Source organism: Syngnathus floridae, chromosome 5, assembly GCF_059516105.1.
Source record: "Syngnathus floridae isolate MCC-2025c chromosome 5, RoL_Sflo_1.0, whole genome shotgun sequence".
Lineage (NCBI taxonomy): Eukaryota > Metazoa > Chordata > Actinopteri > Syngnathiformes > Syngnathidae > Syngnathus > Syngnathus floridae.
Window position 1 is genome coordinate 11,338,489 of NC_142417.1, and position 288,358 is coordinate 11,626,846.

Here is a 288,358-nt window from a genome sequence, read left to right on the forward strand (position 1 = left end):
GCAGTGCAGGCAGAATGCAGATATGCCAATAACAGAGGTCATGCTTGTCACTAATGATAAGAAGAGACAATTAGAATGTAGTATAGCTGTAACGTAACCTCCCCATACACCCTCTTTGCACACACCCAAACAAATTCATGAGCCTGCAAATCCTTGCTCTGACATGAAGAACAAAGCAAAGGCAACCAACTGAAGAGAAGATACCTTTTCGCAAATTGCTGAGGGTCTTCACTTTGTACCGGACTTGAATGGTAAATCCTGGGTGATTGGTTTGAGTCAAAGACAAAACTATTGACTCCTTGCTTGCATCCCTCAGGGGGAAGGATCACTGTCAGGGGCCGAGGCAGGGACGACAAGGTCAGGTCACTTATGAGAGCGCCACCTTCAACCTATTTCATCAGTCTGATGATGCCAGGACAGAATGCAAGCACCTCGGATCAATCACATTATCCATCCGTACAAACTGCAGAGCACAAATTTCTCCAATATTCTATAGGATCGCCCGTGGCTTTCCATCAGGTTTTAAATTCACCTATATCACCAATGTAGGGGATACAAATGCATCATTCCGCACGATTTTTTTCCTTCAAGTATATAACTTGAAACTACATAAAGCGAACACTCACATGAACTTTCTCTCATGGCTGTTATTATATTCAAACCATAATAATACCTTGGCTTGGTGCCAATCAGCAATCTACCAAAGCAGCATGCGCGTGCACACACACACACACACACACACACACACACGCACACGCACGCGCACGCACACACGCACACACAGACACACAGACACACACACACACACACAGGACTATGTGCAAATCAAATGCTCTCGCTCCCTCCCTCTCTATCGCACACACACGCACACACACGCGCACACACACCCCTTCCTCCATCATGAATAAACCATACTGTGTCTATGAGTCATATACCACCCCCACATCCATCTGACCCACTCCCCCTATTCGGTGCTGTTGGAATAAAAAAAAAAAAAAACACTAATTAACGTGATGGCTAGCTCTAGCTCCTGTCAGCAGCTTGTGGGGGACCTCTCAAGCAGCCAGACTCCTCTGGTCTCTGGTTTGAGCTGCTCTCTCCCCAACTGCCATCTCTGGAGAACCGGGGCCCTTCATTCATATTCAGCCCCAGTCACAGGCACCTGGAAGCAGCCAGCACCACCACCTCCACCATGAGCACGTCCCCGTTACAACCACATTGTCTATCATCGTCCCCTTCAGTCAAGCCCACCTCACCCCAAAGCGCTGGAAAACATCCCCTCCTCCCCAAAGTATTATTCTGTTTCAAACCTACAAGCCCACTTAAATTTAAGAGATGTTGGAGCTTGAAAGCTCACCTAGGCGGTGACACAACCCAACTGATGGGTTGAATCACCCCACAGTGGACGGGGAGCGAGATAGAGAAGAGAGAGCGAAAGAGAGGAAAGACAGCGTGAGCAAGAGAGAGCTTGCCTTGGTGGACGAGCTCGGTAACCATGACAACACAGCCGGGAGAGCAAGAAACAGGAACATACAGAATCTGTTTCTGCTGAGACTTGCACATGTGGCACAGTGCTGCTTTTCCTCTGAGAAGAAGTGGAGGGGACGTGTGTGGTGTCAATGTGTGTGTGTGTGCGTGCATGTGCGTGTGTTCGCCTTATGAAACATACATGCCTACTGCCTCTCCAACTCAAACGTCGCCCAGTGAGTCACACAGACATTATGGTGCAAGTGAGGTACAGAGCCTCTTTTAGTGGCAGCTTTGTCTTTAGTTCCAATTGCCAAATGTGTGTTGAGGTAGAATTTGGCATGAAGTATGAATAAAGCAACATAAAACACAAAATATGAAGGCAAGAAGAGACCGCATTCTCCCTCTGCAGCCGTTGTTTTTGCCTATTTTCCTTCTGTGCGCTTCAACGGCGCGCCCCTTCTGCCTGTCTTTCCTTTTCCCTCTTGCTCTCTCTTTCTACAGGCTCAGTCTAACCTCCCCCTCCCCTTTCCTCAAGGGAATAAAGGTCGTAACGCAAATGATTACTCAAGCCCGAGTTGCCATGGAAACGTGGTCATGTGACTAGAGCAGGCATGCATAGACCACAACAAAGGGGTGGATCAGGAACCAGCGCTGGAAAAGTGGCTCGCCTTCCTGGTGCCTGTGTGCATTTCACTCAAATTCAAGCTTAAAAATAGGCGAGCGGCATGAAACAGGGAGAGAAAAGCACAGAAAACGAAACTCAAAAGAGCTGGGAGCAACGATTAGAGACTGTAATGAATCTGGGCTAGAACACTGCAGTGTGCCTTATATTCGAGCCTTCTCGAGCATACCAAGGGTGTGTCCTATTCATCATGTCCTTCTTGGAGGCAGAACTCAGGCGCCAGTTGTCTGGAATTTGTGAAATGGCGTCAGTTGCAGAAATGTGGAGGGAGGTGGATTTGTATGCTTCTAAAATAAGAGTCGAAGCGGCGACTTTTTGGTGCGCTACACTTTCAAGTCTACCCCTACTCAAAGACCAAAAACAAACTTAAACTGACTCTTGCCTGAAGCACTTTTGTTACTTTATATCCTTGGTTGTTCTCTTTCATCGAGGAAAGATAAATGAATAGTGATTGTGGAAAACAGAAAATGGTTGCCATAACAGACGTAGAAATGGAGGGTTGTGAAGGCACACGATGTCTCCCATCAGAAATCTCCACATTACAGTATCATAGGTGTGATATATGTACCTAGACAAGTAGGATTTGTCAGAGTAAGGTAACTTACATGGTTTAATTCCCACTGTTTTCTAAAAACATACTCCTTCATAACAAACACAGTGTGCCATGTATATACAATAAAAGGTCTACACACCCCTGTCAAACATCAGTTGTTTGTGACATAAAAAGATCATGCAAGATCAATCATTTCAAAATAGGCTGATGCCACTATTGTCTGCCTTCCGTGATGACACACATGCGCAGTAGTGGGAACCAACTCGGCCATGACACAGCCAGAAAAGCGACGGCTGCAGCCTTTCATGGCAGCACAACAGTGATACACACGCATCTAAAAAGCAAGAATGTTGTGGCTGATTCAATTCCTGATGAAAGGGGACAGTCTTTTCGGGTTTTGCAGCAGAGTGTGAAGCGGTTGGGATGAAAATCATCACCGCCAATCCTGAAACCATGGCTCCTGAGTCGGACAAAGGTGGCGTGGCTTTCTAGGTCGGGGATGAGATCCTGCCCCAGGTGGAGGACTTCAAGTATCTTTGGGTATTGTTCACAATTTAGGGGAGGATGGAGCGGGAGATCCACAGGCGGATCGGTGCAGATCGAGTCTCCATCCGGCAGTGCTGCGGACTTTGTATCGGTTTGTCGTGGTGAAGAAATAGCTGATCTGAAAGATGAAGCTTTTGATTTCCCCACCAATCTACGTTTCCTACCCTCACCCTTACGAGCTGTAGTTCGTGACCGAAAGAACAAGTGCTTGGAGGGAAGTGGGAGCAATGAGTTTCTTCTGCAGAAGAGAGTGTGAGAAGCTCAGTCGGGAGAGACTTTGGGTCGAGCCGCTGCTCCTCCACATTGAAAGACGCCAGATGAGGTGGCTTGGGCATTTTGTTAGCTCGAGGCATGTCTCAATAAGAGGGGGTCGGGGGACGACCCAGGAAACCCCGAAGAAACAATATTTCGCGGCTGGCCTGAGAACGCCTTGGGAAGCCAATGGGAGAGTTGGAAGAAGGGTCTGGGGAGAGGAAAGGAGGCACGAGGGCACGTGAAGTGTGGCCCTCGACTAATATTTGAAAATGAAAAAATTCACTGACACAGAACAGTTGAAAGTTGTTGTATCAGTGTTCACCACTAGGTGTCAGGCATCATACACAGCATCTTCCATCCCAAAAAAGCAGTTGTGCATCAGAGGAGAGAGAGCAAACCCACATTAGCAGTTACATTTACAATGGACATGCACTCCCCACATACATATGTCACTTTGCTTTCGACTCAGCATGAGACTGCATTGTTTGAGTGTTTTATTGTGTTTACTGTTTTAATGGTTTTAATGTTATTTTGTTATTGTTTTAAATGTCTTGTTGTTTTACAATACTGTGCAAAAGGCCACTTAGGCAACCACAACATTTGCTGTTTTGGGTTTGTTTGGCCATCTATTTCTTCGTTAGCAAACTACCATCTTGTTAATGAAGGATGGGGAAAATACGTGAGGTGCCAAAATGATTCCGATGATCGGACAATTCCAATTATTGACTCACATTGTAGAAATGAAAATAAAATAAAGCACTCTTATCCAGATCATTACCAAAGAGTAATGAGACACATTGAGTTGTTCATTGAAATGGAATTGTTTTCCCCTTCAAACTCCATTCCTCTACGATAGTATGTCTTTTAATTTGTGTAAACCTGCTGTGTCCTATTACTGATGTTTTAAAAGTCATATTAACCAAAGACTTATAAAGACAAACCTCGTGGTGACCCAAGACTTTTGCACAATACTGTACGTCCGATTTTTACTCACCTCCTCTTAAAAAGATTGCCTTTTCTTAATTGAACTTGACAGGTTACATTCATGGTCGGGGAAAAAGTGAAAATAATTTATCTTGGTCTCCATTTTTTGTATCACCAAAACATGGCATTTGAATGGGGATGCGTTTGGGGCGTGTGATGTAGGATTGTTATATTCACTGTACGTATATCAATAAATTCTCGTAGTCTCACATTGGCCACTGAAGAAAACACTAATATAACAAATTGGTGTGGGTATTCCAAGAGGAAGAGCCAACATGTCTTCCCCTTGATATTTTTGTGAGTTGTCATTACTGCCACCTAAAATTGTCCTAAGACAAAGCGAGTGGTAGACTTTTCCAAATGATCATAACGTAGTCAAAACTGAAGAAGGCTATTTAAGTGATGTTGGGCTTCTGTATCTTGTATTGTAATTGCATTTGTGTAATCACAGCCATTTATGAGACCAAAAGTAGAAGCAAAGGCAACCATATCATGATTTTTTTCCTTGAATGAAAAAATGCATGTCAAGGGCCAACACCTTCAGTTGAATAAAAAGGTGTTCTGTCCCAACAGGCTTCAGTTATCCCACAACCTGTCCACCCCCAATGAAATTAGTCCTGGGCCTTACTTGAACCTGCTGACCTGCAGCCATCTTTCAATGCTGAGAGACCAAGCAACATCCCCCACATCTTGCATACACAGTCAGAGGCTCTGCTCGCAACATACTAATTACAACACATAATGTAAAGGCAAACAGAAATGTAGCATGCTGGGATCCAGAAAGAACTTCATGGTTTCATCTTAGTTTTAGCAACCATCATTCTCGTGTGCTCCATCAACACTAGAAGAGCAATAGGACAGGGTACATTTTCTACTGATGAAGTCACCACATCTGTGGTTATGAACACTAAGTGCTCTGTGCTTCAACTCCTACTCTCTCTTTGCCTTGTTTCTTTCCGCATCTCCCGCATGACGATGAAGCGTTGCTTGCTTCCATACTACTAGCAAACACCTAGTTCACACGAGCAAATAAATAAGCACTCAGTCTGAAGGGGCATGAGCGGTGTGAGCCCCTAACTGACTGCTGCCGCTCTCAAGTCCACCTCAAGTCCCGGGAGGTTTGAGGCAGCAGCTGAGTGTTCAGTGATGTCTGCAATTATCCTGTGTCTAGACAACGTCTACTGATGCACAAGGCTGGAACACATAGAATATCTTTCAGCTGGTGACACAGTGGCACATACTAAAAAGGTCAGCAGCAGGCTATAGTAGTAGGAAGAAAGAAGGATCCAAATTTGAGTTGTTTAGTGAGTCTCAAAGAAAAAGCTGCTGATGTTAAGTTTGTTGAGTTAAATACAAATGCAACGACGCATTTCATGCTAATGTGAATTTTTAGGAAGTTAATGAAATGTTTTATTCAACTTTTCTACATTTTCTACAGATGAATTGGTAATAGACAGAATGCATTAAAACGACATGCAATATGATGTGTATAGTGTGCAATTTATTGTGTGGAAAATTATTTCTTTAACTTCCATGTTCTACGGATTAATTGGTAATAGACAGAATGACAGTCGAAATGTATCCAAAAAACATGCAATATGAAATGGTGTGCATTTATTGTGTGGGGAAAAAAAGGGAATCGAGCCAGAACTTGGGCTCGGAAATATTAGCTGGTGCCCATTTGGCATCCAGTCCACATAATCAACCAATTACCAGCACAAAATCAGGTGCTCTCAAATCTCTCCTATTCATGTTTTAAGCACACGTAGTGTGCTAGAAATACACTTCTAACCTCCCACTCTCTATGGGCAAGACTGCAAAAATGTCAAAAGATGTCAGGCACAATTTTGTTGTCTTGCAAAGCCTAAAAGGGTTACAAAAATAATATTAAAAGGCAATGCACACCATTTTAAAAGTAGAAGATACCAAATGACTGTTATTTGCCCTTGGTACAAAATATAGAATCTTTCCTTGTGGCATAAGAAAGAAAGGTAAAGGGGCCTATCTCACTGGTTGCGACTGTCGTGACTGATTCATCATGGCGACTCAGGAGACCAAATTATTACTTGCACTACTCTCACCAGGTGACGTCTCGCGAAGACAAATACCCCGGAAATCATCGCAAACTGTGGGCAACTGGAGAAAACCCACAAAAGTATGGGGAGAATATGTAAAAACTCCACATTGAAAAGTCTGAGCCCAGATTCAAACTTTGCTTTGGACTGTAAGGGAGAGGGAGTGCTTTCACCATGCTGCAGAATTGTGAACCATCAAATAGTTTGATACAAAAAGCTTATTTAGACTACTCACAAAAAGTTGTGCGTATTCAACACTCGGGTGGCCTTTCAGGAAATGCATTATAACCTTCACAACATGAACTTAGATTTAGAGAAGAGCAAGTTGTGCAAAAAGTACTGAAACTTGGAATAATCAACACGTGCCTTTAAAAGTTTAGAGACAGTCAAACAAAGTTCACCTGGCAGCCGCTTAGTGCATTTAGGTTCATCCTAAAATTTCACAGAGACAAATATCTTTAACAGATTGTGAATATGTAGCGATGATTTTCTTTGTTGGCAAAGCAATCTATAATGTCCTCCCAAATTACAATAAGTCACAAGATTCCATCGATGTCAAGAATAATTTTCAAGAATTCAGTCGGTACAAGTAAACAATAATTAATTCCCTTGCCAACTTTGGAATTAGTGCTTTTGATTTATTAAATGAGTATAATCTGTCTAGAAAGAACAAAGGGCAAATTGGAGATAGTGATGAAAAACATTCTCTCCATCTTTACCAAAACAAAATATGTTACCTCATTCTAAAGCAGGGGTGTCAAACTCTTTTTTTTCGCGGGCCGCATTGTAGTCATAGCTTCTTTCGGAGGGCCATTATGACTGTCAACCCAAATAAATGTATGAGCACCTCATATTATATACAGTAAAAGCTACAAAACAAACTGACAAATAACTTGTTTTCAAATCAGACGAGTAAAAATTGGTCAAATATTTAAAAAAAAAAGATATTAAAAGTGAAGACAATTTGCAATCCTGGTAATGACACGAATTTGATGCACAATTTGTCTTCGCGGGCCACATAAAATGATGTGGTGGGCTGTATCTGGCCCCCGGGCCGTGGGTTTGACACCAGTGTTCTAAAGGATTCGGGTAACTGACTCCTTTAATCAACAATAATGATTGTAAATACTTCTGGCATGATGCAATGCAGTACCCCTGCAAACTGCTAGGACACAATTGTTGATAGCAGCTTGTTGAGTGTCACAAATCACATATTCAGTACCACAGGAAAACTGAGGTTTCAGGAAAACTTTTAGGAATCAGATCACTTTTTTTATTATTCATTACATATCTTGAGAACACAAGTGTCTCTCAGAAAATCGTTGAGAGAAATACTTTGTTTAAAAAAAATATTACCTTGGCATTATTAAAAATACATTATGAGCAATAAAGTGCGAAAAGGGTTCATACCCCCCCCCCCAAGTCTTGCATTCAGTGCTAAGATGTCAACTTTTAAATTAATACGTTTTTTACATTATGATTAATTGTGTAGAGCAGACTGTCTATACTGAGTATAATGTGATACGTAAAAAAACGCATGGCGGGGCTTGAATCAAAATGTTGTACGTCCTGGGCTGTAGTGTAAGAAAAGACTGTGAGAGAACAAGCAGGTGTGGTGGAAAGACCCATGGGCTTCAGGGAGAGAATAGATCAATAACTAATTTCAGCACCAAGCTTCACCCGCACTGTTTTCCAATAAATGCTGGATGGAGAGTACAGACTTAGCCCCCCGCCCCACCCCACTACCTCGATTCTATCACCTTCTTCAAGCTGGCGTTGGAGACTGTGGAAGAAGGCTACTTCATCCTGTTTTAAAACAGATACGTGACTGCATATGTGGATGATGCTTCCGCGGCTTGATATTGTGTGCAATGTGCACAAGCTTTGCTATTTCCATGTGTGCTCCACATATGTCACCTCTGTATCTTTAAAAGATTGTGCTTCCTGCAATCCCCCTCCCTTCCTCCCGTTCGGCCAGGGCCAGTGTTGAGGTTTTGTCAAGAGTATACAGGGAGATTGAGGCAGACAGGAGAGAGTGAAGCGTGTGTCGTGCAGGGCTGCTGCTGCTGCTGCTGCTGCTGAGGCTGAGGCTCTTCTCCTCAGAGGCTGTGACCTAGATAACCAAGAGGAGCTGGAGCGCCTGCAAGCCTTGGAGCCACTCCAGCCTCAGCAATGTCAGGAAAGGGTTAGTTGTGTAACACAATGTCCTATTTAGTTTGCTTGACACACACAGGGATGCAAGCACCATATAGCGTATGGAACCTATGTATGCTCTCATTCTCATCATACGTGCCGCTGTCAAAGAGAAGACGTGTTCTGAAATAATGAGGGAGTGAATTTGAGGGGGGGGGAAATCATCCCTAAACGCATCCAAATTTAAACATAAGCATTAAGGATGCTTGGGCAAACTTTACATGCAAGGAGCTCCTGCAGCTACATGGTCATTGTGAAGCTAGTTCAAGTATGAGCACCTATGGGTCACTTTTGTTGCACCTTTGCAGTTAACATGGTTGGTGTTCCCATTAATTACAAGGTTTGGGCTATTAATGTGGGAAAGAAACATGCACACTCTTGTCTTTAGGGTCAGTGAACGTAGTTATATTGCATTCTGGCCGCATCATTAAGAAATTACTGTGGCGGGTTTTTGCGTGGAAAGTTGACCAACATCAATTCTTTTTTCACCAGTCTTTTTCTTTTTATTAGTCAAACTTTATTCCAAGTGGGAAGAACAAAAATCACATCACAACCACTTTGGGGAGCTAAGTCAATGCAATTGTGTTGGAACAACTTTTAACAGGCTGCAGCGTAAATCCCTCATAGAGAAATACTGCCATCTAGTGACAATTACAAAGATTTGCAGTACTCCTGACGCAGCCTCACATCAGAACGTTTTGAACGTCTCACCGCGTCCCAAATGTCATGCTGCAATCAAATTTGTGTTTTGGGTCTTGAAGTTAACAAATAAAAAAGCAAAATGAAAAGCACAGATGATTAGATCTGCACAGCATGCCTCAATCGTTTGTAGGTTTTCTGTTGTAGTTGATGGGTAATGCCCAGCTGCTTTATACATGTTCTGTAAAGTACTAAAACAAAATTGGGACATAGCAGACGATCAGAGCTGTCTTTGCTGGGGCTTAAAACAGTCCCAACCAGGCTTTGGCTTATATGTACGCTCAGGAAGAAGGAATCCTTTCAGTCTGTCTGGTAGCGGCAAAGCATTGATTTTTTCTTCCAATGGCCAGGGCTGGAGGTGGCCCCTAATCAACGCCCTGCAAAGGCACTTAAGAGCAGCAGGGGAAGTATCATGCATGACTACTTGGCTGTGTAGATTTTGTAGCTCTTGAGCATATGGGTGAGGGCCTTGTCCAAGTGTAAGAGGTCCCAGCCTGGAATGCAGGCTCACTGTGGGGTAGTTTACTTTCACTAGATCCAGCAAAATCTCAGCTTGCTCAAGGAGCTCAGAGGCATAATTTGGATCCGAGCACTGCCGCAGGGCTGTCTGAAGCCGCTGGAAAATAATTGTGGAAGCGTGCCAGCAGGAGTCACTGTGGGCACAAAATAAAGAGGCTCCGCTCTGGACTATAAGCACGGCCAAGGGGAAAAGCAAGTCAAAGTGCTCCAGGCTTGTTTGGGTCAGGGAGGACTCGCTGTCATCCACGTCACAGCTAGGGTCCACACCATGGGCCAGCAGTAACTGCATGGTTTTTAAGCAGAATTTTCCCATCTCAGCAGCTTCCTCAGCATTGGCGTCAAATGCCTCCTTGACCAGAAACACCAACAAGGACCCAACTGTTTCACCATCTTCAGTAACTGCTTGGACGTCAGCACCTGAGCAAGAGGTGCACTTGAATCCAAGACTATGTTCACACTGCAGCTCATTTATGATGTTTTTGCCAATATGGGACCTGTATTAGATTTTTTTTAAACAATCTGAATGGCTCAATACCAATATTTTTTTAAATCCGTGTTCGGCCTACTTCTAGATTTGTTACGTATTGGATTATTTGCAACGCAACCGCAGTTTGAACAGCTAGGTCAAGCATATCCGACCTGGACGTCATCATTAGGAGCCCACAAGATTGTTTGGGAAACTGACCAACTGTTTTGATTTTTCATGAATCTTTTTGAATTCCAGTATTGACTTCATATTTGACTTTACTTTAATCCCGCTTGAAATGTTAAGCATAAAATGGACATTTGTGGTGATAGACACTATTATTTACACGTTCCGGCAAAATGATCCGACACATTTGTAGGTTTAGTAAAATGGAAATAAATTAAAGAAACAAAACGTTTTTTTTTTCCCTCGAAAAGTACATATAATGCAATTTTTTTTTGTTTCATTTTCATTTGTTTTTTGTTGGCAACTGAAACAAAACAAAATAACATTATTCTCCAACAAAATGAAAATTAAATGAAACGAAACAAAACAAAATGGCATTATATGTACTTTTCCAAAATAAAATAAAACTTTTTTGTTTCTTTAATTCATTTGCATTTTATTAAACCTACAAATGTGTCAGATCATTTTGCCGGACCGTGTATTCATTTTATCACACGCGGGAGGACCGTACCTGGGCATCCCTGGTCTAATGGCAAATTTTTGATCTCCCAAAGCATAATCTTCAGGATGTATCAGCGATGTTCAATGTTTTTAAATGAATAAACAAGATGGGGAAGTGAGCAACAGCAATGTGTGTGGTCAATACCTCTCTGAAGGAGAAGCTGGATGTTCTCTGTGTTGTTCACAGTTAACCCATCACTGCTTGCCAAGGCATGAAGCAAAGGGGTTTTTCCTTTAGACAACATCAAAAACATCACGTGTAAACAAAGTGCATCTATAACTATTAAACCCTGCTTACACAACAAGATTTTTAAAAAGAATGTTTCTGTTTAGCCCCCCCCCCCCCCCCCCCCCCCTTTAACACAAGGGTATTTTAGTGAATAAAATGAATACTATTGAAAACAGGGTTAACATGAACGCACCTCGTTTATCGCATGCGTTCACATCGGCACCCAGGTCAAGCAACGCAAGCAGGCAGGGCAAACGGTCCGAGTCCTCACTGGCAAGATCCAAGGGGCTGCTCTCATGAATCTAAAGAGTGATAAATTGTTACTTCTGCAAAATGAACAATTGAAAAACAACGCAAACCGCACTTGGTAGAACCGGTAACCCTAGGTGAGCATCAAGGTACACCCTGAACTGGTCGCAATCGATCCCTATAAGCAATTTAGGTGTTTCAATGAACACAACACGAAAAGTGTGAGAACAAGCAACTCCGCAGCCTTTGACTGTGAGGTAGACATGCTTGTCACATGCACCACTGAGCTGCCATGTATTAAATATTGTAAAGCAAATATTAGATACAACACTCAGTATGTTGCATTGGAGTACCATGCCACTGTAATGCACCCGATGATTAACAAAGACATTTTATACAGCTCTGACCATAAACCATAGTAATTTTATTTGACTCACCCGGTCTCTTCCTTCAATGTGAGCTTGGTGCTCAACGAGCAATTTCACCATGTTTGGTCTGTTTCTCAGAACCGCTATATGCAGGGGACTGTAGAACGACACTGGATCTTGGGAATTGAAGAGAAAAACATATTACATTTAAGAACGCAATGACTTTACAAGACTTAGTGCGGGTTTCTGCAACAGTGTTACAGAGGACACCAGCTAACCCTGCTCTGCATCCGCTGAGCATTTTGAACTAGTGACAGACTGATTAAAAAACATTACTTTCAGTTGACCTCAATGGTTTGATCATTAAACTCTCACACAGGAAAGTAATACAAATACATATTTGGGAGACAGAAAAGGAAATTTGCAGATGCTCTACAGGGAAAAATTATGAGAATTACTATTGTGGAAAGGACATGAAGAGGGAGAGAGACAGACATGTGAAAGATAAATCATTTTCTTTCGTTCATAGAGTGGCCCTGAGGAAAGATGGCTTGTACAGGTAACGTTTGCTGAGTCCTGCCGTGCACTGTAGTTTATTGACAGGAGTCTTATGGTATGCGAGTACCAAATGTATGTGGATAATAAACATACTTTCAATCTACATTTAAAGTTTCTGCTTCAGGGAAGCGCACAGGAAAAATACTGAAAGGGCAGTAGTATATACACTCACCTTCAAAATTAAGATCTGCTCCGTACTGTAGAAGGACTTCAGCAGCCTCCACCTGTCCCCGCTCAGCCATTTTAAACAGAGCATAGCTGATGCCGTTCATAAACTCTTCAGAATGGGACTCTCGCTCCAGCAACTCCATTAAAGAACTGCACAGACGTGTCTCATCTTCTGGACTTCTGTGTCAGGAAACAAAAAAAGACGGCACATTTTAACTGTGTGAAATGATGTACCGACAACAAGCTCATTTTTGCAAGGTCTGCTAACCTGCTCTCGTGACCACTGTCTCCTTCTTCCAGTCCAACCACACTCATGATAGCATCCACCAATGGTTGATACTCATATATGATCCTTCGAAAGCCGTGGAGGTAAGGCATGTCTCATCAAATCGTTTTAAGGCACCTCCCAATCTTTATCTGGCCAAGCCACAAGGTTGACATTAGGAAAAAGCTCACGAGTAACGACACACTACCAAAGAAATTGATCGTCACAAAAAATAATATAAGTAATGATAATCTCGATTTAAGTTATTCGGAAATTTACGGAAGGGTAGAATATTAATGACACAAAATCTAGCATCAGTACTTGTATATTGTTGCAAAAGTGGCATTTCAAGGGGGCTGCAATCGCATCCAAGAGCATAACTATATGAAAATTCTTCTGGCAAATTCCCAAAATAGATTTAAAACGTTACTGTGTCCAGATACGATCTTGGTTGCAGAGAAGCCCTTCCCAACTTCACTGGTAAACTACATTAATTTCAACATTCCATATCTTTGTTGTATGCTGCAAACTTAAGTATCTATCAAATATGAGTAAAATCTTGCCTCGTTTTGCGTTTTCTTCCCGTTGTAACAACGGCGTTGTGTGTCTTAATGAAACATTTAAAAGAAATGCACAACCAACTTCGTCTGTGTTGTTGTCGCCCCGGGTTTGAAAACAGGAAATCGTCATCTTTCCATGGATGTTTGGTTCCCCAAAGAAACAATACTGCAAAAGAATGGTTCCGCGTTGCTCTTAGTTTACAAATTATGGACCGCTTTCATATTGCCTACAGTAATTCTATTAATAAAGGTAAATACAGTTGTGTGTGTGTGTGTGTGTGTGTGTGTGTGTGTGTGTGTGTGTGTGTGTGTGTGTGTGTGTGTGTGTGTAGGGGGGGGGGCTTTATCATTTAATCTATTTATGTAATACCGCTGTGGTTTTACATATGAAAATGACTTCCCATTTCTAAAATGTTATTTTTTAATTATTGTTAATTTTTGGTCATTGCAGTAAAGAAAAACAAGGATGTCATAAAAATGTAATATGAACAACGACATATCTTAAACAAGTTAGTGGTATTGTGTGCGTGCGTGCGTGAGGTCAAACAATCATAATCATAAATTTTAATAACTTTGTTGATAGAACCATCAGACAGAGCAAATGCTGGTGGCTCACTGAAATAAACTTCTTGAATAACGGTAAAGAAAAAGTGCATAATTATAAAGAGAAATCACTTTTTTCAACAATTAACATATGTTGCCCCTTAATTCTGCAGATACTAGTGCATGAATGAATCTAACTCAACTCATCTTACCCATTGCACTGTTGCCTATTATGCATAATAGGGGTAAAGACATGCAAGAGTTGTGACACTTTCACAAAATTATACATAGAGTATCTCAATTTATTTGGCTGTCCTCTACTGTGTGAAGGCCACATGGCTGGCATTCACACCTAAGTGCACAGATCCCTCTGATGTATTGCAACAACATAATGAGGCTCTTAAAGTAGCATTAAAGGCAAAGACAGCTTGAGTGACAATGATGAAGCCTCTGTAAAAGAAACATTTGAAAACTTTTGCTAATTGTGGTCCACCCGATCAAACAAATCACAGTTGAGGTAGCTAGTACAAAAAGCACAGAAGATTAACTGTCAATGTATTTTTCTTTTCCACACCATGCCAACAAAACATTCAGTAAATTATTGCAATCACCTTAACCACAGCTGATAATGTTCTGGTAATATTGGACTAGGTTTTAGGTCAGGCTAGAGTACATTTTATAATGATATAATGATGACATCAAGCAACCGTGTTAGAATGCAATTTACAGTAACTCATCAATCATACTGAAATCAGCTAAAATTCTGTTGCCAGTTAATCTACATCTCCCTTGAGAAGGCCTACAAACCCCCTAGATGGCAGCAATGCTCTACACTGTAGAAAAGATGAGGACTGCAGTTTAAAGTTCTTAGTCTAGGTTAAAAAAACAACAACAGATGTGTAAGCAGCAACTGCATGCAGTGGACCAATGTGTGATAAAAACAATTTTCTGAATTCCTTAGTGGCATCTGTTCCTCGTTGCTCAATTTCTTTTTGCATACCCGTCCATAAATGTACATAAGAATGTGAGTTAAATTTCATCTTTGGGGATTATGGAGAGAAAAATAAATTTGCTTATATGAATGTATCAGATTTCATTTTTCTAAATCAGTTCCAGATATTCTTTTGAGCTTTTGCGGGCACATCTGCCAAAGACATCTGGTGAAGTACCATTTCTTTCCCCTTCTTGAGTTTATCTTTCTACTGATGTGGTCACACGTAGCCCAATAGAAGGTGACACTGCACATATTAGTCACAGAAAAGACAAAGGGGCTTCTTTTAGTACTTCATTATACTATATACTACAGTAACTGAGGATGCTTCAATCTGTAGTCCTCCCACTGTTTCATTCACATTTCACTGCATATTAATTTCATTCTTTGCAGTGTATTGGGCCATTGAAATCAAATGTATGGTATTTAAGATTTTCCTTAAAAAAGATTCAAATCAATCATCAAATGTCTTTTGTCATTGATCTTTTGCCTACAAAGTAACTTTGGTAATAGAGTTAAAGCAAAAAATGACAGCCTTTATTTCTGTTTATTAAAGTCTCATCTACCAATGCAAAAAAAAAAAAATCAATCCCAAAATTACTTTGTTGGCCACAATTGGTTGGTAATAGCCTCTGTCGAAAAACAGTCATCATGTATCTGGTTAACATTTCGGCTTGGGGGTGAAGAGAGCGTGACATCAGACTATTTATTTGTTCTCTAGGTGAAAGATATGACCCACTCTAACCTTCAATTATCAAATGACCATAGGTAAAATTAGATTTTTTATTTTTTTTTTAGCTTAGAACCTTCAGTCCCATTTGGTTTCTTGTGTCTTGTAATCAAATGGTGCTTTCGGGGGAGCTACAGGCGTGGGATAACCTTAATGCAGAGATTTCTAAAAGTGCAAAGCATTCCGCTCAATGTGTAATTTGTCCTGAGAGGCAGATGCAAATATCGAATTTTAATTGTTGCAAATAAAAATCCAAAGTACTTTTACGATACGATAAACACCCACAGAAGCGCTTCAAATAGTGGCGCACTTGGGTGAATAGGACTAGAAAAGCCATGATAAGGTGAAGGTGGTGGCAGAGAAATGATAATAGAATAGGAGGGAATTCTGTTTCTGCTCAGTGCTGTGACCAGATTTTGAATTATCAGACCAGCAAGTCCAGGCGTAATATCCTTTTGTGTTGGGAGCATATTGCTGAGTGAAGATTGTGGCTGGAAATAATCAGGCCTTTTAAAGGTCAGTCGAAGTTAAGGACACATAAAGTAGACCATGGCTGTGGCTGATAAGACATAAGTGTCTTTGGGAGGAAGCCTTCACTGTCTCTCATGAGTTATTTTCTGTTGGGCAATGAGAATAATCAAAATGAGGGTGCAGTGAAAATAATGGCCAATTTATCACTGGAATGATTGGCTGGCGACCCGTTAAGGATGTACCCTGTCTGTCGCGTTAAGTTAGCTGGGATAGGCCCCAATTCACCCGTGACCTTAATGATGAAAATGGATGGCCGGGTAACAGCAAAATACATTGGCTCTTAAGGCAAACTAACGTGTTGCAGCACAGTGGTTGGAAATCACTGATTTAGACAACGACAGGATTTTTGTCTGGTTGTATTGCTACTGTTGGAAGAAATCAATATGAAAGTGAAAGGAATTAAGTCATATAATATGAACAAATGGGCTTGTGCTTGTGTAGCACCTTTTGCGGTACCTTTAACAACTGGGGGTTAAGTATTTTGCCCAAGGACACACAACCTTGTGGTTGGAAGATGGCCAATCTACCACCTGAGCCATGCCACTCATGAAATAAAGTGAAAGCAGCAATTATGGAGCTATGTAGTATTGCTATCAACACTAGCATGATATGTATCAAACATTTACAGTAAAACTCAATCATTATTTTGCCAGGAGTTAGAAATTGTGCTGAACACAATGGATAAATCAAATAACTAAATAACTAAAACATGATTGGCTGACTGGAAGGCAGAAACAATGACTAGTGGGAATATATTTTAACATTATTTTATATATATGGTACATAAAACAAAAGCAAGCAAACATGCTGATTCACAGTAACATTTGTAGTCATTTGTCTTTGTATCCACAAGGTCAACATCTAGTTCTTAGTTTTTGTAGACAGGCATGCTTTTGCTCCGTGTGAAAACTCTTATGCTGTGGCGCAGGTGCTGGAATGTAATTCTGGTGGATTTGATCGTAGAACAGGCAGACAGATTCTGCGCCCTGTTGGTGGAATGTCATCTTATTTCATTCATGAATACGACAACAGCCTGCACTGAACTTTCCGATTATTGGAAGGAACATATTAATTGAATGCATTATTATTCTCTTTATTAGTTTTGGGTGCAGGTGCTGGTTGCTACAAATAGACTCAAACAATCTGAGTGAAAAGCAGTGAAAAGTGCCCACTTCACAGCGGTGATCTGAGATTATCCACCCATGGGAGGAAAGAAGCTGTTTGTGTTCACTCCCACAACAGTGCAAACACCCCTTTGTCTGTCTATGAAAATAAAGAAAGCAAACCCGATCTATACAGACAGTTAAACTGTGATTTGCACTAGACTTGCACTGGGCATGAAAAATGTGCCCGTAGTCTTATTTTTGCTTTTGAGAGCAACACCAGACACTGTAACGGTTCATCCACCTAACTTCTGTGTAGCCAGCATAGGCCCAATTATCACTCAGTAGCAGTATGTAGGTCAGGATGAAAGGTTCAAGGTTGTCTGTAGTTAAATGTGCTTGTGATTGACCAGTCCAGGATGTACATAGTCTGCCTTTTGCCCAAAGTCAGTTGTTATATATTCCAGTATCATGGGAATAGGAGAAGCGGTGTAGAAAATTGACGTATGGACTGAGTTCAATGCTTATGTCATGTCTTAAAAAGTACCTTTCGAATTCAAAATAGTTATAAGACTTGATGTTCTAAAGAAATGTTGAATCATATCCTCATTTAATGGTAGCCTCCATCATTGTCGTTTGAAAAGATTTCCTGGAAAAACAAAGCAGCAAATGGAAGGACAGACAATTCAGAGTTGTGACTCACTGCACAGTAGGCCAGAGGAAGGTCACTCGTTTTCTCCCTTCTGGGCATCAGGCTTGAAAATAAAGTGACAGACCCAGAGAGGCTGATAAGTAAATACTTTTTTAATGGCCTTCGAATGGCTGGTAGAGATCTGCACAAGCCTGGAGGTGGGCAAGGCACAGAGGGCGACAAGGTATTCCGCGGCAGCTATTATTAATGCTATCATAGATCAGATAGACCAGGAGAGGAGAATAAAAGGCTGTGATGAATCTGGGCCTCCTGTCCCCAACTGACACGAGGAAACGCTACTGTGGCTGGTTAAGGTCAGGGATGAAGGATACCTTCCCAAAAGACTTATGGAATGATTCCTTAGACTCAATACAAAGAACAGGAGAAATGTATGGCCCAGGGAGTTACTGAAGGTCATAGGGTGAGACAGAGCAACTACAAAAAAGATTTCTTCAATTAACTTTATGCAGCATTTTGTCAGGTCATACATCAAAATAAAATGTTATATGTACCACTTTTTCTATTCAGGGTTGGAATTTGAAATATGTACAACAGTGGTCAATAAAGGTTTATACTTTTTGCATTGAAGCCTTTGTCGTTCTCCATGTCTCGGCTCCTTAAATTGTAAGGTGTTATGTTGGATTTAAAGACATTTATTGCAGTCTGTTATTGTGTAGGGTTGATTCAGCACTTCCAGTATTCATCTTCATGAAAATGAATGGGATGATTTTGGATTTTCTTGCCTTTGTTAAGCCCGACTTGAGTTGAAATAACTGCCCCTGCTTTCATTTTTTCAAAGCCTGCAAATGATAGATTATTGTAGTCAGTCATTCCTATTCTGCATCAAATCCATCACCAAGTCAAAAAAATGAAATTCAGACTCCACCCATTACTCACTGATCACTCCTCATCTGGATTACTGCAAGAAAGTCCTGGAGAGGCTCCAGAATGTCCCGAACTCTACGGCCAGAGTTATCACCCACTCAAAGCCCTGGCAGCTCATCACTTCCACGTTCATACACCTTCACGAGTCTTCAACGTTCTACTAATGACCTATAAATCCCTCCACACATTGGCTTGGCTCCACCATATCATCCCGACACTGCTGCACTCATTTGATGCTGGCCTGCTCTCCATCCCAAGCACCAAATTCCAGATGTTTGGAGACGTCACCTTAAATTTGAATTCTGCTTCCTTTCAGAGATCATGTCGAACCTCCTCAAACATCAGCTTTTCACCAATAACAATAACATGCAGTCACGCACGCTCCTACAGCTACGCATGCTATTTTTACAGATGTCATTTTTAGAAAGTTCACGAAAATGCACTTGCTCCAAAGTCAGACTTCCCAGATAAGGATGTAAAGGTATTTTTGTTCATCCTTACATGTATGGCATTTCATCCTCTGGATCGATGTCCAAGGCATAAGAACTTCTAAGACATCACAGACTTGAGACCTTTTTCTGAACATCAAAGTCATCATTCAGTCTCCCGATCTAAATGCCACATCTGTTCACACACAAGCTACTTGATGTCATACTTTCATGTTGTACCGCTCGAAGAGTATGCACTCTTTGTGCTGGTCCTTCTCGCACAGGAGATGGATGATGTGCGTGTTTTTACAGCAGCCAACACTTCAGTAATTTGGCCGGCAAAATGTAATTTCCATATGGAGAGCCTCAAGGAGTCCAGACATGTTTTAATGACTTTCAGCTACAGAAGACGTAACCCAAGTCACTAGGGTAGTGCATGTTGCTCTATCTGCTTTCCAGCTGCTCAATGGACTTCAGTATGGCTTCAGTTTCAAGGGATTTATTGGAGTGTCAGAAAGAACTCCTTTCGTATGATTATTTTGGCCCACTAGCTCACCATTTAAAGGAGCAAGGGGACTTCTCTCCATCAACACTTTATGCTACCCCCACTTCTAATGCTTTTCACAGACAGCTTCCAGCATCAAATTGCACACATCTTGGCAGAAATAAATGCCTGTTTTTTCCTTGCAACTAATTGAATGAAAAGTCATCGAACATTTGTTAAAATATGTTAAAAGTAAGGTCAGAAGAAGAGGCACTATGAGTCTGATCTTGAAGTTTATAAAAAGTGCTATCTTCTATCCGCCCATCTCACCCCCTTATCCTCACTAGGCATCAATTGCAATTATGATCAAAAGTCAAAGTCAAAGTCTGCTTTATTGTCAATTTCTTCACATGTCAAGTCACACAAAAAGATCGAAATTACGTTTCCCACTATCCCACGGTGACAAGACAGTACACAATATACATACAAGTAAACAACACAAAAAGTAAAAACAAGAAGGCACAAAAACTGAATAAATAAGAGATATGATAGGATGAATGGATTTCTATTAAAAAAACGTGTACATTCGAAATTTTAAATCATCAGTAGTTTTTCTCAGTAGTCTCATTGCAGGAGAACGACAATGCAACTGAGCGTTTAATCCTCGACTGCATTATAATTAATACATCGAATAAAACCAACGTCTATTCAAATGAATGCAATGGATTTCTATCTCGCAAGGAGGTCTAATCTGTTGACTTCTTCACCTCTTTGTGATGATAACCACGATGTTATCAGCCATAAAACATGAACGCCACCTCAATTGTCAGTTGAGCATTAAGAGCACAAGGGGTCGCTGGTACCCTCCATGAAGTGCAAGTTCATGCACTTTGCGGGACAAGTTTGCATTCTCTTCTTAAAAGACACAGGGAGTCATCCTACACCGCTGCAAATGGGAAACATTATTCAATTATTACAGACGATAATTCTGCATCCAGCAATGCATTTGAATTCAATGAGATGATGAGCGCGTCATTGTTCATCGGACGATCTGACGCCTGTGTACGGGTGTGTGGGGACTAGTATTTGTCGAGCTTGCCCCCCTGATGTGTTGTGTCAGTGCAACTTACTATCCCCGTTATTGGCATCCTTCTTCACCCCCCCCCCCCCCCCCCCCCCAACCCAACCCCAACACCGACACGTTTTTGTAGCTGGAGCCAATAAGATGCCTACGCACGCACGCAGCGCACGCACTCGACGTTGTATTGAAGTCGGACTTTCGTAGAATACTGTATTTGAGGCACCTGATGCCAAAGTGGGTTGGAAGCTGCAATTTTATTCATCTTTGCTTCTAGTGCAGTGGGAGCAGCTGGAGTTCTCATCCGGACTTGATGAAAGCTTTCATCGGAGCGGTATGATGTGTGGTGTTTGGACTTGAACTGTTCTTTTTTGGGGGGGTGCAATTTTTACGGCAGAGGCTTCTACCACGCAAAAGACAAAGTGATGCTTTGAGGAGACGCCATTCAATACATTTCTCATCTTTTGCTTCTTTGGGACACATTGCTGCCGGGATCTTAGACACGGAGCAAAAATTTAATCCATTCTTTTTTCAAAAAAATGATTGAAAGAGGCACAAAAATGCGCGCATGTTCCTGCTTTTCATATTCAAGTCAAAGAAGACGACAAACAACCCAACAACAAAGGCACCTTTTATAAAGGTTTATTTTAGAATTGTTTGTCTAGCATTTGTGTGTACCTGGAACAAGTTTGCCTCATCTTCAGTTTTTTTTTTTTTTTGCCGGTATTTAAAGAAGGATGCCGCAATTTCACTTCTGTCCTTTGAATTAGGACATTTTGCCTTGATTTTATTGTGGGATGAGTTCCCTTCACATCACATCAAGAAACATGTTGCACATCCTTGTGCCGCTGTCGGTGGTGTTACTTTTGAGAGGTAAGAACATTTTCAGCCCCCCCCCCCCTTGATTTTAGCTGCACACTTTCAACATACAGTATGACTTCTCAAATTTGCCAAATTTGGCTCAATAGAAGTGATTTTAATATTTTATCCTTGCTGTTCTGCCCAATAGCTACAGCGCGATATCCCAATACATTTGCACCTACCCGCCCCCCCCCCCCCCCCCCCAAGCTCCGGGACTATTGTACATATTATTTGTCTCATGAATATTTTGATTTGACTGTGATTCTGATCTTTACAGAAGTTTTAGGCTTGAGTGCATTTACTATGATTTCTGAATTGGATCATTTTACTTAGATTGTTTTGTACAAAAATGGGTCGTTTTGTGAAGAAAATAACCCAACTTTCTCTGTCGGTTCAGTTTGTAACCCAAACTGGGTTTATTTCAACCCAGGAGTTTAAAGAGTGTTGGAAAAGGTTACTTTCAGGGTTAGAGAACTTCAGCATAAATCAACTGAATGGGGGGGAAAAGAATATTAATGTTGGAGTATGTCCCAGTGCAGTTCTTGCTGACTATGCAAATTTCTTTTTCATGACCATGATTTAATTACATGATGTCCCAATGGGGAGAGCACATTTCAACAGGCTGAAAGCAGAAGCAGATCTAAGGGCGAATCAAGTCATGTCATCTCTGCAGAGTTTAATCGCACAATTAATTGGAACATTTGCTTTGTTCAATATTGCAACTATTTTTAGATGTTAACATCTGCCGCTGCTTATTTCTTTACAGCAAATTGATCCCAGATGCCGACTCCTACCTGAATTAACCATTTTTTCACATGTGCAAATGCTTTAACACCAAAACAACCAAAATTATTTTAAATTTAGCTGTGGTCAATGCTAAATAATCTATCTGCATCTGACATGTCAAATGTCTGCTCGCCCCTTGGAAATGTTTCATAGTTGAAGACTGATTTGACAGCTCGAGTATGATGGGAGCTGACTCAGTGTTTATTAATGATGTTTGCCAGTCCAAGGCCTTCTCAGTAACCGCACAGTATGATCCTAATTGACATGGTGTGCCATAAAGCTGCAAGACACCACTTCTCACTAGATAGTGATGAAAATTGATAACATTGTCCCAGGAGATAGAGCATCAAATCTATATGAGAAGAATGCCTGCACAGCATCGACAGTAATTAGGAAGGACAGTTCTCTGGTATTGTACTTCAACTTTGACGGTGTGTTTAGAAAAACATGAGAAAACATTGCATAGTAAAGCAATGATTGTCCCTTTTGAGTCTTCAAAACACTGGTAGATTCAAAGAAATGTTCATCTCTTCTATTCAATAGACAAATGTTCCACTGAGTAGACTTGATGGTATTCCTCAGTGAAATATCCAATCTTGTGTCACTTCGTCTTATCCACGAGCTTAACAAGATCCAAAAAGGGATCAAGGAAGGATATCTGTCATTCAACATCTCTAAGTACTCGGTGCACATCCCATGCTGTCGGTCCTTGCACATCTGGAGGTGGTTTATCCTTTAGGATTTTCCAGAAGACACCAGCAGTTTATGTAGCCACGGGGACTCTCTTTGTGGAAGGTTTTTATTTACAGTCCCAGTAAAAGCCACCTCAGTGGTCCTGTACCTCATTGATGGAACAACCCCAGCTTCAGTTAAGAAAACAGAACAATAAGACAGATGATATCATGCAGTAGTTTATGTAAAATTGTGGGTTTTTTTCCTTGACAAAGTCAGCTGAAGCACAGTTTAAGATATTCCTAACAAGACAATCCTTAACTATGAACAATTGAAAGTATGAAAGTTTTCGTCTATCAATGGATGGCCATCTTTATTACAATTTCAGTATCTCTCCAACAACCAGTTTAGCCTCCATATTACTTAGCCCCAAAGAATTTTTTATTTGTTTTTGTATCAATGGCAAATATTTGTCCTTTGTCTTGCATTTCCTGAACCGGGTCTTTATGGATAAACCTGCGCCACCCACCATTACAAGCCCTCACAATTGCTTCAGGATTAAATGTCAATCTGCACGCTTTGCCTTAACGATTTTGTGAAGCACATTGAGTAGGTGGACACTTAGCTCAATCTCTTGTAACTGTCATTATCCTTAAAGTGGGAGTGGGAAGCCGACATTGTTGCTTTCTATCCACCGAGTCCAATGTTTTTTTTCCCTCCTTAGAATCATGTCATCGTTATAAAGACCTACACTATTTCCACTAAATCTATTTGCCCTATGCTAATTGGGTCGTTATTACAGCCATGAACTCAGTGAATGAATTAATCAGCAGGGGCTAGGAATTTTTTTCAGGGAAATCAGTTTGTGTGTGTAGTGCGGGTGTGAATATGTGTGTGTGTGCGTGAGTGTGTGTGTGTGTGTGTCGTGATCATTAATGTAACCTGTGTGCTTTTTAGAGACGAATGAGGGTCATTGAAATGATCAAACATGCTGATGCGGTGTTGTGTGTATTCTTCAGTGACGAGTTATGTCTCAGGAAAGGTCGTTCCAATAAATCTGTACATGAGTTCAGAGCCAGATTCAACTTGGCATGGTATAAGGAAAAGCAGTACAAAGACTGTGCTTAAAAATCAGCCTCCTAGAACATTCCAATTCCCAGCGCGCACATTTTTAATTAAAATTGTGGGAATGACCATTTTTCAACCATTTTAGTAATACCGTAACACCATGAACAGGTTTGGTTTTAGTACTCTGCTTATTTTTTTTATCTTGCATTTTTTAAGATTTGATCAATCGGCAAATTACATGCTTTTTTTGCTGGTGTGGTGGCCACACTACAGAATGAATCCCACAATGAGAATTAATGCTAGCCTGAACCAAGTTAATCTGATTGTAACTGGTATAATGACTGAGGGCAAAAATATTATATCTGTCCTGAATTTACAAATCTGACAAAGGGGAGTATTTCCTCTGGTCCTGTCCTATTTTCTAACTTTATACAATCTGCAAAGCAGTAGGCGGCACCTTCAATTTGTTGATTCCTTTGACAGTTATAGTGCAAAAAGATTTTAACACAAAGAGGCTCTTGTTCAATAGTATCTGCTGGGATGCATAGCCTTGTACTATACTTTGAAAAACTCTCAAAAATAAACCAAACATTTGGATTTGTAAATTTGCCATCTTTCATTAAAATGCAGTGACCTCATTGACTTCATTACAACAACAAAACAAAAGACATCCATTCCTCCATCAAAAACAATCAAAACATCAGAGGTGGCACATAGAAGTTGCATTCCTTTCTATTTAAGTCGGCTGGATTTTAATTATAATTTGTATTTGTCTAATATTACTAATAACATTAATTAAAATTAATGCTGAAGAAAAGTGAAAAAACATTTTCTTATTGACTTGAATATGCTTTTCTTTCTTTTCTTTTTGTCTTTTCTTTTTCACCCTCAGTGCATTTGGTAATAAAAAAGATTACATGACGGTTACATTACTTTAAAAAGTGTTAAATTGGCTTGATTTTCATGATCATTTGCATATTTCTGATGCTACTAACATTAGTTCATAACAAAAAGTTCAAATCAACATTTTTTTAAAATTCCTTTTTTGTTTTCGCTTTATCTTACTTTCTTTTTGGCTGTTCATTGTAATTTTCCTTTGGTAATAAACAGAATTTCTTCACAGTTGTATGATATGATGCAGTGGCTTCTGCAAAATATCCCCTCATGCTTTTATTGTCATAATGTAGCTTATTTCCATACTTGTTTTTTTTTTATTGTAAGAAAATATCCTTATCCTAACTACTAGATGTCGAGCCAACCGAATAAAACACATAAAACAAGCTGCATTCATACTCAGACAAAAGGGATATACACAAAACATATTTTCCCTCACAGGCATTTATATGAGGACATAAGAAGAATTTTGCAAAAAACTAAACAAGAAATATAACGGTATAGTATAGCAAACAAAATATCAGACACAACTCAGATGATGCCGTAAAGTTTTATGCCACCGCAGTTGCACCAAAGTTAGCTGGGTAGCCCCAATGACCTGATAAGATGAGATAATGTATGGAAAATGGATGGATTGATGTTTTTATTTCTTGCAAAGGATCATAATATTGTGGCTTAGATCGCTCATGCTTCCTCCCAACCTTAAAAAAAAACTGCATCTTCCACTCTAATTTGCTATGGAGTCTTGATTTTAGTGATTTCAGACATCTGGCATCTGAGAGGACAAAGCAGAGCTGTCACATTCTAGCGGAGGTATTAGAGACTAATGAAGTGACAGGTACACATTGTCAAGGACCATTGACTTCTATGCTGTGTGGTTGATTGATTGTCAAAAATATGTGAAAATGTTAGTTTTGCACTTTGTTATTCAAATTAGCATTCTCATACAACAGAATTAGGATTTTAATAATGCAATACATTGTACTTTTACTGACCGTTGGGTATTCTTGAAGTGTCTGAACCATGCAATTTATTGTATAATATACGTATATATTTTTTTTTACTTTGTTTAACCCAATAACTGAGTTGAGAACTGTTTCTTATTTGGAATGCTGAAAAGGAGGCAGGTGGTTCTCAGAAAACATGTTCCGGCTGTTGACCCACATCGAAAGTCAATAGACTACACCCTCGACTGGTCACCGGTCAAAAGGTGGACACTGCGAGACAGATTAACCGGTTCCAACTCTCTTTAATGAAATGTAGGCTACAATTTACAGTTTCACATGAATACTGAAGGTAAATTATTAAAATGAAACATATAGCATGCCAGCATCTCAACAGCCATTTTCGGATCACCATTTCCTCTTGTAGAGTTTGCGTGCAGAAACTTGATAAAGTGGATTATCTGAGAAATCTAGAAATGTTTTTCATACCCAATTTACCATCACAAGATGATTCTGACACAAACAGTATCTTTAATCTCTCGTCAGCCCCAACGCTCCTGGTGTAGATCATTTGACAAAACTGCAGCTCTTGATATGCTTTTCTCAGATGACATGCAAATTGTTCACTCGCACAAGATAAGTGTGAATAAGCAACCGAAAAGCGATTATTTGGCCTGGTGAGCAGTTTGTGACTGGGTTTGCTGTCTCTTTCATGCTGTTTCTGCACATTCTACGAAGAGGCAGTATCGTGGAGTGAAGAACTTTGAATAAGATATTTATTTAGCTGCTGTGGCAACTTCTCAAATTCACACTGATGTAATCTACTCTATCCAGGACTGCAAATTGTATTTAGTAGTTTTTGTCATCTTAGACTGTCTATGTTTGACATCTTTAACAATATACTTTTGCCATCCTCTCTGGGATTAACACAAGTATGATCTTTGTTGCTTTGACAGAGCGGCATGATTCTTTCAGCAATACCCTTGCCAAGGACAGAGACAGAAAAGCATAAAGGACATATAAAGTTGCTAAGCTTGTCAGTTGCTGTACTTATCTAGTCTTTTCGCAGATGGGAGCCAGTGGAGTTTATTTCAAAACTTCTGAAACTGACCTGACAGAAATCCTGGAAATACTGTATGCTCGCTCTGTATGCTTGGATATTCCAGAAATATCTAAGTTTATGAAACTTGAGATTTGGGTAACTTTGTTAACGGTCAGTTACTAAGGTAACTTGACTTTGAGTGTAATCAATCCCACCCTGGTCGCACTTAAGTCAGATGAATGTTCTCCTACACCAAATGATGGCAGCCGCAAAACATTTTTATTTTTTAATTTTTACCAGCTGCTTCTTGTAAAACTGAAAATTAAAACTGAAAATATAGCATCTGTCGTGTGAAGATGTTTGCAGCATATGTATGAATTTACAATATATCAACCACCCTAATAAGACCAGATTTTTTTCTCACTATGAATTAACACCATTTTGGTCAACGTAATTGAAATCAGTGTAGCTGATGCAACTCAAAGAAATGATGATAGTAACAAGGAGGATGCCACGTTTTCTAAATGCTGTCAAGTAAATTTTAAAAAGAGATTCGAATCTTCTTGTGCACTATAAAAGCATTACATTTTTTGGCAATGTTTTTCATTTTACAGTCCTCTGACTAATTTAGAAAGAAGCCATGTCAAAGCTATACAGCCAGACATATTTTACAACAGGAAGTTCTTAAACCTGAGCTGAATGACTCCACTGGCGCAATAAAACGATGATAAGAGATAGACGATAACTTGCTGTCACACAATAATATTTAATGTTTCCCAAAGCAAAGAAATGACAGAGTGTGCAATATGTGGCGACGAAGGCTGGCAGTTTGTGCTTGTCACAAATAAAACAAGATTACCGCACAGCACACGGACCTGGACTGTTTTTCCTCTAAAATATGTTTTCTAATGTCTTGGTTTCTGCAGTGGATTTGCATATAAGAGAGCAATGAGTGATGGTGTTGTGGATTTGCTCTTAGTGTGTATTTCTAAAAGAAAACTTACCAACCTAAAGTGTTTTATCGCCTAGATATGAGTAAGTCAGGTGTATTAGTGACTATGAATCATTTAATATGGGTAGGTTTCACCAGCATGTTTTCACAGCAAGCAATTCATTAAGATGCATCATAGTATTGATAATACAGCTCGCTCCCTGCTTGTTTTTCAATCACACATTAGTTTTCCTGGAAAAATCCTAATGTTTTAGTTTGGCCTACTGAGAATAAACTCAGAGAGGGGGATTTCTATTGTTTCGCCAGAGTAGCATACACAGCATCCATGAAATTAGCATCTTCCATTTCCACGGGAGTTTTTTTTCCACTAGCACATTGAAGTGCTTTTCTTGTCTTTGCTGAAGAGGAATCCCTTTGTCCTCTTGGATCGTTACTGAAGACATAAGCTGAATAGTAAGCGACTGTCAATCACAGCATGAAAGTTCATCTTGGAAACTGGACGGAAACCTTGCAGAAATTGAGTTTTTTATTTCGTCACTGGTGAGCGAAAGCGCTCCGGTTTTCTCTCTGATTTAACCTCAATAAGAAGCACTTATCTCCTTTTGCGTTTGTATCTTTGGATCTTTTGCCAGTAGAATTAGAACACTTATTTTTGGGAAGTCAGTATCTGCTGTCAAAGACTTTGCTGTGACATTATTTTGTGCAGTGGCTGCAGTTGCGGGCATTCAGCCTCGATAAAGATCCTAGAGATCGGACTTGGATAGAATCTGTGCAATTCTTTGCATTTATAGCAGAATTTGTAATGTAAATGTATGTATACATCCTTACGTGACATAGTGACTTAAAGTGATGTAATCCCCCCCTATAATACCATTTGCAAAATCCCAGTATATTCTTGAGCTGCATTGAATTTTAGGAGCTAAAATTAACAGGATTTGTGTCCATGTGCTTTCCTAGCACAGCTTATATAGTTAAAATGCACCCACAAAAAGGCCAGATGACTTGCAACTGCCTCTTTATTCATCCTGATTTGCAATATCGCTGTGCAATCAAAGCCCGTGCGAGGGGAAGTAGAGATTAATTCCGGGGCAGAGTTTATGTTTAGGAGTCAGGTCTAGCCGCAGGAATACTGATTGCTACACAGATATTTGCTTGTCTCAACCATGCAAGCCAAATACTTTCAGCGCCTTTGGCTCCCGTCCATGTGCACAGGATGGCTCAAAGGATGTGTTGTTCCTAGGACGCTCTGGGCTTTTGCCTCTGACTCTGCCGTCCACTGTTGTGATAACACTGTTCCAGACATATCACAGCACCTGGAGGTCCTTTTCAGAAAACCCTTAATGACACCCCCACTGACCAGAGCAGCCACTAACAGTGATGGAGTTTTTCGGTTGCTCTTTTTTCATCCAATTTCCCCCAAATAGGCCAGTAGCTCAGTGTTGCAGTATTTACCCTTCATCGGTCGATACTCTTTAATCCCCGGGATGATGCTTTCTCTCATGAACTCAAAATAGCTCTTCCACCCCCCCAAGAGAAGGCAAAAGCCCATTACTCTTTATTAGCTCTTAGCATCTTAAATGTGGCTATCCATTAGGAGCTACGCACCCCCCTCCAGTTCCTTTTGCAGCCTGCCAGCATCTACGCACACACAGCCTCATCTAAGATTAACATTAGGCAGGAGCAATAAGTGCACATTTAGTTCTGATCATGTCAAACATTAGGAAGCACGTTCTCCTTTCAAAACTTCTCATTCTGGTGTTACCTATCCCCTCGATACCTTGTACTTATCAGCTTGGCAGACTCCACAGACTTCTATCTGCCTGAATAATTATTTTTCTATGGAGGCTGGCAAGGAGTAATACCATACTGTGTCACGTATTGATTCGCTGCCCCCCATTCCTCTTTTCTTGAATTTCTCAGCGGCTCAAAAGCATAAATCAGCCCCAAATGATACCTGAAGGAAATATTGTAGTTATTATTCTCGGCGCACACAGTCACAAATTCAATAGTCTTTATTAATTGAAATGGTGAGAAATATGATGTAGGTGATTCTATGGAACGAGTTTTCTAAAACTGTTTTCTTTAGCTGCCAATACACGCGGAGTGTAATTCATCAGAAATTACATTCAGACAAGCAGGAAAAACGAAAAAAACTTTTTGACTTGTGATGATCATTAGAAACCAAAACTAAGCCAGTAATGTAACATATCCAGTCTTTTCTCTTCAGACCTCTCATCAAATTTGCTTCTGCTGATTTCTGTTAAGCTTCCAAGCCTTTCCTTTTGTAAGTCTTGACACGTTTGATGAAGCAGAAACTGACCATATAATCACGCAGCCAACTATTCCAGTGTGCCCTCCTACATTATTTTAGAAGTTGAAAGGAGGAACATGTCCCCTCTATCCCTGGTGTGCTCCATAGTCGGATGTTCATTTACTTTTCCTTTTGCTCTACCAGTCCCATTTTAGCACGGTATAACCTCACGTCATTCTCCAAGGCTGGCCTAAGTATTAAGTCTTTTTTCATTCCGAAACGATGAATGACTGCCGCCCATAGTTCACATATTTTTAAAATGCAACCTGATTTTGCTACGATACATTTTCATTGCGAAAATCAGTCAGTAGTTCTCAGCGGATTTGAAACACTTTATTTTCTGACAGTGTGTAGCTCTTGCCCATACTATGGGGAACTTGAAAATCTTTTCAACAGCTCCGAAGCACTCCTATCTAATGATGCTCCACAGACACTGTAATTCCTAGAGTGACTTCTATTCTGAAATGATTGCTTATGTATAGAATATACAATGCTCTCACAATGCTGTGCCAAATTTTAGAGAAACATTTTCAACATGGTCAGCACATATGCTTTTCCTAATACTGATGTGTGGGGTAGCGAGTCCTTTTATTTTAACATAAAGAGAATGAGTTGAGCAGATATTAACGTTTGATTTTTTTTTTCCTGGCTCAGCATTATGCCAACTATTATTTTACAGTCAAATTCCATAGGATAGGTTAATTTAATTATGCATGCTGTGGATTACAATTTGTATGCTGAATAAGATATTTTTCTCTCTTTATTTCTATTCCGCTATATCGCTATTATTCCAAACCTTATTATTCCAAACCTTCTTTGCTTTAGAAATATGAATAGCAAATGTGGGATCTTCTAATATGTATAATTAATACAACTGTTTCCCCAACTAGTGCTATCAATATTGCACCATTTATTTTCTGCATTCAAATTTCTTGAGTTGGAGAAAGTCAACAGCCATCATATAGTGTTATTTGTGTTTGATTTTATAGTTATTATTAAAATGTTGTATTAAATGGAATCATAGTTCCAAGGTGACAGAAACACATATTGATGTCGTGTTGGCAAAGTTTTCTGTTATAGACTATAGACTACTATTTGCAAATTTTATAACAGAAAATAAATAAATAAAATGAAAATGCTTAATTTTGAATAGTTTGACTACTGCACAGGCTTACATTTTACTATATGAGGCCAGACCTTTTCCATCCTCGCGTTTCCTCAGAATGCATACCTATATAGAATATGTTTGACATCAAATAAGTAGGCTGAGCAGTTTGAGCAAATGATTACATTCTTGTAATAAGCTCACATTTTTTCAGCAGTTCTTCTATTGACAACTACGCTGTAATTCATTTGGAAGGTGATTCATCTTGACTGGATCATTTTTTTCCTAGCTGGTGCCACCATTATCAGAGCATTATCACAGCGGCCCCAGAGAGTTTAAAAAATGTTCCAAAGCCTCAAGAATTTCATGACTGTTTTGATAATGATGTTTTTTTTAGCACATGCTGAAAAGTCAAAATTTTAGTTACAACAGATTTAATGCGATTGGATTTTTTTAAAATCTAAAAATAATCATTTTTGATTGCAACACAATGTTTCTGAAATGTTTATTAGATAATACTAGAACTCAGGTAGGCTCATCTTGTGTATTTTCTTTTTCATTACTTAGAGTGTGTGCACAGAATTAACATCTGCTGTGAAGACAGTAAATTACTGCAAAGGCAGTAAGGTCTTCATACCAGGGGCCTTTTGCTTTGCTTCAACTTGAAGGCTCACACATAAGCGTGGTGATGTTGTTACCCTGGGACGCTGAGACAAGTCTTTGTTCCTATCTGGGTTTGCGCTTGCTGCACATTTGTTAGCGATGTAACATAACGCCTACAACAAATCTTCTTGTCAACAAACACCTCTAACCTGCTGCTTGCTTGTTATGCCGTTGCTCCAAGCTCATTTTTTCCCCTCAGCGGCAGTGTAGATCTGAAACAATGAGGTGATGCCGGAAGTCGGAACATCTCTACATTTGCGGTTAGGGTCAAAAGATGCATTTTGTCACAACATTTAATGACCGGAGTGATCGGTGGAAATAAATAACGTGGAATATAATAGGGATGTAGTGTAAAAGTATAGGGAGCAGACTGGACTCGAGGAAAATCAATTTGACCTTTTCTGATGTACATTTTACAGGTTCCCAACCAGGAAGTCCTGGCACAATCTCTTTTAACCACAGAAAATACTTTTTTTTTCTTGAACATTTAGGTCAAAATAAAATTAATATTGAACTCATCTTTAAGCTCAATGGAGATTTGTTGGTTGCTGTTCTATAAACACATTTTAATATCCTCGATTTAGTAAATATTTTGATGTTCAACACATTTTTTTTTCATAAGTTTTTAAATTCTAGGGTTGTATTGACTAACTTTGTATATACATTCTCGAAGTTATCTTTAGTGAAGTAAAAGCTGAACTCTATTTGAAAGCCAACATAAAACATTTTTACAAACTTATACCTTTTCAGGAGCTTTTCCCCTTCGATGGAGACACGGTGGTAATCTTCACTAGCAGCGCATTTATGGCTCGGGGCACTTTTTGAATATGTTCAATTTCCGGTAGTAACCAAAGTATTTGAAATCTACTTCAAACAAAACCTCATTCTCTGCTTAACAGGGCTGCTTTTAATAGCTTTGACTCAACTATTCTCTTCTCTCCTGCAGTTGTTGACAGCCGAGTCGCAGAGGGGTTGCAAAGATATACTTCGATCCCCACCTACCTACCGGTCACCTACCAGGTGCTCAACAGTGACTTGGCATTCTTTCTAAAGGAAAGCAATCAAGACTTCATGAAGAACTCTAGCCTGATGTCACGCACAGAGTCTTTCTTCATCTACCAGGCCAGGAGTTTGCCCTCAATCAACTCTAGCTATGGGCCCCTCTCTGTTGAGCAGCCGGTCCCCATAGAACTTCTCCAGAATCCAGGCTCCTTTCCTGCCTCTTCACTTTTTACAGTTAATTGGAAAGTTCAGACTTTTATCATGAATACCAAGATCCACTTGGCCAAGCCCAAAGTCCAGGTTCTATTTTACATTGCAGGCAGGGACTGGGATGACTATAGTGCCATCAACAAGCTTCCCTGTGTGCACATGTTTGCGTTTCATGAGACCGAAGAGGTGCACGGCACCTGCCAGCTGAAGGGGGAGCTGGGGCTTTGTGTGGCTGAACTGGAACCCTTGGCCAGCTGGTTCAGCCCCCCGAGTGTGGTTCCAGGACGCCAAAAGAACCTGGAGGCATCTGAAGGCACCCCAGTGGAGCTCTACTACATTCTGCAATCCACAGAGGGAGGTGAGTGCCATTCAGAGGAAGCCAAGAAGGAAAACTTCCTCCGCTCAAGCCAGGAAGGCGTGTTTGGTTCCTATACTTCCACGCCTTTAAGAAGGATCGGCGGTGTGCGGCTCTACCAGAATCCCATTCCACTCCAATTGGCTGAACACAGACTGGATCATAACTTTATGGTTTTGGTGCCCACCACACCAGTCAGTCAGAGGGAAACTGTCTCGGCCTATGTCACCGTGTCATCATATTCTGCTGTGGAGACTTTCACTCTCAGGTAAGGAGGAACGTTTTTTTGTGCTACAAAAAGTCTTACTTCGTCCTAATTTTCCCCACTATCTGAGACAGGTATGTGTTGTATCTTAGCGTGTTGTGCGTAATAAATTATTAGACACAGGCTTTCATTCTCTCAGTGGGGTTTTTTTATTTCCCCATTCCAAATCCAAGCAGATCATAGCTCAGGTCATAAATGGCGCCTCCAAAGAAAGAGAAATATTATTCTACCCTCTATCAAGTATTGAATGTGGGTGGCAAGAAAGCTGAAAATTAAGTAAAACACAATTTACACTAGTGGGTGCACCAATATGGTGATATATGGCGATATTTCATCACCCGATTAATTCTCTATGCCTGCTTGTTAAGTATCTCTCTTTTAAATCAATATTATGCCTCTATCAACGCCTCCATTCAATTTCCATTGCTGGGTCATTCCATTGGAGAGAAACAAGGGGTTACACCAACACAAACCACATACACACAAAGTAGAACATGGCATAGTCTAGTGAGGAAAAGACATCTGAAAGAAAACTTAAAGATATATCAGCCCCATTTAAATTCAAAGTCTGGAATGACTTTGGGTTTTACAGCATTGAGGATGGGGCAGGGCCACAGAAAGACTATGCTATATGCAAGAATTGCTCGTCATCAACTGCCCTTCCTCAAGAAAAACATCAACAGATGAACAAAACTGTTCATTACTTCAGGCTGAAATATTTGTTTTTGGTTGCAGTTGAAAGTATACTACAGCCTAATCAGCAGGTTTAGTATTTAAAACAGTTAAACAGTTCAGCAATTTTGCACTTAAGGATGTTACTGTTTACGTAAAAAAACCAGAAAATTATTATGAAGACATTTTGTGAATTATTAATAAGCTTTACAACGTGTACTTGAAATGTTGCTGTTGAAAAGACACTGTAACAAACATTAAACTGGCAGTAATAAAAAAAAAGCCTTTCTTTTTCAAAACATATGATATTTCGTGAGTATTATTATCGATTATTGTGATTATCACCATGTCGTGATAATAACTTAACTCTAACCACAAGTTTTATATACAGTATTTTTGAAGTGTCTGTATGTGTTCATGGAATCTTGGTTACTGAAAATACACGTGTTTCTAAACTTCTCGTCAGTTTTTATTGCATCTCTGATTATCGGTGTAATGGCTGCAATCAAATATTTCTTAAATGTGTTGATCAAACTGACCTTATCATCATTGTGAGGCCGGTTTTTGAGACAGTGCTGGAACTAGTTAGCTTGTGGAAGTAATTTAGTTGTGAATGTTTTCTCAGTAACTTCAGCATAACCTAGTGGTGCTCTTGCTTCTTATCTTTTCAATTAAATCCTAACTCCGTGGTGAAATAGAAGGTTGTCTGGTTATGTGCTGCAGACGGCTTTATGGGGGGTAATTGCAGGGCACAGAGGAGTCAGAATTATCTGGATAATTAACGTGACAGAAATGAGGATGTCATTAATTAAAATACATGTCCATTAGTGTAATGACTGAAGCTGATTTTAATCACACCGGTTTAGAACATTTATAACCCAGCGGAGATGCTGTAGTGAAGGGTCAAGCCAATTTGTTATCCTGCAGAAAGCTAAACAAGCTTAGGGTTTCTGCATTGGTAAATTGAAAAGCACGGACTTTCAGTATGTTTTGCGGCTGAAGATGTGTATTCTCCTTTTGCATTGCCAAAGAAAATATATTCATTTAAAAAGAGGAATCATTGCCTTTGGATAAGAATTCAAGTAAACGTCAAACGTCTTGAATGAGTGAGCTATACCAATTTTTAGGACAGCATTGCGTTCATGTGATTATTAACATTGTATTTTAAAAAAAAATGATGCAGCAGAAAAAACTTTGCAAAAAGGTTAACTAACTCCGAGAGGACGTGAATTATTTATCCATGAGTCAAATGAGAAGGCTGGCCACTGAGGGAATGCCTGTGGTGTTTTTATTTGGCAGCATACAACATAGCGGGCACAGGTCGGCCGTCTGAGAGTGACAGATATGCAAAGGCCTGTGTGGGCGTCGTTGATAAGGGCTGTCCTTGTGTATGTGTTCGTTAGGAAACTTAATCACCAGAGCGTAGAGACTTTGATCTGCGCATTCACAACATCATTATTGCCTGTGTACTACACAGCTCTGTGACAGCCATTGTTAGCTGGGCAGCCCTGGATTGCTGGAGCCAATCAGTCAGACCTTCTGCTAGTCTCAAAATGTTCATTCGATTACAGGTTTGACACATTGTTAACTAAAATTAAAGGCAATTATTGTTTCTCTTAGGCATACTAAAGCAAAAGCATCACTAAGTATAAGAGTTGAATGTAAATTCTTGACCTAAAATTCTGGTATCATTTGCTTTTCGTGTCACACAAGCTTTGGACATTGAACACTCATGATTTCTCTAAATATTATTTCTGTTGCTTTTTGTGTTTTTTTTCTGAAGGAATAAGCACATTATTGCAGTACAGTAAAATGGCTTGATTGATTTTGGTGGATTTTGCTGCACTCAAATTATTTGGGTGAAAAAGCAAAAGTGTGATGCTTTTAGGGCTGGGCAATATGGCCTAAACTTCATATAATGGTATACAGTAAATGGGATCAGTTCACCAAAACAATATCATGGCAATATACATCCAAGTGTAAGAATTAGAAACATGCTTTTGACCTTTTAGGCCACAGATGTCAAACTCAAGTTCCCGGGGCCCAGATACGGCCCGCCACATCATTTTATGTGGCCCGCGAAGACAAATTTGTGTGTCATTACTAGAATTGCAAATTGTCTTCACTTTTAATAATATCTTTATTTTTTAGTATTTGACCAATGAAATTTGAAAACGAATTATTTGTCAGTTTGTTTTGTAGCTTTTACTGTGTATGATATTAGGTGCTCATACATTTATTTGGGTTGACAGTATAATGGCCTTCCAAAAGAAGCTATGACTACAATGCGGCCCGCGAAAAAAGCGAGTTTGACACCCCTGTTTTAGGCCCATCATCTCTCTGGGATATCAAGCAACTGTCGTACCCTCGTGTGAATAAGCTACTACTGAACCTATTGAAAAAACGGGCTTAGCATCTTGCAACATCTCTCTCTGTGGTGGGACCTCGGAATTGCAACTGATGGTCTTGTTCTCATCATACATGCATATTATCTCTGACTATCCTTTTGTATGAACACATGCTTGACCTTCAGTGAATGACCATCTTTGAAGACCTTCAAAAACTTTTCAAAATGTTGCCTGTGTGTCAGCGAATGACCATCTTTGAAGACCTTCAAAAACTGTCTGTTTCGCTTTTCATATGCTTGGCCTTTCTGTGCTATGCTCATTTAGAGAAAGGCTGTGTATTTAAAAGCAGATTACGTAATACATTTTCCACCTTTAATCATGCATTATGGCAGTAAATCCGAAGTACAGAGACTGGCTCTAAGTGGACGGGTTTAATGGACCTAGTATTGTAGGCAGGTTAATCGTCTGTGTGTTAAAATTATTTTAAATTGTTGATGCAAGATTGTTGAGCATTCTTTACACTGGAGCCTGTTTACCACAATCAAAAAAATTAAATGAAACAAAAAAAAAATACATTGTGTTGAATGTACTGTACACAAACTCCAAAATTGTATTTAGATGCTCTAGGAAAGTAGTCCCCAACCTTTTCAGCATCACGAAGCGGATTACTGTCAGAAAATATTTTCACGGACCGGTGTTTGATGATGTCACGATTGTCCATCCATCCATTTTCTGTACCACTTAGTCATCACGGGGGTCGCGGGCGGGCTGGAGCCTATCCCAGCCGTCATCGGGCAGTAGGCGGGGCACACCCTGAACCGGTTGCCAGCCAATCGCAGGGCACACAGAGACACAGGGCACTCGCACTCAGATCTAGTGACAATTTGGAGTGCTCAATCGGCCTACCAAGCATGTTTTTGGGATGTGGGAGAAAACCGGAGTGCCCGGAGAAAATCCACACGGGCCCGGGGAGAACATGCTAACTCCACACGGGGAGGGCCGGAGGTGGAATCGAACCCGCACCCTCCTAACTGTGAGGCGGACGTGGTACCCAGTGCGCCAGCGAGCCGCCCATGTCACAATTATATTTACTTAAAAAAATATAAAGACATTTATCTTTTTAAAGTATTTGAAGAGTTTTTACTAGTCCCTGATTTCAAAACTAGTTATTCATCAAATTGTTGTGTAGCATATACGCCCCTGAGTTATAAAGTCCAGTATATTCTCTACTTTAAAAGGTTTTAATGTCTTCAATCAGGAAAGACAGTTTTGCAAATCAGCATATTCGGTTCAAGAAACTGTAATGGAGGAAAATATCCTGAAAAAGCACTTTGGACATTGTGGTCATTAAATATTGCAAGTGATTTAAAAGTAATTATCATAATTTGATTTTTTTTTCCTGGTATAACTATGTAAGCAGTCTAGCTGCAAAAGGTATTGATAATTTATTATATCTTTGAGTGTTAGGTAGTTCATATGCAAATTCAACGCAAGGAAGGAGATTGAATTTAACTACATTTCATTCCCCTTGTGGTCCGCTGTAGTAGGCTGAGAGAAAAAATTGGATATTGCCCGGTATTAAAAAATGCCTCTTTGTTACTTGTCGTCCACCTTATTGGAACAAACTGTCACACATTCACCTCAAGTTAAAGATGAGAGGTCTGTGGGCCCAAAAAAGAATGCTCCACAAATTAAGGAAAAAGCTGTGAAGTATACGACACCAAAAGGAGGTCTGTTATTGGAAGATTAGGACACTCCAAATTCAGTGTTCATTCTAAAGCCCCGATCCCACTGGGTGGCAAACAATTGCAAGTTGTTTGAATGAATGTTGCGTTCTCATCAGTTCGTTCAAGGTCGCAAATGTTCGGAAAACGTTTCCCAACACTTTTTTTTTTTTTTTTCTCGTCACAAGGAAATCTTGTCCAAAGACCAGAGTACCTGTTTAGGCAAGATTCAAATTCCATCCATGAGCTTATTTGCTTCTAAATCAGTTTGAATAATTAATCTAACTTTATGACTTTAGTCATTTTATTAATTCATGCAAACAACTCTTAAGTACTCTATGCCCATTTACTTTGAGTTTTTAATTGGTCCGAATTGACCTCCCCATTACCCATAAATGGACATTAGACTGAAGGCGATATTGAGCGATGAAAGGTTTGCAATGAAATGGTTTCGTGGCACACTCTATCCTGCTATCTGAAATAAACGTAGTCCAGCGGGCGGTTATAATGTCCATCATGCTTGGTGGAAATTGTTGCTGCCATTAAATATAAAAGCATGCTTTCACTTCAGATATGTCCGTGGTTGTACCTTCATCTACTGTTTGTATTTTCATGTACCGAAGTGGAGGTGGACGCTTATACTGTCGAGTTTGCAATGTGCGAATCAAATGTGTGTCGAATGGAGCCCTTGAAGTCCGTATTCTAATATTTGCTGCAGCTCAGAAAAAGATCGAAGGGGAATAGGGCATTACCCTTTCATTTTATAGAATTTGTCTCAGTATGTTCAGGCATAAAGACTATTTACTGTATGTCTGTGTTTTATCCAACGATTTGATTAAGATTGGTACGGCATGTGAATGCTGGCCAATATTTGAACCGCACCATCAAATACTCTGCTGGAGGGATAATAAATGATAGTGCTGAATATATTGAGAGAAGAACAGAACCTCAGAGATTGGAATTCTATATCATTAAGGTAGCTGTAGTCTTTTCATCGTGTAACCACAGAATTAAAACGTCACAGCAGTTAAATGGGCCAATTTCTTCAGTTGGCTGTCTTTGGCTTCCCTTCATTTCCAAGATAGTCAGTTTCCATCTAATAATTATTAAGTCATTGGCAGGTCTTAATGTTTCAGTGTCATGCAAGTATGTACCTTTAACACATTCTTCCATCTGTTCCAAATATTACGACTCTGTCTTGAATTAAATTTGTCAAAAGTAGATAGTTGCGACATAAACCTTCATTTCAAAAGGTAAATAATGATAATGATAATGGGTTTGAGGAAAACAAACACAGTGGGACCTCGTTGCAGGATGCTAATTGTACTGATGCTGCTTGAAATGAAAGCTGTCAATGTACACTGACTGTAAACATGATATGCCGATGTCACGTAATGTGATAGGTCTCATTCTAATGATCGTATGAGGGCATCATTTTCCATTTCTTATTTTTTTTAAATAGTTTGTCCAACTTTAAGGTTTAGCCATGACCTGTAATCGGTAAGAATAGAGTAGCAAATGAATGCGATGTCAGAGCTGCATGACATGACTGGTGCAGTGACAGACCTTTTGCCAGGTAAGCATCCCATTAAAACTAAAATATATTACTAATTGGAATATTCCATAACATGATATCTAGTTTGTCTATAATTCAGTCCCAAATTTATAGTATAATTAATGACGATTAAGTGTTCCAGCTGCTTGCAATTTGTTCTGTTTATTATCCGTCTGTTCATCAACGTAATGAGACAACATTGTCTACATTGTATGTGGTACCATCTTAATTTTCTGTCTGGAGATGAATGCTGGGCATTGCCCAAGGTTAATTTCTTTAGGATTTATTTACATTGTAACCGGGGATGTGATTTTGCAGCAAGTGAAAGTGATTCGTGTCTGAATTTGCTTTCCTGCACTCAGCAGGATATTGCATACAAAGTGCTGACAGTGAAATTACCAACAAGCAGAAAGTGCTACTATTTTATCCATCACAGTTTGGACTTTTCACATTTGAACATTTGATAATTGCAAAGATTTTGAGGGCAGCTGATAGCAGCTTGTACTCTAATGTATGGTTTTAAAATAGAACTGAACGATGGCGCTGCATGGAAATGTGATTACCAGTCATGCCGAGCAGGGAAAGAATGCCTGGCCCAAATGTAATTGCTAGAGGAAAAGGAATGGAAGTACAAAGTCAGTGAATGCAAATATATATTGTTTAGGAAACCATTCATATCCATACACTGTTCTTTGCCAAGACTATTTGGACCTGCCAGTTTGGCTTAGTATAAAACCTTAACTGTGAAAATTGAACAAAGACATTAGTCATGTTTGAATTCAGACTTCATAGCAATCGCAATCCCTTTGCTAAATGTATTCAGTTCAATTTATTCATGAATTATATCAAAACATTTAAATCAACAAAAATACACACTTTTATTTCCATTACAATTGCTGTCCTTTTATTTATATTCATTGTTGTGAACTGTTATCTCATTGTATGAAACAACCAGAAAAATTCTTTATTGCCCTAAAGGGGTTTTTCAACTAGTGTTGATTTCCCCCCCCTTAAATAACAGAGCTACTGGAACACATGATTTAGTAGCCAATTAGTATTTTGATTTTTGTGTACTAATTTAGGGATTATAAATTATTTTGTAACAATTATTATTTTCCTAACATGCTGTAATGATGTGCATATTTATGTTGATCCTGTTTACGTTTTGTTGGTGAATTGCTCTGCTACGCCCTTATTGGTGCATCACAACACACGACATGCACTAAATGGAGAGGAGGGGGTTCAGTATGGAGTTTGATAAATTGTAAATGGTATAATGCTATTCTAACCTCATGGTGGCACTTTTGCGCATTTATCTAGTAGCCAAAAAATATGATGTTGATCATGAAAATGCAACAGCTTATTCACACACTCTGTCTGTTTGCATTAAATTGATAGTACACAAATGTTATGTAAACATATTTCAATGTTTGAATTTTTAAAAGTTAACACATTAACACCTCCAGGCTAGATTGTTCAACTGGAAACCAAATTCCTCTCGCATTGATCAGAGATCAGAATGAGCTGTTTTGCTCCTTTCTGTGGCAGAAAAATGACTGACCCTAACTTTACATTGATGAACTGACAAAGAAATATACGAACATTAGATTTAAAAAGTAAATTGTGCATAGTCGCTCCTGATTATAAGTCGCACGCCCAGTCAAACTATGAAAAATAACTGCGACTCATAGTCCGGAAAATGCGGTATTTAAATTTGTTGTCATTTTAGAGAACAATTTATTCATACCCATTATAAAACAGAAATCAGGTGCAGTCCTTTTCAAGGCCTAAACACCTGTGTCTTTTGGTGGTAGTGTGGTTCGCCTGCTCATCAGTGAACCAGCCAGATGGGGCCTTTATCACCATCACACTGGTTTTAAAAGTCTCCGAATATGACTTTACACCTCCAGACTCCCTGCACTTTTAATATGAGTGTTTAGTCATGTTGAACATTTTATGGTTAAATTGCTTTTGAATTCTTTATCGTTTTAGGATAAGATTTCATCCTGATGATTTCTCTCCGCCGGGCGGCTCGGTGGGACACCGGGTAGCACATCCGCCTCACAGTTAGGAGGGTGCGGGTTCGATTCCACCTCCGGCCCTCCTTGTGTGGAGTTTGCATGTTCTCCCTGGGCCCGCGTGGGTTTTCTCCGGGCACTCCGGTTTCCTCCCACATCCCAAAAACATGCTTGGTAGGTCGATTGAGCACTCCAAATTGCCCCTAAGTGCGAGTGCGGATGGTTGTTTGTCTCTGTGTGCCCTGCGATTGGCTGGCAACCGGTTCAGGGTGTCCCCCGCTTACTGCCTGTTGACGGCTGGGATAGGCTCCAGGACACCCGCGACCCCCGTGGGGACTAAGCGGTTCAGAAAATGGATGGATGGATTTCTCCGCCCTACTAGTCAAATCCTTAGCCATGGATCGAATTAAGTAAACAAAGAATAATTTAATGATTTACAAAGGTTTGAAGATGATGGGTTTAAAACTGCCCATCTTAAAATTCTCAAGGAACTTGCACTTTTGATTAGATCAGTTGTAGCCTTTAAAGGGGAAGAAGTGTTTTACTACAACACCATCTAGCAAATTGAAATCTTGCAGCAATAGATCAGTCCTGTTTAATTTAATCTTAAGTAGCTTTAATATCATTGAGGGTATAATCGATCAATTTTTTTTTCCCATTTACTGTTATCAAGTCCTATATCCTTACTTTTGAATTATTCTCTAAGTCAGGGGGAGTGAACCATGTAAACCCCATGCACACTGTGATTCTGATGTATGTTCTGTCAATCTGCACCTTTAACTTGTCACTATAAATATTGTCCCTCCTCTTGCGTTTTGTCATTTATGTAATGTACTCTAACCCTCCGTTCATTATTACCTACCACACCAATAATGATTATCCTCTCATGATCTGACATATTGATTTAACTGTCACATACACCGCCACGCTGATGTTACGCAGATTTGTAGAATACCAGCAAATTTATATACATGCTTAAAATGTGTGTTCTATCGGTTGTGAGCCCTTATGAAATATGTGAATGATGTAAATATTTTCCTGTGAGTTTGAAACGAACAATATTTGTCCATGCTTATCGATCTTTGTCACGTTTGTTATTTTGATGCATCATTTTAATATCTGCTTGCTCCTAAACTAAAAATTAGAGCACAACTCAGCATTATCATATTGCAGCTCCCCTCTTAATATTACATCCTCTTTTTCCAGTAATAATTTGTGAATGAAACTGTTATTAACCTGATGTGACCCCGTTCCCATAAAAGAAGCAAGAATGTGAAACTATTTAAAGATTAAATTTTAGGCCAGGAAGTTAGGAAGGAGTAATGTAATATTTGGCCTGCACTTTGAAATCTAATTTCAACAACTAATTCAAGGAAAATGCTGTATCACATAATAATTGAATCATGCGGAAGCTTCATTATTTTATCAAGCAAAGAACGGAGATTGGAGTGCTCAGTATTTTGGTCTTCTGAAGGTAGCCAACAGACTCACATTTACTCAGCACCTGGGATTTGACTTCCTCACATGTCTCATTCTCCACACACACTGTATGTGTGTTAGTTTACCAGCATTGCTTTTCAGAGCAATTGTCAGAGGTCAGAGCCTTCTTGGTTCTGCACAAGGGACTGATCAACAGTGGCAGCCAATTATTTGTTAAGATCTTTTCCCTCTGTTACTTCCTCCTTTTTATCTATTTAATCAATGCCGCTTCAGTTAAGCTAACAGGTTTCACCACTCCAGCGCCAGTAGATATTTAGATGGATGTGTTTGTGACCACAGTCCTTTCTTGTAGATGCATCTTCAAGATAAGATGTGACTGCTTCCATTTTGTGCTGCAGCTTAATGCAAGTTTCTTTTGTTCCACTGCAGTTTACTTTGCGGTCTGTCGCAGAGATGAATATTACGATGGTATGGCGATGCACATCATCCGACATTGGGCAAGGGGAAACAGAGCAAAGTGGTTGGTCTGAGTGGCTAAAGACTGAAGTAGATGAACCATAGTGACCTTATTCCCAGATCCCCATGGGCCTCCCCAGCTACAGAAAGCTTAGGGATCCATCACTGACCAGATAGTCACGTGTGAGTGCGTGATCACAGCGGCCGGCTTGCTGTGGGGCTAAATGGAAGACTAATGGGAAGTGGGAGTGAGCGTGACATGCTCCAAGGAAGCCTGTTACCTCTTCCTCCACCTGTTATCCATCATACCCCCTGCTGATACTGGGAGATAGTTGTCCCATGGTGATGGGAGGGTCCAAAGAGCAGTACAGGTGAGGTGACGACTGGCTGGGGCTGGGCACAAAGGCAAGGACTGATTGAGGTAGGGATGAGGCGGTCTTTTCTGCAAAATGGAATAATGTCAGCAAGTCAAAATAGCCAAACAAAAAATGCAATGCTTTTATTTGATTATCTATAACCCCCAAGGGGATGAAAATGAAACACAGTAACTGTTAGTAAAAAAGATGGGAACAAATGGCGATTAGGAATGAAGCTCTCATATGTACATCAGACTATTTTGGTTTCTTGTTTGGATAAAAGGTATTTTTTTTTATGGCTGAATACCCAGCTTTTTCAGTGTGGAGCTTTCAGATGAACCTTTCTGATAATCATTCACTGTACTTTTCCAAATGAAACGGAGGATGCATTTACACGCGCACAAAAAATTGCACACTTGTGCACACATACGCAACAAAAGCCAGTAAAATGGCTCTTCGAGCGTCCTTTTATATTAGCACAGATAAGAATTCCCTTTAAAACAGACATCACCTGGAAGGCAAAGAAAAGAGATTATGGATTTTTTTGATCACCTCTCTACAAGGAATACTTTACCAAACCCTCAGGCAATATGGTCTTCAAAATCAGCAGCAATAATCTGCAGAGCTACGCCTCAAACATTAGTGCTTATCATAGCAGTGTGGATAGAAATTGAACAAGTCATCCAAAAACACTATCTGATTAAAATGTAAAATAATCGTGTAAAAGTAATAATGCACATGCAAATGCATACACTTTTCTTAGACTTTAAGATGACACACGCACGCACAAACATCACACACACATACGCACACCGATGCATGTCCGCGCATACAGCCCTATGTCCTCGTAGGAAGGACGCTGTCCTGGTGGAATGACAAAGAGCTTTGTGCTCGGAGAGCTGTAGGCTTAGTTCTGATCGGTGAGTCTATCGGCTGTCCTCTGCTCTTTGACTTTGTGCACAGGACAAGGACAGAACTTCCACTGCCCACTTCAATGCAATGCATTCTGTCCTGTCATAGCATCGGACACTTTTCAATTCCATTTGATTAGTGCATTGTGAAGTGCACGGGCAAAGGTCACCTTGAGCTGTGGTGATAATGAACTCAGTCCATTACATTGGGTCAAATAATTGTGAGCTCTGATGATAGAATCAGAACATTTTTGCCTTTTTGACTGATGAATTTTTTTGTGCTTCATCAAAAGTTATCAACTGTTTGAGGTATGATCAAAATTCTACCCCCACCATTGAAAAACTGCCAAAGCTTTAGATCATACCGATACCATGTCACCACAGGAAGGTAGAAAAGTTGGCAGTGACTGCGTAGACTTCTGGACATATCACTAACAGCAACTGCATTCTTTTGTTGAGCTCCAAGCAGCATCATTTTAGCACAGCAGGCAAAGGGTCGAATAGCACAGAACGGAATCAATGATAAAAGTGTTTCATCTATCCAAGATGAGAAAAATTGCTTCACTGTGGGGTTGGCTGAGAGTGGACCAGAGTTGAGTGGAAACTGGCTATGGTTGAAGTGGAAACCAAGGGGAGGTTGGAGTCTCGGGAAGGGACTCTCAGTGAAATCCCGCTAAGAGGAGGAATGCGACAAGAGGAAGCAATGATTGAATCGTGTTGGGGGTGCTACAAGCAGAGTACAAAAGAATACAACAAATAATTGTAAATATAACAAAAATGCACACTTGTAAAGCAGCCTTCTACTTTCATGATACTCATTCAGCAACTGTTAATCAAACTGTTAATCAAACTGTTATAAAAGGATCTGACAATAATATGGCACAATTAAAGTGTCACAAATAGGGCTCCAAATAACGATTATTTATTATTTATGTATTATTCTGCGGATTGTTTTGTTGATTCATTCATGAATCGTTTTAAAAAAAACACAATTTAATATATTTTTTAGTTTATTTATTTATCACAGAGATTATTAATGAACATTTCTGTCAGTAGAAGTTAGCCAGAATGCCTTCATTAGAAAACAGGAATTTATGTTTTCTGCACAATATGAAAAAAATATGATTCAGTTACTGTTTTGGTCCTTAACATATTGGAAAACAGGCAAAAATACTGATCATTGTTTTTCCAATTCAACAGTCAGGAGTCAGCAGGGATAGACTCCAGGCTTTTTTTTTTTTTCTCTCAAAGTTGCAGCAGTAGCAAGAAGTCATTCTCTAATTCATTGTGTAAACAAGAGCCAGCAAGCGCAGTCCCTGCAATTAAGTGTCAGTCCTGCAGATATGATTTGATTCCTTAATAGCCTGTCATATTTACTCTCAATGCTTTATCAGGCTGTGTGTGGCTTTCTGTGGCTGTGCATGGTTTGAAGTGTTGTGGTGGTACATTAGCAGCGAGTGTCACTTTCAAATCTCATTTGACTTGTGGAAAAGGTGCCAGCACAACCACTCTACGGAAAGATCAGGCGGCCGCTGCTGTACAATAAGCAGCTCCACTTCACTTGACATCACTGGCTGGGTTTAATGCCTTTTATCATGTGAGTCTTCAAAATGAATATTTAAGGCCTACTCGGGCTGTTTAAAGCTTGCAAAAAAGTTGGTAACAAGACAGTTTGATACCAGAGATAGCTGTAGTGATGTTAAGCAGTGGCCCACTTATCTGCTTTCAGCTCATGCTATCCATTTGATGTTCTATTGCTTTTGTTACAGGAACACAGCACTGTTCTAGTTCAAATAACAATAGCCATCTGCACACCTCCTGCAGCCCTCTATTTCACCTCTTTGCTGTCATCTCTCAAAGATGCTATTGTTCTATCACTTAGTCCATTGATGCGTCGCCGAGGTGGGCGGGATGTGCTCACGCTGCTCCCTCCGCAAAGGTCATTGAGTCATGGATGAATTTTGCTTATCAGATGATTGACAGCTCATTTTTATCAGAGGATCAACCGTGGGTTGGGAGTCCCAGAGTGCTTGGCAGTTGGGGGTGATTTGGGGGTTTGGGGGGTTCACCTAAGCTACTGTACTCACTTATTGCCTGTTCAAGTGGCCTTGCACTCTGCACTCGACAATCTACGACAGTCAAGCTATTTTTTATTTTTAGAGAAGCTATGTCAGATTTTTTTTCCTTTCTTCTCCTTTGAGCACAACAATCAGGAAAAACAATCTCATCTAAATGTCGTAGGATGGGCATTAAAACCAGCCGCTTGTATTTCTGTCGGGGACAAAACTCTGTTAATCAGTGTGAGAAACAAGTGTTTCCGCCTGCAGGCATTTTTTATGTTAGGCTAGGTCTTGTTTTGATTCAGTACCAATGCAATGGTATCATATTTAAATCATAAGGTATGAGTCAACATCCGAAAGTGTCCTCATGGTCGACGTCTCTTTTGTTTGTACCACAATCAGAATAACAGGAAGCAGCAAGGACAGACAACAGGGCAACCGACAGATAGCATACGTGGGGGCAACAGACTGGTGGGGTAACAGATAGGGCTACAGAACGAACTGACGGAAGGTTGGGCGTGCGGGGTTTATATAGGGCGGCTATCGAGCTAGGAGCAGGTGTCGAAAAGGCCGCAGGTGCGGGCAATAATTGTAGATGCTGCTGAGGGGACGGGAGTGGAAGGAGAGACGAGCTGTCCAGAGTACCGATCATGTGGATGCATGACACTCATTGGTATTGTTCTAACCCGGAATTAAAACGCCGCCTCCGCTTTACTCACACATGTTCATCGGTAGACTTGAAGTGTGTTCGATGACCGCTCGCAGAGTAGGACATCTCATAATTAAACAGAAATTAACTCATTCAATGCACCAAACTGCAATAACAAGTACTTGAGCATATTGCAGAGGGTACATGGAAACATTTTATTTGATGCACCAAAATCAGAACAGCCGCATGTCAACCCAGCTGCAAGGACAGCCACTCTGAGAAAGAAGGCGTGTGCAAGGAGTAGCTCCTCACTTGTGATGTCGCAATGTGTTATGAAGTGTAGACACGTAGTTGTGTGATTAGAAGATGTTTACTTCAGCTGTATTTGCAAATTTTTCCATAAATATGTGGAGAAGTAAATCTTGGTCAAGCTGTTACCAAACAGAACCCAATTTTGTATTTTCTCTTGTAGCTGACTATCCATTTCCCATGTAAAACAGTTACTGTTGCTTGCAAAAAAAATAAAAAATAAAGGCACATGAACAACACAGCCTCTAGCTAACTTTCCCGAGTCCTCTGGGTGTGCAACGCTTTAGTTCCCTCCATTTTCTCAACACTGAAAACAGTTGAAAAGGAGTAAAACAAGTAAAGCAGTAAAACGCTTTTGCCAAAGTTGCCGTGTCACAGTTTGACAAATGTTCCTATGCGCCTGTGCAGATGCATGTTTAAGACCAACTTGTCGGATGTACTGGCACATACGAGTGTATTTGCCGTGTTTTGAGAGTGTTGGCTGTTGTGCTTGGAATGAAAGGCTTAGCATCTGCCTATTATCTGATCTGCAGATTAGCCTGCAGCTGACTGCCCGCTCCAGTGCAGGATGAGCAAATACACACCTTCCGGCAGCCTTTGTTAAATGATCACTTGAAATCAGCTTCTTTTTGCTACACCCAAAATATCCTCCTGATGGTGCAGCACTTTTCTGGCTTCTAAAAACCTCAAAAGCTGGGTTTGAGAGAATATATGATGTGCATGATGTGCACTATTCAATATACTGCGGTATTATGAAGTCTGAGTCCTTGCTACAAGTTATGGGCAAGCATCAGAAACAAAGGAGAGCCATAGTAGACGATGCACTTTGAGAAACAGAGCACTCATCACTACAAGACTTGACATGACTTGGGTGCATGACTTCTGATAACAATAATGACGCAACGTAGACGAATAGAAAACAGGGAACGAAATACAAGCGCAGTAACAAAGCAACGAGCTATACATGTCCTGTCTGTTGCCATCCTATTTTGTTCCTCTTTGTGACAGTAACAAACGTATGATGGATGAACAAAGGACTGGTTCAGTGTTTTGACTTTTCTATTAGCAATCCACCAATAAGCCATCATGAAGTATTGTCTTCTCACTCACTGTTTTTTGTCAAAAGTGTAGCCTCTCTTTTGGGAGGTTACTGAGGTTTTCCATTCCTCCACATTTGCTGCAGTATGTAGGTCGGATGGCACAATAAAACAGCAAGTGCCTACTATTTCCGAATGCTGGTCATCAATGGGGTTTTTAAAGAGAAAATTGAAAAAATGGTCAGTTACCTCTTAACAGTTGAGGTAGTGTTGCTAGGTTAAGTCACATGGGTGCAAACCACTGTGTCTCTCTGACAAGTGGCACAGTCTCTTATTTCAGTGCAATTCCAGTAAGAAAACTTCTCCAATCAGTTCTAAGAAGTCGTGTTATTAAAGTTGTTGCAAGACAGTTGAAGGTATGATAGAGTTACAGGTATGAAATGTGCTACAACATTTTTTATTTTTTAGAACTGGTCACAATAAAATGCGTGGGCATTAGATTCAAAAGTGAACAGCGCTTTGCTCTCTGATTGCCTTTTTGGTAGCCACATTCAGTCTTTTTATTCAACTCAGTTGGGCTCCGACTTTCAGCAGCGCTGATAAGCCCTGTCAGATTTTCCCCTGATTGCTGACACATTTGCAGACTTGGATAGAGTGTAACTTTAAGCTGTCAGCTAAACGCTGTTACCTTTTTAACATCTCTGCCCCCTTTCCCTTTTGTGGGCTGTTGCCTCTTTTCCTTCCCCCTGGGCTATGTGGTGCTTGGCATCCAGAATACCTTGATTGTGACTGCTCAACTTTAGAACCTGTCTATATACAGACTGAAGAGAACAGGTACATTGGCTTAAAGTATTTTGGGATTGCAATTTCTTTTTATCTGGAGGAGGGTACTCTTTGATTTGTGTTTACCTTACCTATAACGTGTAAGTGCAAAAGGGAGCAATACAAACTGTAGTTGACCTGAACAAGTTACAAGTACACATCTATTCCACACAAGCCCTTTTTCTAATGTCACAGCAGACTGGTTCTGCAGTGTGTGGTTGCTTTTCCATTACACATATTCAATGCTGTGCGGTTATATTGGAAGAGTTCCTATGAACCTCTTCAAACCTGGTTTTCGAACGCAGTTCGAGGAGAGCCGTGAGGACACTGGCAACTGAGTGGCCGACAGTTGTTGGCATTTTTTTAAGCCAAGAGGACCAAACCCCAGTGGCAGCAACTCGGACAGAGGGCCAATTCTGTGAGAGGTGGCTCAGTCAATGAGAGCAAGCTTGCGAGTGAGTTTGCCATCCAAATGTTCTGGAACCTGTCATGGAAAAGGGTTTGGTGGTTGTCAGCCTCCGGTCCTCTGAAGCCAATGCACTGAAAAAAATCTGTGACGCAGCGATGCCGTGAAAGGTAAACCGTGATATAGTAGCGAGGGATTACTGTAAGCCTTTTCCAAGATTTTCTTTTTTGGTTTGAAAATTGTGGCTATGGCAGTTTATTTAAGCATGCACACAGCTACTCTTTTCCTGCAAACAACATGGTGCAAACTTGTTTAAATCCACTAACTATCTTAATTACCCTTTTCCAGAGATTGCCAATGAAACGATATCAAAAGATAGCATCGCTAACGCACATGCGTCTGCAATATTCACAGTAATTAACCTAATCTGTTTGTTGTGAGGCTGTGAGAAAGAAACATTCGCAAGCACTTACAGGACATGCAATCTCCACAAAGAGATAATCGAGACTCAAACCCAGATCTCCTGACTGGGATTACAACCTCACTAATTTTGCTTAAGAAAATTCATGTTATAGTTGTCCTGCTTAAAAAAATAATAATTTCGTAATGTTCAATAATGGAAGTTGCAAAAATAAGCGGTAGATTGGCAATTGGTACCCACTCACACTCTAAATTTACTAAATTTATTTAATTTAGTGTCAGTCACACCTTCACCAATGAAAGCACATCTTATGGTGGGTGTTGAGGCTGATACAACACATAATATATAAAACAAACATGCATCAAATGGAATGTCAATACAGGCAATGTAGCTTCTGGGACAGCTTTTGAAGGCAACCAATCATTTGGATAATGCATTGCTTGACAGGATAATTAGTTCTGAAAACGCAGTAACCATGCATGGATGCAAAATTCTGCTGGTATACAAAGTAAACCATTATTATGCTCCACAGATGAATAATGATGTCATTCTTCTTCCACAGAGTGAAACTGAGAGAAGGAGTCACGTTCCTCGGGGCCCGTCCCAGCAACCCCACACAGTGGATAGTCAGCCAGGATGTGAGGAGTGAAGGACACCGGGTAGTGACCCTTCGTTGCCACAGGAAGGAGTCCAGCTTCGATCTTGAGAGGTCAGCACAAAATAAATTAATACTTATTCTCTGTTAGAATGCATTATCTTTGTGTTTCCATTTTTTTATCTGTGCATTTTCTTTTCGACTTTCACTAATTTACACCTATTAGGTCATGTAGCAAAAACATACTTTAAAAGAACATTTTCGTTATCGCGTTGCAGTAATATTTATACTATAGTGCTGACTATTGGTTCTTTCCTTGCTACCTGTTATTTTGTTTTGGTCATTTTTTTATCCAGCCTCAAATGTCGACATCACTATCTGTCACCAACTTACAATGAGGTTTGTATATTTCAACAACTCAACACTTGATAGTTGTTCTCATAGGGATCAATTATACTTGTTACCAAGCTAGGGTAGTAACGGAATGAATCTTTCATGGAATACATTCATTATATAATCAGGATACACTATCCCCCCAAAAGAACAAAACTGTAATCAGTAAAAGAAAAAAAATACAGGTAAATGTTTTAAATTGGATTATTTTGCAGGCTTATATTTTTAATAACGAGAAAGAGATGTAAGCTTAAGAGAGAGAGAGAGAGAGAGAGAGAGAGAGAGAGAGAGAGAGAGAGAGAGAGAGAGAGAGAGAGAGAGAGAGAGAGAGAGAGAGAGAAAGACTGGCTGTTTTATTTAAAACCTCACCGACTTTCAAACTAGCTGCTCAAGACACCTTTTCTAAAGTTAAAGTCAATGGACTTTGCAGGGTTGGAGCATCAATTTTTTGTTGTCCATTTAACAAATGACAGACCACTGGATTGTTTTAGTGGGTTTCTCAAAAGTGGTTGCATGAGACACGCTTGACTGTTCTCCACATACTATTGGTCCATCCGATACGATAATTGTTTTCACTGGACCAATGAAATGTTGTCTGTCCCTTGTTGTCTGTATTTGTAGGAAGAACAGCAGTTTTTATGGATAAAAGACACATTTAATGAGTAGTTAGAGAGGACCAGGCACTGTTATACTGAGGTCATGTGGAAAAAAAAAAATCCCTTTAACATCCATCCGTATGTGTCATTGAAGTTGTGATAATGTGTTGAGTTACTCAGGTTCAGTGTGCAGGGGGTGTAATTTGATTGTCTTGGTCTCTTGATGTGAGTAGACATCCTGTGTGATGTGATTAGACATGCTGCGCTGACCAGAAATGATTATAAAGCCACAACACATGACACTGACCAATAAGTCACAGACTGATTCAGGCCTGAAACAAAATTCAGAGAAAAAGATACCGTATTTTCCGCACCATAGGGCGCACTTTAATTTTCTCCAAAAAACGAAAGTGCGCCTTTTAAAAAGGTGCACCTTTTGTGTGGACCAAATTCCAATAGTTTTGTGTGGCTTCCGAAATAAACAGGCATAATATGAAGACCTGATGAACCAATCAGAGGACATTACGTTTTACGTAGATCGGGGCAAAAAAACAATCAGAGGGCTGTACGTAACATGTAGAGTATGTACCTCCGCTGCCATTGATAAAAAAATACTACCGTTTGTGCAAATCTGTAAAGTTGGTTTGTGAAGCTTCCACCACACATAGACGTAATAAACAGGCACCCGATGAACCAATCAGAGGACACTACGTTTTACATAGATTGGGGTGGTAAAGCAATCAGATGACTGTACATAACACGTAGAGTACCTACCTCGGTCACCAGTGACAAATAAATATTATCGTTTGTGTAAAACAAACAGTATTAGGACCCTCTAAATTGGCATAGACAAAGAGACATGCTTACGACACACAATTAGAGCTTTCTGGAAAGCCAGGATCATTGCAGAAGAGCAATGTGACGACGAGACAATGACGAGAGGAGACTTTACATGTTTAATGGTGAACTTGCCCAACTGTTTAATTTGGATGCAGAAGATGAGGACTTGGATGGATTTGCGTATGAATATCGATTAACATGATGTGAGTACAGAAGAGTACATGGTTAAACGTAGAATTAAGTACAACCAAACTCATGGTCTTGGTCCCGTGACGTTTTTTTGTTTACCGTAAGTTATGGCATGCATGCGCCCTATAATGCAGCACGGCCTATGAGTGGATGAAATACAAAATAGACCCCACAATTGAGTCTACACAAAGCGCCTTATGGTGCGGAAATACGGTAATTAGGTTGCTTTGACGCATTTGCCAGCAACCCCCGTGGGGACAAAGTGGTACAGAAAATGGATGGATGGATGGATGACGCATCTCAAACCTCTATTTCATTGATGTATATCTTTACAATCAGGAGCTACCTTTCTTACCTAAAAATGACTCACATTTGAAATGAAAGGTCTATTTAGAAAGAGTCTGGCCACCACACGACTCCTTCTTGTCAGAAGTGATTGAATTCATATTGACATAAGAATAAACATGTTTTTTATTAGAAAGGTCACAACCTCTCTATGCCAAGCTAAATTTGTGTTATGTTCTTGGCCTTTACACCCCTGTGGATGTAATACACCATGCCTGTGCATGACATAAAGTGGAGCTGCAGCATCTCGAAGCACACAAAAAGAAGTCGTCAGCAATCTGCAGAAGTGAGCAGCAACCACTTGGCAGTCAGCCATTACCATTCATTCTCTAGTTTGCAGAGATTATTCTCGGTGCTCTGGGTTTGGACCTTGGCCTCTCTAACCCACTGTACATGTGTGCTTTATTGTGTCATGTAATTATTTTGTATTGATTGGGAAGAAGTCTTTTTCTAACCATTTAGTAGGCCATTTACAGCGGACTACTCCTTAATCCCTACAGCTGTCAAAGCTACTGCAGAGAGAAGACCAAACCTGTCCCGTGATTGCTATACAAAGCACAATGCTTCACTTTCCATCGTCTTTTCCTACTTGAGCCTATTCTGCAATGAAACTCTTTTAGAAAGGGATTAGGCTCGGCTATCTCATCTGTCGAGCTGTCACACAGCCGCCTCGCTTCCGTCCTTAAGGATGAAAAGAGGACTGGCTATGTGTAAATTGTAAGTTGTTGTGTAGGTCAAACAAACTTGGTTATTTATTTTCTGTCCAAACAATGCAGTTAACATGTGCATCCATCAGCAAATCCCACTGTGAGTTGAATAGCACTAAGTACACCTGCAGTGAATTCGATCTAGAACTAATCCAAAGATGTAATGCTTTGACCAATTCATTTTTTGGTGTTTCTATTATCATAATATGTGAAGGATACCAAAATAAACAGTCAATTCTGTATTATCTTTTGGCAACTGCTTTTGGGGAGTCAGCTGCATTCCCAGGCTATTTCAAAGGTGGAGCTAAATTGTGTAGTCTGTTAAAGAACACAATAGAGGCTTCTAAAATCCAGCTCAAGGAGAGGATTCAAAACTGTTTGTGGGTTGTTTTTCACACTCCCCACAGTAAAAGCACAAGTCCGTTTTGGGATTACCGTCCTAAACTGAACCATGGCGAACTGGGCTGAACTGCATTGCTTGGTTAAAATTTGGCTAGAAGTAAATGAAACAGCAGCATAGTGGTAATTGCTAAAAGTAACATGTAAAGTAAATATGTGCTCATGTGAATCCTAACTGAGCATTATTACCTCCCTAAGTTATTTTTTCAATCAACAGAATATTTTACTGTAATACAGAAAATATTTTCTCGAGTCGTATACTACTTTTCTGACTTGTTCACTGTGTTGGTTGGCTAGTTAGTTATCATAATAAAGTCACATTTCAGTAAACCTTGTAGAAATGTACTAGATCCAGATGATAGTGCTGTGAAAAATCTATTTTACTTTTCACATCCTTTTGCACTCTTGCAATGTGACTCATTAAATCCGGTCGGTGGAACTATGGTTAAAAATGTGTCTTATTGGGAGCCTACTTGCAAGTTTAGGCCACTGACTGTGCATTGAAAAAGGATTACACGATGAACATAACTTGAGCTGTTTGGCCTCTAAATTGCCATTTGACTTCAATGTCAGCCGATATGTGCTTAACTCACTTACACATCCAACAGCACGCCTCAGGGTGGGTAGCTGTTCGTGGCTGGACTAATGACATCAGCAAGCATACAGTATATGTCATCAGTAATGATCTGTTTATTAGCAGAAACATAAACGTGTGCACACAAAATACTCACACACTGATGAGCCCAGATGATGGTGAATAATTGTTTTGAAACAGCTAATAGGACCCTGGGTGTGTGTCACCTCTCATCTCCAAGCACTGTAACATGGAACTATATAAAATATATGATGTGTATTATGGGATTAGTTTTTGCTACATGAATGTGGCATCCCATCTCTGGGAAAAAAAAATCTCTATGATGATTCTATAATACATCAAAACATCCAAATAAGTCCTTATGGGAAGGGATAAACTTCCTTTGTGTGGTGCACATATTGGAGAGAGTGCACTCTAGTAGATTGAAGAGTTCACTTTGTCACCATTAAAGGCTGGCCCGTTCAAAACAAAGGCAGTCCTGCTTCTTCAGCATGTTGTAAGGCATAAGTGGAGTCTTCAGTAAACATGCCCTGTCTGGTTCTTAGTAGTTCATTAAGAGTGCCAAGGTGCAGATGGATATTCTTGGTGAGTCACCACTTCATTAATCGCCCACACACCAGGTCTGAGACAGCGGTTTGCTCATTACAGAAGAAAAAGATGTCCATTTCAAAGGAGGCGTGGTTCTTTTTTTGTCTCTTGCGTCACGTCCTATTTTGTGCTGTTTCACTTGGATTGGCAAACAGAGGCAACCATGTAACCAATTCAGTAGTCTGCTCAGCCAAAATGCATTACTCTTGCTGGCAGGAAAAAATGTTTGAATCACATTTATGTGAAAACTATTTCGTAGCGGGAGGAATAACAAATGAGGTTGGCTAGGACTTTAGTGTTCATCTCCATCTCTGGTGTTCAATATAAAAGTAAAATATGTGATGCAACAAATAGATTCATAACATTCGTGCAGGTTTGATCAATCTTCCTGGAAATGGAATGTCTTTGTTCAAGCAAAGTGAGGTATTCTTTCATAATGTTTCTTTAAGGCCTTAATGCCCAATTTTGATTTGCTTTCTCTATACCGGATTATGTTTTTGGGCGGTAGGATGAGGGATTGGGGGACTATCTTTTTCATCTTTTTTGGAAATGAACCACATGTGATGGGGCGGCTCGGTGGAGCACTGGTTAGCACGTCCGCCTGATAGCTAGGAGGGCGCGGGTTCGATTCCACCTCCAGCCCTCTCTGTGTGGAGTTTGCATGTTCTCCCTGTGCCTGCGTGGGTTTTCTCTGGGCATTCCCACATCCCAAAAACATGAGCACTCCAAATTGCCCCTAGGTGCGAGTGCGGATGGTTGTGTGCCCTGCGATTGGCTGGTAACCGGTTCAGGGTGTCCCCTGCCTACTGCCCGATGACTGCTGGGATAGGCAAAACTATTCAACTTCACAAAAGCCTCTCGTGACGTCATTGTGTTTCCATATCTTGGTGACTTATGAATGAGAACAGACATGACAGAAATGATACTTTAGCTACACGGAGGCTGCTCGTTTCTTGCTCTCTTGTCTGCCATAAATTTTCAAGTGGGCCTTAGTAGAGATATTCACATTTTGAGGCTGATTGCTTGCTGTTACTTTGACATTACAAGCAATGTCTTTCTAATGATTTCCAATGGACAAACTGATCTTCAACCTCAAGTGATTCCCACTTGAGGGGGTGCATCGCAAGAAATATTCAATTGTTTGTTGTTGTGTTCGTGCAACAAATGCTCTCAGCACCATGTGCTAAGCGCATGCAGCAGAGGAGAGACAGATTGAGGTTTGCATGTGACCCTAGGAGTTCGTGTGTTTTAGATTTATTAAGGTTTATGAGAGAATATCCTGCTCTCAGAGGTAGAGGTTAATCCTCGGAAGGGGGGATTAGATTACTGCTACCAGTGTTTCGAGAGCCAGTGTCTAAGTGATTCTATTTTTTAGAATCATTTTTGATAATATTTTTTAAAAGAATATATTTTTTAAATAGACCAAACACACTTTCACAATAATGATACCATTGTAGTAGACGACAGTAATATACCAATTTATACAACTTTGTGGAATGTTCTTGTAGAATTTAGTAATGAGTTATAGGGCTATGAATTTGCAGGTACATTTCAACGAATTAGAACGTCATAGAATATGGGACTTCTCTGATTTTAGTTATTCAATTCAAAAAGTGAACTCCACATAAATTAAAAAAAACAACTTAGGGCAAAAAAACTGTGATCTCATATTACAGCTCATGTATACAAATAAAATTTGCTTAGATGGTGAATTCTGTTTTTGCATTTGCTATGATATATAATCATCAAAATTATGATGATAAAATCATGCAATATTTCAGTATTTCACTGTAAGCGGTGAATAATTATAATACGTCATCTTTTGAAATGACGCACTAAAATAACCTGCAAATATTTTTCAGAAGACCAATTACGCCCTAATTTCTGATGCAGCAACAAAAAAAATTCTTAATTACTTTAATATTCATGCCCTATTCGAGGAACATTGAAAGTCGGCTTTAGCCCACTCTGATTGTCCCACTTGCGACCGCCAAGCAACAAAAGAGCTTATTCCGATAAATTGCTAATTGTTCTGGTTTATCACTGCACACTTTTAACTCCAGCAAACCTTAATTTTTTTTTAATTCATATAAACAAAACCTGATCTTCAAATTAATTCATCCAATTCACCAAATAACTGCATGCAAGCAGATAACAGCATATCTTCATGCATTCAGTACAGATCATGTATTACGTGAAGTTAATTTATTGAGAAATGTACTGAAATTTTATTTGGGGGGAAAGAAGAAACAAAATAAAGGGCTAATCCCCAAAGAAAGATGCTGAGAAACTATTTACACACAAACAGACAGCACAAGGCAGATTTAATCTGCCACAAAGATAAACAGCATGGTCAATACTAGTCTTGCATTCTTGACTCAAGCACTTGTGCTTGGTGACTCTGACATGCAATCCTATTTCTTTCCACTCTTGTCATTCATAGTCTTCTTCATAGTCTACCAGATCTAAAACAGCAACAACAACTCTGTTTAGCACACACCACTCGGTGAAACCAGAGATGCCGTCCTTGGCAGCACTCTCATACAGCCTGCTGCTTGTTGAACAACATTTACCAGCTCTGACATGTAATCAGAGCATGTGTACACCTCAATGGGCCAAAAGAGGCGACAAGGAGCTGGAGCCTGACTGACAGTGGACTCCTGCCAGATGAGATGTGACGCTTTGTACATATTTGCTCTGACAACATACTACATACAGTAAACACAGAAGCGCACGCTTGTATTGGTTGTCTTTGTGGAAGTCACAACCAAAACATACCTAATAATTCATTAGCGGAACAATGCCAATAACGCGAGACTCATTACCATCCACAATGACATGGATGCAAGTTGAGGAGCAATTTCAGAGAGTATAGAGGTGCCAAGGCTGGAAAGTTTCTCATCTGTGAAATCAGTGTGCTACCATCTGGAATCTTAACTAGGGGCCTTCTACATAGAAGATATAAAAATAACCAAAATAACGAGCTTGATATGGCTTCTCAAACATGTACTGTGACCAGCGGGGTGAACATAAGATAAGACAACTCTCTTACTGAATAGTTGCCAAGAAAAAAAAATACATCTGGCATGGAATTGTTTGTGAAACTTTGCCAGCATGTTGTAATTTTCGAGAGAGAGCGAGAGAGCGAGAGAGAGCAAGAGCGAGAGCGAGAGATTCCACTCCATTGTCTATGCCTCTGTCAGTGGCAGCAAAGTCACAGTATCATCTATGTGGCTGATGTTAAATTGTCCCGACATTCCAGACACTCGTCATTAGTCTATCATTTTGTGATCCGACTCAACCCTTCAACTCTCTCCAGATCAGCACTCCATCTCTTGCAGGGACTGGTGGGAGACTGCCACTAGATCACTTTGCTCAATATGTAAATGAAAGCCATAAAAGCTCTCTTGCTTTAATTATTCTTCAAATTTCATGTCTGACTGCTTCCGATTATGGATCAATGTCTCATTTCTGTACTGCTGGTTATGTGAAGGCAGTTTTTCTTTTTTTTTTTTTTTCCTCACACACATTTTCATCACAAAATGGTACATACATATAAGTTTGCCACTGCAACTTCATGTTCATTAACATTTCTTAGCTGCTCATCAATTAGAGATCTGTCAGCTCAAAAGCTTATGATGTACACCCTGCTATATACACAACTACAAACATGCCAAAAATTATGTTTTTCTTTTGTTATTGTACTAAGTGTGTGCGATTGTACTGCAGTGATGAATGGTATGCGTCTTAAATAAAGAGCGTTACTTTTTCATTTCATTTTTTTACGTTTCATACACGATATCACCAATACCGTCACTGCTCGAAATGTGGTAGGTTACTTTAATTATTGACTCAAAGCTGTTTGCATCAGACATCTGCAGGGGAGAGCAATAATCATGCTGTTTAATCAGCATCTTGGCAACAATCCAGCTTGGATAAGGGTGACAACTAGAAGATATTTTCAACACTCAAACAGTGATATGCATTGAAGACTGAAAAGGAAGAGGATGGTGAACAATGAGCAAGGAAATATCGATAAAAAATGTTTTAACCTCATTGAGATCAACCGGAGTTTGTACCATCATCTGGCGGTTCTGACTGAATCTCTGTTCTAAAAGAGAATTGGCAGTGATGCTGGCGGCTGCTTTGCTAAGGACCCGACTGCTTCGTGCCAGTTTGGTACCAATTATTGCCATAGGGTTGACAGGAACTCTCTCCCTGTGTGGGTCAAGGATCCCTGATTTGTGGCATGACGGGAGCCCTGTACCACCATGGCCACCCCTCTCACTATGTCGCACAGCCAATGCATCAGTGGCTATGCCATCAAATTTTTTCCAACTCATTGGGCCAATAATGGGCTGGGAAAGCACAAAAATTGTGGAGTGGATTTCAATCCACTTCAGCCACTAAAAAGATGTAAAATCACCCCAGGTGCCAGTTGTTCATGTTAACTGTTTCTTTTCAAACTCTGACCAAAACATTTCCTCTTCCAAGTCAGAATCACTCCTCTGCTTGGTGCATCCCATTTGTTCCCATTCAGCTTGTGTCATTCCTGCGTTGATGTCACCACGTTCATAAAAAGTGGGTAGTTTGAGAATGGGATTCAAATCACTCCTGAGTTATTATGCCAAGTTATTCTTACTGCTGACAACAGTTATAGGGCCAGAAGAATAAAATGGAAACTAAGGACTATTTAAAACTGCTCATCTGGATAATGGAATTCAGTTCTCAATTTAGGAATCCAAAACATTTGATAAATTGTATTTTACAGAAAATTGATGAGTGGCTGCCAATTCATGCGATTATGCTCAGAAAAAAAGCTTGACAAACAGGCAAAAGCACAATGTACAAGTAATTTAGGGAAAAAAACTATTACCTAAAAAAAGGGACCCAATTGATCATTCATTATGAAGTGAAATGTGTTACTTTCTCTTGCTTTTTTTTCTCACTTCTTTAGCCAAGCAAAACATATACTTTATCAGAATACTCGATTATTTATTTATTTATTTATTTAAGTGAATTTTCAATAGAAATACTAAAATATTTTATTGTTGCAGCAGATGTCGAATGAGTATTTTTGAGAATGGGTCAGGATGCTCAGTCAGTGAGATCAATCTGTTGTATTCTCAGGTATGTGTCAAATGAACAAAACCACTGCCTACTATTTTTTTTTTTTTAATGAAATAGTTAAAAAGGAGCCAGGTAGGTCTTGAATGTTCATGCTTCACTTCCTCAAGTCCCATGTGATTCACAGGCAATTAAGCCCGAGGTACAATTAAGTTAGTCATGCCCACACAGCCTTTGCATGACTCACCTGTCATAGTCATTACCTTAACACTGCCATTGTTAACTCTGGCATATTGTACATACAAGCTTTGTTGGTGGTCAACCTGAATTGTTGAATTTTGATAAACAAACCCTTCATTCTTCTACAAGTAGACCAAGACTGCTTTTCCCTTGTAGATCTTCTCTGTGAATTGTTCAGGCATTTTGTGTCACACACACATGGCGCTTATCCTCCCACAGGATGGCAAAGCTTATACCCTCCAAAACGTTACCGATGATCTAATCATCTCGGACCTTGCGGTCTTTACCAATGTCAACTGTGGTAGGGCCAAAGGCACCAAGGTTTTATGAATCCTTAAAGACATCTAACAGCATCATGGAGGCACGGAAAGAGTCATAGCATGTGCAGGTGCAAGGACAACAATTCCCACGGGCAAACAATGTCATCTTCAACCCAACTAGGGCGATCTGACCAGTGGAGAAAAATGATTTTTCTTTTGACATGCACAAGCACACGCGCACATGCAGAGTCACCCAAACACACACACATGCACACGCGCGCACACACGCACACGCACGCACACAGCTCAGTGTCTGCTGCCCCCTAGTGTGTGCATGAATGAGAGCTCAGCATCTCTGCTTGTTGCTCAAATAGTGAGTGGTCAAAGCCTATTAGCCAGCTATGGGCAGAAAATTGGGTGTAACTGTGGGAACAGCTAGCAATTTATTTCATTGCCTTGTGCTATTTAGATCGTTTCCCTTTAAATGAGACAAATATTTAGTGCAGCTGACTGGGAAGTAGTGTCTGCCGCAGGTCTGAGGTCACCAGTGATAATAACTACCCTCATTAGGGATCCATTGCACCATTGGGGCCTTTACTTCCACTGATGGACCCTAATGGTGCACGGTGGAAAAGCATTTAGTTTTGATTAGGGAGTTGTTGGCATGGTGCATTTCATTAAGCCCAAAATGAGATTTTGCATTCAGGGAATTGGTATGCTATATTGTTTAAGATGGGCTAATACATTGTCTGTGGCCTGTTTTCCTTGGGGAATAAATCATTTACTTCTTCAAGGACATTCTTCTCATAGGTGTAACAAGTACAGCATGCTATATGAACATTTTATTTTTGTCCAATGCTAAATGGAAATTATTTGTAATTTTTCCTCTTAGGAGTTTACAGATGTAATGTTACTTTGGAGTCATACAATTAATTTCACATTCACTTCAACATAAAAACTATGCTGTGAAAAAAAATACATGATAAAATATTACACTGTTTTTTTACAAACCATATATACTGTACCAACAAAACATTATAGGAAAGCACATCATATTTTAAGCGTTTTGTGGCCAAGATAAATGTAATTGTTAGTTTTTCTTTACTTTTTAGTCCCTGAACTCTGATATAAGCGCTGGTAAAAGGATGGCTCTTTGTAATTTCCTTTTATTTGACATTTATATTTGACAACCTCCCTATTAAACAAAGTAAACTCTTCTGCTAGTTTTTCTTCAGTAAATGTAATAGATTTGTTTCAAGTATGCATTGAAGTAGATGTATTAAAATATATATGATACCTATGGTACCTTCACAAAGGGAAATACCAAAAGCATGTATCCTTTCAAAGCAGACCAGTTACTCATAACAGTCTGGTCTCATATCTCCTCTTTACTTGAGCCATTTTAGAGGGCTGTAAATGAATGCCAGTTGCCATGCCATAAATCAGTGTTATTGGTTGAGTATGTTGGTAGAAATGGTAGCAATATGAGGGGTGAATGCTTGATTTTTATCTTCAGCCACTCAGCGCAGCCTTCATGTGGAAAATGCATCAGCATGGTCAAATATAGCAATCCTCTTTGTAATTCTAACACTCACCCGGGCATGCATATGCATTTTCATGCCCCAGGAAACCAACGCATTCAGAGGCCATCAAACGTAAACTCCAAAAGTATCAACAAGATGATGATAAAGGTTGGTGCTGACATCTCTCAGTGAGTGCTTCTGAAGATTCCTTGTATGTCAAGTGTGTGAGATAGAGATGACCCACTCTACAGGAAATCATTGCGTCTGCACAAATACAAGTCTTTCTTTGTGGTGGTACATTTAAATAAAGCCAATATGGTGAAAGAAGCTGCTTGTAATGTCACCCTGGGACAAAGGCCATGTCTCCACTTTCTGTCTCATATGATAAAACTGCAAGATTAACTTTAGTTTTGCTTTACACACGAGTTTAAAAAGGTCATGTTTACCATGGCTGGTCTTTTTTCAAACCTCATCGGTACCCACCAAGTGTCTACATCAGCAAGGACCTCCAAAGCCACAAATGCCGGGGCACCTGCATTCATCACAAGCATTCTCATTCCTGTCTTGCCTTTATTTTACAACGTTTCAAGGGAAGTTTACGCTTTTGTTTCCTGCTTTCACTATAATTGTTTTTTTCTGGAAAGGTTGAATCAAAAAGGTCCTTTGGGGACATGCGTCTGCAGGTGCTTATCCACCTCCATTCCGCAGCTGTGAAAGCCACAATTTTCTAGCCTCTGGCTCTTTTCTGCCTCCCCAGGTGCATTTCACAGAAACACTTGGCTTGAATGGAACCTGTTTAGAATATTTGAAAAATACAACACTGGAACATCCATTCGCAACATACCTGGTCATTTTCAATTTGGATCGCAGCATTCTAAAATGTTATTTGTAACAGTGGGGGAATCAATAAAATCTTTGAATAATACCAGCAACAAGAATATTTAAAGGTTTTGCAATTATTTTCACCACACTCGTCGTAAGTCTTAAACAATGTGAGGCCGACATGGAAAATGATAAACTGTGAGCAGTCGGGGTTGGAGCCGTCTTGTGCTGCTGACCTGTGACAGCAAGAAACCCTTACAAATCTTCATAGCCCTCAAGAACAGTCAGGACTGGAAAGACACTGATAATCTTAAGACTCCGTAATTACAAAAAAAAGGAGACTCATGATCACTTAAGAATCTATCCAGGTGTTGTATCCAATCTAGAATGTCACCCTTGTGTTTTTCTTTCTTTCTTCCTATCTTTCTTTCAACATCATGGAAGTGTAATTATTGTGTCAGGCATTGTAAATCCTTGGTTGGAATTGGGGCGGGGCTAGATAAACAGAATTGCTTCAACCTGCTTCCCTTTTCGACAAATCAGGTAGAAACAGTACATGAAATAAAGTTGTAATGAATGGCGATTGTGTACTTGTCGAAATAAACCAATCAATCAATAAAAAACATCCTGTTTCCTTTCGTAATGAATATACTTCATTACCATGTTATGTTATATTATATTACATTCAGGCGGAAGTTTATATTCGCAGCAATAGTTGCCCACACCATTCTGGTATGTTGGTGGAGTGAAATGTAAAGAATGGTGGTTGCAGTTGTTGGTACGTCAAGCATATCCGGTAGCCTGACCCTAAAAATGCTTCTTACTGAAAATTTTGGTGGTGTTTTCAAATTTAAGATGCCCACTCATGCATGTAAGCAGCTAACATTTGTGTGTACTTGCTATTGTAAATCCATGCATTGCTTTGTTTGTGCCAGTGTGTGTGTATATGCAGTGTTTACTTGTTTTATTCTACTGGCTGTTTTTTGCCGGTTCCAGTTGACAGCGCATGTCAACAGTAGCGTTTCAAGCACCACTGAATTCATAAATTTTTTCTTCTACAAGTCATTTGGATTTTACTTGTGAACATCCCACTTTCGTGTCCTCACACACTGCTTTGCACATTGTCTCCTTTGGTTTTTCCACATTGTCATCTTCATCTGCCATTTTTGTTTTCATGTTTTTCTGAATCCACACAGTTGCGCGCTTCCTGCTGAGACTTGTTTAAGGCACCCCGCGGTATTTACAAATAGTCTTATAAATTATTGATCCATGCCAAGTAGGACCTTACTTGACCTTCAAATGTTTCACCAAAGTTCATTTTGATGCAATAATACCCCCACCAGTTGAGAAAAGAAATCTTTGTTTTACTTTGTTCATGAGACAAAAGCTTTGTGTGTAACCCTGTCTTATTTTCTAAACCCAATTCAATGTGTAGGGCAGATGGTTCTGGTCTCTTCGGTTGGGTTTAAACAAGTTGTGTCACAATGGCACAATGACTTTGATCATTGAGACAAAAGAAGCTCTTTCAATTATTGCTTCCACTGGCAGAATCGAATCAATGGGAACCTTTCCAACAACTCTTTGGTGTGACTGTTTATTCTTTTGGGCATTTGAATCTACTTTTCTTTAGTTTGGAATTCAGAAGGGCTTTTTCAAGGTTAATATGGATTTGAATCATCTCCTTCCTGGTCATTAGACTTTGCTAAAGAGTGACTACTAAAGATGAACAATCAAATGAAATGAAATGCTGGAGAGGCTTAACTGGAGCTAAACAGAATTCTGACAGCCCTGTAGCTGCCTCGGTGTAGTGCCTGCCGTCCGTCCATCCTAACGTCCGTCCGTTCATCCATCCCAACATCCATCCGTCTGTCCGTCCATCCATCCATCATCTTGGCAGCGAGTTAACAACATTCTTTCGTTTGCATGCGACTCTTGTTGACATGTTACATTTGATATGAACCTGGACAGTAGATTTGAACTTTTAAGCGAGCTAACTCGTGGAACGTCTGTCGTTGGCCCAGCCTTCTATTTAGTCAAACCACAGCTATTTCACAGATAATTACTGGACCGAGACCAGATACGTGGCATTCATCCATGGGCCCTTTGTTGCTAATTGAATTAGACCCTATACTGCAGTACAGCAAAATTAACACTTTCTCCTTGGAGGATGTGTGGTTAGCGTACTAGGAGAGTGTCTTTCTCCATGAGTAACATTCAGGCAAAGTTCTATTCAATTAAACATTTCATTTAGGGTTAAATACAGCAGACATTACTACTAGGCTTTCTGTGTAGTACATATGTGTTTACTCTTCCTCTTTTTGCCATCTGCTTCAAACTTATTGGCAATCTAGATTCACTGCCAACAGCTTTGAGTTTTAAGACACTCCAATTAAAATGTTATAATGAACTCATTTAATTTGTATGGACTGAACTGATGGCCAAACAGATTTGTACAAAGAGAGTTGATGCCAATCATTTAGTTGCAATAATTTGTAAAATCACAGTTTTTACAAGTTGTAATGCAATTTGTGTTTTGTTTTTGAAAGCAAGTCAGTCCAACTTGTTAGAGTAATCACAGATTGCTACCTGTAAAAAATGCTCAGCCGAGGTTTCCAATGTCTCGCCATTTTGACCATTTAACTGTGACACTGTTGTTTAATTGAATTAAAATAATGCATAAAACATTTCATTGTATTAAAATATTTTTATATTATGATTAGAATCATCACATTCTCAGTATTTTGTACATACTCTATATTAAAATTATGCACTTTCAACATAGTTTTTTGCAAATGTTTGTAGGACAAAATCATAATTCTCTGATTTTCCAATGAAAAGAATGACATGCATGTCACACTCTTACGGAAGGCTTTTTGAATGACAAACTAGGGGATAATTGCACAATGCCCTGGAGGGAACACATTAACACAATAGGGATTATGAGACTTCAGTATTTACATGTTGAAATGTATGCATTTAGCATTGACTACTGTTGTTCCCCTCGTTCAATGCACAGTCATGACTAATGTTGTCTAATTTGTATTTTAATAACTCCCAGCACCAAAAAAATTAATTTTGTGTTTAACCAAAACATCATTTTTGTAGTGCTGTCAGTTTGCAGCTTTCACCTAAAGAAAACCAACAATGAGTCGATACTTCATCGTATTTCATTGTTGTGTTAACTAAACAAACTTTCCACCTAAAAACAAATACAGGATACAAGTAGTACACTAAAACCTCTTTTCTCTTCCCAGTCAGCTCTACTGCGACATTAACCAAAGCAGCCTGTGTTTACATGTTCTGGAGAAAGTAGGGCATTCAAGATGATAGTTAACCCAGGTTTTAGCGACTCTATTGTGCTCATGCATTAGTTCTTGTTTTTTGTTCAGGTTTTATTTTTTTGCCTGACAAACCTTCTGGCTTTAGCTGGTCTACAAGCTGAGGGCATCATCTGTCACTTTTGCACCATTGTTGAGCAGTTATATAAGTCTCTGAGGTCACGCAGCGGCCCGCTATTCTTTAATCACCATGCTGTTATGAAATGTGACGTGTTATTTGCATGTCGTCTTTATTATTTATACACTTCCGGTTGTATGTGAAAGATTGTTTTTCTTGCTTTGTTGCCAAACTGATCTTTCACTCCCTTAAAAGAAGCCTTAACAATATAAGAATCATGTGAAATTAGTGTAAAACTTGCAGTGTGAGAATCTACAAGAACAAAACATTCTATTATTTATCATTTTCATGTTTTAGGGTCTGTATCAATAATTTAAGATGTTACAAACTACATTTGCACTGTTGTCTATCCAAGTTGTTCAAAGTATGAATTTGCTCTCTTCATGACATTACAATTTTTTTGTTTTGCCTGAAACTGCAGTAGACCACAAAAGTACGGTACTGTTTTTTGGCTGTGAGTTTTATTAGATGGTTTCACATTTGTTTTTCCACAATATTTTTAGCCTTTACAATTCTTGAGTTATACATGCTGTATGTTAAGACTTATGTCACTTATGTTATGAAGGACCATTATTAAGGAATGAATAAGCAGTACTCCAATAATAGTTGTAATAAAAGTTGTTTGTAAAAAAATAGCGTTTTAAGAATCCTATTATGAAATAATCACAATGATGTGAATTTATTTTTAATACAGTGTAATGAGTAAATGCTGAGTTAACACAAAAATTGTGAAGATTTTTTTTATGGTACACATTTTCACAAACTGTGATTTATTTCTCGTAGTAAATAAATAAAGACGTCTCTGGAAGGCAAATCAAAGATAAAATCATATACAGAAAAAAGATGACATGATAACGATGATATCACCTCAAGGCATTTACTCAGTGTCTGATATCGTCCATGTATGTCCCCAAGGGGCTTGTTTGCTTGATAGCTCGAGCTTGCATGGTAAGTGATGTAATATATTAATCTGTGTCATAATGCTTATTTCTTTTGACATTTCAGCTCTGCAACTGCAGTTCTCAGCATCCACATTCAATTTCTTGTAATAAATAGCCATTTGAAAACAACACGCATGAAACGTAATGCCCCTGTGACATGTATGGCAGGAAATCTTGTACCATCTCCCTTAACCCTTCTTTAAAGCTGACCTTTCCTGTCTCTGGGCTATTTACCACCCAAGACTTCTCGTACCGTGGGGATTTTTATTATCAGTGCTCTCCATTTGTCTGACTTAATTCAGAGCAGTCACAGATCGTACCGGGGCATGCTGTGTATTTACTCTCTGGTATGATGAATGAGCACTTGTGACAAGGTTCAGCATCATCTTTGTGCCAGGGGTAATGAACAACGGGTAAAAAGTACTACCTTGGAGAACTCTGAGCACCAGCCAGAAAATTTAAGAAGTTTACAGTAGAGCTCAGCCTTGGTAGAGAGTGAGAAGAATAAAACAGAAAGGTGATATAATAGAGAAAATATAAGAATGTCCTGATAGCTAAACACGAATGGACTTGACATTTTGAACAATCTCTCTTGGGTAAATGTCACAGATTGCAACTGGTATCTACCGTTTGTCATCATTAGGGTGGACTGTGGGTTCAACAAGCATATTTTTATACATTAACAGGCACCCTCTCTTTTCTGCACTCAACTAGGGAGGAGGACTTGGGAGTCCAGAGGGTGTTGCAGGTGGATCTGAAAATTGAGAGTTTCCCAGAGCTGCTGGGGAGTCGCTGGATGGCGTGGCAGGTGGAATACCCGGCCAGCCGCTCTGCCACGCAGGAGGCCGACACTGAGATTCGACTGGCACAAGAAGATGTGGCAGGCATCGTGCCCTTGGCCATGGTGAGGTGACACTTGAGACACACACACCAATAAAGTGGAAGTGCCAAAGTTGAGCTTTACGGCTCCTGAAAAATTGAGAATTTCCTGAATCTTCTGGCAGGGGCTCAGATTCAAGCCCCTGCCCCTCCGCGTTGAGAGTAGCCAGATGACTTGAAATGAAAACCTGAAGAATGAACATTTTCCAAGATAGAAGAAACTCTGATTTAAAAAAAAAAAAAAAAAATGAAAACGAGATTTGTCAAATGAAAATGTCTATCAAATTTCATTTTAAGATGCATATTGTGTTAAAAATATCAAATTCACAAGAATTCTGGGACTGAATCTAATCGTGACTATTCTGACTTAAAAGGAATACAGTCCACTCATTTCTGTTAAGCAAGATATTTATTAATTAATTAATTAATTAATTAATTAATTTATTTCTTTATTTATTTTTTCCCTGGCAAATTCAAAGTGAGGACAGAGCAATAATTTGAGCCTGTGCTTTGAGAGTCTGTTTAGGAGCAAGACAGAAAGAGAGTTCTACTTTCGGTCCCGGTAGGCCTCAGATGGGGACCAAGGGTGGCTCTGGCCAGAGGGTACGCCTGTAGCAGCGTCTCCCCTCAGCAGGGTCTTCTGCGTAGATTAACGATTGAAGCTCACATGACAAGTCTTTTTGGCGCATCACTGGAGCTTTGTTGAGCAATCAAGGGAAGTGTAGCTTGTGACTTGGACGTGGATCATTCAGATGGAAAATAAGCAGCATTGATCACGTGAAGACAAAAACATCGGCACTGATTACAAAAACAAAGATAGCTTCCATTTCTATTTCTGAGCAGCATACTACAAACCTGACTGCAGTGTTGTGTTATTCTCTAAGTAGTGCCTATGGCGGTAAAAGATAATAGACGCCTGTGGGTGGCTGTTCTTGGATGCAAAAGAATGAGACGAATCCACCACCGATGCGTTCTCAGGATAATTGAAACTGCGCTTTTAATGCTGTATTGTTCGACTTGCTTCGCTCACATCCTTTCATGTCACTGATGTATCAACTGCATGCTTGCCTTGCTCTAGAAATATATAGTATACACCCACATTTGCTGGTAAAAAAAAAAAAAAGCAACAATTATTTGAATTAACTTCGGTAAAGGCTCACCTTGAGGTTGGTAATAGAAAAAAGCAAGATTTTCTGCGAAAAGAGATAATACTGTACCTTACCTTGCTTTAGGGGACCTTTGTGCAAATACTAAGAAGTAATTCCACTATTGTATGTGTAAAATGAATTCCTTGAACGATAACGTACCTCTGCAACGTCTCAACTATATAGTCATCAATCAATTCCAACAGTCTGCTTTTTCACTCTTATTATTCCGCTCATTCTACATTGAGGAGGAATTTTATGGCTGACTATAAATCATGCTGTTTTTTTTTTTATCATTGTGGCATAATCCATCTTAGTTATCTGATATTACAAACAATTTGCTAAACCTAGCTAACTCAATTAAGGGCAGGATAATCTGGGAGCAGATCTCCAAGAAGATGAATAGTGCTTTGTGTGTAATATACGTAACAGATGATGCACTGTGAATGTGCATGTACTGAAAGTTTGATATTCCCTTTGCCTATTTTGATTTGGATCCAGGTGCTTGTTATCACCGCTAATATCAGTATCGGTGCGGCTCTTTTTGATCCATATACCTGGTTGGGTTCCCTAAATCTTCCAATAAAATATGTCACGAAACTATACTGGAGGTAATCCCAGCTCTTGTCTGTTGTAAATATTGAAAAAGAGGAGTAATATATTTTTATATTAAATCATTTCAAAGAGTAGTAGAAAAGTCCAGCCAAGGCGCTTTCTCTTTGAAAGAAAATGCTCCCTAATAATGTGATTAGAGGCACACTCAAGCTATCGCCTTTGTGGATAACAATACCAGCAGGAGGTCTCACAAACACTCATCTCAGTAGTCCAGTTCCATGATCTGACCATCTATTTCAGCATATAAAAACAATTAAAAGCTTGATTAAAGCTATCATAGTTGACAGATTTTTTTCTGATAACAGGCCAGATTATAAGCCAGTGAATTTAAAAATATTTATGATTTAAATATCATCCTTTGGGATCTCTACTGACCAACCATCATTCATGCATAAATCACAATTCATCTATGACACAATCTAAAAACCAGAGATCCCCTTTACGTATGTCAAAACATCTCATCTTTGACTGACTTAAACACACATACAATTTAATCATGAAGAAAAATGTTATCTAGTTTCTTATTCCTTAAAATAAAGTGCCAAATATTAAATACTATAATAATACCAACAAAGCAGTGTTTACATTTTGGCTTTGCAACATTATCTAATCCCAAAATGTAAGGTGCAGCATAAATATACGTATATATTTTTTTCTTGCATGTGAATCACTGATCTAATACTTTGTTGACGCATCACTGCATCTGAGCGCTACCTTCACGCGTCTGTGTGGCATGAAGACAACCAAGTTCTAACACCTGAACGTACTCCAGTTCAAACTGTTTTTGTTGGCTCTTGGCCAGGTAGATTTGTGAAACAAACTTGTAAACGGAACCATCTGGCTTCTTGGCGATGTGAAAATGCTCATTATGTTGACACAGAGTCACTATAAAGTCCTAAACATCTGGACTCAGCACAAGTTGTAAAGATTCAAAGGACTCAATACTCACTGGTGGGACAAACTGAAGGAAGCCAAAGGGTATACAAATAAATACAGTAGCATAATCTGTTCTGCAGGATTGTGTAAACATGCTTTCTTAAATCAATTTAAATTTGTGTCTGTTGTCTTATCTGTAGAAATTGTCAATTTGGTTTTGCAAGTCCTACACAGAATATAAAGATAAACAAAAATATGAATAACCTCAAGTAGCTGCCTTAGGCATTATATGCACAACTGCATCAAGAGGATCAGCTTTTGTTTTTATTTACAAGAGGTCTTTATTTATACAACTATATGGTTAAAGAAAGGAATGCAAGTGCCCTGGCAAGGGTCTCTCTACATTTGAACATGCCGCACAGCTAAATGATCATGCTGTTCTCTATTTGTTTTCACTTTTTTCTTGCGGTATGTCCTCAAATAGTTGATTAAGCACTGAGTGTGTCATCCGCTAGAAATAAACGTCTCTACTTCTCCCGACAGCAAAAAAATACAGATATTGTAATGATTTTTTCGCCTCTGAAGTCTGACTCATTCTACATCCCCAAGATGTGCACTGATATGTGATATTTCCATTTCATTTTACTCCTCCATGTGGCTGCACACTTTTTCAGGCGTTTCTTTGGCACTTGAACTACCCAAGGTGCACGGTATCTACATCCACTCCAGGGTACTTAACACAAAACACAACTACTTCTATATGCAGACACATTCAGAACTCATTAACTATCTGTATCTCCTCCTGTCCTCTTTTGTCCCTCGTCTGTCCCTCAAACACGCACAGACACGCGCACGGACACACAAACACACACACGCGGCATTAGACTTCTCCAATCTGCATGCAGCAATATGAGCGAGGCACACAAGCGAGAAAAGGGAAGACAGAATTAGATTACTTGGGATCACTGTGGCATGAAAGGCCCACGGATAACTTCCACTCCCTCCCGCTGCTACAGTCCTCGCTGAAAGGAAGTTAATGTAAGAGCAGTCGTCAAACCCCTCACACAGACACCGACACGTCTGCCTCCACCATCACCATCTTCTACCCACTGAAGGGAGAACAAAGCCCAGAAATTGGAATAGAAAACAGAACTCTGCACAGATTTGTGAAGTAATTGGAATTGAGTGAAGGTAGGCAGTAAGAGTTGTGCTGTATGAAATGTGGTTGGCCAGCGCGTGAAAGAATCAAATATTCATGGTGAAATGTATTTTTACACACAAGTGCACATACAAGATAAACTGTAATAATACTAATGGATGGACGACTTTCAACAAGGTTGAACCATTTACAAATTAATTTAAACATTGTGTGCATGTTGGCCACATTGTAGCAAGTATCTGTTTATGCAATCAGAAGCATAAAAAGAATAAGGCAATGCCACACAAATCTTAAGATACCTGTGAAGTAAAAATAAATATCTTCTAAATTTGACACACTACAAAGAAGAATGTTAGCTGTTTTCACTGCCCTTGAACTGCCCGTGAAAATTGATTCTACTTTTCCACTAGCACAAAGCTTTTTTCACACAGATGGTCACTTTGCAAACAAACAAATCACCCCGGCATGCTCTTCTATCTTTCTCTGGACAATATGTGTATTCTCAAGCAGGTACATCGCTAGATTATTCAATGCAAAATGTTTTTCAAGAGTGTAAACATAGCGAGCCAGCTAACTGAATGTCACAATTGTGCTGCAAAAGTACTGGCAAAGGCACTTACAGTCAATTCTTATTTATTGGGGGAGGGACTAGTGTATCATTTTAGCCCTGCCCAAAATGTCTGGACAGTTAAGGTAGTGAAAAACTGTTTAATGCAATATCTTCACAATTTAGTACCATATACAGTAATTCTCAGTTATCATGTTTTCAGCTATCATTTTAAAACTTGTAGTATGTATTTCAAAACAAATCTCTAAATTCACCTCACAGGGTCTTAAATCTAGGAATAAAATCCTAGTATGTGCTTCACAGACACTTTTAAATTCTTGGGTAGAGCAAACAACTTCCTGAATGACGGAAATGGGAAAACAGGAGAATAAAATGTTCAAACTAAAGTGAAAAAATATTACTGATTGCTGTGATTCATTTTGTCGGCTATTTCTTTGCGTCATGAAAAAAAAAAAATCACACAAATCAAGACAAACCTATTGCCGTTGCAATTTCATGCTGGCAGAGCTTAAAGCACAGAATGATTGCATTTTTTAATCCTTTCGTAATTTCAAGATTCCGGATCACTTCAAATTCGCAGATTCATTGCGGCAAGCTTTAAATATTGATTAGATATCTAGAAAGAGAGTGCTAGTGCTACTGACATTCTGTCAGGGTCCCTTTCAGCACCACAGGAAATCAAACTTGGTCTTCAGTTGTTTTATCTTCTAGTTTTGTCCTGGAAAGTAATCTTGCTCAAAATGTAGGCAAAGCTGCAATCTGAGATTCCTCAACAATGTCCTTGACTTTATATTCCACATCACATGACAGCACTTCAAGGTAATTGTCAAATATTCTCCTCGTCTAATTCAAACTTTATAATTTTTAAGGAGGGGGGTTTGAACGATCAATTGTCAAGGTTGACTTTCGATAAAGGTTACAGATTAAAGGAAAGATTGTTTGAATACTCAGAGGAGAAGGACTAGAAAGAGTGTTGGTTTCACCAGAGCTAATTGGGACGGAGAAAACACAGACCGCTCAATCTTTTTAATCAAGTTGAGAGCTGAGACTTCACAGAGCTCGCTGAAAGCATCTGTTGACATATCACTTCTGTGATTTGTTCTAGAAGGTCCTTTTATCTGTGATTAGCACTAATTAGACTAATAAGATAGACAGTCGTTTGTCATAATAAACCTGCTGCTGAAGTTAAACAATGGGTATTGACCTGGAATAATCCTGTCAAATGAATAAAGAGCCATGACTAACAATAGTATGTAAACGAAGAGCATAGCACAATACAACTAATGCCTATTGCTAATGAGATTCTTATTTTGAGGTTTATGTTACAGTTGATCTTTAATTCATGACGCCTCCTACTTTTTGGGCAGATTTACTGGAATCGATCGTTTGAACAACATAGTTTATTGCATTTCGACCAGCATGTGACACCTCTGGGAGAGCAGCGGCATATTTTGAAAAACGAACTTTAAAGCGTGCCTCCTGTGTGTTGTCACAAACCCACCATAACTGGGTGAGCTCAAAACACGCTTTCAATTTGTCACCAATTTAAAACCAAGAACCTGGAGTCAAGTTAGGGCACAGATCCCAAAACTTATTTTTGATGACTATAACGGTGCATGCATGTCTCACATTCTTTTAAATCTGCCATATCTAATTATGTGCTATTTTAACCAGCTTCTTGTCCTAACAGAAAACATTCAATTTAGAGATGAATCACCCCCCTGCTCACCTTTTGTCCCCATGTGTTGCTGCATTCGATTATACTTGAAGGAGCTGTGTTTTTAGGTCATCAGGAGATGAATCTTAAAGGCAGTAATTGGATGTCTGAGCGGATTTCTCTGCACAGTAGGAGGCTTTACCATTATCTTTTGCCATTGTAGAGTAACATACTCCTGTCCAGCCTGCCCTCATCATCATTACCCATGCTGTGGAAGTGTGATGATGGAAAGGGAGCATGGGGACAGGGCATAAATCATATCTGGGCACATCCGTCTTCCTGTTCGAGCCCAGGCACCAAACTGTGCGCTCTCGCTCTTGCTGGGCACACTTGGAGATGAGGACGTGTGAAAAGCAGCCGTTGGTGTTCACATGCGGCTTCCAATGCATCCTTAAACAATATATCATGACCGTGGCCACTACGGCATTCCCATGGTAAAGTCATCAATCAACACTCTCCAATGAATGTCTCATTTTATTCTTTGATTCTATTCACTCTGCAGTGTGCATCTTGTCTGCACAGGAGAGTAAACTCGTGAAAGCGCTGTCAAAAACGACTAGATAAACAAACATGTATTTATATGCTAATCCGGCAGATATGAAACTGACGAAACAATAATGACGTACATTGAGCAATACTGTTTATAGCAGCTGCACGCCGTACCTGTCAGTCTTATCTTAAGGGTATATAAGTGACATGCGCATGCTGTTTGACAGAGATGAAAAAAACATTTTGAGAAGCGTGTGATTCAAAAGTTTGAAACAAAATGGGTCTGATGGATAAACTTCAGGTGCGCTATTATCAGCATTCAAGCACTCAAGGTTAAGAGGGTGATTATGAAGTATTAGGCTCTATTATTGATTTAGTGATTTAGTATTGTAACCACAGCACAAACTTGGAACATGGTCTGATGTTATACTACTTAAAACATCAACATTTGGTCTCCCAAGTGTTTTTGTTTGAGAGTATACCAGCATGATAATTGTGGTGAATGTAAGAAGTTTGGTTTGTTTGCACCCAATTTCTTTAACCTGGAAAAGTAGATTGTAAATATGCATATTTTCACTGTCATTCAGAAGGGCACAGAAGCATGCATGTTTTTTGGAGTGCAAAAAGTGAGCTGAGATTTACATTATAAAATAAACCTATGTTAAACCTTGTTTGCCATTTGACTGCAGGATTCACTGAATTGGTTCTGCTGCTCCAGTGCTTCCTGCAATCACTGACATCAAATAATTATCAGCTTCCGGTACTTCAAAATTAGAAGTTTACATAGCAACAATTTACAGAGAAGCACTCAGATGTCCAACCTTGGATAAGCTTTTTAAATAGATTTCTCAAAATGATGTTTTATGCCAATGTAGTAGATTTTCTGTTCCCTTTCATCTTTTGAGAAATGTTTGGACAGTAGTAGGAAAAACAGGTATGAAATAAATGCTGCGACATTCTACCATATTTCCTATTCGCTGCCGCTACTTCTCTTCACTTCTGACTTATAACCTGGCCCACCAAGCTTTGAGAAGAATGTGCCTATTTCTTAGTGGTAATGGAGTCTACAGTGAGGCTGCCCTTTGTGCCCAGTCAGAGAGGTCTGTGTCCAGGGGGGCAGATAAGCCAAGATAAGTCAAACTAAGCTGGCAGAATAGAACTCGATCAGAGCCGGGTGGAGAAATCTGACAAAAGATCAGGAGGTCGTAACCGACTTGCATGGTTGGCTGTTGGCGAAGAACTCTTATTCGATCGACCGAGCAAAATAGTTGCTGGGCTAAGAATGAGCAGAATGGGTTGTTTTCCATCCTCTGAGCCCAGGCTCATTGGGCAAAACAGCAGGAGCGCCACTGAGAAATCTTTACCATTGCCAGCATCCGTCAAAGCTCCAGGCAGCTCCCTCCCTCGAGCCCCCGCAGCGCTCTCACTCACGAGGTGAGACGAGAGATGGCTATGTCCCTGGTGTCTGACCTTGATTCCGCCTAAAATAAGCCCGCCTGTTGTTGACATTCACAAGGGTCTCACTCCCGCCTCTGACACGTTGATCCATGTGTATTACAGGTATGGAATTCCTGAGAATTGCAGGGGATATGTCCTATAAACTGACAAAGTACTCCTTCCAAGTGGACCCATGTTTTATTCACAGGATCATTTTCACAGCATGTGGTGCAATTCACAGCCACTGGGATCAAGACAGTGGTATCTTATTGCCTCAGCAGCAACCCGCAATCAATTCTACAAACTATATTTTGAAGACACTAACTCTGTTTGTGTACTTGTAGGCTGTATATTCACCCCTAGTTTACATTTCAGGATGAAAATGTCCCAATACAGTTAAGAAACACATTGCATAAAAATAGGACAAAATCAACAAGCTTTACACAGACTACAAACTAGAGCGGAATTAATAATTTCAGGGGCATTTGTCATGTCAGCAATGTGTCACCAAGATGCTTCTCTGCAAAGTTTACCCATAAATCATGTCCTCTCAAAACTCATTTACATTGGAGAGCAGTTTGGTGTGACTGAACCATCAATAGCATCCATGAAATGCCAATATTCAATAAAAGACAACTCACTGATGCAGAGGACAGTCTACATACAAATTTTATTTGAAAGTGATTGCAGGGGATATGTCCTATAAACTGACACGGGAAAAACTGGATGAACTCAAGTAGTACGTGTGAAGTATAAAATTATAATGTCATGAATAAGATGATTGAGAAATAGATTATAGCTTTAGGTTTAGAAATGTAAGAAAACAATACTGGTGTATACAGTACAGAGAAAAATATTTCGCCCCATTTTTTCCATTTCTGATGATTATGATACAGAATTGTTTGAACATTTGTGAAATTTAAATGTTTTGAATCCTTAAGACAAGGTTATTATCTTATATATCCCAAATAGACACCAAAAATCAGTTTCCAATTGATTTTATTCATGAGCACTAAGACAGCAATTTCAGTTTCCAATTGATTTTATTCATTAGCACTAAGACAGTAAACATAATGGAATGACAAAGAGAGAAAGAAACCATGGAATAAAATACATGCAAACTGACGAGATGAGGAACACCTGGACAAAACAAGATGACAGACAGTTGTTTGGAAGACAGAAGGGATCATGCTGACAAGAACAGATGGACACAAAAAACAACTGGACATGGGAGAGCATGACCAAGACCATGTCCAGGCAGAAGCTGGATTCGTTCATAAAAAATCTCATAAAAACTGACTCGTTCCAAGAAATACGTGTCTACGAGAAGACACAAAAGGACTGTCATGTATATGGCAAATCTACGAGAAGAAGCAAAGATGATTATTTGCAACAATGATGCTTCAGTAAAAGCAACATGAGGGACATCTGGTAGAAAAATAAAGTCAGAGAAACGTGTTTCATTAAATATATATATTGTTAATAATATTTTAATTATATAATAATAATAATATTTATTTATTTTTTTCCAGAAATGATGATTTCTACACAATAGAATGATTCAGGCGGCTCCATTGCATGTTCCCAATTTTTATGGCTTTTGAAAATGTGTTCACATGGTATTGGTGATGATGGAAGACCTGATTTGGAGTCAAAAGATGAAAACGACACTAAACTTTTGTATGTCGCTTTTCACTGGCCATGATTACCAATGCACCCCCTTTCACACGCACCTTCATTGTTCGATAGTTTGGTGGTTATTATACAGGTTAGCGGCAAAACAACCAAATCGTCATCAATGCACGCTACATTCATTGACTACAATCGTGCTGGTCATTCAAAATCTTAATCTTCAAACAGAATGAAAAATGCCCCCGAGGTGTTGTGAGCAATATGGGGATGACATCAGAGAAAGTTGATCAGATGCTTGGTGCTATGATATTCTGCTAATGCCTTTGCATAATTGATCTGGGGTGGGAGGGGCTGGGGCGTTGGGGGTGGTGGTGTGAGGGCTGATTTGTGTTCAGAATGGTTCACATTCTTTTCAGTATGCGAGATGATTTTTTTTTGTACTTCACCAGTTTATGAAGGTGTGGCCTCAATTGATATACTTTGCATTATTTCACGAGAAATTATTTTATATCATACCCTACAGTCATCATAAAATGAAAGCAAAGCACAGCTAAACAACTTTTCAATGACTTAACCTAACGGTAGCTTTACACACTAGTTCATCTCAAGCCTCTTCCCAAAATACCGTGGTTACCCTTTATTGTGAACTTGGACAGGACATTAGACAACCTTTCCACAATGGCTCTGTTCCTTGAAACACTTACCATAGTGGACCTTGACACATCTGCTAATTTAGAGCTGCCAGCTCTTCTTGTTCATGTGATGGTCATCTTGATCCCTCATTAGCTCTCCTTTTTAGGGGGTACCTTTGGCAATGGACCACTATCTGAGCAATCTTCTCCTTACCCTGCTCAGCAGTAATGAGAAGCTCATGCCTCTCAGTGGCATGTACCTGAGGCAGGGTGCTAGTGAATAGCAGGTTAAGCTGTTTTATAAGGCAGCCTGGTGTTTTTGTGAGCCATGCAATGACTGCTACCACTTAGATCCTTTGAGCTGGGCAGAGAAAGTGATAGGAGGAGGGGAAGAGCTGAAAACGGGTTTATCCTTGGAGAAGCACCAATTGGAAGAACTGGGAATAGTGTAGAAAGAGGGAGACTCATTAAAAAGCAACGTGTTGGCTTATTCGCAAGCATCCTACGACTTCAATGTACTGTCATGCAGTGATGTATCACTCTGCATGGGGCCTCCATATTCTTTATTCCGACTCTCTTCCATGTGTCTCACTTCTGACCAATTAAACACCCACTGGAATAAGGCAGCTGAGTTTTCACATTGTGTATGAGGGGGGAAAAGTTGATGAAAGGTCATCTTAATGGCTTTGGGACGCTGTCTGATTTGTGTGTAATGCCTAAAATTCATCAGCAGCTGTCCCCTATTCCCATTTTACGGTCTTTTTGCTTCTGACTTTCATAATTCATCATCAAGGGATGGGACTTGATCAGAAAGTAAGAATATTTCATTTATTGCATGTAAGTCGACCATTCATCAAATCTTATTTCATTTCATCTGTTTGTCAAAGGATATGAGAAATGACAAAACGTCATCAAGGGTTGTGAAGCATGTATAACAGATTTATGGCACAGATGTGGCCCTTTGCTCACAGATAAATATGATCTCATTATTTAAATACACCATCAAGAATAACAATATATATATATATATATATATATATATATATATATATATATATATATATATATATATATATAAACATTCTCATCCACAAGGTTGTTGCTCTACCGCAAGTTCTAATCTAAGTTCTGGCTCCACCATGTTTGCTCATTTATATCAGCTCTAACCAGGATGGCCAGGTCAGAACGCAACCGCATTACTACGGACAAGGAGGAGAAGCTAATCACGACACCAGAACGGGCGATGTTGCTATTTCTCATGCTGCCCATGTCACTCAGGCTGACACCATAAATCTCACTTATATTCAGATCCAGAGGAGACACGGCAGAAATTACAGCCCAGAACACATTACCAGCTCCCGCAGTGTGCTGAATGCTAAGAAAGAGATCCTTGATAAAGCAGACAGCTACTTCTTCCCAGATTATAGGACACAAAGACATCGCTCTAATACTCTGAGGTGAATTGGCTGGGAAGAGCAGCACAAACAAGGAAGCTACGTGAAAAGTATTTTTCTGCCTTAAGTACTCTAAATTTATGTGCATTCTTACGCCTTGCCTCCAACAAGCAGTAGAGTTTGCTTGTGTTTTGTAAAATGAACATTGGTTCATGTTTTTATTGTTACACAATGACCAATCACTACTAGATCTATGAGAATTTATATGTGACATTGGTGCTGGAATGGGGTAACACAAAGCACATTGAAAAAAATTTGCAGTTAATTACGTGGTCTCTTTCGCGATGCACTGAAAATGTAAACTGTAGCTTGTCAACTCACTGTGCAACTTTAAACTCTCGCCTCACAGTGAAATAATGTCAATACAGTCTGCCTACCTTCACAGGCATCCGTGTTATTTCATATTCATTGGGAAAGCGCTGAGTGAGAAACCCTGCCAATGCGCATCATTAGTCCCCATTTTTGCAGTTAATTGTGCTGCCCATGTCTTACTGTGTGGCCCATTGATGCATCACTGTGAGATCCCACTGAGGCTTATTAGTGCTCTGCTCTCAGCTTGCTCTCAGCCTGCTGGGTCATCTTCAAACACAGTAATCTCGCATCAGCCTTGGCTTCTACCGTTTAACCATTTACCAAAACATTTCTAATAGACTACCCTCTGGAAATCCTTGCAGACACCGAATTAATTTAAAGAAACGCTCAGTTTAAACGAGAATTGACTCAAGGGAGCGTGGAAGGGAAGGTATACAGTACATCCTTTCATGTCCAATTAGAACTTTCATGCTCTTTGCAGTCTTTGTGGAATGAAAATCTCTTAGTGGTGCCTTTTGTAATGAATTTGCGCCTGTTGCCTCAGTTAAGAATAATCTCCCGTCCCATGCTAAGTGAATTTTATTAAACGAATGCCTCAAAATGACCTGGATACTTTTATTCAAACCTAAGCCACTTTTTTTTTGCTCTTTAACTGTCACAAAAGTATAAAATGTTAAAACAGATCCACATACAGATTGTATATTACTCTTCTTTGACTCTATGGGGAAAAATATGCCAGTGATGCCACAATACAGTTTGTGGTTGCTACTCTGTGAACTTTAGAGCATCCTGAAAACATTACTCCATTAGAGATTTTTGCCAGGATTCTTCAATGTCAGACATGACTGTGCCTCCGAGATCCATACATCAAGCCACCTAATTTAGGAGTAATTTTTCAGAGCCTGGATAGGTCTTCTGTGAGTGACTCCAGAGAGCAAATGTTACCACAAACATATTTTAATGGACCCTCATTATCTTCTGTGACAACCCCGATGTGTGAATGTTGGCATGTGTGATTAAAGGTTAAGACTTGTGTTCAGCGTGATGAAGCAGTACTGATAGCGTCTAAAGAAGTGAGGCTGTCATTTGCGCTTTTAAGAAACCCCAATTAAAAATGAGAGGCTTATTATTCGTGTCATCGTCTTTGCACTGCTTGCTCGTCAAATTCAAAATTGTCTGTTTTGCCATTTGTAATTTAGAGATATGCAGCTCTTCACAACTCCAGCTTTACATTCGTAGCCTATAGCTTCAGGGACAAGACAGACGCTGTGAGGCTCACGGCTCTTATAGAAGATGGATGCCTTCGGGTGTTAGTCTGCCTCATAGAAGAATATTTACTCAGAAGACCTGTGAGAAAAGAGGCTACAGTACACGGCAGAAATGGCACGCATTTTGAATCCTCAAACTGGCACAGATGTCTCCTTAGAGTTCTTTTTACCAGGCAATTAGTATAACCACAAATGTATTCTCCATTATTGACTCTACAAGTTAGCGTTAGTCAGATTTTGTTCTTATTATTTATTATTGTGACAATCATTTGAGTGCAAAAATAAATTGTAGACGTAATGAGGTGACTTTGGTAAAACTATATTACATAGTGTATTTATTTGCCCATTTCTTTATTACCATGTTCCTACTTGGTATTTTACTATCAATCACGAACTAGTGTTACTGATACTCTATTCGATTTTTATTCCAGTAACCAAAAAAAAAACAAGTCAGTATTGTCTCTTAGTCCACTACAGGTGCTTCGACGCAAATGTATTTTCCTTTAAGAAACACATATTCAAGTTGGATCAAACCTCTTAATGGGAAACAGCCACCAAATTTATGGCTTTATAAGAGTGTCCTTGTCACAAATTTATTTTAAAAAAATACATTACATAGCCACAATTTTGCTACTAAATGAGTCAACAAAATGTTATTGTCCAATCTATAATTATGTTAACTTAGCAGTCATACTATCAAGTTAACAATGTCCATGAATTAACTGGCTGAAGTTGTCATCACGAGGAGAACGGGTTCTCATAATCATTCTCTTAAATGATGACAATGGTAAGCATAAACTGTTGGTATTCCTGAGTCGAACCTCACAACTCCCAAAAATTCTGTTGTTTCTTTTACAGCGCTGATTATGCTCTGATTTCCTTCCATAGGATACTGAGATTTTAAATACAGCAGTCCTGACTGGGAAAACTGTTGCTGTCCCTGTGAAGGTGGTAACCATCGGAATAGACGCTTCAGTTATTGATGTCTCTGAAGCAGTGGAGTGTCGCACCACAGATGAAGACGTGGTCAAGGTTAGTGATATTATTCGACTTAGTCAAACTGTCATTGTCTGCACGGGGTGCATACAAAACAAAATACCGTTGCATAAAGTTTACAACAATGCAGTGATATTGTGGTTGAATAAAAATAACATACTATATAAAAACATAAAATAAAATAAGTATAAAGTGCAGCAGTGACAAGTATTTAATAGTGCAAGGAGACAACCTCGATTGCCAGAGATGTGAGTCACCCGGCTCACTCCTTGTTTGACCTTCTGCCCTCTGGGAAGAGGTACAGGAGCCTGCGCTCCCGCACCACCAGACTCGCCAACAGCTTCTTTCTCCAGGCTGTTAGGGCCCTGAACTCGCTACCCCCTTCTGCGTAGCGTGCGGCACTGTTGCGCTATTTTCGGGAATGTCTGCTGTACGCGTTTTTGCGCTCCTCTTAATTAATTATTTATTTATTTATTGTTGTGTTATTTATTCATTATTTATTCAGCACGCTTTTGTTATACTTGTTTACTGTTTGTCTGTTGTGAGCCATGTCTTGTCACCGTGGGATAGGGGGGAACGAAATTTCGGTTTCTTTGTGTGTCTTTGGCATGTGGAGAAATTGACAATAAAGCTGACTTTGACTTTGACTTTGACTTTGACAAAACAGTATTTAAAAAGTGTGCAGAGGAATGCTAAACCAGGTTACATACTTTTAAATTTACATGGATTATAAAAGTTCAGCAAAGTTGGCAGTGCAAAATAGTGGTTCGTAGTGTCATAATGTTCAGTTCTGTGTATGTGTGATGCAGAGTCCAGTTTAGAGTTCAACAGTTCAAATGTTCAACCGTCTGATGACAGCAGGGAAAAAGCTGTTGCAAAACCCAGTGGACCTGCAGCGGATGCTGCGAAACCTCTTCCCAGAGGGCAGCAGGGAGAACAGTCCATGGTGGGGGTGTGATGGGTCACTGATGATGCTACGGGCTCGGGACACGCAGCGCTGGGATGAAATGTCCTGAATGGAGGAAATTATCCGAATTACTTCCATAATAAAATAATAGTTTTCTGCTAGAATAAAAGATTAATGAGATTTTTACACTCCCTTAATGCTGCTGCAATCATGATATATACTACATGCACTTTGGAAGATTGGATTGTCCAATTTACAGGGCACAATGTGATCCTCCTTGACTCTGGCTATTTTGTCATGAAATCAGTTTATGCTTATTCCGTCCCATATGTTTCACAGAGATTGTTTTTATTCATCAAATGCCATCAAAACTGTTGTTTTTTTTATTTCCTCCCATCAAACACAATTAACCAAACAAATGGATCAATGACCACAAGGACTTAGTCACATGTTCAAATACTGCTGCAAAACATAAAGCAGAGCCTCCTTAGTGAAAAGCAACGGTATTGATAACAAGATATAATTAATACTTTATTTTCAGAGTTATACTGTGGTATCAGTTTCAAATCTATTGGTGAATGTATTGGCATAGGTTTGAGCTTTTGACAAGTGTAAATGTAATTTAACCTGTCTTACAATATATATACGGTCCAAAATGTTCACTCGTTCAAATCTTTAATGACACACTCAAAACACAGTGGTGAACTTGCATAAGGAAGACAATGCAAGGTCTTCTAGATGCAGTGGCCTCACCGCATGAGGTTCATGACAGCGGACGCGTAGCAAACCTTCCTTGCCTCCTCTGACCGGCCATCCCTGCCGCATACTTACCCCCTGAGTTGCCTTGACCCTTCGTTAACACCGCTAGGTATCCAGGTCAAGCCATTCAGGGCAGAAGAGCTGGGGTTCAATCCACGCCGATCAGAGTGAGAACCAGCCGCGGTGAACCGCTGCCTTTCTCCTCCGATAAGGCTCCAAGAGCACTGGAGCCAGCCCTGACTAAGCAGTGCCTCCCCAGTGCTCTCCTCTCAGTTGTACCTACAAAAAAAAGCTTCTTTCTGCTTGAGCACTCTTTGTCCCATGACAACGCACGACCTAAGGAGATGCTGGATCCATTCCTCCAACTTTGCTGTGCTTCCTACATCGCGAGGCTCCAGGGAAGTCAAACAAAGTACCTAGAGGGAACTCACCTGTATTGCAATACCTGTGGAGGGAATGGCTGAAAAAGAAACCCTACTCTACATCGCCTAGGTCCCGGTGCATCCTCGGCCTAGTCACCTAAGCTGGACTAGGGGATGTGAATATTAGGGGTAAGAATTTGGAACCTGGTCCAAGTCACCATTTAGAGTCCAATATTAACGTGTGTGGTGCAATGTGCTGTTGCATGAGCGAGGCTACCCTCATAGAAGACTGAGCCTCGATTAAGGTCCTTCCGCTCTGGACCACCACACCCTGCGTGCTTTGTTCCTAGAGTCGGAACTCAGGGGGGCCGCATACTTACCCCCTGAGTCGCCTTGACCCTTTGTTAACACCGCTAGGTATCCAGGTCAAGCCACTCAGGGCAGAAGAGCTGGGGTTCAATCCACGGCAATCAGAGTGAGAACCAGCCGCGGTGAACCGCTGCCTTTCTCCTCCGATCAGGGTCCAAGACCACTGGAGCCAGCCCTGACTAAGCAGTGCCTCCCCGGTGCTCTCCTTTCAGTTGTACCTAGAAAAAAAAAGCTTCTTTCTGCTTGAGCAATCTTCTTTGTCCCATGGCAACACACGACCTAAGGAGATGCTGGATCCATTCCTCCAACTTTGCGAGGCTCCAGGGAAGTCAAACAAAGTACCTCGAGGGAACTCACCTGTATTGCAATACCTGTGGAGGGAATGGCTGAAAAAGAAACCCTACTCTACATCGCCTCGGTCCCGGTGCATCATCGGCCGAGTCACCTAAGCTGGACGAGGGGATGTGAATATTAGGGGTAAAAATTTCAAGACCGTTCAAATTTTCCATTCAGAGTCCAATCTTAAGGTATGTGGTGCAATGTGCTGTTGCAGGAGCGCGGCTAACCCTCAGAAGACTGAGCCTCGATTAAGGTCTTTCCGCTCTGGAATACCACACCCTGCGTGCTTTAGCATGAGCGAGGCTTGACCCTTCGTTAACACCGCTAGGTATCCAGGTCAAGCCACTCAGGGCAAAAGAGCTGGGGATCGATCCACACCGATCAGGGTGAGAATCAGCCTACAAAAGTATGCTCCTATCTTTTTGAGCAATCTCCTTTGTCCCATTACAACGTAAGACCTAAGGAGATGCTGGATTTAATTCCTTCCACTTCCCTGTGCTAATGAGAGGCTGGATTTAATTCCTTCCACTTCCCTGTGCTTCATACACCGCAAGGCCCCAGGGAAGGCCAACCTGTTGTTGTTGTTGTTGCCAGAGGGTCACTATTTCAGAAAGTTCCTACACTCACGGTTCCCATTCATTCAGGTTCCTGGTGGCTTCCTCTTGTGGGTCCCTTGTGTACTACCTCTCATTCTCAGGCAGTTACTCCAGGTAATTTGGATATACTTTCAAACGGCCCTGAGCGCTGCTTTATTGGATTTTCGATTATTAGTCAAATCCTATTCTAATATTCTCAACCCTAAGTAGTTGCTTATTCATTTCATATCACCCACTATCTTACTATTTTTTCTTTATCCCATACACTTTTGATCTCATTGATTTAAATGTTCAGCTGTCAATTTTATTTTGTCAATTACTGTTTAATGGTATTGTACTTCTATTTTCATTTCAACATTATCATTCTACTTCTGTAGTTGAGACATCTGGGGATCCCATTGGCTGAGTGTCCCAGTTGCTGTGCTCTCTCACAATCACTGCAATCTTCACAGTAGCTTACATTGGTGTGCTATTTTACCTGAATGTCCTTATTTTGGGTGTCCCTTACACTCACGGTACCATGATTTTTCCAAAATGGCCGCCACTCCGTCCGGGCACCACCTGATCCTTAGCATTGCATCTGATTGAATTTAGGTTTGGTAGGAATTTAGGTTGGTAGGTTTATTTAGATTTTTTGGGGTAGTTTTTGGGGGATTTAATTCTGCTTTTTTTTTTTAAAATTAGGATTAGGGTTAACCAAAATTCAATTCAAATCGGTCAGCCCTTATTTTGAATATTATTGTAATAATTGCACATTCACAACATAAGAATACAAGTGACGTGCTGTGAGGTTCATGACTGGGGAGGCACTGGTTTTATTTGAATAAATATGCTGGTTAGTTACATTACATTAAGTGGCTTGTCACTATCATAGTCAACTCAGAAAGTGTCAAAAACAAACATGTTCACTGTCTGAAAAGTACCAATGATGATGCATTAAAACAGAGAAATGAACATGATTTGACATCAATAAATATGTTGCAGATACAATGATTTCTATGTTTAGCAAGTCAGTATAAATTTTTTTGTGAAGTATAAACAAACACCAGGCACCTACATGAAAGAGTGTTTGATATTTATTCACAGCTGACAGCTTGTTCCAGTTGTCTCATATTTTTAGAGAGTCTCTCAAACCCGGGTCACAAGACACAACACAACGCATCCCTTATAACTGAGGAAAGTTGAGCGTTGAATCAGCAGCTTGTTCCTGTAGATTCCCACAAACTCCTAAATAATCTATGCGAAACCGTGCCGGGACTTAGTTTCACCATAACATCTTGATGTGCCACCCCTGCTGTGCAAAAAGCTGCTTCCACTTTAGTTGAAACTATCAGTCTGAGAATGGGCAGCCTGAGACAGGTCAAGTTCAAGTAAAGCTATGATCACACAAAGTCAAAAAGGAGGCTATTTTGTGACTTAGATCCACCTCATCTTGCCTGATATGGGAATATGGATTGTTAAGGGGCGTTCCGCAGGGAAATTAAACTGTCGGCTAAGATGTTAGAGAGGAAAAAGTCACAGCTCCACCCGTGGGATCTTTGGTCAGAGCATTCATCCTCCACTCTCATTGCTCTCAGTGAATGGAAACACATAGTGACATTAAACCTGAATAATGAATCACTGTGCCCATAAAATGATGCACTCACTGGTGGCCTTGTGATGATAGTGAATTTGAAAAAGAAAAGGTCACCCAAGGTCACATTTTCTTTCCTTTTAACCTCTGTAGAGTTTCGCCTTGCTTCCACAAATCTTGTCTGACGTGAAGACAATAATAATTCTCCAGCCTCCTTATTTTGCACGAACATTCCTCTTTCCAAATTTATAGTTTTGGCAGCTCAAGGGCCAACTGTATAAACTACTGCATCCAGCCTGTGCCTCGCATAAACAGCCCTATATCTACAGTAAGATGGTACTCTGGTGCTTTTGCCGGGTGCCTCAAAAGTCTCATATTTTACTTCATATCTTTTTTACTGTTTGTTTTCATTAGTATTTCATACGCCGCAGGCAAAAGATTGGTAATTTGTGGTCAGAGCTGCGCAAGATCGACCTGCATACAGTGACAATTTGTAATGCAATATACTAGTTTTGTAGCTATTATAACGTCTAACAATGAACTCTCAACCGATCTCCATGGCACAAAAGAAGAACTTTTCACCTCACTGATCAGAATGTTGAGTTCATTTCTTCACAGTTTCCACTTTCCACAACTCCGCCTTCTTCTTGTTTGAGCAGACTTTCACTTTTGTTTGAGCAGAAGCACTTTTGTTTGAGAAGACACACCCTTCTCAACTCTGACCACATTAGTACGTGAAAGGCATCAAACAGCAAGGCTGACAATGCAAAGAAGTGTTCAAGCAGTGACAAACAACAAATAAGTAAATGATGACTTTGCATTTATCTCTATTAAACATTTGCCATGATAACATTCATGTTAACATTTCTGTCGGACGTTTGAAACGGATCACCACAGTGATGGTTAGTTTCAAACCTACCGTACTTGACACAGCATGTTTACGTTTATCTTCTTACCTTCCAATTTTGTTTGATGAAGTGCCATTAGATATCTTTAATGTAGTGTTAAACAGGACATCAGGATAGGGAAGGTAATTCAAATAAAAACTGAAATGAAAATTAGGATAAACGTGTGAAAAATGGGGATTATAAAGGTCATGTTGTGGGAAACAAGTGGGGTTAATTTAACCTCTTACTGATAAGTGATAGTATGCGTTATTAACAATTATATTTCACCGCTTTTGATTGTGACTTTCCATCTCTCAGTCTATCCATCCATCCATCCATCCATCCTGAAGGGTTTCGTCAATATTTGCATTTATTAACTCTACTTTTTTATTTGTACATTTTTATGTTTATGGTGCAATACTGTACTCCATTCATCCATCCATTTTCTCAACCGCTTTTCCTCACGAGGGCCTTTGTTATTAGCTGTTTAAGAACTTGGCCATTTGCAATTGTTTTGTGTGAAGAGATTTCCATGGACTTAACATACAACTAATGCATTCAAGTGAGCAGTGTTGTCAGCGTAGACGAGTCTGAATGGTTAATTGCTTGTCAAGGCAAAGACAGTCTCAGCCCACCTTCATGCTGTCTGGTCCCGTTGTTTCATATCTGCCATGGATTGTCTCTGTCTGGTAAGTTGTTAATTTCCTGGGCTGGATCCAGAGACAGCCCTAATGTGCGCTCTAAGTATTCTCCTGTTCGCTGCCTAATGTGTCTGATTAATGTGCCAGTGGATCCTCCCAGACATTTACGGTTCTTTCTGAATTGGACTGGCAGCAACTGTCTAATTCACACTTTGCTTTGAGGAGGAGTTAAATGGGCACCACATATTTATATAATGATAGTCTGTTTTGGAGTTATATATAAGTAGGAAGTGTTATGAAATGTTTGTTATGTGACATGTTTCTTACATTTTCTGCTTAGATGATTGATGCCCGGCAGGAATAGATTAAAAAAAAGTACAATTGGCTCTTTTATTTTACTGTGATTGATGTCATATTTCCACAGACCTATGTACTTATTGCTTTCTTTTAAATAAATACGTTGAGGTACCCCAATGTGCGAGCAAAATGTCGTCACAAACAACTTCTTGTATTCCCATAAGTGATGAAGTAAGTGCATTGTATTTGTTACACGTGCTGTCGTCACTGATCCAGAAAATTTGCAATCCGCTTTGTTTGTAACTTTATACCTTTGGGGATCCGTAGCAGAAAGATGGCGGTGAGACATATAATATATAATTTGAGAGCAGCACCAACCAATTCAGGGTGTACCCCGCCCAAAGACAGGCACAGTTTGCAGTAAAGGTGCTGTGACTGTGTCTGAAGCAACAAGACTCCAAATACAAAGTTTGTTTCTCTGTCACAGAGGTGTGCACAGCTGTTGCTCTTGCAAAAATCTGGTGATGAATAGCTGTTTATATGCAGTACCTCACAGGAGAGGAACGGCCATCAAATTCCAAGTCAGAGAAGTTTGCCATTTCGTAGGATTAATGAGGTTGATGAGAGAAAACATCCAAATCTGAAAACAAGCAAATTCTGGTTTTGCCTTGTTGATTTATATCTCGAAGAGTGCATGCCTTAAAAAACAAACAAAATATACATATATAATAGAAATAGATGCTTAATGCTTAATCATAAAGCTTTTAAAGAGAGGGTATGCGGGATTTTGAACATCCTTTAAACTGATGCAAGTGAAAAACAAGCCAAGATAGTGTTTTCAAAGACAATATGCCAAAAAGATAAAGAGTTGAATCTTTCTATAGCACAAAATTGGACGGGTCATTCTTTTTGCTTAGTAATTTATAAAACAGATGGCTTTGAGTTTGGTCATTTTATCAAGAGACGACTTCTCTCCTTTTACCAGTTCCCATCTGTTGGTACCTCTTTTAGCCGTAAGCTGAACTTTAAAAGAAGAGTCTATTTCTTTTTCCTTGTGGTTCAAAAGATGTCCTTCCTTCCTTGCTTTTTTATATTACGAGTGGAGCAGATTGAGTACCTTTCATCTTGATCAAAGTAGCTACACTCAGGATTGCTCAGCAGTGTAAAGTCTTACAATCAACTTGGAGGGTGGAATGACCACAGTGCTCAGACTATCCTTCAGTGTAGTGCAAAAGCTGAACTTTATAACCACCATCCTTCTTAAACCCTACTCCTCTTCCTCTGCAGGTGTCCGAAAGGTGTGATTATGTTTTTGTGAATGGCAAAGAGATGAAGGGCAAAGTGAAGATGGCGGTGAATTTTACCTACACCTACCTGAGTGCTCAGCTGGAGCTCAACGTGTGGATCCCTCGGCTTCCCCTCCAAATCGAAGTGACTGACACAGAACTGAGCCAGATCAAAGGGTGGCGGGTGCCCATCATGGCCAACAGTCCTAGGTAAGGTGCTGCATGATGCTCTTATAAAATGACACGTGTGTGCCCACAAATGCTCACATCCCTTCCTTAAACAAAATTGGTGTGGTGTGTCTTCTGTCTTACTGAGTGGGTTGCTTGGATTTATTTTTTTAGTAGTGCTCAAAAGCGGTAAAGTATGTGCAAGTCGCAAGTAAGTCTTAAGTTGTACCAAGCGAGACCCAAGTTACTGTGGAAAAAAAATAATCAAGCAAGTCACCACTAAATTTCAACCACGTCGAGTGAAATATTTACTTGGTGCAGGAAAGTCGTAAATCAAGTTAGACAATATTGCCCCGTCAAAGCAAATATCGTACTAATAATAAAAAAAATAAAAAAATCACCCGTCCTAACACTGAACAGTTTGTACCTTTTAAAAGTTAAACAGAGATTATGATTGGTCAAATTTATTGCAGCAACAGTCGAAATAAGCAGAAATAGGCAATAGCTTTGGCCCCTTTTAAGTCACCCCACTAACAGGAAGTGACATTGAAAAATTACACTAATGTGCTGTACGACCTCGGAATTTGCAGCTAGGACAAAATAGTTTTATTTGTATAAGCCTTACCAATTCCAATCAGTTTTTATTTGGTCCGTGACATTTTTCTATGTGGAATTTGTGCCTAATCCCTAAAATAATCAAATAACTGTCCTGCTATGTCTTGCAGACTTATGTCACAGTAATTGCAGTAGCGTGCAGTTGGGCCTTCAAGACCTTCTCTGCTTTCCCAAACACTATCAGAAGCTCTGACCTACATTCACAACTTGAATGAATTGTATGAATTTATTTCCACCCGTTTAATATCTTCATTTCACATCTCGTGTCTTGACTGTGCAGCTTCCAGTCATTGTGTTGAAGGGTATGTTGGGGGGTAGTTTGGGGTGGCATATCCAGATTGGTACGATGTACGGGGGTATATTTCAGTACAGTATATTTCCTATTGTTCCCCATTGCGGGGCTCATTGCGTAGGCTGTGGGCAGCATGACGTATCTTGTTTTTTTGGAAGCTAACTGACGATGACGGTTGGGGATACTGATGTACATTCCGCTGCAAATAGAAAAAAAAACCTCTCACTGCAGACCAGTACCAGGCCATGGACCAATGTTTCACAAACCATTAGGTCACTAAATTCCCACGTCCAAATTCCATGCACGTCACTGAATAATTGTCCTCTGTGGGAAAACTAGCTTAATTTCAGTGATGATTGCTTTTATCACTTGTGAAGTGTGATATTTCTACTGTAGTTTGAATTATGACAGGTGTGGATGAATGATGATGGCTGCCTCTTTCCACCTTCATGCCCACTGACACTTGGAGGTTGATCAGAAAATGGCTGACCAGTGCAATACAGCTTGTCATTACAGCCGGCTTAAGGTGGCCTGCCATCGCATCTCTCAGTCATCAGTCGGAAAGACATTATTAGAGCTGTATCGAGGTCAGATTACTCCCCTGGGGGCTCATCACCAGCAGCATCTGCCAAGATCTCCACTCTAACATTGACAAATTGCATCAATTGATGGAAAAACTATGAGCCTACCTTGACTCTAATTACATTTGGAAAGTGTTGAACTTGTAGTCTTCCTGTGCACTGTTGTGCTATTTACATGTGCCCCTTTCTAGTGAGATGAAGAGCAAGCCCTGCAATTGACTGGCAACCAGTCCAGTGTGATCACTGCCGTTCATCCAAAATCAGCCGGGACAGGCTTCAGCTCACCCATATATAAAAAATGAATGGAGGAATGAAAGTGAAAAACTCCCAGAGGTGTGCTGGATGACTTTATCAATAGGGACAGCCCGGGTGTGTTGTAATTGTTGATGCCAACATGACTGCTTGTTTTCTTTGTCCTTTGCCTGTCTTTGTTTATCAGGGGCTAGCAGACATGACCTTTTAAAGTAGAACTCTGTCTCTTTGCGTGAAAGGCCAATGGTCCACTTTCCGTAAGCCTAGACGGGAGTGAGCCAAGGAGCTCCGGTACTAATTTGAGACAACTTCTTCTCTCAGCTAGGCTGGCGAAGTTGCAGCTGCACTGCGGGAAAATAAGCACCATCAAGCACGTTAGTCGGATTGTTGCAAAAGCTCTCCTCTCTTAGTTGATGACTGGCACTGCGTGCATGCCTCACCCCTTCCCTCCCTAATCCTTGTCAAAATGGAGACAAGATAAGCCCTCACGAACGACAAACTTGTGTAGGAGTAACACTCAGGCATAAGGCATAGCACTTCTTTCAAATTATTATACAGAGTTTCTTTCCCTTTCTTTATACCAATAAAAATAATCTTTTTTAGATCTTGTCTTCACATCTGATTTGTCAGACAGAGAAAAATGAAAAACAGATTACCTTTACATTATTATTTAAAGTATCCTCTGAATTTAAAAGGAGAAAATGAGTAAGAACCAGGACAGTCTTCGTGTTTTGTTTTACTATTAGTTTAAGATGGCAGATTGTCTCCCCTTTCTATCTATGACTGAACACTCATGATAGTGTTCGTAGAATAAATGGACATAAATTAATGACCAATCTTGTCTATTTCCAAATTCAGTAAATTCGTTGAAAAAAGTCCCTTGCATTTGAAAAACCAAATATGATGTAATGAAAGGACAAAAACAAATTACACTGCTACCTCAAATTTAGGAAAATAGTATTCCTATTTTTTGAGAAAAAGTCATGAGTAGGAGAGTTAGCTTTCATGAATATGCAATAAACGTGTCATGCAGGGCCAGCTTAGAGACAACAGATCTCCTATTTTAAGCTAAAGCAACAAGCATCCCTAATTCCGTGCAAGAAATTGCTACCCTGACAACTCAAAAGTGTTTTGCAAAGAGGAAGCAGCTGCTCTGCAAACCAATTTACTGCACCAACACAACGCCGCTCCATAGCCAAGGACCATACATTTCTCCTTTGCTTCATGTTCTATTGATAGTTTCATTGATACTACAGAGCAAATCCCATTTCATTGCACAAAGATGTCTTGTTTTGCTTGAAAAGGTAATCCGTTTATGGCCTTGCTCTCCCACTCCAGGCAGCCATGGAAGCTCTTTTCAAACCTAGGGTCAAATTGTTTTTTGGTTTTCAGCCCAAAATCGCTTAATCTCTGCACCACATAAGAATTACCGCTATATTCATAGTGTGAATCGTCCTGCCTTTTTACTGAAGCTCTTGTTGCTCTTGAACCTTAGTGGTTGTGACATTATTCTGACTCCCATTATCCATGGTGGATGTCTGTTATCCATTTGCATGCAAAATATGTCCAGTGTAGCTTTTCCGTCTTTAATTCCAAACCACACCTTGTTTCCTGCTTTGCCTCAGAGCAGATAATACACACAGCAAAAAATTGATTTTCGGGCTTTTTTTTCACTTAATCATAATGTTAATGTCTGTATGGATGTTCCTGTCCAAATACTTTTGAGGCAAAAGATACAATATTGATGAAATTAAAAGTGGTGGGAATGTTGGACCTCCTAAATTATTGACAAAGCAGTTTCGCGATTGCAAAGGTCCACAAACATTTTCAGTCAAGACTGAAGATCTGTGACAACTGTTATCCTGTCAGCTCATCGTTTTATTGATGAAAAAATAAAGGCCAGAAAATCGAAGAATAAACATCAATGAAGAAGAGGTGAATTAGAGATATACAGAGAGAACAATGCTATGTGCGCACCGCATTGATCCTCCTACAGTTTTGAAAACATTTCTTGATCTTCATCATCCTGCTGTTTGCCTATTGTGTGCGTGAATATTTGCCAGTAGTCATTAAAAATGTGTCTAAAAAGCAATGCAGTGAAGCAGGTTTATTTCCTTTTGCGCCCACCTTATTATCAAACAGTATCATTCTAGAATGTCACCCTCAAATTCACATGTAATGAGTAAAGTTAATCACAAGCTCCTGAATTTGTAACTTTCCTAAAATATTTGTGTCAATTTTTGAATGTTTTTGCACACGCACATCTATCTCATGGTAATTTGTACCTGCTTTAGTACTTTACAATTTAGCCTCATTGTTTTTGCGCAATTATTGATTGTATTTGTTCACTGTCTTTTAATTGTGCCTTCAATTGCCCTCCAGGGACGAATACAGCTTTTTTTAATTGAATTTTATCGAATCGATTTGAAGTTAGCATGTCAATGTTGACATCAATCTCAGGGCAACACCATGTCCAAGTTAAACTTGGCACCCCAACTTCAGAGTCTGAGTCTTGTTTTGTAATTGCTAGGTCCACACGGGACAGCGAGGATGATGATGATGAGGACAGACGGGGACGAGGCTGCACTCTGCAGTACCAGCACGCCATGGTCAGAGTCCTGACTTATTTTGTTGCTGACTCTGCTGATCCCAGGAGCCAGACCAGCTACATGTTGGGCACCGATTGGCAAGTGGACATCACAGAGTTAGTGTGGGAATTTCTCAAGGTGGAGAACCCTCAGATCGTAAAGCTGCTGAACAGACGGATACTTATGGGACGAGGTGTGGGCATGACCACCATCCAGGTACGTCATGTAGTATTATAGCAGTGTTATATAAATGATAAAATACTGTAAATTATAACATACAAATTCACTCATTGCAGTGGGATATTTGTATGGAAAATGATGGGTAACTCAAAAGTAGGTACTTGGTTTCATACCAATGATTCTGCCAATTCTTGCCAAGGTTGGGTACACTTCATGGCTAACATCAATATTGTTTTGACTTCTTCCATGTGCAATGCTCAAGGAAGGTACTGCACATGTCCATGCAATATCCCCCTTCACTAGTTATTAATAATTGCCTCCTTGCTCATAGGCACAATGTGGGTATGTTCTGGCTCCCTGATGATTGTTTTTCACCTCACACTTATCTTCAATTGGTAACGGACTAGGCATGTACTACAGAGAAAAGAAACTCAGTCCCATTGGCTATGAGTCATCATCCAATGTTACAAATGAGATTTCCATTTTAGTTAGATTTCAGGAACAACACACAAATTAAAACCATTGCTGATCACTTTTCAGGATATCAAAAAACGTCATGTTCTTTCAACCATTAACATAGCATCGTCAAGAGAGTAAGCTATTTTCAACACTTTAAACAGGTCAATCATTTGGAAAAATAGCATACACACACACGTATGAATTGATAAATTAAATTTAGCACAATGTGCTAAAGTTAGGTACCATTTGTAAAGTTTGCTAATTCTACGTTGTTTTTTAATCTACTGAACTACTTGAGGTCTCTTCACTCTGCTTCTGTTTGCCAGTCTCACGGGGAATATTTTTTTTTTTATGGAGCTGGATATTCCGTCATAGTTTCAGCACAAAGCTCTCGTAACCCAAGGTAAGGAATCAGGACAAGGTAAAGGGGCTGTGCTCGCTTGGATTTAGTTGGATAGATAGACAAATACAGGTCGTCAGCACTTGCTGGCCTCCCATTTGGCTCTTGCATATCGATACTGTTTTACATCTCCCAAAAAAAACTGCATAAAATCTGCTTCCTCATTTCTGATTTTATCTTTGGTCCACTTTTGACACAATCAATGAGCAGGATGAGTTCACGCAACAGATTACCTGTGTCACACTTCAGATTGAGTTTTTTGCATGTCAATATGCATGGAGGAAATAGAGGTTACACTTCAGTCGCACAGCATTCATCATAAACAAAGTGTGGCTGCCTGCCTCTGTTTTGGGGTTAAGGTATGTCTCCTCTCCAGATTACTAGTATGAATCAAAGAAATTGATTCCTACCTGCAGGAGCTTTAGAGTATGGATGGCAGCCGAGCGAAGTTGTTGTTTGATCTACGTGGCTTGTGAAAGCGAATGGAATAAAAAGTAGTTTTGGGGTATCATTTTGGATTTTGCACAGGGGCTTGCGAGCCTTTTATGTGAGATGAAACACTTGGAGAGACATTTTCTTAAATCACTGATAACTCACGCTAATCTGCTGTTTTCAAGACGGAGACATTTTCTCAGTGATCATTGGTAATTCCATTCCATTGCAAAGAATCCTGTCAATCAAACAGTGGTATATTTCTATTTCTGTCCGGATTCTTTTTTTTTTTTTTTTTTGCTATAGTTCTTTCTGGTTATTTCTCCTCTGACCTACACAAGTCACAATGTTTGCAACAGGAAATTAAAAAGATTTCATGAAGAAGCTGTAAAATAGACTCAGAGTCCATTTTGCCGTGTCACTTTCATGATATATTGAGAACTAATATACAATAAACGCCAAAAAAAACAATATTTTTTGAACTCGCTGTACTATGTCTCTGTCTCGTGGCAGGTGCTGTCTCCTCTGTCAGACTCAATCCTGGCAGAGAGGACCGTCACGGTGGTGGATGACAAAGTCACCATCACAGAGTTGGGAGTGCAGTTGGTCACAGGACTATCAATGAGCCTGGAGCTCAGTCCAGGAAGCAACAGAGCCATCCTGGCTACCACCACCGCACAAGAGGTTCTGCAGAGCCCCAAACAGGTCGGAACAACTAAAGAAAGTGAACGCAGTTCTGATAAAGTTCCACAACAAGTAATATCATAAAATACATACTACGCACAATAGAGTGGTAATGTTAAATGCTGCTGCCTTCTATGTGAATAACCTGGACTGGATTCCCCACACAGTACCCCAATGTCCAACCACTGCTGATCCCAAGCCCTGATGAATAAAATGGGTCAAGGCATCCTGTCTCAAAATTTTGCATCCAGTCTAAAGATTCATGCCAGTGGCTCATTGTGACGATTAGATGGACAGTTGGATGGAAGGACAGATTTTTTTCCTCAAGAATAGTTCCAGTGACTAATATTCACTGATACAATAAACTTGAACAAAGTTAGAAGTAAAACTTCCCTGTCAGAACAATATTATATTTTCAAAGGCTGTTTTTGATACGGATCATGGTTAGGATGCCTTTAAATGCAAAGCCTTTATCTGACAGCTAAACCATACTTGACCTTTCTAATCGCGCAGAATTAAATTGAAGTGTCTATAAATGTTTTTAAACAACCAAGTGAGGTCTGTTTATTTGTTCCAGATATCACTAAGTCGCTTCAGTCAAAACCTGAAAGTGAGAGTGTGACCAAATATGTTTCCTTGGGCAGCTAATAGAAGTAGCAGCTTAATCTGAGTGCATGCGATTGCAACAGCACAGTCTCTGTACCCAAATATGATTTATATCCCCAACTTGGACCTCAAATCATATTTTGCTTCCACTTCTCATTTCCCCAAGCTACCGTCATTGTGGGCGCTTTGATCTCCCCATCAAACATCATCTCTGAACTACTTCTTCACGTTTTTCGCTGCTTCAGAGAATATCGAAAGACCATATATTTTCTTTACCACATGCAAAGTCCTCTGGTTTGAAGTCAAAATGAAACTGATGAGAAGCAGTGACATAAACTAATATTGTTTTTTTATATTGTTTCCACACTCTAAAAAATTACTGTCAGGTCAACAAAATAGGTTCGTGTTCAACAATACAATGAAAAGGAGATGATGAAAATGTGAGAGTCACAAGAACTAATGTTGTGTTTTAAGGGTTGAAATCAGTAACTTGCTGAATGTAAAATGAATTAAAAAATATGTGAGTATTTTTTAGCCCCTTGATATCTAAATGCTCCTGCCTAAACCTGTTTGTTGTGTGTTGGTGTTTTCACAGGAGGCCTTGATCAGTGCCTGGTTACAGTTCAGCGATGGTTCTGTGACTCCTTTAGACCTGTACAACTCGGACTTTTTTATCCTGACAGCCACATCCCTGGATGAGGACGTGGTGACGGTGCAACAGACCCCCTCGTGGAAATGGCCTGTTATTGTGACAGAGGCAGAGGGCCAAGGCCTGCTGGTCAGGGTGGAAATGAGTGTTTGTGAGATTTGCCAGAAATTCAAACGGCGTAGTATCCTGGCCACGGGCAATTGTAATGTTAAGGTGAAGTTTGGTTATAGTGACAGTTCCAGAGGAGGCAGCAACGATTACGGCACCGATGGTGAGGAGATGGAGAACAGAGGAAGGATGCCCTCACCCGACAGGACTGGGCTGGACGCCCACTACTATGGCAGCTCAATATCCGACATGGAGCAAGGGGTGTTGAATGGGGCCACCACTACTGGTGTTGCAATCGTGCGCCGACCCAATGGGGACAAACTCTCTGGTGATGGGAGTGAGAGTATGCCAATAGATTTTTCTGACTTCCCTGCTCAAGTGGATCTGCCCCGTGGGCGCAACGTGGAAGACGACCTCATACAGACTCCTCGTGGTCTGACAGATCTGGAGATTGGCATGTACGCCCTCCTGGGGGTCTTCTGCCTTGCTATCCTCGTGTTTCTAATAAACTGCATCTCCTACACATTGAAATACCGCCACAAAGAGCTGTCCATCGAGGGTCAAGAGAACATGAACCACGCCCACGACTGGGTGTGGCTGGGAAACGAAGTCGAGCTACTGGAGAGTGAAATCAGCTTGTCACCCCAGCAGGAGGAGCAGACCTCCATGATAGACTCGGGCAGCGGACTAGAGGAAGGCAGCCACTTGTTGAACGGGGGCTCGGCCCAGAAGAACGTTCAGAGCCAAGTGCACCGGGCAGCCGACGCCGGCTGCCTGGCCAAGGAAGTCAAGGGGGAATCGCCGACAACTAAGAGGAAGCGAGTACAGTTCACCACATTCAACACCATGCCCCCGGACAGTGGCTACCCAACTGTTAGCACGTTGACCCGATGCCACAAGCAGGACATTAAGTGGGTGTGTCAGGATGTAGCGCTCGCAGACTCCAAGGAGTTACGCAATTACATGGAACGGTTAAATGACAGTGCTTTAAAAGAAGTGGCATAGTCCTGCACACTGATGCACTCATAACAACTCACCCTTTTGCCTTTCAGGGAAAAGTGGGTTTGGATTTAAAGTGAACTCGGACATTTGAGTGAAAATCATATCCAACCTGCCAAAGGCGCAATGACATCAAGGCTTGCCACTTTGCCACAAATGTAATTCGACATAAAAATTACATTATTCAACGAGGACTTGGTGGTATATATATTTCTTCTTTTGTTCCTCAGTTTTTGTTGTATTATTCCAGGATTAGTTATTTTCCCAGTAGCGATCTGCTGCCGACAAAGCTGTGAAATTCAGATGGCATGTAGATTTTTTTTTATTTAAAAAAGGATGTTCTGAATGTGTAGGCACAAATGTTTGGGAGAATTGTGTAACATTTTGATTCTCAATTTCTCCCACCAAGTTGTAACTGTTTCAGGAAAATAAAAGTCCAAACGAAACGTGTGCATGTCGTTGGAAAGAAACAGGCACAATGTTTTGTTCCTCATCATCCTCCCAAACAAGGCCAAGTGTACAACCTCATATGAAGCATTGTATTGTTGCTCTGTATATTGTATTTTCAGAACATTTAAGGAATATACAGCGATGTCAAGAGCTTGTATCAGCTTTTTATTGAGTGCCGCGTCTTCAAACGTCTCATTTGTCTGGATAACTGTTGCTATTTTGTAAGCAGAGGGGTTGAGAATGGGGACCAAATTACACATTAATGCTGGTGTTAAGAGTATTTTATGTGATGCAATTTAGCCACACGGGGAGAGCTTTAGTCCTTTATTGCTGACCAATGAAGGAAAACAGTTGCCATTAAAGCATGCCTGTCCTTAAAAATCAGTCCTCACAGGACAGCGAGAGCATCGAAGGGCTTTTAAATGGCTGGACAATGTGGTAATGTGACATTTCTTATGCTGCCCTTGAGTTTTGGGAGCTTTGAAGAAAATACCAATTAAGGGCTTGTTAACCTCTGCCCATAGCTGCCAGGAGAGCATACTGATGGACCAAATGGGGTGTGTTCGCAAGCTTTCACTTGAAAGGAAATTAGGTATAGTTAGGAGCAAGGTTGTTTTTCACAAATGCACAAATTTTCATCTTTTAAAAATGTCCCAAACAAAGGCAATCGTCTGAAAAATTGTGTTTTCTCACTGAATATTATTATTGTCACAATGGTGTCAACTGTTTTTTTAGGGGTGGTGGCTGAGGGGTGGGGGTTCTGAGTGTGTGTTATTATTTTCCATCAAGCCGAGAAATGTTCTCATTTTCTTAACCGTTACTGCAGTGTGGCTCTGATTGTTAATCAGCAACACTCACAATATTATAGTTCGGATGACGGGAGACCTGAGGTACTTCAGCAGCCATTTGTTCGAGTGTAATTGTGAATAAACACACACACATGCATGCATGCGTGCACACACATCCATACACACACAAACACACTTGTAAGAAAGTTTTGCGGCTTTTGTGCACTTGTTTAATTAGTTCAAGCAGCTTGTTGGCTCTCGCTTATCTCATTTAGTGTTCTTGCAATTAAACACATTATCATAAAAAAACGGATAAATTAGGAATAACTTGATAAAACAAAGTTTAAGTACGCAAAATGCTAAAAGAAATATTTGGAGTTAAAGCATCACCATATAAGAATATTAGTTGCACTCGATCACACACACACATACAGCTTTTTTTTTTTTTTAACTTTTTGTACTTTGGTATGTAGATGATGTGACGTGTTCTGTTTGTGGCCCCACTAGAGGCTTTGAAGCACAAACTTAGCACCCATGAGGTAAATGTGCCGTGTTGAGACGGTGACTGCTGTGCTAAGCCAGTAGACTGTGAAGGACGAGGAGCGCCGCTGTGAGGTTTGGGACGATTTAAGTGTTGGCCGCAAGTGGGTGATGGATGGGGGGCCCGCTGCGATTAAAGCCCCACTGCGACTTCCTTTGACCACAACCAGTGGCGTTAACATCTTCAGGTAAGAAAAAAGCATTCCAGCATCTTTACCCCCTCAGGTTCTGCTTTAAAACAACACTAGAGAATAATGATTCAATTTTTGGACGATGGAAACTGAACACTTGCTCAGCTAAGTCTAGACTACCCTGGAATAAAAGTGAGCAGGATCTCCCCGAGGCCTCCATCTTAAATGGACTTTTAATGAAATTAATGATGTGAGCACAACAAGCTCTCACTAATGCTTGACAGTTCTCCCTGTGGTCCGTGTTTGCAATTTCCAAATGATTCACAGCCTGATTAGTTTTTTTTTTCCTCTAGAGACATTTTTTAAATAAGTGCACCACAGCTTTAATATAACTTGAAATTACACAGAAGCATGGCAAAGTCACTGAAAATCAACAACACAATTTTATCAAAGAAAGAAAAAGACTTCAGTCCACATTTTCTTCACTGATGCAATGCCTTTTCTGGAAAGTGACTATAAACTTTATGATTAATTATATCCATCCATCTACGGTATTTTCTATAACACTTACCATCACTATGTTTGTGGTTGTGCTGCAGTCTCCCCCAGTTGAATTTGTATGCACAGGCACTTTGAACTGGTTGCCAGCCAATCGCAAAGCACAAAAACACATTCACACCAAATGCAAGAATCACACATGAGGAATCACACATGAGCACAGGGAGAAAATAGAAATTCCATCAGAGGAAAGACGCAGCCCTGATTCAAACCCCCAACCGCGAAAATGTGAGTGTGCTGCCAATTGCTTGCTGTCTATTGATTATGAATTTCTAAATATTATCTGCAAATTGAATTATGAAAATATGGCATATTAACTGGATTGATGTATTCTAGGGGGAGCACGGTGGTGCACTTGTTAGCACATCCGCCTCACAGTTCAGAGGCTGTGGGGTCGATTCCACCCCCGGACCTCCCTGTGTGGAGTTTGCATGTTCTCCCCGTGCCTACGTGGGTTTTCTCCAGGCATTCCGGTTTCCTCCCACATCCCAAAAAAATGCCTCGAGTACTCAAATTGCCCATAAATGTGAGTGCGAATGGTTGTTCGCCTGTGTGCCCTGTGATTGGCTGGCAACCATTTCAGGGTGTCCCCCGCCTACTGCCCGATGACTGCTGGGATAGTGGTATAGAAAATGGATGGATGGATGTATTCTGGGTGGCAAAGTCTCATTTTTTAGATAGATGCAGTTTGTTTTTCTTATGTAAGGTTACAACAAAAGGGAGCTACTTTATTTTGGAAAAACTAATTTAAGAGACTTATTTCAAAATGAATTCTCAAAGGTCGATGAGTTGCCTGAAACTTGTTTGAAGGTAAATATTTTACAAAGATAATAAAAAGCGCACTCTGCAAAAACAGCTTTAGTGAGTGCTCTTAGTATTTGAGATTCCTTTTATTACAGAACTAATGATCACAGCAATGAGGGAATGGTGCCAAATGGAGCAGAGTGGAATTATGTGGTTCGGACTCAAATAGAGATTAACTAAAGATGCGAAGCATCTGCTACATTACATATTTAATAATATGGCTCAGTAAGACTGAAATAAACAGTGGAGACATAGTATGTCTAAAAAATATCTAAAAAAGATTTGGACATATCATCAGACCAGGAAAATATTTCAAATGACTCGCAAACTTTTCTTGTTGACTGCTTAAGAGCAGACAACTTACCACAAATATATATCAGGCCTGACTCTAAAAGCCAAAGGCAAAAAAACAATTGCATTTGTTGTTCAACCCCTTCTTGAAGCTGAGGTAAGAACACCATCCACTTTGTCACTATCAGTCCTGAAGCACTGGTAGGGCTCCGTGCATGTAGTAACATATCAACCAAGACAAATCAGGGTGTTTTTGCCTACTGGAACACAACAGAAGGTCAGGGGGTTGTCAAGAGTCACCTGGCACGGATACGGTAAGAGGATGAGATATATTTATCCTGATACCTGTACCTTCATATGGAGGTCAAGCTCCACGATGAAAATTTTACTGTGTAACTGGGCCTGCAAAATGAATGAATGCTATGATGTGTGTGTGTGACAAATATATTATTTAAATTATTTTCTTAGCCCCTTTGATGTATCGCTCAATACGTCCTTTACCACTGGAAGAATATTTAAATGATAAGCATGGGCCAGGGGTGACTGGTCTGACTGCAGAGCTGAACCTTCAGTCAGTGTAGAGGTGTATGCACACATTGGCATATTGCAAAGAAAAATACTCTTTTGGTATGTAGTGTATCGTTTAACTACATCCAAACTTCAAGTACATAATTATGTTTTATCTCCCCAGGGCACTTGTTTTTCAATCAGGTTTATTATAGTTAACAAAAGCTAATCTTGGGGGGGAAAAAATGCATTTTTGTTAACGAAGTAAAGTGAAAATAACAATGACGTAACAAACACTAACTGAAAGTATATATTACATTCATTAAACTATAATTTTTATATTATATTATATATATGAACTTTTGGATTTCATTGAGGACAAAAAAAGTGTAGTTAACTTTATTATATAATACTTAGTGTTCTTTTTTATTTGTTAAATCTTGTATTCGACAAAGAAAATACTAAAACTAATACAAAATAAAAACTGACCGTAGCCCTGAACCGAGATTCAAACTCAGAATCTCTCAACTGTGTGGTTGACATGTTAATTACTGTTGCCTGACAACGATTTGCATCCAATCATGTCATTTACCAAAGGAGAAAAGCAAATTAGAAAACACTCATGTAATTTTCAAAAAATATAAGATATGGAGAAAATGTCTCCTTTATGTATTCATCTTTAATTATAGCTCCAGCAGTGTCTTTATTGCAAGGATCATGTCTCTTAAGTTTACAGAGGACTTTTTCATTTGTAAATTTTGTCAAATTATATCATAATTGGAGTGAACTGGGTCATATTTAATCAGGAGCTGCTTCATGTTGACTGTATTGTGTCATTGAAGTCTATCAAGAGACGTATCACGTTGGCTTTTGAAATGAAATATGGAGTGCAACACATCCCTAATCTGATGAATGCTCTTTCAGGCAACAAAAGTAGCGCATTTGCTCAATGAAGGAGTTTATAACCACTACAATCAATCAATCTTTGAGATCGATGCATCTCCGCCACCAGTCACAGAAATGCCACCGAGATGCAGATGAACAAAGACAACTCTGATAAGATAATTAGGCCTCTCCGTAAATGAGAGTCATTAGCACATATAATGGTTACGTCTCTTCGGCTATAATCTTAAGCACTGCGTCCTGCAGTAGTTAGTCTTACTTATTGTGAAACTGAACCCCTAATTACTGAAGGTACGTCGCTCATAAGACAGGTGAGAGTTGGTATGACATTTAAAAGTATATAGTCCGTGCAGTAAATGCCCTGAGAAATTCATCAGGGTTCAAATGTTGAGTTAAAGACAAAGCTCTTAACTACTCCTAATAAGAATAACAGGGGTGACATTTTCATCCAATTCTGCCCCTAGGATACTATCAATGTGTCCAGTTATTCACCTCAACATTGAGAAACACTGTCACACTTGAGTTCTGAGCCTGAGGCATTAACGTGACTTTCAAACAGGCTGTCTGTTCAGTCACAGCTACTTATGGGCCGTGTTAAACGGGAAACAGCCCTCTACGAGACTTGTCACTGTAACGCTTTGCATTACAGAATGATTTGTTGTGACTGTTTATTTCAATTTGTATCTGATGAAAACAAGTATAGCTTTCATTCCCAGATCAAGCACAATGTGAGGGCTTGCTACAGCTGCAGTTGTTGCAACCTTAGCCAAGACAGAGCCTGCCCAAGGGGTATTTTTGTCATATAAAAAAAACAAATGAATTCCAATAAAGTCTCGTCCCTATAATGGTATGATGATAGCTACTCAAGTTGACATGTTTGCTCTTATAAAATGTTACATTCCTATAACCCAAAAGTAACCCATTTATCCATCCATCCATCATGCATGGAAGCAGCTTTGAAATTAAGCAAAACTGATTTAATTTGAAACATTTTAATGGAAAAATGCCGCATCCCAAAATGGAGAATTGAGGCAAAAAATGTAATGCAATCTAACAAGGAGTACTTGTTTAATGGATCAAACACAAATAAAAATGATCCTAAAGGCTGACATGATTTTACAAATATAACACATTAGCGGCACAATGAACTCTGATCAAAGTTCTCACAAGGCAGTTTTAAATACATGGTTTGTAAACACTTTTTCTTAATCTATCGAACCAGGTTTTCTAGATTTTGAGTGACAACACAGCATTCCTATTAATAAAAAAAACAACACAGAGTCAAAACAGTCAATTCTTGTGGATACATTTTTGGATCCAACATTTGCCATGCATCCTTTCAATATGGTGGAGTAGTTTTCTTCCAGTTCCAATATGTATTTACAGCTTTTTATCAGACTTTACCTTGACTATTACAGTTTCGCCACCTAAAATAAAAATTATTATTGAGGCTTCATTGGCATCATGAGGAGTGATCAACATTTCAACATGTAACTCTCAGTGGACTGAATATTTTTTATAAAAATGAAATGCTAAAAACACAAATTATACTCCTGTGACTCCTCCAACAAGAACCTTAATAATATAAACATTTATCAGGTCCTCAATTACAAAATGCACAACAGAATTTGCATTTTAATCCGCTCCCGTTTCTGCATATTGTCAGGAACTGACACTCTTCTAATAACCCCTCTAAATACAAGCATGTTTAAGAAAAAGTACATTTAACATAATTTTCTTTTTAAAAATCATTGTAAATATTTGACAAAATGTTGATGCTTCACACATGGTCAGGGGTGAAAGTAGATAAACAAAATAGTGCACTGCTGACTGAATAACAAAAACTGCTAGAGTAAAAATGTTTTATACAGTGCTTTTTAAAAAGCAAGATTTCTGTGATATATAAAAATGAGACTGAGATAAATCACTTCAATGTTTCTACCACATTAATGTGACCTTCAACCTGCAGAACTCAATTGAGAAAATAGTAATTTAAAAACAGAGGTCATCTGGCTGCAGAAGCGAGCAAACCCTGTCACTTTCAAAATGATAATCGTTGTCGACACAGATTTTTAAAATTCTAAAATTTAGAGTGCCTCTCAATCTAAAATTCTAGTCGGCTTCTTCTGACTTGGTGGGAATTCCATCAGTACTATATTCAGTCCACTGTATATAAGTTTACTTTTTGCCACACATTTGAGAGTGTCTTTTTCTTCTTTGTATGATTAAGCTTCCTTCTTGCCTCTCTACCACATAGCCCCAAGATCTGAAGAAGATGGAAGATTGTAAAAAATGTCCCGAATAGTCTATTAGATTATCTGAACTTTACTTGGGGGTTAATCAAAAGCACTTTAAATGGTGGCAGTATGCGCCAAATTCCATGTGATTGGTTAATTCTAAAAGCACCCGCATGCTTACTTAGAAGACGATGATGTCCACCTTTGTTCACCCACACCATATCTTTCATTTGTACTTAACTTCTCAAAATGTTTTCTTTTTTTTTTTAGGTTTACGTATTATACATCTCATTATTTTAATAACATTCATAAAAGATTATATTTTCATTATCAAAACCTGCATCTGAAAAAAGGTATGTATACTTCTTAAACTGAAATCTTCTGGCACCATTGCAGGTCTAGTGCAAATAAAGGCAACATATTTAGATAATAGTAGATGTGTGACGGAACTCTCCTGCATTAGGCACAACATTTTTCCCGAGGTGTGTTTCAAGCCATGCGGTCTTTGAAAACATTTTTAAAGGAAAACAGAGCACTTAAAACATAATATAAACACTTCTTGATTAAAGTGAGTGGGGGAACTTTAGGATCTGACTAGTAAGTATGTACATGCAGATGAGTCATAATTGGACTGGTAGGATGTGAGCATTAGAGGTCATGTGTACCAGGATCAGGACGAGATGTGTCTTTGCCTTTGGCTTCCTGCTCGGCCCCTCTGCTTGTCATATTTAAAAGTGACGATAAGGAAGATGAGAAGAGTGACACCCTGAATCCCGGCCAGGAGAAAGAAGTAGTAGTGCAGGGAGCAGTCATTGATGTTTCCTACAGAGACGGAGAGAGAAAACAGGACAGTCTTTATTTCTCACTTCTGTTGCAAGTTCAGGTATGTGATGGTTTTTCACAGAGTGGATGACTGACAAAATGACACAAGTAAATTGTGAGAATCAAAAGAGGCCATCTTGCAATGTTCCTACTCTACATGTTGTAAAAGAATACTGCAGACGTGCTGCGTAACAACAGGTTTTTAATTTTTTTGACAAACAACATCCTGTTTTGTACCGAGGGTCTCAGCAAAGACAAAACTGTCAGGAGGAACCATTCAGCAAGCTGCCTTCTTGCATTTCAACTCACTTTTCAAAAACAAATATGGTTGATCTCCCATTTTGGAGCTACAAAAACAAAGTAATGAGTGACAAATTAGAACATACAGATCAACGTGGGTGTCTTTGATACCTATTAAAAGAAACTGAAACTTGTTTTCCCCTGGGAATGGGACACAACAAAGTACTTAAAATAAAATTCTTAAAAAATAGATAAATAAAAAACATATTAAAATAAAAATAAAATACTTAAAATACAACACATTAATTTGTGGAACTCACCTATGGTTAAAAAAAAAAAAACATCAAATCTTACATCAAAGGTACAGTGAAATGTTGCATTCAAGCAAAGTTGGAAATCAGACTTTTCTACCGAGGAAAAGTTCATTAGTATGCCCCTTTGAACTGGGAGGTCCAAGTAGCTTGCTATCGGCAAATTCTTAAATGTACCGTTATGGTACATAGTATGGCACTCTTGATGCAATCATAGTTATTCCTCAATAAAAACAAATTGTTCACAGCATGTTCTGTAGTGAAATGGTGTCCTTATGACCAAAATAGAATCAAAATTTGCATTAAACATACTCATTGTGATTTATTTTTTGTTTCATACTAATATTTTTACCATACTGTACGTAGGTCACTTACATTATGTGTATAAATGTTCAAACGATTTTAGCAAACATAGCTTCATGAGCAGCACAATCACAGCAACACATTCCACAGGCATGGAAATGTGTCGTGCAAGGATTAACCAATCGATTTGCTGTTGTCAACAAGCACTACATAGCACAATTTCCACCATTGCAGCAGCCATATTCACTTCCCCACATCGGAGGCCTGTGCTAACACAAAACCCCTCATGTTCTTGTACATGATTTAACGCCTTGTTCTTTCCTGCTGATCAAACAACAGGATTAACTCGTATGAAACATCTTTGAGATTTACGTGATCTGTCGCACTCAGTAGAGCGTCACAACATGGCAATGTGCTTTCACAATTTTTTTTTTATAAGTCTCTGTTGTGTGCAAAGCCGTTTGGTAATTAGACATTCAATCGAGAAAAGAATCACTGGGATGACAGGATGCAACATACACAACTGAGACGTCTGTTGATGCGCCTTCAACACAACGGTGTTGATCTTTGATGAGCACTGGTGAATGACTGTGATGTTGTGCCACAGCATTCATGAAAGACAACACGCAGAGATAATAATCTGTCGTATGCCATGTTGAGTCTGTCATCATTTTAATCTAGTCAAATGTTTACACTATGACAGGTGGACCAAAATACCAAAAGGCTGTGTAAATAATTCATAAAGCGGGAAACAATGTCGTTCACAGATGAGAGATGAAGCAAAATGGGGGCACTATGAACACACTTGGATTGTCATCCAAATCCAATAAACTAATTTAAAAGATTATAAAGTGAATAGTCATACGGCTGCAGTCTTAATTAATAGTCTTAACTCATATTCTGTACATTCGTCAAAGGTTTGAGGGGAAATCAATCAGATCGTTGTTTCAGCTACATGTTTTCTGTTCGTACTGCAAGTTATAGCCCATGGTAAGTAAGCCTATTGTTATATAAAAAGACCTCCATTAAAATGCTGACATTTCACTCAATGTGACCCTAAAACTGCTTTAGTGGGATGTGCCAATGTCATCTGTTCATAATGTCTTCAAAGGTCCTGAAAATCTGATATTAGATTCCGACAACTTGAAGCTCATTTGTCATCATGGGACTAGAACAGTCCAGAAAAGAGCTCACTCTAAAATACATTTAGCCACATAAAAGAATTTTAAATTAAATACAGAAAATTTATAGCATTTATATTATGCTTGTGATAGCAATAACAATTTACTCGCCAAAGAATTCTGCCCCCCCAAAAAATTGGGAACCACTGCCTTAATTCATGAATAGGGCAGGACAGTATACAATATATTACTACTACATATTATGTTGTTATTTTATATTATTCTGATTATGATTAATATTGTTATTGTCATCATTATTATTACTATGAAAACACAAAGTGTGAGAGAAAAAAAACAAGGGTTGATTTTGATGAACTTCATTTCTGATTAAAGAAACTTAATAAAACCAGTGTTTTCATCTTTGTAATGGGAAAAATCTTTCTCAAGCTCTTGATTGAATATTGTGCCAGCTGCCATAATGTGTGGGTGGTTTGTGGACCAGGTAAGTACCGCGATGCCCTATTGAAAACATCGGTCCACATTTAGGGAGATAATCTTCAGAGCTCAATCTTTAGCATTGATTAAATCATCATAAAATATATATACTTCTCTATGCTACTCAATTACTGAACACAGGTAGAATGAAGTCAGCTGAAGATATTTTCCTGAATCTATCTAATAATCTATTTTAATTTAAAACATTATATGCTTTGAAGATTTAACCTCTACCTTCTTGCTACGCAAACTGTTTTGGTTGACATGTGTGTTAGTGGAATGTACTTCAACAAATTTAAACGCAAATTATCTAGTCATCCATGAATCCAAACTGTCAGCAAAATGACTACTTGTTTGTAAACGCACCTGCCAACAACATCAAACAGGGAATTGCAGCTTTTCCAACGTGATGGAAAGACACTTTTGAGACTGGAACTTTTAAATGCAACACTCCACACATGCTGACTTTTCCAGGATGAGCAGCTGGAGATAGAGTGACAGCATCAAGGCGTGTGATGCCGGACCAGTAGTTCCATCTCCATGTTAATGCTCAAGGGACAGCTTTAGTAAAGTCGAGCGGGGAGGTGTAATCAGACCCCCAGACTGCGATTAATGTTCCTCATTTATCTTCAGGCCAGTGCAGCTCAGTAAAACTCAGAACAGTTCACCCAGGAAGCTGTTTACTGAACACCATTACGCCTGAAGCCATGGAAATGAGCCGAAACGTTACCACCTTAAGAGCTAAGAGGACTCAATATGCTAACATCTAACAAAATGTGGGGGAAAAAAAAACCCAGCCACAATACAAACGGTCCAATTCCTGACTGTACTTAATACCAAAGCTTTGTGTCATTAGTTTTTTTTTTTTTTTTTTAATCTGTGGCCACGAGGATGTTTTGTGCTATTTTTTTTAGCTCACCATTCAAATGATGTGTTTATGAAAGACAAGAAGAAAAAAAAAGGTCTTTCGGCCAATCTGGCTCAACATTAACTGCCCCTTAAATGAAGCTCAGCTGAGAAAGTGATAGATTTTATGAAGCGTGTAACCCAGAGCTAACATAACCAAAATCGCACTCCTTCCAGATGCACATTAATAATGATCTATTAGGGTTTTGTGGCTATATTATTTACATCTTTACCACATGGTCATAGAAATGTCATCTTGGTCAGCAACCTTCTGTCGGTAGAAACCCATCATTCATTCTGCCACCTACACTTGCGCACAGATTTACACAACCTTGAGTCGTTAGGCTGACACGTCTATTTATTCTGGAAAAATTCTCTTAAAACAGCAGCACTCCACAGGGTGTTTTGCCACCCCTTTCCACAACTAATTCACAACCCCCTTAAGTGGATTTTAAATCACCACAACCTATGAACATTCTAGTCCTGCCCTGGTAAAATAAATTTCAGCAATCTAAATTGGTACCAGCGAGTCCACACTCACATGCATGATATGCGTGATCAATAGCATACCGCAGTGTGTTCCAAGTGTGGTCAGTTGTTGTTGTGTGTGTAAACAACAGAAGCAATCATTTGTGATGATGATCCAGTTTAACAACCAAATCACATAATGCTAGCCTAACATGGCTCTTTTAAAGGGGAGGAGGGGCCATTCAGAAAGCAAAATATACTGTAGCTTCTTTGTCAAGATAAGATGTAGCTATTATAACTAAATTGGTATAGGCCTAAACTAGAAATGTTATCAGACATGACGGAAGGAGAGTTCTGCTATGTTAAGGTTAGAAAATTTCCATTGATTGTCATGATTATGGTTTCACTTTAAAAATGCGTAGAGTCACTCTTGAACATAGTAACTATTTGCCAGATTTTTATCCTTCTATACCTCTAAATAAAATTCACAAACTACTGAACCATCTGTGAGAAACCGGTAAGAGGCTGGGGATGTGTCACCTTCAATTGTCACCTTTTCTTACCAAAATCTTTGTGGGATGACATCCAGCCGATCCCTTTGAGAGACACAATGGCCAACAAACCCGAGCCCACAAAGGAGCCTATCCCGGAGAAAAAGAAGAAGAGCCCCATGATGGCACTCTGCATAGACTTGGGTGCAGCAGAGTAAGCAAACTCCAGTCCTGCAGAAAAGAGAACACACTTATTTCATTAGTGTCAATGAAAACATCAGGCTGCTTGGCTGGTAGCTTTAATGGCTGAATGGATGAGTAGTTGTAAGTAGTAGTAAGAGTAGTTGAGATGTGTCAAACAACGATTAATCGAGTAATTGGTAATAATTGAGAATTGTGAAATTCTGAATGCAAAATAGAATGCACAACTTGGTCATAACATAACCAAAGCATTTTGAAATTGTATACACTGGTTTTCAATATAAAGGTCAAAGGTAATTGGTGGTCCTTGTCTATAGTCTGGCAGCATTTTCTAGTTGGTTGTCAATCTGTTATGCGATGCTAAAGTCTGGAAGACAACCACATTTCAAATTTCTGGAAGACAAATCATATTGTTTGCACAGACAGATGGAAAGCATGAGGTGAGGAGTGGGGGTGGGGGGGGGGGTGTCTTATTTTCCACCACCAGACCAGTCTGCCTAGAAGCTGACATTGATAATTTCATGGCACCTCATGTGATTTTTCAAATACAGCCCGATAGCTACATCTGTCTAGGAAGATTACAGAACGGAGGTTGAATATGTTTGCTTTATATGACAGCCTCCTAACATATTGATGCCTATGTCTTGGTAAGGGGGTTACAAAAACGTTGGGATTAGAGCATTGTAAACCGGAACCTTTCTACGTGATTTCAATTATTGCGTTTTTGTATCAGGATTGTATCCTAGGATAGGACCTTTTGATTGCAATTTTTGACAGCAAAAGAAGTAATGCCTGCAAAACAGAAAACAGTGTGAGGTAATAATTTGCAACAAAAGTCTCAGATCAAATCTAAATGATGTTCACAACCCACCATGAATGAAACAAACAATGTAACCTTTTCAGCCCGAAAAAACAAAAGAACATGGGGTTTCAAATGCATTGTGCATTTTCTTCCCAAGAGAGCAGGTAAAAGTGCTTTTCTTGCAAACAAAATGTCAAGAGTACTTCTTCTGAGAAAACAAAATGAAAACAAACTGGCCTTGTACAAAAGTAAAAAGTTCCTTGGTGTCTTTCAAGACAGCGGAATGAATATGTTTGAAGGTAGTGGCTTTTGATTTATTCAAACAAAAACAGACTAAGAGAAAAAAAAATATCTTTTTAGTCTATCTTTTTAGTCAACATACTTAATGTCACAATTCTGTCAGACTATTCTCCTTGATGCACGAGCTGAAGTATGGAGCGAGAGGGAGACAGGGTTAATTTTTAAATTATTTTAGGGAACTTAGCTAAGATGGCTGACGTACGAACCAGTGCTTCACTGTGCAACCTTATGCCTATATCTATGCATTGTAATTACAAAATTTAATATAAACTGGTTTTAATTTGGGAAAGAAAGTGGGGGACAGGATAGGCATAAATATAATTTGCAATATCTAAAGTGAATGCCTGTTGAAATTGTTAAATTATCCAAAAAATTGCCATGGAAGTCACGGTGTGGAAGAGAGTTCACATCGACTGGAGTAAAAATGAAGGTAACGCAACTAAACTTGGCAGTAAGTAAAAGCACTAAAACTTATAAGCTGTACATAGTGGGACGGAAAACTATGTAGTATTCCCCGGTAACACACTTTTGCTACCCACAATTCTAACCTAAGACATATTTCTTTTACTTATACATTGCCCGCTGTGGCATATCTGTTTGCATGAGTGAGAGAGAGACAGAGAGCAAAAGAGCAAGTGCGAGGGAGCGCGAGAAAGAGAAGCTCTTAACAAGCTCTTCTGCAAATTCTAGTAGAAGAGATGAATTTGTGAAATAGTTGTTGAGAGAAAACCAGTATCAAACATTTATTAAAATGCAGCAAGCACTGACACCGACTTTGGAGTCGGGTCAGACAGGGAGCCACATTTGACTCTGCCTATGCCACAAAAGAGCTTCAACACTGCCCAGCATCCATGTTTTGAAAAGCAAAAGCCTAGACCAGAAACATGATGGCCCAGGAGGGAATGTACTTGCATCAGTGTTAAACCGCAGATTGCTGATCAATCAATCAATCAATCAATCCATCCATCCATCCATCCATCCATCCATCCATCCATCCATCCATCCATCCATCCATCCATCCATCCATCCATCCATCCATCCATCCATCCATCCATCCATCCATCCATCCATCCATCCATCCATCCATCCATCCATCCATCCATCCATCCATCCATCAATCAATCAATCCAAGTACCTGCAATGCTGGCAAAGATTTCACTGATGCCTATCAGCACATATTGAGGCACTTGCCACCAAATGGGTAAATCCGCTGCATAGTAGACTACGTTGCCAAGCACTTGGTCAATGGGACCATTTGCATTGATAATCTCCAGGCGTTTTGTCTCCAGAATACCTGGGAAGAGGAAAACAGGCCATTTGACATTAATTGTGAGTCAAAAGCAAAAATTCATATACAATACTAGACATGTGGCCTCACTGCCAGTTTAGTGACTAAGCGATTTTTTTATATTTTATTTCCATCCATTTCATTAGGCTCAACTCCACGTGCTTTTGTATTATGACCGCGACGAGAAGTCCTTTATGAAAATGGCCACTTTAAGTAGACCATTAACCACTACTTCATTCTTTACTGAACCTGGTGGCTATTATTGTGCAGCCAGCAGCTCCAGTGTTTGCAGACAAGGCCGAAAGGAAGCCTCATATCATAACGACACTTAATGCGGCACTTGGAGAGCAGTTGGAGTCATGTAATCCGACCATGCAATAATAGAAGCTGTCCATCTCAGTCCATACAGCGACTGGGATGCAGTGACTAAGTCCTTCACTACAAACACACAACCCGACTTAGCCCCTCCTTACTAAACACCCTGAGATGATCCCGGGTCCTGGCAATTGAGCTCCCTTGGATGCAAATTAGAAGCCATACTTTAAAGCAAATAACGGAATATTGTAAAAAAAAGGCTTCATATTTTATGAGAGCCTGCTTTCTTCAGTCACCCTCCCTTTGTACACAAACAAAAATCAAATAGCAATTGTTTTTTGCAGGCCAGTATACTATATCTGGCGACTTCTCGTAATGCAAAGGAGGTCCAACTTGCACTGCAGCCATTTCATTGCAGGAGAGTTGCAGGCTGAATATTCAACGTCCTCAACTGCACTATTCTCAGTAGCACCTATTTTCACCTGGGTTGCAGGTTTATCCCAACTGACTTCTGTGTTTGCATGCTTTCTCCAGTACACCGGATTCCTTCCACATTCCAAAATCAGGTACAGGAAGGCTCTTAGTGGATGGAAAGTGTAGAGTACATTTATGTCAATGTCATCGCTTTGTCCAAACTAAGTGAATGCGGGAGCCACACTGCTTGTGCGCAAACTCACTGTTCTGTGACCAATGCCCACATGCCTGCTCCATCGTAAACCCTTTCTCATCGCTCCCAGGAATTGCTCGCTGCAATATTCAGAATTTATTTTGCTGTGAAAGGGCTTTACTTTTTCCCCCAGAAGTGAGTGATAAAAGCAGACACTGGATTGGTCTTTCAATCTCATAACTGAATATGTCGGAGGACCATCTTTCCATCCTAAAATGCCAATGTCCTCTGAAAAGGTATCTTAGATGTACATAATACAGGCTGTTCACATGTCGGGGTTATTTATCGATCTGTGACATAATGTAATGAGATTTACTGTTTCACTTAATATTATATGGCTGATGTTAAAAATTCAGTGCCATATTCCAAACAGATGCAGTTCGGCATCATGTTTTCTAGTCTTGAATATGAAATGTGACGTGGAGCTTGTTCCATCTTTGAAACTTGACAAAATAATCCCTAACTTCATTCTATCTTTTTTGCCAGGTCAATTTCTAAGACAGAGTACACATGTTTTTGTGTACTCACCCGCTGCCACAGCCGACCACATGACAAAGAACATCCCCACAGCAATCCTCTTCAGAGAGGAGGGCAACAGGCCACGCCGCTTCAAAATAGGGTCCACCACTTTGTCCTTAAGAGGAATCAGCATGAGGATGAGCACAGCATCAAACATGGTGAGCCAGGCTGCCGGGAAGCGAAATATCTGGAGGATTTAGAGGAAATAGATTAAATAAAACTGTATAAAATGCAATAAAGCGTGAAAGCTGTGGAGAATTTCTCCACAATCTAACACAGCTGACTGAGTCTGTATGTGGATGCACTTTTGGCTTGCTATTACGTTGGCACCCCCAGGTGGTCATAGTTAAATGTGACTGAAAACTGGACTATACCGACGCATTTGAATGTATTTCCACAACAGTCTCTATCAAAGAATCCCTTTTGATCCGCAAGCAGACTATGTGGAGTATTATTACACCAACCAGTCATCTAGAAGTTTGAACCATGATCAAAGGAACCTGCAAATGTTTCTGCAAAAGTTAAAATGCCTTCTGAGTGTCTCTCTGGCTAAAATCATCTTCCCAAGATAAACTCACTTTTGTTAAATGTGTCTATTGTTAGCAAATTAAAGTGTTCAAATTGATCAATTTCCTTTTCCATACAAATCCCTGTATAAGTAACAAGTACTGGAGTTCCCTTACACTTATCCATTGTTACACCAGCAATTTCTAGGATGCAGGTAAAACTCAGTTAAGTAGTATTCTTGTGGATATGTTTGTATGTAAGCATTTGCATCTAAAAAGTGTAAACTACTCAGGCAAGGTGACTGCAAATTATGGATCGACAGATGCTGAAAAACCAGACATATATGCAATTGTTTTTTTCTTCAAGTTCTAAAAGATTCCATTTGTAGCAATGCGCTTAATGTCGCAGTGCACATTCGAACAGAATGAACATGACAAATTGCTCTGTTCCTACTCATGCATATGTATTCACAAGAGGGCCCAAAGACAAGCGTGGGTTTCGTGCAAAGACGATGAGGATGCATAAAGAGAATCTGATTTTCTATTCTATTATATCTATGAAAACAGCAGAGGAACGCATATTACTACAGATTTATTTTTACATCACTAAACCTTGAATTTTTGTTAGTTAGTGTTGAAAAGGGTTGAATTGATTTGCACGGTTAGGAGCAACACACGTTGTGGTTAGAGGGAAGCGGCACGCACGCTATGTGCACTCAGAAACACATTTAGTAAATATCGACACAGTACAAAGACTGCATACCCTTTCCACATTCTCCAGCATGCCTCAGTATAAAATATATGGTACATAATATCCATCCATCTACTGCATGTTTAATACCACTTAGATAGCTAGACAGGTTCATAAAACAGAAGACAAAAAAAACCACACACAAACACACACACACACACTGAAGAGAAGAAGCGATTGCATTTAGCTTTGAATGTAATGCACCATAAATAATTACAAAACATTCATTCACTTGCAGTTCCACTTTCAGTGTTCTGTCTCCTTGAATAGATCTAATTTGTTTAGTTATGCCATTGAGCTGTGTCAGGTGAGGAAGTAAAAAAACACTGCGGCATCAAATCTCATTTCCTCTTTGATTTTGAGAAGTGTTAAGACTTGTAGCATACAAAGTCTGTGTTTCATTTTTGATAGTGTGTGCTGTGCAGTATGTGGAGAAAGAAAACAACCGGCCATGTTGTTCGTCAGCATTAAACATTAGATCTTGTTTAGGTCAAATATAAAGTTAAGGCAAAGATATACATACATTCCATTCTAATCGTTAAAATGACTCGATTATCTGAAAAGGTACCCGAAACGACAGCTGTGTTATATCATGTAAATGGACTGCGTATCTGTATGCGGTACTTCTACTTTACAGATGAGAAAATAAAGCAAGACTGTAGATTATTCCGGCCATGTTTCATCATAATATCTTTCCAACAAAAATCTACGCCAATAATAATCTCACATAAAGATGGAAAGACAACTAAATTAATCGAGAGCCATCAAACGGAGGCTGTTCTGGAGTGTTCCAACTACAGACAGGTTGCTAATCTGCAAGGTATTAGTCTGTTAAGTAAAGTTGTGACTTAATCCCTAAATCATTACCACAACCTTTGCCGGACTCCAGCTGTTCCCTACCTCTGTCACTGGGTCAGTGACCTACAGTTTCAATAATAATAATAATAATAATAATAATAATAATAATAATAATAATAATAATAATAATAATAATAATAAAATAAATATTAATAATGATAATACATTTTATTATTATTATAATAAAATAAATATTAATAATGATCATACATTTTATTTGTTAGGCGCCTTTCAAGACTCTCAAGGTTGCCGTACATCAAGGACATTAAATAAAAATAAAAACATAAAAACACATTTAAAAACAAACAAGACAGAGAGAGAGAGACAGAGAGTGAGAGTGAAAAAAAGAGAGAGAGAGAGAGAGCACGAGAGAGAAAGAGAGAGAGAGAGAGAGAGAGAGAGAGAGAGAGAGAGAGAGAGAGAGAGAGGAGGAAATGGTCGGAGACAATAACAGACGTCAGAGGAAGTGGTCGGAGACAATGACAGAGGTCAGAGTGAAAAGGTCTTTCTAAACAGATGAGTTTTGAGTTTAGATTTGAAGTGTGGGACTGGTTGTGTGTTGCGGAGGCCAGGGGGGAGGGAGTACCAGAGCTGGGGCGCAGCATGGCTGAATGCCCTGCAACCCAAAGTGACGAGACGGGCAGGAGGGACAGTGAGGATGGCAGTGATGTGTGGGGTGAGTGCGGGCCGGAGGTGGTAGATGTTTCTGAGATGGAAGTAGGCGGACCGGATGATGTTTTTATGTGAGGTGAAGGAAAGTGTACTGCCGAGGATGAGAGTAGATAGTCAGCAATCTAGGCTCCTTTTGTACGAAACGTGGTGCAGTGGTATTGAGGTGCAGTATACAAAAAGAAATATCCAATCTTGCCAACAAATCTATACTAGTTGTGGCATGACCTGTTTATTTACCATGCGGGAGTCAGTCGTGCTGTTCAAGGCAGCAACAGGAATCAAAAGATGGAGGCCCTGCAGGATGTATGTCGTCTGCATCTGTAATGTTATGAACAGATTAACATTAAAGAATTCAATTCCCAGACCCACTTTAATGTGTTTTCTCTATATTTATAGACTCAATTTTGTCACTGTATAAAATACATCTTATAAATTCCCAACTGATTTACCTGGAAATACACTGTCCAGTAAGGAATAAGGGCTAAGAAAACTGGTAGGATTTTCACCAAAGATTTCACTTCCTCCACTTTCTCTTCAGGGAATTTTCCTCCATAGGTCACTTTGGCAGAATCCAACAGAGATGGTTTATAGCTTCTACAAAACAAAAAGGATATATATATTTTTTATCTGTGACTGACATTGATCACCGTACATGTTAACAAGGTCCTGAGTGTCACAAGTTTGGGTTTCCATCCCGACGCCTCCATTACAGTACAAATTCCAATGAACTTAACGATACTGCTATCGGCCACACTTTTGTGGCCATTTCACCATCAGGAAATAGAAATTATAATGAAAAAATTGCCATTAATTTCATGAAATTTTAAGGAAAATTGCTATACAAGATTGTATTATATGGGTCTTTAAAATTATCTGTCACTGTTTTTGTTGGGGGGGTGTCAGTGACATACTTTTCAACCTATATACAATCGAATTCAGTAGATAAGACGCTTTTAGAGATCGAGATGGTTTAGTAAGAGTTTCTTTAAACCTACTTGTGTTTGGTAATTTAAGATACAATGTCAATTTTCAGATTTTCAGATGTTATTAGTTATCTTGTTTAGGTTTTAAGTCAAGCAGATACACATGAGAACATCCTTGCGTAAGATGGATGTCAGTAACAGAAGAAAAAAAAGTATCAAGATCAAATGAGCGATGAGAAAAGGGTTTGACCACACCGAGCTGCATTATTCTAAATAAACACTTTCATGTTCTGTTGCAGAGACATGTTAGCTTTGTTACATTACCCACTGGAGTCCATTGACGCAGCACAATCATTTTGTTATTCAATTAAGGTGCGTAATGTTCAGCTTAACTAATAGACAAGGATGACGTATTACCTGAGCAAATCAGGTTCTTTGGGTTTTGAGGAGCAACAGGCAAAGCTCAGTATCTTGAACATATCCGTGAAAGCACTGCCATCAGCAGGCTTGGTGATAAAAACAGTGCGGCCCAGGAGGAAAACAAGGAAGGAAATCCCAAGGCACACGGTAGGAATGATGTAGCCAAGCTCAAAGCTGACATTTTGCTGGATGTAGGCTACACCTCCCAGTGACAAGATGGCACCAAGGTTAATGCACCAGTAGAACCAATTGAAGAATCGGCGTGTGGCCTCCGGTCCTCGGTCTTTGACCTATTGGAGAACATCAACAAAGGTGTCGCTGTTACACACACATATAATACTGCAAATCATAAAGCCTCCTTAGAAATGCCCATGTCGTCTATTAAATGAACTCCGGAATAAAACTTTTCAGTATGTTAACAAAAACAACAACAGCAAAACTTGAAGTCCTTATTGTACTCAAAAGATATTCAAAACGTTTAACAACCTGATCACATCTGCTGTGCAAAAAAGTTGGTATTATTTTGAGCGGTGAAATGTGAAAAGATCAGAGGGGTCGAAATTCTTTCTCCAGCATTCGATTAGTCAATGTCTATATGGGATAAAATTGCAAATATCAATGGCATCTAATTCTCTGAAAAAAGGTGAATATGGATTCTGTGAGACAGCGCGTCCGACCTTATCCAAAATATTGCCATTTTCATTTTAATATTTTCAGACTTGTGTTATTGTATTTACTATATGGATGTCCTCCTATTTTGCTGACATTCAGTCACATTTTTTCATTCAATAAGTGGCGTAATGTTTCTCCAAGAAAGAACATAAAATCTGACGGTATAAATGCTATCTAAATTATGGGAATACTTATATCAAAATAATACAGTAAACCAGTCCAAAATGTATGATCTAGTGACACATTAAATGGTCCAAAATGTCTAAAATAGCAGCATACAATCATTTTAGGTTCTCGCCTGTGGATTAAACCTTTTTTCAGGGAATCGAATGCTGGGCAAAGAATTCTGATCTGTTTCTTTAAGGAAGCCTCTGGTGATAGCACAATAAGAGAAATAGATTACACAACATTTGGTTCAATATGTATTCTTGTGACAGCAGTGACCCACATAGAGTTACTCCTTTGGAGGAAACAAATAGATAATATCTGTATGTGATGAAAAGGAAAAACAGAACAGTGGTTCAGAGCTTAAATTATTTTCTGAGGTTCCTCGTTGTTTTTGTGTGGATTTTAGAAAAGTAAAATAATGTTTTAGAATCGTGCAGAAAAATACAATGTATATAAAGCACTTAAAAATGTTTCGCTCACCTCCACTTACTGGAACATGTGTGCCTCTATCCACTGATTCTTCCAATGGCAATCAGTTACATTCAAATGTCTGACTGATCTACTCTGTACACTGTTATGTTTTTGATTGTTGTGAAATCCAAGACCTATTTATTTCTGTTTTTCTCTTTTGGTTCCCTGCAACATAAGGGTCTTATCTGAAGCAGTGTGGTTGTTCATGATCAAAAGCATTGACACAAAGTCAGAAATGTATAATGAGCACAGGCCGCTCTCTGAGGTAACGATATCAGCCCTCCTGTGAAAATGTTTTCTCATGGCTGGTGTGATTAGGTTTAGAAAACTGATCACTGTTTTTTTGTTTGTTTTTTAACATTTATATGCACTTTAGCAGTCAAGTTTTTTCTCCCTACCGAAATGGGAGCATTGTTTCACTTCTTATTCTCCATGTTTGGTACTTTCCTTACGCATGTTTGTGGTCGTGACTCTGTGTGTGATTTTGTGTGTGCAAAATACAATAAACTGGCTTTGACGATGAATAACATGCGTGTCTAAGTGAACCCTCATGGTAAAGATAAAGTAAATCACATGTCTGACGAAACTATGTCTGACTGCATTCCCAATTATGCAGGCTGATGTTAACACTGATCACATTTAGATACATTACAACAATTGGATTGGCATTTGCATTCTTAATTAAACACGGTTAAAATCACAATGTGATGCTATTCGTACAATACCTGGTCTGCTCCAAATGGAGTGATGTTTGACTTGACAGTCCCTACACCCAATGCAATGAAAAAAAGTCCACTGTAAACTATCGGGCCACAATAAGGTGCACGTATGGGGCAGGTCACATTGCTTGGAGGAGTACTGTTTGTGCTGAGACACTCAGCGGGTTGCACTGGAAATGCACCCTCTTCTCCACACATATTTACTCTGGTGTCTTCATTTGAAAGGAAAGGGAAAAATAGAATACCTATAAAGTACAAAATCAAACTTGAGGCAATCGTCCAAAACTTGCCAAGGTATGCATCGGCCAACCAGCCTCCAAATGGGGATATCAGGTAAGTTACCCCCATGAACATCAGGGGAGCCTGACTGGCTTGCGTGCCCTCCCAATAGAAAGGGCTACTATTCAAAAAGAGGACAAGGTTGGATGTAATGCCATAGAATGCAATCCTTTCCAGTGATTCAGCCAGCAAGATAGCAGCACATGCAAGTCTTCTTCCCTGGAAAACTGATGGGGTTGACGGTCTCCTATTAGTCCCATTATCCGAGTCCAAGAGAGGTGTGCTCTCGTTGGTATGCTTGTTGATAGCCATTGTCAAAAGGATTGACAGCTTCCTTCCTTATATAGAGTCCAGTCCTGCAACGATCAGTACAACCGATTTGAATCATGATTCAATCTATTCGTATCTGTTAAATAGCATCGGCATGAAAACATCGCAGTGTTGAAACATAAGACCCGGCCGGCCATATCTTGTTATTATATTGGCACATACAGTCGTCAACTTATTAAGAAACGTAAGCTAACTTTACTTTAGTAATCTGACAGTTCGGTGCGACTTTAGAGCTACATTACCGTGAAGCTTAGTGACACGCGTCCAACGGAGGGTTTATCTCCATTTATGTTGTTTATCCTTGAAACGTTTACTTCATGGAGAACTGGAAGTCAACCAGAAGTGTCACATCACTACCCCGTGACACCCAAGCAGTCAACAAGCTGTTGGATTTGCGCGTGGTTCAATAAGCGATTTATAATACAAGTGTTACTCTGTCCACTGTTCCTGTCGGTATATCCACGTTAGTTGGAGATCTGCTAAGACGCCTCTGACGTCACATGATCGAAAAGAGGAAGTGGAACGTCGAAGTTTACACGCTTATACGTTTTTCATGTCACCACTTTTACTGTTGAGATAAATATATAAGAAACGTCGAGCATATTCTGGTTTAAATATTTTTCCTCCAACTCATTATCTCATGGCGTTTTGAAAGGTGAACAGTCGCAGCAATCAGCTGTGTCTATACCTGTGTTTCCAGGGAACTGTTATGGGAACGGACATGTAAACAGTCCAAGTAAATTCTCAAGGAATGAGCACACAGGAAACGTATTCGACCAGACTCGCTAGTCTGCAATATCTTTCCCTTCATGTTTACTGGCGCATTTGCGTGCATACCTTTCCAATATTAAAAAAAAAATGAAATTACTTTTTCTCGCTTGTCTCGATCCCAAATCAGGAAATCACACCACTGCTGAGCGAATCAGGTAATTTACCTCGAGTAGTTGTTGCACGTCTCAGGTAATGCAATGATTACCGCAATAAAGAAGAGCTCAGGGATTAATTGTTGACCTTGGCAGTATCCATGCCTACTGACAGCAGGGATGGATGTTGCCAGTCTGCTGTTAAGATTCTCAACTTGGTTTCTGATTGTGACTGCTCCCGCTAAAACAATGTGAATAGTGTGCAGAAGTGCTCTGAAAAAAACGAGGGGAGCTGTCATTTATCTTAAGCATGCAAAGATCAACTTTAAGTGTAGTTGAAATCAGCCGTACGTTTTCCGATCGTGACCTTCAGTGGACCCCAAACTTTTCCACAAGATAACATCTTAGAATCACAAACGTAAATAGATGTTTACTGTTGGGGCTGTATGTTATAGAACAACACAGAGTCATATATCTGTGAAGTGGACAGCAAAATCAAACGGTTATTTTTACTAATAAAAATCTGAAAAGTGGCCACGCTAAAGTATTAAATCTCTCGGAGTCACATGCACACTGCACAGTACTGTACAATCACTTTTGACTGCAATTACACCTGCAAGTCGAATTTAAGGTACAGTTAAACATCCCCACAATTTAATTTTTGCTATTTCCGTTTGCAAAATATTTAACGTTATACCTATTGGATTGTACAGACATGGTCTCCAAACAGCAATGTTCAGGTGTTTCTAAACCATAATCACAGCAAATAATCTGTGCATACAACCTAATGTAAAACTGTTTTAAGATTTAAAATATTATTTAAGATAATGGTCTGGTCACACATACAGGTGCATTTCATAAAAAGAATGTCAAGGGAAAGTCCTTTTATTTCTATCATTTGTTTCAAAAAGTGGAACTTGTATGTGATATTAGTTCACTACAAGTGGAACATTCAAGGTCTTGTTTGTTCACATTTGATGATTGTGGTAGAAGGCCACCAAAATAAAAAATCCAGCGTGTCACAAAATGAATTCATATATCATGACAAAGTGCATTCTATGGAGTTCCTAAGTCGTCTAAACGGCTTTCCTATTTTTTTTTTTTAATTCCTTGGATAGTGGCATGATGTCTTAAAAAAAAGATCTCGTAGCCTACTTCACTTTGTCTATGGAGGTTATTTATTTATGTATGTATTTTTTTATTTTTTTATTTATTTAGGTAGGTAGGTAGGTAGGTAGGTAGGTAGGTAGGTAGGTAGGTAGGTAGGTAGGTAGGTAGGTAGGTAGGTAGTTATCATCAAGCTGAGATGTAGCCAATCCAATCCAACTTCACTTCTCAAAAATGGTGGTTAATTGCCATTAATTCAGGAGTTAACGATTACTTGGGCCTAGCTAGGTTCGGAAATTTTTTCTTTAATGAAATAATTTCTGTATTTAATTTTGTATTTACTTTGGTTTTCTTTGTGATGTATTAAGATTGCTTTCATGAGCCAAAACATTTCAATGTTATACTTATGCGAACAAACACTGAAATCACTAATATTTTCCCATTGAACTGTACACATTTTAATTACCCTCATTTTTAGGTCCCACATTGAATCAGCGGGTCACACGTGTGAGCTCAGACATGCAGAAGAATTTGAGTCTTCCTCAGACGTGGCAAATCTGGTATCACAAAATCCTCAATTTGAGGGTGCACTGGCCATTCATCTATTCAAAGCAGGCAGACTTCTGCTAGGTAAATTGTATGTTTTGCTTTCAAGCCATCGTGTTATCCAGTACAAGCATCAAAAAGATCAAGTAAACTGTTTTCTTTCCCAAATCTGCCTGAACAAATCTATGTGTGACCTTCCAAACAGACATCCAAGTACCCTTTGGCATTATCTTTGGTGGAACAGACATCAATGAAGATGTGAAAGTTGAGACGAGACGTGTGGTTATGGCAAAGGTTCTACGTAAAGCACGGTGACATTGCTGAATATTTGTGTTATAGTGAATCTTTGAAACTCTTCATCTTTAGTTTGACATCACACAATATTCTCAGTCGTCAAAAAGGAAGCTAAAAAAAAATGGTGATAAGCATTGCTAACTTTCCTCCTGGGGTTGCAATACAAGTGCCCCGTAAATAATGGATGAGAGAAGCATTCGATGTAGAAGAGGTCATTTTTATTCAGACGTTTAATTCAGTCAGCTCTTATTTTGTTAAGATGTAAACAGATAGATGGTCTGTCATATAAATCTAGTCAGTGGCCTGTGGAAAGTTTGGACATGAGGAAAACAGCTGAATCTTGGCAATTCCCTTCTCGTGCAAAAAAATTAGTTATGATATACAGAAATCTGTTGACCTACTGGTCTCTTAATGAAACTCACTTATGTAAATGCATCCCATTATTCTTGCCTTTTTCCTCATTTTTTTCCTCTGACCTACCTTATTTGTACTTCAAATCAGATTTTCTTGGTCAGCTTTGCAAACGTAGTATTTTCCATTGCTTGTTTTCTTTTCATCTGTTGAAATTGTTGCTTCCTATAGAGGGCTTTAAGGCTAATTTAAGACCATGTATTGTACTGAAATGTTTTCTGCAAGATTGATAGTGATAAGAAAATGTGTTTTTGAACAGGTTTGCTGTTGCATTTACAAAACAACTGAAAGAAGAGGCTGAGCTATATTTGGTAGGGTTTTTACCTTTTTGTATTCCATTACAGCATCGACAGTATTTAAAGTGCAGTAATTGCTTCAATATTTGGTCTGTTGCCTACGAGTCGCTGTTTCCCAACCCGTTACAATTATTTCACTCTTAAGGGGTGATTTATTCATGCACTGAATTATTCACAACTATGTTTACCCTCTGTCCGTATACATCAACTTTCTTGCTCACACAAAGTTACAACTAACATAAATATGTAATTAAAATGAATGCCAGGGATGGTATTTTATTTTGGGATCAAATGTAGACCTTAAGCCGAATCATTTAGTCCATTACAAGCCACTATATAGTGAAAGAAAAATGCTGTTTATTTATTTATTTGCATTTATGGCGCATCAACAAACAGCAGGAGCAACTACTTCAATAAAAATAGCAGAGGGGCTTTTATTGCAAAGAGAATAGGCTGCATACCCCATGCCAATCTGGCATTAAAACAGTATTACATTGTTTTATTTTCCCGATTACATTCTACCAATAAATTGCAGATTGGAGCTTGCGGCATGCTATATCTGTCGTTTAGTGCCAGCAGTAGGTTGACAGGACACACATACACCTTTTGGACTTGATTAAAAAAAAAACATGTGCGCATCCACTGCAATAGCATCCTGTCATTTAATTTTCCATCTACTTTTTATTATGTAGATTCCAATTATCCTACCTACGTATGTCTATCCTTTTAAACGACAAATTCAGTCTGAAAAGCTTGACAGTACACGATAATTGCCTTGTCTGTCATTTATGAAGCAGTTACTGTACTTAGAGATAATCAATGTGTTGTGAAGCAAAATGCAAAATTATGCTCAACTCTTTAGCTGTCTTACTTTAACCTAAATTAATCTGCTTCCTGTGCCCCCAACTCCACCCTATAGCACTCCCAGAGCAGCAAAATCTCGGTCCAGCCACAAGGTAAGCTCTACAACACATTCATGTCAGAGGTGTGACTCACTCAAGTTCTGAATTACTCATCTCATATTCACATTTTTCCTCTGTTATCATGCTTTTACTAATGCTAAGTTGCAGACTTACTTTTCAAATCATACCATAGTGAGTACCTCAGGTCACATGCCAGCTACATAATAAATTATGTATATATATATATAATAACAATATGCATTATTGTTAAAGGTATTGAAACCCAAGCAAAAGAGGATTTCAGCTGGTCTGAATTCTTACGGAGATCAGGTATCACTTTCATTTTTTGTTAAGTCTTTGTACAAAATATATTTTTATAAACTGTTCCCTTCAAGTCATTCAAAATAAACTATTTCTGTGAAGTGAGCTGTTAAGGCACTAACATACAAACAGAAGTGAAGTGCAAGGAGATAGAAAGTTCAATATGTCTGTTTGGGAGCGTTACTGTAAATGTCAGGTGAACGTCTGCAACAATTTGCAGGCTTACAAAAAGAAAAAAAAAAAAAAAATCATTTACTCTGATCGCAAAGAGTCTAAGCCTTCACCCCGTGTGATTGCGTGGTTAGTTGACCATACATACAGTTGGTGTAAATTGTTGTTACTCTAGATTTGCTGCCTCTTCTCCAAAGTCAGCTGGGATAAGGTCAAGGTCAGAAGTGTCTCAGAACAGGAGAAGCCGTAGAAATAGTGTGTCCACTGATGGTCTGATGGAAGTGTCCACTCAGAATCATGATTTTTTTTTTTTTTTTTTTTACACTAATCTGTCACATATAGAATACAGTACATCATAATAGTTCATTAGTTATAAGATATAAATGACTTCCAAAACAGCACAACACTTCTGTTGGTGACAATGTAAATGTTATGAATTTGTGCTTAATACATCTTTAACTGAGCCTTTGCAACATGAGGTCCATCTTGCTACCTCAGTGTTGTGTACAGAGAACACTTGATTAATAGCTCTCCAGCTTTGGGCCATTTGTCACCACCACTTCACAACTGCTGCAAGTCATGCTAATTGCTCTAAGTCTCGTCTCCTTGAAATCCGACTCACAAGTACTACTAAGGATGTACGTATATTGTGACTTTTTTTTTTTCTCCTCGTCATCCTCTAAAATCTACTGCTGTGTTACTTTCACATCACTGATAACATTATTTCTTCATCATTGATTCCTTCGGGGTAAAGTTCCCCATGTGGGAGAAATAAAGGAATATTTTACCTTAAGGATGGGTGGATGGATAAAATGTTCATGACATTATCCTTTGAACTTAGACTACTTGAAGGCGCCAAAGCCTATAAGCATCTAATGTTTAGTTTACCACAAATGTAGAAATGCAACCTGACAGAAATCCATTAGTACACATCTGTATAAAGTTTCAATTCTCATTCTCCATCTGTGGCTCACACGCACGTGCAGCCAGCCAGGCTCACTCCATCGTGTGTTCCTGGATTGGTGTAGCTGTGCATTCATCCATTGCTACGGACATAAATGAATCATTGTTAAATTGACTGAACAAAAGGGGTCTTATTTGAGCCTTCTCTTTTGCAGTCTTGCCTGAATGTGTTATGATGTGTGACATGTTTTCCTGAAGGCACAGATTTAGGAGTTTGGACACCTGCAAGTACTCAGTCCAGGTCCAGGTTAACATACTAAGTGTGTGTTAGTTTGGACGTAAGCACTAAACACTTGTTGATGTGGTTGCTTGCAAGTGGTTCCAATAATTCCAATATGTATATTAACTGTGTGTATTAGTGTCTGACAACTACTGTTTAGAACAAACTAAGTCAGGCGAGACTCACATTATAAGGTCTGGTCTCTTTTTAATAAATCCGTCTGCCCTTTTAATATGCGGGTGCCTGTTTTGTTTGTATGAGAAAATATGCAAGCAGTTCTCTCATGATAGTTTGAAATGCGCATTAGTTAACAACCAAGACACTCAGTTGAGCATGTCTGCAAATTAGAGTATTTTACCTGCTGACAACTGCTGCTTTTTATTATTGCCAAAATTTCTCTCTTGCTATGACATAAAGTGTCATTGTTCAAGTCCTTGCAAACCATATTGCATGGTCAGAGAGCAGGGGAGGGATTAATTTTAGCTGTTCAAGTCAAGACCACTTTCATGCACACACATACCCAATGTAATCTGTTCAAAGGATCAGGGGATTGTTCAATCCCCCAGCCCCCGTCAAAGGCAAACAAACAAAAAACATTTTTGATAGAGCTCAGTGAACCAAAAAGGTGGGGGAGAGGTGGTGCGACTGACATATTTAATGAAATCAACCTTGAAAAAATGAATTCTGACAGGTCACCATTACATTTCCAACGCTTAACCAATACCAACCCCAGTTGATGGAGATGATCATCTTCAAAAACTCTTCCATAAGTTTAGAGACCAGACAATATAGTCACATATTGGATGTCTATTTAACAAAATTACATAGGAATGGTGATGCACTGGTTAGCACGTCCGCCTCACAGTTAGGAGGGTGCGGGTTCGATTCCACCTCCGACCCTCCCCGTGTGGAGTTTGCATGTTCTCCCCGTGCCCGCGTGGGTTTCTCCGGGCATTCCAGTTTCCTCTCACATCCCAAAAACATGCTTGGTAGGTCGATTGAGCACTCCAAATTGCCCCTAGGTGCGAGTGCGGATGGTTGTTCGTCTCTGTGTGCCCTGCGATTGGCTGGCAACCGGTTCAGGGTGTCCCCCGCCTACTGCCCCATGACCGCTGGGATAGGCTCCAGCACGGCCGCGACCCCCGTGGGGACAAAGCGGTACAGAAAATGGATGGACGTATTACAGTTTGTTGTACAGTATGTGTATTTATCATGTATTTGGATTTGCTTTTATTTTTCTGTTTTGCTCTGTCGGCAACCAGTTTGGTTTTGCAAAATGATATCCGTTTCCAACTGCCTTACCTGAATAAAGAAAGGTTGAAAAAAATAACTGTTTATGCACCTAGTTCTGATATTAGAATTTAGATGTTAACCAGATTATATGAGCTTTTGCGTCACACAAATCAATGCAATGACTTCCAAGAGAATGTAGCGCTACACTGAGAATAGGCCCCAGGGATCAGGGTCAATGCCCAGACTCCACGCTGTCACGTTTAGATCCTCTTTAATAGCTTTAAAGAACTGCCTCAGCCTCCTGATCTGGACTTAAAGTGACAGCATGCAGGGGATAGGGGATTTCTCCTGACTGTCATGGTACTTTTAACATATGCATGTTTGTGGTATCATAGTGTGGGTATTTGCAATGTACCCTTGTCATCATCAGAGCAATTATCACTTTCCAAAGTTGATAGGTAGCGATTTATCTATCAGGCTACCTGATTTGAATTTGCAAATTAATGCTCACGTGGGTTTTCTCCAGGCACTCCGGTTTCCTCACACATGCCTAAAACATGCTTGGTAGGCCGATTGAGCACTAGGTTGGCTGGGCGGGCGGACGGACGGATGGATGTTGAAATCAACCAAAACACATCAACTAAGTCATGGAACGACATGCAACTGCAGTACATCCGCCCTGTACTTATTTCTAAGTTGAATAGTAATCGAATAAGTGAAAGATGGTTAAATAAACAGTTTAGTTGGCAAAGTGTTCTATAGTGTGCAGAATTTCTGAACTGTTTTTGCATGACTGTGAAACCAACTCTTTGTATATGTGTAATGTGCATCTGTGTACGTGCATGTGTGCGTGCGTGCGTGTGTGCATGTATGCACGTGCATGTGTGTGTTCGTGCATGCATGTGTTATACCGTAATAATCACACGGTGGGAGAGTTATAAGGATTTATGCCTTTTGAAGGTCAGCTGTTGAACTGTAGTCAGTGGCATTGTTCTGCTGGGTTCTAATCTCTGGATTGCATCCAACCTCGGATGCATTGAGCAAAGAGCTGACTCAGTAGTTTCCTCAAACAATTTGACATCATTACATCTTTTCCAGCAATTTCAAGGCTGCTCTTGACACTGTCACGTGGTGGCTGTGTAGTTATGACTGACAGAGATTAGGCCACAGCCTTTCGATGTCTCCCAATTTCCTTGTTGAGCATTACAGCTCTGATCAGGGAATTGCGCAAACACATTAGTCACTGCTGTCTTATTTTCTTCATGACCTTGGGTGATGCATCACTTTCATTACCTGCCAGTGCTTTGGATGTTCATTATGCAGTGTTTTGTTATTTTAGCACCGTCGTTTTGTGTCTGGCCTTCTTCCAGGTGTAAGTGGTGGGCATGTGGAACGGCTTCATGTCTTCCTCTTGATCTGTGGTCTCAGAAGAGTCAAGGACCCTCTCTATTTAGTGCAGAGTTTTTCAGGTACATCATACATTGAAAATTGCTCGCCCTTGTTTGAATGGAAGACTTCTGGCACCACATTCTTTGAACGTAAGGGAATTGGTTTCATTGCTGACATTTGTAATCATGTTTTCAGAATCACCTAAAGATTTTCTGACTGTTTTAAACCCTACTTGTAGCTAAAACAATGCCCCTATGCATTCAAGACAGTGCTAAATCTATGCTTAAGTATCATTGAATTGTAAATGTATGTCAAACAGCGGCGCACCTCTCCTGACAGCTCATGATGGATTTTCTGAGACTGTTTTATGCACAATTTCTTGAAGCTGTACCTAAGAAATAATCACAGACGCTTTCAAAATCTGATCTCCCAATTTTATTTGAATTAACATCACTGACAGCTAATGGGGTAAAAATGTCTCCACATTTTATTTCAATCTTTTCATATTTCTCTGACAGGGCAACAGAAAAATTAAGGTGTTGTTCCCCACTCCAAATTGCCTTTTTTTTTTCTTCATCTTTCAGAGTGGCATAGTGAGAATCCTCAGAATGTGCTTCTTATCATTGGTCCAAGGGTAAGTACACAGGCTTAAATGTTTTGTGTGATTTTCCCCCCAACGTTTGTCAAGTGTTTGAATCATAACTCTACATATTGTTGCTATCAGCTATCAAACACAGTGCCGGCAGCTGCTAATTGGACATAATGTAGTAGGGATACCTACTTTAACTATTTAGCTGCAATTGTATTCCATGCCGAACATAAATCTTCTTCAAACGGGCTGGGAGTCATTCAGGCATAGTGCCTGTTTAATTCCCTTTTGTGTCAAATTGCCATCTGCTTATTGAATATTTCAGATGAGCGCTTACCTAACTAGTCATGTATACAGTTAGGGCTCTTTTTTTTCAAAGCACGGATGGTTGAGCCTGGATCTGCCCATGCACTGCCATGTGATCTGATATAAATCACCTTTTGCCCTGTCTCACAAATTATTTCTGTCCTTGGTATTGTATTATTCCTTTATGTCAAATGCATCCACCAAGACTTGATGTATATAGTTTTCCAAAACTAATACAATAATGGTAATGTCCTGAATTGTGAAGGCACGAAATCACACATCCACAGAAGGCAGAAGCTACTTAGGCCGCCGTATTTCTCCCCAATTCCGTTTTCTATTGCTCATTGATTTCTCACTGTCTTCATCTTCTCCTGAAGTACTTTGATATGACACCGGTCTTCAGGGGTTCTGTGACTGTTCTCCGTTTTAAAGAGTAGTGTCAAGTAAAAGTTCTGTTTTGCGTCTTGAAAACACTATTAGACATGGCCTAGGGCTTATCCACTGTCTCCTGCTGCAACATTCTCCTCTGTGTCCTCCTTTGATAAAATGATTCAGCTAAAGCAGAGATATATGATTCAACTCGCCACGGCTGAATCACAGTGGAAGGTTGTTTGTTTAGTCTTAGGAGAAATCGAAAGGTATGTACGCATTTTAGTAAAAGAAATATTTGTTTTATGATTCCCACATTTGGACACAATTGCTCTGGGCTCTCGCACTCAAAATAAGTACAGTTAACATGCATAATCGAGAAATCTAAAAAAATAAATAAAAAATAAAAAAGACCCGTGACTGTCAAAATGATACATGCTTTGCTCAAGCTGCCGTGGTGCACCATAAATCCACGGAATGAAAATTCAGGTCACTTTGTCACTGATGACACATCTCACTCCTATGTCACTGCATCACAGTTGTATAAAAAAGAAAAAAAAAAAAAAAAACGTTTTGAGCATGATTCTTTCTTTAAATACAGTATATTTGAATATTCTTCTGGTTTTATGAACTATAATGCAATTCCTGCTGGGACAACCCTAGCTACTTAATTGTAGATTATTGTAGCATACTAAAATGTTAGTTGTATTGTAATTGAATTCAACATGCCGTGTACTGAAATGGAAAAAGCTTGCTTGGCAACATCTTTGACCTAAATTGATATGTGACTTTTTCTGAGGTTAAGCTAATGCACACAAATCCCACATTACAATTAATCAGATTGGCCATCCACCCGACCCTGACCCCAATCTCTGAAAAGACTGGATTTTCAGAAAATGATTTGCTCTCTGTAGAAGTCATTGTGTCATTGTTTATTTTCTCCTCCTTGCATTCTTAATGATAATGAAGTTGATGTTTCTCCCAAGATCGATCCTGTGCTTACTGATGAAGTCGAAGCTGTTGTGAAGAGGTAAGTGGCCATTTAATTTTCACAGTCAGTTGCACACTATATAAAAGACCTTGGGAATTGGGAAACTGCTCAAGAAGCTGCTTTCTTCTTCCGAAACGGTCTAACTGCATATGCAGCAAAACAACCGGTAGAGCTGCATTATCGAATAGGAAGCTAAGTGAATGAATCTCGGGTCCTTTTTCACAGCCTCCCACTTCATGATCTGGCCTGATCTTTGTTTTTGGCCACGGCATGTCTCTACGATAAAGTTTGTGCTCTTTGGTTAGGACTTCACCTGAAGTCAGTGTTTACCTCACAAGTAGTGCAAGTGTGTTTCTTGCCTTAAGCTTACCGCACCATCATTCACGCCTTTGTGAGCCCTGAGTCACGCTAGAACTGAGCTTTGTCACTGCTTCTGCAGGACAGCAGGGGTCTTCTTAGCCCGGGAGAGGAGCCAGCCTGAGCTCCACGCCGCCATGAAAAAGTGCTTTGCTGTGGTCAACAGTTCCATCTCAGAGGGCATGTCAGCAGCTATCTTGGAGGTAAACACCTGATGGCCTCAAGGGTAAACGAAAACATTGTCAAACACTTCACAATGCATAAACAAAAGAAACTAACACGATGATGATCAAGCAAAACTGCCAAATCCACTTTATCTCTTCTAAACACACTTAAGTCAATCCATTGTAGGCTTAAGGTCGGATTACTATTTTTGCGTGTTTGTCTCAACAACCCGCTGAAGGCATGAGCTGACACAGATTCTTAATTCTGAATGAGATTGGAAGTGATTTTCCCCAAAGTACCCGCATCTCATGTACTTGTATTTAGGTATGCTGTTTAAATGTCACATGGTTCTGAATATCCAGCATGACACTTCATAGCCTACATGGAAACATTTATTGGAGGGCAACAAAAAGGCTCTGGTGCACACAATTAAAACTATATATTAGGTTGGAAGAAGCAGGGCAGGATGAGGACAATTGCACAGTTACTTCACACTATTTAATTGTATAACCTAGACAATGTCACTTTTGTGTGACACCCTTGCTTTTAATGCCAGATATGCACTGTGCGGATTTGCATTTTGAGCAACCGTTTAAACTTTCCTTACGCATGTACTTTCTAGGCAGGCAGACTAAAAGCTTAGTGAACTGCCTTGAGGTCACTGCAAAATGCTGCCTCTCACTCAAACAAGCGTATGTGTGACACCCCAGAAATACATTTGATTTCACTGTGTATGACATTTTTGATAACTTTGCTGGCTGCAGCTTTTCCATTACATCTGTCTCGTGAAGATGTATTTTTTTTCCTTGTTAACGGTCACTAGTTGAACCACTGGTTCATCTTGCCCATCTATATGTCTGAACATACCGCACGGGTCCAATAATGAATTTTCTATCCCCCACAGTACTCTTTTAGGCTAGCTAAAATACCAAATTTTGTAGCTCATAATCACAATTAGTGTACAAAACAAATAAAGAATGTGTGCTTTTTACATAATTATCATTAACCTTGGAAGTTTTTTGAGTGGGGGGGTTATAAATGTGCTTGGCCACTTGGCTCTTCACATATTCCACAAAATAGAGCCTTTCCACTAAAACAGAGGACAACTATGTACATGGTGTGGGGTTCCCGCGGGCACCAAGTAGCCCTGAAGGACCACGATAGGTAACGCACAAGCCTGTTCAAGAAAAAAAAATAAACAATAGCGCACAAGTGATGAAACATTGAACAGATATTTATAGAACTAAAGTAATATTACATATAAAGTGATGTACAAATGATATTTGTTAGTCCTAATTATTTTGAGAAATAACATGATCAGTATTGTCACATGAATACAAATTTGTATTTTTTCTATTAAGGTATATGCTGTTCACTGTATAACCATTCCAAGCTGGAGCAAATATCAAAAGCCCAAATTTAAGATTTACAAATCGTTCCCATCGTTCACATACCCATGAGTGAATGAGAGCTTCTGGCTGTAACTGTGTGCCTTAGTCATATATTGCCTTTTGACTCCTTGATAGTAGGAGGTTGATTTTATGGATGAATGTACAAATAATGTTTGTGCAATATTCAGGAGTAAATCTGCTTTTCTGACCCATGTGCGAAATGCCTGTGCTTAACACAAAGCCACAAGTTACAACATATTGTGCTTGGGAGGAAGCGAGCAATGAACTGCGCTGTCTACAATGAGGAGAGAATCTAATTGCTTTGTCCTCTGGCAGGCAATGGATCTGGGGTTACCTGTGGTGGCCAGGGACATTCCAGGAAATAAAGCCGTGGTGCAACATGAGGTCACTGGTCTGCTCTACTCTTCCCCTCAGGTATACAGCAGAAGCACTATCACATGCTCTGATACTATATTTCGCTTGAATGCAGACTAGCTTGATAGACTGCTTTGAATTTATCTTGCAAGACTTTGGCTAAAAAGCAACTCTAGTCATTTCAATTAAGTGTTTACCGCTAACAGGCAAAACTGAACAAAAAGCTACAGTGGCCATCCCACTTAAGTATTTACCGCAAAATTGAAAAACTGTAAATGAGAGTGTACTTTTTGTTGCAAAGATGTGTATCTTACACAGACTGAGAGTCACTTAGCCATTTTAACTGAGTTCATACTTCAATTTGTGTAATTCCGATAGATATTGCAGGTTTGAAAATTAGAGTACTAACACAAGTTAAATGAATTTGAAATAGGAATACAGCAGGGCTTGAGATACTTTCCACCAGCAATGGTAGATTAGTCCTCTCCCTGGATGGTGGCTGGGGGTCGGTCATCGCCTCACGTGAGCAGACATGGGCTGAGCCAGAGTATTTCTCAGTCTGCTGAGCCATTAGGTCCACCAAATGCATTGTGAATACACCATATGTCAAGTAATGGTGCCTTCCCTAAGCATTGATCACGTTTTAATTAGTTTTAATTTTTTTTCCCCTACCCTCCCACCCAGTAGGTCTCTGTGACAGATGGTGGGTAATGATCTTCAAAGTTGCGTTTTTTTCATTCTATTCTTCATAATAAAGTTGGAAATGACAGCCATTATAGAATAAAGCGGGTAAAGTCTATTGGGCTTGATTTGAGCCTGAAGCTACAAATAGCTCCATCCTTTTGAAGTATTTACTTATCAATGCAAATGCTTGATCTGCTTTCTCCTCCCATGTCTTGTAAATGTGGCTTTGTGCTTTAAAAGCCTCTTCAGGGCAACTTCAGCGGCAGGTCTCAAGTGTCTTTTGGCAGTAAATAAGATTTATTTTGCCTTTTATCACTGCCAGGAATTTGTACATCAGTCTCAGAGGCTGTTGTCAGATCATGAGCTGAGAGAGAGAGTGACAAGGAATGGAAAAGCTTACGTGGTGAAACATCACAGCCTAAAACAAGAGAGGGAAACCTACCTGAGGTTGGTGGACACACTGCACTAAGGCCACGTCGCTTAAGTCCTCTTTTCACTTCGGTCATGTCTACACAAACGAGAATATTTTTGTGGGTTTTGGTCTGTTGGGCTTTTCTTGAATCGTTTACATACCTGTTTACATATATTCTTAAACGTTGTTGATGTAGCTGGATTTGGGGATTTTTTATTATTTAAGACTCATAAACTGAAAAGAAAAATATTTAGTTTGTGGATGTATTCCTAATCAATATTGCTGTATTTTACAAGTAAACGTTTTAAACTATAAATTTTGTATTGGTGCTTGGATCCAAAGGGATAACTGAGGCAATACAACTGCAAAATGTTTGCTCAAGTATACATCTGAACTTGCACTATTTGTTTGGATTAAATTCATAAAATGTTGGTGGACTGCATTCTGTCTCTTTATTTGAATTGTAGCACCAGGTCATCATCGTTTAGTATACGCAGCTGTATTTCTGAACAAATGTGAACACCCTGCTCTGTCACAATTATTTATTTGCAAGAGTTTTTTTTTTAAGTATTTTTTATTCACCTGCAAAAGTATTAATTAATCTACAGTTTTACCTTTGACATGACTTGAATTGGGTTGTGTTTCATCTAATAGCACCCCGGATTAAATACATAGGAACATTTTTACACACCAGGAACACATTTTAACGTAATGCACTTCATATCGCTTGATGTGACCGCCAACATGAGCATGTGAACATTTTTCACATTCTGCAAAAGGCTGAGGATCAAAATAACTATGGTCAGGTACGAATGAGGGTAAAATGCTCAAATACATTTTAAATTTATTCTGGGTTCACAAAATACCAAATTATGAAGACAAACATCCTTGGCTACTTCTGCCTAAAAGAACAGCATTACTTGCAACTATGATGGCTTTAAACCCAGCTCTTCAATGCCTTTAATGCGGGTTGGTCATCAGGAAGTGCAAAAAAGAATTGGATATCCACATGCAGCATCGCATTTGGTGGGAGATGGGCTCATTTCTTCCGTATTAACAGTATTATACAGTTTGTGTACAGTACACCTAAAAGGCCTTGGTAGGTAATGAAAAGAGTTAATAGTTTTTTTTGTCATCCCATGTTTGTGATAATGAGTCAAGAAAGGCATTGAGGTGATCATAGCCACATTTTCTGCAATGTGAGATCTGATCAGACTCACTATTATACGATGTCCCTATGCTCTGCAATGGGCACTTGGGGTCCTTCTTCACAACTGTCTTCCTTCCCAACCCAGTGGATGCCATGTCCATTCTCCCTTTGTTGGAGATGCGGCGAATGATGGTGCTCCATCATGGAAAAGGTAGTGAATTGGACCCGCTTCCTCTTGCTGGTTGGAGAGTGGAGGGACTCTGTAGGCAATGGTTTGTTCCTGAAGGCGCCCACACAGCTAATAGGGGAGTCTGTAGCTGATCCTAGGCAACTGGGCCTTCTGGACAGTGAAGTAGTTTTATCAGGCCCAATGTCTATCACAGTGGTCATAGCCTGCGAGTCTTGCTGAACGGGACTTCCCGGGACGCTCATCACTAGTTCGGCGTCGGTACCAAGCCACACCCAGTCATGCCTGTGACCTGTGGGCTCCTGGCCATGTGACGAAGACTTCTTATGTCTGAACTTAACAACGTATGATATGCAATTTACAAGAAATACCATGATGGCCAAGCAAAAGACTCCCAAAAGAGCGTACATACCAATCTCTAAGTCTGTCAGGGCTCTGTTTATCAACATGTCGTCGTCACCAGTGGTCTCAACCTCCACTGAACCTTGTCCAGGCACAACAATTTTAGTAGGGAAATTATTGGAGTTGACCAGGTTCCCAGGAGCCTTCACAGTAGTTGTGACACGAACACTGTCCACTACCATGTTGTCAGAGCCAGACGCTTTATTGCTGTCACTAGTGATATTGGCCATGCTGGTGGGACTACTTCCTGAAGTGGTTGGTTTCCCCACACCCCCAAGTGTGCCACTGGTGATCACGGTCCCTTCTGTAGATTTGATTGTGGTCTTTGCCAAAGGGCTCTCGTCCCTCGCCAATGTTGTGATGCGTGATGAAGGAATCTGTGATGGTTTCCTTTGCTTCCTGTCACTCTCTCTCTCTTCCCCATCATTTCTGAAGTCTCCACCGTTCTTTTCTTCGGTGGTTTTGCTGACAGTGCTGCTGTCGGAACTTCTGTCATTGCTGTCTGGCCGTCGACTTTTCACCTGGAACTTGACCTTAAGACTGCCATTGCCCACAGCTACAATGCTTTTTCGTTTGGACTTCTGGCAGGCCTCACAGATGGACATTTCCACCCGAACTAGAACTCCTTCGCCCTCTCCCTCTGCCACCACAGCTGGAGGGGTGCCACGCAGTGACACCACTCCCTGATCCAGAGATGAGACCGTCAGACGGTAAAAGGCAGGATCGTAAATGTCAAGAGGTGTCTGGCTGCCATCACTGAATTGGAACCATGCACTGACCATGGCTTGCTAATGGAGAGGAAACAAAAAAGTCAAGTTTATTTACATAGCCCTTAATCACAAATAAATTATCATTGTGTTTTGGAACAATCATTCAACCATGGTAAAGTTAAGTTGATTGAGAATATAACCTGTTTAGGCAACCTCAGAACTTCCTGTGTAGTTGTGGTTGCCAGAATGGCCCTGTTGCTTCCTGGGCTGAGCTGTAGGGTCACCGAGAGACCTGCAACCATCTGGACCCCCAGTTCAGTAATGGTCACTTTTTCATTGGTGACTTTCACCGTTGTTTTTGCCAAGACTGTTTGAGAGAGTGGAGAAACCACCTGTCGCAGAACAATGTCACATTAGACAAGTGTAATGACGTTTATTTCCTCTGGCTCTAAACACTGTGCGGGGTAGGTTTATCTACCAGTATGTTATATTTAACAAATTTACATTGCCACATATACACATAAAGCATGGAATTCGATACCTGAGGGCCCAGAATAGCACAGTAAAATCCCAAGACTGAAATACCAGTGCAATAAGAAAATAGGATATAATGAAGTAAGTAATTTATATCATTTTCAAAGTTGTGGCCAAGGTTGAACTTTACTGCTTGTCCACTTTGAAATACAGAATGAGGATTACATGAATTTAGACAACATACAGTAACCAATGTTTGGTCAATGAGATGCAAACAAAATGAGCGGTCCTCAACTGTGATTGTAGGACTCCACTTTTGCCGTCTCTTCTAGGAATGAGTAACTATTTGGCATGTATATCCCAATTTTGTAATTGACTTTGTATGGCCTTGTCGAAACACAGCATCCCCTTTTATCTCAATTTGCATAAGACACTTTGATGGCTGTTTAGTGAGTTTATACGGCTTTTTGCTATTATGAGAAAAAACTGCAAAGAATGGCAGAATATATTGGTACACCCTAATTGAGTGTTTTTCTTGTGCAATCTCTAAATTTAGACAAATCCAGAATTGCTCTGTTTTAAATTTTGCTCAATAGGTCCCGCAGTGCTTCAATACTTGTTTTCCCTTGAATGTACTCAAAGGGGAATTGGCTTTTTAACTTTGTGTCACCTGGAAAATGCATAGATCATAGGTGGTGAGAATGTGATGATCATCATGCCTTCTATTTCTAAAGTAATGTCACCCATACCTCAGTATCTAGGATGCTACCCTTACATAGTACTCCCTACAAGTCTCTGATTGCTATGTGAATCAGGTATTGCCATGACTCAAATCGCAAACAGTGGCAGATTCAACAATCTTAGTATTCATCCTTCCCACCCAGCAAGTAACTGAACAACTCTAGCATTCACCCTTCCCAGCCAGTAAGTTTACGTACACTAAGGGTATGTTAACTCATGAGCACAACTGTACATTTGTTTCTTAAGATGGAACCCAAGTATTGCAAATACTAAGAAAAAAGCAGGGCCCCCAAAAATGAGCCCTGAGATGACAGTGGAACAGAGTGCGATTCAGAGCAAACAACGTTCTCCTCCTACCTACCCAATTAACATCTAAACCACTCTGGAGTGCTACCACTAATGCTCACCAAACGAGCAAACAGAGTAGGTCCAACAAAACAAGAAACAGTTTCCAGTGTCGTTGGCCAGAAGGATGTCATTAAAACCTGTGTGCTATGCAACATCTTAAAACCTGACTGGAAACCATCTGTGATATGTTCATCAAACAACCTTCCATTATATGTGCACCACTTTTTTTTTCTTTTCTAAATTAAAAGGTAGCATGGAAATAGGTCTAAAATTTGAACGCACACATTGATTAAGAATACAGAGTGCTATTGATAATAGCCAAAAGTGATTGACAAGTATACTTGAAAGGGCGTCCTAAATGAAATGAGAAACAGAGAGAAGCTGGATGACAATCTGGCAAAGCACATCCTCTAAAAAGCAAAAAGTCAGTTGGTCAATCAGGGTGGTGTTGCACGGTAGCAGCCCATAGCACATGTTTGGCCATTCATGCACATCGCTACAATGTCCATCAGATTCGGCTGCCTTAGCAAGGGTTAGACGGATTTATGAGAAGGGTGTAGTGAAGAATCCCACCACTTTGGGACCTAAAAAGACTTTCTACAAATCAAAACGTAATTTTAATATGCCTATTTTTATTAAAAGAACATCCGTGAGTAGACAGTTTTAGTGAGTAGCCAGCATTTTAAGTCCAACTCCGGCATACTATTGGACCATTTGACATCAATCACTGCAGCAACATGGACCTTTTAAAATTATTTAATCATGTCATGTATGCAAACCCCTATAACAATACTGAGATGCAGTTTACTCTGATCTCACTGGCAAGATCAGACACAATCGTCAAGCAGTGCTGATATGTTTTATTTTCCCTCCTCATAATATTAGTTTGATGCTCATGCTTACCTGGATGGCAGTGGTCCCAATATCTCGGCCTGATAGCACCTTCCCTTCCTGTAGCCTTGCCACACGAGGATCTTCCACCTTCATAAAGTATCTAACAAGTCTTGTTACATCCACCTGCCAGTCAGAGCCCAGGAAATAGGCCTTGGAGTCCCGAGGGTCTTCCTGCTCGGCCACAAAGTGGGTTAGCACACGCACCAGGGCATGCTGAAACTGCAATGTGCAGCCCTTTCCTTTCTTTTCGTTGACTTGACTGTTCCAGACAGATCTGAGACATAAAACACACACCACTTATTTGACAATTGACTCATAGATTATCATCAGTCAATCTTGATTCTGGTTGGATCAGAGGGAGTATTAATATGCAATGCGAGCAAAAGCATATCATAATTATTAGAATTAGAGAAAGGAATGGTTAGAAGGCAAACAAAGTTGTCTTTTATCAACACTAATGTGCAACCCACCTCTTGGAAGTCAGTATAGGGACCCTCCAGCTTTTGATTTGACTCAGCTCTGTGTCTGACACCTCTATCTGAAGGGGGAGTTGTGGCATCCACACATTCAGCTCAAGTTGAGCACTGAGATAGCTGTAGGTAAAGTTTACAACCATCTTGACTTTGCCTTTTGTCTCCTTGCCATTTACAAAAACATAGTCACAGCTGTCCGAGACCTAGAGAGAAAGAAAAATAGGGATACTTTGTCATGTTAATGTCCTTGATTATATCAATAAGTTTGTCCAGGTACATTTTTGAGAACAAACTGCGTCCACAATCAATTTGGCTGTGAATGAGGGTTATGTTAGTCATTTAAGCTGTGACAAACACCATCAAATAGTCTCATAAATGTCAATATTTTCACAAATTGTCGCTCCACTCCACACCAAATGTCCTTGTGGTAGTTTCAAACTGCATGTGTTATGGTAGTGATAGCTGCAATAAACTACTGTGATGATCACTGCTCCAAAGCTTTGGGAAGATGCTGCATTGTTATTTTATGTTAATCAAAATATCATCTGATGCAGCCAGCACTCAACATCGGTCCTTCACAGTCAAGTGCATTCATTACTCGATAATTTCAAAAGTGACCTTGGAGAGTTTAAGCCACTACAGAAAGATCACATGGACAATCGAAGACATGAATCAGCTTTTTGTTGGTCCTCTCAACAGCCACCGCTCACAACAAACAGGATAATTATAACGCCACATTTAAATTCAGTCACCAGCCTCTGGAAATGCACACAGGAGTGGAAAAAATAATGTGACTTTGACTGATAGCCTAAGGAGGAATACAAATAGCAAATCTTACTCTTACTTGCACGAATCCAGCACTCGGCTACATGATGCGCTGCCATGTGCACATGCTATTTTTGAGAGGATCATCGGTGCATTTCAGAATCACCCTGTGTCCTCAGCTAAAGCTTTCAAATGACCACATCACTATGTGTCATCCTTCTACGGCCTAACTTCCTGACAAATAATCTCATGCATGAATTCAAACCAAACAGTGCATTTATTTATAGTGTGGCAATGATGGAGAATTCCTAATGCAAGAATGGATCAATAGACAAGAATTGAGTTGTTTTTAAGGTTTTCGAGATGTATGGGGTCCTCATGTTTTAATTCATTGTGAATGCAGTCATCCATTCATCCATGTTCTATGACACTCTTCATTTCGTCTATTTAACGAGAACATCATCCAAGAGCTTCACGCTTAAACTGAACTTGGAGCCATGCACAAACAACACTTCAAAACATCATTTAAAACAGAATATATTTTAATGTGGCAGCCGCCCACTCTATTTAGTCACAATCTCATTCTGTCAACAATAATAGCACCCAAAGGGATTTTTGTGTCATAAATTGAAATTTGTTTTTAAATTGTATTTTTTGTCACGAGGCAGTGCAGACGGATTGAAAGACATCCTTCAGAGATAATTATAACTGTAGTGCTACTGACAATATATTTGAAAGATTTAAAGAATATTTTGTTTTTCTATTGGGGTTAATGGGTAAATTCAAGTCACACCATAAAGTTCCTGACTTGTCACACGAATAAAAAACCATGAAGTTCTTACCTGTTAAATTCTAGCCTGGCAAGCCACACCCACTAAGAAATTGGGTCTGGCTCACCCTCAATTCAAAACAAACCCAGTAGGTCTTTCTAGTCCATCCTCATTCAAAATTGCATGTGGGAGGGATGATCATTTCTTAACATCATTCAGCATAAAAGCAATTTTAAATAACCAGACACACAAGGTCATTGAAACCTCAGCAGCCGACAGCACTGGAAGCATTTATTTCAAAAGATTTGGAAATATTTTCTTATATGTCACGTCTCTTTGCTGGTTGATTCCTTTGTACTGTCTGTTTGCTCAGGTTTGCCCTGCCTCAGAAATACACTTGCTGCAAATCCCTACCAGACCCAATCGCTGGTACAGCGTTGTCTGGCAAACCAAGCAATTTCAATTCTGTCTTGACAAACACTCCACATACGTAACTGCATGTATGTAAACTTCAAACACATTGCAACTGAGATGAGATGTTGATCATACATTCATCTTTCTATATGAAACCCAAAGTTCTCAATCTACAGTAAAAAATTAGGGATTTGCCCTTTCTCTTCCAATGTATGTGGAGGTTAGTGAATGTTCGCGCTCTCCAACTGGTGTCACCATGACATAATAATAAAGTATATTTGATTTTATGAAACGCTAATGCCATAAAAACACTTTCCCATTTGGCACCAGCAGATTTGATATTCTTCATACACTGAAGAAAAAAAAAAATAGGATAAGAATGACAAGATTAACTGAAAATTGGTAACTGAAGCTGTTGTCTGGCCAGCTACTACACTAAGCCCTTCTCCATTGCTGACATAATCAAACCACTTTAAATGTGGCATATCAAGATGTGATTAGATTGCATGATTATTATTACACAGGAAGGTCCCATTTGTTTCATCCTAGGCAGCTGCGGCAACAATTGGTTTCCAAAACCAAATCATTTCTCCACAAACAGCCAGAAACCATCTCAAGGAAGTTCATCTGCATTCTTGCCATCCTCATCACTGCATCTTATATTAACAGACTTGACTGGGCACATGCTTACATTTGCTGGCACCTTACACTTTGGAAACTTATTCTCCATTCGAATACATCCTGGTTCTCACTGAACTGGGCAGATGGCAGTAAGTCTGGATGGCATCACACATCCTGATGTCAGTGTTGTGGGATGAGGTGGCCCATGTTGATGGGGGGATTAAGGTAAATGCAGGCATATGTTATGGACAACCAACGCAGGTGCAATTTAAAGATGGCATTTTAAATGCAGTGATGAGATCCTGAGGCTTGTTGATGTGCCATTTATCCACAACCCCAGGTTGCAAGGAACCGTACACAATTTCTAGAAGCTAATCCAAGTTCCAGCATGGCCAGTAAACTTACTGGACATGTCTTTCGTTGGACATGTTCCACAGGCCTCATCAAGTCTTTGCAAATGAGATGTGTTGCACTGCGTTAGGTAAAAATAGTCAAAATTTACATAAAAAATGTACATTACTTTGCCTTAGGTCCATTGTGCTTCTTTAATGTAATTTTTTACATTGTGTGACCCTGCAGTCAAGGGCCCTGACTTTCAATTTCATCAGTCAAAAAAGCCAGCTTTTGGCAGTCAGCCATGCCCAGGTTCTCAGGATAAAAGGGAAAAGTCACAGGATGAGAGAGAGCAGTGTGGCAGACTGCAAGGTAATTTGTGCTGAGCGATTTAGCTCAGCGGCTGTTCATTGAGGACGAGATTGATGGGTGATGCTGTTGAAGCCCGACTAACAGTTTGTTTTACTGAGTGGAAAAAGAGATTGAGAGAAGTGACTTTGCTAGAGCATATTTGTCTGCAGTTGTCCTTGCTGTCACACACATGGCCGACCACTCCTGTAAAAATAGTTTCTTTTTTTCTCAGTTGAGAGAGATGGATAGATGGATATTAGACTATAATCCTGATCTTTTTAAAAAAAGTTCTACTATTTAAAGTACTGGACTGTATTTGCAAGTGAACCATACCTTGAGAACATATTCATCAGTGGAGCTGCATTCTGTATATTCAGAAACATCAGTGATGACGCCATCCTCTTCCACAGCCACTGTTCTTACAGGCACCATCACCTTTTTTCCAGTCAGAATTGCAGTGTTCAGGACCTCAGTGTCCTGCCATTGAAAGAAGACAATTGGTCTGTTGTTTGTCAAGAAAAAAAATGTAGGCCTGCCTGATACAATAAAGCAGAGATTTGTCATGTTGACCATGCACACCCATTATATTGTGCTTTAAAAAAGACATATATATACGTACAAAGAGTACAAAGAGTACAACCAACAAAGTCAAATGCTGAATTTGACTCACATTTTGATGAAAAATATGGTTCAGAAAATGTTTGGAATAAAACGCAATGCATGACATCGTCCTGTGTTTGTGTTTTATTCTTACTTAGGCTTTTTGTAGCTTTATTGCAATACTTGACCTACTCCAATAAGATGGCTGCAATGTATAGCGGCATATAAGCATTTCCAAATATGCGATAGGACCATGGCGTGCCTCTTGATTATTAACAGAAACAGTAAGTCTAAATGAATTGTGTTAGAAGAAAATTATATAAAGCAGAAATTACATACAATCAAAGTGAATTTCAGAGCATAAATACTCCAGTTTCACTTTGTTATACACAGCTTTTCAAATTATTATACAAATTATGTTTTTGTCAGATTTTTATAGTCTATGGCAGGGGTCACCAACCTTTTTGAAACCCAGTGCTACTTCTTGGATACTGGTAGTATAAGTAAAGGGATAGCTACCATCTTGACATAAAATAACACATTTAATCAAATTATTTGCCACTAGGTAGCTGGTTAGCACGTCCGTCTTACATTTAGGAGGGTGTGGGTTCGATTCCACTTCCGGCCCTCCCTGTGTGGAGTTTGCATGCCCATGTGAGTTTTCGCTGGGCACTCCAGTTTCCTCCCACATCCCAAAAACATGCTCGGTAGGCCGAATGAGCACTCCAAATTACCCCTAAGTGTGAGTGCGAGTGCGAATGGTTGCTCGTCTCTGTGTGCCCTGCGATTGGCTGGCAACCGGTTTTCCCCAAAAATGTCATTACCAATTTTACACTAATACATTTATGAAATAACAAAGAATATAAAGAAAAAAATGTTAGATTTAGCTCACTGGCAAGTGGCGCAACATTTTTTCTAATTACATGCATCTCACTGGTGAGTTATTTTTTAGAACAGCTACTTACCACATTGATGATACTTGGTTGTATTATTAAGTACAGCAGTGATTCAAGCCATTTTATGGGTTGAAAAAAATGGAAAATAGTCATTTGTTGAATTTGCAGCATTAGGAGGTTGTATTTGCTGTAATCAAGTTATTTCAATCAAAATATCTCAAGACGTTACAAATTACATTTTAACGCAGGACCTCTCGTTTAAAAGCAGCTTCGAAATCCTTGCAGCCATTGAATTTGTTGGACAGCTTCTCTTTGCATTTTTTCCCAAATTATCAGAATAGCCCCCATGGCTGCTGTTTGATTGTGAACTCTTCCAACCTCATCGGATGCTTCAAAGGTTTTCAGTACAATTTATAGCCACACAGTTTCTCGTCCTTCATGCCCATAGCACTTAATGATGCAGAGGAATTTCTTACGACATAAGAGGGTGCATTGAAATACATAAAGATTTTGACTTTGTTTTGCAAAGTTCTGTCATGAAAGACTGTGATACAATACTCGCATTCTATACAATCCAATTAGTTTTCCTTTAGCATTTCAACCATTATTCTTCGGGACATTTCCATCATTGCAGCAACAGCCATTTATAATTAAAAAGGCACATAGAGTGCAGTTGGCGGTAATAGCTCTTGTTAATATCTCGCTGAATTCCTTCACATGCTTGTGTGCGGTCATGAAGAATCAAATTAAAGCAGATGGATGTGTGTGTTCTCTGTGTAAAATCACGCTGTTTAAATGAAGTTGAAATAATTGTTGTTTAGCACATCTGCGTGTGTGTGTGTGAGTGTGCGCACATGTTCCTGACAATTTCGCTTTTTGACAGTGGAGTTTATCTGGGTCGGGTTCTATGAACGATCGGTGAAATTCACCCAGAGGACAAAATAAAGCAGATGGACGCTTGTCTCTGAACTGTTAAACTGGTCTAAGTGATGCAGAACTAACACGTCTTTTATTTCTTTTTTTTTTTTGACTGGCATTACAACATAGTTCAAAAGCAGGTGTAAAGCTTGTAACCGTGTGACATACTGAGAAGCAAATCTCGTGTCTGGTCCACTGCCTGAAGTTTAATGCTAAATGGATATGGACGATGTCAAAAGTCACAAGTAGAGATGTCACTTCAAGCCCTTCAGCATTATTACAGTACAAATGAAGCAGGCAGCAATGCGAATATGACCCGCGATGGACACTCACTCGAATGACCCAGAGCAAGCAGGTTAAATGCCACTGTTCAACAACGTTGTGAAAATGCCATGTTATTTTTTCATTCAAAATGTAACGATTTTTTTGGATCCGCTGTTATGGGATCAAGTTCGAGCACTAAAATAGAAGCACATGAAGCAGCTTCTGCAAGGAGCGGATGACCACATTAGTGCATGCACAGAAGAAAAACATCAGCTCACTGTCAGTCAACAACACAAGGTCATTGTTTGCTTAAAATAGGAGCCATTTGCTGAACAATCCAAAGTATAGTCAGCCTGACAGGATTGGATCAGAGCAAAGTGCATTTCATATTTTCATGTGCTGATGATCAAGGGATGACATCCAAGCTTTGGAATTATTGCAAACGTTATCGGCAGTAATATCAACACCGGTTCACAATGTGACAGGCAGGCTGATGCCGACTCACCGTTATAAGAGGAGCCAGGCCAACAAAGTCTCTCTGAGTGGTGTAGATCCTCATTGCTCCTTCAGTCTTGGCAGTACTTTTGGATGGGAGCTCCAATTTCCATATGATCACCTGACTGTTCACAGGGCTGCTTAGCTCATCAACCTCAAAATCCATTTGAAGCACCTCCAGCAGATTGCCTTCAAGTCTGAGAGGGGAAGCACAGATCTTGTTAGGTTACCACATAGTTTGAATGTAACACGATTCAGCACAGACCTCCACCCAAAAAAACTCCTGTTTGTGTTTTGTCCATGAGTTCGTTACGTAACAGGCTATCTGGTTAATGGACATTGACAAACAAACGTACGCTTTCACAATTATTTTTGCCGGTAGGGAGTTGGATGCCAGATTGATGTGAAATGTTGAAAAATTCCTGTATGCACACTTTGATCCAACTCCTCACCAAACTGGAATGTCCCATCTATTTTATCTTTTTGTGAAATAATTTGGGTCATTTAAACATAACTGCAAGTGGTTTTGCACAGGATTTTTTTGTAGATTCATTTTTATTTTCTCTGCTTGCTACTGAGCAAAAAAAAAAAACAAAAAAACTGTTTGAATGCAGTCATAATGCTTGCCCACCGACTTATGGGCACAAATTCCTAGACACATTCCAATTTAGATAGGAGAGATTGCGTCACAATGTAATGATTTTGTATATGCTGCACTTTTATCCTTTGGCTTTTTGCTCTGTCTGGAACAGGATTTGTGTTTTATTGGGTCGCTGACAGTCAATGTGAAATGTACTGCATGTAATTGTATTCATTGCCAAGCAGACTCACAGTTTTGGGTAATGACAAATTAATGCTTTGGTGTTTATAATAAATCACTGCCTGTTCTGTTCTTCATATAAGATTTAATTTGATGATGTAAGCTACTGTAGTTTATCAACTCCTGGTCTTGAGGAGGAGACACATTTCTAATTTGGCCGAGCTAACATTCGAGGGTGTGTCTCTCCAGGCCATCATTCAAATTTACAAACTCCCTCCTTGCTTGTACGACGTCAGAGGCCAATAGGGAAGTAATGACAAAAAGTGTTGTTATACTGCCCATGTAGCTGGGCTTCATCAAATGATTGCTTAACGGTTTAATTTGATGCAAATTAGCTGACTCAACATTCCCATACTCACACAAACACTTGGTGGGGACTCTTGAAGAATGCACTTCACATGACGCCATATGTGTGTGTGTGTGTGTGTGTATATATATATATATATATATTATACATACATACATACATACATACATACATATATATATATATATATATATATATATATATATATATATATATATATATATATATATATATATATATATATATATATATATATATATATGCACACACATAGAATAATAGCTTATTAGATGCAAAAAAAAATGCCCTGTGCAGCATACAATTTGTTCCAAATGTGTTTCAAGGAATTATTGTGTTTTTCCAAAGGTAAAGACTATTAAAGATCCATATGGAATGGAAAATGATGCTATTCTGTCGGCCCTTTGGTTGGATTTTGTTCCAGAGCAATATATGGGGACAGCGGCAAAGTAAATGCCTTTGTGACCTTTTTATAATGGCTTCTCAAGGATGTCAGCCTGAATAGTGACTTGGCTATGGATTCAATTTTCTTGTGTGGCAAAGTTCCTATTATGTGATTCATTTCTGGACAAACAATGAACAAGAAAAATGTATGACGAAAACACTGGTTGCACGCACATACCAAAGCCTCATGCAAATGTGGTAGGAGGCTGTTTGGGGGAAAAATGATCGCTGCAATTAGTGTTGAAAAGTATTATTATGTGGGATGGGCACCCTTGAATAATCAGACCCACAAAATTGTTTACTTCAGCAAATGAACTCTTGATGGGCTGGCCACCAGCCTACTTTAGAGTAACAACGAACCACCAATGATCATTTGTTAATCCTCCATTAGTTCCAGACTCAACAACAACTGGAAAGCTTTGTATCCCCTTTCTTCTTGCCTCTTGAAAAGCAAAAACAGGGTTTTACTATAATTGACTAATCTCAACATATTGCACCAAGACTGGGTATTAAAAGATAATGTAATCCTAATGAAGTATCAAAACAAGAAAAGCTATTCACTTGACATAAGCAGACATCCATCCCCTTAAGTATGCATTAACACAGATGTGTATAAAATGGGATGAGGCTGCTCTATTCACATTGTGGCTCATGATGCAAAGTGTCTTGTTTATGATCTGTGACGAGCTGTCTTTAACAATCAGCTCAAACTACTAAGATGTGGGATAGGATAAGCTTTAAATACAAGCATACTGCAAATGTATTTCCAGGCAGAGACCCAAGGGAATTCCATCTGTGGTGTCAGTGACTAGGCATGGACTCTGCAGGGAGTCTGTTGGTTTCATGGCGGATTAGTCGCCATGAAATATACAGTATGCTCACACTTAACGAAGTTGTGATAAACAATGTTTTTTATCCATGCTGAATGGGGAAAACAACCTAATGAGGTCAAATCGGCAGATATTATCTGTCAAAGCATCATGTATCCCTTTGTAGTATGACCTGGAAAAAATCAGTGTAACAAACATGCATGGAAAAAATTATTTACTGCTCTGATTGTGCCTTTTCATATTCCTTTCAAGGTGTAAAGCATTGCCAATTCTTATTCTTTTGGCTTCTTGCCTTTTCCCTGAGTGCCAGCCCTTGGTGCCCAGATTAGACCTTCGCTTTTGCAAGTATTTCTCAGAGGCAGAATTAATCTTGCAGTTTGAGTTGAACCTCAGCAGATCTCTGTGGGGGCAATACTTGTATGCTGAAATGCTCTCCCATGAATAAAAAATGTGAATACTGTACATCCAGGGCAACAACAAAATACTCAACATGATTCACATTCGGGAGGGAGCATTTGGTGTGCAACAATTAGCTCATATTCCATCCATCCATTTTCTGTACCGCTTGTCCTCACAGGGGTCACGGGTTAGCTCATATTGTTCTTGATTTCTCCTGCCTCAAGGTTTGGTCACATAAAAGAAAAAAAAAAATAACTGCACATTTGACAGAACCTTCTGTTCAGGTAGAGAGAGCTGCACTGAATTGAACCTGCGTGTGGTTTTGATTTATAAACCCATTTGGGGGCATATTTTTCTGTGTGCTTGAGTCTGAAACGATGCTCTTCTCCACAGTCTTTTGGGGAATGCAGATCCTCTCATCAACTGAAGTGTGTCACGTATGCACCTTCATGACTCTCGGTGGAGCGACCTTAAAATGAGGGCATTCCCTGACAAATCTGGCAGTGTGGGCATTCTCCCGTTGCCTGTATGCTCTCGCACCTCTGGAAGGTGAAACACCATATTGCATGTCATTGCGAGTCGTTCAACCGCTGTTGACGGCTAATTCACGCTATCAGGGTGAGGGTGTGTGGGGGGGCACACCGTATGCTCACTGACTACTTAACATCTGTCTATGTGTCCCTACTACATAACAACAATGGCCAAATGTTGACATTATAATATCATATTAATTGGTAGGAAAAATGGGATCCTGTTTTCTTTACCTTTGAGGAGCATTTCATGCTAATGGGGGGGCTTGGAGTTTAAGCCGTCGATCATAAACAATACAGTCATAATAATGAGTCGAGTTTGAATTTTTTTTATCTCGTCTCATGTGTGCCACGTGCACTGCATTGCTTGGCAACTGGGTTGATTTTTACTAGTTTGGATGAGTCTGCCATGGAAGATCCGCAAAGATTTTTGAAATAAACTACAACAGAGATTGTGATCCAGGCGCTCTCCAATACAAACACCTCATCTTGCAAATATTTCCAGCGTGTCAACATTCCGCACAAACATAAATACCGCCACTACATGTCCTATTTAATATGGATGGGTTTATTTTTAACCATTCTTTAATTTTTTGGGGCGGAATTTGTGTGATGTGTAAGATTGAGTATTAGGTTGGCAATCATTTTAAAAGGAAGTAGCAATTTACACTTTACACTTCAGTCCTCCCGGGACACAGTACAATTTTGTGCTTTGTTCTTGTCAGGTGGGACAGAAGGTTTGTGTTTTCCTCCACAGCTGCCAAACAAACAAACAAATCATATGCGCCGCGAGAGCTACATTACAAAAACTACTTTTATGCCTGATGCAGCTTTACACAGATTCCCTTCGGGCTCCTCTAGTGTTTGTTTATTTAGGCAACTGAACTTTCAACTGATGAAGCAGCTCATAGACAGAATGTGAGAAATAGACTTGCCTTTTTCCAGCTATGGGAGCCTTCCTCTGACAAATGACAGAGATGGCTCCATCTGCAGCCGTATCCAGTGTGATATCCCACAGTAAAGAGTTACTTGGTGTTGCTGTACGAAAGGTCACGCCATCCTTTATCGTTGCTCTGTAAAAGTAAAAAATACAAATTGAACAAAAAATGGAAAGGTCAAGAATGCGGTAAATAAAAACGTCCCCCGTTGAGAGCCTATGAATCATAGGGAAATAAATGACCATTTAGACTTTGTTTATACATGAAAATGACACTTTTAGCAATAGTATGGGCAAGCAAAATTGAATACTAAGTCACATCTGGAGTAGACGTGGCAAAGATCACTTCTACCCATCCTTGTGCCGAATCATTCATATGACAGCCATTATTATGTCATTGCACAGTCTTTCTGCTAAAAATCATACCCCACTAAGCAATTTACAGCTGGGAGACAGTCTACCGAATTTACAATCAAGATAAGGTCAGGGGTTACTTGCACTAAATAATTCATTTGTGGGAATTTATGGGTTAACAAAGCCTACAAGACAATGGCAGTTTGATGTCCAAGAGACACAGAACAGGCCACCCAGAGCAGCCAGCCTCCTCGTGTAATTCTTCTTGGCTTTCATCTGCATGCAAAGCTACGTGGTTTATCCCTGAATCTTTCAGATAACTGCGGAGTGCTGATCGCATTATGACTCTCAAAGAGGATGTAATCTATGTTAGAAGCAACAGCAATTATGGTTCAAGTATGGCTCTAACAAGTCCAGCAAAAGTAGAGACAGTGCTCCTTGACAATGCATTATCTCTCAATTTAAAATATTTAACGTAACCTGAAGATGTTTTTGTGCTACGTTTCTGTGCACATTTGCGTGTTTGGATGTGTGACACCATCTGCATGTTCAGCTTTGCTGCACTCTAAAGCAGGTCTCGAGAGGCAAGTAACCTTGGCATGCAGGCGTCTGCTGTATCATCACACTGTGAAATGACGCTGCATGCATGCTTCCACTTCAGGCTAAAGCTTCCCTTAAAAGACCACTGTTGGCTGGCTTTGTTGTTATCTTCCAAAAGTTGTAGTCAAGTAGCCCACGGGAAGTAACCAGAATCAGTATGAATTTCATAAGCGAAAGAGAGGTGAGAAATAGGTTAACGTCAAATGTTGTGTTATAGAATATATTTCTACAAGCAGCCCAACACCGGTGGGTGGGTATTACCATCCCTAATCAAAACAAGCTCTGGAAGACGGTTTGTGTCTGCAGACAGTCAATGTGTTTTTATTTGAAGGCTGACCATGTTGATTGAATAGCGAGACTGTTTTAACAGGTTAGACTTGAAAATAGTAATAAAAGTGTATATCTGGACCTGGAAAAACTAAGTTCTCTCGCCAGTACATTCATTTCATCGTAACACAAGTGTTTATCTGGAGCTGTAAATTGAGCTTTGTGTGAGGCACTTTGTTTATCTAGCATCACATTTTTTGTCTTTTGGAAAAACAAAGTGTTCACGCCATTTTCATAGGATGTTAATGTCGCAATATGAAAACCAAGGTGGCGTTCAAGCTGGGCATAGCTGTGTATTAAGCCGAAAGGAACAGGATTTAGCTAATAAAAAGCGACAGCAACAAGAAGACTTATCCGCCCTTTTCCCCTTTCTCTCTGTCTCTCCATGGGAAGAATAAAATCCCCTGGGATTTGAGGAGGTTTTTTTTATGAGCGGTGGGGAGTAAGAAGCAGTGTCCATGGCGTTGGTTAGTGGCCCCCGAGGAGGCGGCAAGCAAAGGGAGGCACCAGGGCAGCCAAGATGGATGGCAATGGAGACTGAAGCTGACAGTGTGTGAGGAAAAACAGCTCTCAGGTGCTGCACCTGCCATCTATCTCACTTCTGACCAGGCAAGGCATGAGTGGCACCTTGTTTCACCTCCCATACACCACCCTCACATATAAAATTTTGAAATAGGCTACTGCATGTGCACGCTCACATACTTGGTTCAAAATATAAATAGTATTTTACACATCCTCGTGGTTCTTGATAACTGTCTATTTCTCCCAAATATCCATTGTATGATAGATGTTATTTTAAGATTATTTTAGTCAAGTAGACAGTAAAGAACAGATGCAATCGTTTATGCAGGCAAACGTCCAGTGTTTAGCCAGTCGGGTGGCTAAAGATCAGCATCGTGCTTATCGTACTTATGGAGCAGTTTAGGGGGTTGAGAGTCAGTTTATGCCAACATTGCTGCCAGATGGCAGGCATCGCAGCACTAAAAATGGTTGTAAAGGCCACATTTGTCACATAGATAAACGATTAGGCTTCCGGTTGGAACACATCACTCACACAATGTCATGCCACTTGATGACCATACGACAGTGATGCCTTACTTTAAGTAAAAGCTGTGACCATTACAAATTACTCTCGATCGAGGAAGGACCAAAAGTATAGAGAATGAACTGTCACTGATTGTGTCTTGTCATATTAACAAGCAGTTGATGGATCAATTGTGAAATTGTTAAAAAAGTAAAATAGAGAGAAAAACATAATAATACTTATTATTATTATATTAATTATAATATATTAATATATAGATAATATAATTCATACTATATACTACATATTAATATTTTAATTAATATGATATTTTATTTTTTAATATTTTATTTTTTAACAACTTCACAATTGATTGTGGAGTTGTTAAGAAATAAAATATAGAGAAAAACTTTATTATTAATATTATTAAATAATTATTAATACAAATAATAATAATAATGGGAACTAACCAATGAAATCAGACATCAATTTAATTTTAAAAACAAGGTGAAACAGGCGTGGAAATAGAATCATGTTCCCCCTATTAAACTTAGTCATTTGACCTATTTAAATGTTGACAATTAGTCACTGTGCTGCTGGTAACACATTAAACATGGACTTGACGGCGCAAAGGAGAGTTGAATCAGAAGATTAGAAGGAAATTCATAGACAAGCAATTTAAAGGTAAAGGCTATCGGACCACCTCTAAGCAGCTTGATGTTCCTGTGACGACAATCACACATTCAAAAATTTTAAGATCGTCGGGACCAACCTCCTCCTGTGGCCACAGGAAGAAAACGGATGACAAATTGATATGACTGATAAAACAAATGGTAGCAAAAGAGCCCAGAACATCCTCCAAATAAATTAAAGCTGAACTCCAAGGTCAAGATACAGCAGTGTCACATTATACCATCCGCTATAGTCTGAGCCAAACTGGACTTCATGGAAGACGACCAAGGAGGACACCACTGTTGAAAATAAATCATGCAAAAAATTGGCAAGCTTCTGGGACAATGTCCTATGAACCGAAGAGACAAAACGTGTACTTTATGGCAAGCCTGGCTCTAAATTCACTGGGAAAATGAATCATAATAAGAAAGGAGCAGTGTTTTTGCAATGTAAATCTGTTCAACTTTTTTCCACTGCAAAATTAATGAGTCACACAAAATTCTGATGATTTGATAGATGCATTAAATTTAAGGAAACATGCACATTTCCTTCAGAATCTCGGCATAAAATGCACACCTCCATCACAAAATTAAGTTAATGGTGTGGTTCAAACACTTTCACAATTCTTCAATCAGTCAAGCATTTCTCAATGAGAAATGTGCCTTCCACTGTACTGCAGCAGGTAATCTCCATATCCAAGTATAAGGTCGACGACGTTAAATGATTTGACAGAGTCCCACCGAAACGTGTCAAGTAGCGTCCTAATGAACTTAAGCCTCTACGGGATTTCATTTGATCCATGTCAGTGTTGAGGAATATGACTTTTGAGCCCTTAATATCGTCAAGCTGTGCAAACGCAAACATTAATTTATGATTTTTTTTCTTTGTATTTAATTATCTGCCGTGTTTCCAGGAAAGAATCTCAATTTTAGTTTCCACGAAATCCCTCATTTAATTTCCTGCAACGTTCCATAGTTTCCAAAGCCCCGAGGCTTATAGATGAGTGCACATAATGACTGTCTCGCTTTTTTGGCTACAAAATGAGCTTTTGACGTTTCTAGAATCAACTGTGCTCTGAATGACATCATCCAGATAAGCGCTGAGCAGGAGAAATTAAAAGGCACCAAAAACCACCATCTTACCTAAGAGTGAAGTTAGTCAGCTGAGCAGAGCTGGCCATGAGGATGTAGAAGGTGGCGATGTCCGTCTTCTTTAGTGGTTTGGAGGATGTCCGTATGACAACGGAATTGCCAAGTTTGAGTCGGGAGAGTGTGGCCATTCCTTTGGGCACCTGCAGGAGACGCACACTGCCAATCCTCTGCATGGGAGTGACGGGAACATAGTTCATCTGCTGCTGCTGCTGTTGTGAGCTTGCCCAACGACTCCCCTCCAGCGTGTCACACTTCCCGCCGACTTTGGACTGTGCCTGATAGTAGAGCTCTACAAGGTTCCCAACTGACGGGTCCTGTTTCTCCCTGCTGGTGCGTTCCGAACTCTGACCAAACCAGCCAGGCAAAGGTAGCAGCTCAGCCATGCAAGTTCCCTTCTCACCACCCATGGCACAGGAACATCTCACCTCCTGGGTTTGCCAGAATGCATAGACTGTCACACAAGGTAGCTCATCCTCAGCGCCTTCCTCCCTGTTCCAGTCCCGTCCCGCCACATAGAAGAGCACCCGCACTTTGGGCTTGGTGGACAAGACCCGAGGCGTTAGCACAAAGGCCTGAATCTTCCAGTTGAAAGTGAAGGCGTCCGGGGCATTGAAGAGCTGCACGGATTGGACCAGATCCAGAGGCACAACCTGCTCCGTGGACATGGGGCCGTAGCTTGCGCTGATGGTGGGCTGGCGGCTTGCTCTCAAAATAACAAAGGGCTGTGTGTTACTCTGCATGCTGAAATTCCTCATAAAGTCCTGCCCTGCTTCTTTTAAGAAGAGGAAGTCAGCATCCTGAACCTCATAGCTGACTGGCAAGAAGACGGGGAAAGGCACTGGGCTCTTTGTGTCGGGCAGCAAGTCTAGAAGGCAAAGGTAAAAAAAAAAAAAAAAAAAAAAAACGTAAGTATGTATCGCACCACATCACATCTTGTTTGGGCTCATGGAGCAGCATATTACATGATAAATAATACCCAGGGAGCTAATTATATCTTAGAGATGACAGCGCAAGTCTGGTACACTGTAATTTTTTCAAGTAACCATGTTTACATATTGTCCAAATTCTAGCAATCAAGTGAGCTTGTTTGCCTGTCATTTCTCATAGTTTTTCTTTCTTCTCGGCTGACCTAGTTTAGTCTCTCACACACAGACAGACAGACGATCTGCTAGGTCTTTGCGTGTGTGCGTGCAATCCGGGTTTAGGAGGGGCCAGTGGAGTTGGGGGTTGGTTAAAGGTGGGATCTGATACATCTGGCTCAAAATTGAAGTTAACCATCATAAAGCAGGATTAAAACAGCTTTTCAGATTCAGTTAGTGGGCTTTGAATAGATCCAAAACAAGTCATATCGTCTGAAGACCAATAGAAATGTTAGGAAAGGCCTTCGGTGTCCTCATCAGAATCATGCAGCCATCACAAATATATAGCAGAATAATGCTTGTGGATATTGTCATTCATCCAGTTCATTTCATTCTCAAAACATTGAATAGGATCTGTACTGGACCGTTCTGTTGGTCTTGGAAGATGTTTCGCCTCTCACCTGAGCATGCTTCATCGGTTAATGCAACAAGGTTTGATTGCGACGGCAGAGCAAAGCAGAATAATTAAATTCTTCGATCTAAATTCTAAACTAGCCAAACCTTTGCACAGATGCCAATGCAATGAATGATAAGTCACTTAAAATATGTTTCTTTCATTTTGTACCATATTTTGGATGGGTGTGATTGTAGCATGTTCCACACCGCTCTGTGCACTAAGTAGTTAAATGACACTGAATCCAAATCAATCCATTTTTTGATTTTAGCATGTTCCACGCCCCTCTGTGCACTACGTGGTTAAATGACCCTGAATCCAAGTCAATCCAATTTTTGACATGGTTTTGTTTTCTACAACAAGATATATGATCAGATTAGTTATTTTGATAGTATATTTTTTTCTAATTTCATAATCATTTTGGTAGCTCTGAAATTACAGTCTACCCTGTCATTATTAACATTAAATACAGCTCCAGTATTGGATCTTGGCCACCTATTTAAATATACAATAACATCTATCCAGGTTTTTCTTTTATCAAATAAGTAAGGATGTCTAAAGCCACCCTTCTGAGTAACAACAAAACAGTCAATCTGCTTTTAGTGCTTGAATATATTCAACATTGCACACTAATTCTACGCCGGTTAGAACTGGCATGTGTTCAGTTTATCATTTGAGATAATTTCCTTACTTAGCGAATTAAGGACAAAAACAGTGGTGTTTACTCCCTGCAGATTATCATAAAATGAATGAAGCTGCATTAAGCATGGTATTGCATTTGAAACACAGCATTAGAGGCAACTCACACCCAAACAAATCACAGCCAGGCTGCATTTTAATGTTTCAACTCCTAATGTTGTGCAAGATACATTAGTAGGACGTCGACCTCTAAACAAAAGCGTGAATGAAAGCTTAGAGCTTTTCTGTGTCAAAATGAAGTCATCATGCCCCTCCAAGGAAGTTGACATTTAAGTACTTCGTCCGCTGTGGTCTCCTCTGGTTCTCATCTCGACTCACCCAAAAAGCCTGCAATGGCCCCTGACAGTTCAGGACACGCCAGTAGCGTATGTGTCACCCTCATGACAGCCCAGAAGCCTTTAGAAAAGCACAATGGCTTCTTTAACCCCACCCCCCTACCCCGCGCTTTTCACCTTGCTGTGTGGTTGACAAAGTGCAAGGAGACAGAGAAGGAAGCTGGCAACAGCGTTGTCCTGAGCAAGGCCCCACAGTGACAGATGTGCGGTTTAATACCAGAGCTGGCAGCATCTCTGGCCAGAGGAATATAAACTGGATCACCATCTCCTGAGCAAGAATGCAGTGCAACAAGGTACTTAACATGCAACCTCTTCCCTTTACAGCCTCTACATGCCCTTCTCAAGAAAATCAAAGTATTAATCCTATGATCATTTTCCAAGTCCCTCCCAAAATGTATTTATCATATTCTAGGTCAGATTAAAGCCCTATTCCTCACTTCCACGTTGAAATTTGGAGTGTGAGAAATCCTCTTCACTTATCACCAAGCCATACTGCTTTCAGCTGACAAACCTGAGAGCAAATATGCTGCCCCCAGCTGCTCCAATCGCTCATATATGTCGTATTTGAAAAACCACACGCTATCTCTTTTTCTTGGCCAAGTCAGAAAGCATCTGTGTTGCCATGCACAAGTTACAACAGCATCTCAAAGCCACTTAACCATAACACCCCCAATGGGGTTGAGGAATACTAGCTGATAGACCTGCGTTCATCTTGTACAGATCCCAAATGAAAATGTTCCATGCAAAAAAGTGAAATACAGCATCATGGAAATGTCAATTACAGCGGACAGTGCGGAAACTGAGCATAATGTTGGTCCTGTATCTGGAGCTTGTTTGGATTGAACACCTTCACTGGAGAACACTGTCTTCAGTTCAAATGGAAACGGGAAGTCATCATGCAATCTAGGAAAGGTTGGAAGTTTATTTAACTCTATTTTATAAGGTGCATTTGCAAATAAAAATCCATATTAATAGTCGAAACTAGCTTTTAATTTGCTTGTGGTTTGACCTGGAGGACAAAATATATAATTTCAGTGTCTTTCTTTAAAGTTTATTTCTCTCTCTTTCTATTAAACAATGCACACACTGCGATAATTCCATTAGCCTGTTTGAATCTACAACCTTGAATCAGCATAGGGAATTCTAATGAGCCATAATGGCTTTTACCATATGTAGCAAACAGCTGGCACACACCGATTGACTCCCAAAAGCATCATTGAAGACAAAAACAAATCTCTGCTTTCAAGGCTACTACAATAGATGGATACAAATGTGTCATTAATGCTGTCAGTCAGTCGGTCGGTCGGTCGGTCGGTCGGTCGGTCAGTCAGTCAGTCAGTCATTTTGACATCATGCAAATACTAAGCAAATATGCTACATTCCTCCTATAATTGATAAAGTTTCTATCTAGAACAGAACAATGATGTTAGTAATCAAAGTTTTCACATAGTTGACATTTAATTTCAGATCATCCAGTTTAGAAATCCCAAATCCTTGCTATATCTGCAACCTAAATACAATCTTAATAAAACAGTTGTCTATGTCTGGTTTCATTTTATTATTTCATCCAATCCGTTTTCCTCTCTCGACCACAGTTAAGCCGTCTCAATTTGGGATGGCAGTTGAATTTTCTGAATGCACATTATTTACCTAAGTACATAGAGAGACAGATCTTTATGCAGTTCTATAAAAAAGCAATCATGAATACAATAGAATAAAAAAATCAGGCTAAATATATATTTTCTAATGTCATGAAGTGCATCCAAACTAAGCATAGTGATAATAAAATCTCTTATACTGAATCTTATTGGGTTGTGTATGTAAAAAAATCAGGCTAAATATATATTTTCTAATGTCATGAAGTGCATCCAAACTAAGCATAGTGATAATAAAATCTCTTATACTGAATCTTGTTGGGTTGTGTATGTAATTTGGGTGTTGTGTTTACGGTCATTTATATGAGCAATTGAACAAGTTTTAAAAATCTTGACCTGACTTGACTCAAATTTGTCTCGTTTATAGTTGTCATGAATTAATTATGAATTGTACACTTGACTGTCTTGATGTGTTCAAAAGAAGAATATTAGATAAACTTTCCAGTTGAGTAAACTACTGCAGTACAAGTCACATCCTCTTCGATCTTCAAACATTATTTGATAGCCTTTTAAGTCTTTGAACGTGCTTTAGCGGGTGCTTTATAAATATGACGTACGTATATAGTGTTCGCACAGCATGCCTCCTTTGGAGGCTGCAAAGTGAGATGCTGGATAAAATAAACAGCGGGGGGGGGGGGGTCGGTGGAGCTTAATCTTGCACAGTGATTGGTTGAGATTTTCGTACCCAATAAGATTGTTAAAGCTGATTTAAGGAGAAAAAAGTGTGTGTTTTTTCCATTGCATTATTGTCCGGCATTGGACTATATCCATACAAATAAACCCACTGGAAAATTATGCATTGGATTTTGAATTTTATTTTGGTTTGCTTTTTTCACCCCCATCGTGAAAGTGGCCGTGAGCGCGCGTGTACGCGTGCCGCATGTCAAAAACAACGTAATAGGCCTACTTCGCATTGAGAACCGGTGAATTATACATTAGGCACGGTTTAAGTTGCAATACATTAAACCTTGCGCCCTCTACTTATTCCATGCTAAATGTTTCATTAAGCACAACATGACATGTGTAAGGTCGCTGAAATGCTATATCACTGCAGAGAGTGATGTAAGTTTGTGTCACAAACGAGGACATTTATCAATTATTTAGACAAGTAGAGAAAGCTGGTTTTCGGCTGAAAGGCAGACACCCCCCAACTCCACACCCTCACGAGGCAACGTGCACAAAATAAAACCTTAAATCTTTTTAGTCCATTTTTGAAACCAAGATTTCTAACTAGTTTTGGAGACTCAAGAGTAGAACTGTTCCCATCCTAGGATGGGGTTTTATAAAGTGTGCACAAAGCAGTCTTACCTTGGGCGATAACTGTCGTAAAGGTGGCAAATATCAGGTGTAACATCCTCCAGCGTAGGCAGCCGCAGCTCATTTTGGCACCCGGCGCGGCTCTTTCTTCGAGAGAACTTTCAAGCTTCACTCGTTCACGCCTGCTTCAGTAAATTGTGTCGCTTCTGTGTTCGTCCATGTCGACATGCGATGCACTGACTGCCATCACACCTGTTGTGTTCCTGCGTTGTGCAGGTGGTGATGAAAGCACGTCGAGATCAGCTCATCCGTGACTCCACTGCGTGTGCGTAAAAGTTGCGCGTAACGAGCTTCGCAAATAGCGCTCTTCCAAGTGTCGGACCAAGACTGACTAAATCCTTGGATTTAAAAAGAATAAATACCCTGCGATGGATGTCGAAGCCCAAGTTTCTTTTTCCTCAGGTGCTCCAGAGTGGTCGAATGTGCGCCAACGTGTCTGCGGAGCTGCGAGCAGATCAGCGAGTGTCTTGAGCTCAAAGCCCAGGGCACTAATGTCATCATCTGCCAGTGTTCATCCGCCCGGGGAACCACGGCCACTGCGCAGCTGGTAGGATTAACCCTGCGTGGCTTGGCTGGCGAGCCAATCCCGACGTGGTTCTTGTGTTAATTCTCACAGGAGATCACCCGTTAATGAGGATCCCCCTCAGCCACGTCAGGAAAGCTTCCCCACTGATTGTTGTTGTTTTTGCTGTTTAAATTGTTAGGGCAGCTGCTCTCAAATAGATACTCTGCGTACTATTGCTTTATTACGCGTATTTCAGCTAACTAAAGAGTGTATCTTTGATGTTTTGATTCTTTGAAAAAAAGTTCTTTCATGTTCGTGTCATAAACCCCTTTGTGATGTCATCACCCCAACAGTGTTGATTCTGAAAATAGTCGGAATATATTATATTCCTACGAATATAAGTAGCCATATGCGTACTTATAGTGCAAGTAGAGTAGGCCAAAAGTGTCACGAGTAGTACAAAACTTTGTTTATAATATATTAATATCATTATATTAATGTCTTATAAACTATATATTATTAATAAGACAGTTATTCTTACTATAGTGCACCGTATTCGTTCTACTGCACTGTGTTCCAAATTATAATGAAAATAATGTTTTTCTAATTTTCCTAAATAATCAATATATAGACAGTCATCATAATTTTCAAATCATCACCAATGATAGTACAAGTTGAATGTTCAAAAATAAAGGCTGAAGACGCACCGTTCCAGCAGAACAGAGTTTAATAACATTTTATCGTCATGAAAAAAAAAAACCGAAAACAGTCTTAAATGCAAAGCAATTTCAATAAAAATGTAACCACCTTTCATGATTTTTTTTAAATTGGAATAGAATTAAACTTCAGTAAGTACTCAAATTTAACAGGACGATTTTCAGTTTTTTTTATAGTAAAGACAGAGAGGAACAGTGCGTTTTTAGTTTATTTTTGGAAAATCGGGAGTTTTAGTATTGGAAATCTCATTTGAGATTCAGAATTAAAATAATAAATATAATTGTTTTTCATAAATGCTTGATACCTGCTACCCAATCTAAAATATGTGTATTTCAGTAGTAAAGCACCTTTTTAATTACTTAATCTTCATCTTTTTTTAGAATCGCCCTGGGCTGTGATTGAGAGCATCAGGTGGGTTTTAGTGCCCCCTATTGGCCAAGAGGAGCTCGTAAAGCCAAAGGCGAATTCTTGAAGTCATAAAGGCAAAGTTTTCATGTACCTTTTTTATCACCTAAGTAGCTTCATTTGTGTGAAACTTGAATGGGATGCAAACCCTTCTGTCTAATTTAAAGTATGTGGTGGAGGTCCTACACGGAATGTAAAGGTCAAGTAGTGTATGATTTACTGTCAGTTTACGATCAAGGATTATTGATTCCTTTCATACAAACAAATGTTAAGTGGGACGTTGTTGCTGAATGCCACTGATTAATGATTATACTTATACTGCACACAATACTGTGAGGACAGCGCGGTGCTATAGTGGTTAGCACCTGCATCTGCCTCGAGTCCTGGGGTTCAGGGTTTGAATCGCATTTATGGCCCGATGTCCTTACCAACATTATTAATTAACATTAACATCAAATATTCATTCATCCGTTCATCTTCTGAACCCCTTATCCACACGAGGGTCGCAGGCTTGATAGGGGCTGCCCCAGCCGTCTTTGGGTGGTGGGCAGGGGTCAACTTGAACTGGTTGCCAGCCCTTGTTGGGCGATTCAACAAAAATATATTTTAAGTTTATGTTCATGTGAAAATCATCTTTCCTGCATTTTCAACAAAGAAATAAGACTTTACAGAACCAATTGCTCCTTGTATCGTCCATCAATTTAGAGATATTGTCATGACTCGTTCCCGACCGTGTACATATTGTCATAGTTTCTGTTCGTCTGTCTGTGTGCTCACCCCTCCCCTCATGTGTGCCCATGATCAGTGTGATCATCCTCACCTTCCTCTCGTTACCTGTCGCATATTTAAGTCCTGTCTGCGTGTCACAACCTTGTCAGATTATTTCTTGTCTCTCGTCGTTTCTGTCTTTCTGTTTATGACTTGGTCGTTTTCTGTTTGCCATTCCTGTCGGTCAGTCAGTCCTGTTGGTGTTTTGTGATGCTGTTAAATTTGTTTGCCAGTTCCTGTCTGTTTTCCCTTCATGCTCCATTCCAATTCCCTTTTCCCTAAATAAACCCTGGTCCAAGCTGCATTTCGTCGCCCTGCTCCATTCCGATCCCTGACAGATATAGTAAGTAAAAACAACTGAACAAATTGTTTTGAAGCAAACTTGCTTGCTTTGTTGTGCTAAATAACATTGTTACTTTAAATGCTAATATTGCATGTTTTGGTCCAAAATTTGCAACTCAAAATTTTCATGTTGTGTCTGTTTATTTACAGGGCTGATTCCTAAAACCATGCATGACAACACTGGCAGTTTGAAACAGTTCTACCTGTGGTGGCAAGGCGTTGGTTTGGAGGTTCAGTCATGTGGATGGAGGTTACCCCCCACGTACATGCACACATAAAGGCGCGGCCGTGCAAACACACACGTGTGCACGCACACACATACACAAACGAGGCTTTGGGTTGTTCCCCCACCTCAACCTTCTAACTCACACTGTACAACTTAATTATCTGCAACAACATCTCATGATTAGCCTGAATGTCACGACTTTCACGAAGTTCCATAGGTACCATAATAATGTACGTTTCAAACATAATCGAGTACACGATTGTTTTCAGTCATCCATGAATGAAACTATAAATGTGACAAATTGTGTGTCTTGATTGAAACATTTATTTTGCATTACGTATCCCCATATATAGTGCATGTACACTACTCAGTGTCATTGTCCCAATAAATACCTTCTCCAAATTGCGCAATTCACATGACTTTCTTATAGCCTTAACGAAAACCAAAAGGAGGTCGATTTTTCTTGCAGCTGTAAATAAAAATGGCTAGAAATAAGAAAGGCTCTAGTTATGGAATAACGTGTCAAATCCTTTATTAAAGAAGTGAAGCTTAAGCTGTTTGTGTCACCTGATGTAGCATATGAGGTGAATCACTTACCAGGAGTGTCACGCATTCCTCCATCATTTCTCATTATGTAACAATGTGGAGGAGGGAGAGAAAAAAAAAAATATTTTGTGACCTCCCTTCTTGTAAGAAACATCCACATCGACTTGCCCAGAGTACACATTGTAAAAGCAAACTTCCTTATCAATACGACACAGCAAAATAAACCCTGCGGATATATGCTTGTTGGTGTGTTGACACAGATGGATGTCACAGAGGAGATGGGTAAGTGTAGGAAGAGCAGCCATAAACTGGTGATAGATGCGAGTGCCACATGGAAGGCAATGTGTTATTTTTCCAGCTTGCATCATTCCTCTGCTTGATGCATGGATGCAGCATCTGCTTAGGTGCATTTAGTCACACACAGCTCTCTAATGCCCTCATTGCCATTCTCCAGAACAAAAACACAGACAGTTTGATAAAATACAGACTTTCTACATACTGTAACATAGTTGCCATAGTTGATTTAAAGCAGGGGTGTCAAACTAATATTTGTCGCGGGCCGCATTGTAGTCATAGTTTCCCTCGGAGGGCCATTATGACTGTCAAAGCCTTATATTATTTATAGTATAGGATACACGACAAACTGATGAATAACTAATTTTTAAATCAGAGATTAGTAAAAACTGTTCAAATAGTTTAAAAAGATGAATGTAGTAAAAATTGCTAGCAATATCTCTATTTTTAAAAAGTGACGACAATTGTAATGACACAAAGTTGATGGAAAATTTGTCTTCGGGGGCCACACAAAATGATGTGGCGGGCCGTATTTGGCCCCCGGGCCTTGTGGTTGACACCTATGATTTGAAGTGTTGGTAACTGATTGACCTCTTGAATCTGTCTGAGTTCTTCTTCAATTAATGTGTCAGAAGTAAGATAGTTTAATTTTATTATTCCCTGGTATGTAGCACTTTAGTTGTAGTCTGACAAGGTTTTCCCTCATAAACATGTAATGCTTAGTACATTCAGAAAAGTGACTCAGTCAATCATGAATAAAGCTGCTGTCCTTCTATAGTAGCCGTATTGCTCAAGGTTGGCTTGCTCTCAAGCAAGACTTCTCTTTGTGTGCATGCAATTACATCCACATGACTGCATCAAGTGGCCTGTCCTGACAGACACAACAGATGATGCTGTTTTTCATTCTTTCTTATCCATCCATTTTCTAAGGCGCATGTTATGTTCAGTCATATACAGGGCATAACCCTGAACTTGTGCATGGAAACCTTTTTTGAAAGCAGAACAAAACAAAGTAATTGTTTACAGTTCACATCAAAATGTATCAAATTATTCCGTGATTGTGAACATTTTTCTTTCCGGTTCAATGTTCAAAAGTGACATAAGTGGGAATAAATAATTATGATAGTCAGCATGTGTTGTGTACTCCATAACTGCAGTACCTAAAGTAAATTAGTTATGGTGTTTTTTTTCTGTGATGTTTAGCACAGTATCATCCCACACACATTGGGGACCCCAAGTGGAGGGGAATAAAAAAAAAATCATAAACCTTCTGAGGTAACTTCAACAATTTAACAAAGGCAAAGCTGGTTGATCTTTCTAGCAAGAGAAGAAAGAGCAGAAAACTAGGCTATAGAAAAAGAATTCAGAGATGTACAGAAGTAATAGACAATGCATGAACAGCACTGTGCACGGTTTACACGAATAAATTATTACAATTTCATAAACCAGTGTGATAAGTTCAAAATACCGTATTTTCCGGACTATAAGGCGCACCAGACTATAAGGCGCACCTTCAATGAGTGGCCCATTTTAAAACTTTGTACCTATATAAGGTGCACTGGACTAGAAGGCGCACCATTAATGCATCATGACAGATTTTTAATCCAAATCAAATCATTCTCCATTTTATCTTTTTATTTCAACTTCAGACGTATCAAATTACGTTATAATCACAAAATAATGATCCATAGTCTTTTTGATTCATGATTCATAGTCTTCAGCGGGCCACTTATGATTGATTTCATGACACAAAGCTTCGGGCCAGTTTAAATTTAGGAATTTGGTCCATATATAAGGCGCACCGGACTGTTGGCTGTTGAGAACATTTTAGGTTTGTAGGTGCGCCTTATAGTCCGGAAAATACGGTACTATGAATTGAAATTCCTCAAAGATTTCAAAATTATTTTTTTTAATTAAGAATAAAATGAGAATATGTTAATTAGTACCATTAGAGTGGAAGGAAGGCGCCAGTTCTTTTGTTCACCAAGGCTTCTCCGTTTTGTAGATTCCCACTAAGAGAAATTATTAAAGTAAAATACAATCAAACAAAAAAATAAAAAGAGTACGAAAAGAGAAAAGAAAAAGTTCTGTTAAGATGGAGAAAAGGAAGGTCAGGAGGCGGCTGGTGGTGGCATACAGATGCATACCACACCAGACAGTTAAAAATACTAAAACACAAATAAGAAAATGTATAATAAGAATAAGAACAGCACTTGTCAAGTCAGACAACACACACTAAATCTGCTACTCAGACTGCACAAAATTGGATCCGCGCTCGGCAATTAGATATGCTTCTACCTGCAGGAGGAATTATTTGTTCTTTTTCACCCAGCATACCTTCAAAAAGTGTATCTTCCTCAGCCTACAATGAATAATGAGCTCTCTGCTTAGGTCGCTAGGACTCTTTTTTTTCTCCCTTTTCTTTGGTGGGTCTATGTTCATCCGTGGATACAACAGTGATAGACACATTTGATATGCAGGAAGCATTCTACCTATTATCTCCACAGAGAAAATGGCTTTTGCGTCCTTCACAGACGGGAGGCAACTGGAGGTTTTTCTATTACAGCAGCCGCTGCAAGCCGCTCCCAAACATAAATGGCAAATCTGGAAAGGTTTAAGAGTGTAAAGCAGACGCGTGAACAAACATAGCTGGTTTCAAACACTCGAGCCTGATGGCCGACGCTCCTCAGGGGGAACAGGTTGACATAACTGCATCAATATATCAGCAACAATGTGTTCGCATCAATTTTTAGTTGGAAATCATATAAAATGTTAAGCACTAACTTATGTTACTTGGCTCTGTTCCAGCTTGAACAACCCTCTGCTGGAAGGCAGACAATTTTATTCAGATGTACATATATGCATGCGGTACTGTCTCTTTTTATATCTGCAGGTTTGACGGTTGAGAAAAGAATGTGAAGGTTGTTTGTGATCTGAAACTGAAAAGGCAAATACAAATGACAAATAATGGTTGTATTTGGGGTTGAGCTGCCAGATATACTCACCAGATATAGTTTGATCACCACTGTGAATTTAGTTTGAGTAAATGTCGAGCTGAGTAAACTGACAGCATGCTATTCATTTTGATGTCAAGAGAGCACGTCGATGCCATAAATCCAAGTAACAGATCGCTCAAGCGATCATAGCCTTCTTAGTTAGATAACAGGGAAATAAACCATCCATTATAGCCTAACAGATTGTAAGTCAAGCAGCATTAGTTGCCAAAAGGACCACTAAATAGTAGGTTATGCTTGTTTATCAATTATAGTAGTATGCCACGCTAGTATTTAGTTAGGCCAATTAGGTCAGTGGTGTCCAAACTACTGCCATTTGGCCATTTGTGCTCCATTGTCTGTTCTTGGGTGGCCTGCACCACTTACAAAATATTACTTTTGACAGGACCTGCAACTTTATTGGGTTTGGGCGTTGAAAAGGTGTAACACCCACGACACCCGTGGGTACGACGCACCTGAGAATTACTACTATGGTTACAACCAAATTCGACTTATAAAGCTTTTCTAGAATTGCAAAGATTCACAACTGAAACAGTTAAAATAATTTAAAGATATTTTGGTTCCAGAATAAAAAAATGTGAACGTGTAACATTCATGGTTAATTAACATCCTTAGGTAAACAAATTGTCCACGTGTTATTCAAGATTCAAGACTTTTTATTCGCCATGTTTGGCGTGCCAAACAAGGAATTTGACTTCGGTAAATCACAGCCTCTGTTCAACATGTAGGTGTTATGTCGATCGTGACGTTCTTCACAAGGCAGGTTGGGATCTATTTATTGTGGGTGAATACAGGGATGTAGGCCACCACAAAACCATGAAAAACTATGTGACTTATCACCTTTAGGAGCTCATTACAAATTATAAAAGTAATACATGCTAAAATAAGTCAAATTTCTTGGATGATTGGTTCTTGCAATGTGGCCCTTGCATCCTTTTTTTCTGATAATTTAGAATGACATAAAAAAAGAAAAATGTCATTCAAAATGATATATTTATTTTCCACGGTCACAGAGAGAATGAAAGACACAAAAGAGCCACTTTCTAGCGCCACGAGTTGCATTCCCCTCATATAGATAAACAATTTCAACCCACATTCACACCTATGGACAATTTAGACTCAAACACCAAAAGATAAGAACCCAGGACCACCTGACTATGAGCTACAGTAGATGCACTAACCACTATAGTTCCCCATCCATTTTTTTACTGAACTAAAAATAATAAATACAATCATATTATTGGCAGTAGCTTGAGAGGAATAAAAGGTTTTCCACGGTACATCACAGATACAGCATGGTAATGATGTGGATTGAAAGACACGCTATGCATCATGGGAGATTCTCTAATGTCTCTAAAGTTAGGACATGGTTCTGGACCAGCCTGAACAAGCCCTGATCATAAGTTTTGTCACAAAAAGAATTCACTCTAAAATGGTTGCATGCCTTGATCTCCCTTTGCACCTATCAAGCAAATGTACTGCAATGAAAATATTTTATTTGCCACCATTTAAACTTCGGCAGTTTTATGGGTCTGAGATCTCATAAACTTTTTCCATCTCAACACACCTAGATGTAGAAAGGCAGCTCTAGTACAAATACTGTTACTACACTTCCGTAGAATTCTCACATATAAGTACTTTACTTATTTATTGATATTGATGGCAACTTCCAATTTTAATCCACTACATTTCGCAACTAAAATGTGCACTTTTACTCCAGTGCATTTCCCCCTAAGTATTTTCATTACCAGTTTCTAGAAAAACAAATGCAAAGAAAATGTTTGTGATTATTATTATTATTATTAAGAGCACCTGATGTACCAAAGAAAAACTAGCAGAATCACAATCAGCCCAAAGAAACTCTAGACAAGTCTGCTCGCATCTTCGATTAAAAATAGTTAAAATTTTAAAGTGTTATCCCTAATAAAAAGTAGTCAAGTTTGTGTTGCAAACTTCTCACTCTCTTAATGAAAGAAAATTATACATTCTGAAAATGTTCAGTCTTAACTCATTGTATTTATAGATTGATTTTGCAACTCAAGCATTTCTCTGTGTTCAATGAAACAATGTATTGAAAAAAAACAGTGCCATCTGGTGGGGAAAATAATGCCAAAGCATCTAAAATAAATTTCCTTTTAGGGGGGCCCCAAATCCCTGCCGATGCCTTTGCTAATCCAGCTAAAATGGGCCACGAGACACTTGCAAACATCCACCCTGTATGTCTTCTTCGCTTGCTATCGTATGCATATAATCTTGGGTTTGTGCCGCTTCCAGACCAGGGAGCAACGAGGGTTGAAGCGAGAGACAACATGATGAGAACTGTCATCTGTGTCCCTGCAATGTGGGCTGCCAGTATCCTGATAATCCCTGGAGTAATCCCACCACTACAACGGAGACATCAGATTCACCCAGGCAGGACAGGGCTGTGCATGACACACACAAGAGCATCTTGGTTCTTAACAGGGTGACAGCAGCCACTTCTCATGAAAATTGGTGCTCACGCTCGACTGGGGCTTGAATTGATGTTTACACGTCTTGACAAATGGGGGGAAAAAAATGCATAAATCTACTCAGATGGTTAGAATTGAGAGGGGAATTCAGTCATCTAACGTGCTGTTTGTTTGATTTTTGCCATATGCCTGTTAAAATAACAAGTGTTCAGGACCTCTCTGCAGGATAAAAGTATTTTCAGAAGAAAACATCAAAACGTTCAACTTTTCAAAAGAAAATTTTTCAATGTCTTTTGCCTCTCTCCTCCCCCACTGAAGGGAGGCAAAACAGGAAAAGTCTGATGTCACCCGATGTCTCATGTGTGTCTTCTTAAAAGACACTTGCCGATTGTTAAAAAGTTAAAACAGCTTCTCACTAGAATGAAAAAAACCTTTTCAAGTCACAGTCTTTTTTTGCCCGAATGAGGATCATTTGATGTTTCTGTTAAATGAACTCCTCCAAAATAAAGCATGACTGGAAAGAGCGATGAAAACATGTTTTACACCAAAAGGAAAAAAGGATGCAGCTCAGGAAATACGTGATAATAAAAACAATACATACTTTCCCCACAATGATCATATTTTATTTATTATCATCTCATTAATTTCCAGTTTAATTGTCTGGAGGCGGAAAGAAATCACTGATGTAGTAGTTTCGAATTAAGTATTGCAGCCCCACAGATTAAATTATTACGTCTCACATTAATCTCAATCATGCATCATTTATTTCTGTATTAATATACAATAATTTTCCAAAACGGAATTTACAATAAGGGGTTTTCTCAAGCATAATATCCATCTTGCATCTCTACCTAAAGAGGTACCAAAAAAAATGGGGTTGTTTTCTTGATAACTTCACGTGCCATTGGAATATAGATAGAACAGTCTTGATGCCAGATTTGAGGATAACACTCGGAGCTGCAAGATGAAAGGCATGGAAATAAATGAAACAAAAAAAAGAAACATACAGACGCTTAAAACATGAGGTTGTAGGTGCACCTTAAGAGAACCAGAAATAAAAGTAAAGTCCGCCTTGTCTGTACAGTGAACTAAAGGGCAAAGATAAGGGGTTATTTAAGTGCAAGGACAGTTAAGATGGGCAGAAATGACAGTAATACACTGCCAGGGTGGCCTATAAAGGCCACCCATAGGACCTGTGAGACTAATGAGGTTTATAGAGGGGTCACTGTAAGTGAATTGCAACACCCCATTGGTTAAACATTAAGGTCATCCTGGAATCAGACTGTCAAGGATGAGAGGTGCTGAGGGCAATGTTCAATAAAACATGAGAGTAATCTTCTCACTGGGAGTATAAGTGCTTTGCGATTCAAGCCCGAAAACCAGACAGACAGATTTCCCCTGTGAGCCAAAAGAAAAACTTTGCTACTCATTCACCACGCCTCGCCATCAAGTTTACGGCTGGTTCCAAAAATAGCGCTGGAAATTGGTCAAACTATCAAATGAAATATGACCTCTGACAAAGCTTATCTCGTGCAGAAAAATGTTTGAGTCAGAGATGATAGTGTCTGTCTGCTGCAACTTCTCGTTCTGCCTCATTAGCTGCTGATATTGGATGGGTTATCTGTTTCAAAGACATTTTCTGGTTGGAGCCAGCCGGCTCACCTTCTTCTGAAGAGGTTGCAATAAGAAAAGGTTACTTTTTTGTGCGGGGGAGACAATCATGCCTGAATGTCTTTTGAATAGAATTAGCGAGTGCATGTCTTTTTGCTTCCCTCTACTGTGCTGACACGCGGCAGTGAAGGTGCGTCAATGACAGCTCCATCCCCATTTCCTTCCATGGGGCATGAACTGAAGAGACAGATAAGCTTTTCGCTCATGCTCCAGGAAGCACATGAAACCTGATGGAATGAATCCTGATGGGAAGCCCTTCTAGATACACAGCGTTATGCACTGTAGTATACCTCATGCGTGGTCTCTTTTTGGATCTGTATTGAAAGAATTCTGTTCAGTGTAGATGCACATGCTCGCAAATGCCTGCTACTATGTGATTGAAGCTTTAAAAAAGTTCTTGAGGTTACAAGCTATGTAGCTACACACTGTAAGCATCTTGGACTTCCCCTGCAGTGTTCTTAAAATATAAATAGTCTGCAGGACCGGAGGGGCCTCACGTTGTCCAGCTAAATTCCTTTTTGCTGATAGGGCCAAGTTGTAGGAATTACCTGGCAAACGGCAATCGGGTCTAGAGGATTAACAGGAATAAATTCTTGTTCCAAAACTTCTTTCATCTCCAGAGGCTTGTTTAGATGACGACCCACAACCAGAATCCAACTTTAATGTATGCATATTTCTTTCAAGCAAGCTCGCAACAGCATGACAAGCAGGCTGAGCAGTTAGTCAGCCGTGTTATTAGATTTTTCTTCTTACTAAAATGACGGTGAACTCGTGAGGAGTTTTTGGGTTAGGCACCATGGCAATCTAACAGTGCAGGTGAATGGACAGATATGACACGTGTGTAATCATGTTATGTCATACATATAATCAGGGGAAACGTGGGGGGTATCTAAATAGTCAAGAGGGAAGTAACTGAAGTCCATGCTGCTATGCTGCCATCTTGTGTTCGAGTCAGCCTGCATATCATGTCGATGATCACATCTTGGATTTAATTCTTAGAAAAAATAGGTGGGATGAATGGAAAAATGAACTGTGGACTATAATAAATATGTCAGTATATTACTTTTATCTAAAGATGGCTCTTTGAGATGAGCAGCCAATAGGAATTTGGAGAGTGTCTCCCTGATGTTGTGCAAATGAAGAAAAATAGTAGGATTTAACCGCAATAATAACAGCAATAAATATATGCAGAGCAAACAATATTGAAACAGACTGGTGATTGTTGGAGAATTGTAAATTATTCGTGGTGTGCATGAGTGAGATTTTAGAAAACACTAGCTTGTCGACACATGTAAGTGGGATTAGACGGTCTGGTTTTATAGTTTCTGTAAGTCTGTCGAGAAGAGCAGCATGCACATTTGGACCTAAATGCAGAATTCGAGGCACAAATAAATTTGAAAAGACACGCTGTTTAATTAATAACACAAAAAGGTCAGTAGTACATTCATGATTAGTCAATAAAGTCAAGGTTGATAGTCAAAACTGGGTCAAAGCATAGGCCTACAGGATGTCAGTGTGAGGGTAAAGAAGAATGCTGGAAAAAGGACAATGGGTACATTAGTAGCAATGGGACTTGAGGAAATAGTGGGATAATAAGGTGCAGGTGAGGAGGTCATATGCAAAGTCAAACTGAACCTTTTGTAGTTTCCAAATACAGCAGCTCAATCTCATAGTTCTGAGGTGTGGTTTGGAATCCTGCCTCTCCTGTTTGAAGTTAGAATGTTCGAGCTATGCATGGTAGCACTGGTGGAGCTAGGATTTTTTTTCCTTGGATGGCAGGGAGTTGGGCAGGGAGGACCAAGGATGACTCAGAGGGACTCCAAAACAAAACATTTTTTTTTTTACAAATCTAAACAATTCTTCTAAACAAATCCTGGAAAAATCAGAAGATACTCATAAGTCAATTATCTGGCCTGACACATCTTTTGGGGAGGCTGTGCCCCTGCGCCCTCCCCTCTAGCTCCATCCCATGATAGGTTAAAAAAAAAAAAAACCACTCTCAATGGTTGTCTATATGTGCCCTACTGTTTTCTTGAAAGAAACAGTGTTATAGTGCTTTTCTCAAGATGTTGCAATATTTAATATTTTAATCACGCTACTGCTATGTTTGACTAAGCCAGCAACCCAGCTTGGTCAATAAAGATGATTCTGTACCCCAACCATCATTCCAAGTTGCATATCTGCGACTCTAACAGGCATAAGTGACATAGAAAATTGATGTTTATCTTGAGACATTAGATGCCCAACATTGAAACAACAATACTGTCCATTAACTGCTATTACTGGCTGAGGTTTTGTTGTTTATATCATGGAGCCCGGCATCCCTGTTTACACTGCAGGTTGGCATTCTGTATTTTAAACAGTACCTATTCAATTTGGAGATTTCAACAGGACAATATTCCATCTTCAGAAGCACTATGAGAGGCATGACAGAAGTGGGATAATGTCCTAGTTGAACGCCACTATGGTTGTCCTGAAATTTTAGTACATCACTCTAGATTCTGAAGATGACATGTGAAATTATATGATTGGTGGTTGCCATGTGGCTGTGTGAAGCCACTGGATTCTGTGTAAGCGGTGGCTATTCAATTATGGCTGTTCCAGCAATTCTCTGGCATCTCTGTGCAAAATAGACTTTAGAGTAGCACAATGAATGGAGCTTCCTATGACAGCTTCCTCCGAATTCAATGACCTCCAGTCATTCTTAATTCAATCTTCACTATCTTTAAGTCTCCATATGAGCAACTCATGAGAGTGTATGGTCATTCCTGGAGCTCTTGAACCCTAAGCAGCTGACCAGTCTTCAGTTTGACTTCAGCCTTCTTACCCCTCGATTTTTCTCCGTGCTCACCAGAGCCCAACTGTGTTCGGTGAAAGGAAACAGTTCGTTACATCTTCAAGGCCCGCTTTGGTCAAAATTTAGCCTAATGTCCTGCGGACCCTGCTCACCTCAGCGTATCCTACCCGAGGCCTAGAAACTCCCCAAAGGGTTTTTATCCCTTTCTCTCAAGCATGAGATCAGAGTCCTAGCCCGCGATTGAGGTGTTTGGATCAGTTGTATCAGATATCTATTGAAGCATAGCTCTCTTTCTCCTTTTATGGCTTTGCTGCTCGTTTTATCTTGCGTTCCCCTCCTCTTTCCAAGAAGATGAGTGACACATCAGAGATAGCCTTCAACTAATCCTATCCTTTATGCTCTGTGAGAGTAAGCTGTGAGCCTGTCGCCCTTTCACACTTTATTTGCTGCCGTTTGAAATCATACGAAATGTCATGCTCAGCATCAGATGAGGAGCTCGGGGCTTTTTTAAAGTTCACTTTTACAGAAACAGAAGAAACATATAGACATCAAAGCATGCAAAAGAGATACTTGTGGTTTAATTGTTGAGTGTCACCAGGAAAATCCGCCTTAATTTACTGCCTACATGTGTTTCAAGAAGAGACTTAGGGAATGTTTGGGTAAACAAATTATCAGTATGATAATAGAAAACAGACTCCTAAAGATGAATTACGCTTGCTGAAAATATGGGGAATGCAACTTAACACAAAATGTCACACAGACCTTCATGAGCAGGCTTTCGCTGTTTGGAGTTAAGATCCAAAACCAACCAACTTCACATAATCAATGAGCAAGAAAATCAATCCCATCCAGACAAAACCAAAGTCAGCTTTGTGCATCAATAAATGAATTTCCTTCACTCACACATTTTCCTCAAGCTGTCTCCTGATGAGGGAGGTTTGGATCAATCAGTAATATTTTATAATCAATGACCTAACATGTTATCTTTGTCATGAGCATATCTGAGTGGTACTTGCGGTGGTTTCTAATTTCCAGCAGGTGGTGCTGGCAGGTTAGCGTTGCCATCAACTCACTGTCAGTAAGCATGTGGAGAGCTTTGCTTGCATCTGCAGAGCTTTCTTTACCTGACCTCCCCATTCCTCTCAGCTGCACACACCTTGTCAGCAGGTTGGGCCTTATCTCTCTCTCTGACTGAACTGAGCCATTCAGTGCACACTTGACCTTGTTCATTATCATGTACCAGACTTTGTTTTTACCCACCCCTCCTCTTTGTGTCCGCCCTGACTTTCCTTTTCCACTCTATTTCAACAAAGATAAGAACAGAGTCTGTTTACTCAGTCCCTGTTAGACACACACACACACACACACACTCTCACGCTCTCTCTCTTTTGTTTACCAGAGAAGCCTTGCGTGTCCCAAGCTTCCATCGGTACTATAAGGTGTTTGACAGCTGACAAACAAATTCTTACTATTTAATTTTAAAAGCAAAGCATGTTAAATACTGTGGTTTGTTGAACAAACAACGACTACCGTATTCTATAAATAGAGATTAGAAGTAGTACACATCGAAATGTTTTGTACTGACACCAAAAAGAACGGATCTGACAACAATTCATGTCGTATTTTAAACACTCCAAAATTGTTGTGTCCATTTTTATTGGCGTTTTGTTTTGATAATTTTTTTTAATTATCGCTCTTTGCCTCTCTCTTTCTCTCACTCTCTCTGTCTCGCTTGCTGTCTTTTCACCTCCCCCCACACACCCACCCTTCCCCATCACCCCCCCTCACCTCAGTCTGTGCTCTTCCTGCCCCAACACTACTGCCCAGCCCTCAAATGACTTTATTCCACTTGCATTTTATTGATCAATTCACACACTCTGAAATTTTGCGCAATTTTGTACCAACAGTAGACAATGATGACAATTCTACCTCCACATTCAGGCACAGCGCCATTGTGGTCAGCACGAGTTTCAAAATCAATTACATTACAATCTGAGTCATTTATCATTACAGCCTTAAGAACATTATACAATGGAATACATACTGCATGTGACCTTTCACCTACTAACAGATGGAATAGGATCCTAATGAGGACAGGCTATACCAAAAATGGATTGATTGATGATTTGAAAATGTACAGTGAAGGACACATGCACGCAACTTTAAATGTTTACATTTCTTTTCTGGTTGAACCAACAAAACGCTTGTCGAAGCAGATCTATTCACTTTAATGTCTTTGTGCTCATCAGACAATGTGTCCAAGCATGAGTGAATCATTTAGGCGTGTTGAGTGTAGGTGTAGGTACACACAGCTGTGCACTCCCCAGCATTACATTAGCTTCAACACAAACATATAAATCAGACTTAACCTTTCAGCGAACGCAAATATGCCAAAATTCTCGGCAATAATCAAACTAATAATGTACACAATGTAATCCTTAAATTGTTTGATGACTGATATTTGGGAGCTATACTTGGTAGATATAAATGGAGTGTGGCAACATCTTTAGATTGCTATTTGACAAATGATAGGTAGGTAGTAGCAGTAGTTGTGAATTTTGAGTTGTTGAAAATGTTTGTGTTGTAGCATCACAGTATTTTCTTCTGTAAAAAAATGATGATGAGTTGGGACTTTGTTTTCTATGTAAGAACTGATGCAGTCAAGTTTCAAAGTCGCCTTTGGAATTACAAGACACATCCCCTTGCCCATAATGCAAGCGTTGATAACTGTCTATCAAAAAGTTTGCTGAGAGCGTGAGGAGGGATGGCATATGCCTTTGATTCTAATGCTAAGAGCATAATTTATGTAAGATGTTTGAATGGCCTTTTTTGTAAGAATAGATTAAAGCAAGTTTCATGTTAGAGGAGCCCGAAAATGTGCGTGCAAAGCAGTCTTTTCAAAACTCCTGGGGCTGCATGTGGGTTGATGAACAGGGCGGGTGCAAGCGGTGATTAGCTCATGCCATTTATTGCACTAACAACAGTGTGCCAATCATTGCAGTCCCTTGAGTTTTCCTCTCTTTTCTGTAAATATGAAAGACCTTGTCCCGACAGTGACTTCAAAGGTGGCAGCGGCAGGCCTCATACCAGGCCACAGAGTCTTCGTCAACCCTTCCCCTGCACACATCAAACCCGAGTTGACAAAAGAAGCTCTAGGTGGCATAATGAGACGTAGCGCGCCTTTCAACTATGTGTGAAGTGTGACATTCTCCGTCTTTTTGTGACTTGTGTTTACTTGCGCCCCGTGTGTTAGAAGCTGACCAGACGGTCCAGGCAGTCTCCCTCTTCTTGGATATGAGCTGCCGAGGGAACCGTCAAAATCTGCGAGCTTAGGTCAACAGTCAAGTCTGTCTGTGCGTACGCAATCACACACACTTAACGACGTCTGCATATGCACTGTATTGCTGCAACTTTCACTGATTGGTGAATTTGGTTTAATTGTATTGTGCAAGATGGTGATGTTATCGTTAATACATGACTGATAAGAGGCACAATCAGATTAATTATTCAACTCCTGTACCTAAGTAAAAGTAAAAATGACTATTATATGACTAATTATATGTCAATCACATCCATCTTGTCTTGATGTCTGTTAAAAGCAAAAAGTTTGATTCTCATTAACTAATACATGGTGGAAAAGATGAATCATGTAACATGTACATGAGCTAGCTATATCAAATATGCAGTGGTCAACTGTCGTTTTAAGTTGTAATATCGCCAATCACCACTGGATGGCAGCCATGACAAAAAAAGTTCAACAAAGTTAACATTTTGAGTAAGTCGATATTTGTGAAACAATGTACAAAAAAAGTTCAACAAAGTTAACATTTTGAGTAAGTCGATATTTGTGAAACAATGTACAAAAAAAGTTCTCATACAAATGTTTTTGTTCGGAAGTTTTGTGCCGTCCTTGAATGATATTGTAGATGCTAGAGTGCTAGATATGCATATCTCAAATAGCAATTTTGTTAGGAAGTGTGCGGCGTTCTGTTGCCCCCCAGTAGCTCTGATGAAAAACTGTGGCCCCCTCCAGCATTTAAGTCATCTCTGATCTAAAGGGAGTTTAGTATTTTTCATAAGCCAAGTGCTACAAATCATGAGGGAGACAGCAGAAGCCTTGCTCTTGCTCGTGATGAAAACGATTAGCAGACTAAGATAGCTGCACATATTACTTCAATTACTTCTTGCCTTTGTTCGACATATTAACCTTGACCAAGGTCCCTTTTAGAGCCAAAAGCCATGCAACCATGCAATGCATCTTTCATATAAGGTCAAAGCCAAAAAGTAGAAGGGAAGTTGAGTGAGGTTGAACCCTGACCACTCAGGCAGCTACGACCCGTCAGGCAGGATGACCTCCATCCTGTAAATTGTTTAGATACCAAAACAGCATTGAAAATATCATAGCTGCCATAATTAATCATCCTCAGAAGCAAATTAAAGCGTGAGCCACTTTCTAGTCATCCCGATCCACCACATATTGTAATTAAATGGGGCAGTAATCATCTAAAATGGCTTTGCGCGCATTTATTTTTATTTTTCTGACCCTGTTCCTCTCCGTTTGAAATAGTAAACTTGGACTTTGTGGCGTCAGCCATCCTGTTGTCTGTGGCCCCCAAATTACCTCAGAGCGTGCAGTGCCGAGCACGCTGCCAAAGATGGAGGCGAGTATTGTTTCCATGACAGAGATCAATGGGTGGGTGAATATGCTTTAATTCTGCAGGAGCTCCTCTCCCAGGCTAATAAATGCAAGCCTCCCTGCTGACTGGGCTGTCGTGCTGAGCCCAGCGGGGGTTTGCCTTTTTGTGTTCCTGTGCCCAAATTATGGAACCATCAATACGCTGCCTGGAACCAGTCAATAGAAGCCCGCTTTGTGGCTGTAGGGAGACCAACTTCAAGGCTGATCAAAAAAGGGGGAAAAGACTAAGCTCTGACACATTTACCAAATAGAACGAGGATCAAAATGCAAAAGGCTTAGTTCAGTGTTACTCGCAAATACGTTATGATACATATAAATGGGTGTGCCACACAAAATTAAGGGATCCAACTAAACCAGTTTTAAGACAATGGTTTGCAAGTTACACACCTTTCTTTGGAAAGAGTAGGCACAGCATATTCACTCCTAGAAATGGTTTGTTATTCCTTCACATCGTACGCCAATATTTGCACGCACAATTAAGCACTTGAGGCGATCCTTTGTGCTTGTCACTATCAGACTGTGCAATGTGGGCCACAACTACTTAAAATACCCATGCCACTTCATTGTTCAAAAAAGTTGTTGTATATCTCGTAGGTATATTTACCTATTGCTATTTTTATTTTTCAAACAATCTGCTGTGTGCTGCTGTAACAGTTGAATTTTCCCTCTGAGGATCATTAAAAGATTATCGTAGCCCATCCAAGTCGACTGAACTTTGCTTTGATTTGCGCCTTTAATAAAAACCGAATCCTGCTACCTGATCCAGAGGTTGTCATGCACTTGCCTTTGACAATGCAAAGGTGATGAACGCAGTCGTTGTGCATGAGTATTTTTCCATACTGCCTGACTGCCGCTTGTAGCATCAAGTGAATTATTAAGTATCCAGCTTCAAATAGCTTGTAAAACTCCTGTCCTCCTGAAATATGAAACTTTCTTTCCCTTTTCCTCACACTTTTGTTTTTGTTGGCTTCTCAAATATCAAGTTGTCTGCGGATTTTCAAACGAGTTGAAAAATAAGAGTTTCCCCAGCTTGCAAGCGCATTCAAAGGGCGCCTTCTTCAGATGTGCCACCTTGCAGCGTGGTGGTGGCTGTGCAGGAAAAGGATCATTCAGATATGCTAATGGATCAGCGGGGTAGCTCGGAGCGCGGCTTACCCCGCTTTAAAAGACAGCTGCCTTCTCCCTTTCTTTTCATGCCCTGCTCTCAGCCTGCCTCTCTTTTTCCCACTCGACACTGATAGCAGGTTGAAATGTAATAACCATTCCATTTCTACTAATTAGACAGATAGAGCAATTAGCCGGGTGCATGTAATTCCAGGTTGTGAAATATGTCAGACAAAGGGAGTTCAGACGATGAGTTTGGGCACAGTCATCTGATGTCGGCACAGTGTAATGATATCACGCTCAATGCGGAGAGCGGCACATAATGGAGCCAATGCCCAGCGGCCCTCCCCGCAGCAGTCTCCCTCTGTGTCAGTGCCTGTATATGAACCATTGGCTCTGCTGCCGAAGCCCCCGGTCCCACACTCTCCTGGGCTATCTATTCTCTCCAGCCAGAGTCATGCTGCGCAGGAATCCTGGGTGATTGGGTTTCTTTCAGGGGCCTTATAGTCAGTCATAAATCGGAGGGGATCCCGCCCGGCCCCTCGCTCTCGCCCTTAACCCTGGCTCCGGCTGGCAGGGGACGATTGTTGGAGAGACGGGGTCATTGCGGGGTCGCTCTCTGTGACGCTTCTTAACGCTCCTTGCCTATTTTTTTTTCAACCCCGCCTCTGCACTATACTCCCTTTTCTCTCTGTCTCCCGGCTGAGGTTGCTAGGGCTTGGTATTTGCTTTTTAGGACCATGTTGTAATTACAGAGAGGCTCGACTCCCACTGCTGCCTCTGGCTGATCGGTGGTAAGAAGCTGCCGGGGCCATCTCGTCCACCACAACAGGCTTTTATATTGCTTCCTCCCGAAGCACGCAGAGAACGGATCCATTCACGCATGTCATATAATTTACACAAAAGGAAGCAGAATACAGTGGACACATCAATGGGTGCAGAGTTCACAAGCAGATGCTAGGTCAGAATGTGGTGGACAAGCTATAGAGCCATAGTCGTTTCTACTAAACGGTACAGTTCATTGCCGTCTGCCACAGCCAAGTTTGGAATGCTATACCCTTAGCTAACTTGTGTTCATGACCCTGTGGGGTGTTTTGGTGCGTGACTGACAGCGGCATCAGCGACAGTATGTAAATGGTTGATATCATACTAATGCAACATGATGTCTCCCACTGAATGTAACAATTTTTGCAATTAAGATAATCAAACAAATGTAAATATCAGACAATGATAACTCGTAAAATTTCTAAAAATCTTGAAATTGAGATTGTCTTTAAAAAGAGGGAAAAACGATTCAAAGATACCTAGCCCTGTATGAAAAATGTACACTTGTTCCACTTGTTAAATCATAATTGTTCCTAGTCACATTTTTTGGAAAGATGAGTTCACTTTAATTGACCACACCCAAGCCTGACCTATTCAAACCAGAAATTACTTAAGTAAAACCTGCCTGACGTTACGAAGAACAGTCAAAAGATTTGAAAAAGTTGCAAAGGATTACAAAGCCATTCATTAAGCATCGACGCCAGTGAACCATGTTGGGTGAAAAGTTGCCCTCTAGAAATTATCCCAAACGCAGAGCAATTGACTCATCCAGGAGGTCACAAAGAATCCCAGGACAACACCTGAAGAACTGCTGGTCTCTTTCGTCTCAGTTTGTATGAATGACATTTCTGAGAAACATTCTGTGAAATGAGAAGACAAAAGTTGGAAAGTGTGTGTCTTGTTACGTCTGGTGTTAATGTAACACAGTACTTTGCAAAAAGGACTTCATGCCAACAGTCAAACATGGGCTTGAAGTGTGATGGTTTGGTGCTGCTTAGCTACTTGATTGATGAAATCATGAATTCTGCTCTTTTGCTGAGAATCTTGAGAGAGAATGTCTGGTGACCTCAAGGTGAAGCGCAGTTGGATTCTGCAGTAGAAGAACAATTCAAACCATGTCAACTAGTCAACTTCTAAATTCTAAATTCACAACACATTTGCGTATCTTCCGTTTTCACAAATTGGAAACCATCTTTTAATATGCTGTACAGTGTTGTTGCGTTTTCAGGTTCGCAAAGCATTGTTCTTCAAGTAAAGTTGTGTTATCTCGACTACCCCTAAATGGTGGCATTTTGCCCCTGATATTAGAGGCACCGCAACAAAATTCTCTGCATGCATATGTGACCAATACATATGCTGACTCGTTTATTTTTAATTTACAAATGTTTTTTGTTGCTGACACACTTCCATCCATTTAGCAATATGGTAAAAATGTGGGATTCAAGTGCACTCATAAATGTTTTATTTGCATCCCTAAAATATACCCACTATGTTCACAGTACAAATAAATAAGAGTTTGCCTGCAGCCTTACGTTATTAACATAAGTACAATACAAATGGCAATTACACTCACAGATGAAATGTGCATACTTGTTTTGGTTGAGAAAAAGCAGAGCAGGTTGCCACAAGCTCATGTGGAACCCTTTGTGTCATTCTTATTTTCTAACAGCAGAACACGGAACAGAGCAGTCACAGCTGCAATTGTCTTTTGTGGGGGATTGCATCCCTCTGCCAACATCTGGGATCATAAACTAGACTATCAAAGTAACCCAAAAAAAACAATGACAGTACTGTCATTGCCCAATTTATAATTCCCATTTTATGGCATTTGAAAAGGGGCCTGAATTCATTCATGTCTATCATAAAACTAAAAAAACCCGCTTAATGTGCAAAACACAGTCGACATTTATATTCCACTGCGGACATTACATTTAATATGTTAAAATTTAGTCTGTAAATAAAGGATTTTATCAGCATCATAAATCCTTCAGAGTGACCAAATTGTTTGAGGCTATGCAGAAGCATGTCGATTGTCTAACAGACTTCAAAGAGACTATCATGAAAAAATCAGGAAAATGCACAGTACTTTATGCTATGGCATGATGACTCGTTTTTCATGCCTATGGAAAAAAAATGGAACAAACTAGACAGTGTTCCTTTTGAAATGGGATATGGGCTTGGAGGATCCATTGTTCTATTTCAGTTTGCTTGAATCACCGCCGGTGCATGTTGGCTCATTGCTGCCGCACCATTCTGACTTCTGACAAACAGCATCTGTACCAGGGACTCCATTTCCTCCCACGAGGCAGATGGGAACAAACCCAGTATAATCTCTTCAAATAAACAGGATGCCATTTATTGTTTGCCCCACCAATTGAAGTGCGTCCCCTGGTAGTTAATGACATCTTGATTAATCATTTTAATGTTTTGACTTAATACGTGCCAGTAGGGAAAGATGAAATGATTGGCACCACACAAATCAGACATTTAAGCTGCATGTTCACATTCAATACACAGGGCCTGTTTATGCTGTAGATCGAGCGCAGCCACATGTGAATGTCTTAAAGCATCAAGATATGTCTAGAAATAAAGCTAAGTTCAAATTTTATAGAAGCCTACAATAGGTATTCAAATGTAGTGCAATATTCGGCAAACTGCAGTATAGACATTTCTTAAAAAAGAAATAATGGCCTCAAAAATTCGTTTTCAGAGACGAACAAAACATGGTTAAAATATCAAACTTCTAAGAAAAATAAATGCGTTTAGAGACAAATAGTTTGCTTTTTTTTCACAATGACTTAACAAAACATGTTAAGTGTTGACTTCATTTCGCTCACTGGATTGATTCGCTGAGCAAAGCGTACCATAAAATTCAGTCATAGCTGATTGCTAGTTGTACTGTGCAGTCCGTTACACAAGTCACAGATAGCAGAGCTACATTAAGCAGAGACCATTGAAGCCATTCACGGCCTGTCATTAAGGACAAACTCTTCAATCAAATCAACACATCTAATTTTCCCTGTTTGGGATCGCTTTTATCTAAGTACACCGTAATGCTGATCCAATGGCCTGCCCAGTTTTACTTAGATTGACAACCAGTGGGTTGGATTTCACTTACATGTTACTACTTGCGTTTGGCCAGCAACAAGTGTGTGCTGTAACAAACTGCTTGCTTTTATTCAAGTGCAGAGGTGAGAGGAAGTCACACAGTGCAAGTCACAACTTAGTCTCAAGTCGTAACTTTCAAGTTTCAAGCAAGTCCCAAGTTAGTGGGAAAAAGAATCAAACGAGTCAAGTTGAGCTTTCGAGCAAGTCTTAACTTGATTCAAATATGTCATAAGTCAAGTAATACAATCTTGTTCAGTCCCAACATAAATTGGAGGGATATTATAACATTCTTTACAATTGGAACCACACAACCTCTAAAACGTGTCATGGAAAAGACACCCCACATGAAGGCCCATGACAGACAGGGACCCTGAAAAATGTTTTTAAAAAATGTATGGTATTGAATCAGGAGGGTCCTCAAATGGCTCATGATTGATGAAATTATGTTATTTCTCTTAAAAACTAGGCCAGTGAGCAGAGCATCTTAATGAGATGTGTCACACAGATGTTTTGATGTCCTGCTGTGACAACCTGTAGTGATTTATGAGGTTGTTTTTGTGCTAATTATCCAAATGAATATCGTTTGGTGCAGTCCCCCAAGCCTCCCATGGGAGCTGGAATATCAAAAGTAAACCCCCATTCCCCCACCCTTCGCAAAACGTCACAAAAAAGACCAAACAAAGAAGGCATCAAACAAACAAACCCAAACTCTTAGTACTTCTGATGTGTGTCAGCATGGATGTCTGTGCTGCGCTCAACAATGTTCGCATGAAGCTGATTTGGGCAAATGGGAGCCCACAGGTCCCCACCTTAGCTCACGTCGGTGAATTCTTGGTGACTCAGGTCCAACGTACAGTGAGAGCTAAAAACCGGGCAAGTTTATCAGCAAAAGACCAAGAACATTTTGAGAAGGAATTGTCCATTGTGTAGTGCATGTGCATTGAAAATGCATATATGAAATGTTGAGTATGTAGGTTGGTTAGATCTCCTCACCTTATCACCCCAACTACGGTGCCCGCCAGATTCTTCATTATAATATAACGTACATTTACTGCATATAGAGTCTTTCAATGGACCCAAGGACACTTAACAATAAGTCATCGGGATTATCTGAGAAATTCTTGCTCTCAAAGGGATAACTTTTGAATTCCTGTTTATATACGTACTTTTTATATAAGTTTTTAGATGTTATATACGTTATATACATTGTTGTTTTTTGGTATCACGTTACCTATATCTCAAATTTACAGTAAGATATTTTCAACTACACAGACAGACTACAGCGTTAAGGGAGGTGACCCACCTAATATGGATCCGATTTCATATGGATCCTCCTCCCATCTGGAATTTACCACAATAAAAAAAATCTAATAGCTTGGTTTTACAATACCTTAGTTTTTAATTTAACATGGAGATCCCATGTGACCCAATTTACAACCTTAACCATTTAAAAGAAAAGAAAATTCCATTGAATAAGAAAACAAATAATGCTGATCATAATATGACATAAATACGCACAACAATCAACAATGACAATTGTGCTATTTTGATTTATAGTGATTGCTTTACATTTGAATCTATGTTAGTCTTTCCAATTTGAAAGTTAAATGATAATAGTAATAGCTAATTTTGATCAATTATGCCGATGGTGTTATTTTTCTCGATTTGAACGCGCTGTTCCCCCAGGCCTTAACATTTGCCAATCTTGCCTAACGGGCTACTCCGAGCTGTATAAGACTAAAATCTTCATTCAAGCCATTCACCCTGTTTGCTCAATCATTCAGCCTTTTAAGTTACATAGAAGGGTTTTAGTTTACTATCAGAGATTACTGTGTCTTTCCACCCCTACGTATAAACATTGACATGAACTAAACTACAAAATCTGACTCACCAGTGTAGTGGTCTGAGTTTCAGGTAAAACTCAACTTTAGGATCATGTATCATCACAGTTGCGCAACGTTTACAGTATTGTGGTCACAATAAGGTCAGACAAGTCAATCAGTCAGAAGCTGGCAGCTGGAGTTTGTGTTTCATCTCTTCCAGATGCTAAGAAGTCAAGATGAACTATGCCTTTTCCATTTGCCTGCAGAGAAAGACCAAAGGGATGACGACGTCGTCAGGGATGTTTTGGGTGTCAGAAACTGTTGTCATCTGTGTTGCTTTGTTTGAACAGGGTGAGAACTGACATCTCTCTGTAGTTTGAGCAGGTAAGCGAGATCGGAAGTCAACGCTAATTCCACTGACCCTGGATCTCTTTGGGAACTGACCCAATAATACAAATATAAAAAAGAGGTGCTGTCACAACCATTCCTCCAGTCTGAGCGGACAACCAAAGCACCTTCATCTTTCACTGCTTTGAGTGTTCTCTTTCACCACTTCTCCCTCTGTGGTTTTGTCATATAAGCTGGTATTTCACCTCCAGGACACGTCCATTCACACCTTTTGGTAAATTGCTTTCATGTTGCTGCCTCAACTATTCTGATATGAACATGGTCAGCCGGGTGAGCCCAGCAACACGGCGGAGGCAGGCAGACCGTTGACAAGAAAAACATTGTCACCTAGGAGTGTGTTTCCATTCCACCCCTCCACCATAAGGTTTGAAGATTCATCTCAGATCTATCCTTTGTTTCCTCAAGCAGGGTTGGTTGACCGGATAGGGAGAGTTTAGCTGCCTACAAAGACAGCATGACATCATACCAGCGCGACACAATGTGTTTTCTAAAACCTCCACTTTTGGACCTGCTTATAAAGGTTTGGATGATTGCTCTCCAAAAATGCCATTATAATTATATGGGGGGGGAAAAAAATGAAGTAATTTTTTTGTTCGGATTTGTGAAAATCAAATGACATCATTGTAAAAAAAAAAAAAAATCCCCATTCATGCAAACCTGCTAAAATAAAAAAAAAAACATTGAGACAGTTGGGTCAGTAGTTGGTTGTGTCCTTTATTAAAGAAACAGCAAACTTTGCTTGTCTTGCCGCATCTAAGATTAAATGGCATTTCAGATCTTCTTCACTTCAGCTTTCTTTTATACAGCACTTTAAAACAACCATTGTTGCATATTTACTCGCATTGAACACTTTTCAAATATGTGAATAGTTTTGCACAAATCATACAATTATCTTCATAATGTCTGCTTTGAGATCCATTTCCAAACGTGAATTTTCAGGCTTCAGGGCAGCAGTAAAAAGCTGGAACAACAAAATTTTTATTCTGTTTGCGGTTGAAAGCAGTATTAAATAAATAGTCAATTATTCTGATCCTTAAAAAACACATCACACAACCGCAACATGGTTTAATTCATGAATTTAGCACATGCCATATACCGCTACAGAGACAAAGGAACATAGTTTCCTGAGTTATTTGATAAGACAATAACAGTTTTGTTCCCCAATGATTCCATCCGATTTGCTTGAGTGGAAAACATTCAAGCGTATAAAATGGGATGTAATGAAGTCGCATGGCTTTTTGTCAAAGGTTCCTCATTTGATCATTGCTCAGAAAGCACAGGGACAAAATGTGAAGTATTAAGTTGGGTATTTGTGTCTGAGACACGTCTTGATCAGCACATACAAAGAAGTCAAACAGCCATTGCACTTGGAATAAAAGCGTGAGAGGGAATAAAGCCCCACAGCACATTCCGTAACTGGGTTACTAACAGCTATCGCTTTTGTTTGACAAGAAGTTTAATTTGTGAAAGCTAAATGTTTTATTATCCCCCAAATAATGTGTAGAATGTTAAACTTTTTTCCCAGCGGTTTTTTTTTTACACTTGAATATGACTCCTACTTGACTTCATATTTCCTCCCCATATAACTTTTGATATCTTTTCAAGTTAAGAAGTCACAACATATGGCCCACATGCTTACTAATGTCTCTAATGCACAGTGTAGTGAGGAATGAGAATGACAAGTTATTTAGTGCTGTTTTGATATTTGAGCCCGAGGAATGCCTGCAGATACACATGATACCCTGTCTGAGGAGGAAACCTCATAGATGAGGTAAGACTGCTTACAGCAATGAAACAATATCTGAAACAGATTAAAAGAGTCTTTCCTCCGCATGATTCGGGTTCCTTTTAGCACACCCAGGTGTTACACACGACAGCAAGGTGAGGAGAGCATGGTGGATATGCGATTGCGACCTGGAATGTATTCTGGATGCTGGTAGCAAAGAAAGTTCATTTTTGTCAGTTGTTGTAACCCCCAGTGTCGGCTGACTGACATTTGAGATTTGTGTTCACCCGTCTGACATCTCGCCTTCATTGTTCTTCAGTGGATGAAGATTGATGTGCAAGAATGTGCAAAGATCCAGAAAAAGTAAAATTGCATCAGAATGACAAACATTTGTGGGTCTGCAGACACTCTCTCTTCCATCCTGTCTTAAACATGTTCAGGTTTCACTGTGATGAAGTCCCAGGACATTGAATCTCCTCGCTTCACACCTTGTTGACATCCTGAAGAATGAAGCATAAAATAAGCCTTTATATTTAAATTTGACTTCAAAGAAGCTCATTCTGTTTGCTTTTGCGTGCAGCTTTCTGGACCAACCAATATACTGATTATCTGCTTCGAGGCAGGCAGACTCGTACTTGCTTCTTTGTGTGGCAAATCAAAACGGCCAATGAAACGTCTGTGGCCATGTGAATAAAGTAAATAAGCGTGTGTGCTGCTCTTGTGGTGCCTTAAAAATGACTTCCATTCGCCTGTGAACACAATGACAAGCCTACACAAAAATCACACAACAAAGCTGTTGTTTCCATGCTCATTGCCACAATTGCCAGTCCAAGCTCTCGTTGTTTCCGCCCCCAGCACTGGATATCGATGAAAAACAAGCAGATCACTTATATCTCAGCCGCCGCTCTGGAGAAGCTGTCTGTTGCTATTTATTATGGTTGTGTTTTTCTGTCTGTATTGATAGCCATTTCCTCTTCCCCCGCAGCAGCCTCAGAGTCTACGTACTGACGCTCAGCACAGCACATCCAGCACAGTCCCACCGAGTGCAAGCATAGGAGGAAATCAATAGCGAAAATATTGCTGCAGGCTCACACATTTTTATCTTGCTTTGAACGAGTCAGCTTTAATTTGACTTTGATCTCAATTTGCTGCTTTTGGGATAGCTTGGCTGCACATAGAAGCATCGGGGAGGGGGTGGGGGGTGGTCCTCCACCAGGGCTTTAATACAAAAGACCCTGTGAGTTGAAGCCTTGATTTTGTCCATATGTCAGTGTCCATTACAGGTTTGCAAGGACAAAAGGCAGGAGGTATAAAAACAACTAATACTACAGGGCTTTCGCTGATCTACGGCCGATCAGAGTAAACGTTGGACAGTGTTAGCCAGGCCGTACAATAAAGAGACCCTTAACGCTGCTCGATGGTGATGTGTGCTAACAGGTTGACGTGACGCACAGCTGGCGCTGTTCTCAATGCGGGTGCAGTGTCACCCTCCTTCCCATCCGACCTCTCTCATCCACACATCATTAGATGTGACACACCAAAGGAATGATGATATTATAGCATCACCTAAGGCCCACTAAAGATGTCCTTGCTTCATCTTTTTCAGACCAGTGAATTCTTAAAAGAGAAGGTGTTTGGGATCGTGTTTCTCTTTTATACAGCCGAGACAAAAGGGAAGGATAAATGACCAGGGCAGAGAAAAGACCAGCGCCTTGCTGGGCAGAAAGGGAAGGTTCTAATCTAATTTGAGTAGAGCAGGATATGTGAGTGTGTGTGTGCGTGTGTGAACATGTGTGTGTGCAGACATGCATGGCTCCACTGCACAGTGTGAGGGGACTGTGGGAATGGGACAGGAGGGCTGTCCTATTCAATGGCTCCTCCACAGCCAGAAGCAGTGGGGAGTCTCCCCTGACGCGCTGATTCCGGCCGGCCACTCAAAGAGGGATTAGACCAGTGAAGGCCTTCCTGATTAACAATTCACACTCAAGTACCCCCACAAGGACCTTGGGTAATAATATTGCCATCAGTGTCCCTCACCGAAGCAGACATTACAAATCTTTCATCCTTTTTTTTTAAACTTTTTTTCTCCTCCTCGTTCATGTGAAGGGTCACTAATCACTCTCGTGTTGTGTGACTCTGATGAAAAAGTCACCCAACAGTTCTTCACTGGGGCGGATTTTTTTTAAATAATAAGTTGTAAAATTCAACAATTATCCCTCTCTTCATTCTTCTCCTAAATGACCATCCCATGGAAGAGTGATTCAAAGCAAACTCGCCGTAGATCGACTTGGCCTTCGTAACAAACAAAAAGCCATTGAAACAGGCTTTCTTGGCAAGCAGCCTCTCAAGGCCCACCATCGACTATAATTACACTAATCTATAAACACTTAGAAGGTTACAAAAACTGTCACTTCCTCTTATTAAGCACAAGGCACAAAGAATGAGGTCAAAGGTTGCACCTTCCATTGATGGCTGTGACGTATTCTTGTGAGGCAAAGCAAAAAGATAGGGAAAAAAGGAGTGGTACAAATTAGTCCTCATTAATAAGTTACTTAATTGAACTATTTAAAACACAAGGATGAAATACTGCAGGCTTTGAAGTAGTCAGGCCTCCTTAATATTTAATCGTTTCACTCATGCATTTCCCAATAACTTATCTGACCCTTTACTAAAAACTGGAGCGCCTATTAAATTCAAACACACATTCATGTCACAATTAAAAATTCATTTCAAATTTATCAGTAGAAAAATCTGGAATGAGACCAAAATTTGATTGAAAAATAAGTATTTTTCAGTAATAGCCTCAAATAGTTGAGTGGCAATAGGGGAGAAAATAAAAGATTATGTTGATAAAGGGGATCATCCTGAGCTAAACGCTGAATGTGTGCGATCAGGGGGGAGAACAGGATCTTTGGACAATGCGCGGAGCGTATGAACAAATAGTCTCACCTCCAGCTGAGTGTGTTGTTTCTTCTCATTGTGCACTCTGAAAGCCAAGAGGAGGGCCTTGGTTAAGAAGATTAGAGCCCTACCCCACCCGTACATTTAATCAACACGGCCTTTCAATGCCGCCAACAATACCAAACATGTCCAAAATGTCACCCATTTCTCCCATAGCTTACCTCACATGCTGGAACGGAGGACAAATCATCCAAAAGGGGCAAAGAGAACCAGGATGAGGCTTATTATATACAGGGATGGATTTGTTGTCTTCAAAAACCTTTTAAAATCGTCACCATCAGCGTACCCTTTGATATCAATCAAATTTAAGACTTGAACAAAATGCATCAGCTCCAGCTTCTTTGACACTATGAATCAAAATTCCCTTAAAAACCTGAGGAGCTTTGCTTGCGTGCCCTTCATTTCTTTCATCCATGGTTAAATATGTAAATAAAATGTCTAAAGTCATTCTTCAAAGGGGAACAAAAGAAAAAAAGAGTCCGGAGGAAAAGACAGCCATAAAATTCCTCCGATTCTCCATAACATTAGCCAGAGGGGGGCCAGCTTCCAGCCAGAGCCTAGCAGCAGGGGTGCCAGCAAGCACCATAGAATCACAGATTGCAAATCCCACACACAAAAAATAAAATATCTTTTCAGCTTCACCCATCAAAGCCCACCCTCTTTCACTTTATTAGTTACAGAATTATCTCACAGTTACTTTCTTAGAGATGGTCTCGGGCTAGGTTTCCCCCTTCTCTCACTGTTGTGGTTGCGGAGATGAAAAAAAGTTTTGAAGTGCGTGAGTGCATGCGAGTTTGCGTGCACGTGTCAAATGTATGACAAATATTCTATAGGAGGGCAGTTGTACTTGAAATCAGGTCCAAGACAGAACAATTAAAAAAAATCACGAGGCAGGCTTGACTCAAACTGTTACCATCTATATTTCAAAGCCATCATCGTCATCATGACAAGCACAACGCTCATACAGACAGAGAGACGGGAATGAAAAAATTCCAACAATGATTCATTCCAACAAATGTTGTCTTCTTAAAAAGTATGTATGACAATGTTATTCTGCATGTTTCCAATTACTAAAGCACCAGTAATAAAGACAGATGGATGGGTAGATTTATTTTACAATACTATGGCAGGAACACTGATGATGAGTAAAAGCTCCAAGAATAGATTTTATGACTTATTGTTTTATATACACATGAGACCACTTTTGTTCTACTTCTGCTCAGCCTGCATATGTGAAAGTAAAAAAGCAGGCATGGCAGCTGTTGTCCCCTTATGAGAGGTGACAATAGCTTTCTTTGTATATGACCAAAACTAAATGTGTTCCATACATTGAAGAATTCCCACATAGTCACAAATTGGAAGTCATTAATACCTTTTTAAATGCTGACGTGTGTGTTATAATTAACATTCAAATCAAATGTAACAAATGTTTTAATCTAAATATACAAATTGGAATGGTTTGTTTCTCCCGAGAGAGTTGCTGAAAATGCAGTTTGGGTCTCTTCAATATTGCTACACTAGAATTGATAATCTCTATTGACAAAATAACCAAGCATTGACTCCAACCACAGTGTAGGGTCCCATAAAAATTGGCTGAGTGTATTTTTCTGATGGCGATCCGGTTAACTTAGTATTAACACCAACGACTGGATGAAAGGAATCTGTGCAACACATGTGCTAAGGAGACCGAGCGTGTATTCTTTTCACACCCCGTATATGTTGCTGCTCCACACGCTGAGCCTGAACAGCTGAAATGCTACCATTGAGATACATTGTGCTAAAACCATTTATGCACACTGGTGCCAGGTTTCTCATTTTGCACAGGCACATTGCTGAAATGCCTCTCAAAGCACTTTAGGTACTCTTGTAAAAATGCACTTAAAGCCTTGCTGCTCTATGTGACGTGTATTTCATAGCCAACGAATACCACGGATAAATCTTGAGGCTTAAAACTTTTTACAAGGTAATGTGAGTGGAGGTCTGGAGGATCTCTCATAAACATGCACAAAGCATGTACTACCCAAAGTCTGTCACACCAACCTGGCCCTGCACAAGCAGTCTGACATAAAACTACATCTTTATAAGGTTCATCAAAGTGATAATATTATGTATTATTTCTTTTACATCTGTTCTAGGGGAGTTCCACCCCCAATTGGAGTTTTGTTTTAAACAGGCAATAAAAGTCAACAATTTCATTAAATTCTCAAAAACAACCCTTTTGTGTTGGTGGTGGCGGGCTGCAGCTGTCCCCTGATTTCTTGCAGGACTGGTCTCGAATCCCCTTAACAAACAAGAGAGGCATACAATATAGACAAGCAAATTTTGACTAAAAAAATGCTTTGGCTGCATGATCTGCACATCTCTTTCTCTTGAAGTGTGCTGTCCTTGCTTATTAAATATTCTCCGCAGATGTGAAATGTGTCATCATTGAAACCAGCACAATCTAATGTGTGCTGGGAAAACATTCATATCAGAATTGTTAAGTTAAGATGCCTATGTTGGGTTTTGTTTATTACCATCAAAGCGAAACTGTATTTATTGATAGTTAGGATGAGAGGTTGCGATAATGGTTGGTTGGATAGTGTTGTATGTAGAACAACATTACTTCATATTGAGAGTTGCTTCTCATTGTTAATATTTCATCCTTTCATCCATTGACTTAACATGAAAACCAAAGTTACACCGGTACATATGATCAGGCCTGAAGTAGCTAATCTGGCACACAAGGACAACTTCTGGTGTCCTGGGGATTGCTGATGGTGTACACTCGCTTGTCTTGTGTGTTCGATTCCCGCGTATGACGGTGTGCATGTGTGTCTAACCCCAAAAAGAAAAAAAAACTGGCCTTTTGTCTTTTCCAGCTCATGCAGCGATATCTTCCGGCCTTCTGGACCATTTTGAAACTAAAAAATAGGTACACCTTTCTTAATAACTGGAAAGCCTTCTTGTTACAACAACACTTGGATTGTATTTGTAAATAGTAGGCCATTGCATTCATTACAAATAGCACTGACTGCACTACCTTTGCTAATCCGGATACCTCCAAAAGTAGCAAAAATTTGATAACAAGGGTAGAAATAATTCAATACATGACTAGAAGCCACCCTTTATTATTTTGTTTGAAGTGTTTTATATAATGTTATTAAGTTATGAGTCTCTCTCTCTCTCTCTCTCTCTCTCTCTCTCTCTCTCTCTCTCTCTCTCTCTCTCTCTCTCTCTCTCTCTCTCTCTCTGTCTGTCTGTCTGAAACTTGGTCTGTGAATGAGGCCCATAGATTTGACCACTACCCCAATCAGCTAATCAATTCATATAACATACATATACATGCGCTATAATTTCCCTAGCTATAATGCCTTGATTAGCATAGCAGTTCAGATAGTGTTTTTCAAAATTCGGATAATAAACGACTCATGGGAAGACAATGAATGCCGTACATATTTAGAATGGTCATGTGAATGTTTGACACTCCCAGACAATCTGCAGACCAGCAGCAGGTTTACATTAGTCATTGCTTTACTCGTGATTTTCAATAATTTGTATTCCACAGTGGAACAACGTTGTGAACTAAAATGACATTAAAGACCATTGTATTGTATTGTATTGTATTGTATTGTATTGTATTGTATTGTATTGTATTGTATTGTATTGTATTGTATTCTATTCTATTCTATTCTATTCTATTCTATTCTATTCTATTTTATTCTATTCTCCTAATGCCAGATCAGTGGCATAAAAATAAATCAAAACATTTCATGCATTGTTGTCTTACTTCCTTTATTGGCAAATGATGGTGGTTTTAAATAGGCCAAATTAAACAGACTTCTTCACAACTACAGTTGGGAGATATCTTTTGTACATTTTTGCACAAATATTTATTCTATGTGGGACTTGTTCAAATGTGGTGATATTTTTTACATATAAGCCATCTAATTTTATTTTTGATACAAACAAAATAAAATCAATGAGCTTTTTTGTACAATTGTGAACAAATACTATTACACTGAATGTCATTGCTATTGAGTGTGAGCCTGGATATTTTTTAATTCTACAACAATCTAAAAACATATCACGTGACTCTGTTTGCAGCAAGTTGCTTTAGTTCTAAGGAGAACAAAACCACATCCGTGTTAAAGGGGAAAACATAAGCAAATACATGGAAAGTCTTAGATTATATCAAGCCCAGCAAATGCAATTACATCAAGCCCTACAAATGCATTTTTGTTTTACTATTTTAAATATTTAATCATTGCATGCCTCAGTGTCCAGGCAAACACGAAGACGTACAGTATGTCTTATTTATAGGAAGCCCAGCACTGTCACGAGCTACAGTACAAAGAGGCAATATATGTTTATTGATAAACTTGACCTACAGTAATGCTAAGATTTAATTGAGACTGGAAGAGATGTAAAATAAATATTGTGGTTGTTTACTGTGCGGTGTAAATATTTTGGCTGGGAATATTTTCTTATAATGTACTCATTTAAAAATATATATATATGTGTATATATATATATATATATATATATATATATATATATATATATATATATATATATATATATATATATATATATATATATATATATATATATATATCCCTGTAAGATGCTCTCAAGCGTTGAAAACTATATAGCTATCAACCATATTGTTGAATAAAAATAATTTTAACTTGGCGATATTATCTTGTATTGGCACGAATGTGACTGTATCTATAAGTGTGCGACGCGTGTATAATAAATGTAAAATATAACGCGCATGGGAAAACCAGAGTGAGAAACAAATCCCGTCTCATCAAGACTTAAACACACCAGAAATGTCTGGTGTAATGCGCATTTGACGCGGTGCGTCCTGGAAGCATATTGTGCAATGTTTAAAATTTCTTGTTTAAAAAAAAAAAAACATATTCACATTGCACTGTGTGTGAAGTTTGCAGTCGTGCACAACCAAAGAGGCTGCGGGGCCATTTAAAATGCAGTAATGAACAAGCTGTTCCACACGATTAGGAAATAAGCCGCGTGTCAGTGTCATCTTTCTTATGCTAAGTGGCTGCCTTTGAAGGCGGATCTTTTGGCAGGTTGGACCGGGACCGAGGCGGCTCCGAGCAGCTCAGCTCAGACAAGCGCTGCCACCAAACGCATCAACAGCCCGCCTCCCAGGAGCGCCAGCCGCTCCATACTACTTGTGGCCAACGTGTGATATTATCGCTAAGGATGTTTATTTGAGTCGGACGTCATTATTTGTGACCCGCCAAAAAAAGCAAGAGCGAAAAAAAAAAAAGGGAAAAAGCAGGGGAGGTGCTCTACTTGTACTCTGAGTGAGGCTCTTCCAACTTCTTGCGCTGGGACGGGAAGCACGCCGCTGCAGTCAGCGCTGGACGGAAAACTCGCACGAAACGAGAGGATGGAGTCCTCGGACTTTTGCGTGTGATTTCTCTTGGAATGCATGGTCAAAGGGATTTTTTTATGGACACATTTGAGGCTTTTGGAGATTCACGCCATAAAAATTGAGTGAACACACATGCTGCAACTCTTGAATCACAAACAGGGTGTCCGACAGCATGGGCTGCAACGCACTCTCTCTTCTGCAAAACTCTATTTTTGGACCAATGTGGGATTTATGTTTTTATTGAAGTTTGGCGGGCAAGGTGGTCTTGCAACAGAAAGCGGCGTAAGTTCAGCCACTCTGATTTGGTTTCATAAAAGACTTTGCAGTTGTATAAGATAACCAATGATGGACAGTTTGTTTATTGTTTTTCAACTCAAGTAGTGAGGATGTGTTCAATTGCAAACCCGAGCCTTATACTGTTCATTTTGCTGGTGCAATGCATCAGTGAGGGCTCAGCCATTAGCTCCGTTGACCCAGACTGGCCAGGAGAGGGGAAATGTCAACAAATCAGCATCCCCCTGTGTAAGGACATTGGCTACAACATGACCCGCATGCCAAATCTCATGGGGCACGACAACCAAAAAGAAGCAGCCATGAAGCTGCAAGAATTTGCAACGCTGATCCAGTTTGGATGTCACAGTCATCTCAAATTTTTCCTTTGTTCGCTTTATGCCCCCATGTGTACTGAGCAAGTGTCCAACCCCATCCCTGCTTGCAGAGTGATGTGTGAACAAGTCAAAGTGAAATGCTCACCCATTTTGGAACAGTTCAACTTCCCCTGGCCGGACTCATTGGACTGCTCACGTCTACCCACCAAAAACGACCCCAACTACCTCTGCATGGAGGCGCCCAACAACGGCTCGGATGAGCCTCCCAAAGTGTCGCACACCCAGCCGCCGGATTTCCGACTGCACCGTCCCCTGAACGGAGCGGATCTGCACCCGAAGGACACCGGCAGCAGGAAGCCGTGCAGCAACTCTGGCAAGTTCCACTATGTTGAGAAAAGCGAGTCGTGTGCCCCAAAATGTTACCCGAGGGTGGATGTCTACTGGAGTCAAGGGGACAAGCAGTTTTCCTTGGTATGGATGGCCATCTGGTCCATCCTGTGCTTTGTCTCCAGCGCTTTCACCGTGCTTACATTCCTCATTGACCCCCAGCGCTTCAAATACCCAGAGAGGCCCATCATCTTCCTCTCTATGTCCTACTGTGTTTACTCCGTGGGCTACCTCGTCCGACTTTTTGTGGGCGCTGACAGAATCGCGTGCGACAGGGACAACGGGGTCCAATATGTCATCCAGGAGGGCCTGGAGAGCACCGGCTGCACTATTGTGTTCTTGATCTTGTATTATTTTGGCATGGCAAGCTCCCTTTGGTGGGTGATCTTGACCCTCACGTGGTTTCTGGCCGCTGGAAAGAAGTGGGGTCACGAAGCCATTGAGGCCAACAGCAGCTACTTCCACCTCGCGGCGTGGGCCATCCCGGCTGTGAAGACCATCATGATCCTGGTGATGAGGAAGGTGGCGGGGGATGAGCTGACAGGTGTGTGCTATGTGGGCAGCATGGACGTCAAAGCTCTCACAGGCTTTGTGCTCATTCCCCTCTCCTGCTACCTTATCATGGGCACCTCCTTTCTCCTGTCTGGCTTTGTGGCTCTTTTCAACATCAGGAAGATCATGAAAACAGAGGGGGAGAACACAGACAAGCTGGAGAAGTTGATGGTTCGTATCGGGGTCTTTTCTGTGCTTTATACCGTCCCGGCCACTTGTGTCATCGCCTGCTACTTCTACGAGCGACTCAACATGGACTACTGGCGCGTGGTTGCTATGAAGGACAAGTGTAAGGACAACGGCGTACAAGAGTCCGAGTGCCTTTTGACGACATCCATCCCCGTCGTTGAGGTTTTCATGGTGAAGATCTTCATGCTGTTGGTGGTGGGCATCACCAGTGGCATGTGGATCTGGACCTCCAAGACCCTCCAGTCGTGGCAGAACGTGTTCAGCAGGAAACTGCGAAAGAGAACGCGAAGGAAGGCAAGCAGTGTGTTCACCAGCAGCCGGCCATACATGAAACCTCACCCGTCTCTCAAAGGGCACACCTCTAAGTATGAACCCACGCGGCCCCCTCCCACATGCGTATGAGCTGGCTCTTTTCTTGTGTATGAACCCCCCTTCCCCCCAAAAAAAAACACTTACCACGAGACATTTTATTCAAGAGTGCCATGATGTATTTATGCAAGCTGCATTGAATATCATGCAACACGTTTTTTTGTTGTATCTCGAACAAGAGCTGCCTTTGTTTGTGAAAAAAAAAATGCTTCTCTTCTGTTATCCAGCTGAGGATCCTGGTGGAGAAAAAAAAAGTGCTGTTTCAATTATGAGAAAAAGAGTGGAATAACCAATTGAGCTGTGCCATGGGGTTATTTGAATAATGTGCAATAGATGTTTTGCTTCCACGCGGCAAAGACACTTGTACTGTTTAGTGGAAGATTACAGACGAAGAAAGGACCCCAGAGACAATGGAGGCAAATGGTCAGAGATGAGTGTTGTGTTTAGAGGCTTTTTAATGGAAATGGAGCCAGGCGTCATATATGTTTGAACTGGGAGCGAGAACAGCTGCTGAAAAGCAGCCCAGACCTTCTCCACTGCCTTTTGTGAGGCAAATCCATGCTGTAAATTAATTAAGCACTCTGTATTGAAAAGTTGTTTGTGTGCGCTATTGCGTTTTCAGTTGCTGTTTTATAGCTCAAGAAAATGTTTGTATGTATTTCTAAAACTGCAGATTTTATTAAAAAAACGTTCTAGTTTTAAATGCTGGTCAACCTTGCATTGTGTTGCAGTTGAGTTATTATTGCTGTCTTCTAACACCCATACAGAAATTGTTTTTAGTTTTGGAACAGTTGCCGTTGTTATGCTTTACATTTATCTTACTCGGTGCCGTCGCTATGTCAAATATCGCTTTTGTTCTTATAAATGTTGACGAGTCAGTAATGCAAGAAGAAATATTTTCTCACACTACAGGCAATCAAAATTTTGAAGTACCGCCAGACGCTCAGTGGCCGCAAATTAGGTGCAGCTAGAATCACATCCAAAACCGGAGCCGTATCTCAAATTCTGCCTTACAAGGTGCCATCAGGAAAGGAGTAATGTCGCTGTGCTTTTTGTTGAGCTTGTAGCTTGAATTGAAAAACATCCGACTGAGAACTGTTTATGTATTTAGTACATATTTTGTAAAGCCTACATTGAGAGGAACAAAATAGTAGGCCGCTCGCTATAGTACAGAGCAGTCCTTCATCACTGTAAGCTACAACTCCAATGAATAAAATATTAAATATATTGTTAAAATCTCAAAAACTGAACATTATTAAACTGCAGTAGTTGTGAAGGCCGATTGATGGGATTGCATTAGAATGTGCATCTGCACAATCTAACGTGGCCAAGTGAGTATACAGTATATTGTCAGATAATATTAAATATTTGCTCAATTATTCTTATATAGAGCATGTTTTATCATTAATACTCTACCAATATTTTTATAAACATGACAGATGAAGAAGACGATCATTTTCAACATTAATGTTTATACAACATTTTGTGCGACTCTTGCAGCACATCCTCAATTTTGTTTCAGCCCATTCTCACCTTCCTCTCTCTCCTCTCGTGAATGTGTTGGCGTGTATCAATGGAGGGGCTTGTTCAATAATCCTGCTCTCATTCAGTACAGGATTAGACAGTTTGAAGGGTTTGACTTTGAAAAGGGGATTGCTGCAAACCCAAAATACAAAATATCTGTCATCTCTTTCCTTCTTTATCAGCAAAGCATGGTGGCATTTCTAAAGCCACATCTGGTAGGGCTTTAAAACGGCTATTATTGACGGAAACCTATTCCGAAAAGCAGTAGGAGTAAACAGAGATGTTGGGAATTTGAGGTTCATGCTCTTAAGAACTGCTAGTATCTTGACTAGAAGACACAGATTTTTATTTTATTTTTATTTATTTTTTTAATTAAAAAGGAAATACAAGATCACTCATTTCACATCACCTGAATGTGAGAGTTTAAAGCTTATGCATACAGTCCTGTTTTTGGTAGACGAGTGTTTCAGAAACCACATAATGCTTTTTGTTCCTGAGGGCATTCAAGTGCCTGCATCAACCCAACCTGTTTTTACAGTCAAAAGCACATGACTCACAACCCCAATGTGTCTGAATCAAAGTACAGCAGTGCCTATTGATACTCTAACTTGGAGGAGGGGAAGGTGAGCGCCCTTCTACGAAGGCCACCTGGATAAGAGCCCCCAAGGTGTCTGGGAAGGCTGTAAATATAAGTGACAGTTTGCACCCACCTCCAGGGTTTCTTCAGCCATGTAGGCTTCACTTTTCTTCTTTTCTCTTCAAAGGGAAGAAATTCCGCTCAGAGCAATGGCAAAAGTATTGCTGTTAAGAAAGTTTTTTTTCCTTCTCTTTTTTTTTCTTCCAAGAGTCGGGGGGTGTCACAGTATGTCTTTGTGAATTGAATTTCTTTAAAGCCTAGAACATATTGTACGTATTAGATCAGGTGCATTCAAACACTTGAATTGTGTTTAATCTGACAGGATTCACCAACATCTTTCAGAAACAGAGCGTTAGTTCAATGTTTAAGGCAAATCGTCAACAAAATCGCATGAGCTAAAGTCAAAGAGGTAAAGAAGCTTCACCAGTTCTTTCAATTGTGCCACTACGTCAGTGAATGGACACACCTTCTTCCCACTGTGACTTGAGGTTGTATATCGAGGAACCTGTGTAGATTGCCTTTGTTTGTTGCAAGCAGCCATAAAGTTCTCTGAAAGAGATTGTGACGTAACTCACACTTCTGCGATGACTGGCGTCTGAGGCAGCTCCTCTTTGATCAGACAGTTTAGACACGCCCTGCGTCTTCATCCTCAGCTGCTACAAGAGCACCTGTTTACTAGTTCGGGCCTGTCTGTTTTTGCAAAGCCGTTCCGACCCTCTCAATGTCATAGACTTATACATGACACGCAGACATGCACACAAAGGAATCCAACTAGAGCTCGGTGGTGGGGGCGTGCCTTCTAATGTGCTAGGCCATACTCTTCTTCACTCTTATATTCAGAGACAGCTGATCTTAATGTAATTGTGTTGCCTTTCAGAAATGTATTTGTGAGTTGGTGCATCAAATGAAATGGTTTTCTCACTGAGGAATTATTTGTAGTAACTTGGAGGAAGATGGTTATCAAAACAACAACGACAGAAAAGCTTTAGAGTTTGAGGAGCAAGTTTCATAGACCCAAAGAGTTATCAAAGAATGCAATGAAAGCTCCCTCACATCCCTCAAGTTCTTCTGGGGCACAAATCCAGATTTCAGAGGATTATGGTTCAAGCATGAGTGGGTGTTCACAAATGATCTGTATAGCAGCGAATCAAGGGCAATAGAAGTATTGTATACATGCCCGATGTGCTGCTACAGCAGCGCCTAATAGCTCACAAACACACACGAATACACTTCAGTGTGCCGTACAGGCGGTTGATCATCTGCTCTTAAAGGTGAGAGTAATTACATAAAAACAGGCAACAATGAGATCTCCTCTTACAAAGAGGAGGCAGGGCACTTTTTCAAATGCTTAATGAACTGCCTTGCAGGCCCTCTAGTGATCAAACAAGTGTTTGATAGTGGCTTTGGTTTGAAAAATGACTGAATATGTTTATTTGCATGTGTAGAAGCGAGTGACTTTGAGGGGCGGGATCAGGCAGATTAGTGTTAACTGATCGAGACCTGTGCAATCGGACCCTCCCCCAGCATATAAGCAGACCAGCGACACACTTCCTCTGAGGACCGGTTAGTCAGACTGAATAAAACATCAGTCAGGCGGCAAGTTCTGCTGCTTTCCTGCATGAGTCTGATGATGCGCTTTCATATTCCATAATATGTCTTTTTCAGATACATGCCATACATGCTTATCTGGTCTAAGCGTGTACAGAATAGTATAGCCAGTATTGCATAAAAAGGTAAAAAGTATATAAACAGTAATATTAATTGGTCATCTGGAACAACTGTCATGAATTTAGTATTTTTATCAGAACAATTCACTGGAAACCATTGGAGTATAAAGCCATCCTGCACATAGTGCACAAAATATCCACTAGGTAAATGCAGCATCTGTACATTCTAATGTGATCTTAAACAAGAGATTTTATGAATAATTGTCTTTAAAATAATTGTTGTGCTCAGTTCTGACACCAAAAGAGATTGTGGGATTAATTAAACAAAATGTTACCCATCATAGTGAGAGGGGTTTCTAATAAGTTCATTTCAGCAATGAGAGGGCCAGCATATTAAAATGCAATGTATTTCTGAGTTGCTTAATAACCGTCACACTCAAGGCTCAAAGTGAGATAGCTTGCATTGAGTCAAAATTCAGATTTGTCACTTTACTTTGAAAAGCAAAACGGCTCACGGATGTAGTACAGGTGACACTTTGCACCTTTGTCAGATATACACAGAAATCTGAGCTGGAAGCATATCTATTTTGTTGATGGTGCTGGAGGATGGTGAAAATGTGGGAGCATTTCAGACTGAAACAAAAGGCAACCACCGTGGCGTGTAATTGTAGCTCAGACTTTGCTCTCTGCGGAAGATGCTCACTGGGATGCTGCTATTAACATAGCACAAAGTGTTTCATGTTAATTACTGTACGTAACATTAGACCTGCAGAGGATTAGGTCTTTGTTAATTATGACTACTGTCAAATATGTGGCTTGTTTATTACCAAGGTGAAAGGTTTATTATATGCTCGCGACCATAATTACATCATACAGGGTGTTTACAAATTTAAAGGGGAAGTCAACCTCAAAAAAATGTCTTCACAATAATGTTGTTTGTACCCCCAGTAGTCTGAACACGGCATTTTGGTTAATAGTGCGTTTAAGAATCTAATTTTATCCACCTCAAGGGGTGGCCATTTTGCCACCTCAAAAATGGCAACAGTCATTTTCAGTCGACATCAAATGGCAAAATGACCATCCCTGAGTTGGATAAAAGCTGGCAGATTTTTGCTATTTGATTCGTATTCCACAAATGACACATTAATCTTCTTGGGGAATCTTCTCTTGAGGAGTTGTAGAAAAAATCTATTCAGACAAAAATACTCTACTTAGTTCATTGTCTAAATTCAGTATTAGATGCAGATTTATGGCGGGACATAAAATCACACACATAATCCTGTGTATAATTGCATTCAAAAGTGAGAGCAAATCTGTGTTCATGTTCCTCCATGCTGTGCTTGTGACTGGCAGGCAGCGATGAAATTGACAGTGACACGGGGAGAGTTAGTTAGTTAGTTAGTTAGTTAGTTAGTTAGTTAGTTAGTTAGTTAGTTAGTTAGTTAGTTAGTTAGTTAGTTAGTTAGTTAGTTAGTTAGTTAGTTAGTTAGTTAGTTAGTTAGTTAGTTAGTTAGTTAGTTAGTTAGTTAGTTCATATGAACAAGGGAAGAATGCACAGGAGGAGAGAAGAATGGTAAATCCGCCAGTGATTGTGAGCTCTGCTGAAAGAAAGTGCCTGCGGTTCAAACACACCAACAGCAAACTAAACAAAGAGTCACGTCGCAGAGGGAGATCACATGAAAGGAAAATAACACAATCAACTGTCACATAAACTTGGTGACAACATGTTGGCAGAATAAATGGAATGCAGACGTTTGAGGTTCACGCCAGCCAATGGACAGTGACAAATGAACCTGTTTGTTTGCAATAATTGGCTTGTCTACAATGTCTACACTACGTTTAATATAGATAGGTCTTTACAGAAATAAGAATTAAGCATTAAACAAGCAAGCAAGCAAGAAAGAAAGAAAGAAAGAAAGAAAGCAAAAAAGAAGAAAGAAAGCACATATGATGACCAATGACCAACAAACAAATAAAATTGAAGCATCGACAACAAGCAAGATTGAATTCATCATTCAATTGATTTTACTGCAACATCAACCGGCAATTCTCTGTTAGGGCGCTTGAAAACACAATAAAACCTCGATGGTACAGAGATACCACAGTGCTTGCTGGACCACACCTTTGCAACGAAGTTGCACCCCAACCTCCAGTTCAACATCAAACTAAACCACAATACTGTCTCTAATCAGCCACCGTATCGGTCAGTATCCACTTACTCAGACCAAGGTCATCTTGTAACACTTATGCTGTTTGTCGGATGGTTTTCAGATTGCCATAAGAGCTGCATTTTCATTCATTCCCCTTTTTTTTAAGTAAATGTGAACTGGCAGTTAGAGAACGACAATGTTTTAACATACACATGTCTGAGTTTGCTTCAGGCTTGCTTAACACAGCCAAAAGACTAGAAACAATTTAAGATAAGTACTGAGGCCCAGGTTGGCTTTAGTGTCGGGCTTGTAAGTGTATCTAATATCGCTGCACGTGATCATTTGAGTGTTAAAACTACTGCGCTGCAACGACACCAGAATATTCTTGCCTCGACACCAATGGCGGGTCAGAATGTCTGCTGCTGATAAGCGTAATCAGGCTGATGGTAGCAGGCCCACTCATGCGGACAAAATTGTCCATATCCTTCCGTTGAAGAAAGAAAAACTTCGGGTCACGGAAAAAACTTACACAAATATTTACTGATAAAAAAGAAGATTGACATTTTGAGGCAATTACTCTAATCAAATGGTTTCTGTAAAGTTTTGAGACTTGTGCAACTGTCAACAGGTATCCTAACCTACTCATCAAACAACAAAAGGCTCTACAGGTTTGATGAGTACCTTCTCCAGACTGCATGTTTCAGCTCCATTCCACAGATGTTCAAAATTATTTCAATAAGGGGAATACATATCCTGCGACTGACACTTTGCAGCACATTTTGTTTCAGGAAGCATGATGGTATTTTGTCTTCTGATTTCATTGAATCATACACAAATTCATGACAACAAGCACAGTTTATATATTGAATAATGTCATTAGATAATAAAAATGGCATTTCTTTAGGTAAATATCGCAATAATATCGGTATTGCTAGATTCAACCATATGGCATGTTTTTCCAATATCGTGCAGCTCTGACTTTTATGACTTAAAAGGTTTCATATTTACTAGATAATGTACTTCTAGATGAAACAATAATTGTCTCAGTGTTTGAGGGTGTGTACTAAAGAATTCACATTCTGAACAAAAGATGGCATGGATGGAGCTAAATATAGCCCTTTGGTAATTGTCTCCGATTACGGACAGCACTTTGAATGAGCAAAGCAAACAAAACAATCCCACGCTTTTGTTACTGCCTCTTCAAGGAAGCAAGAACTCCTGCTGGCAGAAAGTAGAGAAAGCAAAGACAACAAATGTTCTATTAGGAAGCTCATGAGCATTTGATCAGGATCAGGACTTAACTAAAGGGCCGTGGCAGCATGTTACCAAAAGCTGGAGTCACTGATCTATTATGTTACGTATTTTGATTTGTTTTGTTTGTGTGAATGGCAGCTCATTTGATGACCATCTGTTGTCTTGAGAATTTACATTAGCACTTTCACTCGCAAGATGTTTTTTTGTTTTGTTTTGTTTTGTTTTATAAATACCATGTGTGTAATCCAGTGACTCGATCGCTCAATGTTTTCTACGTAAGAACATTTCTGTTTTAAATTTAGAGCTTTTCATGTACAATTCAAGATATCGAAAAAAAGTCTTATTTTTCAAACAATTTATGCACACCACATCAAAGACACACAGAGCACAAAACAACTTGTGAGAGTGAAATGCTGAAAGTTTACGCCACACTAAGGAAGTGCGATGCCCCTCGTGAGCACACATGAAAGGAATAAACCAGTCCTATGTGCGCAAACTCTCTTGAAAGAGATTCAAACCGATGTTGGCGTCCATTTGCAAAGGACAATGAAAAGCTATGTTTTACTTCATATCCTTTGAAAGACTTGAGTGTTGAATCTTTTTCTTCAGTTTGTGTTACTCTACCTTAATAGTATGACCAGTCTCAAGTAGAATATTTACACTGAATTGGCATGAATGAAGCACTGAATAGTCTGTAACTAACAGAATGTGTTCATATATGAGTTTGTTTTAGAATTGTGAATCGTAATTGTGAAAACTGGTGTCATTCGTTGTCTTTTTTTTTTTTTTTTTTTTACCCAACAGCCTTCATATGTAATCCCTGGCAAGGACAGACATTGCCTCTGGCCCAAAAGGATTCTTATTTGGGAGTAAGCCCTCTGCCACACAAGTAATGCACCAAAGTCGACTTCAAACTGGAAAGAGGAATGTACGAGTGCGGATGAAGCGTTGTTTAACTTTGCTCAATCAAGACTGTTGGATTTGAAAGCAGCAAAAGGCTGGAGGCAGGTCAGGGGAGGTCAGAGAGGACAGCGAAAGCTTCTTATATGTGACTGAGACACTTTTGAGGACCACTGCAAAGGGGCACTGAGTCAGTTAATTTATATTCAAGGATTTGACCTACAGACAACAGCGGTGTCAGTTAGGTTAAGACAGCTGTGCCTTGTTGCATTGTGCCCTTGCCGAAAAAGCCAGTTGGTCCCCTGGCCCCCCTGCCTTGCATGGTTGCCATAGCGAGCAAATGAGTCCAATAGCATTTTGTCACACTCATGTAGTCGCACATTCTTCCTCGCTTCCTCCTCTTTTTGACTTTCCAAAAATGCTGCTTCACCAAGACACTCCCAAGTAAGACTGTTTGGGACAATGACAATAGTTGCTGCGTTTCATTCATCCCCACGCATATAGTTGGTACAGCACAAACTAAGAGGAGCGGCCTCCCAACATGCAAAAGCTGGCAAAAGCTGGCAAAAGCTGCCCTTCCCAAAACGCATGGCAATCATTTTACTCCGTCTGTTGTGGGATTTGAGTGGGTGGATTGGTTCACCATTTATCCTGAAAGACAAACAAGACCCCAGGATATTCTTCTTTTGAATTCTGACTGCAAACATTTTAGGCAAGTTGATGAAATTCAACAACAAAAAATTATGCTGGTTCAAATAGCAAGTGGAAGCCAACTGTGAAGTTTCTAAAGGAAACTAAGTGATTGGTGGTATGCTTGTTTAGTGTCTAGTTGTCACAGAAAAATGTTCCTAGGGCCAATTTCAAGGAGAAGAGACTGAAGGGAAAATTGCAGCCGCATTTAGCAGTCAAGCTGGTGAGTGGCTGCTCTCAGGTGGTAGGGCATGTTGGTGCCTCACCAAACATGAGTAGGATGGCTGCTGCAATTGGCTCTGTAATTACAGGCTAGGGCAGAGAGAGGCTTATGGCCCCAGGGGCCAAGTGGGTCATGATGCAGAGAAACATTCAGCTCCCTCCTAAATCCTCACTCCACCTGTACCTAATGTTTCAGTTTCCTCGTTTGGCTGACAGGGGCTTTAACCTTTCCATAGCGGTGTCAGGCAGACAATTCTGAGTAGTTAATGAATTGTGTCACTTCCACATTCCTTCACCCTTTTACCTATGGGCTGCCAATTGTAAAGAAGCTTACACTGAGAATAATAAATAATAAACTAACTTTTGCATATTTTTTCCACATTTTTTTAAACAATCTGGGATCTTAGATCAAATAGGTAAGTCATTTTTGTGTTTGTATGTACAATCGCAGGGCAACGCGTGGCGACGTCTGAGTCAGGCCGTCATCATCCAGTGGTTTCTGCATTCCGGTATGAAGACCTGAGCCCTTTGTCGAAGAGCAAATTTCAGATAAAAAAAAAAATAATCGATACGAGAAAACAGCAGTCTTTTTGTAGTTGGTGTTAGCTTTTTTTACATCTCTTTGGTGCATGTCTCTGCCTTGAAGCGATGTTGGCCGGACTTGAACTGGGGCCAGTACTGTTCAATGTCAGGGCCTTGACTTCTTAGAGTTACTAGCACAGATCTTGTGTTAAAGCATCAAATAGAAGAAGTTAGAGAACAAAACACTCTACAACAGTTGAACTGATAACAGTGCAATTATTATCATGTAAATTTCCCTGATGAACATTAGACTGTCTAATTATGAGCAGCATAATGATCATTCGTGGCGAAATAATATATTAGTGCACCATGCTGTGTAAGATTTTTGTCTTAAATGAATAGCACTGGAAAAATGTTGGTTAAAACACCAGGATGGGCTATATAATGTACACATCAAACCTAAACAATGTTTGAATGCAAATATATTGAGATGTGTCAAAAGTATTTACACTTTTTACTCAATTAGATACTTGTATTAATACAGACTCAGATTCTGTGAAATTTGTGTCAGACAAAATGACTGCAGGAGGCAATCTTTTAAATGTTGTGCTTGGTGAGTTCAAACATTCACCATCACTGACCTTTTTTCTTGTAGTCGGGAGGTGTCATGGCAGCATGGGAAGAAGGTCTTTGCTGACCACAGCAGTGTCCTGGAGAGGCAGAGCACCACAGAGGCAGCCCCAATGAGAATGCCATGTGATCTCTGGAAAGTCAACAAGGCTTGGTCCACAGCTGGGCTTCAAGAGAACACAGAGCCCACACATAGCAACACCCTCCTGCTGTGAGAAACCAAGGAGACGCGGGACTAACGGCCAACATTTGATTCATTCCAGTAGAATTTTACTCTATTAGATGTGAGAAGACAGAATGGATCTCCCACAAAGTTTTAATCACCAAAAATGTCCTTCCTACCTTTAGCACTGACTTAATTTTTGTTTCGATACAAGTCTGCAAAATCACTGTGTTACTGCTTTTAAACAGCAAATTTATGATAAATCTGAAAAATAAGTAAATAAATAAGTCTGATAAATGTTGGGAACAAAATGACGGCCAGAGTTGATCGATTCCAAAATGGCTTGGAGCATCTGCATGTGTATAGCAAAAAGCCTCAATTGTGAAACAACAGTGTCACCTTATTATGATTTCTAGCTTGTGCTGACGTGAGAAAAAATAACTTCAGACTAATAGAAAAGGAAAGAGGGAAAACTGAGCCATCGCATAGTAAGAAATGTGAGGCTTTAATTTACTCAGAAGCTTAAGCTGCCTTTTGCATCAAATTGAAATCTCAATGGTTATGTCGCTCCTTTTTCCAAAGCATTGGCTTTGAACAAAGGTGCAGGAGAAGCATCACTAGCAAAGAATATAAAAAGCACAATGTGGGAATAAAACAGAGGGGAGTTGAGCATCAAAGGCAACCAGGCACAGCAGGACTGGCATCGGTGTGAACTCCCAACTTAGGACACTCAGCATGCTCTTCACCAATCGCCCCCTTTAGATCAGTACTGGGCAGTAATTAAAACCATCATTCCCACTGCCTCAGTATCTCATTAGCCACACGACCTCAGGCTTTCATCCTTACTTTTCCAAAAATATCACCCCACACCAGCAGAGATGAGACCCACACAACCAAAATATATACGTAAAAAAAACATGTACATTGCACATGCACAAACACACACACACGCGCACACACACGCACACACACACGCACACACACACACACACACACACACACACGCACAGTTTGGGACCAATTTTCGTTTTATTTTTGCAAGTCGAGCACAGAGCGCAGTCAAACTGCATATGGGTGGAGTTTTCTATCTTTTGGTATTTTGCTCGACGTTGCACTGGAAGAATTGGGCGTAAGGAGGGCGTTTGGGCTTTTGTGCGCCGTTGTGGGATGGGAGTAGACTTTTCCCTGCCAATCCGCGCCATGTTCCTCATTTGCATCAAAATTAGGACGGTCGAAGGCAAATCCGAGTCGGCCTTGCCTGACATTGCAGAAACTAAAGCATCACCCAATTTGGGGATCCTATCTAACCTATTCCAGCAAGATGCCCTTCAAAATGCACATGAATCTATTATTGATTAGCCGATAAACATGCGTAATATTAGTAGTAGTAGTAGTAGTTAATGGTGCTTGAAATGTAATCAATTCTTGAGTACAATTTATGTTCAGCAAATCCAATGCAATAATGAACAACATATATCCCCCTTAGTGCACTTCTTGATTACTTCTGGAAATTTTGGCAAGCTAACAAACCTCTGAAGCTTGTCTCTCGGTTATTTATCTGAAATTACTACTCCTTTTTTCTTTTGTTTTTTTCTGCTGGTGTGGATGCACTATGCTGCTTCTAACAGGTCAGCCACACGTGGTGTCCTGCGTGCAGTCATCATGAGAACACAAACTATAAGAACAGAGTGAACTCATCTCATGCAACTCATCACTCATTTTTTGCCACTCTTTATGTGTGGAGACTACCATTTTAAAAAGTGTTCAAAATGTTTAAAATCACATTGTGTATCCTTTGCCTTCGGAGCTAAGCACACTCTCCTCGGATTCTGTTTTTCAGTGGACATGCCAAATACGATATGTTGTGGCACTATCCTCATATTCATTCAAGAACAAAAGAGACATAATTTATTTTAATTGTATACCAGAAAGTAAATGAATTTCAGAAAGCAAATACAAAGTGCAAGATAACATGAAAGACTAACCCCATAAATAGCGATGGCGTTTGTTCAAAAAGAAAAAGCGGACAGAAAATCCAATTAGATTTGGATTGTGCTAGCAAGCTGGAAACATCCAGCAGTGTTTGTGACAACGAGACATTAAAATGAGGACAAACTGATACATTTGAAACTCTTACGCCTTCACTATCAAAGAGTGAAATTTTGAAGTGGGCGAATATCTGTTGCAGTGGTCAGATTTAGCACTTTGGCAGTAGATAAAAGAAAACCCGTCTTCCCATGTTTAATTCAGTGTGAACCATGACTAACTCATATGAAACTGGGCTTCTGAAGTCAATTGAAGACTTCTTCAGTCGGTTACTTTAGAATGCCCTTGTATCATTACAATGTTAAGGGAGAGGGTCAGAACAATATAGCGAATCACAGGAGGTTCGTTTCATTTCTTTATTAGATTAGTTTGACAGTGTAGCAGCAGTGTGCGACTATACTAAACCTTAATCCATTGCATGTCATTAACCTACTTGGCATCGCTGCCAGGCTGTTTAGTGTGATCGCTGCAAGAGAGCTAATGGACTAAAAGGATGTCATTAACAGCATCATTTATGCTTCAGTCCGACCCTATCAGATTTCTAAATTCTACAATGAAGGGCGAAAAGACACTGGGAGAGCACACTCCATTTTGATGCATGGTAAGTCTTATCCGTATTGGGTCCTAGGTGACCTTTAACCTTCCTTTGTCACATTGATTTGAGGTGACACTAAATATGTATCTTTGCCCCCGTGTCACAAAAATCAACAGATTTGTTGTTTCCTCCTCAGTGTCATCATAAGTTAGTTGTTATTAAAAGGCAAACGCAGGCTGGTTCTCAGCCAAATTTAGCGAACTGACTCTCTGCTGTGTTTCTTTGGGAAGCCTTTGATGTTAGCAGGGGGTTTCTACACTTGCACTGATGGTAACGAAAGATACTTTAAGCGATTCTTTTTTATCTGGTAAGCTTAATGAAAGATTAATGGGTTTGATATTTCCCCTTGTTCATATTTTATTCAGAAAATAAGACATGATCCTTAGAACCCGTTAAAAGATTATTGGTCATGATTTTGAAAGTTGTCATGTCATGGTCATGACAATATGTTGATGAATCCTGCATGGATCTTGCTTGAACTGTTACTTGCTATTGCCCGGAGACATTTGACATTTTCAAACACCTCAAGTCGGTAACGATGAAAACTTTGTGGACTGTGGATTGAACTGTGTGTAAGGAAGGACATCATATTACAACGGTATGAATTGTCAACCCAGTGTGGATTTCCAGGAGGTCCTGAGTCTGCTGCAGAGTTTTATTCCTACCTAGGGGTGATGTAACCCGAATTTGCACGTGACTTTAAAGGTTTTAGCATTTGAGTCCTAGTGTTGTTTGTTACTTGTGTTTATATTTGGGGTTCCTCATCTTTAACTTTCACTGGAACAGGTGGCAGCTGAGTGTAAATAAGAATAAGCACTACCACACCGGAGACCATAGTTGAGTGCCCTCTATAGCTCGGGGATGAGATCCTGCCCCAGGTGGAAGAGTTCAAGTATTTGGGACTTTGTTTATGAATGACGGATGAAAGGAACATGAGTTCAACAGGTAGATCAACGCAAGGTTTGCAGTCGCTCTCTAAAATGATGGCTGGCTGGCAGATGGTTAGATGGTTTATAACAGACAATCTCAGTTTTGTAATAGCCTGTGTATGTTTATGATTTACAGGTGTTTCCTTGAGTGCATCTTTGCATATACTGCCAATTAATGAAATTCCTTTGCATTGCTGCTGTACCTGCAAACGCACCACTGCACAATTGTTAAATTTTACAATGGCCCTTGTTGTACCTTTACCTTGATAAAAAAAAAAAAAAAAAAAAAAAAAAAAAAGAAAGAAAAAGAGCAGCTGAAACGTTTGCCCTTTTTATAGACAGAAGTCAAATGCAGGTCCTTTTAGATGTGACTCTTGTTATCACTCAGATCTTAGACATGAAAGTCCTGTACTCATCTAGCTGTAAATGCCCAAGTTCTATTTCAGATGGTGGAAAGGCTTTGTATAAAGCACAAAGATACTTATGAATAACTGTAATAGCATATATTTATTAATTACATAAAACATAATAAGTAAGGAAGGCATCAGAAGTCAGCCAGATTTTTGCACTGATATAACTTCAAGGAACACCCATCATTTTTACTATTTTTAAATCCCCATTTACTACTCCTCGTACAACTATTACTATTCAAGCTATAATTTGTGTATTCAATTCATATTATTATAAATATTACAATGATGTGAAGTATTTCTCAGGAAAGAAAACAAACTTACAACAAAACAGTCATCCCATAAAATCACTTCCACCACCATCACAACCACGACAACATTAAATACGGTCAAAGAATTCAAAACCTGGAACCCAGAGTATGCGCCGGATTTTGCTTGCCACCAAGTGGCATGCAACTCAAACTGCACTCATAATTTGTATTATATACATAACAAACTGACAAATGACTTGTTTTCAAATCAGACGAGTAAAAACTGGTCAAATATATAAAAAAAGATATTATAAAAAGTGAAGACAATTTGCAATTCTAGTAACACGAATTTGATGCACAATTTGTCTTCGCGGGCCACATAAAATGATGTATCGGGCCGTATCTGGTCCCCCGGCCTTGAGTTTGACACCAGTGTGTTAAACGGATTACTGCGCTAAAACAAATAGTTCCGCAAACAATTCGGAAATAACATTTTGCCGGACTTCGTGACGTATTGTATCGTATCGATCGTATTGATTAAATTCTAAATAAGGCATATTTTATTTGCAAATAATTTGGTTTTAGTATGGTTAACACGGCGTCCTACCGCATGTTGCACGCGGAATGATTTTCTGAGATGCAAGGCTCATTTCGCAGTTGCGCCACATCAATTAACGCAAACTGGCAAACAGACACCAGAATCTTTTCTTCATCGACAGAATTCGTTGTTTGTGCGTAAGTACGTGAAATAACATGTATATAATGTATCAGAACTTTGAACATAAATGCTTTTTTTCTGTTACTAGTTTGTTATGGCGAGGTATCGAAATATAATTATTGGACTCATCGAATTTTTGATTCATCATTTAACGTACATGAATATTACAATGTATTGTGACCCAATGATGCCATCAAATGCGCATTAGATAGATATTAGGTTATATATATTTACTTGTGGTTGTCGTCGTATTTATTTAAATTAGCAAAGGTTAGCACAGTAAGCACGTTGTCAGGATCGTCATAATGAGCAGGTGCGAACTGGGGCCTACTAAACAGCAAATGGCTCTAAACCACAATTGATAGTTAAATATTTTCATTGATGCTCGTGTTCGGACGCTTGGCGAAGTGTGCCTGGTGGACTCTTGTGTAGAGTGTTAATATTCAAAATCTTTATTATAGGAATCTTTGAGATTGAGGGAAAATGGCCAGTCAAGAGAAAATGCCCATTCGCGGACGGTCGCGATCAAGAGGCAGAGCACGTGGTCAGGATCCTGGGCCGCCTGGGGTAAGTCAAGTTCAAATGGGACATTTCTCAACTATGTGAGTGTAATTGGAGCTTTATACATGATGCATATATGCTACAACAATATACGCTATAAAAAATTGTCATACTGTATTACTGATCAAATGTGTGAGTATTAGACCGGTTAGACCAGTGTTTCCCAACCTTTTTTCAATCACGGCACACCTTTTCATTGGAAAATATCTCGCGGCACACCGCCAACAAAAATCTGTTAAGCTCCTACATTAAAATCAGTTATATTACAACGAAACACGTACAGTCCTATTCCTATATATGTATGGAGAGTCGAATAATTTAATAAAAATAAATACTAAATATTCTTTAAATTGTATTCCTTTTTTTAAATAAAAGTGACAGTTTTTTAAAAAGGTTTTAGACGGTGTAAGAAATAATCTATTTAAAGTGATTGTGATTAAAATAAAAGAATCAACGTGATTTTGTTTACTGTCTTAGACTAGGTCTATAAATATTGCAACAATAAGAACAAAGTCACTTTTAAAGACGCTCCGCTGTTCTGACAGCAGCTGAGTGGCTATCACAGTCGAGGAATCTCGACTTGACTGCTTATTTTATGTATGTGAAAAATAACCAATCCAGATTCTCCGGTTGAACTGCATGCTCTGATTTCCATTGGACCACAAACGCACCACAACCGTCATAGTGTCTGTCACTGTTAGCAAAAGCACACAGCAACACACACATAAACTGAATATGTGCCGATGCAATACAATCAGATCGACACAATATGAAATCTCAAGATTCTTCGATTTTCCACACATGCACGATTAGCAAGTGGCTGACCAGGCCTTGCGCGAACTGGCCAGTAGTTTGGCGATCCTGTTTACAATGCGCTCCGTAATTAATATTGGACAATCCCACGGCACAGCTGAACGTCTCTCACGGCACACCAGTGTGCCGCGGCACAGTGGTTGGGAAACACTGGGTTTGACAGTTATTCCCATTTCAGGGCTGGGCAAATAATTTTTCTTCGGGGCCATCATCATTATTAGATTTGACTGGCGATGCCCCCATTTCAAAGTCACTACATGCATGATGTGATGTACATTTTATGAAGGTGTGTGACACAACTGAAGTCATTTAGAGATTCTGTCAAAAACCATATAGTCCAAATGTTACATGAGTCAGGGATTGTGCAACGGTCATGGCAAATGATGCATTTTTAATCTTTATTGCTCCTGCAAGATTCTGTCCAGAGAACCAGCACCAGAAGTTGCAGTAAAAGAAGTGGGTGGTTTGGTTGGTCGAGGGAGGCAGAAGAAAGCTCCGGTACCTTTTACTGAAGAAGGTATGGTTTTACATGATGTCATGGTTCTATTTTTTTATATATATATATACATATATATATATATATATATATATATATATATACATATATATATATATATATATATATATATATATATATATATATATATATATATATATATATATATATACATATACATACATACATACACACACACACACACACACATTTTTACCCTTAATCAAACAGCCCTAATCTATAGTCTTGTCACAATAACAATATAGGGCAGAGGGTATATTAATTATTTAAATGTATCTATCGTTAAGCCAAATTGTGTAGTAATCCTTGGGAAATATGACAGTTATATTATTTTATTTACTTTGTTCAACTACTGGTTCTCACTGTCTTATATTGTAGCTGCTCTGGAGATCTCAGCTGGATTTCGCCAGGTGAAGATAGGAGAAAGAGGTGGACGTAGAAGAGATTTCCATGATGGCGGCATTAACACCAGGCTGACGATGGAGCATGTCAAAACGTCAAAGATTGGTATGTTATTTCAAAAGCACATGATTATTCATTGTTGATATTTCGACTGCAAACCTCTTATGAATGACGACTTTCAATCAGCGGGAGTGACAGGGTAAATTTTTCTTATAAAAGAAATATCTGCATATTGACTTTTTCAGGATCAAGTGGCTCGGCTATTCAGTTGTCGGCCAATTTCTTTCGCATCGTGTCCCGTCCTCAATGGGTTCTGTACCAATACCATGTGGACTTCAATCCGCCAATGGAAGCCCGTCGCCTTAGAACAGCCCTCCTATTCCAGCATGAGCAAGTCCTGGGCTCTGCTCACTGCTTTGATGGAACAATCCTGTTTCTGCCTCAAAGACTTGATGACAAGGTGATGGCAGACTCCACATTGACAACATACAGTAGCACATGGCATGTAACAATCTTGTCCTTGACAATATAAATGATTATTGACCCTTTTCCTGCACACAATTGCATGCCATGTGTCCAGGTCACTGTGCTGCACAGCAGAACAAGAAATGAAGAGGATGTGCAAATAACTGTCACTCTGACTAATGAACTACCTCCAACATCACCAGTGTGCCTGCAGTTGTACAACATTATTTTTAGAAGGTCAGCATTTTTATTTTCCCTTTCATATGCTCTCAGTTTTGACTCTTTAAATATTATATAAAAATTGTGCACGGCTTCAGTAAGAAATAAAATAGAGCAAATATTGTATAAAAATCGTACACAGCGTCAGTAAGATAAAGCCCGCATTGTTGATGGTCCACCATGTTTATGCTGCATGCTATGAAATGCAGCAGAGGCTTGGCTTGTGACATTCTTTAAAATGACGGCAACAGACCAATATTGGTGCATTATGGGTGGTCTTTTATCTGTAACAATTTTTTTGGTATTCGACTAATGACGTCTATCCATTTTCTGTACCGCTTGTCCCCACGGGGGTCGCGGGCCTGCTGGAGCCTATCCCAACAGGCAGTAGGCGGGGGACACTCTGAACTAGTTGCCCGCCAATTACAGGGCACACAAAGACAACCAACCATCCGGTTCACACTTACGGGCAATTTGGATTGCTTTATCAACCTGCCATGCATGTCTCTGGGACTAATAACACCACATCATTTTTCCCTAATATTTATCCGATAACCTTTGAACATCCTTTGTTTCTTTTGAAGAATTTTGAGAATCCTTGGCATGCAACAGATTGGACGCAATTATTACAACCCCAAAGATCCACTCAACATCACGCAGCACAGGTACATGTTGCTCTCCTTTTAACACACTATTTTATTTATTTTTTTAATTTACATTCATTTTTTGGTAGCATTGGATTCTCATATGAAAAAAATTCTGGGTCAAATTTTTTTAACCAATGGCCTTGAATTATTTTTCCCCCTCCTTCAGACTGACTATATGGCCAGGCTATGCCACAGCCATCTTGCAGTACGAGTCTTCCGTCATGCTGTGCACCGACGTGAGCCACAAGGTGCTGCGTAGTGAGACTGTGCTCAACTTTATGGAGAACCTGAGGCAGAAGTGTGGATCACATAACTTCAGTGATATCTGTGCGAAGGAGCTTGTTGGACTCATTGTTCTCACAAAGTAAGAAGGACATTGAGATGAGTTTCTACATGATCAGCTGAATGAAACGCACTGACCATCAATTGACATACTAAATGTCTTTATTCTTAACTATTCTTTTTCTACCCGTCTGTGTCATTGTTAGATACAACAACAAAACCTACAGGATTGACGATATTGCTTGGGATCAAACGCCCTTCAACACATTCAAGAGAGGAGACACAGACACCTCCTTTAAGGACTACTACAAAAATGTTAGTTATACAAACTATTTATGTGAATGCTCTGATTCCTGGATGTGAGGAAAATCAATCAACCAACCATCAGGGATGCTTGGCTGAAAATAAAAATAAGAATATCAATGTCTAAACATCCCCCCAAAATGGATACCATAATTATAATTCATTCATATGAAGCAAATCAGAATTTTTTCTTAGCAGTGCTGAGAAGAGCAATGCAAGTTATGCAAGTCTGACCTGAATGTTACTATTTTATACACACCACAAAGTAATGGTTTCTTTGAATATAAATTAATATATTTGATTGTCAAATATGACACACATTCAACTACTGGTAACACATGCACAGGGCAAAAATCAATGCACTTACAACTACTGATGAAAATCTGTATATTTGATGCCCCCCGGAAAAACAACCAATAGATATATAGATACTTTATTGATGCCTGGGGTGAAATTCAGGTGCTGGAATTTAAGTCCTGAAAAGTAATTTTAAGAAGAGTTGGAACCCTGTGTTGAAATCTACCAAAGCTTGCTGGTCCAGTGTCAGTAATGTAAACCAGTTTTTGAAATCTACCAAAGCTTGCTGGTCCAGTGTCAGTAATGTAAACCAGTTTTTTATTTGAGTTTTTTTTAATGTTCATTTCCTCTTCCTTGCTCGAGCTAAAGTCTACAGCTGTTATTGTCCGTCTGTCTGTAAAGGAGAATAGAATGTTAATATGAAGGCAGACTGAGTCAAATCTTATAATCACAGCTGAAATAGAATAGTTGTAATGCAGTTATGGAATGGAGTGGTTTTTTTTCCACGTATTACATCTCATTTGGTTCCTTCACTGTTTTTGTATTGATCATAGCAATATGGCCTGGAAATCACTGACTGCAATCAAGTTCTCTTGGTCAGCCATGTGAAGAGAGTTGCTCCAGGTCAAACTCCTGCTGGACCAGCTTTGCTTATCCCAGAACTGTGCTACTTTACAGGTACTTACAATATAATATACTATAGTATCCAAACCTTGATGCTTTCAATGATTGACTTTTGCAATTCTTGTGTTCAGAGAGCGAAGACAATTTACTCTTAAACTTGTTAGCAAAGTAGTTGTAACAAACTAATTAAATGAAACGAATTAATCTCCTTTGTCAAGGTCTCACTGACAAGATGCGAGCAGACTACACCATCATGAAGGACCTCAGTGCGCACACCAAATTGGGACCAGAACAGAGAGCAGGACGCCTTCTCAGATTTTCTTCCACCTTGAACACGTAAATCTCCTTTTTGTGTCCAACTTGAGTTCTTGTTAGGGATGGGTGAGTATTGGTACACAATATCTGTATCGAGCTGATACTGTACCAGCCTTATTTCAATGAATCAGGTTTTTGACCGATACCAGTCATCAATACCAAGGTGCCAACTTTTTGTCACTTTTAGTATGATTTTGATTTATTTTTAAATAGTTGCATACAAACAGTACTAATACAAGAACAAAACAAAACCAAATAACGGTGTATATCAATAGATATGTACATTAAAATAGAATTCTCTATCAGCAGTCAATCTATTGGCCACATACTGTCCATATACTTCACTTCTTATTCAATTGTGGTTCTTGGAATTTTCCATCGATTGCTCCACCCCATCCTAGAGGGCTGCTCCCTCATTAATTTGTCAAACTGGTCTGCTAAAAAAAAGTTACGTTGAGCCTTATAAACCATAACTAATACTTTAAGTAATGATGGTTGTGTTATGACATTACTATCAGGCTATTTCATCTGTTGTGAGTAAACCCAATGAAAAGTGGTCATTGCAGCTTTTTTATATGATCTCATAGCGATACTGAAGCATTGGGAGAGTTGCAGAAGTGGGGACTAAGCTTTGACAAGCAACTCCTGAAACTGACTGGCAGAGTCCTCCCACCAGAGAGGCTTTTCCAGCAATCAAGATCGGTAAAAATGTGTCTATTGTTTTCTTTTAAGATTGAATTGATATTAACAGATTTTTCCCCTAGTATGGTTACAACCCCCGAACAGCTGACTGGTCGAAAGAGATGCGTGGGTTACCTGTGATTCACTCTCCACCTCTGCAAAATTGGCTGCTGCTTTACACTCGACAGAAGAGCAGAGAAGCTCAAGGCCTCCTGGAGACTATGCATAAAGTTGCAGCTCCACTTAAGATCTCCTTACAAAAAGCTGTCATGTGAGGGACATGAAAAGTCTGGAATCACCCATGTAGTTTAAATCCAGCCTTTGTCGTTAAACTGTCGGGCTTTCTCCTCCATTAGGATTGAGTATGAAGATCATCCGGAGTCTTTGCTGAGAACCCTGCAGCATAATGTCAGAGCTGAGACACAAATGGTTGGTGGCAAAATTGTTATTGTTCATAATTGATCTGCATTTGATTGAGTCAGTTTTTTGTTGCTGTGCAGAGAAGTAAATATTTCTGAATGCATTAAAATGATGCCTAAAGCAAATGGAAATGTTATGCTTGTTTATAGGTGGTGGTGATCCTCAGCAGCAACAGGAAGGACAAATACGACTGCATTAAGAAATATCTCTGTGTGGATTGCCCCACTCCCAGCCAATGTGTTGTGGCCCGCACCATCAGCCGACCTCAAGCCCTCATGACAATTGCGACCAAGATTGTGTTGCAGATGGCCTGCAAGATTGGAGGAGAGCTTTGGAGTGTGGAAATACCTGTAAGTCTCAGGCATGACTACTACAAATTACGCAAGTGATTTGTTCATGGTTCCCCTGTCTAAAGGTGGGTGATATAATCTTCAAAAAAGGGCTCCACAATATCAGAATCACCTTTGTCGTCATTCTCAGTACATCACAAATTGAGCGCTGCTTCCTTGGTGCAAACAGCAAATTAATTAGGAGCACTCAGAACACAAGATAAAATGTAAAAAGGATATAAGATATATAGCAAAGGCAGTATATATATCGATCAAATATCAATCTCACTATATTGGCCCCTTACAAAATGTAAAACATGCTATCAGTTTCTGATGGTAATACATGCACACAAAGAGAAAACCCAAAACAAACACCGTTACAGTGACATTTGTTGTGTGCAGCTGAAGCAACTGATGGTTGTGGGTGTGGATTGCTACCACGATATTGCTGCTGGGAAAAGGTCCATCGGTGCTCTGGTGGCTAGCCTCAATCAGAACATGAACAGGTTTGTGAATAGAACCAATGCATAACTGCTGCTGATCTGTCACAATGTATAACATTTGTTTTATGTTAAGATGGTACTCAAAAGTCAAACTGCAAAGCAGAGGTCAAGAGATTATGGATGGACTGAAGATGGCCTTTGCTGGCAAGTTCATAATCCAAAAATAACTACCTTGTGAAAAATCACAGAATATTAGTATCAGCAAAAATCTGCTTTGCAGGTGCGCTCAAAGACTACTACAAATTCAATAAATGTTTTCCATCCCGCATCATTGTGTACCGTGATGGAGTGGGGGACGGCCAGCTGCACACTATAGTCAACTACGAGGTGGCCCAGATTGTCGAATCCATCAAGTCCATCGGCCAAGACTACATGTGAGCGTCCCTCTGGGTGACCCTTGAATAAACATGGCACTGATTAACTTTTTTGAACTGCCTCTCCATTTGGCCAGGCCCAAGCTGAGCGTGGTGGTGGTGAAAAAGCGCATCAACTGCCGGCTCTTTGAGCACAGCAATGGAAAGGTTTTAAACCCACCTCCAGGGACAGTCGTCGACTCCGAAGTCACACGTCCGGAGTGGTACATTTAAGCCTTTTTGCTTATCCATAATAATTGTAATGATGTTTCCTTTGGAAGGACAAAAAATATTTTGACCTCCATTTGCCAGGTACGATTTCTACATTGTTAGCCAGGCTGTCACCTTTGGAAGTGTCTCTCCTACCCACTACAATGTTGTGTATGACACAAGTGGACTGAAACCTGACCATATGCAGCGGCTCACCTACAAGCTATGCCACATGTACTACAATTGGCAGGTAAAGTCACCTTAAACTTCATCCCCTCAAATAACAAATACAAGCCCCAATTCCCATGAAGGTTGGGATGTGTAAAAGGTATATTAAAAAAATACAATGATTATAAATTCACCATTCATTTCCAATTGCACATTCAAGCATTTACATTTACTGTACTTTGTTTCCATTTGAAATTCGAATTATTCATGCTCATTCAGTTCACCTTGAAAAAAAAGATTTTACATGCCCAAAACTGCTACTTACAAAAATTCTAAAATTTCCCCATTTGAAGACCCACAAAAAAAATTTCATTAGGATTTCATTTTTTCGTCTAATTTCTACATTATTTTGATTGCTACAAACTGATTGCGTTCCAACTTTACAGTTCAGCTGATCCCAACCAATGCCAGTAATTGCCACATACCTAAAATTATACAATTTCACCTATTAAAGTGACAATAAAAACGGTATTTTTATTTTTATTCTAAATTCTGTATTTTTTTTTTTTGACTGATTCAAATTGTTGCAACTTTAAAATTAGTCTTCTCCTGCCTTGCCACCTAGTGTAGAAAGTAAGCACTGCAGTACAATACAGTGGAATAAAATGGGCAACGGCAAATGTTCCTTCGCTCCTGTGATGTCAGCCACTAATGGTCACCCCTGATTAAAATCTTTTGACCTTTCTCCCTAAAATAATCTAAGTCACGAATGATTTGGAATAGGAATTAGAACAAGGACCTTCAACAGGAAATATTTTATTTAAATATTGTTGTCCAACATTCCTACCTCAACCCAGTCCTGACGATTTCCGTCATTAATGCAATATACCAATTTGCTTTTAGGGGGATTTCCTTGTAAACTATTTCCTGTTTTGTTTTATAGGGGATCATCGCAGTCCCTGCCCCTTGCCAGTATGCCCACAAATTGGCCTTCCTTGTTGGTCAAAGCCTCCACAAGGAGCCCAATGTGGCGCTGGATGACCTCCTCTTTTATCTGTAGGGAGGAAGCAGCCCTTTTTGGCTGTTTGTTTTCTTATGTTATGCAAACTACTTAATTCTAGGACTCTAAAAAGCTAGGAATCTTAAAAAGGTATGCTTCCTCCTAATCCTTTTTGAACATTCTTCGTTATTGGTCAAGTATGGCACTTTAAAGTGTTATCTGTTTTATTGTTCTCTTTGTTTTATATACGTTCGAAGTAAAGATATAGCAATCAAATTGGCCTTCCTTGTTGGTCAAAGCCTCCACAAGGAGCCCAACGTGGCGCTGGATGACCTCCTCTTTTATCTGTAGGGAGGAAGCAGCCCTGTTTAGCTATTTGTTTTCTTATGTTATGCAAACTACTTAATTCTAGGACTCTAAAAACCTAGGAATCTTAAAAAGTTATGCTTCCTCCTAATCCTTTTTGAACATTCTTCGTTATTGGTCAAGTATGGCACTTTAAAGTATTATCAGTTTTATTGTTCTCTTTGTTTTACACACGTTCGAAATAAAGATATAGCAATCAATCAATTGCATGCTATTTGTAACCTTTGTCTGGTCCGTTCTAAATAGAGAATTTTTACTTTTTTTTTTTTAAACATGGGCAATTTCAAACAAAAAATACGTTTAGTGTGATAGAGCAAGAAAGGAGTGGACTTTATAACTTTTTTTTTGCTTTACTCTTAACTCACCCAAGCATACCTTCTTAAACCTAGGGGTGGATGACCTCTTATTTATTGAGATGAAAAATGCTTGTTCAGGTGTTGGTTAATTTTATGTATCATAAATGTGGATTTGCCTTGTGGTTTTGCAATGTGCCTGGATAAGGTGTCAAACAACACTAGCATATTCAAGATGGCAGAGATCATAGCATCCGTAAAAGTCAAGGTTTTTCAAAAAGAAAAATACCTTATCCATTGGTTGACCACGATAAATTTGTGTGAAAAACGGGTCATCTCTTAGTCAATCAGACATCCAAATTGTTAAAAAATATCAAATTTATTTAGAAAAGATTGCACATGCACCCACACAGTAATCCAGCAATATAGGCTGATTATTCTTATAATAAAGCTAGCTCACATTGCAAACTAAAAGATCTTCACACCATGAGAAACGCTTGCACTGCATAATTATAAAGTGAATGTACAAAAAGGCAGTTTGAAAATCAAGTATAAACATTTATAAACAATTTACAAAAGAGCAACAGTCACACAAAAATGGTTGGAAGCAATGTGGGCTAAAGGAACTATTGGTCTAACCATAGACTGACATTTCTGAACACCAAGTGTATCCATTTTACAGATTGCGTTGCATCCGTTTGAGCTTTCTTTTGGCAGTTGAGAGTTTTCGTCAGTGTAAATGTGTCCCTTTTGATTCATGCGGATGGAATGGGATTAACGCTATGATGGTCATTGTACTGTTGGGGGCAGCTAAAAAAACAGTACCTTTCAACTGATCATACATTCACTACAAACAGAATAAAGAATGTGGCTACGTATATCTACATTTACAGTACCTTGATCCTGCGTCATCTGAGAATCAGGATCCAACATTTCAAATGAAGCAGGTTTGAGTCCAGGATAGAGGGGTTCTAAAGAGGTAGCCTTTTGTCAGTTTAACTGCCACTCTCAATCCAATCTCCAAAGGGTCATCAAATAACCAAAGTGCTCATTTTTACTGATATTACTTTTTTTTTTTCTTTTGGGCAAGGGGATGCATTTTAAAGTCAGAGGCAAAGATCTCCAGGAGTTATAAATATCAGATCTGATTGTATGGAAAAAGGACATTTCTTGAGTGCCACGTGATTTTGTAGACAAACAAATAAGACATTTGCAGAAACTTGGTCACATTTGATAATGTTTAAAAAAATAAACTGATAAGGCAAGTACTTTATATGGAGCTTTGACCTACGAGACTGAAGTGACTGCTGCTTTGCTTATTTTAATGGGGATATCTCTATCTCTGTAGTACTCCTGACAGCATACTGACTGCACCATGTAAAATACTCCCACTTTCCACAAGTAACTTGTCAGGTTTTGCCAAAGTAAAAGTATCAAGGAATAAATGCCACCTGTTCCTTGTGTGTCAAAAGAAGGTCAAGTTGTCAGTTAACAGCGCCAAGCAGCAGGTTCTTCCCTTCGGAGTGTAGTCCTTTTGTCCTTATGGAGGCATGCATGTCCAGCGGGGCCCTGATGGGAGTGCAGGATGCGTGGATGCACTGTGGGAGCGCTTGCTCTTCTGGGCCGACCCCATTTGTCCCATGGAACCTAATGGGAGACCCGTAGGGGACAGTTGAGGGTGTTAAAAAGTCATCTGTCGGTCACACCATCAGTGAGCTCAAGTCTAGCTCTAGAAGAAAACTAGAAGCACTCTGAGGCCCCGCTGAGTACAAACACAGCTTGTCTTGTTTCTGTATGAAGCTGCCCGCAGTCAAGAACAACACAGCGGAAGTATCAATTTACTTCCACAGTTTAACAAGATGACGTTTCCCAAATAATGGCAGCTCCTTACACAAATTCATTTGCCTTTGGAGACAGGAGGGACATTGCACATTCACTTCTTAAATACATGTATCTATAGAGGCTAGTGATACAACTGGGTTACAGAGAAATGACTGGTCACGACTCCTTTTCTGTAATCATAAGCTAAAAGGCTTTTCAAGTTGCACTTTAGGGAAGACATACGTTACAAACGTACAAGTACAGTACTGAGATACGCTGTGGTGGCTACTACTGTATGTATGGACAGAAATGTTGAGGCACCTCTGCATCACTTGAGGCTTCATTTTAGACAATTTGGATGACACTACTCATGAAGTTGATGAAATTTGGCTGTCTGGTAAAATTTTAGGAGGAACCTGAAATGCACCATACCCTTTATGGGTAATGAAACATCTACACTTTCAAATGCAAATGCACAAGTCATACTGAAACCTTGAAGTTAGACATTTGCATTCAAAGGTTTAGAGGTTATAAGTTTATCTGTAGAGGTTATACAGTGCAGTGAGATTTCACCCAAAAATATTCTGTACTTTCTGCGAGTAGTGTATTATGGCTTCGACTTAGTTCTTCTGGATAGATGTAAAACAAGTGAATGTATTCCCAGAAGAGTGGAAGCTACTATAGTTGTCATATATGCAAATTGAAGACCGCATCCCTATTGTTATTTTGTTTTTACTTGCTGGAAATGTAATGGAAAGGTGTCCCAAAACTTTAGTCCATTCCTTGTGACTTTCTTCTTCTAGAGTATAAAACATTTGACGTTAAAGAAAGTACCATCCTCTACTTTTGTTTTAAATACAGCTTGCTGCTATAGACACGGATAATAGTTATCGTACTTTTTGGACTATAAGTCGCATTTTTTTTTTTTGCATGTTTTGGCTAGGGGTGAAACCTAGCCTACCATGCATGTTTTTGGGATGTGAGAGGAAAGCGGAGTTCCCGGAGGAAACCCACACAGGCACGGGGAGAACCAGTGTGCACCGAGCCGCTCTGTTTTAAAATGTCCACAGAAAATGGGAATACTATACATCATGGGCACTACAGTATGGTAGTAACCCTATCGGTCACGCTGGTCATGATAACAAATCAGAGAACTTCTGAACATAATAGAAAAATAAACATTTCAACTAGACAGCGACAAAGGCCTGAATGGCACCATAAAAGAATATCATACTCTGCAGATTACAAGTTGCGAGTGGTGAAATATGCTTCTGTCCACAGTAATTGGGCAGAGGTATTGGAGTGAGTGGAGAAACTTGTGACTGGTTTCTCTTTCCACCAAGAAGAAAAACAACAAAAGCTAATCGCAGTCCACTGTAACGAGTCTACTGTAATCAGGAAAGTATGTATTGTCCGATAAATCTTAACACTAGGGGACGCCATTTCTTCTTTTTGCCATCACAATATTACCATCTGAACTTTACATATTGTTGACATACCTGTATCCATGCAAGCTTTAGTACGGCGGCTAATTGATGGATATAGTGGCTGGTGCGACTTTTAGTCTGGAAAATACGGTCATTGCAATTCAAACCCTTTTAGATCTCTGACAATGTATTTACATTGAAATAGTTTATATACTAGTACTTTCTAATCCCTAACCTCGGATAAAGTGAACATATGATTATTGGCAAGTGCGGTGTTAACTGGGTTGGAACATCTGAGGGACGGGGACAGTGCAAAATCGCCTTTTAGCTTAGAACGAGTTACAGCAGGAGACTTGTTTAAGGGGACAGACACCGTCATGTACAACACTCGGAGGAGAAACAACTGAAGATACCACACGTCTTGTCTAATGCATTGGCTATGGCTACTGTTACCTAGCAACACAGTAAAAACAGCATGTTGAGTGTTTTGGCAAACCCGAGAACAACCGTCACCCTGCCTAAAAGTGTTGCAGCATTAAAAAGGAATGGCATATCAAGTGTACATATTGCATACCGGAAACTAAGGGTACCCATGTCATCTGCATTAGACGAGGGGGGAACGTAATCTTGGTATCCTCAGTTGCTCACTTACGTGACGGAAACACAGCCTTTAAGGTGTGAAATGAACACTCTTCTTCTGTTTTGCCAAGCAGGTGAGGAAAAAAAATAACAAATATACATATGGTGATGATGGGATTTCAATAGTTGGCATGATAAAAAATGTCAAATTGGAATACAGTACAGAAAAATATTGGATGGCAGCCATTTTTTTAAAATCATTGCATCTTGTCTTTGTTAGACTAAAATAACATTGAAAATAAACACTTCCAATGGTAATGGGGGCTACATTGCAATAGAGCAATATAACCCCCACCCCAGACCCCCCAAAAAGGCATTCAGAAGAATGTACAAAAGTGACTTTTTTTTTTCCCCAAGTAAATGTTGAAAACTTCATGCATGTGATCTTTTAGTCATGCTGGCCTAAACGCTATGTTGTACATGAAACTCTTATCAGAGAGAGTCCACTCAAATACAAATGGTGTTTAACTGCTGTTTTTGAGACAGAACAATTACAAAGTTTATACTTTAATTGAAAATGCTTTATAAATATTTGATATCAATGTACAGTTTTACACATTGTAGAGCTTTTGCCATAAACATAAAAATAGTTCTGCCAAGTATTAGTCTTAAAAGGTTTTATTATAGTCGATCGTTCACATCTATTTCCACCATCAGTCAAAATGTCCTTGCACTTTGACCAATGAGACACACACGCACACACACGCACGCACGCACGCACACACACGCACAGACACACACATACACACACACAACTAAAGGGAAAGGAAGAACCGGGAAGCAGAGGAGTAAACGTAATGAGAGGCCTAGTACTGCGAAGGAGCATGTACCCTTTTGGTCTTTATCCGTGTGGGAGTGTCCTGCGGGTATCGTGATGGTGAGTCCGTGAGAAAAACCTCGACATCATCAGGCACTTCTTCTAGAAAGTTGGAAGGAACAAGACCGCTGTGTCCGTTGAGCTCACCCTAAGGTAAGGAGTATAAGGATGGTGACACTTATTTTCGTTTATGTGCTACTTGTGAGCACTTTGTCTTCACGCAATTACACGCACTCGTAGGATGACAGTTTATATTTTCCTCCACCACTTGAACCACATTTTGTCTTATTACAGTGCTGCACTATACTAACACTACTAGGCCCTTTGTAGTATAGACATGTGTCATACATTGCCTTCTTGTCAAGGGTATTGAGTAAATGCAACAGTTAGTTGGTCAAAAGTGGCAAAGGTTGTTGTTCGGACTAAAAGATTACCTGGAAAAAAAATGCATTAAAATGACAGTCAGTCATGTGGCTTTCTGCTTCATTCTGCTCATGTGCTGTTTGTGAGGAAAAAGTACATACTATTACATGGATCTTAAGTGTGTATATTAACACTATTTAATCAATGTATTGCCAGCTTCCCATTTAAGAAATTTCAATGTCTGCATTTTCCCCAGAGGAGGGCGCTAAAGACCTATGAGGGAGGCTTGGCATGTGGTAAAACTGAAAACAACCAGGTCAGAACGTCACAGATATTTATTTACACAATGACAGGCTGGGAATATACTAGCCAATTTAGTAGTACTGTACCCAGTTTTGGAGGTGGAAAAGCATCATGAATACTGCCACTCAACCCTTTTGTTACAACACACACAAAATCCTTTGGAATGTATTCACCTTATTCCTGAGAGCTCTCATGGGGAAACCGATATGTTAGAAAATTCGGATCCCTTCTGCTCCCATTGGTTACAATGGATTTCACTTCACTGTGTCGTATTTGACCAGTACTGGATTAGATTTATTTTCTGATCTGACCAAATGTTTTTTTTTTTAATGTGAAATTGTCAAACTTACCCCATTTACGATTTTTCTTTTCAAATGTCTGGAATGTTTGAAAGGGAAATTCAAAACAACTACTTACATAATAAAATCCATCTTCATCTATTTCCCCAAAAACAGTGATGACATCTCCAGCACAGAATGTCAATTCAGCCTGTCAGAATGGAAAATCAGAACACACGAAACCTATTACACTTATGTCGTTACAGACTTTGTAAATACATTCCGTATATTTGGGGGGGAAGGGTGGGTTCACACGCTAACTGTGTCCTCCAAATTAATGTGAAGCATCACATTAATGGACACCAGTGTCAATTGGACTGGAGTTAACTGAAAACTTAGGACTATTGAAGAGAAAGTGGCAGCACAGTGGGGGCATCTCTTCTGTGATATCCTCTCGGTCCAACAAACAAGCCAAACAGTCATAGTACAGTCAGCGGTGTATGTAAAGCATGTCGCAGACAAGTTGACACAAAGACCACAGTGAGGAAGGGAGATGCTAGCTCAGGCATTGTGAAGCGCTTTGTATTTGTGACCGCTCTGGACTCAGAGCTGTGAACGCCACCATCTCCTTTGGACCCCAACACTTAAGGAAGAAAAACACACACAGAGCAGACAGCAATGCATCTTCCTCACCATCACTCACCTCGTCATCTAGTCTGTTGCCCTCATACTGTGTCGTTGGGTGGGTGGGAGTGCCAATAGAAAGGTGAGAGTAAGTAAAAACCAAGGGATGGGGGGAAAAAAACAATGTTTTACCTGAACCTTTCTTAAGCATTAAACAGAGTAGATTGAGCAGTTTGACATAGGCCGCCTGCTGCTAGAGAATTGTTTGCCAAATCCGTTATCAAAACTGCTTATTTTCAGTGCTCCCTCACATAGACGATATGGCGATCATGTCTTCCCAAAATATTTTAATTATACATACGTCCTGAATTGTTGATACCCTGGGACAGATTTTAACTTCAAAATCACAAGAAAATTTCAAATTTATAAAAAGTCATGAAACATTTGCCATATATATATATATATATATATATATATATATATATATATATTTATATATATATATATATATATATATATATATATATATATATATATATATATATTTTTTTTTTCAAATGGCTTCACATCCTGGATCTTATTAGAAGATTTTAAAAGTGCTGATGACATTAAGATCCTTGGCTCTTTGTTCCAGACATTCTCACAAAGAAAATATAAATAAGATGTTTGGAATTATTTGTCAAACTCTAAACAAGGTTTGAAAAACATCTTTAAAAAAGTCATGTGTCCCTTTCAATATTTTTACTGTTGACGGTTTATGGAATAACACGCACAATTGTTTTTCAGTCATGAAAAGGTACTTCTACATTTACGTACTCAAGAAAAGAAACGAGTGCGGTGTTAGGCTTTCTAACTTAAATAGATGCATGAGGTGGGCAAATGTTTGATTCCAAACGTCTACATCAACCTATTATGTAGAAGTGGAAGAGAATATATGTTTATTTATAGACAGATGATAACAATGTGAGCTGAAGACAAAATGGACAGCTTGAGCTGTATATAGTAATGTCACAAGATTTCCAAAAAGTGACAGTCTGTCAAAATGTTGAGTTTGGTTGGAATGGCCACTTCAACCTGAGCACATACCCAAAAAAAATATTAAAAATTGGAGGATGACTTCCAAAGAAAGTGAGTTTTTAGTGTCATGGAAAAAGCAGTATGTGCAGTATAATTAATTATGTACTTTAGTGAAATTGTTTTTCCCTGAATTTATTAGGGTATTTGAAGTGCTCATTCCATTTTTTTTTAACAAAAATTCCACAAAGATGGTGTTTACTAAGACAGTACCTCAATATCAATGTTTGGGGAACTCTCTCTTGGATCGTAGTCATACAGCGCTATCATTCTGCGGGTTGACATCGAATGCTGACGGCCGCTCCGTCTGTTCCTCTCTGCCAACGAGATGTTACAAAAGGAGCAGCATGAGGCACACACATTTGTAGTGGCTTGTAATTTGTAAATTTGACCACAATGTAGGCTCTCAGTGTTAGTAAATAATTATTATTCAAATTAATTGCAGCAGTGGTGCAAGTAGTAAATAAGAAAATAAATGGGCCAAAGTGGACCAAAAAAAAATGGAGGTCACGCTATTGCCTGTGACAAAAACATGAAAACCAAAATTTCACTGAACTGTCACTGATAACTTAATTCCTACAGAATATATATTTTGTTTAAATTTTAGAAGGATAAACTGATTTCAACAATTTAAGCAAAGTTTCAGGCAGCTTTAAAAGAAAGAAAATGTTAAGAAGGATCAAGCGAGAAGCAGGAGACAGGACACAAACCTCGCTTGGACTTTCTGGACCTGCGATTTATTGAGCGTCCACCTTTGAAACGATCACAGTTTACTTCATAGGAAAGAAAAAAAAATGGGAAATGTTGGGGAAAAATAAAGGAGAGTCAGCAGCAGAGAATCAACCCAGAGACCACAACATGGTGCCAGTGTGCAACATTTCCTTACCTAACTTGTCCACAGGAGTGTTGAGTGGGAGAAAGCCCTGTTTGAGTAGCTGGCCCATCATGTTACCATCCTCTATTTGGATTTCAGAGACCATGTTACAAGGAATCAAACCCACTCGGTCCCGAATTTCTGCCCTGTAGAAGCCATCCGTGTCTTTATTTCCAAACACCTACAGGGACAAAAATGAAGGCAACGGATGAGCAAGCTTAAACCTGACAGACAAATGGAAAGAAAAGGATAACACGATCCTTTATTTTGGAATGGAAAAAAAAAAAACAATTACATCTCCAAAAGGTGTTAGGATCACTGGAATTATGGGCATAATATAAAAGAAACACACTTTTGGATTTAAATACAATTTGTAAACATCTGGTTCTGTGTTAAGAACATGAAGGGCGGATTAGACCTGGGCAGAAAACTTCCCATATGCTCCTGGACCCGATTTTGGCATTTATCAGTGAAACGCTCATAGGGCAGACATGGATCTTGACGGATATCCGTAGTATCTCCAGGCCAAGCCCTTACCTTGATGACCTGGCCCTCCTTAAAAGGGAGCTCCTCATCAGCAGCATCAGGATTTGGAGACATCGACAGCGGGTCGTAGTCAAATAGGGCCACAAAGACACGTGTCAGCTCATCCGCTTCTGATTCCTCAAAGTAATCCTGTGAGCGGCGATCCCTGCCGTGCCTGCGTCCGCCATAGCTGTCTGAAACAGAGAGAAGGCCTCTGCTGCTACTAACAGCCTTAAACAGCCACACGGGCTCCAGTGGCCATGAGAGCAGGATTTTGTTTGTTAAAGCTGACAGGAAAAGACTTGACATGCATGTGTGCAAAAAGAGCCAAATGCTGTTCAAATGATTTTATTCGATTCAATTTCAAATGATTTGAATGTCGTATTTTACGTTGCAAGCTTGACTCTGTTGTCACACATATGAGCTCAGCTGTGTGCGTGACATCACAGAAAAACATTAAGCAGCTTTTTGGGTGAAGGGAGAAATGAACAATGTGCAATATGAGGACTATACAAGAAGCAGTTGCTCATTGCTGTTTCACTGCCTTATCTCACAAAGGGCAAGTCAAAAGCATGCCTTCCTTGATTTGGGCATAATGAGGAAAGCATTCCTACATCCAGGGTTGGTAATCCCATGCTTGTATGCCATGTGCGAAAACAAGTGGAAACAAAAAGGAGAGCAGACACTCGTACCAGACACAGAAAACACGTTAAATACCCTAATCGACAACGACTGAATCAAGGCAACTGGGATATTCTTGATTGTTTGTTTGAATTGTGGCCAATAAATACATGGGTAAAAGCGGAAAGAAAGTCCAGCCACTGGTTCAAGCATGGTAATGTCACTTCAAAGTAGATTTGTTTACTGAACAAATCAATCAACTCTGTGGACAGAAGTATGTGAAGGGAAGACATCACAGTTGACACATCGTTTTTTTTTTTTTTTTTTTGCACGGTGGTCAGCGAAGGACACAGACAGAAACCCCACTAACATCAGGAAGGCTTTCACTCACTGAAGATAAAAATTGGGCTTTTTTCAAATCTGCCAAGACAAAACAAACCACTACTCAAGCCTGAAGATAGAAACAGGAGGTGGAATTTTGTGGTCCCATATATAGAAGGTTTGTCAGAGAACGATTGTTTGGCATTCCGGACACTCGTTTTGCTGACCACACTGAGCGACAACTACAGTACCCGATTATTTAATAGAGAAAGAGGTGGAGGGACACCACACCTAAACTTTACATCTGACAAAGCCTTTTAGATTAAAGGTAACAAACAGTGCAGTTGCCTTGATTCAACCTTTGCAGATTACCACGACCGACTGAGAATCAACACGGATATCAAAAACCCTAGAAGTTCTCAATGACAGATAAAGGACAGTGAGGAGGGGAAAGAATGAATCTGGGATCAGTTCTTCATGCTTCATGTAAATGTTTGAATGGCAGAACAGTCAGGCTGAACAATCGGTCTCATGAAAAGCCTTTTGGATAATGGAAAAAGTGATTTATTGAAGTTAACAACTGTGATAGAACAAGAATTATTAAGGATGCAACTGATTCTTCCCAACACTGTAATATATTTTGGACTCCATGTAGGGTAATTTGTTATTGACGTTTTTTCCTATCTATATTGTAACTTTGTTTTTCACTTGCTTGACCACAAATGACTCAAATTACACAAGTACCTTTAATAAACGAATTATGACAGCAACACCTTGATTTTATTTCCTATTTCCTTTCCTGATCAGCATCTTACAACAACTTGCGTTCCACCCTAGAAGTTCCACTGTTCATGGGAAATTAAGAATGACAAGAGCAACCTGGTCTAAAAAAAAAGGGACGTGTAAATTAAAGAAAAAACAGGTGGGCTGATGCCATTTTTACATCAAGCTGCAGCAAATGTTGAGTTCAGTTTGGCAGCAAAAAGTGATTGATCTTGTAATGTGTGTCACAGTGTAACCCACAAATAAATTACAAAAATGATCTAACAGTGCTTCACGACAACTCTGGCTTTGAATCCATTCACCAAATCAACTTCAGTGTCTCTGTATTATGGTGAAATATTATTCTGGTCAACTTAAATAATGTCAAATGGAACCAAACTAATGCTTAAAAGCATTGCAAGGCAGGGTGCTTAAGTTAGTTGGGATTGAGGTAGGAGAGGTGGAGAGAGGTGTGGCCAATCTTCCCCTGTTCACTCATTCAATTATGCTAGTTAGGTAAATAAACTAAGTGTCCAGCAAAGAACACCAATTGTGATGCTATCGCTGCTGTTCTTGGCCTTTTTCTGGCTTTGTCAAGGTGAACTCTTGGTGAGAAGCAGCGCCACGTACCATATTGATCCTCTGAGGACATAGATGGCCATATCCTTCGCCGAGCTACACTGCCATAGTAAACATCGTCCTTGACAGGTGAGAGGTTCCCCTCACTCCCCTCACTGTTACTGTCCATGGTGATCTCTACAGAAGAGACCAATCACAGCATTACGGTCAGAGATTCCACACACACACATCCACACACAACGTCACACAGCTCATTCAATCATGCTGGGAGAGTTGGATGAAGTTGCCCTAAAGTAAGGGACAAGGGGTTGGGGAAGTGGAAGACACAAGGCAATTAGGACTCCCTTTTTGAGTCATGTAAAACAGCAATGCTTGCACTGTTGCAGTGGTGACTTGTTGACCACTGTAAACACACAGCTTAGGGCTGTAACTCCTGCAAAAACTGCACATGGACATTTGGCCAGTCCAGCTCATGACGATGTAGCTACGAGGTATGCAGACACCTGACAAAGGGGCCACAAGATGTTAATGCGCTATGGAAGTGATGTACAGCTCGGCTCACATGGGAAAGGGAGACACATGGTATTGATCGCAACAGACATCAGTGGCCCTCTAGGCGGGGATGGGGCGTCTCCTCATTTGGTGACCTCACTAACCAATGGAAGGGATGGGTCGTCCCTGAGGGGGGGTGCCAATGTGAACCGGCCTCCGCCCTGTATGGTCCAGACGGTTGGCATTTCCATGAGGTGGTGAGTTTCCAATGAGCTTTAGGATAAGAAAAGACAAACAGTTACAACAATAGGCTACCTACATCATGGGGAAACAGTTGGCATTTGAAACAATAATTAAAAAAAAAAAATCCCACAAGTTTGTCAAAAGTAAAAAGTCTTAGGAGCAAATGATCGAATCCATTTGTCCTGAGGGAGGATAAATCATAGACAAAAACAAACAAACGATAAAGAAACAAGTAAATCAAATCAACCCCCAACATAGGACCATGGTTTGGGGTTAGTAGCACAACTAAAGACCATTTGTTTGGTTTGTTTTGCTCTGTGCATGTCAGCTTCATGACAGGAAATTCACAAAGGTGTTGCAGAAAATAAGTGAAGTTACCATGACAATCAACAAAGTACAGTATCATAAAATAGGATTTTTTTTTTTTGCCATAACAAGCAAAAGAGTTAAGGTGGAGTGACTTAATTAATAACTACAGGACAATAGGAATTTATATGTGTGTATGTGAGATGAGATTCTGCAATTAACCTCCGAGCACAACACTAACAAGTCATGAAGTATGACTTATGCAGCCAGCAGACAGAAGGGATAAACGAACCACGCTTTGCACAGTCAAGCAGCTTAGCAACTGCTGCTCATTAGCCATAAAGACATGACAACTCAAAACGTGTTAAAATGGCCTTTAGGGAAATGAAAGTTTGGCCATATAAAAAAAAAAAAAAAAAACACCTGTCAGTCAGAGAACGAGCAAAGCAACTTAGTCACAACAACATAAAATCAGACCAACCATGAAATGCGATCAGAAAATGAAACCATCCAATGATGAGAAAGAGGGTAATCATGACGAAAACCACACAACATTCAGAAAGCAAAAATGGCTGAGACTTGCTGATTGCAAAGTACAGCAGAAAGTGCGAGTCACACACCAGCGACTGGTCCCAGTGGAGCCTGGACAAAGACTGGGCCCTGCCCCCCCTGTGAGGACTGTAATAGGCTCTGTCCAGCTCATTCAGCCTGGCCTCACTCAGGGCCCCCTCCCGGGAGTAGTGCCGTGGCCCAAAGTGTTCCCGGTTTTTAAAGTCACCGGTGTGGACTGACTTTGCAGAGGTCACTGGAATGTCAGCAAACTCCTCCTCTACACTGCACTGGCGTGTCAACGTTCTCTTACGGCCCATGGCGAGCGCTCGCCTTTCTACCGGACCTTCACAGTGGATGATGCGCATGGGAGCCGCCTGGGTATAGAAACCTCGATGACCCCTGCTCAGAGATCCTTCTTCCTCGCTACCGCAGTCCAAACCGCTGTCAGGACTCTTGGTGTTCTGGCGGTTGGCTCGGCCCAGGATGCGGTCCTCCGGATTGCAGTAGTAGCGGATGTCGGCGAAGCGGGGCGAAGAGCGCTGGCGCTGCAAATGGCGAAGGCTCTTGCCGGAGGTGACGCCGCGCTTGTGCATGTGATCGTCATGGCTGTACGTCCTTCGTCCGGCGCGCGGCGTTCCCGGCCGGCCGCCTTCCTCGAAGGACAGGCGCTGGCCCATGTTGTCTACACCGTCCGTCTCTTCCTCCACCTCAGGGATGCTGTGGAGGCGCTTGCTACGGAGCGACTTCTGCTTTACTACCTCCCTCTGGAGGTCCCAGCAGTCTCTTTCCTCGGCAAGGTCCTGACGCTTGTAGTATGCCTCCACGAGGCAAAGTTCCACATGTTTTCCCAGTTCAGTGAGTCAGGTCAAAAGGTTCAGTTTAGTGTTTTGGTAGGGGGAGTTGACACGTGTTTGGAGGTTTTAACACAGGCAGGAAAGAACACAACATGTGAATAGAGTAAATAGGAGGGAAGACAAAATAAAGACATAATTAGTTATTTGTGGCAAGAAAGCAACTCATGCAGTCTCATTCCGTGAAAAAGAGGAAATGGCATGCTCTGAACAGGAATCTGTGAAATGATAGCTGACAGACACAACGTGGACACGGAGTGGAGAAGCAAAAAGGGGGTGAAAGTGGGAAATCATGAAAAAGTAGGGTGGTGGAGAAAAGGCTTTACCTGTTGAGGGGTAGAGAAGAAAGAAATGAATTCTACTTGTAATATTCCATAAACCAAGCTGAGGGCATAGAAGTGCCACTTAACACAGTATGTAGATATTTCGTAACCATTTACATTTACAATGTAGACAGCAATTTCACCCGTATAGCAATAGACTATCTCATTGTTCTAATTTTAATTAGTTGATACATGTGCTGTAAATGGTAAACGGCTTTCACCTCTCTCATTTTTCTAAGTGCTGAAAGTATTTTTGGAAGAAGGGGCTAGGTCATCTGCAACAGTTCTTTAAACAAGTAAAATGCAATGAAAAAATAATGATGAAAATAAAGTAAATACATAGATGAATATTTTTGGGTGAATTTGACATTTTTATACTACAATTTGATTGAAAATGTGGAGCAACTTGACTTCTGACAGCATGTAAACATGGCATTTTGAGACCTTAATGGTTTTACATCCATTTACATACATTTTGTGAATTTTATATAATTATACTACAATTTGATTGAAAATTTGTAACCATGACAATTTGACACCATAATGGTTTTACATCCACACAGAACAAATGAAGACAGAATTGTATTGATAACCACCGCCGATCGTAAATACTAAATATCAAGACGTGACAGACATGAGCAAAAGTGAATATTTACATTTAAGTGCTCACTTAAATGAGATTCCCACGTGTACTGGATATGCCATGACCCTTTGCAATTAAACATTAGCATTTTGCTGATATAAAATGTCTATTACAACACAAAGCACATAAAAAAATATGCGGCGCAACTCAGAAATGCACATTGTTTTAGTATTCAGCCTCCAACCGCTAGCAGCATGCTATACAGATTATTGTACAGTATGTTCTGTAAATGTAGCCATTCTCTAAGCTCAGCCTTGCATTAAGCACAACTGGGGAGGGGGGGGGGGGGGGGCAGGATGAGTAAATTCAGCTGAACTAAAGCAGTAGCACTCAGCCAGGCCAAGCCACAGCGGGCCGAGTTGTAAAAACCTTGAAAAGGTGATGCCCACCACCCGCCATCTGCCCCCTACCCTGTGTCACTACAAGGACAAAGTGAGCAGACGTACCTTTAGAGAGTTGTGAGAGTTGATGCTCCTCCTACGGCCCTCTTCTAATTGCATCTCAGAGTAGAGATCCTCCTCGTCCTCCTCCATGATGTCGGACAAGTCTGATCCTCGGCTGCTCTCTGTGTAGTACTCCTCGCTGTGGCTGTAGTGGTGGGGATGATGGTGATGATGATGCTAAGAGGAAATGTAAAAAAAATGAGCCCAATATTAAAAAAAAAAAAAATCGTAATTAACACAGGTTACTATCATTAAAGATCACATTCTGCATTTGAGTGCACAAACATTTTTGGGCAGAAGTATAGCTATGTGCACTAAAGCAATAAAATGAAATGTGTGTCAGGGAGTGACCTGATCTGTACTTCAACAATTATTTTGTACATTTATGGTGTATTTATAACAGTACAATATTTAAGATACTGTTAAATATTCATCAATTGACAGTTCAAACAGCCAGTTAATGAGAACAGTACAGTAAAAAAAAAACTTTAATGACAAAAAACTATTCCTTCATTTAATTAACAATGAATGCTCAGTTAAGAATGACAAACTGTACAAATGACACTGTGGTGGCTTTTTGCATGCTCCACTTTAAAAGAAAAAATGCTTGAGAGAGAACTTAGCAAAAATGAGTAGGCTCTCTCTGTCTCACGCGTGAGTTGCACCACTTGTCGCCATAATAAGCAAAAACGTACTCTGCCTTTGCACGAGACTTTTAAATGGTGACACAAATGTGTGACGTCTCATAAGCCATACTAACACAGCACTTGTAGTAATACTACCTGTCTGCCCAGCTCCGAGCCTCTAAGAAATTCGTCCACCGAAGCCCCTCTTCTTCTTGCATGAGGAGAATCATAACCGTCCTCCTCCTCATCAGAGTTCAGTGGGTGCAGGGCGTTACCCCGCTCGCTGAAGATGTTCCGCTTCTCCACCTGATACAAGATATCACATTGACATTTATCCCATGTTATATTATGTTTTAATTATTATAATTATTATGAATCATGAATTATGATGACATTTTTAATACATCATCATCGTACCCTGTTGCCTTCAGCAAACACTCTCTGAGCAGCTTCCCTGGCCATGGCCTTGGCGATAGTGTTGGGGATGGGGACTCCCTGAGGCTGCGGCAGGATCCTCTGAGGAGAGGGCGAACGGCGTGTTTGAAAGGGCGGCGGCTCCAGATTGGGTCCGCGCATCGGAGGCAGCGGTGAAGGGGAGCGTTCCCAGGGTGGGCCGGGCCGCATGCTCGCCTCGTGCTCTTTGGTTTCAGGCTCTCTGGCACTTAGGAGCGGTTTTGACTTGGGCCCGGGCGGGCGCTGGAACTGAGGATTGGCGTGGGGCGGAGGGTGACAGATGGGCTGCGAGTGCGTCTGTGCGTGAGGCTGGGCTCGAGACAGAGGCTGCACTTGTGGCTGGGGATGAATTAGCGGATATGTGGATGGATAAGGAGGGTGAGTTTGGGGGAGAGGTGGGTGAGATGGTGGGTGAGGCAAAGTGTGAGGGGGCCCAGTAGTTCGATGCGACAGACGAGGAGAGCCCAGTAGATTATGCGGGATGATGGCCACAGGTGAATCCTGGGACTCTCCTTGTGTTGATAACGTCCTTACGATGACCTCCCTGGCCTCCAAGCATTTGATTCTGTTTAACTCCACTGTCACATAGTCTGCTGTCGGGTACAAGACTTCTGCAATCTGCACAAAACAACCACAGCGTCAACAATTTAGTGTGCATATCTGCTAATTGGTGCTGTTGTTGAATTCATCTTTTTTTTTTTCATTTTAGGTGGCTGGCTAAATTAAAGCCAAGCCAAGAAACACCATGTAGAAACTGTCATCCATGCCTTCGTTACATGTCGGCAGGATTACTTTATTTTTGGAGTAAGTCAGTCCTCCCCCAAGTGTCTCCAGTTGGTCCAAAATGATGCTGCCCGCTCGTCTCTTATCTAGAACTTGTAGGAAGGAACACATAACTCTTGGATTTTCACAAAATTCTTGGATTTGTTTTTAAATCTTTAAATAGTCTCGCCTGACCTTACCACTGAGCTCCTCCACCGCGACATACTTAACCTTGTGCTTCTGACCAGACCACACTACGAGAGGAACTAAGAGGACTAAGCGGAGCCTCAGAGGGGATCAAGCTTTTTCCATTACCGGTCCCCACATTTGGAATGACCTTCCGTTATTAAAAACACATTCACTGCCATTGACAAGTGTACTTTGTCTTTATGGGGTTTTTTTCTCAGTGAGGATAGATGGGAGAGCATCTGCTGCGACTCCACTGTAAATCTCAAACTTAGAAACAACTTTACTGATGCACAAACACCAATAGATGACATCAATGGCCCATTTTAGATATAAGGTCAGCACAGTCTCTGAGTCCACAGGGAGAAACGGCTGCATTTTGTGCAACCTAACTTCTTCTACTACTAAAAGTGCAGAAAACGACAGAATCTGTTTTTTTTCCTTGTGAAGGGAAAGTGTTTATTCTTACATTGGGTAGTTTGGTGTCCATAAAATTATTGACCGCAATATCCCACAGCTCTCGAAAACATCCAAATGCTTTAAAATGGCTGGCAGTGAATGTGGTTTATGTTAGGCCACTCTTTTCATTGGTGTTTTGACTCAGCATGAAACTCCACGTTGTTTTAGTGTTATTATGTCATGAATCCATTCTTTTAATGGTTTGTTTTGTCATGGCTGATTTTTATTCTAAGTACTGCACTTTGTATGCAACTGTGGTTTTTAGAATGCTTTATAAATAATGTTGAGTTGAAAATTTGTGAGGCTGAATTTGATATGTACATTGAACAGTTCAACTGTAAAGTTCATAGGGCATTTTATGTTATGATATCCAATAACGATAACACAAAAGTTTAGGGAGTCGTATTTGAATTTCATAAACCCTATTTTAAATGATGAATTTTTTTTGAAGGGGGTGGGGGGGTTAAGTGAAATTGAATATTTGTATTCAGTCATCATGACGTACAACTTTTCATGAATTTAATCTGCAAGGGAGCGGCCACTTTATAGATGGTGAACGAGCTGACATTCAAACAGTTTTATCTTGCTTGGATATTAACATTATTCCCTTCCTCCAGAAGGGGGCAAAAGAACACTACTAAACCATTCACATTGCCACAAAAGTATTAAAACAACCTAGTACCTTTTCTCCCTTTGTGCATACAGCATATCCAATGACACTGGCACCGTTGGAAGTACCAGCTGTAGTCAGCGGCGGTGGCTTCCATCTCACCTGCAGAACCCCGGGTGTCTGACCACATTGGACCTGAACCTCCTGTGGAGGGAGTGGAGGGCCTGGGTACCACAAACAGGGAGATAAATAGTCTTGAAAGTTAGAACTAACTTATTAACCCCACTCCTCTGATGAGTTGAACTGATGTGAAACCCACAGTGCCATCGTCAGTGATTTATTTCTTTCCAACATGTACAGTATCTTATATTTAATTATGAGCCACAACTGCTGTTACAATACTATATTTTGCCACATAAATGTTACATATTTATACAATTTCAATAACATCGTTACTCCCAAGACTCCTTGATAAAATATTTAAAGTTTTCCACTTTAAGATTCTTTTTTCTGACAACATAAACACTGCTTAGTGGATCTGCGAAAACAAAAAATACATTTGGAATAAATGAAATGATGACCTGACTCAGCCGTTGGTAGAATGATAACAGATGGAAAGGAGTTTAAAAACTCACGCCAAACCTGAGAGACAAACTAGCATTGCGCTATGCTAGAATGAATGGGACCAAAGAAAAAATATCCAGTTTAATGTTGGCCAGGGCACGAAACACCTGGAGGTTAAAGTAAAAAAAAAATTAAAATAACAAGAAAAACGTTTTGTGAGTTGATACACTGCAGCAAGGTGTTGGTGAATCTGGCTTTGCAAATGTATAATGTGCTAAATACACTCCATGTTTCCTTGTTTAGATACATGTAAGAATAGTATAAAATATTTTAAAGAGCTGTCTGTAGAATGCAGTGCAATTTGACACCACAAAATTAAAACTATGGTCATAAAAATATTGTCAATAGTATACCATTCTATTTATCAAAAAATATTATTACATTTGAGCTGGAAGTTGAATCGGATCACTTTATGTTCAGGTTATCACATTGTTGTGGCTGGCTAGTGTATACATATCTAGAATATTGGCAATATTTACGACACTAAACTTTAGTCGAGGGCAATCAAAACATTTAAAAAAAGAATACGGAGGAGAACTATAGCTTTGACTCTGATTTCTGAATAAATGTGCTCGAGTGAACTGCATTTACTAGAATTCAGCAATCAGCCAGTTATCGTATAATGTTGGTTTAACAATAAGACAAGTGAACACAATTATTTCCACAGTTTGTCAGTGCTGCGTGCACGAAGGAGCAAGCTGCACACAGTAATTAGATGCACTTAGCAGTGTTTGTCTGTATGAAGCTATACTAGTGCCGACACATTTCCACTCAGACAAAACACAGTCTTAGACAGGCAGCCATAGCTGTTCTACGAGTCTATTTCAACTTGTGATATTTAAATTTCTTGTCAGAACAAATAGTTTCTCTGGGAGCAGTAAGTGAATTATTTTGGGCAGTTGTTACTTTCATTAATCCCAGCTGCAGACACAGAATTTATGGCAAGAAACTTGAGGCTGGTCCATTTTCGAAAGTGCAAAAATGAATAAAGAAACTGAGGAAGACAAGTCGAGTTTGAAAGGCTACACAGTTCGCCCAGACATTGTCCAGAGCACAGGAGACTCTTTTAATCATCTCTAATTAAATTGTTCAATGGATGGATAATGTAATGAACTCATCAGGTTTTCCGATCAGATGCCAACAGGAAAAGCACAGCGTGACGCCTCTTATGGTGCCCCCTTCTCCATTCATCATCTTGCCATTTCTGTGCAGCATTCTGATTTTCAATCAATTACAGCGCTTCGTTTCTCTGCTTACATTGCCAAGACCCAAACCCCACACACGCGCGCGCGCACGCACGCACGCACACACACACACACACACACATTCCCGAATACATTCATCTGATTCTAATTGTCACAATTGCCTGCTTTCATGTGCTGTAGAGTGTTGAACAGTGGGTCCAATGAAAAATAATGAAAAACTATCCATCAATTTTCTATTTCACTTGTCATCAGGGCCGCAGGTGAGCTCGAGCCTTTCACAGCTGACTTTGGCCCAGAGAAACCCTGGACTGGTCGTCAGCCAATAGCAGGACACATATCGACGAAACCAATTATATTTACGTTATCAGGCACAGTATGTATAGGAGTGGAAGTAGATCTGCTAACTGGGCACATCTGAGATTATGTCGGGCAATTGTGCAAAATTGCCACACGGTTCATTTTGCACGGTCTGAGAGAAATTTATGCAAATCAACTAATTCTATATGTATCATGCGATTTGTCAAACCTGAGACGAATTACGATCACAGATTTTTTCCTAGGTTATGAAACGCAGGCACAAACCAGCACACAAAGAGCACGCAAAATGACAGTCGGACTTTAGACCTTTTCGGCTCATGAAAACATTTTTCAAACCTGAAAAGCAAACACAGAACAGAAACAAAAACCATTGCGACATGCTCTCTATTGAGCAATGCCCTTTTGGAGCTTCTAAATGAAGAGCTGAACTAGATCTAGCCACAAGAAGGAGTCAAGTCGAAGCACCTAGCAAAACTCCTTTCAACTTCGCATTTTGGTTTCATGACAATAGAAGTTATGTGCAACCAGCATCCACCTTTGTCAAAACAAGACAAAGCACTTTCATCCAGGTCAGGCGAGTGGCGGAGGAGCCCTACGACAGCAGACCAGGACAAAGCACCATACAATGACTGTGTTAGACAATGGACCCTATATTTGTGCCCAACGCACAATCCAACTGTGCACTCTTTCTTTTTATATTTACCTCGACTTTGCACAGGGAGAATCAGGCGTAACACGCCGTTTGTGTCGCAGCACCCCTCATTTGCATAAAAATCAGTGTGGTCGGCACGCATGCCGTGCTTGACGTTGCGGGACCAAAAATAGACTCGCTGGGGTCCGTGCATCAGATTGACGCAGGCAAAGTGCATTTATAACTACAAAAGCATCAACAACCTTACATTCTAAAATTTAGTAGAGACCTGCACATTTACAAAATGCTACAAACATGTTCAACAATATCCAATCCATCATGTCTACGAAATGTCAAGGTTGCACTGTTGCTTATTTTGGATGGTGGAACAGGCCTGTAATTAGGGCCGACAACTAGTTCTAGCTTGATCCAGTCGATCACCTAACACCTAACAGGACCTATTCAATGTGTTTGAGTAGTGGTCGGAAACCATCAAAGTAAACCATCTAGGTCTACACAGGAGAGTATCTTATCTTATTCTAATGAGAAGACCTTAGTTTCAGTGAAATGGAATCTTTTTGAGCCAAACTGTTTTTTTGCTTTGCTTCTCAAGCAACGCACACAGCAGGATTACAAGAACAGCAAAAAAGGTAGTATGAGTCAAACTATCATTCCAACTTGTTTTAGTGCTATTTGTGTTCGTGATGAATGAATAATTAGTTCTGCATCCTGAATGCACAGTATGTTTTACAGTGAGTTTATGTGCAGGCTCACCTGCAGGTTGAGTGCAGAACTCCACAGAGATTTCCCTCTTGTCCCTCTGCTCCGTTGGAAGCTGCCAAGGCACCTGGTGTGTCTGTGCCACCACCTTCACTTTGTAAACCGTCATTGGCTTCAGGTTGAAGAATTGGTATTTATACCCCCCGGGCTTTATCATGTCATACTCTGCGCCATTGAGGAAGAGGGTGTGGCTGTAGTTGCTGTTGCTGGGCATCCAAGAGAGCTCAGCTGAGCCCTGTGTGATGTTGTCCACCCGCAGGTAATAAGGTGCCACCACCACATCTTTACCCACCAGCAGCGTGCACCGGAGCTCGTCTGACAAGCCGCGCTCAGTAACGCTCTGCACGGAGATCCGGTAGGTGTTGGTTGCCAAATTAAGTTTCTCAATAAGAGACTTAGTCCTGCCTCCGTAAGGGACACTCATTCGAATCTCTTTGTCCACCAAGACATTGTAGCCACTAATGGACCCCCGGCCTGGAGGAACCACAGGGGGGTCCCAGCCAATGATGATACTCTTGGCCAGTTGTTTAATCAGGTTAATGCGGCGAGGATAAGGCACAATGTTTTCACCGACCTCATCAATATTGACATCTAAGGTTCCCGTCCCATTGCTGGAGGAGCCCAGGAGGTCCACACCGAGGCTGCTGCTGCTGATACTGTCGTTTGGACAGCCTTGTTTACTGTCAGACAGCAGGCTGCTTAGACCTGCAGTGATACCCCTGCTGACCCCGAGTCTCTGAGGTCCCAGGCTACTGTGGTTGAGGTTGCCAGGTTCTTTAGCTACTGAGTCTTGAACAGAGGTTTTCTCCTCCTGTATAAAATCCACAAAATTGGAGGGGACGAGCCCCCGTTGGCCATCGAGGAGCTCTCCTAAAATCCAAAATGGGAAATAGACGGTTGGTAATTCTGGGTACGATTCAGATAGAATAAACTATATGAGGCACCAGACCTTCATAAAAGCCATCCTCATCCATTGTTCCGTAAACGTAGAGGTACTTTCCTGCCACCAGGGGAAGCTCTGCTTCTGGATGCTCATTTGGCCCATCATAAGGATTATAACTAGCACAAAAGCACAAAATAGTCATCAACAGTCTTAACCTGTTAAACATACTATAAATGGATTTACCACAAGAACAACAATTAGATTTCACACTAAAAGGTTAATTAATGGAAAAATAATAAACACACACAATTATTAGCAAAGACACATCGTTGATGAAAAATAGGAACTGCCGATCCTATATTTTGGCCAGGTCTAATTAATGGTAATAGGAACACTACAATCATAATGTATCCTGGCAGACATGGCAATCACATTTCAGGCCACTGAGGAAAAAAATGGAAAGGATACAACATGAGGTGGGGGGTGATTTGACAATGTGACAGGCAATCTGTGATTGCCGTGGACCAGGCCAGAACCGTTGAAAAAATGCCCATGGCAGTCACAGTGCCCATATGAAACCTAGTCGACCGTAATAAAATGGGGTCAACAAAACAAAACTTGACAGTACATAATAGAGCCTAATAATATTCTGAGGTGGTCCATAGTCTCTCGGGATGCAGATGTATTTATCACTTTGTCCCGTGTTTAGTGCACGTTTTGCCACGTTTTACCATGCCATGCTTCATTCAACTACAATCTGACAAGACCCTCGTGGTCTGTAAAAGGGTATAAGGGAGCATCACTCAAGTCTGCTGTGGTAATAAATATGATATCTGGCGTCAACGTTTAATCTGTCAAGTCCCTTCACTGAATGTGAAAAACATGTCAGACCTCGATCACAAAGTGAGAAGGTTGAGGGACCCCATCAGAATGTGATGGGCCAATAGGAAATCTACAGACATCCGTGGTAAATCTGGGACTGAAATGTAGTGGGCCTTTGATACCAAGATTTGAATATGGAGGAAAAAATGGCTAAAATACCTTAGCAAGTGTTTGTAAATGGTAATTTTCCACCAGTTAAGGCCCTTAAAGTGACTTATACTGACTTCCACATTCACCTAACTGGGGGTCAAGTTTTTAATTAGATTCCTTTTTTTGTTTTTGTAATTGGCATTCTTGACTATGCTCTATTGTTCCCTTCAAACTCTCTGAATGTTTTCTTTTCCTTTTTAAACATACCTGTAGCGAGCAATACACAGACGGACCTTCCCTGTAAACCGCGGTTTCGATCTGGTGCTGGAACCGAGCTCTTTGTCCATCTAGAGAAAGAAAATACAGTTCTTTCAAAGACATTCTCAAATTGATCAAATATGTCAGTCAGTGGGTTATGAAGTAATAAAACAAATAACTGACAGCTGAACTGTAAAGGCCAAACACTTCCAAAATATAGAACTATGGAAATGCCTGTTTGCCTCACAAACCAAGGTACGTTAAGGGACGTGCAGTGCTGGAATTGCATTCAACTCTTACATGTTGTCCTTCTCCTTCATTCACTGTCTACATTTACACAACTGGATAATACAGAACACACTCAAAAACCTCAGAGAGAAGCGTCCTTGCTGAACTGCTGCCCCGACTGCGAGTAAGGAATGTTGGCTTGACAGAGAGGAGCTCCGGTTTGTCTCCGCCAGTCTGCAATGGACGAATGAAATCCGATATCAAAGTTCTGCTTGTCGGAGTCTCACCGCCTGTGGATCATACAAAACATGTCATCACGTCTCACATCTGAACAACGGAGCTGAAATCAAGACAGCAAAAACTAATAACTCCATCTTAGGTAGAGAACTGTGCAATAAATTATGGTCGATTCTAGTCAATTAGATACTGTATGGCATTTACATGACATTGATATATTTGCAGAGCATGACAGCATTCATTTTCTTATTGTAAAGATCATAATAATGATCACCTTTGCCTATGGGGGCTGCCAATCCATTTAGAAGCTGGGATAGGGATTTGTTGGGAGAGGCGGGAGATTCACACACTGTCAAAGATTCAGTGCTGAGGATGTCAAAGCCCGCCTGCAGACGAAACTTCTCCAGCTCTTTGGACAGCAGGTTGAACTGCTCGCTCTGATTCCGACATTTCTCCTCTAGCTCACGCACTTTGGCCTGATGGAGGTGAGGGCAAAGGGGACAGGTATGAGATTGGGAAGAGGCAGAGGTAGCGGTAGGATGGGAAACAAACAAATGAAAAGTTATGAAATGTACAGGTTGTCATTTGTACATTGAGCCACAATAGCTGCAATAGACAATGGAATATGGATAAAGAATATGGACAATTATTGAAAAATGAAAACAAAATGGTGATGCACACATCACGACCGTCCATAAATTAACAACTTTTCAGTCTAACATGCATATAGTATATGGAAAAAGGTGGCTTCATTATTTTAAATCACACAACATACAGGCAAACAGAACCACAATTTTAGGTGCTGAAGCCTTATTTTCTGGCTTGCACAATAATTGACCTCACAATGCGAAAGCAAAAAAAAAAAGTGCTGTGAATGCCATTTTAACCACTATGGATGCTTTTGTTGTTGCCCATACCGTGAGGCTACCACGGTAATTCCATGCTGTTATGTATGAACTGGAAAGATAAGTAGTTTACATCGACATGCAGCTGTGTGCATTTGTGGTCAATAAGCACTATACAACACATGCAACAATCATTGATTATATATTGATTGCCACTACACAACGGAGGATTGGGATCCTAGGCTTTTACTTTTAGGCACTTCATTAGATGCATCATATGAATCTGATAAGAACCAATAAATCAAATTACAGTCTTCATTTGAAGAAAGATGCTGTAATGCTTACATCAATTCAGCAAAAAAAAAAGGGATAAAGCCGTCAGAACGATGCAGTGCAGATCAACACATATTCACTACATTAATGCCTATTGTTTCATGCAGAGCTCTTCTATTGGATCTCATTTGACTGTGTAGGTGTACCTAATGCTGCTGCATGTGAGGTCACTGACATCAGCCAACCACCTTTTTACTTTATGCAGGCTATGAAAGTTTTATTTGTCGAATCTTTTCATCAAATATTAAGGATTATAGGATGAATATTTCTCTATGATCAATGCAAAGAGAAGTCTTGTTTATACTGCCAGTCATGTTCCAGAGGCTTGTGTGTGAGTTTTCTTTGATAGCCAGGAAAAACGCGAGGTGGGTGGACAGCAAGACCCAAGGAGAGGACGCACACAAAACCAAAATCCTCCTAAATATAACCAATATATGTGTTTTTGTGTTGGATTGCACATTTATTTCATAACTAGCTGTTAATCCATTTGTACTATCAAAAAATAAACTGATATGCCTCCACTGATAAAGTAAAATATGTTAAAATATCCAACACAGCAATAAAAACAATTATGAAATACCTGCATGCTGTCCAAGTGGTTCTAAGCATCAACAGTGACACAGTAAAAAGAAAAACAAAAGAGAGAAAATAAATCATTCATGCACATATTCATAGAAAATCAACAAGAACATTAACCTAAACTTTAGAAAAACAGTGAGCACAGCATGACTGTCTGTGTATGAGCAATTGACCAACCATTCTATTGACTTCACAGAGTCTGCTAGAATAACTACACAAAGCCCCGCCCCTCAGTCCAGAAGCTCACCTCTAAAAGATGAACAGCACCCTCATGTTCCTTTTTAGCCTCAACCTGAGCCTGGAAAGAAAAGATACAGTGTTTCAGATCAGGTCAGCATGATTGTAATTTCTTTTCTACTCTGTGGTGTTGAGTGATAAAATGACTACAAATTCATCATTTACTTTCACCGTTCCTGGCGAAATAATTTGGATTTTACTCTTGCAATATTCACAAAGTAAAGTATGTTTTCTTTTAAATGGATTCAAGCCTAGGCAATGATTGCAAGTCCAAATGCACATTCAATCACCGGCTGCAATGTTAGCAATAGTTGCAAAATATAATAACATCATTCTTATTCCAAGAATAAACCACAATAATCACTTTTTTTCTATCTATATAAGAACGCCACATTCGTTTTAGAGGTTCTGATTAGATTAAGTAGTTATACACAAGGAAGGTTTACCACCTTTGCTCAGTTCAGTGGGCCGTCGGCACATGCTTGTTTCATCACAACATCCCGTTTCAGCCATGTTGTTACTGTTTCAAAAGTTCAAAATGCAGTTTTTGGTGGCTGGATTTTTAGTGCATCCCTAAATTGAACCCATGCTGCCTGACAAGTGAACCATTAAAGTCTGACTGATGGTGTAATGATTACACCATCAGTAACAATAGCAAATAACCAAAAAACAACAGCAACATTGTTTTTCATTCATGACTTTAAAATTTGGACAATTTCCAGACTACATTAGTCTTGAAAATGATTTGAAAGTGCATTAATGGGTTGCCACAAGTTATCTTCCTGTCACGACTCGTCCCCAGTTGTATTCTTATGTGTCGGTTGTCATGGTTTCTGTCCGCGTCTGTGTACTCGCCCCTCCCTTCCTGTGTCTACTCACAATCAATGTACTAATCACAGTCACCTTCCTCTCGTTACCTGTCTCTTATTTAAGTCCTGTCTGCGTGTCACTCCCTTTCGGGTTGTTGATGTATTTTTGTCTCACGTCTTTGTCGGTCAGTTCCGTTTCTGTTATCCAGTCTGTCGGTCAGTCCTGTTGTTGGTTTTATTAGGAAGTTATGTTAGTTTGTCGGTTCTGTTGGTTTGTCCCCTCATCTTCCATTCCAACTCCCTTTTTCCTCTATGAACCCTGGTCCAAGCTGCGTTTGGTTGCCCTGCTCCATTCCGATCCGTGACACTTCCTTCAGCCTGTTTATGCTCAAAAAGTTCTGATGACATGCTAGTTAAGTCAACAGTTTTATCCATTTCAACTGTACTGTGCTTCTATCACTATTGTGCCACAGCATAATTGTTTCATTTGCCATGTGGAATGGATCCAACTCAGTTTGCTTTGTTGCCAAAAGCAAACAGCACCCAGGACGTTTGCTACCCTGTACCAACAATTTGATTGAATCGGAACTCCAATTCATTTACTGTCTTCACAAGTGCACAAACACAGCATTGCCAAGGGGAAAACAAACTAAACTTCAAGTAAAACAGACTGAAGACTGTTCAGTTTTTGGAGCATGGTTGACACTTTGCATTCAAGCACCACTCGGCTGAAAATAACAATGAAGTGCCTGACAGCACTTACTAATGCACATTTTTAATGTACTTTGCTAAAGGCAGGTTGGTCTTCATATAACTGAACTAGGAGATTTAATTCTGCTGTGCTTTAGTTCACTCCATGTATCTGAGACCAAAAAAAAACCTGGTTCTGCAATTATACAGTGGACTCCAGCTGTCAGCCATGACAAGCAATTTAGCCGTAATTTCTTATTCTTCTGTAATGTTAACAAGAGCAAATGAGTAAACCTGTTCTGGCCATTAAAGCCTTAATCAACAAAAAGAATGGCTGACAATAATGCAATTGTGTTGTCGGTGGTGTTGTGCTCGCATATTTAAGTTGATGATAATTAGGGTATTTACAAACCATGAGATGATTTAAAACTGTGACGGAAAAAAAAAAAGAATTTCTTTTAAGAACTGGGAACATCTGTTGAGAGAAAATATGACAGCATATGTTGACTTAACACTTTCATGAATCTATTTTGCAGGCAATTAATTTAAGAGAATGCAGAGCGTCTGAAGGCAGATAAGGCAGTAATGAGCTTCTGCTAATGAGAGAAAACGCCGCCTGCAAGTGGCTGACTGTGAAGTCAGCACGACACTACAGCAACAACACGGAGCTGTGCAGACAGAACCGGTGACAATTCTTATCACGTTCACACTATCAACAATCTCAGCCTTTGCTCCATTCGCTTTGACATTAAAGTCAGCTCCAGTGTGCAAAAAAAAAAGAATGGCTAAGTACCAAAACTGCCTTGGCTTGCTAGCACTTTGGTCTAAGCAGGCCTCTAAAAGGTGTCATAACTACTTTCCAATTGTAGTGCACGATTTGCTTGTGACAGACAAGAGTGCTCGTGAAATATTACAGAAAAGATTAGGTAGGGAAGAGAGAGCTGAGGGATGGGGGCTCAGTGGACAGCCGTGCCAGGGATGACTAATTGTTGGAAAGATGCCTGGTGAGAGGACTCTTTCAGTTGACTTTCACTTTTATTGTAACGTATCACCTCCTCAGCTCTAACGAAAAAGCTTGTTGAATCTCATCACTGACACTGACTGAGCAAACAAGAACAGCCGTCAAGATGTCTGCAGCTTTTACCTTGGAACAACCTGACTTCTCTTACCTTCTGAAGCAGGTCAATCTCCTGCTGCTTTGCATTGAGTACAGCCAAGGCCTGCTCATGCTCCAACTCGAGCTGCTGCCTCCGCTCCGCAGCCTCACGCATATGCTGTCCGCAGGGGATGAGAGGTTGGAGAACCAGGGAGGGAGAGGGATTGTGTGGGAGGGCATAAAGACGGCTAATGTTAGTGCTATTAGGAGCCAATGCAAAGTGCATCCCCGGTCTTCACTCTTCGTTTCCACTCAATCCAAGTGTTACATGTGCCCTCGCTGGTTAACAGTGTACTGACCTAATTGACACCCTGAAGGATGAGCGAAACTGCAGTTCTCTCATAAATTATGTGTGAATCTGAGAGATGTTGTTTCCGAGCCAGAATGCCAAACGAAAATCACTAAGGACTATGATAATGTCACTTGATACATGACAGCATATCAGCCTGCAAGACGGATGGCATCAGAGTAATCGTTTTGAGGTGACGCTACGGCTTTTCTGGCTGTGATCGTGCGCTTTATCTCATTCTGTAAAAAAGTCCAATATTATGTAACTGAAACTGTGTGAGCTGAGAAAAGTAAGAGCTCACTCAGCCTGAGTTGGACTCGATGATACTGTTATTGAGCAGGAGAGCAAAGAGAAGCAGCTGTTTAATTACAACAGCTTTAGTGCAAATGCTTATCTCTTAGCATTCGCACAGAGACTTTGGTTGACAGCGCCCCAGAGTTTAACGCATAGCTGACCTGTGCAGCTGGCCCTGTGACCCACTTGCAATCGATCCATGGTGTGGTACAGCGTTGGGCCGAGAAAGCTCATCTCTCAGCGTTCACAATGATTATCACAGCAATCGCTATGTGACAGTAGACTATACCAAGTGATCAGCAGCACTAATAAGATCAATGGATGGGACATATGGATGAGGACAAAGACATGGATACACATCAAGCCAAGTTTGCTTCCCCCTTTAGGTAACACAATGCTTGTCTGAAGTTTCATTACTTCCAATCTAATTTGTATCATCAGTAGGTTACATGAAAAAGGTGAGCAAATTCCAAATTCAAACCAGTGCGCCACCGTGCTGCCGGAGTTCAATACACCTGTCATCCATTCATATGCCCCGTCGAGTGAACCTATGTGACACTATCAAGTGAAAGAAGCCAATGACACAGGCGTGCCAGTAGAAGCTCAAGGATAATGTGTGTGTCGGTGATATTATCATCATGGGGGGTGACCCAGTCTTGCTATTGCACTCCGCCTCATGCATCAATCACATTCCACACAATTGTGGTCTAATACCCAGGTGAGCATTCATGTCTGTACGCATTCGACCAGTGAAGAAGCATTCAGAACGAGATGAACAACTCTGCTACCCGGAAAGACGTAGCTGTGTTAATTCTAGCTGGGGGAGAGGCAAGTGGGAAGAGGGGGATGGGGAAAGCATGGAATAGAGGAGAGAAAGTCCTAGCTTCTACTCTTTCACTTCCAGTACGACGCTCGGAGGAAACACATGTCAGGGACGTTAGATGGCCAGAAGGATGTGTATAGCACAGTCGGGAGTTGTGCTGGCAAAAGGTTGCATTCTCTTGAACTGGGAACCTGAAGAAGATATTCTCGTAGCCATGAAGCTTCTTTTCTCACCTTGAGCACCTGCTCTAGGTTCTCCAGTTTGCCTTGGAGCTGGTTTCTCTCCCACAGGGCTAAATCTCTCTCCTGCGTCACAGCACCAAGCGTATCTTTGAGTCGGGCATACTCAGACTTCACCTGTGTACACAAAAAAAGTGAGAATAAATACATAACTGAAAATCTGTCACAGATTATTTTCAATAATAGATCATAATGCAGAAGTATTCTAACAAAGGCATGGGGGAGATACTATATGTCAACATTAGTTCCGAAATGCCATCCAACATATTTCAACATGGAAAAAACATTTGAACTCAGACACTTGAACACACAACTTCTCTCTCAATGGTCTTACAGAAACATGGGACTCTTGAGACCCCCAATAAGTACCAAGATGAATGGGTTGTGCAGTCATTTTCAGAGCAGACACAAATTCCTAATAAGTCCTCGTGGGAAAGTAAATCACAAACAAAAGCCAGGGGAGAGTACAACAAGCAACCTGAAACAATCATACAAATGTGTCATATGTGGACTTAACAAGGTCATCTTCCGAACCATGTGTGGAGAAACTGTTTAAGTACCGACATGTTGTAATCCAGTCCCAGGACAGGTGCTCTCTGCTTGGTGTCTTGCTCTATTCAGAAGTTAATAGGAATCACAGCACTTGTGTGGAATCAAGGCTCGCCATGTGCTTTTCTCATAATCAGCCACGATAATAACAATTCAGAGGCAGCTGCGTCAAGAGCTGCCCCACAGTCCTGAGAGGACATCAATAACCAGCATCCCACTCTTTTGCAACCCTAACAGCAACTATCTGCCAATAAACTCCTTCATGTAATTGCCTTACTGTCCATGGAGACTGAGCGTTTTTGTTGATTTAGTAGCTGAGTTTTGTGTACTCACTGTAAAAGCCTTTTAAGGTCATCGGGACGAAAGAGGGGTGAATGTTTTCTTTTTTTTAATATATAATCAGAGGATCTGTTTGCGTCCCACATCAGACACAAGCACTATCACACCATCGCTAGAAAAATGAAAACATTTGGAAACCGCTTAAATTGATATTTAGCGAGGCAGATGTACACAAAATTCTGAAAATTATACCAAAATCTTCCACAATCCACTTAAGCAAATTGATGTTAAATTCTTACTGTTCTTTTGTTCAAAATGGATTGCTTCTTTAAAATATTACACTTGACTGCTTTTTAGGCGGTTGTGAAGACACTACCCAAACTGGCAGACTCTCACTTTTATGCATGCAAGTTCAACATCGGCTCATTTAAAATCAGATATGACAGCAAAGTGTGCAACTTGGTTGTCGGCTCTTACCCTCTCATATTCGGATGATTTATGACTGCCGCTGAAAAACTGGAGGCTTAAGTGTGTGTTCTCCTGGAAAAACTCATGAAGCTCATTTTCCTACGCATAAAAAGGCAGAAGAAAAATTGGGTTTAGGCCACCATATATGTGTATGTGTATATATACACATAGAGTGCTCTGTGTTTTCTTGTACTCTTAATTGTAGGAATGTTTAATATTCTCTGACTTAACTTTCAGGGATAGCAATTAGCCAAGATTGTGCCTGTAGGCACCTCCTCGCCTGCGGAAAACTTCCTCATGCACAAACACACAAGCACACGTGTACAAGTTGTTTAATTTTCGCTATTGTTCTCCATGGCATTTATTATTGTTAACTGCTGCCTTGCACAATAGAAACTATCATTTTAAAATAAGCCAAAAGCCAAGAAAGTTGGCGTCATATCAAGAACGCCTCCGGGGTTTTAAATGGGGACTTGACAGATACATTGGGGGTTTGAGAAAATAATTTATATTTGTGAATTAGAATCTCCCCAAAAAATGCTGGAGGTGCTACACAGATTTTCGACGCAGCTATTCCCCCCAGATCCCCCCCATACATAACGTGTCATACATGATCTTGACATTAAAAGTAAAAAAAAAAAAAATCTTCAACTTACTTTTGCTTCTCAAATGCTCAGTGTATTATGTATATACTGACATTTAGGATCTGCTTTTCCATGAATTAAAGAAGCCTGAATTTGGATTCAGCCTCCGTTAATTTAGCCTTTTACAGCTTCAAAACCCAAATTAGATTGCCATATCTTTTCATAGCCATTGATCCCTCAATTAGAGGCAGCACGCTGTAGATTGCAAGCTAAGCCACCAGAGCTTCAGACAATTCACAAAAAAACAACACTGATAACAAAGACCATATAGTGTTGCCTCTCAGAGTAAGCGTTCTTGCAGTTGGTTTGCCCTCCAAATCTTTGACGGTTACACATTGTAATCTTCCAAAAATACACATTTTGAGGGAGCAATTCCTGCGTTATCTATCAAAATGGCAAATGCATTGAACGAATCTTCGGGAATGTACGACAAAAACATTTGTGTCATCTATATTAGTCTGTGTAATTACTTGAATAATAAATGCAATGCAATTAGTGTATTGGTGGAGTTGCTCCTTATTGTTTATTGAAGTGTGGGTTATGTCTAGACATGGCCTGACTCAGCTTGGTGGACCACAGATGTGTACTTAATGTCAACCAGACTGACGGATGACTCAGTGGTGCCATTTAACACACCAATAAAGCAAACACTCTGTTCTCTTCTCTCTCCCTCACTAGATGCAGCCGCCTCACCTACTGATGCTCTGTACACACATTCTACACACATAACAACGACCCCATTTTATCCATTGCCTTGACCAAGGGAGTCTGTCTGTTAGGCAAGCATTGTAGAATATGATCAATCATAAAGTGTAAACTGTGAAAATGCATGCCATGAGGCTTATATAAAAGCGCTGCCAATCACACTTTTAACAGAAGGCGTTGTGTTGTGCAAACACCTCGACGCTGTTGAAGGAAAGAGGAACAAGCCAGCAGGCCACCAGATAGCGAGCGCAACGTGACAGCACAGAGGAGCGCTGCACTCCCTCGACTTGTTGGCTTTCTGCTGTTTGCCTCTATTGATATTTGATTAGCGCAGTACATATTCAAGTGTCACTTGCAACGTTGCCATGGTAGGAGCTGAGATGTGCTCGGCTGATGGACTAGAGCTGTACCACGAGGGTGAAGGTACCAGATGGCAACGCCTGCGTTGACTGTCGAGTGACGTGAACATCAACTTGTTAGAACAGACATGACGTAAGTCCTCTAAAATATTCATTCAATACTTCACACTTCTGAGATCTACGTATTTCAACAGCACTCAGAGTGTAGCTACACATTCCATCAAGGTATTTGTCCCTTTTCTCCAAAGTTCTTTTCATCTCGTTTTGAAGGGAATGTTGCAAAATATTGCATAAACTCTCACGAGCAGAACGTCCTCATTTCAAGATCTGTTGCAGGCCTTAAAAGAACCAAGTATTGTCAAAGACCTACAAATGGAGTAAAGCAGAGGTGCGACTGAAGTAATTAATTAATTAATCAAATTAATCAGAGATTACTTATAATAACTGATTCATCATTAAGCTACTTTTTTTTAATTGTCCACATCAATAAATATTATCTGATTTCTGTAGTCCTTGTCAGCAGACTGATTGAATAAAACATTTGATTTGACTGGAAAACGATGATCAATATTTTTGACATTTTCTAACACATTACAGACCAAACCAGTCATTTATACTTGTGCATTTTTGCAGTTAGCTTAAAATAAGGTCCAGTTTTTTTAATAAAAGGACGGAAATTAAAAAGTGTTTCTTAAAATAATTCGATTAATTTACAAAGCAATCGACAATTTTATTGATTTTTAAAATCATTATTAGCTATTTGCACACCCTGCCATCTGATAATGCTGGACATATTACTCCTCAAATGTTATATATTTGCTAGATTACAGTATTACTGTCTGTAATGTAATTAAAAAACACGTGTCCGTTAATTTATCTGAGCAAGCTGAGTAAAAAACAAAAAAAGCAATTTTTGCTGTTAAACTGAACTGTTGCTGTATTTATAGCATTCCCATTGTTTTCGAAGCAAATTGATTGATTGTGGATGTCTGCACCACTCGAAGAAAGCGTTTAGAGAGGGTGACAAAAGAAGAATAAGTCAGGGCAAACTTCAGTTTGCACAAAACAGGATGTGACTTTACTGTCAAGTCGAAGCGCTTTCAGTCATCTTCACTGCTCTGCTGTGTGTTTGTGCGGCGCTACTCAAAAGCTCAGTGTAGGAGGAGATAAGTGCTGTACTGGCAAACAACCTGCATGCCGTTTGGGGACAGTTTGTCCTTTGGGGAGCGCGCTCCGTGTGGCCTTGGTGGGCTGACAATGGGCAGGAGGGGAAGTGCAGCTGTGGGCTGAGAATGTGAGAGAAGCGCTGTAAGGAAAATACTGCTAATGGAGTGTTAGAGAACCACATACAAAGCGAGCTCGTCAAAAGAAGAGGGCCTTGACAATAAGAAGGGATGAATTCATAAAGTGTTATTTAAATCAGTGCTAAATATCCCCCAGCTCTATGCTCCTGCTTCTTCATCTTAAACCAAATTAACTTTCGAATGTGGACTTATACTGTATCAACGTAAACAACAGCAGTGAATTCAACCAGGAACCATGAGACTGTTGGGACCAAATTTTAAGATCCACTTTTGAAGCATTAAAGCAGCAGTTAGTCACCTTCTCTCTTAAACTGGAAGATAAAATGTCTGAGCCAAATCCACTTTATCCACTGTGTAATATAAAATAATAACAACAGAAAAATCTCTTCTATCTATCTGCCACATGGGATTGACGTAACTGCAGAGGCGAAAGCCCCAAGATCACATTATGTTGTTTATTATGTTGTGGTGGAAAGAAAACATTATTCACAGTAACACTCCTCTCAATAAAAAACATCCAACTAACTAAGCTGTGTAAAATCAAAATGGGAAGGTGACTAGATTCCAGTCCAATAAAACAATTCTAACAAATATATTATTAGAAATATAGTGTTTTCTACTTGACACAATGAAACTCATCACAAAATCTGCCCAAAATGTTTTTTGCCATATGTAGCATCCAACCGGAGAAAGCGTCACCAGGCACCACTGAGTCTGAAGAACATTTTTGCCGACACCATGTCCTTTAAGACATATCATTTAAAATATGACAGCATACACTATTGTTATGCTATGAATAACAAGTATTGCGTTGTATTTACTAAACACAAACAACAACAGAAAAACCACATCACTTACACATACAGCTCATCTGCGTCGTAGCATCACATACTCTGATTTAATTGCTACTATTTGTCACATTCTGTCATCACCACCTAAGAATCAAGCTCTCATTAGAAGACAGTGAAATGGAATCATTTTCCACCTGCATCCTTTTACTCTGAGGCTGGGGTGCTTTCTTCACTTACCAAAGTCTGACATGTTTGATTTTTTTTCTTCACCTCTGCCTCAAGCGCTTCACACTCCTTTCTCTTGGCGCTGATCTCGGTCTCCTAGAAGTAAAGAGATGAAAACATCAGAGGGCTTGGGTCTATAACAGAAGCTTCCGGAGAGAATGGGAAGTGAGGGCAATGTTAAATACTAACAAATAAATAATAGAATATAAAATGAAAACTCTGCACATTTTCTTTTTGTTTCTTTCTTTGCACCTCGGCCTGATGTATACTGCATCCCATTACCACACCTAAAATCTCCTGTTGAATTCATTTCATCACGTGATGGCGTGATCTTAAGTGAAATGTCTTTCACCTCTTTCCACAACATAAATCTGCCTGACTTTCATATGGAAGATGACTTGCTTGGATGTGTCAGCACCATATGCTTTTCTCAGGAGTGGGCTGCAAGAAAATGTGATGTTTCCATCAAATATGACTGAGTGCTCATTTCTGCTGTAAGGGGGCCACAGCAACACACACACAGACACACAGACACACACGCGTGGGCACTTGCAGAATCAAATACACTTCAATGAAAGGCCCTGCATCTGTTTGTTCCTCCTCTGTGCCAGCTACAGTCAATAAAACAGGGAGCACAAGGTCAGAGAACAGGGCGAGGAGGATGCATGAGGTTCAACCCTTTAATGTTCTATAATTCATAGTAATTTCCCTTCACGCAACAAAAAGAATGGATAGTTTTCATCATTAATGATAACTCTATACACGTAAGCACATCGACTCTGCTTTTTTTCTTGTTTTTTTTTTCCATTTAGATGACAGAGATTTATGCAATGTAAGGCAATAAAGGGCAACCACAGCTTATTTTGAGGGACTTTTAAGGATTAAAGCTTGGGAAGAGGAGAATGAATTGAACTGAATTATATCTAACTTGAACTTAAATGCAAAATACAATTATTTTGCTGACAGATGTTCCTACAACTCAAGGGGATTATAAACAGCTAAACAACACAATCTAATCAAAAAGTACCCATGTGTACACTACAAGGCGCCATTATATCGAAACTAAATGACGGAGAATTACATAGTGTCTCCCTAGACCGACAGCTTGTCGTCTCCCATGCGGCCTGGTTTCCAATGTGAACAGTCTCCACAACCAGACGGCATCACCATCAATACCAATGTGCACATTGAATCTCGTATTCATAATTGCGTCCACAAACACACAGCACTCAGGCTTTTGGAGACACGATTGTTCCGAACACATTTGCAAGAGCACAATTAAAATTCTCTCTGATGAAAGATTCAAATGGCTGCCATTGTGAGTAATGAGCTCCTGCGTAAGTGAGGAGGCGTTTGCTGCACAGCAGATGAAGATGGATGAGGAAGACCATCTCCTTAAACTGGATCAAGCTGGCACTAATGCAAATAAGGTAGACACTGAGAGTGTACAGTACTCCTTTACACACAGTGTATTTAGTATCTGAGAGGCACGTTTTTTTTTTTCACTACAAATATTTTGTTGCACTTTGTGACCGTGTCCCACTTGATGTTGATTCTTCACAAAAAATAATTACATGTTTGTATTTTTTTTTGTAAAGCCTGAAATATGGCAAAAGGTCAAAAAGTCCAAGGGGGGGGATACTTTTGCAAGTATGTATGACGTTTACCGTGGCTATCACTGCGAGTTAAATGTGAAGTTGAAATGTAATTTTGTAACGAGTGTTTTTTTTTTTCATGGGGTGTAAATTTGTTTCAGAGTTGCGTGAAAGGCGACAGATGCCAAATGTTTGCAGAGAACAATGAGAAAAATGCCTCTGCTGCTTCTGAATCGCTACTCAGAATCGAATGCCCAGCAACATTTTCTCAAAATGTGGTTTGGATATATATTTCTATCAATAACTAATGAAGTCAGGAGGGCTTCCCCAGCTCAACATTAGCTTCTTCTGATCTTCAGTAGGTGAGAAAGCTCGGTACATAATCACAGGCAAGCAGGGGGAACCTCATTACACACACTTTGCCTGTCTCTTTCATCTTCTGTTGTGTTCAATATGCATAGTGTATTAATCCTGGTGGGGTAATCCTGCCCCGGCTGATTTTTTGGGGGTGTATTTTGAATGCCATTTATTTCCACTGGGGGTAATTTTGTGATAACAACAGATACACTGTAATGAAGCTCTCAAACACAGATACTGATCGGCTTATTCCGGGGTGGGTTTTAAAATTTTAACTTCCACTATAATTATGAGACTGAGGGCGAATCCTGGCAGACACGGCGTTTGCATATTACAATTCTGCTGAGATGTTTTGAAGCGTGAGACTATTACGGAGGATAGCAGAGGGGCCACGAATGCCGAGTTGGCGCTCTGTCAACAGGGTCTTCGATGGAGAATTCCCCACTGTTACTCACTAATACCCCTCGCCAGCTCCACTCAGTCTTTAGTCACGCCTTACTGCTGACTATACAGGATACAGCGCTAGGCCAGACACAGCAGTCAAGTACACAACAGTCAACACTCACTTGTGGTTTGAGATCATTTGAAATGGCAGAGTACGTTACATAACCCCTGCAGCTTAGGACTGGGTGTGCAGCCGTAGATGCTAACACTACTAATGCTTCACTGTCAATGTGTGCGTGTGTGCGTGTGTGTGTGTGCGCGTGTATGCGTATGTGTGTTGCACATATTGAGGACTGAGCGATTCAGAGATGTACAGGAAGACACAAGCACTCAAAAATTAATCAGCGGCATCTTGTTGCCTTGAGTAAAAATCTACATTTGTGACTTCATTAAAACAAACATGAAAACAAAAATTAACCAAACTTCAAGCATAGTCATCTGAACGTGTAATTGGATAGTTTTATGCTAAGTATGAATGTGCAGTCTGAATCAAATTGAGATGACAACTTTGATATATTATATTTTTATAGCTACACCTTTGATTATTAAAAACATAAGACAAAAAAATGCCATGTCTAATTAAGTCTCAATAATGGAGTGTAATGTAATAATGTAATGTAACTTTAAAAATAAAGGAAAAAAATCAGGACAAACGTGACGGTGCAAATGCAGTAAACAGTGAAATGAAAAATGGGTTGCAGGCAGGATTTACTGTCAAGCTATGCAGCAATCCGTACAAGTACAGGACGAGGGCATATTAAACATCCTGCAGCAGCAGCAGGGAGATGAGTATCCTTGTATATTCTTTGTCTCCTTTGCTCCTTTTCTTTCGATATACCCACTGCCACTATCAGCAGGGTGTGACCTCATAGAGCCACCACCGTACGCACAACCAGCCTACTGATGTGTTATGACTCTATCACACTTCAACGGCACAGCGCATATGCAGAGGAGGCAAAAGAACTCGAGCAGTGTGAAACGCAGATAGCGATCATGTAGGATGAAGCAGAACTTTACCAATGCTATGAAAGGCCTTGACAATAGGGAACAATGAAAAGGAAGGTAGCGAAAGAGAGCAACTGGGAACAAATAATACAAACGTGGGAAGATGAAGTTGGAACAGAGCACTAATTTGAAAGAACAGAGTGTGTATGGGAGATCTCCAGAGAGAGGACTGCAAATCTGATAATCTCATTGAATCAACACCAAGATGTCAGATGAGACTTTGGCTTCATAAAGGATACTACAGTGACTCAGCAGACTGCTACAAAGACATAGGAGGGTTATATACACTGGTTGGTTATATTTGCCTGTGTAGTACTTGGGCATGATGAAATGATCATACTACGGTATGACGGGGAAATATTAGCATTTAATCATTTCATTTATTCTCTCTGCTGCTCTAACCAATGGTCTGACAGAAGGTCCACTGCGAACTGTTGACGATTGCTTGTACAGCCAAGCAAATGTTGAGAGCCCATTGCTGCACTGCTGCCCACACACAGACGAGATTACGCATCCCCAGTTGGACTCTCAGGCCAAGATTCTGCAGATGGCCATTAAGTTCACTGGGTAATCTCCATCCCCCCTGACAGAGCACTAAACTCCACCTCAGCAAGCTTTAATTGTGGCTGATGGCTGGATAAAACCAATTTGACAAAGTGAACTGAGCATGTTTGTGGTAGTTGGAAGCATATTTCTTTCTTTTTGGATTGACTCCCTACGCAACAAATACAAAGTGGTGCGCTATTCCAACAATCGATTATTCTAAAAGATTGCTGAGCTCTGTGAATTATGGCTCAGATACATACAGTAGAGAAAATCCTCTCAAGTCAGGTTTCATCTCGGGACCAAAAGTTGGAAGTCCCTGTTGCCAAAAACTCTGCATATACACAGCGTTATTGTCACATAATGCCATATTCACACAGTGCTATACAAATTATTTTCTTGAGCGCCCTTGTCAGGAAACTAAAACTGGTAAAGCTACACTACCTTATTTACAATAAATATATGAAGAACAAGATCAATACTTTATTTCTTTGTCGTTTTAACTCTGCAATATTATTATCAGTAATATTAGCAATATTGCTAAAAAAGCATGTCGTCACACTGACAATTAACCTTTAATTTTGAATAATACAAGTTGTAGTGCACACATACCATTTCATTGCTGGGCTAATAAATCGACTGAGAATATTTGCTTATCATCTCGGAAATAAGATACTAAATATTTCCATGTACCGCATCCAAACGTGCTTGCAAACCCCTGGCTGTAATTCACTGCTCTAGATCACCCTGACCTTACATACAATTGATAGGACTCCACAGAAATTTGGATTTTAAACTCTGCCTATAAACTAATCTTTCTATATTTGTTCGAAGAAGCTGAAAACACTGCTGATAGGAAACATGAAATGAACTACATTAAAACCTCAACACCATATAAACATAACACAGAGCTTTCAATAAAATGCTCACCAAAATATTCAATCATATTTTGCAGTCATTACCAAAAGGTTAATGGAATGTAGCAGATGATAAATGAATAATGAGGACATTCCATAGGTCAGACCAAAGAGCAATTGGCCCAGCCACATGTCAGGCATACAGTAACGTGACACATTATTCACAAATGCGATGCGGTAAAAAATTCAATTATTAAATTAATTATTTTGTTGGAAGAAAAAAAATCAGCAATGAAGTGAAGAGTAAAAAGGATCAGCCACATTTTCCTTCCTTCTCCTGATGACTACCTCACTCACATCGCTGTGATGCACAGGCGGAGGCCAGCACAGAAAGACAGTCCAAAACATGCTATGATCAAATTAATTCACAGCAAAGCAGCCAGCTTGAACCGCAACCGGATAAGCTGATTATTACAGACACACACACACACACACACACGCTGTCCTATTTGTTCTGATCCAATGTTATCACAATGGACAATCACTGACCTATGGAATGTTAAGACGGATAATTTCAAGGAAGGCATGATAATCCAAACAGGTGTGCCAGAACTGATTGTCATTTGATAATATTATAATGACAATCATTTAGAAATCAGCCCAACAACTGAATCGATTAGCACCTTTGATATCAATGTGAACAAGTGATCTGACGTTGCAGGTACAAGTGGCTCTTTTTTTTCTTCGGTGTAAAGATCCCCTGTGAAAAATGTCATGAGGGAACCTTTGCATACACAAACTACTAATTTAAATCTTCCCACATCCAAAGAGCAACGTCTGTTGATGTCATCAGCTATGGTGGCTCGTCTCCCGCTTTGATGCTGTGCCAGAGCAAAAAAAGTATGTTGTTCCATCCTGCAAGGATGAGCAACTGGATGCGGAAGACGGCTCTCCTCCGCCTTTCCAATCATTAAGTACACTTCACCGGCTGGTGACCCATTAGCGTGCTCTCCAGATGGCAAACCCAAAATACAGCGAGCACACCTTGGCTTTGGATTTCTTACCGTTTCCGTGCATGTGTCTGGCTTTGACATTGCTCCCTTAAACTTGACTATAAATGTTTGCCAAGGGCTGGATGACAGGCATGGAAAAGACCAATGGATTTTAACCTAACAGGTTATCTCCTTGTAAAATGATCATAAAGACCCACATTCCATAAGGGGATGCAGGTGGTGCCCAGGGGGAGATAAAGAGTAAATCTTTTGCCCCACGTGAGGTTTGGCACAATCAATACAGAAAATAGAGCCTTGCACTTTCCATCTAGGATGACAGTAACGGCTTCTAATTCACAGGCCTCTATAACACGTCACACTTAAAGTGCCAAGATCAGTGTTAACTGTGGGAAAAAAAATCCTAAAGAAAAATATAAAAATAGAGAGAATCGTCAACAGGGTAAAACTATTGCATAACGGTTGACTGTCATTAAAGTATACAAATACGGTAGCCACTGTTAATATCTAGGGCTGTGAAATACAAACCACTCAATCTTCATTTAAATGATGGCATAATCCTAAAGTGACACCACAGATGTGATTTTGGGTCCTTTATTAACTTTATTAACAGTGTCAAACGGAAACACCTACTGTAAAACAGCACTTGGGCAGCAATGCATCAAAAAACGGCATTACATGATATTGCCACATGGGCTCAAGAAGACTTCCGAAAATTATTCTCACTTTGTCAGTTAACGCAGTTCGTTTTTATAGCTACCAATGCAAGTTGGAACTAAAGCTAAAGCCACAAACGCCGCTAGCTTCCCTCGACCTGACCTCATCTGAGATGGATGAAGTGGAAAAGTGCTGTGGTCTAACAAGTCCAACTTTCAAAATGTTTTTGCGAAATCATGCACGTCGTGTTCTCTGAGCCAATGAGAAAAAGATCAATAGCTCAAAATCCAAACGGCAGCATCTGTGATGGTATGAGAGTGTATCAGTGCCCATGGCATGGGTAACTTGCACATCTGTTCATTCATGTGGAAGGTAGAAACAGGTTTTGCAACAACATATACAGCAAGCCAAGCAATTATTTTTTTTCAGGGAAGTCCCTGCAAGGCAATGCCAACCAACAATCTACATTCCTTCATAGAGAAAGAGTGTGAATTTTGACTGGCCCACCGGCATCCAGACTCCCACTGAAAATGTGTGACGCAGTATGAAGCAAAAACAAATATGACACAAACACCTGATTGTTGAGCAAGTGAAGTTGTACATCAAGCAAGGATGGCCAAACCTTCAATAATTACTGTTCTTACTTCCCCACCTTTAGCGAGTGTTGCTGAAAGGTGAGGTGATGTAACACAGTGGTAAACATGCCCAGCTTTTTTTTTGCAATACGTCACAGGCATCAAATTCAAAATGAGTAAAAATTTGCAGGAAAAAAACAATTAAGTTGATCATTTTGAACGTTAAATATATTGTCTTTGTAGTGTATTATTTGTTTTTGTGTAATTATTATGTATAATTGAATGTAGTGGTTGGAAAGGGAGGAACAGAACACTGTATTTATGATTTACACTTTATTTGAATTTAGCTTTGGAGGTGTACAAAAATGATCCAAAGAGTCAACACAATCCCACACCTTTGGAACTTTACTGGAGTAAGTGTGACAGGAGTTGTGATTTCACATGCAAGAGGATCCGTGTTTACAGGAAGTGGGTTGTTCGTCTGGAGTGATAGAATACAGAATTATCATATAAACAGTGTGAGGCAGAAAGCTGCTGCTTCATGAATGTCAATATATCCTCGCTTTTTCTCATCCGGGGATCCGGTCAACGAATCACTTCAATACTAAGATTACGCCTAGACAATTTGTCCCTCCAAATTCTGAAATGATGGCGAGACCCTTAACAACATGAATGAGAAATCTGGCACTATAACGCCAACGTCAGAAATCCCTCACTAAGGCATAGGGCTCCTTAGTAATTGTTAACTCGCTGTTTTTGGGGGGTTTGGGAGGCTCCATGTTTCTTCTTGACTGAGGCCCAAGGGGGACTAAAAATGCCCCTGCCTGCCAACACCTCTGCAGTGCAAATAGACATTTTGGAGTCTGAGTCCTAGATCAAGTGGCAACCCTCCACATGGGTGACAGCAGCGTGGCATTCTTCCACATTGGAAAATGTAAACAGCAGCTGTCCTCTTATCAAAGGTGCAACAGCAACATGAGAGGCTTCAAAGGAGAAGAGAGACAAGTGAGGAGGGGAAAATCACCAGAGGTTTAGAGTCTTTCAATTAAGAAGGAATCCTTTATCCCCGTACTTGAGATGAAGATCAAATGGTGTGTTTCATTCTTTTACATGCTCTCAGGGAAGGTGAGGATGCTGCACACAAGTATCCTGAGCATCTCAGTGTCTTGCTCAATAGGTCAATAAAGCACCAAATACAATAGATAAGAATAGAATACACACAAACAAAAATAAATTTACAAGCGATATTATTGCATCAGAGACACAATGATGGTTTACTGTAAAGTGTCTTGACATATATTGTTATCAACCAACCATTTTCTATAGCGCTCATCCTCGTTAGGGTCATAGATGTGCTGGAGTCTATGTTAGCCGACTTTGGGCGAGAAAAAAATCATTTATGACCTAGAAAGTTCCGAGACAGACATGTTTTGGAACGGATTACACAAAAAAAAAAGTGTGAAGTATCATTTTGCAATTTCATGTGGAAGGTCATTGTTCTCCGATTAAGAGATTACCTTCTAGTTCAAATATGGTCAAGGTCATAAAATAATATTTAAGTAGTTTTTGGGCAGTGACTTATCTCGCAATCTCGTACTTTTGCATCATAATGAAAAACTGAATAAATAGCCAGCTTGATTCCAGTCAAATGATGCACAGTGCAAGTCAAGTATTTTGATGTGAAATAACTTTTTTCGATTTCTTATTTTGTTTGCTGCAGAAATGAATGTTATCAACTGCACAAATACTGTGTACTTAAATATTATACAGTACCAATTTTGCAAACCATTATAGAGTCCCTACATTTCATTTGTGGATGGCTGTTTGCTGCTTATTTTTTTTAAATTGTTGAATGTGTTATTGAGTTTCTGTACACAAAACCTAGCATACAGCGGCCTTTTTTAAACGTGCACACAATAGAAAAAATTTAAAAAATCCAACATACCCTAAAAACTGATTAAAACTAGCTCTATTTGAAAAACTTTCTTTTTTTTTTCCGAGCGGGGATACTATGGCGAATATTTTCCTGCAGTACCCAAGGAAAAAGGTTGCCTAACAAAAAATAGAATGGCGCAATCGCTGCTGCGAAGGTTTGATCATCAATTCGCAATGCGCATTTTGGTCACATTGTAGTACAAGCTGATAGATATGCAAGGTAACCATGTCAGATGATGAATGCTTCTCATTGAACACAGTTGGAGGTCATACAAAAATACTGTGAACAAATGCCTTACTATCTTACTACGTATATCCTATTACAGATAAAACCAAGAAAGCAAGCTCCTTCATGTATTCACTATCGACAAGAAATGCCAAGCTAATGGACTGTTAGCTCGTGTACAAAATGTCAAATTATTAAATAACAAATAAATAATAAGTGGTTAAATAAAGATTTTCTGTACAAAATAGAAATTCACGTGAAACTACTTGTCACACATATCAGCCAATATTATTAATTTGCAGCACCTTTAAAACTCTTTGGAACCTGACGAAAATACAAGAGCATCTAATACAATCTTTTATTCACAGTGGAGCGCTGCTGACAACTAAGGGCAGATCATCCTCTTTTCTTGCGCTGGCCTCCGCTGACCTGCCTTCACACTCCAGCACACAGAGAGCACGCCAACAGCAACACATGCATGCATTTACTGACTGCTTAAAACATGTCTGCAGCAATTTGGTATGCGTACAAATCACAGCACTACGCTTCCTGCTTTAAAAAGATATGAAAAGGGGATCAGGGCAAAACAGAATAAGATGAAAAAGGGGGGAGGGGAGACGAGCGGGAGAGTGATTGGTAACTGGCTGCCATTCTGGCCCGGTGGCCCTGTAGCTGATGCACAGCGTTGCGTAATGGCGCTGCATGCATTCAGTAAGAAGTAATGCAAACGGGGCTTAAGCACATGTAGCTGAAGGGAGCACTCAGACCTTGTGGGGAAGCAAATTTATTTCTATGCGCACATGCATACACGGGATGACGCAGCCATGTTTTGACACAGTGTGCTAAAAATAGCTGCTTCTTAAAACAAGAGGGGGAAAAAACAGAATGCCAGTCAAATCCAGACTGGCACGAGGCAGCAAGATCAAGCATCTCTTGGTAGAAAGCCCAGCGATAATACAAAAATCCACCATTCGAAATCGAAATTACACACCTGGCATGTGTGTGTACCTCGCTTCAAATTCCTCGCAGCTGCAACCCCCCCCCCCACACACACACACACACACACACACACATATAATAAATTAAAGCAATTAAGAATCTGGATGAACAATTTTGCAGATCTGTTATGTAATTCTTGGCCTGTGGGGTCGTGTGATGGGAGATGGCGGCAGACAGGCCTGTTGTGTTTGCTGCTACACATACTACATGGCCATTAATCACGCTCAGGCTCTTTGCTCTTTTTCTATTTCCAGAGATGCAAAAGCCTGACGGCAGCCAACCTACGGCACTGCAGCGGCATGTGCAGGCCGGACTTCGGCTTCACTGAAAATGTCACACAATGTTAGCTCGCTGAATGGAGAGCAGCCTGCAGAGACAGAATCAAGAAATCCTATAAATGGCACCAAATTATTGAAGGGTGTGATCTTGATTAAATATGTATTAATTTGATGCATTCCAGCTAAATGAATGAATGAATGAATGAATGAATGAATGAATGAATGAATGAATGAATGAATGAATGAATGAATGACCTCAAATTATGAAAGCTCACACACCAAAGAGCCACCTTACTGCAAGGGAAAATTGAATGCAAAAAAATACACTTGAGGACTTAGCAATATAAAAAAAAAAAAAAAAATCGATCCCAATATAGATTTGTAATTTTGGAAATATTGATGAGTACCTTTATAACCAAGCACAAAGGCTCAGACAGAAGAGGTGGAGTCAGTGACATAAACAGATATGACTTTGGGAGCAACAAAAAATAATTCATCTCTTCCCCTCACTCTTCCTCCCTCCTCTGTGCAAAAGGAGTTTTCTGCAGGGTGTGCTGGAGTGTGAGTCATCAGCAGTGCACACAGAGAAAAAAGATAGTCATTCTTTAAGTGGGGGGCTTATGGTAGCCATGAAGCACAAAAATATTATACACCCTAACTTTAAACTATCATTATGCTTCAATTCCAACACAGATGAGAAAAAAGCAACACAAGGACACATCACTGGTTTAAATATATGCAGTCAAGTGTTATGTAACAGTCAGCACAACTGCTCCAAGCATAACATATGAATGTGACATCAGGAAAGACTGTGTAGGACCAATGTGTTATATTTGAATAATAATCTGCTCATCTTTCTGCAATGTTAGCTACTTAATACATTAAACCACACCAAACGACCACAAGTTGGGAAAATTAAGTAAATGCAAATTACAAAGACACTGGTGACAATACAACTTAACTTAATAATTAATTAACGTAAATCATTGCAGAATATTCACAGCTAAATGTGTCAGCTAATTGTGTTAATTTCATTGGTAAATAAATATTTCCATCATTTTAACTGCCTTGCGTGATAAGCGTATCAACAAATGGTTCTTTTTAGATCAGAGCTTGACACACTGCGGTCTATAATGTCAGCTTTAGACTGTATCGAATTGGGATGATGTGCACCCTATTTTATTTAAATAACTGAGGTTATCGCAATCTTGCCTTTACATCACCATAGTGGAAACAAGTCAGATAGGAATACCAAAACTTTATTTTATTGATTGGTGGAAACATGACTGTGGAACCAGTCCTTAGGTGGGTAACCCCGCTTTATGCTGCAATTTGTGCTCATTAGCTAATCAGCTATTGCATAGTTGGACTTCCATAGATACAGAATGGTCGTTGAGGAAAATCTGCCAATTTAAAGGCAGAAAATTGTGCGTTCTTGCATGTGTAAACACAACACAGAAACACAGATTTTAATGTCACGAATGCCCCCAGGTTGATGAACGTTAGGATACTGACATATTAGCCACTGCAGATTGACATCCCTGCTCCTTATACTGTGCAGTTTTCACTCAGCATAAGCCAGCCACTTCCCGCCATGACACTCGTCACGCACATCACACACACCAGCCTGTTCCTGTTGCAAATTTCTAAACTGCTTTATTATCATCAATACACTATCCATGCATCATTTGAATGCTCAAAGTTTTTTGAGCTCCGCTGTTGTTTTGTTTTTCTAGCAGTGTTCTACTTCCAACTCTAACACCAGAAATGTTCAATTCAAATGAATGATGCCTGTTTCAAGAAAGGCTTACACATAAACTAAAGAGGAAACAAAACATAGCTTACAAAAAGTTTGCTGTTTAGATAAGCAGGAATCATTACATGTTTCAATAAAATAACTGACTAACCCAAGCATTATCATAATATTCCAAAGGCTATTTTGTTTTTACCTTCTCCCACACAGAGACGGTGCAAGACTGAATGACAAGTTCCCTCATATCCACACAACTACAACGGGCAGGTCTTGAGAGGTTTGTCCTGGCGGGCATCAATGTGGCCACATATAGACGAGTGTCATAGACCACACTAACTGTGTGCAACTCGATACCCAAGACCGGCTCAAGTCCATGACGCAACGCGCCTCATGATTAAATTACTGCACACAAAGCGCTACTCTCCCAATAAAACACCATTAAAGACTGCAGCTGATATGCAGCATGGAACGTAAATGAATATGAACTCAAGGCCGGCGTAACATCCCATAAACAGGACAGTGTTTGCAATAGTAGCAAGAAAATGTAAAATAGTTTTCTTTTGTTCTTGTTTGTTTTAACAAAATCTGAAAAAAAACAAAAACGATTTTGGTAAGGAAATAAAAGAAAAATGAAAATGGATTTTTACAACAATGAAAACTAAAAGTACATTTTATATCTACAAAACAAAGGAAAATATAATTATAGTGAAAATGTGCTTTGTTTTTATTGATTCAGGCATCCACACCAATTAACTTAATTTTAATACATGATGAGCCTTTGACATTGATTTTAAATGTATTTCTGTATTACAGGACAGCCAATAGTCATCGTCTCTGAAAATAAAACAAACTTTTTTTCCCCACAGTAAAATACGCTAAGGAAAAGAAAAAAGGTGGTATGCTGTTGTTGCCCAGTGATTTTGCTAGCATTGGCACATTCATGACTTTGATATAGAGGGGATTCTGAGGTGGCACTAATTTCACAAGCTTAAAATAGCTGAGCTTATTTAAAAATAGTGAAGCGGAGCGATGCGATCTAAGTAAATGACCCAGAAAGAAAAGCTTTCCCTGGTGAACTCCATAGAAACCTCAGAAGTGAGAATCATCCCACGTCTCACATCACATAAGTAGCAAGTCACAAGAGAGTAAAATGAAAAGGTAACAATGAGCTCTCAAGAAGAAGAAAAAAAAAAAAACACTGAACAAAACGTGAAGAGAAAGCAACCTTTGGAGCAATTGCATCCCATATGTACGCCACATATGAGTGGTCAGCTTATCAGTCAGCTCCTCTGCCTCCATGAGAATCGCTGTCAGCCAGCATTGGCCTTTAATTCCAGCCAGGCAGCAATCTAATTAAGGTTACTCCACTGAGCACAAACACTTTCTGATTTACAGGACATAGCTTTGAAAACAAAGCTGGTGACTTGGTCAAATCATTTTGTGAAATTTATGGAATGAAACAAAAGATGTTCTGTTTTAAGGTTTCATGGAAAATGCTGTGGTTCAAGTGAGGGAAAAACTGGCAAGCGTTGAAGCGACTATCCACCTTGTTTTGTTGCCCTAAAAGGTGTGCTGTTCCTGTTAACTATAATTAGAATTAAGACGATCTGGAGCTTTATTGATCGAATTGAAGGGTATCATTAGGCCTCAGTAGATGAATTGTTGTACCCCTGTCCATGAATGGTTTTTTTTTTTTTTTTTTGTGGTAGTAGTGGATGGAGCATTTTAGGACTATAGTCAGTCTATTTATTTAAATACCTACTTAAATAAACGGTCACCATAATAAAACCTTTATTAACCACACACATATATTAAGAAGTATATTAACATTTTTAACAATCATACAAGAAAAAAAAATAAACACAGGGATAAGATAATGCTTTAATGCTCACTGAATGAACTCTTGTGACATATGCCATGATGTCACGTATTTTGTGGCCCGTTTTCCCCTAAAATATTTCCCAAATTCAATTGTCCAAATGTGTTTCATTTGAGTTTCCACGTAATGTACATTTTGTAATCACCTCTGTAAAATGATCTTAGCGCTAGACTACTAGTGACAGGCATCATAATTGACTTTCATTACATCACAAAACACACGCACTGAATAATTCTCTCCCCCCCACCGTCCCACCCCCCTACCCCACCCCCATCAAGTAACATTTCAATAAATCTGTCACATCATCTCCATCAGGGGATAAGCGCACAGACACAGAATTTATATATACGCAGAGTCCGATTAGTCTAGCTCCAGGACAGAGCGTATCAGTTTTTATATTTATGCACCGACTGTGTCCATAAATACCAACGCCCAGTCCAAAAATCAATGTCTACCAGCTCCAATATTTTCATCTTCCCCATGAAGGTCACATTAATCCAGAGGTACCTATCTACACACACACGCACACACACACGCACACATACAAATCAGTCACCAGTCAACACCGTCACAATCCAGGTTGCCGTGACCCTCTGTTAGTTGGACTAATTTAAGTGTCACATAATCTGTATCAGAGTGTAAAAATAATGACAGCTCACCCGACATAAAGGGATTATAGAAACTATCACGGGCCAAGAACAAGCTGGATTTTCAGGGTCTGGCTCTGTGCAGAGTCACGTACATTATAGATGAAGCAGTGGAGAAGGGGAGTGTTCAGCAAAGCACTATCAGTTACCAGAAGACCAATCTAAATCCCCCACATCATGATCAACCTACAGCGAAATATCAGTGCTGCGGGGGCGAAACGGTAACAAGCTCAGCCTTTACTCCACCTGCATGCTGCTCCAAATTTGGACAAACCAGAATACATTGTAAACTGGAAAACTAAAAAACAGTCGTAGTGTTTCTCATAACACCATATGATTTTGGCACTTTGCTAACAGGCTTATGAAAGTCAGATGAACACTTTACAATCTTGTTAAAACCGGTTACATTATTAAAAGGGCACGTTCATTGTGTGAGGCGGCAGAGACCGCCTGTAGCAGATTGAAATGTTAATAAGCTCAATGCACTGGCTGCAGATTGAGAAACTTGGCAAAGATTTAGCTCTGAAATCCTGCATATGGGCACAAGATGATTTAGTTCCATTGTATCGCGCATGCTTTCAAGCTGGTCAAAAGACATGAGCTTCTGCCAACCTGTGGTAAACCCATTACGCCGTCTAAGAACTATTTTGATTGTAGTGCCTCTGAGTCAGGCATATAATGCTTTACAGTAAACCCGTTCATCGGAGAGGAGACTATTCGTTCTAGAATCCACTGTAGTAATTCTGCAATAGGGAGACCCTTAAAAAAAATAATACCCCTATCGCTTGCTTTAAATTCATTGAAACTTATTAAGGTACACTTTTTACTCACATCATAAGTGAAAATGTATCTTTTTTACTTTTTAATTATTCTTGTCAAAGTATTTTTCATTCAAACGGTCAATTGTATCTACTTTGATTTATTTACCATATTTTCCGCACTATAAGGCGCACCGGATTATAAGACGCAACTTCAATGAATGGCCCATTTTAAAACTTTCATATATAAAGTGCACTGGATTATAAGGCGCATAAAATAAATAACTCAACGTTGCTCAAACGTTATTGCAATCACAATATAGTAACACTTGAAATAGTGAAAACAATAACAATATATCAATAACTCAACGTTGCTCAAACGTTAATATCACACATTACACAAAATAAACACGTAAAGCTTACTTTAATAAATTACTTCTCATCCACGAATCCATATTGGTCCATATATAAGACGCACCATATTATAAGGCGCACTGTCGGCTTTTGATAAAATTGGAGATTTTTAGGTGCGCCTTATGATGCGGAAAATACGGTAAGTGTCAAACTGCTAGGTGTAACTCTAACGTATAGGCTGAAATTTCAACTAGAAGTTGTTCGTTTAGATTAGTTCCACCTCTGTGCTAAGTTGCTTTGACCTCTGATTCTATGATGTCAAAGTTCGACAAAAGAGGCAGTATCAGCCCTATTGTAAGCCACTCGGCAGCTTCAGTCAGCTGAGTCCCAGAGGGAGGGTTTTCTTCTGTCCTTGAGGCGAACATTGTTCATGGTTTTAATTCCCTGCCACTCCTCTCTGGGATTTCTAGTTGGCAGGGTGGCCTTGTTTTTTTTTTTGTTTTTTTTATAGCTAAACATGTCACGTCGCATTGAACTATTCATCTGTCTCCAATTGTCCCTTCAAGGTGCTTTGCTCGGATACCGTCATTATCTTCATTTTTCTCAGCAAACCTTCCAATTTTGTTGGACACTAACGGCTTGTTATTGTGGATTTTTTTTTTTGTGTGTGTTTTGTTGGAAGTACTGTGGAACCAGAGGTCAACCATAACCATAACCATACACAAGCTGCTGGTCAACCAGATTTCACAGAAAGAAATAATGGACATAAAATGAAGAAGAATTGTTTAAAAACTGTCATCCTCATAAACCTTTATAAACTATAAAGCCATTTAAAAGAATAGTTCAACCATCTTAATGGTCATACAAGTGTAAAAAGAATTCAATGAGTGAAAACACACTAAATAATAAAGATGTAGGAATCTACTTTGGTGACCAACATAACCATGTAGCCATGTAAATCTGCACAGAGCCAGGTGCCTATAATTTAGCAGATGAGTACGAGCCAACAAATCTCAAAGGGGGAGCTTTGTGGGAGTGAACACAGTCGACTTCAATCATGTCCAAACGAAATGGCTCCTCTTATTCCCTTTAAAGGCGGTGCACTTGTCGTGCACTGACAGTCGTGACACATGGCGGAGCACAGACAACCACATTTTTCCCAAGAAAAAAAAAAGACTTGCTCATGAGGAAGGTACGTTTATATTGCAAGCACCTCTATGGGCTGATGTTGTAAAGCTGATTTGGGAGGAGATAAAAAAAATGTCTGTGCTGTGCAATGGATACTTGGAGACAAGACCCCAGCCCCAATTATTTGAGTGCATGATTCAGAGGGTTTGATGTCCGTTCTTCACATATTTATGATGGAAATACTGTCACGAAACAAGAGGGTGACACGAAACAATAACAAGAGAATAACAAACCAAGGTAAATAGGTGGAGCACAATGAGAGCTCGATGCGAGAAGGACTACTAAGGAAAACAATACTGGAGGGCAAAATATCTAAACGGAAGACTCAATAATGGAACAAAAATACTAGGTAGGAGACAAACACAAGAACACGCAATCTAATCTACACAAGACTAGGAACCAACTATGAAAAGAAAAGACAGAATTACTTAGATGGAATGGCAACTAGGCAAAACGTAGCTACCAAGCATATAAGATCACTGCCAACGGCAATAAGTAAACAACTGCGATGTCAAAAAACTGTCATGCAAGGATAAAACAACGTAACCACTGTTTATTGTAAATCATTTTTTAAGTAATTAAATAGCACAAGTGACTATTTTCCTATACATACCGTATTTTCTGCACTATAAGACGCACCGAATTATAAGGCGCACCTTCAATGAATGGCCCATTTTAAAACTTTGTCCATATATAAGTCCATATATTTGGACGCGTCTGCTGTAGTGGCTCAATATTGGTCCATATATAAGGCGCACCGGATTATAAAGCGCACTGATTGCTTTTGAGAAAATTAGAGGTTTTTAGGTGCGCCTTGTAGTGCGGAAAATACGGTACTTGAAATGTTCATGTGCAAAGAGAATTTGTGTGCTTCCGGCATCGGATGAAATATGGATGAAATAGAACAACAAAATGTCGAGCAAGAGGTTGAAGCAGCCATGCAATGTCTTTAATATGACAAGTCTCTGGTTGAATTTTACTGTTGTATAGCAAATATTAAAAATCTCCTGAAAATAAATATAACGATTATGTTATGGTTTTTCTTTGTACCGTATAGCCTATTGATGAAGTATTAGGCAATTTCCCGCCTGCAGGCGAAGTTGGGATGTGACCAAGCATGGATTGGGTCATCAAAACAAAAAAACAAACAAACAAACAAACCAACCGACAAACCAACAAACAAAAAGACAACTGAGTGAATCATGTGCAGAGTCCCTGTGTCAATCAGCAGCATTGAGCGTCAACAAAGAGGGATAATTTAATTTGCGGATTGGTGGATGCCTGTAATGTGGGCGCCACGCGAATTTAATTTCATTACAAGTGATGTAAACATGAGATTGTCCCCCCCAGCACAGGAGGACCTTCCACATCAATAGATGTACACTAGAAAGTACAAATGTAAAAATCACAGGATTTGGCTCAACTGCTCCATAACAGCACACATATTGATAATGTAAATTTAATAAACCATTAATGAATGAAACAGAATAGCTGCACATTGTGGAACAGCTGTTCATTGTAAGTAAACCGCTGCTGTACAGTAAAAAAAAAAAAAAAAGAGATAGATAACAAACCCTTGCATGATATTCCCATTTATGTCTCTGAATATTAATAAACTGGAATAAATTATTAATCTGGGCAATTATGGTAGAGTGCAAAAGAAGATGTGAAATCAAGTTAACTTAAGTTGTGTTTGTTCAGAGGAACATTTAAACCCTGACAGTGTCTAGACGCTATTTAGCCTGAGAATGACAGCTTTTCCCTTTCTGGCTGGTTCATATTTATGATCGTCACTAAAATGTGTCTCTGTGTGATGATTCACAACACCAGCAAACTAAATGTGGTCTAACTGAACCCGCAGGCTCGACCGTGCGACCTGCTCTCTCACATGAATAGGTATGAGGGTAAAAGTTAACCAGGGAGGAATTGTTCACATCCCTCATTTTTCGTCCCCTTTTGACATCATGGCTGCTGCCAGTGACATGTTAAGAGGCCGAGCGGTAATTGGCACTTTCTTAGTGATAGTGTGAGTAGAGACAAGCAGAGGAGATGATAAGAACTGGAATACCAATAATCATCATCATCACATTTGTGTCATACTATTGTCGTAAATCATTTCATAAATTAATCAAATGAAAAAGATGCACTTTTAGTGTTTAGCAACACGGTGTACCTTCCAAAAGTTTTTTTTTTTTTCTTGAAAATGCTTTCTGTCAGGTTTTGGTGTGAAACAAGTCTTGGAAATAAAATTGCTCTGTCTTGAAAATGTCAAAAAGGTATTAATGATACAGTTCATCCTTGTTTCATCAATCTCCTACTTATTTCAAATGCCCTAGCACAACTAAAGGTATATTTATTTCGACCAATATATTTATGACAACCCTTTTTTTTGGTGGCTGTATATGCAAGTCAGAAATCATGTCACTAACCTCCGCTAACTAAATTGTAAAGTCAAAACAGGCAATTGATATTAAGCCATCAAATGGCAATAACAGTACACTCATTGTGTTGTATTCATAAATTAAAATGGTCACTCGATTTATGATTGATTAATGGGTACTTGAACTATTGCAATCCTTTTAATTCTTTTTTCTAAAACTTTGTGTAGTTAACAAAGGTTCACATTGAATGTAAAGCTTTCTCCACTAAGGTGATCCCAGAGGTCTACATATTTTACATAATAGATGACGTAGAATTAATGTAAAGGGTGGAGACAGCTGTGTAGGAGGAGACCTTTACAGTGTTGTCTCCATTTTGATGATTGCATCTCCATCATAGAACAACAGAGCTGCGGGCTAATGGTGCTTGCTGAAAAGCTTCATGCTCTGTCAGTTTTTCATTACCACTTCACTCAGTCGTCCAGTATGTAGGACCATGCAATATTGGTAATTACTAACAGTACCCCAGTTTTTCAGGGTCCATAATCATCTATTTTTCCACTTCAGGGAACTAATAACATCACCAGGCTTCAACCCATCCACCCCCTCTTCAATACTGCTTTCCCTGCTGGCTGAGGCGTGCACAAAACACCAGCATAACAGCGCAGCAAGACGCATAATGATATCAAAAACATTCTCAGCAATAGCAAAAAGTGCTACGGTATAACTTTGATTGGAAAAGAAAGTAAATCATTTCAAATGTTTTGCTAACACTCCTCAACCCTCCAGTTTTATTCAAAGGCTCAATCACTATGTGTATGGGTGGATGATTAAACAAGAGATTGTTTGTATATATGTGTGTACATACATACATATGTATATATATGTACATACACATACATATGTATGTATATATACTACATAATAACATTAGTAACATTATTATACACCGTAACATTATATTATTAATTCAGTGATTCTTTCAAGTATAAAAAGAGGGAGAATCGCTGATCTACTAGGTGAACGTAATAACTTTCGAGAGGTAAAGGAAAGGTTTACATATTACCGTTTAAACACTTCTTATTCTTAAGTTTTCTTTAGTTTTTGTCGACAATATTCTTATTTATTATTATTCTAGTTAATATCCTGCTTAGTATACACAATTTCACTTAATCTTTCATCAATCTCAAACAGACTAAAACTAAAACAATATAAATGACAATACATATGACTAAAACTAAATTACATTAAGTGGAAACACTTTGACGTAAAACTAAGTCCAAATTTGCTGATGCCCGTGATATGTATTAGTTGTACAGTATCTTACACTGCAAGGTAAACATCCAATCTGTCCCAGACAAATTGTTGACAAGCTAATCATCAAGTAGTTATTTAACAAGCAGGTGGGGAATTTATAAATAAAACTCACACAAACTCATATTTTTGCCAACAGTCACAGTGAGTTGTGCTAAGCTCACACCCATACAGGCCACAGCTGGTGCGATGCAAAAACTTTCAAATATCGAACATTGACACGTGTGAAAATCTTGCAGAAAATGTTTTTGCAAACCATAACTTGGGCTGAGAACCTAGGGAAGACATACATGAATAATGTGTGCGCCTTAGTGTTTAAAAATAAAATGTTTGCATGCCCACGTACATTTGTTTTTCATAATATTAGAGAACCATCATTATCATGTCCATACTTTAACCTCATGTACTCTATTTTCCACCCCATAAGGCGCTTTGGGTTGAAAGGCGCAGACTCAATTGAAGGGGCTCTTTTGTACTTAATCCACACTTAAGGTGTACCGCATTATAGGGCGCGTGCATGCCAAGACTTACGGTAAACAAAAGCAACAACAAAAAAACGTCATGGGAGCAAAACGGTATGTTCAGTTGCCACCATGTACTGCACTGTACTGTACTCACACAACTATTAATCAATATTCATACGCAAATCCATTCAAGTACTCATTTCCTCTACCCAAATTAAACAGTTGGGCGAGTGCACCGTTAAACATGACAAGCTTCTTCTTGTCATTGTCTCATCCTTGTCATGTTGCTCTTTGGCAATGATCCCGACTTTCCAAAAGCTAGAATTGTACCTCGTAAGTAGTCTCTTTGTCTATACAATTTTCAAGGGTCCTAATGCTGTTTGTTTTGCACAAACTGATCGTATTTATTTATCAATCACGGCGGAGGTACATTCTCTATGTATTACTTAAAGTTCTCTGATAGGTTTACCGCCCGGTCTATGAATTTTACGTACAACATACAATCATTGGGTCCATCTGGTCTACATATTACGTCTACATATCACATCCCTGTAATGGCAGCCACACAACAAAATATGTAGATTTTGGAATTTGGTCCAAGCGCATCTTATTAAAACTATCACCTTTGGATTTTGAGAAAATTAAAGGCTTTTAAGTGCACCTTATGGTGCAGAAAATACGATAATTACTTTGTTTCCGTTATAGTGACTCTGTTTTTGTCCCAAGAATGAGAAACACTTTCATATGATTCTAGCATGACAAGTACACAAACACACCAGCACACATATCCCAATTTGCAAGGATTACACTGGGGTCTAATCGATTCTCCTCATTCATATTGAAGCACAGATGTCAAGGAAACCCAAGAGAATTGCATGCAACCTGAAGAAAGCCTGATGAGGACAAGGACATGTTATTGAAATGCTGTTTAATACAGCAGCAAACCACCCGCCCTGCATATACTAGGAGACTGGTGACATTTATGGTGAGCATTTCAGGTCAGACCTGTGTAATAATCATGACCTTTAAACCGCATCTTGATGTGTCCATTTCTGAAAAGTATAGCAAAACAGTTTCTATTTTTGTTGAGTGAACATTTCCCCTCGGATTGACCCTTGCCCAGTCTAGCATCAACAAGCTTATAGCAACCTTTCATAAAGTGAGCTCACCAGTAAGCTCTGTTTTAGCCTCTGGCTGCTCAGCGTCTCAGGGTTGAGGCTCAGGGCCGCACTGCTGTTCTCTAGAAGACAAAGGTTGTCCAAACGCTGTCCACTGTGGAGCTGCAGTGGCACCACTTCATTTCTGAGCTAGACCAGGAGCGAGAGAGAAAAAAAAAGACAAAGTTGGAAAATCAATCAAGAGTTAATTTGTATTTTCTCAGGAATTACATTTCTATATTCTTAGGCTGGTTGTCACTGACAAGCTACAATACGATGGGCCTAAAATATATCCCCACCATGTTTGTTCTTGCTTAAATTCAAAACCTTCAAAAAGTTTTAAATTCAAAACCTTCATAAAGTTCACTGCTGCAGCAAAATTCCACTGATGAGAAAAATTGCCTTGCACTCAGATTTAGTTAAAGTGTATGCTGAGTAGTTGCTCAGCGCCAGCAGTGGGTCTTTGCGGACAAACACATCTGTCAGCCACACTCGTGCAAACAATCCTTCATTTATGTCTTCACGTTTTTGCCTTGAAAGAATGAAAGCAGTTCAAAGTTAACTTTTACAAAATGTCTATACTTAACACACAATGAGGAAAAAGCACAGTCAAATTTTTTTTGCTTGTTATCTGTGCATATCATAAGACATCAGTTAACTGAGATAATGGATGTCTTCCTTAACTCATGTTAGGCTCCACTGAGCAGTTTTTTTTCCATTTTTAATCACACACACACACACACACACACACACACACACACACACACACACACACAGAGAGAGAGAGAAAAAGCAAACAATTGGCTATTCCAATGAAATAAAAAGACAAATTTAATCACAATGCGATTCACACATGAAAATTCTATTCTTCGCCAGAAATGCTGATGCAACATCTGTTTTATTATCATGTTTGCATGATAATAATGCAAGGTTTCAATTATTCATCACTCCAATGAGGTGGAACCAGATGCAGCTTTTGTGCCATCGTGGCAGTGGTGTAACACAACTCAAGCATGGCGGGCCAACTCTGCATGGAGCTAAAGTCTTGACGTGGCAAACATGGAAACTGCTGGGGCCACACACAAAACACAAGATGTCATGTTACTTGCTGGGCTGCAACCATGTGACATCTCCACCAGCACTTGAAGGGTGGGTCAGTGAATAGGCCTGAAGTCTGAGCTTCCTGTGCAACCCCTGCTGGTGTGACTTTGATCTCTTTCCTGGCGTGGCGGATATAGGCAGAAAATAACCTTTCTTGTCTATGCCATCCATTAGTAATGACTATTAATGCAATGTTGCTGCATGTGCCCGCCACTTATGGGAACGAGCAAAGATATTTTTAGGTGCATGTCCCCAGCTGCACACGTCCAATTCAGGGCCAATGGGCAATTAGTGTTTGTCTTTCATAGCAGAAGGCAGTGCCGTAACCTTAACACAAACAGACATCTGTGTCTGTACTGCCATGTAGCCCATCACAAGGCTCAAACCCTGCTGTCCTTTTAAGTGCCTCAAACTTCATATGTGCTATATTAGCTATTTATCATTATTTATTATCTATCTAAATCTCCCATAAGGTTATGGTGTTGGAGTCTTGACTTCAACAGTACCTCCTCCTCAATGATGGTGTACATGGAGGCTCCTATTTTTTAAATGTATAGCGGCCAATATAGGGTGCAGTAGCGAGTTGGCGTATTGGGGTCAGAATTCGAGAGAATGATCCATCAACAAGGACATAGTATGCAGAGAGAGAGAGAAATTATTCATACCCCATGGGGTTGACCTATCCCTGCTGCAAACGACTTGATAGAGTTCAAGTTAGACTACAAGAAAATTACATTTGAATGAATGCATAGTGCATGTTTGCCAGTTTTAGATCAGATCTTTAAAATTTGTGATAAATGCTGCTTGTGCCTTTTCCATTAGAAAGTGCTAAAGGTGGTGAAGCTTACGACAAGCAAATTATACCGATTAAAGTTGAATGTTCACGGGTGAGTGAAAAGAGCAGTTTCAAACTAAACTGACATTCAATTTCATTCAATTCTATAACAAGAGTGGTATGTAGCGTCCTAGTTCTTCAGTGGACCAAGGAACACTTTAATTTGCGGCTCTCGTTGCTGGCCTACTCAAACATTAACATTGGTTCCGAGCAAGAATATCATGGTAAAAATGCTAGTTCTGACAGACAAGTCTTTATTTCACTATTCATAATATGGCAGGCAACTGTCCAGATTGGTAATCATCCCACCTTTTAGATATTTGCATTCCATTGTTGTTATGTTTTTATTATACACTGTGATACATACACCCTATTTAGCAAACAAATATAATTAATCACTTTATGAGTCCTGACTCCCTTTTTATGCTATTAATCTTCAGAGCTGTTTTACAGTTTCATTTAAGGCTCTGCATGGGACAGGAGGAGACTTGAAGAACCCCACAGAGACTTCTACAAAGTAGTATCAAACAATGCAGCATGCATGCCCTATCACACTAATGAAGATGAATCATTGCAAATGGAATAACAGCGGCCACCATGTGCAGTACAGTAGAGCCCAGCTTTTCCCCGTTAATCCACTGTGAAATTCCACTTGATCATGACATTAGCATCAATTACACCCCCACATAAACACAGCATTGACTCCAGAGCACATTAGCTTTCGATTAATCATTCCAAAAGTTAAAAGTGGAGCAGCAAGTTTGCCTTATATTAACTGCCCTGTTCTCCGTGTGGAGCCCTGCCTGCCAATAATGTGCTATCAAAGAGTGCAATTAACCTCCAACAGGCGGTGTGAAGGGTGAATCACAGACAAAGCCAGTGACATCAGAGGATGCTTCTCATATTTTTTAAGGCTGCGAGTGCAGCACGGGTCAGGGTTGCCTGTCAGCATGGTTT

The 288,358-nt window shown here is 39.9% G+C and overlaps 8 protein-coding genes and 2 long non-coding RNA genes across 13 annotated transcripts; 5 read left to right on the top strand and 5 right to left on the bottom strand.

Annotated features, from left to right (window-relative positions):
• Positions 1-8,542: 8,542 nt before the first annotated feature.
• Positions 8,543-13,673, bottom strand: asb6 (ankyrin repeat and SOCS box containing 6). Of its 2 annotated transcripts, none has more exons than XM_088376886.1 (7): positions 13,609-13,673; positions 12,970-13,118; positions 12,706-12,881; positions 12,045-12,151; positions 11,552-11,660; positions 11,275-11,361; positions 8,543-10,393 (listed from the first exon to the last, which is right to left on the bottom strand). In XM_088376886.1, the coding sequence occupies exons 2-7, from the start codon at positions 13,077-13,079 to the stop codon at positions 9,678-9,680; spliced, it is 1,305 nt and encodes a 434-aa protein (XP_088233012.1). In that variant the 5' UTR covers positions 13,080-13,118; positions 13,609-13,673; the 3' UTR covers positions 8,543-9,677. The 2 variants fall into 2 exon arrangements, with proteins under 2 accessions (XP_088233012.1, XP_088233011.1); XM_088376885.1 differs by having other exon boundaries at positions 8,544-10,393; positions 13,530-13,673.
• Positions 13,674-21,153: 7,480 nt separating this feature from the next.
• On the top strand, positions 21,154-101,668 carry LOC148398147 (transmembrane protein 132C). The gene is made up of 9 exons (XM_088377042.1): positions 21,154-21,863; positions 33,235-34,123; positions 51,867-52,013; positions 69,575-69,764; positions 83,932-84,075; positions 92,057-92,265; positions 96,494-96,767; positions 98,536-98,727; positions 99,908-101,668. The coding sequence occupies exons 1-9, from the start codon at positions 21,788-21,790 to the stop codon at positions 101,072-101,074; spliced, it is 3,288 nt and encodes a 1,095-aa protein (XP_088233168.1). The 5' UTR covers positions 21,154-21,787; the 3' UTR covers positions 101,075-101,668.
• A 5,348-nt stretch (positions 101,669-107,016) lies between these two features.
• Positions 107,017-124,746, bottom strand: slc15a4 (solute carrier family 15 member 4). Its single transcript, XM_088375209.1, has 9 exons — positions 124,538-124,746; positions 123,693-124,321; positions 121,654-121,946; positions 120,763-120,907; positions 120,551-120,631; positions 117,536-117,713; positions 115,873-116,031; positions 113,507-113,665; positions 107,017-109,099 (listed from the first exon to the last, which is right to left on the bottom strand). The coding sequence occupies exons 2-9, from the start codon at positions 124,275-124,277 to the stop codon at positions 108,948-108,950; spliced, it is 1,752 nt and encodes a 583-aa protein (XP_088231335.1). The 5' UTR covers positions 124,278-124,321; positions 124,538-124,746; the 3' UTR covers positions 107,017-108,947.
• An 80-nt stretch (positions 124,747-124,826) lies between these two features.
• glt1d1 (glycosyltransferase 1 domain containing 1) lies at positions 124,827-139,081 on the top strand. Of its 2 annotated transcripts, XM_088375210.1 has the most exons (12): positions 124,828-125,221; positions 126,744-126,895; positions 127,017-127,122; positions 127,776-127,827; positions 128,732-128,768; positions 128,988-129,044; positions 132,993-133,091; positions 133,596-133,645; positions 135,262-135,305; positions 135,706-135,826; positions 137,516-137,614; positions 138,561-139,081. In XM_088375210.1, the coding sequence occupies exons 1-12, from the start codon at positions 125,154-125,156 to the stop codon at positions 138,705-138,707; spliced, it is 1,032 nt and encodes a 343-aa protein (XP_088231336.1). In that variant the 5' UTR covers positions 124,828-125,153; the 3' UTR covers positions 138,708-139,081. The 2 variants fall into 2 exon arrangements, with proteins under 2 accessions (XP_088231337.1, XP_088231336.1); XM_088375211.1 differs by lacking the exon at positions 128,988-129,044 and having other exon boundaries at positions 124,827-125,221.
• A 382-nt stretch (positions 139,082-139,463) lies between these two features.
• On the bottom strand, positions 139,464-165,150 carry LOC148398150 (transmembrane protein 132D). The gene is made up of 9 exons (XM_088375208.1): positions 164,400-165,150; positions 158,861-159,734; positions 154,740-154,877; positions 150,467-150,653; positions 147,617-147,760; positions 144,027-144,232; positions 143,566-143,830; positions 141,300-141,491; positions 139,464-141,177 (listed from the first exon to the last, which is right to left on the bottom strand). Exons 1-9 carry the CDS (start codon positions 164,470-164,472, stop codon positions 139,873-139,875), a joined length of 3,384 nt encoding a protein of 1,127 aa, XP_088231334.1. The 5' UTR covers positions 164,473-165,150; the 3' UTR covers positions 139,464-139,872.
• Positions 165,151-166,054: 904 nt separating this feature from the next.
• On the top strand, positions 166,055-167,787 carry LOC148398151 (uncharacterized). The gene is made up of 2 exons (XR_015858476.1): positions 166,055-167,146; positions 167,296-167,787. It is a non-coding gene; the product is annotated as an uncharacterized LOC148398151 (long non-coding RNA).
• A 23,014-nt stretch (positions 167,788-190,801) lies between these two features.
• LOC148398152 (uncharacterized) lies at positions 190,802-195,369 on the bottom strand. Its single transcript, XR_015858666.1, has 3 exons — positions 194,956-195,369; positions 194,783-194,819; positions 190,802-192,333 (listed from the first exon to the last, which is right to left on the bottom strand). It is a non-coding gene; the product is annotated as an uncharacterized LOC148398152 (long non-coding RNA).
• A 4,494-nt stretch (positions 195,370-199,863) lies between these two features.
• Positions 199,864-202,988, top strand: fzd10 (frizzled class receptor 10). The gene has a single exon (XM_088377051.1). The coding sequence runs from the start codon at positions 200,567-200,569 to the stop codon at positions 202,316-202,318; it is 1,752 nt and encodes a 583-aa protein (XP_088233177.1). The 5' UTR covers positions 199,864-200,566; the 3' UTR covers positions 202,319-202,988.
• A 14,465-nt stretch (positions 202,989-217,453) lies between these two features.
• Positions 217,454-227,268, top strand: piwil1 (piwi-like RNA-mediated gene silencing 1). Its single transcript, XM_088376694.1, has 21 exons — positions 217,454-217,610; positions 218,055-218,160; positions 219,382-219,484; positions 219,863-219,991; positions 220,132-220,346; positions 220,467-220,588; positions 221,155-221,235; positions 221,384-221,581; positions 221,706-221,814; positions 222,654-222,777; positions 222,942-223,059; positions 223,626-223,740; positions 223,803-223,990; positions 224,076-224,148; positions 224,289-224,489; positions 224,871-224,974; positions 225,045-225,115; positions 225,192-225,345; positions 225,423-225,548; positions 225,637-225,784; positions 226,646-227,268. Exons 2-21 carry the CDS (start codon positions 218,077-218,079, stop codon positions 226,760-226,762), a joined length of 2,580 nt encoding a protein of 859 aa, XP_088232820.1. The 5' UTR covers positions 217,454-217,610; positions 218,055-218,076; the 3' UTR covers positions 226,763-227,268.
• Positions 227,269-227,720: 452 nt separating this feature from the next.
• Positions 227,721-285,512, bottom strand: rimbp2b (RIMS binding protein 2b). Of its 2 annotated transcripts, XM_088376643.1 has the most exons (24): positions 259,074-259,093; positions 257,763-257,885; positions 256,137-256,241; positions 253,479-253,529; positions 251,749-251,950; positions 251,379-251,527; positions 251,019-251,098; positions 249,846-249,955; positions 248,891-249,766; positions 245,411-245,562; positions 243,286-243,939; positions 243,025-243,174; positions 242,246-242,419; positions 240,051-240,800; positions 239,046-239,154; positions 238,441-238,566; positions 236,119-236,300; positions 235,594-235,762; positions 235,418-235,480; positions 234,921-235,024; positions 233,713-233,739; positions 233,149-233,220; positions 232,079-232,213; positions 227,721-229,008 (listed from the first exon to the last, which is right to left on the bottom strand). In XM_088376643.1, the coding sequence occupies exons 3-24, from the start codon at positions 256,236-256,238 to the stop codon at positions 228,850-228,852; spliced, it is 4,596 nt and encodes a 1,531-aa protein (XP_088232769.1). In that variant the 5' UTR covers positions 256,239-256,241; positions 257,763-257,885; positions 259,074-259,093; the 3' UTR covers positions 227,721-228,849. The 2 variants fall into 2 exon arrangements, with proteins under 2 accessions (XP_088232769.1, XP_088232771.1); XM_088376645.1 differs by lacking the exons at positions 233,713-233,739; positions 235,418-235,480; positions 259,074-259,093 and adding exons at positions 263,105-263,188; positions 285,478-285,512 and having other exon boundaries at positions 228,858-231,306.
• Positions 285,513-288,358: the final 2,846 nt, after the last annotated feature.

Excerpts from the sequence above, each read along its gene's own strand:
- glt1d1 (XM_088375210.1), top strand. The coding sequence starts at position 125,154 with ATGAAATTACTTTTTCTCGCTTGTCTCGATCCCAAATCAGGAAATCAC. Across the intron at positions 125,222-126,743 it reads ACCACTGCTGAGCGAATCAG|GTCCCACATTGAATCAGCGG; the intron begins GTAATTTACCTC and ends CCTCATTTTTAG. Across the intron at positions 128,769-128,987 it reads AATCTCGGTCCAGCCACAAG|GTATTGAAACCCAAGCAAAA; the intron begins GTAAGCTCTACA and ends TTATTGTTAAAG.
- fzd10 (XM_088377051.1), top strand. The coding sequence starts at position 200,567 with ATGTGTTCAATTGCAAACCCGAGCCTTATACTGTTCATTTTGCTGGTG.
- LOC148398147 (XM_088377042.1), top strand. The coding sequence starts at position 21,788 with ATGAGTTCCCTTCACATCACATCAAGAAACATGTTGCACATCCTTGTG. Across the intron at positions 96,768-98,535 it reads TGGGCATGACCACCATCCAG|GTGCTGTCTCCTCTGTCAGA; the intron begins GTACGTCATGTA and ends GTCTCGTGGCAG. Across the intron at positions 98,728-99,907 it reads TTCTGCAGAGCCCCAAACAG|GAGGCCTTGATCAGTGCCTG; the intron begins GTCGGAACAACT and ends GTGTTTTCACAG.
- asb6 (XM_088376886.1), bottom strand. The coding sequence starts at position 13,079 with ATGCCTTACCTCCACGGCTTTCGAAGGATCATATATGAGTATCAACCA. Across the intron at positions 12,152-12,705 it reads AGCAGATCTTAATTTTGAAG|ATCCAGTGTCGTTCTACAGT; the intron begins GTGAGTGTATAT and ends TCAATTCCCAAG. Across the intron at positions 11,661-12,044 it reads ACATTGAAGGAAGAGACCGG|ATTCATGAGAGCAGCCCCTT; the intron begins GTGAGTCAAATA and ends ATCACTCTTTAG.
- slc15a4 (XM_088375209.1), bottom strand. The coding sequence starts at position 124,277 with ATGGCTATCAACAAGCATACCAACGAGAGCACACCTCTCTTGGACTCG. Across the intron at positions 121,947-123,692 it reads CTCCATTTGGAGCAGACCAG|GTCAAAGACCGAGGACCGGA; the intron begins GTATTGTACGAA and ends GTTCTCCAATAG. Across the intron at positions 109,100-113,506 it reads GTCATCCCACAAAGATTTTG|GAAACATCAATGACTGCTCC; the intron begins GTAAGAAAAGGT and ends CCGTCTCTGTAG.
- piwil1 (XM_088376694.1), top strand. The coding sequence starts at position 218,077 with ATGGCCAGTCAAGAGAAAATGCCCATTCGCGGACGGTCGCGATCAAGA. Across the intron at positions 220,589-221,154 it reads TACAACATTATTTTTAGAAG|AATTTTGAGAATCCTTGGCA; the intron begins GTCAGCATTTTT and ends TTTCTTTTGAAG. Across the intron at positions 221,815-222,653 it reads TTAAGGACTACTACAAAAAT|CAATATGGCCTGGAAATCAC; the intron begins GTTAGTTATACA and ends TATTGATCATAG.
- LOC148398150 (XM_088375208.1), bottom strand. The coding sequence starts at position 164,472 with ATGAGCTGCGGCTGCCTACGCTGGAGGATGTTACACCTGATATTTGCC. Across the intron at positions 147,761-150,466 it reads GCCTGGCTCCTCTTATAACG|GACACTGAGGTCCTGAACAC; the intron begins GTGAGTCGGCAT and ends TTTCAATGGCAG. Across the intron at positions 141,492-143,565 it reads TTGGGACCACTGCCATCCAG|GTGGTTTCTCCACTCTCTCA; the intron begins GTAAGCATGAGC and ends GTTCTGCGACAG.
- rimbp2b (XM_088376643.1), bottom strand. The coding sequence starts at position 256,238 with ATGCGTGAGGCTGCGGAGCGGAGGCAGCAGCTCGAGTTGGAGCATGAG. Across the intron at positions 245,563-248,890 it reads GTTCTGCACTCAACCTGCAG|GCCCTCCACTCCCTCCACAG; the intron begins GTGAGCCTGCAC and ends TGTGGTACCCAG. Across the intron at positions 243,940-245,410 it reads TATGCACAAAGGGAGAAAAG|ATTGCAGAAGTCTTGTACCC; the intron begins GTACTAGGTTGT and ends TGTTTTGTGCAG.